The 287,672-nt window shown below is 40.0% G+C and overlaps 15 protein-coding genes and 2 long non-coding RNA genes across 33 annotated transcripts in view; 8 read left to right on the plus strand and 9 right to left on the minus strand.

The window, feature by feature from the left end:
* Positions 1-397: 397 nt before the first annotated feature.
* Positions 398-21,371, minus strand: tspan17 (tetraspanin 17). The gene is made up of 8 exons (XM_077533051.1): positions 20,862-21,371; positions 14,543-14,593; positions 10,226-10,372; positions 9,425-9,595; positions 8,935-9,060; positions 8,663-8,707; positions 3,924-4,040; positions 398-3,765 (listed from the first exon to the last, which is right to left on the minus strand). Exons 1-8 carry the CDS (start codon positions 20,943-20,945, stop codon positions 3,700-3,702), a joined length of 807 nt encoding a protein of 268 aa, XP_077389177.1. The 5' UTR covers positions 20,946-21,371; the 3' UTR covers positions 398-3,699.
* Positions 20,878-75,015, plus strand: LOC144026393 (uncharacterized). 2 transcript variants are annotated; one of them, XR_013285124.1, is made up of 4 exons: positions 20,878-21,393; positions 22,594-22,682; positions 36,278-36,384; positions 74,846-75,015. It is a non-coding gene; the product is annotated as an uncharacterized LOC144026393 (long non-coding RNA). The 2 variants fall into 2 exon arrangements; XR_013285125.1 differs by having other exon boundaries at positions 22,594-22,678.
* Positions 23,591-34,467, minus strand: synpo (synaptopodin). The gene is made up of 3 exons (XM_077533047.1): positions 33,905-34,467; positions 27,727-29,735; positions 23,591-26,115 (listed from the first exon to the last, which is right to left on the minus strand). Exons 1-3 carry the CDS (start codon positions 34,068-34,070, stop codon positions 24,739-24,741), a joined length of 3,552 nt encoding a protein of 1,183 aa, XP_077389173.1. The 5' UTR covers positions 34,071-34,467; the 3' UTR covers positions 23,591-24,738.
* Positions 75,016-76,174: 1,159 nt separating the features above from the next.
* Positions 76,175-87,397, minus strand: dctn4 (dynactin 4). Of its 2 annotated transcripts, XM_077533048.1 has the most exons (14): positions 87,179-87,397; positions 86,435-86,505; positions 86,180-86,358; positions 86,063-86,106; positions 85,548-85,655; positions 85,067-85,087; positions 84,559-84,632; positions 83,274-83,386; positions 82,553-82,662; positions 82,384-82,457; positions 82,241-82,295; positions 82,052-82,159; positions 77,186-77,283; positions 76,175-77,113 (listed from the first exon to the last, which is right to left on the minus strand). In XM_077533048.1, exons 1-14 carry the CDS (start codon positions 87,311-87,313, stop codon positions 76,891-76,893), a joined length of 1,413 nt encoding a protein of 470 aa, XP_077389174.1. In that variant the 5' UTR covers positions 87,314-87,397; the 3' UTR covers positions 76,175-76,890. The 2 variants fall into 2 exon arrangements, with proteins under 2 accessions (XP_077389174.1, XP_077389175.1); XM_077533049.1 differs by lacking the exon at positions 85,067-85,087 and having other exon boundaries at positions 87,179-87,396.
* A 967-nt stretch (positions 87,398-88,364) lies between these two features.
* On the plus strand, positions 88,365-91,238 carry gpx3 (glutathione peroxidase 3). The gene is made up of 5 exons (XM_077532912.1): positions 88,365-88,533; positions 88,870-89,020; positions 89,501-89,618; positions 89,887-89,986; positions 90,762-91,238. Exons 1-5 carry the CDS (start codon positions 88,441-88,443, stop codon positions 90,978-90,980), a joined length of 681 nt encoding a protein of 226 aa, XP_077389038.1. The 5' UTR covers positions 88,365-88,440; the 3' UTR covers positions 90,981-91,238.
* A 265-nt stretch (positions 91,239-91,503) lies between these two features.
* On the minus strand, positions 91,504-116,713 carry tnip1 (TNFAIP3 interacting protein 1). 3 transcript variants are annotated; one of them, XM_077532906.1, is made up of 18 exons: positions 115,882-116,713; positions 111,859-112,039; positions 110,609-110,752; positions 110,431-110,516; positions 110,297-110,356; positions 109,538-109,747; positions 108,609-108,703; positions 107,766-107,967; positions 107,367-107,459; positions 107,214-107,279; positions 97,497-97,628; positions 97,294-97,422; positions 95,622-95,744; positions 95,422-95,547; positions 95,253-95,336; positions 94,663-94,779; positions 94,340-94,427; positions 91,504-92,837 (listed from the first exon to the last, which is right to left on the minus strand). In XM_077532906.1, the coding sequence occupies exons 2-18, from the start codon at positions 112,004-112,006 to the stop codon at positions 92,686-92,688; spliced, it is 2,055 nt and encodes a 684-aa protein (XP_077389032.1). In that variant the 5' UTR covers positions 112,007-112,039; positions 115,882-116,713; the 3' UTR covers positions 91,504-92,685. The 3 variants fall into 3 exon arrangements, with proteins under 3 accessions (XP_077389032.1, XP_077389031.1, XP_077389033.1); XM_077532905.1 differs by lacking the exon at positions 115,882-116,713 and adding an exon at positions 112,745-112,833; XM_077532907.1 differs by lacking the exons at positions 94,663-94,779; positions 115,882-116,713 and adding an exon at positions 112,745-112,833.
* A 137-nt stretch (positions 116,714-116,850) lies between these two features.
* anxa6 (annexin A6) lies at positions 116,851-131,406 on the minus strand. 2 transcript variants are annotated; one of them, XM_077532909.1, is made up of 25 exons: positions 131,261-131,406; positions 130,521-130,577; positions 128,142-128,226; positions 127,966-128,060; positions 126,798-126,911; positions 126,641-126,731; positions 126,486-126,565; positions 126,302-126,358; positions 126,049-126,142; positions 125,301-125,396; positions 124,438-124,496; positions 124,214-124,336; positions 124,088-124,146; positions 123,817-123,895; positions 123,245-123,326; positions 123,066-123,160; positions 122,859-122,972; positions 121,900-121,990; positions 121,729-121,808; positions 120,994-121,047; positions 120,817-120,910; positions 120,653-120,748; positions 120,507-120,565; positions 119,139-119,261; positions 116,851-117,169 (listed from the first exon to the last, which is right to left on the minus strand). In XM_077532909.1, the coding sequence occupies exons 2-25, from the start codon at positions 130,521-130,523 to the stop codon at positions 117,110-117,112; spliced, it is 1,983 nt and encodes a 660-aa protein (XP_077389035.1). In that variant the 5' UTR covers positions 130,524-130,577; positions 131,261-131,406; the 3' UTR covers positions 116,851-117,109. The 2 variants fall into 2 exon arrangements, with proteins under 2 accessions (XP_077389035.1, XP_077389034.1); XM_077532908.1 differs by having other exon boundaries at positions 119,124-119,261.
* A 1,684-nt stretch (positions 131,407-133,090) lies between these two features.
* Positions 133,091-144,262, plus strand: LOC144026314 (cationic amino acid transporter 2). Its single transcript, XM_077532910.1, has 13 exons — positions 133,091-133,195; positions 134,244-134,301; positions 134,855-135,294; positions 136,512-136,667; positions 137,589-137,754; positions 137,901-138,037; positions 139,147-139,369; positions 139,498-139,634; positions 140,815-140,917; positions 141,006-141,139; positions 141,971-142,137; positions 142,206-142,314; positions 143,613-144,262. The coding sequence occupies exons 3-13, from the start codon at positions 134,925-134,927 to the stop codon at positions 143,741-143,743; spliced, it is 1,833 nt and encodes a 610-aa protein (XP_077389036.1). The 5' UTR covers positions 133,091-133,195; positions 134,244-134,301; positions 134,855-134,924; the 3' UTR covers positions 143,744-144,262.
* A 619-nt stretch (positions 144,263-144,881) lies between these two features.
* On the plus strand, positions 144,882-150,346 carry LOC144026315 (platelet-derived growth factor receptor-like protein). Its single transcript, XM_077532911.1, has 7 exons — positions 144,882-145,165; positions 146,253-146,407; positions 146,485-146,627; positions 147,283-147,434; positions 147,540-147,833; positions 149,623-149,762; positions 149,899-150,346. Exons 1-7 carry the CDS (start codon positions 145,084-145,086, stop codon positions 150,103-150,105), a joined length of 1,173 nt encoding a protein of 390 aa, XP_077389037.1. The 5' UTR covers positions 144,882-145,083; the 3' UTR covers positions 150,106-150,346.
* Positions 150,347-152,186: 1,840 nt separating this feature from the next.
* Positions 152,187-174,103, plus strand: n4bp3 (NEDD4 binding protein 3). Its single transcript, XM_077532469.1, has 10 exons — positions 152,187-152,429; positions 167,444-167,715; positions 167,807-167,969; positions 169,444-169,653; positions 170,374-170,495; positions 170,568-170,763; positions 170,900-170,992; positions 171,056-171,301; positions 171,368-171,611; positions 173,080-174,103. Exons 2-10 carry the CDS (start codon positions 167,477-167,479, stop codon positions 173,427-173,429), a joined length of 1,863 nt encoding a protein of 620 aa, XP_077388595.1. The 5' UTR covers positions 152,187-152,429; positions 167,444-167,476; the 3' UTR covers positions 173,430-174,103.
* Positions 169,670-172,246, minus strand: LOC144026009 (uncharacterized). The gene is made up of 3 exons (XR_013285022.1): positions 171,361-172,246; positions 170,866-171,280; positions 169,670-170,749 (listed from the first exon to the last, which is right to left on the minus strand). It is a non-coding gene; the product is annotated as an uncharacterized LOC144026009 (long non-coding RNA).
* A 2,996-nt stretch (positions 174,104-177,099) lies between the features above and the next one.
* Positions 177,100-183,678, minus strand: rmnd5b (required for meiotic nuclear division 5 homolog B). Its single transcript, XM_077532600.1, has 10 exons — positions 183,518-183,678; positions 181,746-181,932; positions 181,544-181,686; positions 181,340-181,477; positions 181,159-181,259; positions 180,604-180,770; positions 180,037-180,202; positions 179,822-179,924; positions 179,594-179,748; positions 177,100-178,547 (listed from the first exon to the last, which is right to left on the minus strand). Exons 2-10 carry the CDS (start codon positions 181,882-181,884, stop codon positions 178,484-178,486), a joined length of 1,176 nt encoding a protein of 391 aa, XP_077388726.1. The 5' UTR covers positions 181,885-181,932; positions 183,518-183,678; the 3' UTR covers positions 177,100-178,483.
* Positions 183,679-186,976: 3,298 nt separating this feature from the next.
* LOC144026269 (uncharacterized) lies at positions 186,977-195,016 on the plus strand. The gene has a single exon (XM_077532854.1). It carries the CDS (start codon positions 186,977-186,979, stop codon positions 194,660-194,662), a length of 7,686 nt encoding a protein of 2,561 aa, XP_077388980.1. The 3' UTR covers positions 194,663-195,016.
* Positions 195,017-236,678: 41,662 nt separating this feature from the next.
* hbegfa (heparin-binding EGF-like growth factor a) lies at positions 236,679-241,292 on the minus strand. 2 transcript variants are annotated; one of them, XM_077532031.1, is made up of 6 exons: positions 240,876-241,290; positions 240,026-240,274; positions 239,754-239,952; positions 239,066-239,221; positions 238,839-238,925; positions 236,679-237,827 (listed from the first exon to the last, which is right to left on the minus strand). In XM_077532031.1, the coding sequence occupies exons 1-5, from the start codon at positions 240,916-240,918 to the stop codon at positions 238,853-238,855; spliced, it is 720 nt and encodes a 239-aa protein (XP_077388157.1). In that variant the 5' UTR covers positions 240,919-241,290; the 3' UTR covers positions 236,679-237,827; positions 238,839-238,852. The 2 variants fall into 2 exon arrangements, with proteins under 2 accessions (XP_077388157.1, XP_077388158.1); XM_077532032.1 differs by lacking the exon at positions 238,839-238,925 and having other exon boundaries at positions 240,876-241,292.
* Positions 241,293-242,648: 1,356 nt separating this feature from the next.
* Positions 242,649-252,585, plus strand: rufy1 (RUN and FYVE domain containing 1). Its single transcript, XM_077532026.1, has 17 exons — positions 242,649-243,175; positions 243,589-243,768; positions 243,839-243,956; positions 244,112-244,213; positions 244,294-244,417; positions 244,487-244,548; positions 245,954-246,089; positions 246,308-246,409; positions 246,486-246,602; positions 247,516-247,683; positions 247,754-247,851; positions 248,315-248,434; positions 248,782-248,911; positions 249,118-249,212; positions 249,296-249,344; positions 249,740-249,817; positions 249,890-252,585. The coding sequence occupies exons 1-17, from the start codon at positions 242,866-242,868 to the stop codon at positions 250,031-250,033; spliced, it is 2,133 nt and encodes a 710-aa protein (XP_077388152.1). The 5' UTR covers positions 242,649-242,865; the 3' UTR covers positions 250,034-252,585.
* Positions 250,501-257,846, minus strand: LOC144025723 (heterogeneous nuclear ribonucleoprotein H-like). Of its 4 annotated transcripts, none has more exons than XM_077532029.1 (11): positions 257,543-257,846; positions 256,819-256,914; positions 256,586-256,741; positions 255,993-256,136; positions 254,527-254,665; positions 253,324-253,505; positions 253,059-253,174; positions 251,595-251,730; positions 251,445-251,522; positions 251,266-251,358; positions 250,501-251,155 (listed from the first exon to the last, which is right to left on the minus strand). In XM_077532029.1, exons 2-11 carry the CDS (start codon positions 256,898-256,900, stop codon positions 251,055-251,057), a joined length of 1,227 nt encoding a protein of 408 aa, XP_077388155.1. In that variant the 5' UTR covers positions 256,901-256,914; positions 257,543-257,846; the 3' UTR covers positions 250,501-251,054. The 4 variants fall into 4 exon arrangements, with proteins under 4 accessions (XP_077388155.1, XP_077388153.1, XP_077388156.1 ...); XM_077532027.1 differs by having other exon boundaries at positions 253,288-253,505; positions 257,543-257,843; XM_077532030.1 differs by having other exon boundaries at positions 250,501-251,159; positions 253,288-253,505; positions 257,543-257,843.
* Positions 257,847-257,908: 62 nt separating this feature from the next.
* Positions 257,909-287,672, plus strand: part of ankhd1 (ankyrin repeat and KH domain containing 1) — a 30,175-nt gene continuing 411 nt past the window's right edge. Inside the window, exons 1-40 of one of the 8 annotated variants that reach the window (XM_077532022.1) lie at positions 262,855-263,313; positions 265,882-266,035; positions 271,743-271,899; positions 272,750-272,912; positions 273,055-273,202; positions 273,289-273,522; positions 273,601-273,693; positions 274,523-274,686; positions 275,363-275,444; positions 275,618-275,809; positions 275,926-276,035; positions 276,128-276,215; positions 276,387-276,514; positions 276,599-276,742; positions 276,839-276,941; positions 277,054-277,316; positions 277,433-277,720; positions 277,815-278,313; positions 278,473-278,612; positions 278,699-278,810; positions 279,009-279,154; positions 279,238-279,380; positions 279,815-280,028; positions 280,172-280,347; positions 280,837-280,999; positions 281,096-281,191; positions 281,279-281,395; positions 281,508-281,676; positions 281,985-282,181; positions 282,265-282,412; positions 282,500-282,614; positions 282,748-282,900; positions 282,972-283,121; positions 283,745-285,269; positions 285,422-285,608; positions 285,737-285,853; positions 285,944-286,195; positions 286,270-286,454; positions 287,229-287,396; positions 287,465-287,672. The exon at positions 287,465-287,672 is cut by the window's right edge and continues 411 nt beyond it. In XM_077532022.1, the coding sequence (XP_077388148.1) occupies positions 263,035-263,313; positions 265,882-266,035; positions 271,743-271,899; positions 272,750-272,912; positions 273,055-273,202; positions 273,289-273,522; positions 273,601-273,693; positions 274,523-274,686; positions 275,363-275,444; positions 275,618-275,809; positions 275,926-276,035; positions 276,128-276,215; positions 276,387-276,514; positions 276,599-276,742; positions 276,839-276,941; positions 277,054-277,316; positions 277,433-277,720; positions 277,815-278,313; positions 278,473-278,612; positions 278,699-278,810; positions 279,009-279,154; positions 279,238-279,380; positions 279,815-280,028; positions 280,172-280,347; positions 280,837-280,999; positions 281,096-281,191; positions 281,279-281,395; positions 281,508-281,676; positions 281,985-282,181; positions 282,265-282,412; positions 282,500-282,614; positions 282,748-282,900; positions 282,972-283,121; positions 283,745-285,269; positions 285,422-285,608; positions 285,737-285,853; positions 285,944-286,195; positions 286,270-286,454; positions 287,229-287,396; positions 287,465-287,524 (8,022 nt within the window). In that variant the 5' untranslated portion in view covers positions 262,855-263,034 and the 3' untranslated portion in view covers positions 287,525-287,672. Of the gene's footprint in view, positions 258,006-262,854; positions 263,314-265,881; positions 266,036-268,936; positions 269,491-271,742; positions 271,900-272,749; positions 272,913-273,054; positions 273,203-273,288; positions 273,523-273,600; positions 273,696-274,522; positions 274,687-275,362; positions 275,445-275,617; positions 275,810-275,925; positions 276,036-276,127; positions 276,216-276,386; positions 276,515-276,598; positions 276,743-276,838; positions 276,942-277,053; positions 277,317-277,432; positions 277,721-277,814; positions 278,314-278,472; positions 278,613-278,698; positions 278,811-279,008; positions 279,155-279,237; positions 279,381-279,814; positions 280,029-280,171; positions 280,348-280,836; positions 281,000-281,095; positions 281,192-281,278; positions 281,396-281,507; positions 281,677-281,984; positions 282,182-282,264; positions 282,615-282,747; positions 282,901-282,971; positions 283,122-283,744; positions 285,270-285,421; positions 285,609-285,736; positions 285,854-285,943; positions 286,196-286,269; positions 286,455-287,228; positions 287,397-287,464 lie in introns of those variants that run through there. The other 7 variants (XM_077532024.1, XM_077532018.1, XM_077532017.1 and 4 more) reach the window with 7 other exon arrangements.

Consider the following 287,672-nt stretch of genomic DNA (forward strand, 5'->3'; position numbering starts at 1 on the left):
GTCAGCTAATGTGTTATCTATTCATGCTGCACAATGAGAAGCATTTCTGCTGGATCTGGTAATTTTAGAAAAGGAGTTGAGGCTAAAAATTCATGGACGCATGGATAATTCTTCTGTCATTTTGTGTTTGTATGGCTCTTGAAGATCAATGTTGTAATTACCGTAGATGAAAATTATTTTTCCCTGGAACAGATTATTTTGATTTCAATTATGGGGACAAAAGGTTCAGGTATGTTTTATGTTCCTTTGTATTTGATATTGGAATTTGTATGTGCACCACAAAAGTTGCTGAATAAAGCAATAAGGTTCCAACAATCATGATTATTCAGGTATAGGGTTAGGGTCAGTGAAATAGTCAAGCTAGGTTTAAAAAGAAAAAAAAAAAAAAAACTTAAGGTAGAGGTTATGATATAAATCCTTTAATATATGAAAGAAGCACATTTCAACATAACATACAGTGTAACAGACCATGTCCCACAGTTTTCATATTCGCTGACAGGATTTCTTTATAAAGGACATCACCCGAGCTGTGCTTAGCATGTTCAGTGGTTTCCGTGAAGCAAAAAGCTCTACAATCGGACGCATTTTGTCAACTGAATTCCCAGATCATTTACACTTGACTACTGACGCAGAGTTGAGAGCTGGGAGAGGCCCGCGCGAACGACTGCATTTCTGTTAACAACAATCATGCTAGCCCGAAGGTGGTCCCGGTCGACCGCGGTGAGGTAAAAACGCGCCTGATGACGACGATGCTCCTGTTTCTAACAACCCATTTCCTGAAGACACTTTAAAGCGTGGAAGGACAATGGCTTCTTTGCAAAAATATAAATGTCAATGCCTGGAAATGCAAGGAACGGAATGTCAAACTGCTTTCTCACTCTTAAATCTAAACAAGAAAAGAAGAAAAAAAAAAAAGGGACTTCAACAAAGACACCTTGATATTCACATTCCTCTTTTGTGCTGTGCACTGCATAAAGCTAACTTGTGGCGTGAGGAGCGTGGGCTAGGTCCATGCTATTTCCCACTTAGACATTCATGGGATGCATAAGGCTCCTCCATGGGGGAATGATTTAAACGCCCACCGGGAAAGCTGGGAAATTAACAAGCTAGTTCATGCAAGGCCATTATAATAAAAGGACAAAGCAGAAAGAGCTTTGTTCACCCCTCCTACATTAAAAGGCATTCAAAGCAAGAATTTGCAGGCAGGGGGACAAATCACCTAGAACTTCAGAGGATTCAGAAATTGCTGCTACATAAATATGACATTATCCATTAGCTGGTAGGCCTCGTGCTAGACCCTCCGCACCTGCCACATTCATAAAGGTAAGAATTCCACCAGAGTTCCTCTTCTTAAACACACAATGTCCTACTACACTACGTTTACATGCAGTCAATAGCCCTTTCAAAACTCAAATATTGGCAATACATTTTTGTATTTTGAAAGGCCGTGTAAACACTAGTGATTTAACAGTTAAATTCCTTTTTAATTGGTTTATCATACAAATTGCTATGACAACTGTGTGATTAACATGCACATGGCTAAAAAAAATTTGCTTGCTGACTACTTACGGACAAAAAAAGGAAGTCTGGTACTCGGGATACAAGGCTCAAAACCTTGACGTTAACCCAAATATTGACTGCATGTAAACAGTCACTCAAAACGTGACATGGGGACCGGGTGTTTAAAACCCTGAGAAACGCTTACACTCAAGAGCTTTCTGAACAAAGCGACTCATCATTTATTTCGCTGCGCGTCAACAACTTTGGAGAAGATCAAACTCAAGCTATGTAGTTTTTGAAAATAAACACAACTGTCATATCAGGCAAATGTTACATTATTTGTGTTTGATGCTCTAAATAATTCTACATTAGCTCTGAAGGCAAATCTGTGTTCTCCCATGCTCACCCACTGATGACATCTAAAAAGCTCAGAAAAGCGTTTATCAGCACTGAGACAAATGATGAGGCTGTAAAGAATTTAGTTTGAAAACAAATAAGTTGCTGTGCGTCTTGTTCAAACGAACCAAGCGTGTAAAAATACATCTGGGTGACAGCCTACAAAACACGGGCACGTAGGCGAGCGCGCGGCGTGTGACATGTACACACCGCTTGAGATCACACGGCGTGACAGACTCAAATTCCATATACGGATTCCACAGGTAAAAAGTGTTGCTGTGCTGTTCCCAGAATATTAAGGCGCCTCATCTTTCATGTTTTTTTTTTTTTTGGCTTATACTTGAGCGCATCCCACTAACATGTTGACAGTTGCAAAGACGCAAACACCTCGCCATGATGACAATCCGTGTGGCGTGATGGTCTGCTGACAGGCGGGACGAGGCGCTGCTCAGATTATGAACCAGCAACTCAAGTCGAGACAAGACAAACGGGTGAAGTGCAAAGTGAAACAAATATTCTGAATATTTCATTAGCCTAGGGCCAATAACAATGTAAAATGACAATAAGAGCCTGGTACTGCACTACACGGTAATAATCTAGTTCAAGTTCAAGCAGCATTCCTATTATATTGACAATGTTCAAATGTAACTTATTTCCTCATCATCCCAGACAAATCGGCATGACTGCATGGGTGACAAATGGTATAATGTTCATTTACTTCTTGTAAACTGGTGCTTCCCCAAATGAAAAGGGACGCTATATTCACATTTTGCCAATAGAAATCCTAATACTAATGTCAGCTCTTTGAACAATTACAAAGTTGAAAACATTTGCTTGTGGGCAACCAATATTTGGTCAAACTAAAAAAAAAGAGCCATTTTGTTGCCAACTGCTTGGTCTAATAACAAACCCGCAATTTTAAAATCTCTATACATATCCTGTAACTATATGAAAGAAGAATATAAATGCTAAAACACATAGTTGAATGTAGAATTTAAGCATAAGACAAATGTGGTAAAAGGCCCCAAACCAGCAAGCCCATGTGCCTGAGGGATGCTGCGAGAGAAACAAAAAGTCTGCGCTTGGCTAACCCGGCCATCCCCATCACATTATCAGTTCCATACTTGATTTCTCTCTGCATAACGTATGTCCGTTGTAATTCACCAGACACGAATGGAGAGAGAAATATATTTTAAACAAGGCTGACACAATCGATTTTCAGACAAGCCCTGAGGTCTTGCGGGCTTGTTGCAGACAGGAGGACAATCACTGGAAATTAACGACACTTTTTACATTCCGACTTGGGTTAAATGTGTCGAAACATCTGAAGTGTCAGGCATAACCATCCGGAGGTCAGGGGTCACCAATGAGAAGACAAACAGAGTGATGTGTTCCTCGCTGACAATGTAATGCTTGACCGAAAGAAAGGGGTCATTTTCCTTTGTTGTAGTCCCTTCAATGGCTTTTAAGCTCCCATCTGACAAGCATCCATGTGCAAGATTTTGCCATTAATGCACTTGTCTGAGAAGGCAAAAAAAATAAAAAATAAAATCTTATGAAACAGTGTTTTAAAAAGTATGCGGGGTCTCCGTCAAGGATTTCCGTAAAATCCCATTTGAGTGGAAACATGGTTTTGTTTTGGAAATGTTCCCTTCCGAGAGCTTCCCACATCCGACTAAAGGAACAGTTTTGTGTATATAGATGCGCTACCTAGCTCAGAGTAGTTACAAATCAGACAGGAGGGCTGCCTCAGAGACCTGCAGGGGTTTGCGAGGGACGGGACTCCTCATGCTACCTACCCAGTCACCAGTTGGCTTTGACAGCTTTGATGTCACTGACCAGGTTCTGAGCCAGGCAGATTCCAAAAATCTGGAGAGGAAGCCACACAGGAAATGAAAGAATTAAGTCAAGGATGGTGATATTGGACACTGTTCCGCCATAGGGATTTGCGCATCGGTGGAGATCTCGCCACAAGGTGTCAGCGACAACACAAAATTACAGCCCCCCTATATATGACCGTGACTTACTTGTAAAAGTGCGATCCCAACAAAGGTGCCAGCAACAATAATGAGGTTGTCCTGCAGCCACTTTTCAAATTGCCCCACGCAGCCTTTGGTATAGATGTAACTTTGTTGATCCAGCTTCTATACAAAGCAAATTCAAAGTTCCGGTAATGAGTCAGAAAGAAAAAAAAAGAAAAAATCTATTTCAAAAAGCACACAAGTGATCTGCTCTGACAGGACAGCAACCTGCTGAACTCTGACCTATGACTAAAGGAGGACAAAACAAACACGGCAAAGAACGTTTGACTCCTGTGTCACAGGAAAATGTGAGTGATGGCTGAGTCACTCTCTCCATTCGAACATGTGGGAGTGTTTCACAGAGGGCACGGTTAGGCCTCAACTAAACAGAGGACGCTGCTTCTTGTGCCTGACAAGATTACAATACAGTACTACTACATTTTGCGCCGCTCTTCAGTGGAACTTCCATTTAAAGGAACTCACAATTCAAACTTCCTTTTCCTTCATTCTATTAGGCAGAGTGTATGGACATTAAAAATGTGAATATCAATGGCATTTGATTTCCTGAAAAAAAGGTTTAATCTGATTAAGTATCAAAATAATGGCATACCGAGTACACTACAAGTGGTGTGCATTTGTGCAACCGGTCCATTACGGTGACATAATGTATGAAAACCATGACGGATTCTCTCACCAAATTTTTGTGGACTTAGGAAGGCATGTGCCAATCATAGTCTGACAACTTGCAACATTTCGGATTATAGTAACATATTATAGTAACGTATGTCATATTTATATATCAATGAGGCAACGCTTACGACATACAACATTAATATAATCAAAATATTGCAAGTCTCATTCTAATATTTACAGACTACAACACACATGCCTATGCATGTCCATTAAAGGAACACTTTACTTATTGATCCATTTTTAGCAGCAAAAAGTTGCTACTTTTTCAATAATTAATTTGGTGACGTGATTATTTTTTTATGTACATTTAATAACTTTTAAACCGATGTTAAAATGAATCGAACGCCGGCATGTTTGTTACACGTGACTAAATAACCCGGATGTTTACGTCACTAGTGTGTAAACGCTACACTATGGAAGCACTATGCAACGCAGCCGTGCATCTAGCGTCAAACCCGGAAGGATTAAACCTTATCGCTTCGATCCAACACGACAAAATAACCCTACCAAAGGAAAGTCTGCCTTGGATGTGAAAGTTGTGGCGCCAGATGGTCTTTTCGGGCACAAAATAAACTTTAACGAACGAGTGAATCAGGCGGGGGGTGGTGCGGGAGCTGCACAGGAATGGACAATCCGCTAATGAATGTGTGCTGTCTGGAAATGAAAGAACTCGAGGATCGGTTCCTTGCGGACAATCTCAACTGCCAATATCCAACAGGTAAAGTGACACACAGCACGAGCAATGCAAAACGTGTGGAACTGACGAACTATTTCAGGAAAAAGAAAAAATAGTAAAATTAAATGTATCATCGTTACAGCGCCCAACCTCCCCTAGCTGTTTTTTTTCCTTTTCTTTTTTTGCGTAGCGTCCCGATGATGTAAACGAAAGCTTGCAAGAAGGTTGTGTATTAACCGTGTTTATTTATAGACAGAATGAAGTAAGGAAATGCGAGACGCCGTTACCTAGGCTGGTTATCAATGGTTTGGATCCGAACGAAATGCAAATGAAAGTGGAAGGCACCACAGGAAGAACAGCGGGACAGAACACAAATGTAGTACGTCGCACATGACACATGATAATGACACTAATCCACATTCTATAATTTTTTGGTTAAAATAAGATTATGAACATGGTCAGTTTGTTTAGTATAAACAACTTACGAGCTAATAAAACATAACGTCCTCGTCCCCGTACTTGACGATGTTCACACTCAAATGAATTATGAAATAAAACAGTCCGTGCAGTATAATAACAAATGCCCCCCCACCCCCGAAACATGCCTACCTTTCGCTTTAAATTTGCTTCGCTTCTCCGAGATCTTTCAGTGGCCGTAGTTAGACCTCGATTTGTGCCGGCTGTTGGGTGAGAGTGAAGGCTCCGTGTTGCTAGCAGTTGCGGAAGTAGCCGCCAGAGATCCTCCATCGGCTTGATTATTTCCCACGTCTGGTTCTTTAAAGATACTCGGTACTGCGTTGGGCTTTAGTATTAGGCGTGTGGCGTACCCCATCTCAAATTGTAACATATTTTCTTAGTCCTCATGCCTGAAATGTTCGCTGCGCGCACGCCTGCTTGTCCTTCGGGAGGTTGACAGCACTTAGCAAACAAACCATTGTCTACTCAAGTCGTTTTTTTTTTTTGTTTTTTTGTTTTTTTTAGGGGGGTCTCGCGGGTTTTTCCTTGCCGACGCCTTGCAAAATTTTGCAATACACAAAGGCATAAGTGACAGTTTGTGTCCTCCTCGTTGTTATGTCTGCGTGAACTACTGTTCGCCAAGCGAGTATACACACTTGTTACGTCACCACTCGGGGGCGTTCCAACACGGAAGTACTTCTATGTTGAAGAAAAGTTAAATAAATCAATATAAGGGTGTATTCTTCAGCTCTTATGCATTTTTCGTAGCTAAACTAACTATTTACTGCCGATCAAGCCATACATGTAAAATTAAAGGAGCCTTCCTTTAAAATTTTGGCGAGAACCCATTACGGTTTTCGTACATTATTCCATCGTAATGGACCGGTTGCATACCGCAGTACAGTACACGGGTTGGCTGTGTTCGTCAGACCGTAATAAATATATATTTTTTCTTTCTCAAAGGAAGGATATTAAACCTGAGGTTAGGAGTACCAACCAAGTTATGGCAACACTTGACAATGTCATATAAAACTTTTATAGCACAATAGACCAGGAAATAAGCTCAAAATGAACAATAGCATGTTGCACCATACGTGACGTCACAGTGATTACCGTACGTAAACGCAGACAAAATGTCCAATATCGCAGCATGGCATGTCATTATTTTTCATAGATTGGTTTAAACATTTTTTTCAGGGACTCAGAAGCCATTATTCACATTTTAATGTTCATACACACTGCCGAACAGAATGAAAGAAATACAATTTTGAATCATGTTCTGTTAAGGTGATGCGAATGTTGATGCTACCTAATGATGGAACAGTCATCCCTACTAAAATGGCTGCCACATTGATGCGCTTTATAGTCTGCTCTTTAGTCTACTATAAATTCTGTTTATCTATGACAAGAGCAGCTCAACCAGAAACATTTGACCAGTCTCTCTGTCTGTTGATGGCACCACATCACTGTTTCCTGGCACTGTGGAGAATTGCAGGTAATTTTGGAACTAATAGACTTGGACAGGTCCTGTACAAAGTGCTCCAGGTCTATTGAATGGAGGTTCCATTATACTCGGTGCTGTGTTAGCTCATAAGCAAAATGAGGCATAAAAAGTGAAGCCTCAGATTAGGTATACATTTTGTTCACAAGCACAATCTCATCCTAATTTTTTAACCAATAAGGGATGAGGGGGGAGCTCACTTTGTAGCAAGTTGTTCATGAGGTCAACTACTTCAGCTAATTCATTTGCAGTCTTGGCCGTACTACTGGATTCTGCGAGTTTCTCCATAAACAAGCTGCGCCTCTCTGATAGCGCCGGGAAAATATTAGTCGCCAGGGTGTAAACAGACACGAGGAAAATGAATTCATACCTACTCAGCGGCCAGTGGTTCACCGTGCTGCAGTGTGCCTAGCAACAAGCAATCTGTCGGACTGCAGTGCAGTGAGTCGTAACTGCCACACCCACACCCACAAACACACACACAGAAGAGAGCGGACTGGCATAACCCAGCCGATTGCCAATTACAGAGTGGCGTAAGGCTGCACTCTGGGCTATAACGGGAGGCTAATTATACCTGCTAGAGGAACAATCTGTTATTAAGGCAGGAAGCGTGCAGAGGAGCCTGGGTAATTAACTCCGTAGATTCTCAAGTTCTGCTGTGATGCTCTACTGATGTTTTTGGGCATTTCTCTGTTTAATTGTATTATATTAGGGATATTAGGCATTCAAATCGCCGTTGAATGCTCAGGTCGTTTGAATCAGCTCGACCTCGAAAACTCAGAGGCCTGTGATTTGTGTAAACATCCGCGGCTCCATGCTCTCCATCATGTGAAATGTAAAAATATATCGGAAAAAACCCCATCAAGTGTGCTATAACGTGACCTAGACCTGAATCAAATATATGGAGCATAGGGACAGACATTCGAAAACATATCCTGGTTTTCATGGGGGAAATTACCATTCACAAAAGTGATTGCACTTTCTTTCATTTGTTTTGGTAGGATTTGAAAAATCTGGATGTTCAGAATTTCTGTTTCAATGCCAATGTTGTAAAGAGCAGAAAGATGCAAACCCAGAAGAGTTTCAAATTCAAATTTGTTAATGTGGCCCAACTTTTTATATATTAGTTCAGACTAAATCAACCAAGTATTGCATTTCTCCTCAACTACTTCATGACAAGAATCTCATCAAACAGTTTCACACAATCGACAGAATAAGAATTTTGTCAAGCATTGCATTTCTCATCAACAACTTCATGACAAGAATCTCTTCAAACAGTTCTACACAATCGACAGAATAAGAATTCTGTCAAGGTTTCTGTACGAATTATTCTTAACCATCAGATAATCGATTGTTATGACCATCAATATTGTAGAGGGAAGTAGAAAGACAACACAAAACACATCTGACAATACCCACCTCTTTACGTCGAACATCATAACCACACTGCGTGTTGATGACACCCTGTTAAAGAAAACAGACAAAAAGAGAGAAGTGAAATCTAGTGGTGGTGTATCAGTTCCTTTTTGTAATTTTACAGTTGGACACCTAAGGGGAAGTCATTTACCGTTATTACTTCAAACTGAATTTTAATATGAACAACTGGAGGTCAAACCCAGATCAGATTGTGTTTGACCTCAGAGGGTCCACTGTATTAAATCTAGGTGCAATAATTGGTTTCAGTGCCTCACCACAGGGTCTTTGAGACAGCAAGACATAGGGACACCACAGCGCTCCCTACTGTGGTTCTGTTCAGTGCAGTTGAAGTACATGTTCAAGTTCCAGTCATCGGGGCCGTCAGCACCACAGCATGCCCACTAAGAAACAAACAACAGGCAGAACTGTAACTGGCAATTAGAGAACAACCAACAGACAGACAGGGATTTTCATTTGATCTGGTCTTGGAAAGGCTCTGAGACAGCAAATGGTGGCAAAGATAAAGGCTACAGATAACTGACAATAGAGAAGCTAATCCGCTTTATGCAGTAACGAAGCACATCGTTTTCACATGGGAACCAATTATCTCTGCCACCTCATATAATTGGATAAACACAATTACATTAATTTTGACATTTATAGCAGACTGGTCCCCTCTGTCCAGAACATCTGCCTCCAAACGAGACTTAAGCAAAGCAGGACATCTGTGTGGATGGTCGTTGTAGGCGGCAGCGGCACACTTACATATCCCTGGGCGAAGTCAATGAGGTTCTGCAAGTCGATGTCATCCCGGTAAGCCTTGATATTGTTGTTAATGAAGAAGTTGAGCTGGTCTTTGATCCAGTCCTTAAAGACGAAGGCGAGGATTCCCGCGGCGAGCTCCAAGAAGAAGATCAAACCCAAGAACACGGAGAACTAAAAGAGGTCACACACAAGAGGGTCAGTACACATGGAGAGTCACTACTCACTACCACTTGTTATGATACCATTTTACTAGCATTGTTGGTCAGATCTTGTTGAAGGCTTAGTCACAATTTGCTTGGCGAAAACCGCAGTCCCAGAGGTAGCATTAAATCATCCCCTTACAGTAAACGGAGGTGGAGACAGGCTAATGATTAATGTAGCAAAACCCTATTAGCTCCTCTCTCTGACGCCTGACTTACTGCTACTAATGGAAATCGGCTGGAGGTAATAGCTACTCAGAAGTGCAGCCAGCAGGTTTGTCTGTATCATCTCAACCAAAATACATCCCCCAAAATGTCGTCGTCGTTCAAAACTATTCTATTTTATTTTCGCACCAAAAGGCACAGAAGAATGTTCGTAAGTTTGAATCCGATTGTCTCTGATGTTTGGCGACGAGACAGCAGTTTTTTTGTGTGTGTGATGAAACCACCAATTCACTTCAAGTGAGTCACAGCGACACCTGTGACTTCGGCAGCCTCTGCTCTGGGCGTGAACTGCTCTTCTAAAGAGGTCTCAAGTGGTTCGACTGGTGTGTGTGTGTGTGTGTGTGTGTGTGGCCTTTGAAGGTTACAAGGCGCTTACAAATTTAAGCAGGCGCGTGTTCTCCCGCAGTGCTCCAATGCAGCCGGCAAAGCCCAGCACGAACATGACCGCGCCGACAACAATAAAGAGCCAAACAGGGTCGAAACCTCCAAGATCTGTGATGGATGACAGATTGGACAGCACGCCCTGAGGGAGGAGGAGACATAAAGACAACAGTGAAAATGATATTTCCATCAAATGAGATGTCCTACCTTTTTTACCATGCGATGTAAAAGAGAAATATTTAAACCTCATCTTGTGACAAAGCTAAGCTCAAAAGTGCCCCAAAAAAGGATGCTGGTTGCATTATGAATAAAATATGTTTTTATTATTTTAACTGGCATATTTCCCATCCAGCTGACAAAGCTGTGAAACAAAGTCACATTTATCAGGAGCACTGTTCACACATTTATGCCAATGTTCACAGTGTCCTTCCTCTGCACATCCTGCCATGATCCACCATATGTTTTCCGCTCACTAAAGTGTCTTAGAGCGAATATAGTGTTTCTTCACACTTTTGTAAAACTGTCATCTTTCACAATGTTAGAGAGCTAAAAAATAATATAAATAAATAAACAAGATCGAAACAAAATTCACTACAGTACACTCCCTCTTTTAATGGGCAATGTGCTGTACAGCCAACAAATAGAATTCACATGTGTCGAGATCCGGTCCTCGAGGGCCGGAGCACTGCATGTTTTTTAGGCTTCTCTACTTCAACGCATCTGATTCAATGATCAGGATAATTATCAGGCTCCTGCAGAGCTTGCTGATGAGCTTAAATATGAATCAGCTGTGTTGAAAATGGGAGGCCTCCAAAACCTGTAGTGCTGCAGCCCTCGAGGGATTCAGTTTGACACCTATGGTTTTGATTTGGCATATGAACCCACCCTAAGAGTTGTTTACTAAAACTATTAGATTCCTATGAGGTCAGTTCATGACTTGAGTGACAGAAAAAAAAAAAAATCAGAACAATGACAATCCAAATGACAATAATCTTTACAGCTGACAAAGTACGAATGTAACATATACTTCGGCTTCCACATATAGAGAATCAGAAAGAAATGAATCGGGCCTGGCATAGGTAACATTGTGTGTAAATGCAAAAATATAAACAGCAAATTGTCATCAAAATAGTGGATCATCAGTTATCCTTCAAATTCACAAAAAAAACAAAAAACTAAATGCTTTCATAAAATTTAAAGACCTTACTATTTAGTAAGGGTGTCACGATTTCGATTTTTTATCGAAATCGATCGAAATTACGTCACGATTTCGAGCATCGAAATAGAAGAGAGGACACACGATTCGATGCCCCCCCCCCCGCGCCCGCCGCCACCGCCGCCACCGCCACCTCCCAGGAAAGCAAATGAGACGCAGCCATTCAGCTACTAGCTAACGGCACTTGTTAGCTGACTTCTCCTGCAGTCATGATGGCAAGCGCGGACAGACACAGCAATGGTGCTTCAAGCCGCTCCCGCTTCTCTCGTCACCAGTTTGGAAACATTTTTGCGTTCCCGGTGAGTTATGTCGACAACGTTCACGTTGTCGATAAAAAGACCACAGTTGCAAGATATGCTATGTGCGCGTACTGTACTCGGCCACGGTGTTACGCCCGGCTCGTCAAGGGGAAGGGAAGTAACACAATAACAGAAAATATAGAGTAGATAAACACGGGTCGACTTTAACATCTGAGTAGTTTTAATTGAAATTTCAGGCAGGGGTTTGACAAGGGAGTGAAAGTGGAAGGTGAACAAATAATAACCGCATTTGACAGAACTGACAGAACGGAGGAGAAACAACAATAACCAATAGGGGTATAATACACGGATACACAATAGCGTCGCGCTGGCACAGTCGTCCAATCGGAGTGTCGCGCTGGCACAGTCGTCCAATCGGAGTGTCGCGCTGGCACAGTCCTCCAATCAGAGTGTCGCGCTGGCGCATTCAAACTGAAGTACCATTATACGGGCACCAGCCGACACAAACACACACATACATACTAGGGGAGCGGCCGCCAGCCGTAACAACGGGAAACACGACAAACATGACGGGACATTTACGCAGGCATCACAAAGATTTAGATTTATCAAATTCAACTAGAAGTGGGAAAACAACGGTCCAACCAACTATTTCATCCTCATTTACAGTGAAACTTCCACACACTTCAGCTCGCGCGAAACGCCAGATCCATAGGTCTATTTATAGCAGCAGACCTGCAGCCTTGGAAAACGCTGGATTCAAACATTTAATTAGTGTACTTGAACCACGCTACAGTATGCCCAGCAACTGTAAATGTTGGGATATAGTTTGTTCAGGCTGTATTTGTTCCATGACTTTGGATACAATATATTTTTTGTTGTTGTTGCACATTGCACATTATTTTAAGAGGAACGCACAGCACACTGTTGTAACCAAAAACAGTCAATAGATGGCAGGCACCCACTGTGACTTTTTGTTTTTGTTTTTTTATTTTTTATTTTACACTTCAGTAAGAACAAGACGGTTAACTTTATATTGTAAATAAATTCTTTGAATTTGATCATTCCTGCCTAATGTCAATTATCATATATTACATAAATTTACACAAAAATAATATGGAAATTGCATCACCTATATGTAGCCGATCTTTTGAAATAAGATTTACTGTACAATGAATAGAACCAATGATCATAGACTAGCCTTAGCCTACAGAAGCATATGCCTCTGTGTTATAAAGTGGGGGAGCGGGAAAAAAAAAAAAAAAAAATCGAAAAAAAAATCGAATCGTGACCCCAAAATCGAAATTTAAATCGAATCGTGGAGTTGGCGAATCGTGACACCCCTACTATTTAGGCTTGTCACATTCAAAATTAAAATGGTTCTTGTCAAATGTTGGAAAAGGTTGTGGCAGGATTTAAACGGATCTCACTTCTGACCTCACAAAAACATGGCATCTTCCTGAGGTGACCAACCTCTTACATTGAATGTACTATATCTCAGAGACCAGGAGAAATGTTATGTACACAACAACATAACACAAACCTACAGTTGTGTTCAGCAGTCCATACTCAATTGACATACTGAGTAAAACTGTGATCCCAGTATTTTCATTAGTTTCCTGTGGAAAACCCCATTCCAGAGAGTGTCAGTCAATCCAATGAGTAATGTCAAACCAGCCATTTGCATGTTGCCACTCAGATGCCAATTGCTGAAGTCAAATCCAGGAGACAAGAAGTTGAGAGTCTCACCCTTATAAAGTTATAGTAAACAATGAGCCAATTTTTCTATTGAGCGTAAGTGAGCATTGATTCAACACAGAAACATGTCAAAATAGAGGGGAAAAAGAGAAAACTATATTCTCTCAAAATCACTTTTAAGAATTACAGGCATTTGCTATGAATGGCAAGGACTTGATCGTACACTTTAAAGATCAAGACAATATTTTATTACCAACCATCATTATTATTTGTATGATTATATTATTATGTTTTATTCTATGGTGAGGAATGAAATGGACTTCAGTAGGGTGAAAAAAAAAAAACCTGCAGTTGTGATGAAAATAATTATTTTAATCCCTGAGACGCAAACCAACCATTATTCCAATCTTGTACCTGCTATTAATCATTCAGCCGTAATCCCTTTAAATTATTCAAACTGTTCCACAAAGGGACTTGGGTGCAGGCAATTTGCTCAGAGTTCATGACCACATGATACTAATCACAACGTGCTACCACAAAGACACAGTATTTAGGGAGATGGCATGTATAATTTCAAGATAATTAATGAACATATTCACTGGTAACAGGACTTGAAGACATTTTAAATGTTTTTACCGATCCACTGATAATGGGAGGTTAATGACTGGAAGTGCCCTTTAATGCTCAAATAAAGTTACAGATACAGAGTTAGCGATGACACATGGCAGTTTTCCAAAAGATCCCTGATCTCAGACACTTGAAAATGATGTCATGCTGAGATATGCTCATGCACTACTCATCTGCTCAAACAAAATATCTACCAGTAGTTTGTCCAGCACCATTTACTAACCAGCTCTTCCTGCTCTGTTCATTAAGCCAGATACGATGACATCACCAACAAGCTTTAGTGACCTTTTTTTTTTTACCGTGAACTACATTTATATAATTTATACCATCTAGCGCATTCTGACATGAAACATGCATGTGTAAATAAAAGGCTTAAAATGTTACCTTTTCAAACCCTTTCATATCCAATGTTTTACTGTATTTCGTTGCTGCATGTCACAGTAAAAATATTGGAAGAATGCAAGCTATGCCAGTGTGCAGTGTATGTTTTTATGCAAGTGTTGAAACGTACCTTCTCTGCCCATGCCCACAGGCCTATGGCGAGGAATGCTGCTCCCAGTAACTGCAAAACAAAGCGCAAAGAAAACGGGCATTTGTCAGACAGAACACTAACAATATAACAAGTATATGATAAACTTATAAACAACTATGAATCTGAACACAAAAAGGAAAAATAATGCTGCAATGTCTACATGTGGAAATAAATCTCATTGCAAAGAGCTAAATTTGGAAAACGGGTTTTCTGAGGCATCAAAGAGAACTAAAGTCTGACAGTAGGTCCTGTAGACAGACTTAATCATTGCATTTGCAGGTTGAATTCATTGCTCCAGGCCACTTAAGAGGCTGACGATGCGATATCCGGAGGATTAGGGGAAAACCGTTCCATCATTAGCTTCCTGTCCCTGTGAGGGATGTATGCTGGCATCACTGTTGGGGGGAAAAAAACAAAAACAAAAACAAAAAATAAAAAAAATAAAAAATAAAAACAAAGACCTGCAGAGATTTTTAAGACTGCTCTTTTATTGGAATATATAACATATATGTTGCATTTACACGTGCCCTTTTCTCGGACAAATACAAAACATTAAACTACAAAGTACATTGACAATAACTGTTGTTTTTTGTGTCATTACTTGCTCCTGAGAAAAAAAAAGTGACATGGTTGCAATCAGACCACAATGATAAATAACTATCAAAACTGCTGGTTCATGTTTACTTGAGCTTGAAGGATAGACAATTTGACAATTTCACAAATAACAAAGATGGCTGCCACTGATGTGAAGCCATGTGCTCAAAGAATTGTACATCACAAAATTAATGGACAAATCAGACAAAAGCTTTTCTCCCAAAGAGGAACTACTGCACTTCAAGCTGTTGCTGATAAGAGAAGTGAATCACTTGTGTAGCTGACTGGGTGTGGGCAATTGCGACTTGAGGTAACATGCACTTTGTTGTGTGACTAAAGAGAATGATGAGATATAAATAAATCTTAAGACATTCTGTAGACGTGTGATGGTGAGAATGCATCTGTTCACAACTTAGAGTGAATGGTTAAATCTTTTCGGACATGCCAACCATAGTTAAATCACATGAACACACGTCAATAACATCTCCCTTCACCCCAATGTTATGTCTAGATTTCGTCAAAGGAGCCAGCTACAGTCGTTTACTTTCAGACGCACTAAATATGGTATGAATCAATAATAATTACAATTTGATCAGTACTTCGTTCTAACCATTTCAAACCCCACAAATATGTGAAAATGCAACATGCTGGCGGTATACTATTCCTCATCCTCCGCATCGAGAGGGGCGTGATGAGGTGGCTTGGGCATCTTATGCTTCCACAGGGCATTCCAAATGGTTGTATTCGCAATGGTCAATAGTTGTTGAATGGCTCTAACGTTCTGTCACGTTCAAATATTTTTGGGTTCAAACTTCAAACAAAGAGAAAATCTGACTTAAATTTTCATCTCTTGCCTCATATCCTTCTATTAAAGTAAAATGCTTTTAGTCTACAGAAAAAAATAAATTGGTCCCGAATACTTTTAAAAGGAAATGTAATGCAAACTTTTACTCTCACTTCTCCATCTAAATAAAATGACTGCAGACCATTTTCAATGTATTCTGAATCCCACGGCTAGCTATATTGTATAATGAAGTCTATGATCACAGAACCCTTGTACACCTGAAAACTGACAATGTACCTTCTCTTGTTTTTTTTGAGGGCACTAAAACAAATTTAATCTCAGGTTAACTCTTGACTGAAGTGAAGTTGTCTGTATTACTGCATTTAAAAGGAACTAAAGTGCCTTTGTACAAAGTACTTACACAATATTACTTCCCTCTTGAAATTCCCCAACGGTGTAATGTGAGGGTGTAATGTGTGTTAAACATTAGAATTATTAAAAAAATAAAATAAATAAATAAATAAATGGGAAAAAAACGAAATAACATCAATCTACACTGAGACACAGTGTCTCAAGTATGTTGTAAAATGCTTAATTAAACAAGTATTCAATCACTTTTTGAAGACATTTGTCTTAACATTTCTTACATTTATCTAATTTATTTCATTTGCTGTTTATTTGTGTCACCGCTATCATCATGCATTTGAGTTATTGCAGGGAAACTTATACCCATTATGCTGGCTTTATTCATGAATATTGGCTCAAATAAAATCCTCAATGCTTCTCCAGGGTGTTTTTAGACTCCTGCCCCCCCCCCCTCCCAAAAAAACACAAAAACAAAACAAAACAATGGATGGCTCAAAAAACTTTTACTCATTTTATTGCATCAAAGTTGCCTGAATGAATAATGAAACAAGTAAATACGACACACTGATTATAATCCAATTGTAGAAAAGAACCTTGCAGGCTTATAGAACACCAACTGTCTATTATTTGATGAAATCTGGAAGAATTAATGTTGTGAAAAGCGGATCCCACATGTTGGGTTGGCCTATGGAGTATGAATCATCCATTTTTACCGAAAGGAAGCCCTGTCATAATTTGGCTGTGTCATTGTAGCTCATGGTGCAAAAAGATCACGTGGATTTGAGCGGAGCTGATCCAGTCCGTGTCAACACAGAGATTATCAATACTAAACGGGGCTTAGTCAATTAATCTTGTTAACTTCGACTAACTACCGGATCAACTGAGACACACACAACATATAAGGTTTAAGCTATCACATCTCTAACACCTGCTGCTGTGTTAATACTTTCAGATCAGACGATGAGATGTGAACAGCTAAATCCATGTTTGTAAATGGGTGGTTAATTACTACATAAATAAACTATAAAAAGATTTTTGAGTGCCACTCGGGGCAAAAACCTATCACCACACATATTAATCAGGTGTCTGGATAAGAAGATAGTACGTACTAAAGTGTGGAAATTCCCAATGACAAAGTATTGTAATGACGGAGATTCATCATCTACAAGAAAACTGTACTATGAAGTCTTTCAGGAATCTAGCGCAATATCAATTGTGGACTGGCCACTGCAACACTCAGTCATGCCACACAAATATAAATAAATGTTGGTTTTATCTAGAAATAAATTTGCATTTGTCCTTAGCTATTAGCACTCAACAACTACTAAATACATGAGAACCCAAGATTTGTTGAGTTAGGCCTGACGGCTGTTTTTAACCAATTTTTTTTTGCGGAATCCCACAATGTCAGTTCTGTTCTCTATCACGTCAAGTCTTTGACCTAAAGATCCTTGTTTTCTTAAAAAATAATAAATAAATGTGTATGTATGTAAATTAAACACTAAGATGAAATAGCTACAAGCTTTTTAGCAGTACAAGTTCTTATTAATGGTCACAAGAATGTTAACCAGAAAATGGTTTTCTAAGCAAATAAAAACCTGGAATCTGTTGATAACTTAGCAGAGTGAATGGTTAAATCTTTTTCGGACATGCCAACCATACTTACATCACCTGAAGAATCCTTGAACATTACGAACACACGTCAATAACATCATACTAGTGCCGTTGGCACTTGTCTTGCAAATATCTTTTGAGTGGACAAAGGTATAAAAAATAAAAAATAAAATTATGTGTTAATCATTAAGATGAGTTCTGACCTGTAATGACATCGTCAAATAAACAGTTATTTGCATACTTATTGTTTCATAATCATCAGACTTAATCTTAGATTTTGCAAACTCAGCGAGCGTGAGCACCAGTTGCACATAACTGGCAGATTTCAATAGGATCAATTCATCGATTATTATGCCCATCCCTACTTTCTCATCTCGACTAACATGAAATTCAAACGATACACTCTCTCTAGTACCCATCTTAGAAGATGACTAGAGAGGAAAAATGACAATGAATGTCCAGTAATTACATTCACACATGACTCAATAAGCATTTGAGTGCCAAATAGGCACGTGCGCTGAGACTTGATGCTGGCTAATAACACGCAGCCTCAATCCAAGCAACTCAGCAACCTGGTTCGAGCTTAACACGCTCTTAATTACAGAACGCCGAGTTTCCAAACATCTCAGCAGCTCGAGCAGAAAATGTGATTAATTACGTGGATGTGAGAAATGTGTCTATTCTGAGGGACGACAGAATGTGTTTTGTTCCCAGGCGAGAGAATGCCTGGCTGTCAGCACCGAGCATGCATGGGCACTGGAAGAATCCAAGTCGAAAGGATTTTATTGCTCATAATATTTAGACTCTTGGGCATGTTAGTCTTATTTTAGGCAGCATTGTCGAGGCTGACAAGAGAACAGCAGGAAAGACAAATGGGTTGATTTGAAGAGAATAAACCCCATTGCTGTCTATTCAACAATGCGCTGGCTTGTCTGACAAGTCCAGTTTCACACCTCATTCAACAAGAGAACATCTTGTGTTGATTACGAACAGAGAAAAACAACAACAACAACAACGAGATGCGACTTGTTTAACCAAGAATGCAGATGCAGGACTTTGACTTTGGCCAAAGTGTTAAACAATAGGAAAACAAGCCTCAACACATCAGCCCTATGGCTCAATGCTTCCGGTTTGATTACTCAGCTCTATTGAATGAAGATAATTTTTCAAAGTACTGATAACATGAAGCTCACGTCATCTCTGATTTGTCCCAGATATTAGCATCCCAAAGTTTGGAGGACACTTGGAGGTGATGAGGAAATGATGGTAATACAGAGGACTGGGTCATTTGCATATGTGGCTGATGAGTCAGACACAAGCAGAATATATGAGAAAAGACAACCAACCATTGCTCCCCGTAGTCGTTGTTCTCACCATCACTCTTTGTGCATTTATGGGTGGGGAAGCAAGAGAAACAATGCTGTCCCAGAGGCCAGCTTCTATAGTGGTGGAGTGAGTGAAAGGGGCACGTGAAAGGAAGAGGGCCTGGCCATATCCAAGCATGTGTGTGGGAAGACCCCGTGGGTCACACAGACATTATACTACTAAACCAGTCACAGGGGGGTGAATAGACGCAGATGCAGACGAAACTTGAGCCTAAAACAACAGTGCCAATACTTGAGTGGCATCTCCTCCAGCTGCTTTAACAAGTCACCTAATTTTCTCTAGCTTTATCTAACCTTTATATGATGTTAAGTATGATACAAGCAGTCATTCACAATAAACACAGCCCCTTGCTTCATAACTAACATGTTTGGCAATTACAGAAATAGGCACGGGGACTGTAAATTGAAGATTGGGGGGGGGGGCTGAATAATTAATAATAGGTGTTTTGCTATGTAACATAATCTTTGTCAACAAGTATGATGCCATACTCTCAAAAAGATAATACCAACATTTTTTCCAATTGGTGAAAAAATGCACATGTCTAAGTCTAGTTGTTTACATTACAGGTTTATATGTCGTTGTATTTTCTTTTGTTGAGAGAAAACTGTTGTCAGGCCAAAACCTTGTGCCTGCAAAATGGTCACTTTTCAGGAGACCCCAACAATGGCATGTTTGCTCAACTCAACCATTAAAAACTTTGATTGCCACACGTTATAAAAACAAAACAAAAAAAAATCCACAGTGCCAGCCGCTTTTGAGCATTTTAACTCATCTTTCAAGGCAAAAAGAATATTGTTTGTCTCTACTACATATACAATGTGGCTACTAAATGAAAGATCGCATTCCATTCATCGGAATTGTACTAATCATTATTAATTGTCGTTGGCAGTCAAAGAGTTAACATTGTATCGACACTATAGATTGGCCAATAATTCGTAAAAATGACACCCACAAGTGTGGACTGACCCAAAGTGAAGATTTTTGAAAAAATACATTTAATTTATCAAATTGAGACTTACGTGATTCAGCCCGACACCAGTGATATACTATATGAATAACCTCGTATGGTGTTAATAACTTCAACGAACAAAGCATAGCCTAAGTAGGACTAGACAAGATATTTACTTCTTCATAATCCCTATTTTGAAAAACTAAACTGTGTCAACTAACGAGAATCAATAAGGGTTCTTTTACTTTTTCTTACTTTCTATTATTTGTTTATTTGTTCAATAACCAAACAAAAATTAACAAAAAATACTCAACAAATAATGCTAGGTGCTTTGCTATGTACATCATTGTCAACTATGAAGGCGTTCTCTCGATTAGGTGAACCAGCTAAAATTAGGTTAAGCCTATTCCAATTAATTCAATTACTGTACACTGACGTACCATTCCTTCAGGGTTGCTGAACATTTTAGAGTAGTTTGGCACAACTACATCGCTAACGTTAAGCTAATTTAGCTAATTTCGAAACAAAGCTACTTAACATTTAGTAATAAACGTGTCACATGTTTATATGCATCACAAATGATTCAAAAGACCGTGTTTACTTACCCAAAATATAATATTGAATCCAAACAGGAAGTATTTGACGCAGCAGCTGACTTCTGCTCCTTTATATTTATATTTTCTGTTCATTCTTCCAAAGGTAGGGGCTAGCGAGCGAGCTAAGGAACTACTACGGTCGCTGTGGAATAAACTCGACCAAAACCGCAATTGCTAAACACCCGAAGTTACGGTTAACTCGCTCCATAAGAAAACAAAAATCGGTTTACTACCCAGGCAGGCTCAAAAGCAGCGAACATAATTAGTCTTCCTCGTTTGGACTGCTAGCATGCTAGGCTAGCTAGCACAAAACTTTCCTCATTAGCATTTTACGCTTAAAAACGGGGGAGAGAAATAAAAATCGCGTCCGCGTAGTGTTACTCGCATTACGCCAAAACTTCGTTTACGTGCGTCAGGCGTCGAAAAAGGAATCAATCACAAAGTGCTGTATTTTAAAATTTGCCCCTTCGAGACGGGGCAACACCCATACGTCATCATCTGTCGTCGAAGCTTGGAGTGAGAGACGTAAACAGAAGCAAGGGTGAGCCAGTTAACGTCAATAACAAAAAAGTGTTTATACTGTTGCATTGTGAATTTGAATGTTTTTATTTAAAATCAATCATCCCTGACTTTTTTTTTCTAATCGCCTACTTTATGTGCTAATTACTTTACTGTCTATGTTGTGTTTTTCTCTTGTTTAAAAAAATAAAAAAAATCACCATATTCAACATTCCATCCGCACAAGGTGCGTGGGTTTGAATAGCATTCTGTACCTTTTAATATGTGATTATTATATTGATTTACACAGTGTATGACTATGCACATTCATGATAATGCCACAAAACTCAAAGGATGGCGCTAAGTTCACAGTGAAGATGACAAATGACCCAAAACATACTGTGAAAAGAAACTCAAGACATTTTTAAGGCAATTAATATTCCTTAATGGCAGTAGTGACCTTATCTCAAGCAAAAAACAAACAAACAAAAAAACATGCTTTTCACCTCTACTGAAGACAAAAATGAAGGAATCAAGACCCACAAACAGGCAACAAGTCAAGGTGTCAACAGTGAAGGCCTTAAGCTTTAATATACTGCAGTGAAACTGCAAAAAATGGCTGCTATTGCTGGCTGTTATTTGTATTCCAAGCAGTCAAAATGATATTGCTGACCTCGCTTTAGCCTTTTTGACCTCAAGAGCGGCCTCTTGTGTCTCAAATTATACTTTCACTCTCAAATGACTAATTCCTGTTTCTTCCCGTTTTTAAGTAACGGAACAGGCGTGGCAACTGCAACATTTTTGGCTCGGAGTGTGATGTAACGCTTGGGTGGGTTATAAATTGCACAAGTTTATTTCACTGAAATACATGACACTGATGAGGACATGCGGAATAGAAAATGTATGAGTCAACAATGCAGAGAGATGTTTACCTATTTTTCCTATATGTAGGGATTTAGGAAGGTCAATTGTAATCATAATCTGTAAAATAAATTACAATTTTAAGTACTTATCTAAATATAGAATAAATGTGTGACACAGTGCAACTCAACACCACTTCAATCTATAACCACAATAATAATCATTATTATATTTATAAATAACCCAATGTAAAAAAAAAAAAGTTTGTAAAAACTGTGTGGGATTTTATATGAAATGTGCTTGCATGCAACCCACGGTGGTAGTTGAACTTGAGTAACTTTTATAACTGAATGTGTTTGGTCATTTGAACTTCTGTCTAAAGTCCTACAGATGGCAGTCTCGGAACCTGAGATGAATGTGAATTTGGACCTTGGAGGCTGACATTTTGGCAAATCACCTTTCACAAAGTAGGTAAACAACTTTCAAATTAAAATAGACGCCAGTGGGCGTGAGGTCAATTTGTAGGTACATTATATTCCGATTTGGCTAACTGAAAACTGTAAATTGCAGGCTTTCATCTGTGTCCAATTATTCCAACCTGATTCATTAGAAGATTATTAAGGGGCTATCAATGGCCTTCGGAGCTTGTAATGGCTCAGATTAAATTGAATTAACTACCTGAAGTCTGCAGTAAAACACAAAACTTTGTAATACATTTCTTAAAGGTAGAGCTCACTAGAAGAAGTACATGCCTTTCAGTTTTTGAACTTCCATTTTGGTCGATAGTGGGATTTTTCCCACAAATTGATGAACAAATGGTCTTGTGGAGAGAAATAACGTTCTAAGGCTTTACTTATGTGTCATCACTTTATTATTAATTGATTTCCAGACATCATGCAAGTATGGAATGTGTAAAAAAATGCAATTGCATAATCACAGAGCCCTCAAAAAAAGAAACGTTTGCAAAAATCCAAATCAAGGGTGTCAGCAGTGGTTGGCCTGTCTAGAGTCCTGCTGAAACCAATCCATTGACAGTGATAGGTTTAATCCCGCTGAAGGTCAACACCAAGCAGGTGTCCATGCCTCTCAAAAAACTCAAGTCGGCGATGTGCTGTGTTTGCTGACACATGGTGGGGCAAGCATGACGGGAATGGTGTAAGCAAGGATAGCTTTCGGGATCCAAGCTCAAAGCAGAAGGTGTTAATTTGAAGGCCACAACCAATTACATCCATTTTGGCTAAGTGGATTGTACCAAACACTATTTTGAGACCATCAAGGCTGAAATTGGTTCATTTTGCATTGGAATAAAATGAAATCTACAAAAGTGCAAATCAAGTTGCCAATATAAAGAAAGTTTGGGAATATAAAAGGGAACGATATGTATTCAAAATACATTTTAATAATCTTTTTTTTCCACATAATCATAGATGAACATGTAACATTGCAAAATGTGTTCCTCATGGTTTGTCAGCAATATGCAAAAACATGCGTACTAATTTCCATTAATGTGATCAAAAGACTGGCATTTATCAACATGAATATTCGGAATGGACATTATAATCAATAAATTGATATTCAAGTCCTGTGTGTATGATTGATTGTTGCAATGGCAATTTGTTGGTGAATCTGTACTGAAGCATTTGAGGCTAAATGTAGTGTACTTCATAGCTGCTACCAGCTGTGGCGCTGGTGAGGGAGTCAACATTACTTCAAAACTGATCTACATTCATACAGCCCTCTGCTGTGGCAAGTCCTCCAGGTAGTGTTAATCTGCTCAGTATGACAATGGCACAGACACAGGGATCCAGAACATTCAGGGAGGTTCTCTCACGACATTAAAAACAGTAACAAAATAACAATGAATTGATGTAGTTGATACTGCATAGTTGATCAAGGAAGTTTGGTCAAATTCGGATTTATTTTGGAGTTAGCATTTAAAAGCTTGGGGAATCATATAAAATGTTTTATTAGGGTTAACTCCACCCTACCGCCTCCCTTTTCTGTGTCTCTCTAAAGTTTACATTCACTTTAACAAATGCAATATAAAGCAACATACAGTATATACACTATGTTACACTGAGTATTGCACTATGGATTGTACTTTGCAATGAATTATAATATTAATCTGTGACATACATTGCATCCATGTGTGATAGTGTGATTAATAATTGCCATTGTGTTCCATAGTATTATGCGCAAAGTATGTTTTGACCAGTAAACAATGATTATAACATTCAAAAGTAATAATCAATCATTGCTAATGAGCTACAAAAGCAAAGGTACGCTTGTTGTGAGACTGTAAGGTATAACATTCATTCAAAGTAAAGTAAAGTAAAAAAAAAAAAAAATCTTTAGTTAATTTGCCCTTTTAGTATGCTGGAAGCGTACAAGCTACCACAATTGTTTATGTAAAAAGCTTGTTCTTGTCATTGTAAGGCCATAAGTCACATCAGATACTAATTATGTTGTGAATCAAGAATATGGATGGCTTGTTTACAATGCCAATGAAACCCCAATTATTGCAATCTCACAGATCAGTTGAGATGGTGGTTTTCTTCACCCTCAGACTGCCGCCCCAGCCACGGGGACAGGTGTTGTAAGAATGCATGCCAGGTGACCGCATGCCCGAGTCCTCGGACTCAATGGACGCATCAGAGTCAGTCAGGGAGCGTGTGTTGTAGAGCCTCACGGGAGAGCAGATCCTCTGCGTTGGGGTTCGAGGAGGACTGGTGAAGGTAGGCGACTGGCCCCCCAGCGGTTGTGACTGGAATGGTTTGTAGTCATAGCCATGGTGGGAGTATCCCACAGGTGAGATCGGCAAGCTGTGACCGCTCAGTGCACCTGGAGATGGGCTGTTTTTACGTTTGGCTGCATTAATAATGTTCTTTGCCAGCAGTCGATGGTTGGCCTTTGAATCTAAATTATTATTGATCGGGGACATGCAGCGACTGTCCTTGGGTAGGGGAACAGGAGAGGAAGCAGAGGATACGGACAGACGGTGAGAAGAGGGGAAAGACAAACTAGTATGAGAAAGCGCAGGAGACTGGGAACGTGAGCCCCAAGGTGGCGAGATGGGAGAAGTGGTAGTTGGTGTTCTGGAAAGTTTGGAAGTAGAAATAGTGGAAGGATGGACAGTCTGGATTACCAATGGTGACTGACACCTTGGACTCCAAGGAGGAGAACGGTGAGGTGCAGTTGTGGATGTTTGAAAATGTCTGGAAGAAGAAAGTGAGGAGATGGTGGCATTCTCGGTACTCATGCTAACTATGGGGGACTGGCATCTTGATTCCCAAGGTGGAGAGGTGTTTGTAGATGTTTTAGATGGAATGTGTGAAGCATTTGAAGATTGAGGATTGACTACCATCGGGGACTGGCATCTTGAACCCCATGGTAGCGAACGAGAGGAATTGGATGTTTGGAATCTGAAATCGTGAGCAGAGGAGTTGTTGAATGATTGGACATTCTGGGATACCATCGGGGACTGGCATCTTGAACCCCATGGTAGCGAACGAGAGGAATTGGATGTTTGGAATCTGAAATCGTGAGCAGAGGAGTTGTTGGATGATTGGACATTCTGAGATACCATTGGGGAGTGGCATCTTGAACCCCAAGGCGGAGAGCATGGAGATGTGGATGTAGAGGTCTGAGGTGGTCTGGTTATTGAAGCTGATGAAACCGTGGAAAGCTGGATATTTTGGTTGCTCATCGGAGATTGGCATCTTGTAACCCTTGAAAAAGGAATCGGTGATGTGATGGATCGGCTCGAGTTGGTTGCCGAGGGGCTCTTAGTTTGAAGGCCGGACGCCCACGTTGTACTGGCGAGACAGTCGGGACTGCTGAACTTCCTTGTAAGGCTCGGCCGAGTCTCAGTGGGGGTTTCAGTTGCGGAGGGTTCCTTTGGATTCTGTTGGACCATAACAAATATAGCTTTTTACTGTGCAATCCTTCATAGAATACAATAGCTGGCCAATTTGGCAGCAGCATATACTCTGCTTCGTTGATTGTTTTGTTTGTTACTAGCTCACGAAAGAGATACACGGGAAACAAAACATGCCTTTGTAAATACAGGGATTCTCTTCAGACTAACTAATATTTATTATAATCACAGTGGCATTAAGGTCATAGCTATGAATTTTAATCCTCTGCATGTGTTTGTGCACTACGCCTGGCCAATAGCCCATGTCGACCTAGTTTTATGTGCCGCTCTCAGGTTACTCTGAATACAAATGGCATTTGCAGGCAGGGATTTGAGGTTACTTGGCTGAACACCATGTAAGCACCCCTCAATAAACACATTAGGAAATACTATCTCAACATCTCAATGTGATAATAATATGAAGACTACTTCAGCTGTTTATTATGAAAAGTTAGAGTATTTGGCTTTTGAAAATGCCTTTAAATGTCTTCATGACCAGGAGGCCCATACACATGATTTGTATTCCCAACATGTAACTGATAATAAAAATATAATTCAACACATCATCTCATGAAATAGATTTGTGTCAAAAGTTGTAGGATTATCAGTCTTATTATTTATTTTGTATGATCGAGTGTTTACAGTGTCAGCAAGAATTCCAGGAAAGTTGCACATACATTAGGAAAGTAATATATGAAATTGGAAAAAGGAGGAGGTCACAGATGAGTGAACGCATAAAGCTTTAATCAGAGAAGAAGTGACTCAGCTAAAACACAATTAGAACAGAACGTGAATGAAAGTTTATGAAGTGAAACAGACATGCAAACTGTGGACAGAATTACAAATGACTGATTATTTCCTTTGAACAAACAATTCTGGAATTGCTGTTTGAAGTCATGAAAATAATGTAGATGCAGGTCCAGAAAGCAAATTAGCATGCAGTCTGCAGATGGCAAACATCAAAGAATCCAAGTATGCAGCACAATTTTGAGTAAAAAAAAAAAAATAGTGGTGAGCAGAGCAAATTACCCTTAAGATATAAAGACATAAAAGGAATTCTATGTCTGCATTTTCACATCAGTGAAAAGAATTAAATTGCAAATTGCAGCTCATAAAGCAGATGCCACATCTGTCAAAGTGCTTTGTAACAACATCACTCTGTTCCTCAAATAAGTAAAACACACAGTGTGGAAGGGGGAAAGCAAAGTTGTTATTCATTTTATTTAGATACTCAAAAGGAAGGCGTTTTGGTGCTAAAGTGCCTTGCAGCAACGTCACGAAAACTCATCTGAGCATGTTAACACGAATTTGTATTTTAACTCAGGTCAATGCCTGAGGTGTTACCTGAGGAAATCAGCAACTTAAATTGAAATTGACATTTTGTTTCTTCTCATAAAGAACAGATGTAATGTGTGGCATTATGTGAATATTTCACATTGGTATTTTAAGAGGAGCTTCAAGAAAACAAAGGCAGAGGAAGATGAAAAAAAGCACAGGAAGGGAGATATAAGAAAATGGTTTATAATTTCATGCCAAATAAAGTTTGACAATCATTACGTTACCACATAAAACTTCTTAAAAGATAAAAGGCCTCCACACCTGTGCTTCAATCCCCGCTTTCTTGGCAGAAAATCTTGGCCTTGGTGCCTGAATCCCCAGCCGAGCAGATGACACACGGGCTGGAGAGAAAGCAGTTGATGGCTTACCACAAACTGGATTTGATGGATACTCTACTCTCGTGATGGATCCGACAGGAAGCTGAGGAGGTTGAGACTGGGTGCGAAAGAGAGGGCCAGGGTTGTTAGGTAAGGAAGTCTGTCTCGAAAAATGCTGAGGGAGCATCTCGTTCTTGGACTGTGGCGCTCCTTTTGGTAGGGTACTCAATGGGTCCTTGACTGGCTTAAGGATGAAAAGGGATGAGTTAAGCTGGTAGGGTCGGTGTCTTGACAGGTCCATCTCGATCTTGGAGCAACCATTCTCAAGAGGAGGTGTCTCTTGAACCTGTATTGCTGGTGCAGTTTGTCTTGGTTTTGGCTTGGCAGTTTGTTGGGCTTTCACGTTTTGTGCAAGTTGAGCACACATGTCAGAGTTTTTAGCAATAGCTTTGACCCTCCCAGGCATATTTGATGGGTAAACCCAAGATGGCGGCAAAGACATTGTTGGAGAAGGAGATCTAATGTGGTGACCTGCATTTTGATTCTCGATAACATATTTCTCCATTCTGGACTTGCGCTTGGCAAAAAGATCTGCACCTTTTCCTGATGCATCATTGAGGGTCTGTTCTGGTTTATGTTCCACCCTTGTATAGGTTCTGGAGCTCTTAAGACAAGAGGTCCACTCCGGGGCTTTGGCTTCTTCAGCCCTTTCTTCCTCTTTGGCAAGGAAGTTGGATGCTTCTGCACCCAGAGCTAGTAACTCCTCCTCAGATGCGGGCTCAGGCACAGATCTTTGCCTTTGTTTCTTCTTTTCATCCACTCCTTGCACCAGAGAAAGCAGCTCGGGGTTCGGAGCTACGACCTTCTTCTCTTTGAATGTGAACATTGACTTTTTAGTTGGTCGTTTCGCAGCACTATCCTCAAGTGATTCTGTTTTTATTGGTGGCGTCAACTTCCTTTCTGCAAAAGACTGAGGAACGAAGGTAGAAGGCTTTGGGGCTGTTGGAGGTCCATAATGGGGATGGGGTGAAGCAGCATTTTGAGATACAGTGAAGGCAGGGTGTGGTGGAGGGTTAGAGGGAGACGTAACAGGTGGACTGAAGTAATCGGCCTTTGGAGGCTTGTTTGTGAAGGCTGGCAAGGGAGGTGTGGGATATGCTGGAGGAGGCGGAGGTGAAACTGCCACGGACTGGGGAGCAGTGAATGCAGAACGAGCAGGGAGGTTGTCCATGACAGGACTAGCTGCCTCTTGAGACTGCACTGTCAGTGGTGAGAAGAACGGCCTGGCAGTTCGATTAATGATGGTGGTCTGCTTGGATGTAGTCACAGTAGTCATCGGAGGTCCATTAGACAGGTTTTCGAGAGGAGGAGATGCCGTATGACCTCCGTTTATCGCTGCCTCACTCTCCATAAGACTCATTGCAATTGGATTAGTATTTTCTCTTTCAGGTGGAAGCTCATCTTTGACTTTGCCTTCAAGTTCTTTGTAGACTAGATCCCTTTCCTCCTCTTCCTGCTCATCCATTTCCTTTACAGGAAGGAAATGTCTTTCTTGGACAGTGCTGGGCTCAGCGACATCTTCTTTGGCATAATGGTCACCTTGTTCCTCCATGTTATCACCTGCTGCTTGTATTCTCCCAATAGGCACGAAGAGTGGGCTGCTAGTGCAATTCTTGTAATTCAAGTCTTTGTCCTTTTCCTCACGACTTCTCTCTGTCCATGTTAGTTTGCTACATGACGGGTTGGGTTTCACATTCCCGGTTATATCCCCCTTGGACTGCACTCCACTGCTTTCCAGTGTAAAGGCGCTGACTCTCTGCTTGCGCCGGTTGAAGAGTTGCACGCCTCTGGAGCTGGAGCTGGACGGGACAGTGAGCTGAGCAGCAATGATGTGACTCCTCAGGCGGGCCTCCTTGAGCTCCTTCTCAGATAAGCTGACACTCCTGGTTAGATCTAGCAGGGGAAATAAAAATAAGGGGGTGCTCAGGTTAGTAAAAGAAAAATAAAGGTCAACATCATCATTAGATATGCTTTATTAATGGTAACGGTGTCCAATAACTTGCTCTGGTTGGAAGAAAAGGCTGTGTTCCCTATCAAAAATGTAAACAAAGACAACTCCCTATCCATCTAATTAAATCTTACTAGACTGATTTGAAAAACAAAATGAAAAAAAGGCATAATCAACTGATTTAAAAATAACCCACAAGTTTAACTTTATTGACCTGAATTTGAAGGCCAGTGGTGTCCATTTGCTTTGTGATTCTTAAAAATTATAGTATTCAGCATGCCTCTGCTTAAAATTATGGTTTGTTTTCTGAGCTTAAGAGTTCCATTCCGAGCAGCAAAGTTATTTCCTCTGCAATCTGGTCAAGTCCCTCCCTGAGCATTCTTCCACTGTGGAGAAAACCCCCTGCTTAAACATCCAACTTGCCTGCTTTCTTACTGCAACACTTAAAAGTCTAACTTGACCATTTTCACCATCTACAGCTACCAAGGGGGGGGCTTAATTGCTGTCGGTAAAATCTCATATTAAAGTAAAAGCATACAAATAGTTAATGAAAGTATCATTAAAGCGACACCTTACTAAGAACTCCCCCACAAATAGTATCATGTGATGAATAATGTGGATTTAAAGGATAATTACAGGTTCTGGTCACACATTATACATTATTCATCTCATTCGTGTAATTCTGTCTGGTTGAAGAAATGTCATGTCCCTTCAGGAGGTTCCCATGACAACTGAAGCAACCATGACTCATTCTTTGTTCCGTACATTGATTTATTCAGACAGCTACATTATTTAAAGTAATTATGTGTCATTCAAAAATAATTACAGATTGGTAAAAGGCGTCATTTATCGTTTTCATGGTCACAGACGAAAAGTATATGAAATTGATTCACCAACGTTAAACAGCCCCTCAGTGATCAGGAATATAAAAAATGATACCCTTTTTTGGTCGAATGTGAAATGATATAAAATGTCTTTAGTTGGCTTATTGAGATTTTAAACTCAAGCACCAGGACCTTTTTTTTTTAAGGTTGTCTGTTGGTCAATGTCCCAAAGTGACTTTTATTAGGCACTAACTTAGAATAATTTCGGCCCGGGGAATATATTAGAGCAGTGAAGCTTGAAATGAAATGTCCTGACTGTAAACATTTGCCTCTAGTGGGAGCCAGATTAGTTATCAGGTAACATGCAGGTGCAAATCCAGGCACATGATATTCACATCATGAACAGCTTCTCAAAATAAATTCGACTCTCCCTAGCAACTAAAAGTGTTTATGTTTGTTCATTATTTAAATCAAACAAAAGTTAATTAATGTAGAATGATGACAGTGACTAAAACGTTTACAAGGAAAACGAAATAGTATGTGAATTTACATAATTTAGAATAAACTTGTTTACGTTTAAACAATTAGTGAACATAATATTTTCAATAATCCAAAACTGTTTATGGAAAATACATGTCAATGTTAATTCTTAATTTAATTTAATTAATGTAGGAGCCAAAAATTACAGTCAATTTTGTATATTCCTGTAAGAAAAGATGTCAAAGCTGTGGAATAACATTTCTTTTGTTATCCTGTTTTTGCATCAGAGTCCTGTGGAAGTTTTTTTTTTTCTTCTTCTTCACAAGGCATACAGTTGGAATCGAAATTTTTACAATTAGGTTGACTTCCTTCATAATCAAAAAATGTGACAAACGCAAGTTTAAATCTACTGAATGAGTTTCCTGTGCAGTTTCTCCCCGTGTAGATGTTCTCCCTTACCTTTTCCCTGTCACATTCAGAGCTCCGCCGTTTTGTACGTCCCAAAAGGTTTCCCAGTGAAGTGCAATCTGCTAGCCTCACACACCCCTTTCCCTTTCTGTAGTGTGGCACAAGCTCCAATTTCCTTTTCTTAGCAAGTCCAGCAGCACGCAGAGAGAGGGAGGGCGTCTGCAGCTGGAGCCTGCGCCGCCTGTCTGCCTGCCTGCAGCTCTGTTTTGCACTACTTCAAATACGGATTCATTTCTTGAATGGAAAAAAAACAAAACTCAGCGGGGCTTATGGCTTCTGTGGAGAAACTATGGACGTCAGCTCTGACTTTTGTTTTGACAGTTCAAGAGAAGCCACCAATCTGTGTCAAGTATTGAGCGGCTAATCTCCATCTAATGTCGAGTGACGGCAGAAAAGTGTCTGACCCTCGTTAGAGTGATTGGAAAGCGAGATAGTCCAGTTTGTGTGCGTATGGATTAGTGCACGGAGACCAAAGAGCCCCAGTGGCTGACCCCTGCTACCCTCCCTGTCCGTCTGTGTGTTTATTATGCACTCTCCCTGAGTGCCTGGCCTCTTTGAACCCTCTGGGCATAAACTCCAAGCTATAATGGCTATGATAGGAATTTCCTGTCCTGTAGCGAAGACAAAACTGGAAGCCCTGAGCCATGATATCAAATCGTCCGCGCCCACGTTCTCTCACCACGTCCAATTTCACGACCTCATCCCTCTGCTATCAGTCCCGTCCCTCCTCCGCCTCCCCCTCCATGGAGTAGAAAACTCCCACACAGCAGGGGGATTTTAAAGTCAGAGGGCTAACCCTGCATTTTGTGTATCAAAGGTCAGATTACCCTGTCGGATGTTATCTTTCATCCGGCACTGGCTGCGGGCTGAGCGGGATGACAGCACTGGCCCCAGTGGCTGTTGTGTGAAGCGGGATGGAAAGACAAGGATTAACAGAGGTCCTGGGATCTCCTGGACTGAATGTGACCTAAACTCCAGGTGAATCCCATGGGGGCGGCGGATAAGAGAAGAGCCCAGAGGTTAAAACCAGCCCTACAGTGTTTCTGTGTCAAAGGTCTGTGCAGAGGTGTAGCCAACTTTAAGATGTGTTGCATTTGGTGATCTGTTTGAGGAAACCTAACGTACATTTACTGGCCACAATATTAGGTACACCAGCCCAAGCTAGTATTGATAGAGGAAGTGAATAGGGACGGTTGTTACCATTTTATTTTTTTTTTTCAGACCGATACGAGTCGAGTATTCAACTCTTGCGTAGCCACTCATACCAAGTACACAGTAAATTCTGCAGAGTAAATTTGACTCTATTTAAAGTGGGACCAAATAGACTCAGTTTAGAGTTTTAATATTTACACTTGGAAGAGAGTAAAATAAAGAATTGGGAAAAAATAAAAGTGACTCAAGGGTGGAGGAACAAACTCACGACTTTCAGCTTGGGAGACAGCCGATCTACTCTCTGAGCCGCGCAGCTCCTGCTTTCTGTCAGTATATCGCTCATGTCAGCTGCAGCTGATTCTATAATTCCATGGAATATTTCCGAATTCCAAGAGACCAAAAATGATGTCTTTGGTCTGTTGGAGAAACGCAAACAGTAGGAGAGGCATAGCTCAGGTGGTATTGTGGCAGTATCCCAAGCTGAAGGTCATGAGTTCGTTCCTTAACCCTTGAGTGACTTTTATTTTAGTTAAAAAAAAAATATATATATATATATATTTTACTCTCTTCCTAGTGTAAATCTTAGCCTACTGAGTCTGTTTGCTCCCTCTCTAAATAGTCAAATGGACTCTAAATAGGGGTAAATTGAAATTAATCGTAAAACTGATCGTAAAAGGCCAACCATCGCGAGCATTGGCCCGATACCCTAAAACATGAATTTCTCTGATTGTTGAAGTATTCTCACCATCCCGGAAAACAAAACAAAAAAAATCATCCAAAATTGTTGCTAACTCTTAAATTTGATCCCATTTGTTAGTACAAGTGTACCTAATGAAGTGTCTTCTGTGAATGAAATTGTTATACACAAATTATGATTCAATGTTTTCATTAATAATTATTTTGTCAACGTAGTGTTTTTATTTAATTATTATTATTATTAATGGGCTCTAAAGTAGTTTAGACAGACATGGCTGTCAATCACTGTGTTGTATATTTTATTGATTACATTTCCATTGCTGACGGGCTTGCAGGATTTTGACTGTATAGAAACAGATGTTTCATTGAGCATTTTGCCATCTCCAGTTACACAGAAGGCGGGACTTTTTGTTTCTCCCTCCAAGCTTTTTTCCTCCACCACAACGCGCCATATTTTCACTTTGACTCAAGTGAGGAGAGAAAGTAGCACTTACTTGTTTTGCTGCTCATCTGCTCCGTTTTGAGTCCAGTCGTTTCATGTGTTTTGTTGCACTCCTCCACGGTGGTGGCTTGTTGCGCTGCTTGGATAGGTTTAGTCAGTCCTCCTGGACTCCAGCTCACTTCTCTACGCAAAGACATGTGTCCCTTCTCCATCTCCATTGTTACTCCAAGTTAAAATCACTCTTCTGCAGCCAAGCAGCAGCCCTCTTTGAAAGTGTTTCGTCCCAATTGGATCAAATATCCCTCTTGAAGTTTTAGTCCTCACTGGTAATACAAGGGAGAAAAGCAAAAACGTGTCAAGGAAAGTAGCTCAGTTCTCCAATTGGCTACTAACGATCAGCAGAAATCCTTCCAAGTGTTTTCTTGTTGTCGACTGAAAAATGTCACAAAAAAAAAAAGTGTGCTCTGGCTTTTGTCTTCATCAAGTCTAATTCCCTATCTAACTGGACCTCCCTTTAGGGCCAAGGCAGCGTTCCCCAAATGAGTTCCACTGGATGACTGCCACATGAAAATTGCACAATTTTGGCATGGAAAGCCGAGAAACAGCCCAGTCTTCTCTAATACTCTTTTTTTTTTTTTTTTTTTTTTTTTTTTTTCCCCAGACGTTGCTCTTCCTCCGCCGCTATTTCAGTCACCAAAGCATTCTCTCCTCTCCGTCTTCATCCAAATCTCCAGCCCCCAGATTATTTTTCTTTCAGCGAAAAGATCTGCTCTTTATCTTGGCGATCATAACTCCAGTGTGACATGAAAAGGGAGCCGCGCATATGGCAGTTTCCTGCTGTTCGGTGCATGTGAGGAATAACATTTCACTCTGCAAAGGTCATTCCCAAGACGGCTTTGCATTGAAGCTGTTCAATTATATGGGGATCCTGTGTTACACTTTATATTGTATATTGCAGCCAAACAAAGTGTTTACAGAAGACAGCTCTATTTTACCACTAGATGACAGGGCAAGTATGTCGTCACTGATAGTTTGGATTAATACTGAAAAGCAATAAAGGAAGCCATCATTTTGAATTGAGTTACACTGTGGTTGGCAACTCTTTGGGCCTGTTTTCACTTTGTTTATTTGTATTTTTCTCCCAATTTGGGAATGTTTTAGTTTTGTTGAGTCTGTTTTGGCTTCAGACTAAAAGTCTTGCTGAAGGGAATCCGGTGCTAAAAGTGCAAAAAAGGCAACTTTATCTCATCTCTCCATGAAAGCATGTCCTCTCCGAGGTAATCTGCAAAACAAGAAAGAGATGTTTTATAGTTCTGGCAGAGCCTTTGGCCCAGAATTAACAAGATAAAATAAAATCATATTCTGCCAATCTGTTTTTTCCATGGAATTTTCAAGCTAAAATAACTTTATTTAACTGTCAAATTAAGTCACCTTTATTCACAAAAGAGTCTCAAAGGGCTTCACAAGCCCACAGTTGACAAAAGCCTTTTCACAATATGCTGTCTTGTCAATTCTTACGGCTTTGTGATCTTATGAAACATAATCAAGTTCTGTTCCAATCAAAAGTACACAAAAAGAAGAACGCACAGAATACTCGGTTGTTATTTTCAGCTATCTTAAACCAAGGACGTATTGGTCATGTGAACGCTAGGCTACGGAAATATCACAAGATGTTTCGTGCCGCTATCGCGGAAATACGTCCCAGTCAATGTCAACGTTAGCAAGTACTTTGAAAGTCCGCACATGACGAGTACACAAGATCGTACTCTGCATTCTTCATGTTGAGAAACAGCTAAATATTAGCGCGATGATGAATACTTGTGGTCATAAATGTATACACTCTGAGCAAATTGTGAACTAAGGTGACCTTTCATCTGACTGTCCTTGAAGATACTGAGAGCCTTCGTTGTTTTTGTTCACGAATCACCATGGTAACACATTTTCACATACCGGAATCATTGTTATGACTAAATGCCTTTCCATTGTTGCTTTGTCTTTTTCACAACTCCACCACAACCCTTGATGATAGCAGTGTGTTAATAAGGAAAGGCACTCAGCAATATGTTAGCAGAGTCATAACCTTGAAGACAGTCGAAACAAAACACTGCCCAGCAATGAAAAAGCACCAAAATGTCGCATAGTGGCGTGATGTTGACGAGTGAGAGCAGATGAAGGCTGGTACTGTTTAGACTCTTTGACAACAGCTCTTTGAGTCTCGCAGATGTGTCACAGATCTGAAATGACATCTATTTTTTGTAGATGTTCTTCATTCTTCAACATTCTCATGTCCATCTATGCTCCCTAATAGCCGGGGCATGGCATTGCTTCAAAGCTTTCTTGAGAAACGCACACCCGTCTAATTGTACTGTATGCGCTTTTCATACTTGACATCTGATGTCATCCCCCCTCCTTTCCCTCTATCTAGCCACCAATTACCTTGAACTTCAAAAGCTGCTTCACCGTGCCCACCTGTGCTGCTCACCCACAACGCCGTGGCTTCCCTGTGCCACTCGTTGACCTCCATGATTAGAGGTAGGGATATCATTTACAGTCTGGGCCGCTGGAGGCCACTTTAGTGTGTAATCACAGTGTTCCTGTTCATTGTCAGTGAATGATGCATCCACATGTAGACGGCCGTATAAAACTGTAATCAGTCTTCTAATGTGTACACATACGGGATGCATCAGTGGCCTGGTAATAGAATGTCAGCATAATGATTCACTCACATCACATGTATTGTTTCACTGTGTTGGATATACATGAATTTAGATGTGTGATATGTGTAGTTTGAAGTACACTAAGCCATGAAGGTGTATCATCTAACATGCACACAATTGACACCCTCAGGCGCGACCATGTGTCTGTAATCTTTTACTGTATTTACCTTCACACTGTGCATGTACATACCAAAAAATGTTTTGGCTAAAAATGCTGAAGGATTTTTTTTTTTTTTAACCTCCCCCAGATAATAGGCAATTCAAGCTGAGGAATGATTTTTGGTTGTACTCCAAAACTGGCAAAACTGGGGGGGCGTGTTATGATGGTCAACATGCCTCAGCTTGTGCTAGGTGATGACTGACATCTAAAACATGGCAGAGTTCCAATTAATCTCACGGATCTTGGCAAAAAAAAAAAAAAAAATTATTTTATCTTCATGAAATAATACTTGTGGGGGTACAATCAGGTTTTCCGCACATTCCACTCCCCTGTTCACAGGTGGGGAAACTTCAAGCGACAAAGATTAACATTTGAGGGGGGTGTATGTGTTCCGGTGCCAAGAGGGAGGCGCCATGACGAGAAAACTGTTAGACTTCAAAAGAGTTAATCACTTTTTTAATAAATAAGTATCAGAACTGTAGGGATACTTTGTAACAATAGAGATATTTTAAGGCAGTAGTCATGTGATTTCTCTCAGCCAATCAGCAAAGAAAGGTAATGACAATAATGACAATCTTATATTTTAAATATTATATGGTGTTATAATTTATTTATTTATGTATTTATTTATTTATTTATTTATTTATTATTATATATATATATTTTTCTCAAAATAATTCAGAAATTATACAAACTTATTAAATGATATAATATTTGTTTGGGTTGAAATGAAGTCAATATTCCAGTGATCCCCATTGTAATTTCACTACATAGTCGACATTTCCCCGTAGTCCAACAAAATATACCATCACAGTTTAACCAGGACCACAGAGCCACGGTAGCGACACAAAGAACCCTGCAAGTCCCCAATGAGGTGGGGGAAACAACATCCCAGATGTTTGCCATCTTCTTCAAACTTTCCCTCCTTTGTTTCAATTAGCCGCCTGTCATCTCTCTCTAAACAAAGATAGCAACTTACCCCCTGAAGATAAACGGAACGGTCTGCAGGTGAGGGGACTGCAGCAGCAGTATTCCTTGCTGTGAGGCGTGCGCTGGTCCACTCACTGCAGCTCACCTGTACTCTGCTGGGTCTGTCTGTGTGAGGCAGCAGCCCAATGGACGGCCCCCTTTTTCAGTTCCTATATGACTCTGCACACGCACTAACCCTACCACACACACCCCCACCCCCCCTCTCGTCTCACTCATGAAACAGACGATGGATGGGGCGGGGTGGAGGGTCAGCTGGAACACAGAGAGCTCTTTGTCTGGAATCTTTTTCATATGGTTTCCTTCAAGCTTGCATACTGAACACATTATGCTATAATATATTTTCATATTCAGCACGAGGATGCTGAGCAGTTTGTGGGTCCCACTGTGTTCTCCCCTCCCTCATTCTCTTTTTTTTAATTCTTGACCCACTTTCCCGCCAAGTGTACCGGGCAGACTGCTCCAAACAGAACTAAAATGGCAGCATAAATGTAAACAAAGTGTCTGAGGGGGGGGGGGGAGATGAACAGTTTGTTTGTGTATTCCTTTCTTGACACACAGTAAGTAAAAGCCAGATTAAAAAAAAAAAAAGAAGTGACTTTTCATCCAAAAGTATACTTATAGTGCAGTACATTATGTTGAAAAAATACATCTTCTGTAATTATTATGAATGCAACACTTATAGGTAGCTCTCGATCGTTCACCCACTATGGGGCAATGATAGATTAATTTTCTCAAGAGCACTTAACGCATACGGGCAAATACCTCAATGAGTACTATAAAAACCATCTCAATGAGTGCATATTGCTGGAGCCCATACTACAAGCGCCATATGATTGAAATGTATTCACTAACTGGTGCGTGAGATTTGGAGTCGGATTAGGTTATTTATGTTAACATTAACCCAAAATCAGGGCAACAGTCGGGATAATTCCAAACAGACGTGTCGTTGTCATGAAAAACACACGCACACACTTATGGTTTACATTCTCAGTAATCTGAACAATAACTGACAGATGTTTGCAGTGCATTTTAACCTTAATCCATTGAAGGAGATTCTTAGATGTCATTGAATTCTTTGAGTTGAGATTCATTGAAATACAAACATTAGAAACATTGTGAGTAAGATTATCCTTTAATTGTTTATAGCTGCTGAACTGAAACTATTGAAGGCTTTGGATTAGTTCATCAAATGCAACAACTGAATGTAGATTATGTGTATGACAGTGTTGGCTGGCTGACTAACTGACGTCATCATCATTCTGAAGCGCACATTAAAATCACACTGCACATTGAACCTTGAAAAGTCATTGACCACCATCCCTCTGAGAAACAGACTCATCAGTCAAGCCAGGATTCATTTAGGGGTATATTTTTGATATTATTTTAGATTGAATTTACTTAATTTCAGGAGAATCTTTAGTTTGCCATTTTTTGTGACCCACTAAAGCACTTAAATGCTAAATGGATAGTTTTGGGTTTTTTTTTCATTTTGCCATCAGATTCCTTCTTATGCTGCATTCGAGATGGTCGTAAGTCGGAAATATCCGAGTTGAAACTTCCTAGTTCCAACCTCAAAGCGTTCGAGGTGAAACTAAACAACCAAAATGGCGGATAGTGATAAATTGTTTTTTTATTTTGGTCCTCAAAACTCAATTTGACCTCCAGGAAACTTACCTTTTTGCAATTGAACAATGAATATGTGTGAAAATATTTGCTTCTTGCTGTATTTTGCTGCAACCCAAGTTCATCACTGGGCCCATTTTAGCCCCGCCCTAAAAAATCTGGAAACTGAGTTTAATGCTGTAGTTCCACAAGTAAGTACTACATCCAGGTAGGTCTCAAGCTTGCATTAGTATTTGGCAATTATCTTTAAACATGTATCATATATCAAAATTTAGTTTATAGGGTTTCTAAATATGTTGTTAAAAATATACATAACATTTTCACAGTCCTAAAAGCCAACCCTTATGGGGAATGCATAATGTCCCCACAACAAAAACGTGTTTGACAACTCTGATAATCCAATAAACTCCCGTTTATTGAACATCAAAACTGCACCATCTGCTGATGCAGTAATCCTTTGCAGTGATGCTGTGAAATGATACATAGATGGATGGTACAGTAAACCAGGAGGTTCACGATGGAGTTCAAGGTTATGAGATGGATGGATGGCAAATCTGGAGGCTTACAGTGGAAATAAATTCACATGGTGGAAACGTTTTTTTTTTTTTTTTGTCCGACAGGGTTCAGCAGAAATGTCTTAATTACCCCCCAGCTGTTGGATAAGCTGACTTTAAAGTCTATTTCTTGTGGCTATGGTTTGCCCCTGTATTAAACTGAAGGTCACACAAGGGTTAGAGAAAAAAATTACATTACAATTACATTACATTTACAACAAAATGAAAAGACGATGCTGAGTGTAGAGGTTTATGTTGGATTTAAATTGGAAATGTTTATGCAGCAGAAACGTCTTAACGTCTTAATTACCTTCCAGCTCTTGGATAAGACAACTTTAAAGTGCATTTCTTCTTGCTATGGTTGCCAGTTAAGTAGAAGCACCTGCGGCTAAAGCCAATCTGTGGCATGGTTTTTACTTTCTGGACCTCAATTCTCCACCTCTGATGAGATTTAGTCACTACATATGGACATTTGTACTCCAGAAATAATTCAAATATAAATCTGATTATTACAATGAACTGATTACTTCTATTTATCAGACTTTTTATGGGCATCAAAAATGTGCTCAGTGAGTACTTTTCCTGGTATGTCATCAGTGATTGGTGCCTCAATCCCATCGTCTGGCTGTCACGTGAGCATTTTTAACGGCGAAATATATAGTCTTATCATTTCTGATTGAAAGTGTGCTACTGGTGATTTTTATGCCTGAACCGTTTTCCCTTCCACTATGGCTTAGCTGATGGATGGTTTCAGCAAGATGCTCGCACTATCCATCACCTCAAGGCTTCTCAAGTAACATCTCTGCCGCTTCTTCTTCTCCCTCAACACCTCTTTCCTCCTGCTCTCTGTCATCCTCACTGTATTTATCTAACCTTATCTTTTTCCATCTCCTCGCCCTGCTCACACATCTGTCATCGCAGATCGCTTTTCTCTCTACCTGATCGTTTTTTCCCCCCCTTATGATCCCACTCGAGCGTGGCACAGGAACCTAGTGGTTAGCATGTCTGCCTCACAGTTTTCAGGTTTGGTTTTCAAAAGGTTGTACCGTAACCCTCTCAAGTTCAGGTGTAACCCTAATTAGGTTAAGCGGGATTGAAAATGGATGAATGGGCTTGCTTAAGGCCTGTTTTTCCCAACAATTGCTATCTCTTCAACACCTTTGCAGTGTGTGCTGCCTTTCCTAACATGTATATGTGTTCGACCTTATGCATCTGGGAGCAGCCATTAATGGTGGCGTCTGCTTTTTCTTCTTCTGCTTCTTCCCTTCAGCGTCTTACTTATCTGGTGCGGTGGCGTGACTCTGTGAAGGGCAGATGTGTGTGTGGGAGCTGAGGGGAAATGTTAACACACTTTTCTTCAGAAGAGGGCTTCATGTGACAAAGAGGACGGTGTGGAATTTCCTAAGCGATCTGGTTTGCATTGCCTCTCAGGTCTGATCCTCTACATCGCTCTGACAGAAGTTATTAGACGCCGTTTCCTACGTGGCCCGGGCCTGCATTGATTGGAATCATACGCAGGTCCTGCTCCGTCGACCCTGGTTATGTCCCCTGTGGATGTAATGGGATACAGTGACGGGGCCGTTCAAAGGCAAAGCTTTAGTCTACACAGACAGAAAGGAATACAATTCTGCGTGTTTGTCGATGTTTTGGTGGGTGGGTGCTTGGCAATGATTATTGATGGTATGAGATTGCAATCGGTCTGATCACCGGCCCTCTGGGTATTCGATATGCATGTAAAAGCCTAATTCAGTTAAGGCACGCTCATGTTTCACTGTTTCCTGTGTTTATTTTCTGTCGAAAAGAGTAAGGCGTCTGTATTTCACATATAAGCTGCCTCAGACTAGTTTGAGGCAGAAAATGATGAAGATGTTTTTTTTGTCGTTTTGTGTCATGTGTCGGTCTACAAAACAGAGACACTTGAGGGAATGTCAACTGTTTATTAAACACAGGCTCACGCTACAGAACTGAGCACAACACTCAACGACAGTAACACTTCTACGTGGTGTATCAAATTTTTAAGACCTTTGTATTTTCACTTTACAGGGACTTTAATGATTGTACAGAATCAAAAAGACGTAAAATAAAACTTTGAACCCTGTTTCAATACAGCGTGAACAGCAAAGAAATCCCTCAATGGAAGCTAGCAAATGCTAACGGCTATGCTAGGTCCCAGCCAACGAATATTAACGCATCTATAGATAGATAGATAGATAGATAGATAGATAGATACCGCTGAATTCACATTTACAATCAATGTTACTTTCCATCCTGGCGCCTGCTATTACATTAGTGCTACCACAAACCTTCTGAAGCGAATATACTATGCTAAATATACTCCAGAGTCAGACTACGACATCGTTTTGTGGTCGAAATTGCTTCCACAGACTGGGCAGGGCATCCAAGAGTGTTTTTGAAATGGTTTGCGTGATTTGGACCCACATACCCATTAGTGTACTGTGGCAGGACCAGCATACTAATACTCATGCTAATACACTGATTGGGTCCAAACCACAATTAGCTGGCACTATTCTGGATAATGTTGAAGTCATATTATTATTATTATTATTATTTTTTAATCACCAGGAAAACTGATGACAGATCACAGCTGAACAGTCCTCTGAGGTTGTAGAATTTTAACATTAGCAAATATACGCCTATAAACCACTAAACTTCAGTTCGAACCACTTCTGTGATGTCAGGAGTCAACAGTAGGAAGACAGAATACAGTAGTGTTGTTTTTACTTTTCCAGAACTTACAAGTGTGTAAAAAACAAAACTGTGACGAATTCATGTTAACTCTTTCACTCCCAGCCATTTTCACCTGCTGGCCGTTTGTGTAATAACTACCATTTCTTCAACAGTTCTTTGCAGATGAGAGGCTGCATTCTGCCTTCTGTATGCTCTAGCATTAAAAAAAACAAAACAAAACAAAAACAAAAAAAACATATAAATACGTCTTTGGGACAGTTAAAATATAAAATAAAAAAACGTATTTACACGTTATTTGGAGCAAATGAGTTAAAAGTTAGATGTAATATTGTCTTCATTTTCATCAAAATTTTGGGTAAGAAAAGGTATTATGACCCTGAACAGGTTGTTTCCATTTATTTAATATTGGTTCCAGATACGAGCAGGTCAACCAACATCCCACATTTTTTTCGCCCCCAACCTTTTGAGGTTCCATGACACTGCACATGAATCTCAGGATTGAGTCGTTTGACAATTGCTGTTTTCTTTCATTCTAATCTTGTCTGGTTCTCATCACATTTAAATGCAATACATAAAACATGATGTTATCCAGTTGAAAACCACACTCATCAGTGTTCACATGCTGCCAGCAGCCAATTCAAACAAAGGCCGGATGTTGCTTTTCAGCTCATTGTTTCCACGTAAGAACAGTCCGGCAGCACCTAGTACAAGAGCGTGGCTTCATTAATGTCTCCCGTGGGATGTTTGATTCTTATTACGTGACACGACGGAGGTTTGAATGCGACACTGTGAAACATTCTGCTCATTTGGCATTAATCGTTTAAACTCAACTGTACTCCATCAGGCCAACACATGATACATGTGAATCAGGTCCAAAGATAAACATTAAAATGAACCAAACTGTAATCCATCAAAAATTGTGTACTATGCACAAACATATGAATGATTGCATGTGACGTCCCTTCTGCTTCTGTTTGGTATACTGTACACCATTCCCATGGAAATGCCTTTCTGCCTAGTAGCTGGGCCTCCCAGCAGATGGGTGGAAACAAGGCGGGAATTATTGTCCCAACAAGAGTGAGCTTCTTGTAAAGAAATTAAAGACTGCAGAATGTAAGCCAAATTTACAAGGAGATGAAAATGAAATGACAAATGGCATGCCAGCTAGCTTAATTTCAGCGAGCCAGTGACATCAGCAAATGATGGTGACAGACCTGCTGCAGTCATTTTCAATAATGTGGTGTAATGTCGGGAAAGCGCGGCCCTGGTTGTGTGTTTTATGAGGAAAGTGACTTTATTTGGATGTTTACCACAGTGTTCTACTCCAGGCTGACCTGTTTTTTTTTTTAACAGTTAACACTTTGATTACAGAATAGTCTAACATAGTGATTCAGTAACTCTCTGGACTCAAACTACTACCCACTTCCTCATCTTAAATTTACTGACCCACTCAGTTCCCCATACACACGCACACTACCCCCCTCACTCGCGTTGCATCTGCAAGCAATTAAATTGATTCGTTCATACCTCCAGCCATCTGGCCCGCTTGCTCCGAATTAAGAATCTACATTGGATATTTTCCATTCCGAAGGCTCGTTTTTTTTGTGTGTTTTTTTTTCCAAGGACACAAGAAGCTTTGTTCTACATTTTTCAGGGCAAATAAGCCACTGGAGATCTGTTCTGTCTCAACTGGGAATAACTTACTGTAACAAGATTTGCTTAGAAAAGTATAAGATGGAATGGAACATTCTTGTAAATTGATGTTCAAGGTTGAAACTAGGGATGTTCGATACCACCTTTTTTTTTTTTTTTCTTCAGACCAATACCAATGCAAGTACTCAACTCTTGAGTAGTCACCGATGCGATAACTAGCACAATTAGTACTTTTGATGCATAAAATTTCCCACAAAAAAGACCAATAACCAATTTTTCCTTTTTTTTTGTTGAATAAGCAATACAACATACTAAATACTGTAATAAATTAAAGAGGAATGACTAAAGAAATGTTTATAATTTTAATTGTATTTTATTTTTTTTGTTTGTGTGCGTTTGCGTGCGTGCGTTTGCGTGCGTGCGTGCGTGTGTGCGTTTGCGTGCGTGCGTGCGTGTGCGCGTGTGCGTGCAAATACGTATACATTTATACTCATGAATTCACCTAAAACCTTATAAATATCCCATTACCCTTCGCCTTAACCAGGTACTTCAGAATCTTGCCAGAGTCGTGAGGTTCAAATGGTCAGGAGACCAGAGAAAAGGTCAGAAAAAATAAAGAGAAAAGAAAGATAAATCAAAGTGAAATCCAGCACCGACCAAACACTTCCTGCCTTCCCCATGGTTACAAAATCAAAGTCTTACGCCAACGCCAGAAGCCTCTAAATTCCAACAAATTAGCGAGATCTCAAGAGACCAGAGGAACAACTAAAGAGAGGAAGGAGGGAAGGATCGATGAGGCAGAGTGAGATCCATAGAAGCCAGTACATCCAATCCATCAAAGTGAAATCCAGCACCAACCAAACCCCTCCTGCGTGGTTACAAAACCAGAGTCTTATGCCAACCCCAGAAACCTCAAACTTCCAATAAATTGAGATCTCAAGTGACCAGAGGAAAAACTAAAGAGAGGGAGGAGGGAAGGATAGATAAAGCAAAGTGAGATCCACAGACACCAGCACCCACTGATTCAAGGGGCTGTGGGAGGGAGAGGCAAATTCTGTTTGAGTTTCAGTAGATGCTGGTGCGATGGATCTGGCATGCATAAGGACCACCACCAAAGAAAGAAGCCGTCAACCGCGGTCCAGCAAAGCGAGCACCATTCATTTCTACCATGGAACTTGATAACATCTAGCATAATACAGAGCCTTCTAATAAACATACATAACATTGGATATTCATTGAGAAAAGCTATGAATGAGTAAATACAAAGAAAGTTTAAAAAAAAAACAACATTTATGTGATTTTATTTGTGTGATTTACAGCTAAAATATTTACAACATATATCCAAAAAAAAAGAAAAAAAAAGATTTGAAGTTACCCGTTACAGACTAATCTGAATTTGTTGCAATGTTCCCGTAGATTCCCAAGGATTGAATCTTTGCAAAGTAAAGATGAATGTATTTGCCAAAGTGGCAGTAATAGTTGTTGCTGCTATTTACATTAAAATTCCTCACCGCGTGCTCCTCTTATCACTATCACGGGACAGGTGTAATGAGCTTACATTGGCCGGCAGAGGATCCCATTACTTGGGAGATGAGTCAAGATACAGCAAAGGACACATTGTGGCCATTAAAGAGAGTCCAACCGATTGGTCATGGCGAAGCTACGTCACTGGATGTTTTTGGATGGTTATTTATGGTCTTCGGTCAGGAGATGAGGAGAGAACGGCCACTCTGAGCCATCCTCCAGCTGCGAGACCAAGGAGACCAGTGACAGACGTGTTTTTCACTGCATCCTGGAAAAGTCATTCTCCATAAATGAACTGTCACTTCCATGGTCAGCCTTACTTTTTATATATAATGATGAATACATGCGCCACATTTCCACAAATACTCTCCAGGGGCCTTTATTTTTCTCAACTGTAGATGGAAGGTTAGCACAAATGGAATACAATGTATCCCGCCAATTTTTAGTCATTGAATTTAGGGGAGAACAGTCAAACACATTAACACAATGAACAGACTTGCACTACAATTCGCAAAGTCAATCCATCCCCATCAAAAAAATAATTCAATAATGAGGCACACAACACAGAAGATGCTGGAGGAAGGTGATTGGTCGACACAAGGAGCGGGGCTAATGAGAACAGAACCCAACAATTAGACATGACATGAAAAATAGCCACAAGGAAAACATTATATCTATAAAGAAAGTCAAAAAATTACAGACCATTGTATTACATTTGAATTATTTATGCCAAGTTAAACCACAGCCCAACACAATAAGGACTATTATGGCATCATTCAGAGAAACAACAAGAACCAAAACAGCCTTTTTCGGGAACAAATATATCATGTACAATAGCTTCACATAGCATAAACATGATGCACACAATGTTGTGATGGAACCACGTCATTCTACTGGAACGCTCATTGTGGTTAAAAATGTTATCATAACATATAATCATCCTTGATTGTGCGCTGGGAACTCATTTGCAAAATGCAGTAAGGCCCCACACTTCAATGCATCTGATTGTATCGCTTTTGGTTAGCGTCGATAGCATTAGCATTGGAGCTTAATTTTTTTTAAACCAACATGGTCTCCCAAGTGGGGAAGTGAAGCCATGCCAACTGGCACTGAAGGCAAGTGACGGTTCCAGTCCTCCACCCAGAGCCCACATTGGAGCTTAATGGTCAGTGTTTAAATGGTAGCATCTAGGAGATAAGATAATACAAGTGTCATTCAATAAATACGGTGAATTTTTCAGTATAAGGACTTCTAATACAGATAGAAGCTTACTTTTTTTTCAAGGGTCCAAATAGGAGAAAGTCTGAAGGGGCAAGTTCTCCTATGAATTTCAACTGGTTTGCACCCTTCAGCAACCAAAAACTTGATACCTGACTGCTGTTCAACTCTGGAGTATGCCTCTTGGTCGGCCATCTTTGTTAATCGCCAAAACTCAAAAGTTTTTCTTTAATATGCAAATTAAATTAAATCCATCTGAAAAAGGAGTAAATCAAAATAAATATATATAAAACATAAGCTTCTATCTGTTTAAGAAGTCCTTATACCGATTGGGGTACGGAACCTGTTGAAAAAATATGATATGCTAGTTTTGCTATTAGCAAGATTTTTCACACTCAGTCCAATAATAATAATAATATTGGTCCTAACTGTTTCACTAAACTGTTCCAGTTTAGTATAATGGCTCTTACAACAGTTATTTTGTGCCAGTAAGAGATTCCAAATCCCTCCATTTCAAACCTCTAGCCAAAATTTCCTCTTTGAAAGCAACTTGGATGTAAAAGAAAGTTGGGACTCATTCCCAAGTGTTCTCATGCGAAGTAAACCTGCGTGCTTCTATTTCGGATATAAAGAAAGGGAAGCTCGATTCCCAGGTGTGCCAGTAAGGCTGTATCTGGCTGTGGAAGCAGTAGACTAGACACAAACAATGGGTAGGTGTTGACAGTCACAGAAATGCTGATGAATGGGAGACAGATGCTCCTGTGTTACTTTTACTTCCTCCTTTGATTCTCTTACTTTGGGGGGGACGGTTACATCAAATGAAAAAAAGTTTTGATTATATGTGCAGTTATAGTGGATCTAAGGTAGAAATAAAAATAAAACGTGCTCATAAATGAGAGTGATTTGACCGCAGTTACCTCCAGCAAACTATCACTCTTTTATACAATACATAAACTGTATGCAGTGTCTAAATGTAAAAGGTCAAAGATAAATAGATGAATGCGGGCTTCAACCTGTACAACTCAAAATGTAAAATAATAAATGGCGAGTGTATTGTGGTTGCGTGTGCAAACCCTCATAACCCCAAATTTTGCAAAAACCAAGGTTTAACTTTTTGAGCGTAATTTCAAAAATGGATTGTTTGTTCCAAATGTGATTTGAATTTTTGGGACTGTTTTCTTTCAGCTGGAACTGGGGCATTAGTCAAGGTGGAAGGATTTATGAACAGTTCCAAATAGCAGTCGGTTTCAGCACACAACCTTCAAACTTCTGTGTGGGAAAAAAAAAAAAAAAAATGTCAGAAAAAGCCTTAAGGTGATTCGGAAAACAGCCACATCGCCAATTAAGTTTTGGTCTCATTTGAACAGGGGTGTGTAGACTTTTTATATCCATCATAGCATAGCATTCAAACCTCTAGCCAAAATTGTTGTAATTGTCCAATTGTTAAATGTTTTTATTCAGGGAAGTTCGATACCACCTTTTTTTTTCCCCTTCGGTATGAGAGCTCAACTCTTCAGTAGTCACCGATACCAAGTACTGATACTACTAGTACATTTGAGACGCAAAATTAAATTAAATAAATATATATAATATGTATAGCATTTTCCCTTAAAATTGTAGGGAATTAATGCCAGTTTTCTATTCTTCTAACTTCCACTTCCTGTCATGACTGGGTCACGCCAGGGTTAAGTTTGGGTCATGACCGTGAGGTCAAGTGTCTGTTTTGAACTGATGTAATCGGCATCTAGTTTCACACTGGTTTTAAGCTATGTGATGTCACGAGCTATGTGATGTCAAGAATCTTTCATCTCTTTTTCTGGTCAACAGCCAATCAGATAATTCCCTGTCAGTCCTGTTACCCACATGTCTAGGCACAGGCAATCCGATCAATTCACTCTGTATTTAAGCCAAACCGAGAAGTGTGTTTTTGTCGGATTATTACCTCTGTTCCTCTGTGCATCTCCACAGCCCAAGTTAGCCTAGCGTCTTGTGATTCTCGATGCATTCTCGTTGTTTCCCGTCTAGTCAAGTTTGTTCTACGCCTCTCGATGTTATGCGAATAAAGAGTTAAAATCTTATTTGTGTCTGCGCTTTTGGGATCCAACCTCAGAACGTAACGCTTCCTGATCGTATAACGGGCACAAGAGGAATCCGTTGCCATTGCAATACCTTGAAATAAAGCCTGGCATCAGTACTCACCCGTCCCTAGTTTTTATGATCATAACTGATAACTGAGTTCTTGCTCTTTATTTCTAATGTTGTGAAATTAGTTAGCCCAGAATTCATTTTTCCCCAATACCTGTTCAAATCAATCACCAGACTCACCTCACACTCACCTTAAAACGCAAATGTTTTACATGACATTATCCCTCCAAAGTGGAGGTTGTAACCATAAGCCCATAACATAAGCGCAACGTGTGTGGTTGCGTAACGAGTCTCAGGTGTATTCAGTCAGTGACAGCCGCCATACGGTCTCAGCAGGATATGCGAAGGATACGCTTCAGTTTGGACACGGTCGTCCTGGCCCCGCTTCTTCATCATGTCTGCTGGTGCATGAGACCAGGCAGGCGTTTAGTAAGGCAACACAATCCGGAATGATTATTCACACAGCGTGCAGAGGAAGTGTCCTTTCTAATTTAGAGTGAACTTGTTTGTTATTACAAAGAGGTTACACTGGAGGCCATCCGAGTTGTTTATCCACTGTTGCCTGTTGGGTTGAATCGCATCTGCTTAGCATATGAAGTTGGGGAAGAAAAAAGGGCTCTCCGCTGTGTGAAATGACCAATTAAGAAAACATGTTTTTCCACCTGATACAATTTGTTATGGAAAACCTCTTAGTAAACCCGTCATCCACTAGCATTACCATAACAGCCACCCACCTTGACGGACACCACTGGGGAACTTTGAAACGTAAGCGGGGCGAATCAGAACAGACAACAGAGGCTCTGTTTAGGCCGCCTACGAGCTCCCTTGCAATCTTTTTGCCAGCTCGCTGGCATGACGGCGTAAACGAGGGCAGGGTACAGTTCATGCAAAACGCTGAATATCCATTGCCTCTCTTGTGCGGATGCGATAGCCTGCAGCAGCCGTCGTTATTGCGCTCGCAGTCAAATGAAAGCATTCCAGGCAGGCAGCAGTAAACAGATGCAACATGCTTCAACAGGCTTTGAAAATGCTCCCTATTCTTAATGTCTTTATTCCCTGCAGTCTTTGGACAAAAAACATTGCACCTACAGGAAGTGAAAATGGAAGTATACTGTATATGGTCCTTTTATTGGAGCCGTAATAGCTTACACTCTTCTGGGAAGATGTCGGGGGGGGAAAAAGTGTGCTTGTGGCAGTTTTGTTGTGTGGAATCTCTGTTTTCTTTCATCCCAAAGGTTTTAAATGGCAAATACACAGTAGAATGCAATCAACACCTCACGTCAATCAATTTTTTCAGGGCTTGAGACTGCAACTAAAACAGTCACATATGCGACTTTTTTTTTTCCCAGCATGTGAGAATTTGATTTGGTTACATTCAAACAAGTGCATGTTTTAATGCCTTCTTTTTCATGATTCCACAGTTTCCGCATTGTGCGTGTGTAAATCGCTTTTGATTTGCACGTGGACCGCAACAAATATTTAATGTTTCCTGATTATTATACAGCATAGATGGTCTATAGAGAGAGACAGCAGCCGCTGGTTTTTGGTATGCAGTGCTCTCTATTTTATTGCTTGGTTTACGTTCCAAAAAATACCCACAGTAGGTGATTTATTTTTGGCATTTATTTTATATGCGACCCTTGTGAGGAGCAAGCGGTTAAGAAAATGGATGGATGGATGGATGGATGGATGGATATATGGATGGATGGATGGATGGATGAATGAAGCATTTACATTTTAATTTTATTTTGTTAATAAGTTTGCCCGGCGGCACGGTGAACGAGTGGTTATCACGTCCGCCTCCCAGTTCTGAGGACTCGGGTTTGAGTCCAGGCTCGGGCCTTCCTGGGTGGAGTTTGCATGTTCTCCCCGTGCCCGCGTGGGTCTTTTCCAGGTACTCCGGTCTCCTCCCACATTCCAAAGACATGCATGGCAGGTTAATTGGGCGCTCCGAATTGTCCCTAGGTGTGCTTGTGAGTGTGGATGGTTGTTCGTCTCTGTGTGCCCTGCGATTGGCTGGTAACCAGTCCATGGTGTACCCCGCCTACTGCCCAGAGCCAGCTGAGATAGGCGCCAGCTCCCCCCGCGACCCTTGTGAGGAATAAGCGGTCAAGAAAATGGATGGATGGATGGATGGATGGATGGATGGATGGATGAACAAATTTGCCCCTAATTTTAGTTTTTGTTATTTTGTTAGATTTTGCTCACTATAATAACCTTGCACCAAACTCATCCAACCATGCTTTTATGAACCTTGATTTCTGTATACTGGTGGCACGTCATGCCAGACTAGAAAAACGCTCGATCTGCTCTGAAGAACTGTAAACAGTTTTTTCTTAAAGCCTAACTGAATGACTTGATTAGAAGCTGTGTCCCAAAACTTGTGTCCATATGATACAGTTCTCATTCACTTTCTGTTTTGGATCTTATTCCCCACCAACTATTCCACCCTCGCCACTGGCAAGACAACATCTGTACTGTATGCACCAAAATAGCTTAGTCCAAAAAATGTAGTGGAATTAAATTGTCAGAAACTAATTCATACAGTGCAGTAGAATAGTCCTTAGCTCTTTCCCAGAGTTTTTTGCAGCATGAATGTGGCGTGAAGACTTCTTTTTAGGGGAAGTAAAATCACAGCTGGCGGAGATGTGTGGTTTGTGCGTCTGTGAGTGTCACCACATGGCGAGGCAGTCCAAAGAGGATCAGCTCAGTTTAAAAAGTCTATATGTCCTCTGTGTATATACAGTCCTGTATACAATAGTTAGTAGTGTTTTATGTCGCTGTGTGTGGTGGCATGTGGTTTTGCATTAGGAACTTGCCGGTCTGGATACCACTGTGTTTAGTCTACGGGGTGAAGAAAGCTGGCATGGCGAGGATAAATAGATCACTTTGTGACCACCTATCAGCAGATGACATCATGACTTCCACTTTCACTCTTCTGGCCAGCTGGCGGTCGCTTCTATGTCGGCATTCTCACATGGGCAATAGGCAAGATGTGCAACACAGAGCCGACTGAATATACTGTTTGTCTTATTTTAGCCAAAAGTAGCACTGATCGTAGTCTTTAGTTTAAGTTGTTTTGCTAATATGAAGCTGCGTAAGTCATGCAAATAAATCCAATTCTAGAAATGCTAATAGTTTGAATCTGTTTATATGTACAATAACACAGCCAGATGAGACGGGCTCGCATAACAAATACATCATGACTGAGTCCATCTCCTTTGTGTGTTTGCCTGTCAAATTAGTCTTTCTGAAAGGGGACACGAAACATTTAATTGTAATAATATGTTGTATGTGCCCTCACTAGTCTAAACACGGCATTCTGATTAATATTGTGTTTACATCCACCCGTTTTTAACCATCTCAAGGCGGCTATTTTGCCTCATGCTGTCAACTGAAAATGACATCGCAGTTGCTCAGGCCCAGGTTACAGCCAATCACGGCTCAGCTTGCGAATGTCACATGACCAAACTCATAAAACTGGTGAGCTGCGATTGGTCGAGTTTTGAGCAACTGTGATGTCATTTTCAGTTCACAGCCAGTCCCAAAATGGCCGCCCCCTGAGATGGATTTAAAAAAAAAAAAAAAAAAAAAAAGTGGATTTTGCTGCTTAATTCATATTTCACAAATGCAATATTAATTAGAATGCTGCACTTAGTCAGGGTGTATACAACATAATGCTATAAAGATATTTTTGGGGTAGGTGAAAGAGTATACAGCTAAATGTCGCTCATTTGCTCGGACAGCCGGCCCCTAAAACAGCTTCATTTCTTAAATAGGGTGAATAACGTATGATATTACAAATCCTTTGGGTTTTTTGATGAAAAGCATGCGGCAGTGCGTATATTCCGTTCTTGTTATATTAATGATGTAAAGGGTTCCAATTAGGAGTGTTCCATTTAGAGAGGCTCCCAAATGGGACCGTTAATGTGGCATCCCGTCTTTTTTTAAACACCAAAGAGGCCCTCCATAAACTGCTGTTTTTTTTATTATATAATTTTTATCCTCCACCCCTCACAAATGAATACCCTTTTAATGGGCTTTGTCATAACATAAAACTCAGGGCACATGTGTGCAGTGGAAATTTATGTATTTTAAGGGTCCCAGATATGACCCTGCAAAATTGATTTGCTCGCACCCCTGGAAAGTTTATTTAATGAAGAAAAAAAAAGGTTCCAGCACCATTTTTGTAGCTGTTTATTTGATTTGCATCACTGACATGTTAGATATCATAACAATTGCATCTAAAAGCTGCCTTACAAACACTGAATTTTCTTGTTACTCCCAAAACAACCTCATAAATTAAACAGCAGCCCGTGACTAAGTTCTCAGCATGGTAGAATCAACGTGGAGCCAACAGTGTATTTGTTAGTTCACTGACTCTCTGAAGAACTGTAATTTGTTACTGTTATCACATTTCCTGCATTTCATTTTTGCTCGGCCTCCATAATGTTTCCCACCATTTTCCTTTGATTAGATGCACATCTGACTCCCATTAAAACCTCCACAAGCACGTCCAGGGGCTGCCTCTGAGCTGGTTGGAAGTTTTTTTCCCCCCCTCCCTCCTTTTTCAAGGCCAAGTTAAGCCCTCGAAAATATCTGCCCCATGGAAAACTTGTTGCCGACCGACAAGCCATGAATAATATTTTCGCATCAACACAGTTTACTTAGTCACTCGATTCACTCCCAGTTGAACTTTATAGTATACAACATTTTTAACCCAAGTCCAGAGGCTTGAGTATGTTTTCAAATTCCTTTTTACCATACACTGGGGGTGGCGTGGCTCAGTCGTAGAGTGGTCGTCTGGCAACCCAGAGGTTGTTGGTTGATCCCGTGCCATTGTTGTCATGACTGTGTTATGTTTGGGGCAAGTGTCTGATTTGAACTGATGCAATCAGCATGTAACCAGCAGCTTGTTTCAACTGATCAGAAGCTATGTGATGTCAGAAGCTATGTAATGTCAAGAATTTTTAATCTCTTAATCTGGTCAGAAGCCAATCAGTTTTACCTGTGTGTCAGTCAGCAGCAAATCAGAGAAATCCATGTCAGTCCTGTTTTCACCACGTCTGGCCACAGCCAATCAGATCCATTTGCTGTCTATATAAGTCTGACAGAGAAGTGTGTTTTCACCGAATTATTCTTCTGTTCCTCTGCGCACCTCCTCAGCCCAAATTAGCTCCACGTCTCATGATCCTTGATATAGTCCCGTTGTTTCTGGTCTCGTTGTGAGTGCGTTCCGCGAATACGAGGATTGTTATGCGAATGAAGTGTTTTAACGTCTTATTTGTGTCTGCGTTTTTGGGATCCAATTCCAGAGCCCAACAATTGTGACCATGTCGAAGTATCCTTGAGCAATATACTGAACCCATAGCTGCTCCTGATGCTGCGTCATCAGTCGGTGAATGAGTAGTCAAATGTAAAACGCTCTGAGGGCATTCAAAGGTGGAAAACCGCTATATTTAGGAAGTACCATTTACCGTTACTTCTAGTGCCTGTCAACCTCACATAACGACAACATTTCAGTCAGAGGGAAGAAAGGCACATCATTGCTAGTTATCGTGTGTCCACGTGTTTCAAGTTTAAACACAAAGGGAAAAGCAAAGCAAACGTTTTCACACTGCAGTGGGCAGGGCTCGCCATAAGGCCACAGAAATAGTCATGGACAAAGAAAGGCCGAGTGGGCGGCTGCTTGGCAAGGACAATAGGAAGTGATTTGCCTGATCTATGGATTCCAGAGAGGAAATGACAGTGTGGAAAGCCTCGGAGGCCTTGAATCCCACAGACCGTCGGCCCGTTTGGGTTCAATCCTGAAGGAAATTATAATCCTTCTCTGCCCAGTTCTCCAAGCTGCTATTGGGGAAGATGATACAAAAATCAATAATCCACATGTTGTGCACCTTTCTCACAGTGTCTGTCAGTCTGATGCATGGGCTGTTATTACCGTAAAGTGTGGGCCGAGCAGGAATGTCCGGGTGAGGTCAGTGAGGAAAGTATGCGTGTGCCACGTACTGAACAAGCAAACCTTCTATCTCAAATATTTCCTGGACTGAAAGGTTCAATGGGCAAGTCTCTCTTAGAACCATTAAAGGAGACATGCTGTGCTTTCTTCTTCTTCTTCTTGTACAATTGATAATAGCTCACAGGTGTGTTAATAACAGGTCTCTCATATTTTTTTCTGTAAAAACACAGAAAGGATAAAGAGTTATAGTACACTTAATATCAGCTTGTAGCACTCTGGTTCAAACCACAGAGAGCTGTTTGAGCATTTATTCTTCTATAGTGCGCTCTTTGGCCTCACTAAGGGAGTTTTGTCCTCTCCAAGGTTATTATAGTTCATGAAAAGTAGCACAATAAGTGAAACTAAAATTGGAAAAACATGTTCGATACTGAAATAAAATAAAACTTAATATCATACATGAGTTTTTGGCATTCATTTTAGATGTTTTTGTTTCGGTATCGCTGTGCATACGTACAGAAAAAAGGACGTTGGAGAAAAAAAAAAGGAACAGTTGTTTGAGAATTGTAGTTTACTTTATTACACAATACTTAGTAAACATCTTTTGAATATTAGACTTGACAAATACACCATATACTAAAAAGTAGAAGCTAAAACTAAAACGAAGCACGTGCATGTAGTCTGACGTCACCATTACTCACACGAGCACGAATTTGCAATTAAGTGTCCAGTCTTAACCTTCAACTTTTAAGTAAATCCCAAGTTACTGTGGGGAAAACAAATATATAGCAATTAAGTCCAGTCATCACTTGGTTTGAGCAAGTTGTAAACCAAGACATCCAATCTTGCTAGTCACATCAAATACAGTGAGCGCAGTGATGTGGCGCAGAAACCCAGTCAAGGCTGTTTCTATTTGCTAGCAGATTTACAATCCCAGTTTTCGCATGGTAGTTTTCCCGTTTCAAGTCTAAATATTGCTATTACTATTGTCTAATTAATGTTTTACCAGCTATCACATCGGTAAGCTAAACTGTGAAGCTAACCTAGCTTAACTGCATCTGTGGGTTCTATAGTGACATATGGTCTCTTATCTTTGAATTGCAAACCTTGCATGTGTTGTCATCATCTTTTTCCATCAAAAACATAACATACAAACAACTTAGAAGTCAATTTTCCATCACAAGAATGTCCCCGATAATGTCTGTGCTAAGGATTGTGCCACCTGAATGTAGAATTTACAGCACATGGGGTAGCAAAATTACTACCGTGTTAAAGTAAACACACGTGTGTAGTGGCTTTTTAAAGATCCTGACTACCATGTGGCGTCTAACGTGCAATTAAAGTTATGTTTTATTTATTTACAAAAAAAAATATGTTGGCACAATGATCCAAGCTTGACGTCCATCTAGCATGTTTATCTTCTGAGCCTCTTACTGAAAGTCTTAAAACTTCCTTTGAGGATGGATAAAAGTGAGGAAGACCACATGGAATGTATTACTCTTCACACCCAGTTCCGTATTGACGAGCTACCACATTTTATCATCGCACATTCATGGCACTGACACATTAGCTATTTCGGGTCACGCACCCCTGCCACAACAGAACACGCGTGTTGTAATTTGAGCCTGTCACTGAAGCTTAATTGTCTGCTTTTTTTTGCCAGCAAACATAAATCAGTTGTCTTCATCCTTTAAGCGACTTTTCTTGAATTCATTGAAACAGGCTGTCAGGCCATATGACAATTAGCCAACTGAAACGCTGGATCGGGATGTAATCAACCATGAAAACAACGCTCCGGCGTACATCATTAAGTACATAGTTGTGCCTTGAGATACAAGTGACCCAACTTAAGAGTTTTTCAAGAATCTAGGCATCGTTCAGCTGATGTTTTTGCTTTGACATGCAAGTAGTGTATGGTGACAATAAATTCAACTAATTTCACAGCATCCAACAGTTTAGCAGAAAGTAAGTCATACTTTTAAAAAAAAAAAAAGACAAAGAAGAAGCTTCAAACGCTCTATTGACACTCCTGGTTAAAGTTTACTTACAAACTAAACATAAAAGAATTACCGGTACACATTGTTTTTACATTAAGTCTGTTAGCTTAATGCTACCACATAATGTGAAACAGGACTGGCTAACTACAAATATAATTGGAACGCTATAAAAAATAAAAAATAAATTCATGTGCGCCAACTTTCGACTTCTTTCCATGTGCCACACATCACCAGATTTCATTCAAATACTGGTGCAGATGTTTAGTAATCCTGCTAACAGAAAAACATTATAGCTCGCTTGCACTTGGAGGCAGCAATCATGAAAAATCGCCACTGTGAAATGATGATACAGTCAAAACATATCCAATTATTATATGGCTTATTGTTATATAAGTGCTTACATTTCACGTCAGAGTGCTCAAAATGAAATGATAACATCCGCACACACAATCAATAGTAACATATTTATAATGAATGTGGCCAACTTGCCTCGTGCTTGTTTTCCTAAGTTCCTATTTCCTGAATGTCTGGCACTTTTCTGAGGTTTGCTAAGTGTTTGCAAGGTCCAAGTAAAACAAAGAGGACCATGGACCACTACCTCAGCCCACCATCCCAGCTATCTGCTGATCTCAGCCCAGATCCTGTCCAGACAATACGCTGCCTCCCTCTGCTACACCAATCCAAACATGCACCCATTATATGGCAGCCGGGTGCGAGGCTGAGGCACCAAAAACAAAACACAAAAAAATAGAGCGAGAGTGATCGAAATAGAGGAGGTAGTGTTATCACCCCGCGCCCACCCAAATTGCATTCACAAATTCCTCAAATGCACCAGAAAGATTTACAAAGAAAATATAGCATATTCACACCGATGCACAATTTGGTCTTTAACCAACCTAACATTCTAACATGTTTTTGGAATGTGGGAAATCATCCATCCATCCATTTTCTTGACCGCTTATTCCTCACAACGGTCGCGGGGGGTGCTGGAGCCTATCTCAGCTGGCTATGGGCAGTAGGCGGGGTACACCCTGAACTGGTTGCCAGCCAATCGCATAGCACACAAGACGAATAACCATCCACATACACAAGCACACCTAGGGACAATTCGGAGCGCCCAATTAACCTGCCATGCATGTCCTTGGAATGTGGGAGGAGACCGGAGTACCCGGATAAGACCCACGCGGGCACGAGGAGAACATGCAAACTCCACCCAGGAAGGCCAGAGCCTGGACTCGAACCCGAGTCCTCAGTACTGGGAGGCGGACGTGCTAACCAGTCACCACCCTGTGGGAAATCATGCAAACTCAAATCGAATACAAACTCAATTCATAATCAACCTGAAAGCAGTACAGCGGATACACCTACCAATATTCCATTATGCCTCCTGAAGTACTGCTAAAAATGTAAAAGGTTGATAAGCAAGCAAGTAAAAACATGCAAATGAAAAGGTTATACTTTTAACTAGAAATTGTGATTTCTAAAGAAAAAAACGGAAAAAATACGGAAGGATGTGGAATGATATTGAATGGTGAAAAACGTACAATATGCTGCTGAAAAAAAATATAATAGGGAATGATATGAATTATATTGAAAAGCTATGGAATGGTGTGGAATGACACAAGAATATGGAATTATTTTGTTGAAAAATGTGCAATATGTTGGTGAGAAATGTGGAATGTTGAAAATTATTCCAAAGGAAACTAAATGAGCTCAACATTTAAAAGTTTGAATGAGAATTATGTGAATCTATTGTGTTGATTGTATCATTGGGACTGAATAGGGAATTTTTGAGTGAAAAATGTGGCAAAACTGAATTTTTGGAATGAGGAAAATAATACCACGTACGGTGTGAATTTATGAACTATGTTGAAATTGGAATGATGTGAATCGGATGATTTACGTGGAATGAAAAGCATGTCAAAAATGAGGATTGAATAATATTAATGAAGAATTGGAGTAACATTAGCTTCAGCATTCATACAATAATGAAAAACAACACACGTCGTCTTCTTCCACCAGAATCTCTTCGGTCGCTCTAATCTTTCATTGTCACCTCAGAGACGTGACTGCTGACATCGTCATCACCTCTCCACTGGGCTCAAATGGGGGGAAAAAAAACCTCAGAGGGATGGAGAACAGTCTCGAGTCTCTGCGGACGACTGCTCTGCTGATGACAGCCAGTCGGGGGCAGTGAACTCCGTCCTGCTCTGTCGCTCCCTGACGGACTCTCAAAAACCATTGAGGTCAAGTCCCAGCTGCGAATTTGAGGTCTGACAAAGCCAAGTTCTGTTTCTTTGATACACGCCACTGCGTTTTTGTTTTTTGTTTTTTTTTGTTTTTCAGTTAAGCTTTTACAGATGTGAGGCGAAAGTGGGCATGGAGCAGACCAACTTGACTGGATTCTAGGAACTTAATTTGCCTTTTAACAATAGCCTGGCGGATCTTTTGTGTCTGCTTCCCTTCACTGTGCGGCATGGCTGAGTCGCACAAACAAAACATTCAGACAGGCCAGTCGGTGCCTGGTGGGTATTTCCAAAACTGCTACGGTGCATTTTGGATGTGGGGACAGCTGAGCCTGATACTTCCTTGTTGTTTACAGGGCAGGCAGCCAAGCGTCTTATCAGTCCCGATGTTGTCTCTTTGGGTTTCTGTCCTCCTCATGCTTCCCTTGAGTATAGATGGACCAGATAAAGAATTAAATTTATTTTAGCCGGATTCTGCCCAAAATATTCTCAAGAGCAATTGCCATGATTTTGAAGTACTTGGAGCTATTCATCTTCAGTTATGTGGTCAGCAAATGAAATTGCTTTCATAATATGCTTCAGGTCATTGTCCATCTGCACTGTGAAGCACCGTTCAATGAGTTCGGAAGCATTTCGCTGAATATGAGAGGATAAAATTGCCCGAAACACTTCCGGATTCATTCTTGCTGCTTTTGTCAGCAGTCACATCAATAAATACAAAGGAAGCAGTTCCATTTGCAGCCCTATGTGCCCATTTGGCAATGGCTTACTGATGGAAATTGGAAAAACTGACAAAAATGTTCAAAAGTGATCAGTTGATTTTTATTTTAATGATTTCACAGTGATGTAATTGTAATGAAATGACCTGTTTATAAAGTGACTTGCTTGAACTAATAACATGATGTGACTTGGGAACTCATTCAAACTAAAAAACGTAAAAATATGTTTTTTAATACTTTGTTCTTCACTCCCATGAAGTATTTACAAGTATATGTTTTTAATGTTTTGTTTGTTTGTTTGTTTGTTTTTTAATGCTAGAGCATACATATACTTTGATACAGCTTCTGACATGAAGAGGTCGCTTAAAGCAATGGTAGTCGTTACAAAAACGGCCAGCAGGTGGAAACAGAGTATAAGAGATCAGCCAGAGCCTTGTTGCAACAAGCTCTTTTTGCCAGTGATTTCAACAGGTTTGTGAATAATGAAGAAACTTTGCTATATTCTAATGCTAATCGCTGAAAAATGGAAACAGATCCAAATATACTTTTTTCTGATGAAAGAAGAGATTCTAATTTTTCTTCTGGTAGGTTCCATGTTTTTATAGCAATAGAACAGAATATTCTATGGACCTTGCAAAATCAGTCAAAATCCAGTAAAACAGCCAGGAGCGAAGGGTTTTGTTTCAGTGAAAATGGCTGGGAGTGAATGAGTTAAGAAAATCTTTCTCGAGCTGTTGTACTTCATTTGGGGTTAAATGAGTCACTTTTAAAAATCATGTGTCAAGTTTACAGTAAATTGGGGTCGTACATTATTTTGTCATTGCAAAAACCTGACATTTTAACATTTTAAAATGACTTATATCCACTGTATGTATTCCTATAACAGCGTCCTTTCTGTTTCTTCCCGGTTGTCATTAATATAACTCACGGAGATGTATTATCTTTGGGCTTATCAAGGCGTAACGTGGGAGAGAGTCATCGCATCATAAATTCATGAGAAGGTGAAAACCGCGTCCTCCGCTGAATTAATACAAAAATGTCTTCAATAGAATTTACATGAGCCAAAATACACATTTCATACAATGGAGTGATTCGTTATGGAAGGTGACAGATGACCGTGTCGCGCCTTGATTTGGAGTGGACCGACCGACACAGGGTTGTGTGGGTTCAAACAAGCATTATGAAGCGTGGCAGTGTCGTCGTGTTTGGCAGAGGAGAATCGCTGCGATTGTGTTGGACATTCTCCCCGTGTCACATCCTGCCCACTTAAGGGCCGGCGGGCATTAACAGGAGGATGCTTCTCTGTTAACCTCAGCAACACCCTTTCCTCCTCCTCCTCTTCCTCCTGATCGCCGAGTGCCATCAAGTGCAGACTATGCATACTCCACTTAGGGGGGGGGGGGGGGGGGGGGGGGGGGGGGGGGGAATGGAGCCATGTGTCATTTTTTTTCATACAATTCCAGAGGGCTGAAGAAAGATTACATAAAGTGTGGGCTGCATTTCTACTCTCATAACACAAATATTCCAAGCAGACGTTGTTCCGTAAAGTGTTCCCAAAGTCTGAGAGATGTTAAAAGTTGACTAGATGATAAAAGGCCACATATTTTATAAAGACTCAAAGCTATATTTTAAAGTGTGAGACGTGCTTCCCTTCTGGGGCATCAGAACAACTTCAAGGGAGGTGCAGCAGCTTGAGAGAAATCCAGGAAGAAAAGAATTTTTACAGGGCTATTTTTTTTTTTTTAATTTCTTTGTAATGTTATAAACGTGACATGGCAGTAACAATGAACCAACAAGACTGAAAGAAACCAGAGAACTAAATACAAGCAAACTGACGAGAAAATGATGTACACCTGGACAAGGCACAAGTGACTGGAGGGAAGTTTTCTTCTGGGAGTCCTCCATCTCATAGCATATTGGAAAGGTTTCTAATCAAAACAGGCATGGACTTTTTAAGCGATTGTTAAGAAAAATGCAATGAGAAGCGCACTCATTTAAATGTGTTAATCAGATCACAAACACTATCCAACCGTGATGTTCTTTGAGTGATATATTACCATCGAACTAAATTTATAACCTGAATTAAAACAAACTTCTGGTGTTGAAATGCATATACAGGTAGCTGTTGCGATGTAATAAAGAATAATGTTCTCTCTGGCCTTTCAGAATTTGATTTTGTGTTTTTTGTATGCATTGTTTGCCTCTCCTAGAATAGACAAAAGGTCAAGAAATGTACAGCAGGCTTCCGCGTGTTATGACAGAAAATAATGGGGGTTTTCTTTTGCAAAGTTGTGCTTTACTGTTGGAGTAGAGAAAATCAATAGTCCGTGCCGGGTTGTGACGCCTCACCATTTCAGAAGATCATTTCTGAAGACTTTCCGTGTTCAGATTACACAAGATGAGTTTTTAGAAGTTTCAACAAAGAAGTCAACCAGGGCAAACAGCAGCAAAGTTTCCAAATTCCCTTGTTAATCTATATTTGCCATCAATAAAGACTTTTTTTTATTTTTTATTTTTTCTTGTCAGCAGGCATTGGATTCAGTAAATTGGCACCCAAAGGTTGAAAAACACATTCAACAATAAAATAAAAACTGACATTTTGCAACAGGAAAAACGTTTGACAAATAACATGCTGGAAGCTTCTACTGTGCTTTCTTTGCACTGCGCTGTCAGTGAAGGGCGGTGGGGGGGGGGAGTTTTGGGGGGGACATAGCAGGAATGGCAGATCATTTGCATGTTGGAATAAATCAACAACAACTTCTGACAACTTCAAAAATAATTGAGAAAAAAAAAAAAAAGCCCTTCAGGCTTTGCTGTTTCGCAATGCAGAATATCATCAGGTTTGGGGATACAAGTTATGAAACAAAAAAAATAACACCAAACTTGAGAGTGTCAGGCTACAGAGCAAAATATGTTAATTACAGGTCCAGAAAGTAAAACGCCTGCCACAGTTTGGCTTAAGCCATAAATGCTTCTACTCAAAGAGCTTGTTTGTCTAGTGAATGGATTAGCCAGCTAGCTAGTTAGCCATGGGTTAGCTCGCTCTAGCAAAAACAGGCACCCTCTGTGATAAATCAAACCTTCAATTTATGACAGCTAAGGCTGTTTGAAAGCTCTATATAAATAAAGCTGACTTGACTTGACTAATATGTAACAAACAATAAATACAAGAGGGCACCTGTTTTTGTTTGAGCTGGCTAACTAGCTAACAGGCTAATCCAACCACTACCACATTCCCTGAAGTGTCCGCAAAGTAGACGTTTGACCTTCAGCAGTCCCCCCTTGCCCTGGGACGACTTCTTTAAGCGCTAAAAACATCATGGTTTCAGTTTCCTGACCCACTTAAATGTGCTGTGCGGCGTACGTGTCCGCCACAGTAAGCAAGCAGCTCATCTGGCATGACAAGTTGAATTCTGATGCGGGATGTCGGAGCACCAAACTCACAATTTTAGCAACCTATTCCCGCTCATCTCTGAATTGAGGAGACCAAAATAGCAGAAAAGGGAAAGAAATATGTCGGTGAACGCTACGAAGGAGCGTATGCAAGCGAGGCGCACAAGTAGGAATTCTTTGTTTAGCTTTGCGTGAGGTCGTGTGATGATAAGCCTCAGCACGAAAATATTTATGAATTCAGTGGAAGGGGGAGGAAAACAGAGCCCTAATAACAAATCACGCTGTTCCTTTTGGCAGCCAGATTCCTCCGAAAATGTTGAGCAAGCCTGACACCAGAGACACGAGTTAGTGCTGTATGTATGAGGCTTCCGCCCACGTGTTGACTCCTCATACGCTGACCTCGATTGCGATAAGAACAACACAGTGGAACCTCTGAGATTACAATGCATCTCATTTCAGGATGTTGGTTCAACTCTCATTTGTTTGGATTTTCAATTTGCTTTTCTCCATGTGAAAAATAAAAACTAGCAAGTGGAAGCATATAAAACTTTCTGATTTCTGAGAGTTTTGGGGTTAAGAAGTTGTGTTTCTGTAAAACACTGTGACAGCTAAGGCTGTTTGAAAGCGCTATATAAATAAAGATGACTTAATTGACATGACTTGACTTGACTTAAGAAAAGCACTCAGAATCAGATAACATCAGATTGGAAACACTGTAAGTAACGTATATAGGCATGAACCAATATTATATATTAGATTAGATGGTATGATAACTGTGAGCAAAAAATACCGTGGTATCACTGTATTAAAATTATAGCTCTAAAATGACCTTTAAAAAAAGTTATCAGCAAAATATCGAGTATTTATTTAGTACAAAAGAAACAGGTACCATGTTAATTCTAAATAAATAAATATTAACATTGTTCTTCTGTTTTTATTCTTCAGTGTCACATCACTGGTGAGCTATTTTTAGAACAGACTCCCGGGTTACTCATGTTGTCCTTGGGGCTAACTATTACCTGCTGGCACCGTTTTTTTTTTTTTTTTTTTTTTTTTTTATGCGCATTAGTCAACAGAGCAAAAATCCATCTGTGTTCGCACAGTGTCCCTCTTACGTGCCTAACTGCTCACCCCTGAGCTGAGAAGGGGGGAGGGGGGGGGGCAATTAACTTTAAACCGTCAAACCTGGCCCTTTCCTAGTATATAGTAATACATGGTTGAAAAGTGCATGGGCGATTGGCTCTCCTTTCCCACATGTTAGGGCATTACAGCATACTGTAAAAACCTGTTAAAAAATTAATTGGAATTGGGCACTTAGATTAGCAATTTAAAAAAATCAGCATATGTTATCTACTTTAAACATTAATATCGTATATTTACACTTGGTAGATTAGAGTTTGTACCGTGCCTTTCTCCCAAACAAATAATAAATGAAATAATAGTCATGTCAAAAAGTAAAAAAAAATAAAATAAATAATGACACAAATATAGATAAACCCACACCAAAGCAAGCATAACCTTCTTAACAGAGGTAATAAAACTCCAAATGTATCGCAAAAAAAGATGAATATAACACCATAAGAGTCGCCGTGGCCCCTCTTTCATCATTAACATAACACTTTGTGTTCGGAATGTGTTTCTTTTGCCGCAGGTCAAAAAAATGTCAAGTGCTCAGAGGTCAAACTCATCCATTCTTCCAACTACGGCGTCGCTCGCCTCTGCGTGCGCTTCTGTTGCCCGTGCGTGCGCGCGCCCTCGTCGGCCTTTGAGTCGGATTGAGCCTGCTGAAAATCGTTACGTGTTATTCAAAAGATTGTTCACAGGCACGGGCGAGAAGACATTCGCTTTGTGAAGGACTGTTGCTGATTGTCCCCTCGGTTGCGCCGGAAAAGGAGTGACAGAAAAATTGCTTCCAGGCTGAGATATTTCTCCTTTCTTCTTCTGTTTTTTAGCTTTGCTACTTCTCGTCAGTCGGCTGGACTGCTTCCACTGCGCTGTTGATGGTAAATCAGATGTTAGTTTCAACAGCAAAAGAATAAGTCAGTGGTTTATGTAATGGGAATGGTACACTCTAAAAAGAGAATTCTCTTGTATTCACTTGAATTAAGTTAATCTAAACTTAATACCAAGTTAATACTTTTAATAAAATTGCTTCAATTGGGGGCGGCACGGTAGTCGAGTGGTTAGCACGTCCGCTTCCCAGTTCTGAGGTCTCCGGTTCGAGTCCAGGCTCGGACACTCCTGGGTGGAGTTTGCATGTTCTCCCCGTGCCCGCGTGGGTCTTCTCCGGGTACTCCGGTCTCCTCCCACATTCCAAAGACATGCATGGCAGGTTAATTGGGCGCTCCGAATTGTCCCTAGGTGTGCGTGTGAGTGTGTATGGTTGTTCGTCTCTGTGTGCCCTGCGATTGGCTGGCAACCAGTCCAGGGTGTCCCCCGCCTACTGCCCAGAGCCAGCTGAGATAGGCGCCAGCAGCCCCCGCGACCCTTGTGAGGAATAAGCGGTCAAGAAAATGGATGGATGGATGGATGCTTCAATTGGTTAAACATGATTGAATTAAGTTAATCCAAAGTGAATACATTAAGTCAGTGGTGTCAAACATACGGCCCGCGGGCCGGATCAGGCCCGCAAATGGGTTTAATCCGGCCCGCGAGATGATTTGGGTAAAGTAAAAAAAATATTAAAAAAAACTTAAAAATTTGTAATGTCCGACTAATTAATCAGCCAGCCACAATCAAAACATATAACTTTGTAATTTCACAAGCAGTCCTCAGATGACCAATGCAACTTGTCCAGGGAATCGTCGTCCGGGATGTCATTATTTTACACACAACTTTAACTACAGTTTGTTTAATTATTATTATTATTTTTTGTAATCATACACCAACATAAATGTGTTAAATACGACACAAATTCAATTACTGGTAACACAAATAGACATGACAAGGATAAACGTCCTTATAACATCATTAACTGCGCCATGCAATGCATTCTGGGAACAATATATATGCAAAACAGGTCTATTTCACACGTCCAGAATATATACCGGCAAAGTGTTGCTGTGTTCTATTTGCATTTGTGTTATTTTTCGGAACAATATGATTACAATTGAGCTCCGTAATTTAGGTCTGGTCCACGAAAATCTGCGTATAAATGACAGCAATTGTTTTTAAGTTATATACCGTTATTTTTCCGATGCGGCCCACTTGATAATATATTTTCCTCCATGCGGCCCCTAAGCTAACGTGAGTTTGACACCCCTGCATTAAGTTTAACTAATTATGCGTTCATTAACCTTAATGTATTTGAATTATGTTAATCTAAAATTAATACAAAGTGAATATATAAAGTATAATTAACTCATAATTAATTCAATTCAAAGAAATACTTGACTCAATGAACAATTTTCAGCAGTAAAAAGTTAATATTTTGTCTATAATTGATGTGATAACTTCATAATTTTTCATGTACAATTAGTACCTTTAAAAAGTAATTTTTCTACTTGCCTGTTGACTGATGATAATCACCTGTGCTGAGGAAGTAGGTAACGACCAATCATGGCTCAGTTTACTGACCAAACCCAGAAAACAGGCGAGCCATGATTGGCCGTTACCTACTTCTTCAGCACAGGTGATGTCATCATCAGTCGACAGCAAGTAAAAAAATAATGAAGTTATCAAATTCATTCTGGACAAAATATTAACTTTTCGAGTCAAGTATCCCTTTGATATATTCACTTTGGATTAAGTTAATTCAGTCGTGTGTGACCAACTGAAGCAATTTTATTAAGTTGGTCAACAATTTGTAATCAATTCAATTTGTAATCTTAAATTGGTTCAACAATTCTCCTTTTAGAGTGTAGTACGTCACATTTAAAGGGAATAAATTGAGCCGCTTTAGCAATGTTCATCGTCTGCTTTGGGAGTTTGGAAGAGCTGTCGCCTTTACTGCGAAAATACCAACATCAGGTCTAACCCGTCACGCGTTACACAGGATTTATGACAATCACGATAAAAGAGCCCTTGTTGTTTCCAGTGTTGACGACATTTTTGTCTATTTTATTTATTTATTTACTTACTTATAATTATTAGTACCGGTAGTAGTATTTTTTGTATTATATATTGTAGAAAATGTTGCCGAAACCTTTTATTACGCGTTTCTCTCATTAGCGCCCTCATTCTATCAATACCTCAAAAATCTCCAATAAAAAATAAAAACGTGTGTAACTGTTGTGGGGAAATTCTCCCCCACTGGATTGGCACCAAGATTATCTTTCCAACATAAGCAGGAAACCAAATCTATGAGCCACATCAACAGGAAATTAAAAGGAACGGTCGGTGTATACAAACTCGAAGGAAACTGCCGCCATTCCAAGTCCTTTGGGCAGCAAACATCAACAGTGACACAACTTGTGTGATATTTGAGGACATCCTGACGGCCAAACACGCTCGCGGCGTGTCCAAGTGTGTGGATAAACAGTGACGCAAGCACTCAAACAACAGTGGCAGTCTCTCAGTAAATAAAAGCTACAGTGTTCCCTCGTTTATCGTGGGTGTAACGTTCCAAAAACTACCCGCGATAAAAATATACATATATATATATATATATATATATACTGTTAATTATATGTTTTTTTCGTTTTGGTATAATTTTTACTTTATTATAAATCCTTTTTCATTCATCATATATGTTCTTTTTCGTTTATATTCATTTTTTCCATTAAAAGTATGTTTTTTTTATTTACTTATTACACTACAATGCACAGTGTATATATATATACTGTATATATATATATATATATATATATACATATATATATATATATATATATATATATATATATATATATATATATATATATATATATTCATTTATTATATGTTTTGTCATTTTTTATTTGATTTTTACTTTATTATAAATCCTTTTTCATTCATCATATGTTCTTTTTTTCATTTACATTCATTTTTTCCATTTAAAGTATGTTTTTTTATTTACTTATTACAGTACAGTATATATTTTTTTTCATTTATTCTTTATGTTTTGTTGTTTTGATTTAATTTTGACTTCAGTATAAATCTTTATTATAAATAAAAGTACCGGTATGGTTTATTTTATTTTATTTATTTTTTTGGTGCTTATTACACTATACAGCACAGTATTTATTTTTATTTTTTATTTTTTTTTTATTGTATGTTTTTTCATTTTGGTATGATTTTTAGTTTATTATGAATGCTTTTTCATTCATCATTTACAGTCATTTTTCCCATTAAAAGTACGTTTTTTTTTTTCAAATTATTATTTACTTATTACACTCTCGAGCACAGTATATATATATATTTTTTTTTCATTTATTATATATATGTTTTTTCATTTTGGAATGATTTTTAGTTTATTAGAAATGCTTTTTCATTCATCATTTATGGGTTGTTGTTTTTTCATTTACAGTCATTTTTTTCCCCACTAAAAGTATGTTTTTGTTTTTTGTTTTTTTTGTTTTTTTGTTTTTTAAATTTACTTCTTATATAGCACAGTATATCTTTTCTATCTCCGGAATGCAATGTTGTGGAGCGACGGGACAGACACCGTTGGAACGGTCTCGTCGAGACTAATCCGCATATGGCCATCTGTCCCCGATTGGATGTAGGGTTCGAGAGAAACGGACGTGCAAAAAACAAAAAAAAATAAACAAACCAAAAATCACGCTGTAAAAAATTTGAGAAACAGCGAGGCCGAGATAGATGAAACCGCGATAAACGAGGGAATACTGTATTTCTATTTGTTTCAAAGGGGAAAAGGAACGACACGTGATACAATCTTTGTATTTTCCACTCGAGTTGTTCATACGTTCCATTCTCGTCATCAGCATCGCAGTGATGGCACAAAATCTCCTCTTCTTAAATTCCTTGAAGGTGACTGAACTCTGTAACGTGTGTCAGCGTCAATTCCCACCGGAAGCTTCTCAGTAAGGGAGCCCCGACACATTTTTTTACACACCATGTGCTCATTAATTCCACAGATACGTTTTTAAATCATTGCATCACTCCATCTGCGGCTGCTGCGGGTACAAGATGAATCATTATGCAAATAAAAGAAATGAAACCTCACATTCCAGATGAGACGGGGGACACGCATTGAATCTCTTAGTCTGGCTGACACGTGAGGAAAATCAATGTAGTACAATATGAAGATATATGATGAAAAGAATTGAATGTGTGTTAGATGACTATTTCTGATTATGTGGTCAGGAAATGATTTCAGATGGCAAAAATAAAATTGTGTGCAGCCATTTTGTCATTCTACCACCCCAAATTGATGTCAAAGTGCATTGGCTCACCTGTTTACTGGGTTTGATCATGTGACACCCACAATGCGAGCCCGAAGGCACTTTGACGACCATTTCTGGCAACATCAAAGGGTGGTAGAAAGTCAAAATGGCTGCCCCCTTTGATTAATGAAAAGGGGTGGCTTAATTTGTTTTATTCTTATTTCACCAATATTAATCGGGATGTTTAGACTACATTAGTGGATGAACGTTGCACATTGTATTGAAAAGAAAACTTTTGACTTGACTTACATTTTAAGTAGATAAGTAAAATCACCTCTTTCTGTGCTCGCTGCATGCATGCATGCATGCATGAATCTTTTCTATAAATGTCAGGGGAACTCGAGTTTCACTCTGCATGCTGATACAAATAAATACGTGTCATTTGTGTTCCAGCGCCGAATGCCTTCCGACTCAAATTATATGTCAGGGCGCAGACAGCCAAAGCCTTCTGGGAAGTTCAAGCTGAGGTGTGAGTGACTCAATACATGCTGCGCATAGTGAAAATGACCTCTAATTACAGGGCAAAATCGCTGACAGAGCGTAAATAAAACCTTCATTTTGCACCAATATATTGTTTTGGTGTAGACAACCACGCATAATAAACAAATCAACAACTCATCCTATAGTAGGCTACGGGTTTCACTAAGAAGTTGTATAGCAATAATAATAAATAAACTATATACAGTATACTAGGGGTGTCAAAATTAGTGCATTAATTTTGAGTTAATTTTTTTAACTTAATTTCCTGACGTGCGATTAATTACTTGGAAAGCCTGTACTGGGGGAATTCCAGTTGCAACGCAGCAGACGTGTCCACATCAAAATTTAGCAGTAATAATTTTAATAATAATGCATATATTTGTGGAGACTGGGGTCAAGTTGTTATACAATTTTAAAAATGTGCAGAATTCATAAACGTTGCTTCATGTTAAGATTAGATAGCTCTTAATTAAAGGTGGGGTCTTCCGTTTTCACTCAGGAAAATGCACTACATAAATACAGGATGGATAGCCATGAACTTCTCAATCTACACCTCTGGGCTTCTGTTAATGTGTGGTGGTGATTTTTTCCTAAGCAACCCCCGCCCCACCTCACCAGCCTGTATGTTGCCATTTTGTGTTTGTTTTGTCAATAGCGGGATGTTCCTGTGTTTCTGTGGACAGACAGTTGTTTATCCCTCCAGCCAATCGCAGAACAGGGGGTGACGGGGGGCGTGTCACTCACTGTCTGCAGACGGGGACGGACAAATTTGTCAGCTGCATGACGTCACTTCCGCAGCAACTTGACAGAACGCACGGATTTTTATTTTTTTTCACTCACTCACTCACTCACTCACTCACTCACTCACTCACTCACTCACTCACTCACTCACTCACTCACTCACTCACTCACTCACTCACACAAGCTTCTTGTGGGGTTGGGGGTAGGAAAAAATCACCACCACACATTAACAGAAGCCAGGAGGTGTAGATTGAGCAGGAGTTCCTGGGTATACATCCTGTATTTATATAGTGAATTTTCCTGAGTGAAAACGGAAGACCCCGCCTTTAATATGAAAAGAAAAACGCACTGAGCTGTCATTGTCTTACGAATGCAATTATGCCATCTAGTGGCAGATAAATGACCTCAATACAAATCAATATCACGCTCGTTTTTTCCATGCACTACATATTTTAATTTTAACTCAATTATATGAATTCTTATTAAATTACAGTCAATGGCAAAAAAGTGCAAACATGTTTCTATTAGTTTAAGAGTTTTTTTTTTCCAGTTTTATGTTAAGATTATGAAAACTTTCATTGTACATTTAGAACTAGTGCTGTCACTGTCAAATATTTTTGGAATAAATTAATCTATCGTCTTCTTTCATGAAGGACTACAGAAATCAGTGAAAATTAAAAAAGAATAATAGTTGATATGCTAAAATCAGATGATTTGGACAATTCTAAATTTTAAAAAAATAACTCCAGACAATTACAATTGACAGCCCTATTTAGAACAGATCTAAAATTTGCGATTAATTGTGAGTTAACTCTTGAAGTAATGCGATTAATTAGGATTTAAAAAAAATATATATATATATATATATATTGCCTGAGACCCCTAATATATACATATACAGTATAAATATTAGTGTCTACGCTCACCAAATCCATTTTTGCATATTTATTTACATTTAACCACACAATCATTTCGAATGGGTGGCTAACCAATCACTTTGCATTCCTTCTGAGCCAAGAAGATGATTGCACAAAGGCAGAATTTCCTCCCCGCCGGTGACTCCAGTGAGACTCCAATTCGAGGCGGCGACCTCGTCTCATGGGCGCTGACACACGTAATTGGCCCGACGATCAAATTGAGCAAATAACAAACGAAAGCCCTCAGCGAGTGCGCCGTCGGTGTCTTGCAGTCGGTGGGAGGCGGGCCGGCGCTCGCCGGGGTTGTGATCTTTTTACGACGACTGTGAGTCCAAAGTCAACATTCCAAAACGAGCTCCAGCCTCGGGAATGCTTTGCGAGGGTGAAAGTGAGAGGAAACGGAGGAAAGTGAGCACACGAGAGGTGCTTTGGAAGGCCTTGCCCACACGTCGTCGTTAATAATGAACCCTAATGAAGCAAATGATGGTCTGCTGAGCAGAAATGGAGGTGGTGATTAATCAGAGCTTGGCACGCTTGCTCATTTCTTACTTCTGCTTCTTCTGCTTCTTTTTTATTTTTTAAATCCACCTGACACATTCAATGCATACACACCTTCATCCATATGTATGCTAATATGTACAATTGATTGGCGAAAAAAAAGAAAAAAAAAAGAAATAAAGATCCAATCTTTTAATCAGATGAAGAAAAGGCCTCTCTTGGGCTGTTTTTTTTTTTTCCAACCGGTGTCACTCTTTTCCTGCGGTTAGCTTCCTGGCAGTGTAAACCATGATGTCATTGTGGAAAGGTCTCACTCGTGATCCAGTGAGGAATTTTACATCTGGCCGAGGTTGGCTCCTTCCCTATTACTAAATAAAGCCGAAAGAGAGCAGCGGGGAAAATGAGAAGCGAAACGTAATAAACATATTCCCGAGTAATATCGCAGCTGTGATATTCATTACTAATCCCCGTCAAATGTACGCAGAGCGTTTTACTGTGCTGTTTATACTCAAGTGCCAACATAAAGAAAACAGGTTGAGTGTGAAGTACATCCTTGTGTTAGTGCTGGAGAGTATTATGTAGATCAGAGGATTACAAAATTCTTCTTCCAGGTTGACTTTTAGGGACCATTTTAAAAAGCTGTTTTCAAAGTGTACCAGAGAGAATATATTAGCAGTATGCACAGCAGTGTATTATTTTGGTGTCCAAACCAACTCTGATATGATCAGAAATTCTCTGACTTGAATTTCCCCATGTGCCATGCAGAGAGTTTTTACATTGTTGTTAACGTGAGGTTATTTGAGGCTATATATATCGAGAGGCATGGAACAAACTTGACTAGACGAGAAACAACGGGAGTTGCACAGAGGAACAGAGGTAATAATCCGACAAAAACACACACTTCTCAGACCGGCCTATATAGACAACGAATCGATCTGATTGGCTGTGGCTAGACATGTGAGTAACAGGACTGACATGGTATTATCTGATTGGCTGTTTACCAGATAAAGAGATTAAAGATTCCTGACATCACATAGCTTAAGACGAGTTGAAACTAGATGCTGGTTACATGAGTTCAAAACAGACACTTGACCTCACGGTCATGACCCAAACATAACCCTTACATGACCATAGTCACGACAGTAAAAATAACCCTTGCATGACCCTAGTCATGACATATTTTTAGTAGGGCTATACAGTAAATGTGGAATAGGAATGAAACAATATGGGAATATGGGAAATGTTGGGTTGATTGTGATATACAGTAACTCCTCCTCGCCCCCATTTCACAACAAATGAAGTCTGCAATATAGATATATTATTAAAATATATTTGAACACTCCCTAGGCATGTTTTTGTAATAGTATTTATAGTATGTTTTTAAAGGTAGTAATACAAAAAATAAATAATACATTGACAGCACTTGACGGACAGCACACAATATTATACAAACAATGTAACATGTAGATCCATTTTAGTGTTTACAGTAAACAAATCCCATCCCCCCCAAATTAACAATCAAATTCAACTTATCATCACACACTATAAATCAATCATCATGCCCAAAGTTGTACAATATAAAATAACCCTCCTCCTGACCCACAAGCTAGTAAACAAATTTAACTTATCTCTCAATATACATCAATAATCATGTGCAAAGATGCATCTTATAAAAGATGTCACCATCTTTAATTTTAAAAAGCAGTATTACAGAGGATGGTATTCAATATTTCAACAAAAACTAAACTGATAATTTCATGAAATTCTTTCAAATTTACATCATCTCAAAATAAATTATGTGCCGCCATTTAGCGTTCACGAGTGGAATTACACCCCAGACAGTCACAATTACGTTTTCGGAGCTCAAAAGTGTAGCAAGAACATTCCCAACAGGAATAGCTATGATACAACATTGAAGTGCTTCATTTATTTATAGTCACAAGAGTGGCTCATTTCCAATAAATGTTGATCTCAACTGAATTATGGCCACGGCTATGTATATCTTAGCATTCTAAAGTGTGTCCATCTGTTCTCAATACAATGCGGCATCCCACTCACGAGGAAACAACCGGTGCAGGTTTAGAAGAGCACTCGAATTCAGTTAGTGACTTTTAATGGGCGTCTAGGCCGTTTCTGTGGCACCGATTCACTCAGTGACGATTTTATTACCTCATTTTCAGGGGCGCTGCATAGCCGCACTTCTAAGCTGTTTATGTCTACTGAAGATAAAAGAAAATCATTGCTTTATTACCCAGATGGAGAGGGTCTGTTTACAGAGCAGACCCGCATCGAATAACTGAACTGCCTTATAGTCTATAAGCTGTCCCGTGTGTAAAATAGCATTTCCCATCTAACCCCAAGCGCTGGCGACGATATTTCATCTCCAGATAACGTTTCGTCTTGCTTGGCTTCTGGTTAACATTGCAGCGCAGATGTGTGGTGTCTTCTAACTGCAATGGAGGAACATCATGAGCACTATTCATGCAGATCTGCTGGAGCACAGTGGATGAAGAGTAAAGTGCCCTCTGATGACTGCCGAGCCAGTTTGCCTTGAAATATGATGGCGTAAAAGATGGCCTGTAGCGGCATCTTGTGGTAAGACAAGGTATAAACACAATAACAGCTTCAAGAATCCATACAGTACACTACATGATTAATTTCCTTTGTTAAGTTTCCTGTTTTTCTGTACTATACACAATTGCAATAAACATTTTATTGACAATATGTTCTTTGCAGCCCCAACTAGTCTAAACACGGTTGAATTAAAAAGTGGAATATGAAACAAGCAACAAAATCCACCAATTTGTATCCATATCGGTTGGGGGTGGCGGCCATTTTGCGACTTTTCATCGATTGAAAATGACATCACAATTGCTCGGGTCAGGTAACGACCAATCACGGCTCAGTTTGTGAATGTCACATGACTAAACTTAGAAAACATGTGAGTGATAAATTATTTTTTCTTCATTTCCCTCATTTATTATCGTCATTATGATTATCATAATCAATTATTTGGTGGCGTAGGGTGTGTAAAGAGGACCCCTCCACCATCGCCACCATTGCTCTACATTTTTTTAATGCTTTATTAACGGAGAACAGTACACGACAGCCAGGGGAGACAAACGGGAAAAGAATATTGTCCCACAAAAATATATTTTAAAGCTCGCACAAATACAAAATTCTATTTGCTTTCTTATTTTTAGAGTGTCCAATAGTTTTTATATATTGACTAGGTCAGTGGTTTGACTTCATTTTCCAACGTGAAGAAATTAGGGCTCGGATTAATGCTTCTTCTACTTCATGTTTTTCAGCATTGTGGATGGGTTTGTGGCACCATGCTGCCTCTCACAGGTCAATCCTGGTACTACAATTCCTCAGCATATGTAGGGTCTTATCGTATTTTAGATTTTTAAAGTTAAAGTTTACTGTCCATACCCCAGTATAGGCAATCTTTTTAAAATGTGAAAAGTCTTGTGCATATGTGCAGTTTGGCTAATAGACATTGGATAACAATAACTTATGTGTGATTTTAAAATAAATGCTGATACAACCCTGGAAACTATGTAACTTGAAATATAAATAAGAAATACAGTAAACGTATATGTGGCATCATGTGTTTCTTCTCCCAACAGTGACAGGATTTCTGCCCTAAACAGTTCAATTTATACACATTATAGTGTTGCTTTTTTTTTCTTCTTCTTTTTTTAACTTTACGAATTCCAACTCAATTCATGATTCAATACACAAAACTAGCAGTTTGTTGCAGGATATTTTATTAGGCAACACAGAAGATTACTTACTTATTTTTACTCTTCATTTTACCAAGGCTACAAATTGGAAGTGATAGCAGCTTACAACACTAAGACGGCAAATGAAAAAACAAGTCGTACTGTCAAGTACAGAGCTTGTTGTAGTGTAAACAGTTCTCTATTTGCCCAAGAACAAAGCAGAGTACAGCAGCGTGTGTGCAATGACAGTTGTAATATTTATTATAGATGATCCATGCGGGTTAGTGCGTCGCTATCGTCTGAGGAAGCTATAGTGTGAGCGGTGTTATGGATTGTTCTGATTCAATCTCTTCTGCTCATTTTTATGGGGCCAACTTGCAAGTAAATTCCTTGCTGCTGTTTTATGCATTTCATCATAATCGCTTCAGGACAAATGGTTGACTTGAACAAGATACAAAATATATACTTGAAGGGGAGGGAGGTGGGGAAAATAACTTTACAGTCTCCTATTATATCGATATTTTATAGTACAGTACTTGTGAAGTCAAGTTGAATATGATGCGCTTGTCGGTTTGTACTCCTCTAGTAATGTAAGCTGATAATGCAACAGACCAAAACATCAAAATAAACGTGACCAAAAATTGCCCGCCAATTTGCAACCCTCAACATTTTGCTCATGTTGGATGTTTGTTCATATGATTAATCCGAATAAGAAATAGTTTCAATCGGTACGTTTGTGTGCATTCACGGGACGATCGGCCCCAGCCTCAGCTCGACGTGGTGCGTCAGCCAAATGGTCTCGGCGGCGGCATCCGTGGCGCCCTCCTCGCTGGGCCTGACGGGAGCGGTGAGGTTGCGGAAGTCGTGCCTGATCTTAAACGAAACGGCGACATCGGCGTCCTCCTCTTTGCGGGGGATCACTTTGATGAAGAAACCAATCTTGTTGGATTTCCTGAAGGCGACGACGCTGGGGAGGAGAGCAGACGAGGTGAAGAGTTGGGCCGCAGTTGGAATTCTCTCTCGAGTGTGAGAAACTTACTCGGGGTCATCCTGGAAGTCCTGAGGTTCAGCCAATTCATCATACTCAGCGGCGGCATCCTTCCCTGCCAACACCAGCTCCTTGCGGGGCACGATGACCTTCAAGACAAACAGCAGCCAAACGTTCAATCCTCGCCTCTTTGCGCGAGGTCACCCGGGAGCCTCGTCTTTATCCTCTCCCCCCTGATTCCATTTTACAACTGCTTCAAAGCAAAGGAAATTAGATTTAGGGAGGTCACGGTGTTAGGGATGAAATGGAAAATGGATCTGGATCGTACGCATAATATTGCTGAAAATCCTCTAACTTTGCATCGCCCTCATGATTCATTACAAGGAAGCTTTGGGAGCAGAAACAGCAGACCTGGGATGTGCGTATTCAGCTCACGACTGCCAAACTGTTTTGTTGCTTTCGACAAAAGAGCAAAAATAACCGCCATCGACCTATTTTCAGCCACGTGATTAATTCTGCATCTTTCATTTGAATTTTTGCTAACACTTAAATTTGAAACGACATGACAGAGGTAAGAAAAATATCTTCCAGAAGTTACTGTGAAATTGACTTTCGAAGCATAAAATACTCCACCAGCGTCCAAGTACTTTCATCCTGCATTAGTGAGTATTTTTGGTATCATGCCACTGGCAGGAAGTCTATCCAACAGCCATTTTGTAAATAAGGGACTTTGATGTTGTACGTTTGATTTCATCTGCCCGTCATTTGCGATCAAAAGGCATTTTATGCTTATATTAAATTAATTGTTAACCTTCCTTTTATACTTGTGTGACAGCTAATAAAATAATAAAATAATTTATTTAGTTTTTTTTTTTTAGGATTATTATTTTGTAATTGTGGAGTGTAATAATTGAAATTGTAATTGAATTTGGATTAATTGTACAGCCAGACCTACCATGAGATATGTGCCTTGGCTCACTGATTTAGACTCTTTAATGAACTTCAACGTATGTTTTTAGAATGTAAGAGGCCCTGTTCTAAAAGTTTGGGAGTTTTCATTAAAGAGCTAGTTTTTATTTCATTAGGACTTTTTTTTTTTTTTTTAAATTAAGTTAGTTTTAAATTTATTTAAATTTAATTAATTTTTTTAATTAAATTATTTTTAGAGACAGGTTTGCTGTTTATTTTTAAAATCTTAGTTTTAGTTTAGTTTTATTCATTTATTTATTTTTGAATAAATGTAGTAAATGTGGAGTGCAAGATTTAAAATTTGTTTCAGTTCATTTGTGTTTTTAAAAAGTGGTTTCATTTTTATTTTCCTTGGTTAACAAAAATGTTTTTTGTTTTTCTCCAATCTCCTTGGTAGGTGGAGGCTGACGTACCTGGAGCAAACCCCACCCAGGAAGGCCAAAGCTGAGATTCGAACTTCAGAAATGTGAGGCAGATGTGTTCACTTTTATCCCACCATACTGCCCACAATGAATAACTGCAAACTGCAATCTGAGAGTTCCTGACTCGATGACTGATGTTGCTGTTTCGCCTCCCAGCATAAATGCGCAAAATGAACATTTTCCCCCATTGAGTCATGAGCAAACTACAAGACTGCACGGGTCAGCAACATCATGTCACACCTAGAGGTGAGCCAAGTCCCCCACCCACCCCTCCTCACCCTTTATTTTTGGAAGAGCTGGTCAACGTACGCAACGGAGCACGAGGCCCTCCAGGTGTTTGAATATCAAATGAAGCAGAAAGACAACTGCACACTCGCTTTGGCCGCAATGCGTCGAGAAATGGGTCAAGCTCTTGTTTTGGCCAGGAGCTCTGACTTATCTAGTCACAGCCCCGTGACTTCATCATTAAAAAGAGGCCAAGGCAAACGGGCTGTCGCGGCGGGCCCTCGGAGCGGCCCCTGGCAACGTGCGGCTCAGCGGAGCGTCCCCGGATGGAATCACAACGCTGGTCGTCGTGCGTGTGACAGCTGACAAATGGAGCTCAAACTGGATCCGACTCCCCTGTGAGGTGAATACTGCCAAATCCAGATGGCCGAGGTAATATGGCTGACGGCGCTGGCCACTTTGCTCAAATTCAAACAATGGTAGAAACGTGTTTTCTTTTTCAAATACGTTGAATACAAAATGGCTGTCCAACAATTTCCAAGTGTCCTGAACAGAAGAAATAGTTGAGCACTGTTTGTGCTCCTCTTCACTCTGACAACTCCTCCTTGCATGCCTGCATGTGTGTGATCTGCTTCTGTTTATAGCAGACGAACTGGAATTTCCCCTTGACAGATTCTAATCAGCATAACTGGGGAGAAAAATCATGTCAGATTGTTTATATTCGAGTCTTTCAATTTCTTCGGTTAAAAATAAAACTTTTTTTTTTTCCCCTCCATTACAGAGTTAAAAACTCACTTTACTGTTTTGTTGTACTTTTTTTTTTTTTTGGCAAGCCTTGAATCAAACTTTTTAATGGTGCTGAACAAGAAAAGTTATCCAATTACATTTTTTTTTCTTCAGTATTGCGGTTTAATATGTGATTTCTTTATTTTTTCCCCAAAGTCCTCTTTTCATGTTTATTTTTTTTTAAACAAACACAAGCAATAAATTAATCAGTGTTGCAGAAAAGTATATCAGATTTACTATACATAGGCCTGTCTATTATGAATAAATATTAATCATGATTAATTTGGTAATACAGTAATTGCAATCACAATTAGGTTTATCATTTGTTTTTTGGCGCAAAACAAAAAAATGTTTAAATGTAAAAATATATTAAGACAAATAAATTTTGTTGAAACACTACAATTAAGCAAGTTTCTTTTGGACTGAACAAATTTTTTATTAAATTAGTTATTTTAAAAAGTGTAAATATATACATTTAAACAACTCAAAATTAGTATTAATAATCTTTTATTTTTGTTTACTATTATGCCAATTTTGTAATTTTGGCGAGTAATAAATGAATTGAAATTGTAACTGAATTTTGATTAATTGCACAGCCCTAATTAAACATAAATGTTATTATTTATTTATCTACTTCAAGTAGTAGTTTAACTTAATAAACCCTGAGTTGCAGTCTTTAAATCAATCACGACAGCAACTTCACAAAATTCTACCAAACAAGTTTGGCATTAACGTAAATTATTAAATCATAAACCACACTACAACAATAACACACAAAAAAAATCTGTGGCTTTATCACGTCAACTTTTTATGTTTCATAAAACAATGATAAGAAAATGGGGACTGCACTTAAGCACTGAACTAATCAAAACAATATAAAAATGAAATAAGCCAACAAGAAATTTGAAAATTGCATTCTATAACATTGCAAGGTCGACTTGCAATTGATCAATTCTTCAGCCCCAATTTGCACTCACATCGTCTTGTGTTTTTCTTTCTGGACAGTTAAAAAGTGGTCACTATTTTCCACCATGGGCGCTAAATGTCTCCTCTACTGCCCTGGAGGACAAATATCTGCCATTTTCCTCGCCAATGTGCCACTATTATCAAAAGGTAAGTGTATATTTTGTGCATCAATGCCACAGAGGGACCAGGAATTGCGGTTATATTTAATTTCAATGCCGTTACCTGAAAACAACACTCATGTATTTTAAACAAAGCACACAGTTGAGATGGGAAATCCCTGAATACAATTTCCAAGACCGACAAACGTTTGAACTAGCCTGGCAACTACGATCCCAAAGCGTCAATAAAAGCCAAATCACTATTTTTCTTCCTTGCATTTGCTCACTTGGTAAAAGTATCGCTTCCACTGCGGCATTTTCCAAAAGTGCTGCTGACTGCTGATGTTAGCGTGAGTAATTCACTTGTGCCGCAGGATAAATGAGGCAACTTAACAGAAACATGCATGTGGCTGTTGTATTTTTGTGTTGTTCTTGTCTTAATTAAAGCTTGACCCTAAATCATGTGCTGCACTACAATAAGAGGGAGCCCTTTTGCCATATGTGCAGGAAATCATAACATCAAAATAAACTGTAGCTATTTAACTCTTTGACCGCCAAAAAGATTTAATAACGATTAGTAAAATCACGAGGTATGCCACCATAAATGTTAAATGACGTCATCTACGTTTTGTTTTTTTTGTTTTTAATCAATGGTCAGGTCAATAAAAAAAGCTTGTTTTCTCCTTATTTTTCTATTTTTACTTTATTGTCACCAAAGTTATTTTAGTTGCCTAAAACTAACAAAAAAAAAGTCAAACTAAAATTCAAAAAACAATTTAATTAACAAAATAAAATACGGAAATGCTTTTTAAAAAACGAAAACCAACTGAAACTTCATTTTATGTTTACAAAACTAACTAGAATTATAGCAAAAATGTCCTTCATTTTAGTCTTTGGTAATTAATTTAATGCATGAGTATTTAGGGATCATTTTAAATTTAATTTTAAGTAGATTTATTATGATATTAACCGGAATAAGGACGTTAAGTCATACACATTTTTTAAACTAAAACTAATACTGAAACTAACTAAAACTAAGCATTTATTAAATAACTAACACTAATAAAAACTAACAGAGCCACCCTGAAAATTAATTAAAACTAACTACATTTAAAAAAAAAATAAAAAAACAACAACCTCAAAACGAATAAAAACAAATGAAAATTCAAAAACTATAATAACCCTGACTGTCACTCAAATGACCTATTTTTAAATGGTGATAACTAAAGAACGGAATAACGTGGAAATATACTTTTTGTTTCTAATGAAAGAATGGAATGCAATCTTTCATTTGGTACCCACATTGTAAATGTAGTAAAAGCACAAAATATTCTGTTTGCCTTCAAAAATGAGCTGGTACTGTGTTGTTGGTTTTTTTTTTGGATAACGTGTGGCAGTAAAAGAGTTCAATCTTATTTCAAGGTCCCGAGTGGGCGGGGCTGCCACACTACCTGCGCGGTGCTGTTGATGTCATCAGGATCTTCCTCATTGCAAGAAACCAACGTGACGTGGGTGACGTTCTCCACGGGGTTGGTCAGAGTCAGCAGCACTTGGCTCTCCTACAGGTGAGAAAGCAAAACGTTCAGCTGGAGAGTTCGTTAACGTTTGCGTTTGGGAGGGACATTTTGTGCCGGACCGACCTTCATATAGCGCAGATTTGGAATGGACATAATTCTCACTTCGGGGATGTAACTCCTACAGGAGGAAAGGCACAACTGTATTTATAGCTCATTATCAAAGAACAAATGTTTTATTTTAAGAAAGAAAGAAGAAAGAGACTCACACAGCCACCAGTTGAATTTTAAACTTGATTGAAGTCGGATTGAATTCGGGCTTGCTCAGGTTGTGCTCGCATTTCTGCGGGGAAGAACAAACAAACAAACTTTAGCATGAAAGTCAAATGTAAACATGTCGTGTGAATGAATGATTGTATTAGCGTGTCGCTGACTGACCCTGCAGCGCAGCGAGCGCTTCATTAGGAGGTGTTTGTGCCGCGGGTGCAGCTGCGAGGCTCCTGCGGGCTGGAAATCCGGCTGCAGGAGGCGCTGGCGCAGGCGGGTCACTACCAAGAGGAAACAACTCCAGTGATGAATTATTGCAACCTGTATGAGATATATATACACTTCCGGCCTCCATAATTGGTTTTTTTTTGTGTTTATAGTACTGGTGATAAGAAAGTACTGTTACCAGGTACGGTATCAGGCAAACACTAGGCTTATTTCAAGGTATTGTTTGCTGGAGAAGAATACAGATACCGACAGGAAATAATTATTTTAGCATTCATACCTTTTGTGATTTTTTTTTTTTTTTTTTTTCCCCCAGAAGACTTCTTATGTAAAATGTGTGCCTTAGCTTAAGGTTGGGAAAGACTGTTACGATACACTATAATGTACCAAATTTGTATCATCATCATATTATAAATATGATTTGGACACTAGCATAATTAATGAAACTAATGTAATTAAATGAACAGGAATATGGGTGACCTTTCTTAAGTTTTTGCAACTAACCATGATTTACAAGGACTGCCTCCACACTTTCTTGAAAGCAAACCTTAACAATCTTAGCAGGAAGTAGAAGAGGATGTTTTTGTTTTGTCAAAACAATTGGTTCCAATTAGTGCAACAAAGCAATCAGAGAAGTGTACAAACATTATGGGGTGGAAAGCTTTACCCTCTGGCAAGCAGATGGGCCTTGTGTAGCAATCTTCAGGCAGAGGCTCCACCTCATCAAGAGCCTGGGCGGGCTCGATGGTGATTTCGCGTTGGTCCTCCCCCTCTTTCAGGCTGGAAAGCAATAGAACATGTCCAGCTGTCAATATTATCATCCATCCAGCCCTTTTCTATACTGCTTGTCCTCATTAGGGTCATGAGTAGCTCTAATGGGCTAGTTAGCTTTGGCCATATAGTGGTATTATTTCTTAATAATGACTTTCCTTTTACCACATTTATCTTGTTCGAAAGTATTGAGTTTTTCTTGTTGTGTCTTTTATTATTATGCGACTTTATGCTGACTTTTTTTTTTTCCATATCCTACACTGTGCCCTCCCGTTCTGTCTCCCTCTATTGGTGTCTCCCCCCCAGACGGGTTGAAACTGTTAAATGATTTTTATTTTTTTTTTGCTCTGTACTTGTGACACGTGCAATGACAATACATTTGATTTCCATTCCATTTCTATTGTCTAAAGTGAACAGAACTTGTATATTTAAAGGGGAAGTCAACCCCCCAATACATTTTTGACAATGATGTATTCTATGTAAATTGTGTTATACAAGTATGTAAGCAGCAAAATCCAGCAGTTTTTAATCATTATCATTATCAGAAGGCGGCCATTTTTGTCACTTGCTGTCGAGTGAAAATGACATCACAGTCGCTCAGGTAACAACCAATCACAGCTCAGCTTCAGGAAACAAGTGAAGTATGATTGGTCCTTGTCTGAGCAACTGTGATGTCATCTTCAGTCGACGGCAAGTGGCAAAATGGCCGCCACCTGAGATGGATAAAAATGACTGGATTTTGCTACTTAACTCATATTCCACAAGTGTAATATTAATCAGAATGTCATGTTTAGACTAGTGTGGCGACATATAACATTATTGTCAAGAAATGTTTAATGTTGACGTCACCCTTTAAGCAACATTAACTTATGTAGCACGTGTAGTTTGAAAAGGAAGCGCATCCTACAACTCATTATTCTTCATCTGCTTTACAATTATCGACTAACGAGTTGGGATTTTTTTTTTGAAAGGACATCACACCCTGTCAAAATTTCGTTTTATTGGCGGCCTCTTCTTCATTATCATACACCAGATGGGCTACAGCACCTCACAACTGTCATTTGGTAAACATGGGCGACGTGATGTAATGGAGGGCGACAGGCCGCTGTCAACATGCAAATCAGAGTGGCCCTTTCAAGTCACGACAGTTAGTTCAGTGGATGAAGAAAACGGCAACTCACGAAAGACCCGCCAGAGTGGAAATGGGCGCTCCGGACCTCTGCCGCTGCAGTCGCGTTCCAAGGCCGTACTTTTCCTACATGACCGAAGAAGAACAGGATCATACATTTGCTCTTTTCAACACATGTACGTTTCAGTCTACAGCTACTTTTTGTTTTCTTCTATGGACTACTTTTAACGGAAGGCATAAAATGGACAACACAGGGAACAATTGTCAAGCAAGTTAAAGGAAAACGTCAGATTTATATGGTGAAAGACAAAAACCTTTCTGCCAAGGATAAACAGGAGAGAATTAAAATTGATTTTTTTTTTAAAGTAAATGTACAAGAATATACTTTCATAAACTAAAGTATCTCTTCTCCCCTGCTAACCCACACAAAAAGGCTCCACTGTGTGGCCATCATTTCACCACAGGGGACATTCATGTGATCTGTGAGGTCAGACACGAAAAAAAAAAAAAAAAAATAGAGCTCAAGACTACTAAACTGCAAATAGGCAAATACAACTCACCACCACATGAATAGTGTGTTGCTGGTAGGGGTCAAAAAGAAAATACCAGGGTGTATTAGCAAAGGAAAGGGGAGAGAATAAAGATGCATGTGGAGATTGAGCAAAATGTTAGTTGACGTGCAACAGCAATACAACGCAGCTTCGTAATTGGAAATAAGGCATGTAGGACAACACAATTTAAACATAGAGGCAACTATGATGTCATTTTCAGTCACCAATAAGTGGCAAAATGGTCGCCCCGTGAGATGGCTAAAAACAGGTGGATTTTGCTGCTTCACTCATATTCCACAAACCTTATTAATCAGCATACCATTCTTAGACTACTGAGGCTGCATAAAACATATAATTTCATATTTTAGGATGGACTTCCCTTTAATTTTTGCCTATCTTGAAAGGCTAAACTAAATATTGAATGCATGTGCCATATCCAAAAGTTAAAGATACAAATGACTTGATGTTTGTGAAAATGGGAAGAGAGTACCGAGAAAGCCAGAGGCATGCCCTGTCGTCTCCTGGCCAGCTTCTTCCTGTCTCGCTCCTGCTTCTCTCTGTGAGCCAGCAGCTGGTAATACTCAATCAGCTTGTTGATCTAAGGCAAAGACAAATTCACATCAGGGCGTTTTTTTCCCCCAGTAGGAACATGACATGTAACTGGATGCTAAGGCTACATAGTAATTTAATGTGCCATTATAAATACGTGAATTAAATGTCAATTATCAAGAGTGGTTAGTGTTTGTAGGAGCGACAGTGTGGTCACATTTCATCAGCTTGAATAGGTTTATTGTGTATTATTATTTTTACAATTCTGTCCCTTGGGGAAAATGGCTTAAACGTTTGAACAAATCAGAGGTCGGTCAGCATCTCAGAGTAGACTGTGCTCAACCACAGAGCAGCTGATTGTTCCAAGGATTGTGTCAGGGACATCTATTCAGTCCACCAAAACATGTGAGCAACCCAAGGCAATGGAAATGACTGCAAAGAGGGAAGAGGGTGTACCCGCTGGTTATGACAGTTCTCAGGCTCCTGCCACCCACCGCTGGCTGCAATGAATAAAAACTCAATGAAAAGAGATCAGCTTTAAATATGTATCATACATCACATATCGGCACCCACCCACTGACTTGTCAGCCATTCCTACATCCCTGGAGGTCCAGCGGCAGAATCCGCAGGCCAGGTAGTATGCCTTTTTCATAGCAGTCTTGGTGGGGTCATCAGGCAGAGGTGCTGGTATGTTGGTGGCCCGGGTTGACAGGGTGTGCATGCAACATGGGCAGTCAAAACAGTTGGCACACCTGCAACAACAATAATGTACAGTAAATCAATGAAGTATTACACAAAGGCTAGAAGTGAATTTCATCTTAATCTCACCTGTTCTTTTTCAGCTTTGCTTCTGCAGATGGCATGTTTTCTAAGCAGCTTGGGCAATAATGAGAGTCCACCTGATCAGGGTGTTGGAAATGAGAACCCATTTATTTGTACAGTATGTCGACAACCTTGGAGATACAACACTTGGTGTGGACATTACTAATAGTAGTGAAAGACATTGTTGTTCCAAGTTGTTACACAACGTTGTTAACATTAGACCACATATACATAATATATGGTTTAAATGTCATCATAAAAATCGCTAAGATATCAAGGCGGTGAAAGCAAATGTAAATGAGGAAGATAATGTTGAGTTTACGAAGCTGAACTTGGCCTTTCTGGGTGTGGTGTTCGTAATAAGTGCCCAAATGAACAAGCTTCGTTCACAATTGATATAGCACCTAGCTGTAGGATGAAATAATTGTCGTTTACTGCAACTTGTTTTTTCCCCACATGAATGAATGTACGCATCAACGATTAACACTTAACCAGTGCTAAGCTAGTTAGCTTGAACGCCTATCGAAGCGCTGGGTACATAAACGGAAGTTAAAGCACACAAACAGCCAATGAAATTAAGTGATTGCTTGACAATTCGTGACTGGCAGGATGCGTAGCCAATCCACGCACGAGAAAGCTCTCCTGACCCCGCCTATCAGTCAGATCTAAGTCGCTGACGGGGAAAAGAAAAGAAAAAAAGGTTCAAGCTAGCGTGTGAAAACCAGTGGAAGAAAAAAACTGATAACGTACCTCGTGAGACACACATTCTAAGGATCGTAGCTCACTGCAATACCGACAGAAATACAACTGCGATAGAGGAGCCCGGATCTTTTTCTCTCCACGAACAAGATAGACGACTCGATCTGGTTGGAGAAGCGACGCCATCTCTGGTGGACTTCCACGCCGACTGTGTACTGCTCAGCTACTTTACTTGTCTCGTCTGGTGGGCTGTTCTGGGCGAGTCTCACGAGCTCAATGTTGACCTCTTGCGGTGACAGTTGGAACAAAATAAATAAGTGCACTGCTCTCTGATTGTCAACAGTTTCGTAGCGGGTACAAAATGAATGTATTATATTTCACTGTATTAATATACAGTGACACTGTCAATAATTTTATACTTCACAATTTACCATAAATTGTATAAGTACCACAGTAGTATTAGACCGTTGAAATAGCAAGCTGCCAATAGAGGGCGCTATCTATCTAGCTACGGGTATTGCTTTGCTAATAATGAACTGTTTTTGAATTATTTATTCACATATATGCATTTCAAAGTCTGTACTTTTATGTTTACCCAAGTAAAAGCATTGAATTATTTACTTGTTTTCATCCGGTATTTTCTTTATGTATTAATTTTTATCTACGGGCTGAATTTCACAAGATCACAAAGTCTAGTTCCATGACTGCCTTCAGGCTGATTAACACACCCTTGAAGTGCAAATAAATGTTGTTTTTGTACATGACAGACAGGCAGGGAAGAAAGAAAGAAAGAAAGAAAGAAAGAAAGAAAGAAAGAAAGAAAGAAAGAAAGAAAGAACCGATACTTTATTAAGTTGTCAACTTATCACAGCGCCACTATTCACACTTATACATTTGAATTAAAATACATATGTTCATGTTTAATCCATGAATCGACCAATACATTTCTGGTTCAATTAAAATTGGAAGGGAAAAAAGACCTGTTGCGAATTTTGCTGTGCTGCTGTTTAGAGAATAGCAAGTTGTTCAGTACAAAAATATTCCACAGTTGAACAGCTGAACATCCTAAAAGCCGAATATACCATTTTGGTAAGATACTTTGTTGATCTGTGCAGCATTGAGAAGGAAATTTAAATAAAAACGAACTTGGGATATGTTAATTAATAATTATAGCTATTAATCAAACTTTTTTTTTTGTATACTAATTTGCTCCGCCTTATGGCCAATGACGTCATTAGAGGGCGTCCTCATCCCATCTCATCTTTTCTCGCCTTCATAACCGCAGCGGACATTTCCCCAGAGTGCAGGTGGACATGATGTGGAAGCTTTTGTCTCCGTTGGTGCTCGCGCTGCTGTTGTTTGGACCGTTGCGGCCTTGTAACGCCGAAAGAACCCCTCTCACTCAGGTAACCACTGCCTCAATGTTGTATGAGTAAGAACCCCAACAACACCGACTTCATTGGGAAAATTCCCAGTACTAATTAAAGGGCGTGCGTCATGATAATCAGAAGTGTCAGGTGCTGTTTTTAACCAATGACTTATCCTAAAATTCATTATTATGTAGTTACATTGTATAAAGTGTATTATTAAGGTCAGGAGTGCACATGTGCGCTGAAAATGGCAAAAGCGCAACAGATTCAATTGTATCACTGTAGTCTTTAAAAGCATCTACGTTTTTCTGCAATGTAGGATTGTGATTTCCTCATGTCCATCAATCAGGAAAAAAATGCGTCTTCTTGCAGTGGTGCAACCCACCCGCAGATGGTACCATCTACAAATACCAGGCCAAGCCCTTGAATGGAAGTGGCACTGTTAACTTCAGCCACTTCGCAGGAAGGACTGTCCTCATCGTCAACGTGGCCACGTACTGAGGTTACACCTTTCAGTACGTGGGTAAGTGATCACACCGCAAATGACATATAGTACGGATAGACTGATTATCAGCGCCGATACTTATCATTTTGAAGCATTAGCATCGTGTGAAAGCGTGGAACTGTTGTGGAGTAAACAATTTTGAATGGTATTTAAATATGTATACATTTGAATGTGTTTAAATATGTTCGAACGTACTCATCACTCAAATGTTTACTCCACATTGGAAGTTCCACGCTTACATAGAATCGATCTTATCGTTTGGCATTGGCCGATTTTAAAGAGAAAGTTAGCTATTAGTTAGTTAGCTTCGGGTCAAAATGATGGGAACTTCCTGAACTCTTTTTGTTGGAACTGAAAACAAAAATAAGATTAACAGAGCATGTTGAAATTTTGGAAAACTTTATTAAGTATTCATTTAGACATGATAAGTTATCAACCTCCTTGGCTCTCCTTGAACAAAAGTTTCAGTGTGTACAATGTAGCTCTTGTCTTCTGCAGAGCTGAATGCACTTCAGGAGGAGATGGCTGTTGACGGACTCACTATTCTTGGCTTCCCTTGCAATCAGTTTGGGAAACAGGAACCGGGACGTAACAGTGAAATCTTGCCAGCTTTAAAGTAAGACATTGTAGAATGGTTCTTTTTGTTCTGAAATATTTAAGTAAGGGAGAATTTGACCAAGAGACTGCATCCACTTGCTGATAATCAGTCAGTCTTTTAGTGCCCTTTGGCTGGAGAATTTCCATTTCGTATTCCCTCTTATAGGCAGGACGCAGCTTCTGTACTGGACTGCATAGCTAGAAGGGAATTCGGGCTGGTTTCCAAGGTGCCGCTCACCAAGTGTTGAAAGGCTAACCTCTGATAAACTTCCCTGTCTGAATTCCAGGCACGTCAGGCCCGGCAACGACTTTGTTCCAAACTTCTTGCTGTTTGAGAAAGGGGATGTGAACGGGAAAGATGAGCAAGGGGTTTATACCTTCCTCAAGGTAGGTTCCTCAAAATGGAGTCAAAATCCATTTCTCAGCCAATACATATTTTATTGGGGAAAAAATCTCACATAACACTAAACAATACAATATGTATACTGGTATTGCATAGTGAAGAATGAAGAAAGCTATCTAGTTTTATAGTCGAGTAAATTGTGTTTTGCCATTCAGAGTGCAATACTGCATTCGAGGATGTTCGGAAGTCGGACTTTTCGAGTTCAAGCCAGGAAGTGTGTACGGGAACGCCCCCTTGAACTCGGAAATTCCACTTGCGAAGTCTGAAGAAAAAAAGGACCCCGACTTCACCGGCGGATTACAATGTGACGTCACTCTGAATAAGATTAAAATTCCAAATGAAGCAAAATTGCAAAAAGGGTACGTTTTCTAGAGATCAAAATGATTTTCGAGGACCAAAATGAAAAACAATTTATCAATATCCGCCATTTTGGTTGTTTACGTTCGCCTCGACCGCTTTCAGGTTGGAACTGGGAAAAACCAACTCGGGATATATCCGACTTCCGACCATCCTCGAATGCAGCATAACATAGGCACATTGTGTGGCTGATGAGAAAAGTCATGTTTACAAGAAATTGGCGATGAGGAGGCTGGACAAATTTTGTACAAATTTGTTTTAGATTCAGGGCAAAATAGCATGTTAATTTTAAATATAAAAAATACCAATAACATGATGAATCAAGTTTCCAGATTTTATGGCATACTGTACACTCGTTGCTTTCATTCCTCACCTACCTGTAAGACTTTGGTCCTTCAACAGAGTTCCTGTACTCCAGTCGGAGACAACTTTGGTAACCCCACCAACAGACTATTCTGGGACCCGTTGAAAATCAGTGACATCAAATGGAACTTTGAAAAGTTCTTAGTGGGCCCGGATGGAAAAGCCGTGATGAGGTGGCACTCATCTATCAACGTTTCCCAAGTGCGAGCTGATATACGCAAATATCTACTCCAGCGTTACACAGAGCTTTTCAACTAGATTGGCCCATTAGTTTCCAGATGTAGTAGTAAAGTTGATGTAAATCTAGCAGTTTCACTAACTTAGGAAGGTAGCATGTTCAATGAAGAAGAGGTTTGAAAACAGAAAGTCTGCGGAGCCTCTTTGGAATCTGAGTTACAAGGTCAGCTTTTCAGTGCATTCGAGCTGTCTTGCTATCTCACAGCATCATGTTATCTTCTCAAACTGGGACCTGCTGGCATTTACAGCCTCACTTCTAATAAACTGATGACAACTGCACACTTGTTTGTTATCTTTTGCAGGAATGCAGATCATGTCAGGGATGTGGCAATGATGTCGTGGTTCCATCTTGAAATTAACAGTGCACAAATAACTGGGTGGTGAGGCAGCTTTGTTTTGTAATGGCCCATTTCAGTCTTAGAATTAAAATTGTTGACACAAAAGCTCATGTAAATGATTTGCAAACAGGTAGCGTTAAACGCCAACACGCAGTAGCTTCTTCCTGAAGGCTGAAAAAAAGAATTTCAGTATACATCATACAATATAAACATCTAGAATAGATTTATTAAGCCAGTCAAATACAAAAGGTCTCACATGTGCTTTTGCCTACAGCAAAACAAACAAAAAAAAACAAGGGCTACAAACCAAGAAATACAACTGCCAGTAAACAAAAGTGCACAACGTCTCCCTATACTTGCCACCAATCCGATTCGGTTCTCTTGTAACCTTGGTTATAAAAATGACGCTTTTATCTCAGATTCTGCACAATTTTCGAAGCCCTTCTAATGATTACATCCAATATGCAAGAAATCTTAGTGGTTATTCGGTTTGGGCATTGGTATGAATTTGAGACTGACTTAAAAAAAAAAAAAAAAATAGTTGCCTCCTGTGTATTAGAAAACTGCGTAACTGTTAGGTACTGCACAGGGCTTTAAAAAAAAATAGCACGAGATTATACAAGATACAGTGACATAAGTGGTCAAATAAAGTCATCGAAGTGTTTAATGAGATTAGGTCCATCGTCATGGTGAAAAGAAAGGTTTGTGTATGTGTGGTCTGACACAAATGTCAACAGCTACAATATATCGGAAATACACTAACATTGAGCAGCATTACTAAAAAGACAATGATTCACACTTAAGTCAATGCAACTATCAAAACAGCAGGTTATAAATAAATTATCAATCACAAATGTTTTTGGTATAACATCAAAATCCACCCCACCCCAAAAACAAAAGAAAAAAAAAAGTTTGTCTGCAACAACCACATTTGAACCAATTACACATATGGGAGGTTTCTATCACAATGTACTGTGGAAGTCTTCTCAAGTCAATTAACACTTACTTTGTAAATTCAGTGATTGAATTCATCTACGTTGTCGGCCATTGTTGGAATTTAGTTCATTCGGGGACCCTACAAGTCAACTTGTTGCAGATTACAACGTAAAAAAAAGCTTTCTGGGGAAACAAGGAGAGTGTTAAATATCCATTAGCCAACCTTAACAAAAGATTTCAGTTCATGTTAAAAAAAAAATAATCTAAATAGTTCATGTTTATATTCAGAATAGCCAAGTGTTCCACAAATAGCCTTATAAAACGCAAGTATAAACAACATTACAATAGGATATCTACAGTTCAGTAGGAAAATTATAGATCAAATCACACCTTTTCAAATCAAAACAAACTCATTTCATGCTACGACCCAATTTCCATTAGGTGGTGACACTTTAGTGCTTTCCGGGATCTATATTCTGTCGCTCCCTTTTCCCAAATCCCCCTCCTCCACCTCCACCTCCTCCTCCACCTCCTCCTCCTGATGCTGCCGCCGCTCCTCCTCCTCCTGCAGCTCCCCCTCCTGCAGCCGCCGCCGTGGACTGGTCTGCATGTAGACATAAGAAACAACACTGTTAATACACATTGGTGAACTTCCCTACACTTTGCTACTTTTGCATTTAAAAAATAAAAAACATATCTCACTGTCAACTGCTAATGGGCCAATAACTAACAAAGATTACAGCTAATTACATGTGAATGCTTTCGAAAAGTATTTTAATAAGCCTAACAGTGGTGAAAGGAAAGTCTACAAAAGCACAAGGAGCAGGTCCGCCTGCAGACATGACATCAATATGTGATGACTCACTGTAACAGCTTTGTTCTGACTACACAAGTGAATGCATTTCAATTTGTTTAATCATCAGTTGCTTTTCAGCTTCTCATGCCGTCAAAAATCTTAACCGTTCACCTGAAGCCAAGGTCAGACTCGTGTTGCTTCCAAAAATGTTTTGGCGTTTTAAAATTCTTGTTTAACACAAAAAAAAGGTGCCTCATGTATTGCACAGAGCAACAATGTTAGTGAGACCAAAACCTCCACTATGTGTTATTTTAGCAAGACCTAATTGGCTGTCGTTCCATTGCCAGGCCATACGAATATTGCGTTTTACCCCTTTTGGTCTTCGTTTTTGCAAGTATATTTTTTATTTTGACTAAATAACCTAAAACTAAACTGAATGTATGGTGTTCCACTGGGTTCAATTCTGGGGCCTCTTGTTTTCATTCTATCTGCTGCCCCTGGATACAATTTTAAGAAAACAGACCAATTATCTTTACATTTAATCAAAATAAGACATTTGTACACATCTGCTTTTACTTTAGAAAACAATTATGAACATGCCTATTCAGGATAGACTGATAATCGGCCAGGCATTTTGATGAATATCGGTATCGGCTTTTTTTTTTTTTTTTTTATCTGAAAGCCAAGATAAGGTCTAAAACAATTTTAATCTCAGGGGACTATTTACTTTAATTTTCAGTTATCTTTATAAGAGAGATGCTAACCGTCGGAACCTTCATTCAACATTAAAACAAAGAAATATGAAAGTTAAAGATTTCAGGTATTTTAAAATTTTGGAAAAATACATTTTTACTGTGGAAAACTATAGAGAGTTATGGTTTTTACTTGTTTAAGTTGCCATTTAACTTTTTAAGATGTACTAATAACCTTGGGAGCTACCCAAAAATTTTGTTAGAAATTTAAAAGGATGTCTGTTGTCTAAGATTAAAAAATAAACTACATTTTTGAAAAGTTGTTCAATAAACAAGCTTTAAGACATTACAACAAAGAATAGAAAAAATGAACATCAGCCTCCTTGACTACTAATAATCGGCATCGGCCCAGAAAGAACCATATCGGTTTCTCTCAAATGTTTATACATTTTCTAACATGTTATCGATCAAACGTACAGTGGGGCAAAAAAGTATTTGGCCAGTTTCCCATAGACTTCCTATTGGATTTTGCGATCACATTAAGATATTAACAAATATGTCGACAGATTACCCAATTATTAAAACAATGGTTAGTTGCATCCCCACTCCCCAGTTTACCCGCATTATCTGGTGCTGGTCGTGAACTTTCCCCCACCGCTCTGGCTCCTCTGGGCTGTAGAAATGACGACGACTGCCACGGAAAACCCTGAAAAGAGACAACGATGTCATCATTCAAACTACAAAATATATCAACATTATTCACCATCACCCCAAAAGTCCAAAGTCCCTGTCATCATTTAATAATATCCTCGTCACGCCGTATTAATTATGCGGAAGACCTAATGACATCATTCACGTGCTCCTCATAAGATATAAAAAGGGCAAAGAGAGCCTGGTTCTGTCCGTCAGACAGACATGAGGGACCTTTGGAGGACCCTTACCGGGGTAACAGGCTGGAAGTCTCGTACGGGGGGCGGAGCTGCGGCCGCGGCGCCTGCTGCATTGGGCATCCGGGGATGGAAGTGTACGGGCCAGCCCTCAATGCCCAGCGGTCCCACCTGCACAAAGGGACCAGAGTAGGGGGGGGCTGAGCGGGCCGTTCACTGAGCCTGACGCGGGGTCTGAGGTATGTTTTTCCTGCTGCTGCCCCTACGAGGGATCACAAGTACACATCTGATCCCCAATCGGTGCACGGATGCTAAACTGGGACCCGCCACCCACTGCTGAACCCCCGGATGCACTGGCAAGCAGGACGAGTGGAGTCAGGCTCTTGTCTGGACTGAGGACAACTTGGAGTGACGTCCACTGGTCACAAGAGGGCGCTAGTTCGTAAGATTAAAATCATGCAGGGGAAAAGTTTGGGGCTTTGGAATTGTCCTGACATTTTTTTTTTTTTGTAATTTATACTCCCTTTAAAAAAAATATTTAAAAAAATAAAAATAAAAATAATAATGATTAATAATAATAATAATAATAATAATAATAAATAGTATTTAAAAAAAAAACGCTTTCTCACGCCGGCACACGCTACCTGCTTGTGATGCTGCATCTGCAGTCTTTCGAGCTTGCATCGCTCCGTGTGCTCTCGCTGACACTCGCTCTGCGCCTGATGCAGCTGCAGGGGGCGACACAAGGCAGCGCAAACTTAGGCCATTGACTCGGCGAGAGAATACTCACTTGTCATCATTCCGGTCGCTCACCTGATTGGTCAAATTGGTGATCTGAATTTGCAGTCGCTCCACCTGCCGCCTCAGGTCTTCTTTTTCCTCGTTCATTCGCTCCCGGTCGCTGCGTTCTTTTCGGAAGTCTTCTTCAAAGATCTTCACCTGGTTTAGACAGAAACCAGAGATTAATTTTCATTTATTGATTGATTTGACCTCACTTTTATATTTATTCGGACCTGTTCTTTTAGAACAGCAATTTGGGTGAGTAGTTCCTGCTTCTTCAGGTTACTGGCTGCGTCCTGGCCAGGTGGTTGTTGGGAGGATGAAGGGGCATGCAAATTTAAGGCGTCTTCTAAAGCCTGGAAAAAAGAGGACAAGTTTTACATCTTAAATTTTGCAAAATGCTACCGAAGGCTCAAAATTGAATTTAAATCGACATCACACTGTAGTAGAATGCAATTTTCAAATCGCTGGTAGATTTCATTTAAAGGGGAAGTCAACCTTAAACATTTCTTGACAATGTTATATGTGACCTCACTAGTCTAAACATGACATTGTGATTAATATTACATTTGTGCAATATGAGTTATGAAGCAAAATCCAGCCGTTTTTATCCATCTCAGGGGGCGGCCATTTTGCCACATGCTGTCGACTGAAGATGACATCACAGTTGCTCAGGCAACAATCAATCACAGCTCACCTGTTTTCTGAAGCGGAGCTGTGATTGGTTGTTACCTGAAACCCGAGCAATAAAATGGTCGCCTAATATTTATACAAACTGCTTTTGCTGCTTAACTCATATTCCACGAACTATTTAGACTGGTGGGGCTGCATACAACCTTTTTTGGGGGTTGAATTCTCCTTTAAAATAATGGCCCAAGTCATATTTTGACCCCCCCCCCCCCCAAAAAAAATGGTCTTAATCATCTCCTCTGGATGCTGCCCACAACTTCTAAAATCCTTAAGCTATCTCACTGAGTGATGCAGGCTTGTGAAGAAGGTGTGAGCATTTAGCGTGTTTTGTTCAAGACTGCAAAACGTAAACACACTCGGCAGACCCTCGCAAACCGTTTTTATGCTCACAAAGAAATTTTGAACGTTCAAAATTTGATGGTGACAAGAAAAGCTGTTGGTTTGTGAGGGTCTACCGAATGTTTTGCAATTTTGCTCAGTGGCATACAACCCATAGTTAAAAAGATAATTCAATTCTACCTGTGGAATGAAATCTTGAATAAATATAAGCAGTATCGTGGATGATGGTTCATGTTTTCATATTATTTTTAGAACATGACAATATTTTATCCTTTTATTACAATGGGTGACAATTTGAAAAACAAATTCTATTGTTCAATTTTATTTGTTGATTAAAACAAATTGATTTTCTGATTTTTTTTTTTTCTTTTTTAATGCTTGCACTCAGACAAGCAAAATCCCACTGAATAGCTGTAGTAAGACTGTAAAAAGAAGAGCTGATGATGATTGGCCTCATCTAGTCATATGGAAACTTGTTTATGACAGCCAAAATTAAGACATAGTGGTGGGAGGTGTGTGCAGTTCCTAATAGTTCAGTACTATCAATATCTGCAAACATAAAGCTAGCATAGTCGTGTGATAGTGAATGCTTAAAAGACTGCAAGTCAAAGTGTTGAGACTCTAAATTAAGTTTTCATTTTAATTTATGACTCATTTACTTTTATTCTAGAGTAAGCATAACCTTTAAGACCCTACCATGTATGTATAATAAATTTAATATTGTGGTTATACAAACTAATTTATTGCTTGTATTTGGAAAAAAAAAAAAAAAAGATAGGAAGAGGGCTTTGAAAAAATAATGGCATATTAAATGGCAATATTGAGGGATTCATGATTTGGTCAGCCCTAAATAGCAAACCGATATCTTTCACTGACCCTGTTGAGTCGTTGGATTTCCTTCTCCTGATATTCTCGCTGTTTGCTGAGAGGCAACAGCTGGTCCTGCAGGTAGCGAACTTTCTGCTTCAACTCTGTCGTCTCGGTGTTTAGACACTCCTTCTCGCCCTGAAACACGAGCCCGACCGTTTTCAGAATGGCTGTTGTCCTTCGACTTGAGTTTTGAATTTGCTTCTGCTCACCTGCACGTTTTCAATCTTGGACTTTGCCAGCAGCAACTTCTTGTCGTAGTCGCGCTGCCTCTGCTCTCGCTCCGCCTCCAGTTCAAGGACGGTCTTCTGAGAGTCGGCCAGCCTCTGCCTCAGGTCAGTGATCTGTGATGTTCAGGTACAAGTATTTGCACTAATTATAATATCATAATATACTCTTGATGCTTAACAGAGTGTGTGTTATTCAAATAGGGATAAACATGAGCTCGGTAGTCAGGCAAATGTGTTATTGAAACAAAACCACAGTAACACATCTGCAATGTCATTCCTATTAACGTGTGAAATAACAGCAAGCCTATTGACGCAAATGGCTATCGATATGCTTCTGTGGTAAGCAACACGACGTGCCCATCACAGAGATGCTGCAAGTTTGTTTGCGATCCGGGGTGTGATTGCAGTTTGAGCGTCTCTCTCGTCTGCTCCCCCACCCCACCAATTGCACCACAGCAGCAGGTCAGCAGATACAACGGCGGTTAAGGGGAATTCTCACTGTGGTAAAGTATGCTCAGATAGCTTCGCTATTGCAAGAGTGTGTCTTTTCCACTCCAACAAAGCAAAGCAATCTGTCGTTTAAAAGCCAGCTGCCGTTTGTTCACTTTTCAAATTGCAAGTTTATTAACAAATTTCATTTAGCAACGTAAATTGAGAGCATCACAAGGGGTCAGAAATTTAATTTCGGACAAGCCGATGTTGCTGATCTATTTTATAATCATGGCTTGTTTTTTGGGGACAAATAAAGAGTTATACGTATTGTCAAAGGACAACTTGCCACAACACACTAATTTAGTAAATGGAGTAAGTTGTGGAAGGGTACAAAACAATAGGGACTAAATGGCCTTTTGTAAAAAAATAAATAAATAAAAATATAAAACGTTAATTTAACCAAAAATAAAACGTTAATTTAACCAAGGTTATTTTAGTTGACTAAACCTAATGAAAAAACTAAAACTAAAAAAACAATTTCGTTAACGAAATAAAATAAAAATAAAAATGCTTGTTAAAAAACGAAAACTTACTGAAACTAAATTTTATGTTTACAAAACTAACCATAATTATAGCAAAAATGTCATTTTTTTTTCATCTTTAGTAATTTAATGCATGAGCCTTTGGGGATTATTTTAAATAGATTAATTTTCATATTAACTGAAATTAGGACGTTTGAAAGTGTGTCACACAGAAGTAATGTCATTTAACAGCAGCCAATAGAAAAGCAACTTTTCCCATCGCGAGATGCTGTGACTATCGCGTGACCGGTAGCGAGACTGGGAAAATCTAACATGGCGGCGCTCTGCTGCTAAAATAGAATTAGCTTTATATTTCTAATTAAACCCGAATTTAATGATTAGATAAATTCGATTTTTTTCTTTTCTAAGAAAGATCGGAAATATTATCCAGTGTGGACGACCTCGAACGTTTTATTGACGATCATTTTTATAGCTGCGCGATGGATGAGCCGGCGGCTAGTCGGGATAATCCTTCGAAAAAAAAAAGGAAAAATGACTCGTCAACAGACACGGACGATTTAGCAACCGCCGACGTATCGGTGAGTATGCTGGATTCCATAAATAAAAAACTTGACGTCCTCTGTCTTATCCGCGAGGACGTCAAAGAATTAAAGGCAAGTTTGGAATTCGTTAGCCAACAGGTAAGCGATCTGCAATGCGATAACTCCGAGCTACGCTCCTCTCTCGTCGCTGTCACAGCCGAGTTGGAGACGATTAAAAAGGAAAATAAAATGCTAAAGGAAACGGTCTTAGATGTTCAATCCCGTAGTATGCGGGAAAATCTAATATTCTCAGGTATATCCGAAAATTCTCCAGATAATCCAGAGGGTGAGATAAAAAAATTCATGACATCATCGCTAAAGATCCCACAGGAGACGGTAAATAATATCTCTTTTCACCGTGTACACCGGCTCGGAGCTCGTAAGGGCAATAAGCCCCGTCCTATTATTGCTAAGTTCGAACATTTTAAACATAAAGAATTGGTTAAAAGTAAAGGACGGGAGCTCAAAGGGACATCTTTCGGGATGAATGATCAATTCCCAAGAGAGATAAACGAGCGGCGAAAAGTACTGTTTCCTATAATGAAACAAAATAGACAGGATGGTAAACGGACTTCGATGGTCGTTGATAAATTATATATCGACGGCCAGCTATTCCGAAACCCAACCTCGACCCCTTGGCTGTTCTAACTGACAATTGGTAGAGCCGAGCATTGTGTGATTATTTGACGTATGTATATGTATATGTATGTGTATGTATATGTGTATATATGTATATATATGTATATGTATATGTATGTATATGTATGGATAATGGGTTACGAAATAGAATATGAATTTATATTATGCATAGGCTATATAGTAATAATATTAATAATAATAATAATAATAATATAGAAATATATTCTTAAAAAAAATAAATTAATAATAATAATAATAATCTCGCTTAGGTCACCATTTACTGGTGTATTGTTATGTTGAATCCCCCACAGATTTCCTTCACACTCACTTCCCCCCACGTTTCTTCACTATTATACTTATCTACTTGCTATCTCTCTCTTTATATAAATTATATAAATTGCCTAATTACTCTTTTGCTATCCTACAATATGTTAATATTAATAAGCAGCTTATATAGATGTATACATAAGACTGAGTCTATATTGCTTGTATGCAGAAATTAGTTCTGGTCTCCTGGAATGTGTGTGGCGCTCGCTCCCAGGCAAAAAGAATAAAAATTTTAGACCATCTCTCAAAATTTAAGGCAGATATTTGTCTCCTACAAGAAACCCACTTACAAAAATCAGAAGAAAAATTATTTATAGATAAAAATTTTAGTCAAGTTTACTCTGCCTCCTATAATAGTAGACAAAGAGGTGTCTCTATACTTATACATAAGAATTTATTCTTTACTCTAAATAATATAGTAACAGATTTAGAGGGCCGATATATTATTATCCAGGTAACTATATTTAATAAAGTATATACAATTGGTAATTTATATGCCCCAAATAATGATGACCCTGATTTTTTCCATGAATTTTTTTCTCGGTTACTCGATTTAGCAACAAATTCTACTATTATTATTGGAGGTGATTTTAACACGGTCTTGAACCCGTTAATAGATCGTTCTAATAATACGATATATACAAGGCGATTACGATCCGCTAAAGTAATAGATGAATATATGGAGGATTTTGGCCTCAGCGATGGCTGGAGACTTCAAAACCCAACTAAGAAGGAATTTACTTTCTTCTCTGCTGTGCACCGATCATTCTCAAGAATTGATTTTTTCCTTACAAATAATTCTATTGTTGATAAAACTGCTATAAAAATACATTCTATAATTATAAGTGATCATGCACCAGTCTCCCTCACTCTACAAATTGACTCTACCTTTAAACCTCCCCCGATATGGCGTTTTAACATCTCATTACTGAAAGACGTAGAGTTTGATAAAATTATTAGAAGGGAGTGGGCAGATTTTTTGGAAATAAATGACTCTCCAAATATATCTCCATCTCTTCTCTGGGAAGCAGGGAAAGCGGTAATTAGAGGGAAAATTATATCATATTCAACTTATAAAAAGAAACAGGATCAAAAATTAGAAAAATACCTGGAAGATAAAATTAAACAACTAACGGATGAATATGTATTAAACCCAAATAATCAAATATGGATAGAACTACAGAATATAAAAATACAGTTAGATAACATGTTATCTAAAAAGACAGAGTTTATAATACAACAGTTGAGATATAATAATTTTGAACATAATAATAAATCAGGTAAATTCCTGGCAAATCAACTTCAACGGAATCGGGAAAAATCTCTTATAACGGCTATTAAAGATATAAATGGTGAATGCACACAATCACCAGAAGAAATTAACCATATTTTTTATAACTATTATCGAAATCTATACACAGAAATTAATAGACCTAACCCTGAATATATTGAGGAATTCCTAAACAGCTTAAATATACCTCAGTTATCTATTGAACATAAAGATATTCTCGATACCCCGCTTACTATAGATGAGTTGTATCGTGCTTTAGACAGTATGCCTAATGGCAGAGCACCTGGTCCAGACGGCTTTCCGGCTATATTTTTTAAACATTTCTGGTTAATGTTTGCTCCATTATTTCTAAGAGTAGTAACTGAAATTAAAAGTAAAGGTGATATACGTCAAGATATGAATATAGCAGCAATTAAACTTTTATTAAAGCCAGAAAAAGACCCTACCCTCCCGTCAAGTTACCGACCGATATCACTAATTAATACCGATATTAAAATTATCGCTAAGGCCTTGGCATCTCGATTAGAGACGGTAATCTCGACAATTATTCATAGTGATCAAACAGGTTTTATTAAAGGTCGTCATTCTACTAATAATATTAGGAGACTCTTTAACTTGATTAGTATGTCACAGCGGTATGATAAAAAGGCAGTTGTTATTTCGCTGGATGCAGAAAAAGCATTCGATAAAGTTAACTGGTCCTTCCTCTTTGCTGTCTTAAATAAATTCGGCTTCGGGGAGTCATTCATTCAATGGGTCTCAATATTATATGATTCTCCTAAAGCTACAGTTACTACTAATGGGATTACATCACAGAGTTTTACTTTACAAAGGGGAACAAGACAAGGGTGCCCAATTTCTCCTTTATTATTTGCTATATTTATTGAGCCGCTTGCATTAGCTATACGTCAGGATAGACGGATCCAAGGAATCCACTCCGGGACAATAGAACATAAAATTAATCTATATGCCGATGATATATTACTCTATTTAGAAGAACCTGCTATCTCGCTAGGGGAAGCATTTAAATTAATAACTAAATTCTCTCACTTATCAGATTACTCTATTAACTGGACAAAATCAACATTATTACCTATTACAGAAAATTCATGGAATCCTACAAGTCAGGATCCACACTACTCCTTTCCTACAGGTAATTTAAAATACTTAGGTGTTAAAATTTCACCTAAGTTAACTGAATTAACTTCTTTAAATTTTTCACCATTATTGGATAGTATCCGTAGTGACCTGGAGCGCTGGAATAATCTTCCGATCTCTTTAATAGGACGGATAGCTACTATAAAAATGAAAGTTTTACCAAAGATTAATTATTTATTTTCAATGATTCCATTTAAACCTACGTCTAACTGGTTCCAATCGCTGGACTCTGCTATCATAAAATTCTATTGGAATAAAAAAAAAGCCAAAATTAGTCTATCTACTCTTCAGGAAAGTAAATCTAAAGGAGGTTTAGAGGCACCAAACTTTATGTACTATTATCTAGCTAATCAACTACAATATCTTGTGCTATGGACACAACCCAACAGAGATACTAACTGTTGGTTGGAATTGGAGCAGAAGGATTGTAATAATCTTAGACTGTCAGATTTACTCTTTATTACAAAATCAATAAGACGACATAATTGTTTTAAAAACCCAATGATAGCCGCCACCCTGACTGCCTGGTGGAAGGCATTAGAAATTACAAACTCCCAATTGGCGCCCTGTGGGCTCTCTCCCATTTGGCATAACCCCGACTTTCAACTTAATAATCAGTCGTTCCATTTAAGCCTATGGGAGCAGAAAGGAATTACACACCTTCATCATCTTTTCTCAGATAATAAGTTTATATCGTATACAAACTTGGTCCAGAAATATGAAATAAAAAAGGGAAATTTCTTACATTATCTGCAAGTTAAAAATATGGTTAAGAAACAAATCCCAACACTTCAGGATACGCTCCAACTGCCTGTCTTAGCTAAAGATATTATAAAGCTTTCTCCAACAACAATAAAGAAAATATCAAAAATATATAAGTTATTTTTATACACAAATAAAACGTATTTACCGACTTTAAAATGGGAAAAAGACTTGTCTATAGTTCCGGAACCAGACTTTTGGACCCAAATCTGTGAAAATGTATTTAAAATGACCAAACAGACAAATTTGCAACTTATCCAATATAAGATACTTCATAGAACATATATTACACAATATATGATGAAAAAAATGGGACTCTCTGACTCCGACATTTGTCTCCAGTGCTCACAAAACACTGCCGATACTTATCTTCATGCTTTATGGTCATGTACTCCAGTGCTGCATTTCTGGACTAAAATCTTGGAAAAGCTCGCTGATATATTAAACTGTAGGCTTCCTTTATCTCCAAGACTGTGTTTACTAGGTGACTTAACAATAACTGAGCTACCATGTAAACAATCTCAATCTATATTTATAGCCCTTACTATTGCTAAAAAAATAATCCTTGTCAATTGGAAAAATAAACAATCTCTAAATATCGACCACTGGTTAAACTTACTAATAAATTATATCTCAATGGAAAAAATCTCTGCCTTAAATAAAAATCAAGTATCAAGATTTAAACAAATATGGTCTATGTACATAGAATATTTTAATCTCAATTTGGCAACTTAATCCTGCCAAGATTCTGCCTGTTAACGAGAGCCACCACATCGTTACAACTTCTGTTTTCGCTGCTCCTGTATTTGGTATTTTGTATCTGATTGTTTTTATTTTTATATAGTCAGGAACCTAGTTGCTGCTAGTGGGCTCGAGCATACCACACTATACGACACTATACTCAATAACTCCTTAAGATCTATTTCTAGTGGGCACTAAGCATCAACACTTGGTGTTACTGCATGCTAATTAGTCAATTTTCTTGATGCCGTCCCCTGTGGTCGGGCGGGGGTGGTTCTGCCCCCCCCCCCCCCGTTGTCTGCTCGGTGGCGGTTGCGTCTTGGCCGCTCCCTGGGCCCCCTGTGGGGTGCGGTGTTGGGGTGCTTCCCCTGGTGCCCGGGGCGGTGCCGTCCCGGCGCGGTCCGCTGCTCCGTGCCCGGCGGCGCGGTTCGGGGTGGGTGGGCCTCCGGTGTGCCCCGTGGTTCCCTCTCCCCTCCCCCTTCCTCCCCCCCGTCGCCTCTCCCTCCTCGCCTCCTCCCGCCCATCCTCCTCTGCCTCCCGGTCCCTTTTCCCTTGTCGCCCTCCCTCCTCCTCTCCCCTCCCGCCTCCTGCCCTGCAGCCGCCCTTTCGCCTTCTTGTCGTCTTCTCCCCGCTTCCCCCGCCCCCCCCCCTTCCCTGTCTGCCCTGCGGCCCCTCCCCCTCCCTCTCCCTGGGCCTGGGGCTCCCTCCCCGGCCCGGGCGTCGGGCTCCGGGGGCCGGGCGAGGGTTTGGGGCCTGCCCCACTCCGGTATAACTCCTGGCGCCCCGGGCGGGCTCCGGTGGCCGGTGGGCTGTCCGGTAGCCCTGCTGCGCTGGCTGTCCGCCCATTGTGGTGCCGGGTGGATGAGGTGGGGGGCGGCGGGGGGTGGGGGTGCTGGGGGGCGGGCGTGCCACCTACACCCGCCGGGTTGGGTGAGGCCCCGCTGGTCGCTCCTCTTACTCACTTCACTAGCTTGCACTATACACTTTGTAAATATACACATAGGGCACACAACACATTTCTTGGTGGGGTGGGGAAGGGTGGAAACACCGTCTTCACCCTTCAACTCCCCTCCAATTTTAATGCACCTCACGTCCAAGGGGAGGGGTGAGTTGGGGCGGGGAGCCATCAGAGGGGATGGACTGCAGTGCCTGGCAGCGCTGTGGTCCCCCCCATTTGTGTCCCTGCCCCACCACTTTGTCCCTCCATTCCCTTTTTTAATGCACCACACATATACATATTCATTTTTTGGGGGGGGATACGGGTGTGTCGGAGTAGGGGAAATTTTTTCCCTCTGCTCCGACTCACCTGCTCCCAATTTTAATGCACCACACGCACACACTTGTATATACACTGGGTGGGGCCACATTCACGGTGTAAGGGTAGAGCTCGCCAGTCGGCGAGCTGGCGGACTCAGTAACAGGGTTAGGTGTCACTTGTACTCTGGCGTGACGACCGGGGCCTCTCCCCACCGGGCTCGGTGTTCTGGTGTCCCGCCTTCTCCCCTGGTGCTTCCTCCTCTGCTTCCCCCCTCCCGCCGCTGTGCAAATCTCGCGCGGCTGGAGGTGGGGTGGGGTGGGCACATCTTCCCTCTCTGCGCTGCTGCCCGGTGCCGGTTTCCGGGGGGGGGTGGGGGGTTCTCGCGGGGGGCCGGGTTCGCGGGGGGGGGGGTGGCGGCCGTCGGGGGGGGGGCGGCTTGTTTGGGGGGGGGGTGGAGGTATGGGTGGGTGGGGGGTTGGGTGCTGGGGGTCGGGGTGTGTTCGGGGGTTTGGGGGTCGGGGGTGGTGGGGCCTGGGTCGTGGTGGATGGCGGGTTTGGGTGGGGTGCGGGGGGGTCGTGGGGGGATGGGGGCTGGGGACCGGTGGGGCGCTGTGGGGGCCCGCTGGGCCTCGTTCTGCGGCCTTGGGCTCGGGGGTGTGGGCCGGGGCTGGGGCGGGGGTGTTCCGGGTGTCTGGGTCGGCTCGCCGACCGGTGTCCGCTCGGGTGGCTTGGGGGTGGCCTTGGTGCTGCCGCGGCCTGGGGATTCCGGGGGGGGGGGGGGTGCTCGCTTTGCTGGACCGCGGTTGACGGCTTCTTTCTTTGGTGGTGGTCCTTATGCATGCCAGATCCGTCGCACCAGCATCTACTGAAACTCAACAGAAGTACCCTCTCCCTCCCACAGCCCCTTGAATCAGTTGGTGCTGGTGTCTGTGGTTCTCACTTTGCTTTATCTATCCTTCCCTCCTTCCTCTCTTTAGTTTTTCCTCTGGTCACTTGAGATCTTAATTTATTAGAAGTATGAGGTTTCTGGGGTTGGCATAAGACTCCGGTTTTGTAACCACGCAGGAGGGGTCTTGTTGGTGCTGGACTTCACTTTGATGGATTGGATGTACTGGCTTCTATTGATCTCACTCTGCCTTATCGATCCTTCCCTCCTTCCTCTCTTTAGTTTTTCCTCTGGGCTCTTGAGATCTCGCTAAATTTGCTGGAATTTAGAGGCTTCCGGGGTTGGCGTAAGACTTTGATTTTGTAATCATGGGGAAGGCAGGAAGTGTTTGGTCGGTGCTGGATGTCACTTTGATTTACCTTTCTTTTCTCTTTATTTCTTTTTTTTTCTGACCTTTTCTCTGGTCTCCTGACCATTTAAATCTCACGACTCTGGCAAGATTCTGAAGTACCTGGTTAAGGCGAAGGGTAATGGGATATTTATAAGGTTTTAGGTGAATGAATGAGTATAAATTTATACGTATTTGCACGCACGCACACGCACGCACGCAAACGCACGCAAACGCACACACGCAAACGCACGCACGCAAACGCACGCACGTAAACGCACGCAAACGCACGCACACATACACACACAAAAAAAAAAAAAAAAAAAAAAAAAAAAAAGAGCAATGATGACAAGACGTTGAATCGGTAAGACTACCGAATGAACAATTCTGAGCTCTTAAATAAAAAAAAAGAAAAAAAAAAAGAAAAAAAAAAAAAAAAAAAAAAAAAAAGAAAAGCAACTTCAGATGACAGCGCTCCCATACTGTTTTTTTTAATATTGCGCACAAGTAATTTAGAAAACTAAAACTAAGCATTTATTAAATAACTAAAACTAATAAAAATTAACAAAACCACCCTGAAAACTACTTAACTACATTTTAAAAACAAAACTCAAAATGAAATAAAAACTAACTAAAATGAAAAATCTAAAACTATAATAAAGATTCCTTTCACCCTCCTCAGTCGTTCCTGTACCTTCTGTTCAAACTGTGACTTCATTGAATTCCACTGAATGTCCCACTGCTTATTCACCTCCAGTACCTGTGCAGCACATGACACAAAACAAATGAGCATATAGTGAACTCTTAATATACTATGAAATAATATCAAAAAGAGGAAGAGACTCACATCTTTTCTTTGCTTCTCGAGGAGTTTGATCTTCTTTTCATAAACCTCCACGTCACAAGGTTTGTTTGGGCTTTTCTCAGCAGCTTTTCCACTCTGGGGGCACACACATTTATTCCTACATTACATAAACCCCACCGGGGGATGCTTCGTACAAGGGGAACAACTGAATCAGTGAGTTTAATGGTGATAATGTTATGTTGTTGGGGAAAGATCATTGACCTTAAGTCAAAGGTCAGTTTGATTTTTTTTTTTAGGAATGATTTATATTCCTATGTATGCTGTTAGTGTATAATAACAACAACAATAATAATTACAATAATAATAATAATATGTTTTGTCACTATGTATGTAACAAAGTGTATTGATGACGTTTTAGCTCAATCATTTCATTTTCGCTACCTTCTGAGGGGTGGAGGCTTCTATCTTCGGTCTCACCGTGGCACATTCCTCTTTAACCGGCTCATCTTTGGTGTCGGGAGCTTCAGTGTCAGACGCTGCCGTGGATGATGATGACGACGATGACGCTGCTGCAGCTGCTGCTGATGTTGACGCAACTGCTGCTCCTCCTGTTACAAGTTCCTTCAGTTTCTGATTCTCCTGCCTGAAAACACCGGTACAATGAATTTGAGCCAGAACTTTGAATTCTAGAGTTTGGTCCAGCTTCAGGGTGCGTTTCGGTAATAACCAACAATGCCAAACAGGCGTAACGACGTCTGTGATATTCCCCTACAAAAGTGAAAGCATGCCAAACAGGCACGTAACCCGAAGATATGGGGAACTGATCATGCGATAAGGGCCACAACTCGTATGTATTTTCGTGTCAAATGACTGCGGGTTTGTTTGTTTGATGATAATTTAAAGTTTCATATGTGTTCAGAGTTTCCCAAAGCTCAAGAAAGCAGAACTGTCAATTAGAACCAACCACAATCATAAATAATTTTTAAAAAAACAAAACACCCCCCTTTAGTGTCTCTCTCAAAAATGAACATGATGTTTCCATACGGCTCTTGCGTTAGTACAAATATACTAACACTTTTTTTTTTTTTTTTATTAAATTACTCAACAACATACTTTATATTGAATAAACAACCTCAAAGTGCTACAGCATAAAAAAAAAAAAAATCATACTAAAGATTGTTTTTATAAATAAAGATGACCTAAGTTCGTTGTTGAAAAGAAAATTACCAACAGTAAAAGCATCACAAAGCACCGCCAAATTAAAAGAGAGGGTAAAAACATTACCTCAGCTGTTCCAAGTCTCGATTCCTGATCTGGTGATCCTCTTCCATTTTCTTCCGGAGCTCATTGTTCTCCTCTCTGAGCTGTTCACACAGAGTCTGCGCAAAAAAAAAAAAATTAGATAGAATTCATTCTCAATATGTTCTGCATCATCTAGCTGACAACACTTTTAAGAGATTGTTGAGTGAAAGACTACATGACCAGAGTTAAGAAATGTCACAGTCTTATAAAGTACACACACGCACAATCCTTCCTGTGACGTACAACAGTTTTTCCCCCCCTGTAATTTGCATAAACGACCAAAATCGTGGTATGAGCCTTCAATTGTACTAAAACATACTAATTTATTTTAATGTTGTTTAATCACCTGTTACTATAAATCACTTGGTTACTTTGGAAATGCTGTATAAATTATAGAAAAAAATTACAGTATATAATATAGAGTATATTTCATTTATTAATTTATTTAGTTAGTTAGTTAGTGTCTAGGTAAGTTCGTGTTTAGCCATCATTGTTTCTTGAAAGATAAAAACTTAAGGTGATAAAGCCACAGATTAGTTTGCAATACTGTTGTAATCCGATTTATGACGTACTTACTTATAGAATTTTGCTTAGTTTCCATAGCGAATGCTTAGAACGCTGCAAGTGTTAGTAACAACTGTAATTCAAGTAGATAAATAAAATGGGTCATAATCTGATAGTGTAAAACAGATGAATTTATTTGCTATTTATATACGGCTACAATGCTATACTAGCTCAGAATGCAGAAAATTGCCATGTCAACTACATCGCTTATGTTGGAACTTGGTGCCATTAAAAAAAATTAAAAAGAATTGCCGAACCAATCAAGTTTTTCGGGAATCGTAAAAGCTCAACTGACCCAATTTCATTCTTGACGCCGAAAACGTTTTTGCTCATGGTCACCCGCGTACCTGTAGGAGCGACGTCCTCAGTTCATTCTTTTGGACTTTAGAGGAAAGATGGTGAAACTCCACAGCCATTCGGCCCAGGTGAGCCAGCAGCTGGTTTGGATTGGACTCCTCGGCGAATATGCTGAAGGAGCTCTCCAATTTCTTCAGCTGACTCGCCAGCTCGACGTTCTCCTGAGGCAAGAGGGGGATGACTCCGACTGCCGACCGGGCCTGAAATTACACGCGCCCACACGTCAGACAGTCCATCAATCTTTCCTTTCAAGATGAATCAGTATACATAATATAAATTTCAAAAGGAATCAAGCTGGAGGAGTCATAGTGCTACTATTTCTGTCAAACCAGTTCAGCTGGTTGGAGGGGGAGGAAAAAAAAAAAAGCAAATGATGGAAGCAGACCACACAGCATGACTAATAAGCCAACCACAAATACACAGGTCACGTGGTATTAGTAGTTATTTTAGAATATTAACACGTTCACATTTTTACACCTTATACGTCTGTCATATCGGACGACCACATTCCTTTGGATGCAGCATGTGACTGAATCATGTGTGATTCCAGTCACTAAAAATCTTGGACTTTCCCCTGGTTGACTCAGGCTATAATTGGCAGTATTGAATGAGTTACAGGGTTACTTCATCAGGATGTTTCTATTGTTGGGAAAATGGTCACATCAGAGTAGATGAGACATTTGACACAAACATTCTACTTCTAAAATGAAACTAAAAGTGATCAATGTCAAAATAAAATTGATACATACAGTCAAGGCATCTGACGTTCTCCTGTCCATATTGACCACTTCGAACTCTGATAAGGCGTCCTGTAAAAGGCTACGCGTTAGGTAAGGTCAATAAAAGTTCCACCAGTTGCAACCCTCCCAAAGTCCACACTCACGTTAAGTCTGTGGGCCTGCGCGGCCCTCGCTAAACAGCTTGCATCGGCTTCTTTCGGCTCAGCGGCGGGATGCAAACAAGGTTTACCTTGACGCGGGGCGAAGGGGAAGACTGTCAACGCCATAGTCGTGTAGCTATAGCAGTGGAAATCCACAAATATGAAAATGAACGAGGCCTACTTTGCGTTTCAGTCGGCGCGTGCCCGCCCACGCACAGACTGGCGGCGAAGCTGGACGACTTGAGGGCCTCGTTGTCTCTCACAAGCTCCTCCACGCGCTGGCGAAGCCGCGACGCTTCTAATTGAGACTCTTCGAGCAGGTCGCCTGCACAGAAACGGCCGTTTAGTTTCACAAAGATGGAAGTATGTCAGCCACAACAGTAACACTCCTTACATGAGTCACAGGCAGGCAATGTCATAGTCAAAAACGACCCATGTGCAGGTTTTACTACATTTTTGTTTTTAATTGCTGCATGCCAGTTGCTCCCGACTGTATTTGCATCATTTGCACGTGAAAGCTTCTGTTATGTCAGAAATTGTCATGCGAGTGCGACGTATGACCGATTTCGTGGAATTTTGACATTTGATGACTTACCACGGTTCTGATGGTTATGGATTTTCATTATGGTTAGTTTTTATTTTGTTTTTGACTTTTGTTTTTAAAATTCAGTTAGTTTTAATCAGTTTTACAGCAGGGTTGCTAGTTTTTATTTTTTCCAAAAATGCTTCATTTTAGTATTTAGTTAATTTTCTTATATGTGGAGCCATACTGTAATTCTGAAAGACAAAAAAAAGTTGTAGTTAGCTCTAAAACATTAACTGCAGTTAGTTTTTTTACGCGCTCTCATTTTTTTAACGTTATTTTGATATTTATAATAACCTTGTCTCCGACAAAGCATTCTAAAAACAAAATACTCTGCTGTTAAACTACAATATCAATTTTAATGAATGCTGTGACAGTTATAAATGGAGGGCACTTACGTAGCACTTTTATCTCCGCCATATGGTGCTCAAAGCACTTTACAAAGGCTCATATTCACCAATGGGTGACTGCTGTCATGTAAGGCACAACCCAAGTCCACGGAGGGCAAATTGGGCATCTTGCAAAAAGGACATTTTCACATGGTCAAGGTTGAGAATCGAACCCACAACCTTCGTCTCAATTCTATCTTGCTGACGCTCTACTTTAAAGTTTAAACAAAAAAACAAAACAAAATACACCGTAGCAAACACAAATAATTCTGGTCTAACTAGATTGCTAAAGTAAAGCAAAACTGGTTAACGCTAAATTACAAGTCATTAAAGTCTGGCATTGAACAAGAAAACACCCAACTCTATTACGCAGAACGCACTAATTATATACAATTAACAATAAGTTTTCAATTCATTTGAACGGCCCTTCCAAGCACAACAGACATCAAAGATGCTCACCTAGGCTCTTAAGACCCTTCATCCTCTCTCTCAACATGCTGTTCTCCTCCAGGAGCTGCCGATAGCTGCTTCCTCCTGCAGCCTCATCCCTGGCCTTGACATCACTCCCACCCGGATCGTAGATGCGGTACGGGCCTTTTCCTTCCATTGTTCGTTCACTTGCTAAGCATATTGCTCAAAACTGAAAAGAACAGATTAAAAAGTATTTCATTAAAAAGTCATTGTCTTAATGAGGTAGATATGGGAGCAAAAGGGTGCAAAACAAAAACACTAAAACAATACAAAGTTTCTCCATCCCTTTGGTCACTGATCTGTGACGATCATGTTTGATAACAATGGAAAAAAGCACTTACTATAGACACACGTTTGCACAGTGTGGTGACTTTAAAAGCAGTATTCCTAGTTCTCTCACTCTTAACAAGAAATCGACTACAGGCACAGTTTAAATGATGTCAAATATACTTCAAAGAGTGGTTATAATTTTTACAGTATTCAACGGCAGCACTGCGCGAATCGTGTTTTCTTTCTTAACACAAAGGATCACCATGTCAAAGGATGCCGACCACAAAAAAAACCTAACATACATACATACACATACAAACGCTCCAAAAGAACACATACCTAGGAGCGTCGACACAAAGCAGCTAACTAACAGCTACCTTGATTGTTGTTTGATTGTTAATATTAGTTTAACGCTGTTGTCATGCAAATGCCTAGCAACATTTAGCTAACGGCTAGCTAACGCTGGATAACAATGGGAGGCAGGAAGCAGCTCGCTTCTTTTTTTTCTTTTCAAACCCCTCTTCAGTCACTTTTATCAAAGCGTCAGAAAGAGTAGAGAAACCTGACAAAGCAACAAACAAAGCGGCGTCTTTTGCCAGAATACCTTTCCGCTAGCAGTGGCCTCTCGTCTCTGTGCCCAGACATCTACTGCGGAAGTGGTCTGCTGCTCGATGCCGTAACATGGGAAATTCCACCTTGCAACGTTTGATGTAAACAGCGATGACTGACAGTCAACGCGGCCAATCAGAGCACAGAGAGGAGGAGCCACCGAGCCTTCGACATAAACTATTCAGTTTTTCGCTCCTTGTTACTTTCTATATTCATTAAAATAAACATGTCACACAGTCCTACATGTTTCATATTTTATACAGATATTTTTACAAGATGTTTATTGAAGTCGTGGTTTTGAATTGAAGTAAAACTGGATTAAGGTGACTTGATTTGAGAGAAAAACTCTTGACTTGATTTGCTCAAGACGAAAAAAACAAACATTTACGTGTTTATGAAATAAAATAAAAACAGCGCTTTAAAAAAGTGAAACTGACTGAATACATTTTATGTTAAACTAACTAACTCTAATTATAGCAAAAATATCCTTGTTTTTTACTCTTTATGAAATAATTAGTATTTGTTTGGGTATTTTGAATGCATTTATTTTGGTTTGAGTGCAGCCATACAAAAGAATATGGTCAAACGGTCAATTAGTAATTGTAGACTTTATTACACAATACTTAGTGACGTTTTGTCTTGCTTTTTTATCTTGGACAAGTAATGATACTATCCATCCATCCATCCATTTTCCAAAATTAAACTAAATTGAAGCATTTTTGAGAGCTAAAAGTTAATAAAGATGAACACACCTACTCTAAAAACTAATTAAATCTAAATGAATTCCAAATAAAAAGTCAATAGGCCTACAATATAGAAATTAACTAATGCAAAATCTATTATAACTCTGACCTCAAGTCATCGCTTTTTTCCCCCCCGGCTATAAACCGGTCTGCTTATCGTTATTCTTTTCAATGATGACCATTTGAATTCCATGAAACGGTCTCAATTTCTTCACTCGCTTCAAATAAATTTGGAGGGGGAAACAGTTTGTAATGGGGGCTTCGAAGATTGCATCAAGCATTTCCACTGAACTATAAAGATCAGTACGATAAAGGCCAGCTCAACAATTTGTCATGCATTTGTCACCAGGATGTAAAGAGATGCATATGAAATAGTCATTCAATACTTCCTGCTGTGTGAAATCATGTACTAATTGCAAATCGAGGCTACAGTACTTCGAATCTCCGTCACAGTTTTAACATTTACCTCGAGCCTGCATCACTAGTGCATAAACATTTTGTCGTACATTGACTGTAAAAGGCTGAAAAATATGTTCTAAATTGAAAATATACACAAGACTGACATTTTGGAACACCGTCAATCCTGTGAGTGAACATATATGGATAGTTTAATGCAACAGTGACATCTTGTGGGAATTATCAATACACACACACACACACACACACACACACACACACACACACACACACACACACACACACACACATATATATCCATCCATCCATCCATTTTCTTGACCGCTTATTCCTCACAAGGGTCGCGGGGGCTGCTGGCGCCCATCTCAGCTGGCTCTGGGCAGTAGGCGGGGGACACCCTGGACTGGTTGCCAACCAATCGCAGGGCACACAGAGACGAACAACCATCCACACTCACACGCACACCTAGGGGCAATTCGGAGCGCCCAACTAACCTGCCATGCATGTCTTTGGAATGTGGGAGGAGACCGGAGTACCCGGAGAAGACCCACGCGGGCACGGGGAGAACATGCAAACTATATATATATATATATATATATATATATATATATATATATATATATATATATATATATATATATATATATATATATATATATATATATATATATATATATATATATATATATATATATATATATATATATATATATATATATATATATATATATATATATATATATATATATATATATATATATATATATATATATATATATATATATATATATATATATATATATATATATATATATAGCCGAGTGGTTAGCACGTCGAGTGGTTAGCACGTCCGCTTCCCAGTTCTGAGGTCTCCGGTTCGAGTCCAGGCTCGGACCTTCCTGGGTGGAGTTTGCATGTTCTCCCCGTGCCCGCGTGGGTCTTCTCCGGGTACTCCGGTCTCCTCCCACATTCCAAAGATATGCATGGCAGGTTAATTGGGCGCTCCGAATTGTCCCTAGGTGTGCTTGTGTGTATGGATGGTTGTTCGTCTCTGTGTGCCCTGCGATTGGTTGGCAACCAGTCCAGGGTGTCCCCCGCCTACTGCCCAGAGCCAGCTGAGATAGGCGCCAGCAGCCCCCGCGACCCTTGTGAGGAATAAGCGGTCAAGAAAATGGATGGATGGATATATATATATATATATATAAAGTTTTTTTTTTTTTTTTTTTTTTTTACAGGTTTTTGTTTATCAGTAGCCTATATATTACAATCATAGTTAGTCTGTAGGTAAAAAAAAACAAAACAAAATCTTATTTAAAACACAGGAAGCCTCCACATAACTTGTCTGCAAAATTACCAACGTAGTGGCGCCAAACACGTTTCTCCTAAAATTGTCAAACAAAGTCAACAAAATGATTTTTTTTATCAAACTGGTAAATAGTAGCAGGGCAGTAAACAAGTTACATTTTAAAAGAGACTGAAGGCCGTAAACGCAAGTAGGCCAGCCCACCTTTTTTTGCATTTCCTAAGCAGCAGCTGACAACCTTAAATGTAATGTAATTCTTGTCTTTTGTTAACTTCTTGAGCAAAATATTTCATTTCATCCCTTCATGTAGCATGGAACACATGAATAATTATAATTCTTTACTGTAAACTTGGACCTAACATTCTGCTGACATGTTAGTGGTTTGGAAAATGATTTATTTTTATTTTTTTTTTCAAATAATCAATTTCAAATAATGAATAAAAATGAGTTGTGAACTTTGTAGTGCAGCATATTAAAAGCTAGAAAACAATATAAAATACACAATGTATTTCTTCAACAGACTGTACTAGCATGTTATGTCAAAGAATAGACACAATTCAATAACATAAACATGTGACATGTGACTTCTTGCCGCCTATAATTTAGAAGACAGCACAAATGAACAAACAGACATTTAGCAACAGAGATCAAACATATTAATCAACTCACCCACTCATTTGGCTCGTGTCTGAGAGGCATGCACTTTTTAAGGAAACTGGTGAATGGGGGGAAGCAATTTCACTGTGAGACGTGGGGAATTCCCATAACCCAGCAAAATGGCCTCGCACTGAAGGCTCAGTGTGAACAGAACATCCAACTTTGTGTTCTTCCTTCGGGGAGTGACGCAAGTTGAAGCACATATTGAAAATAAACATATATTTGGGTTTAATAAGTGTGGCCTTAAGACGAGTGGAGGCCATTAAAAACAAATAATTAGTAAGAGGCTTGGTTAGTAGTTATCAGGTATGATCTTTGACACCCTCGAATGCCAAAACAAGCCTGATGCTAGAGCTATACATTCTCCGTTGTAGTTCATATACTGTACACATAAGCGCATGTGCGAGTGCAGCTGCTGCAGCTTTTCTTTGTTAAAAAGAGGAAAAGAAAAAAAAAAAAGACATAGCGAGGAAATCCCCTGCAGAAAGCCAAAATCCAAGGCAAAAAAAAAACAAAAACTGCTGCAGCTAGTTGCACGTCTCGGCCTGTTTGTCTCCATTCAGTGATCTCAAGACTGATTATAGACGAAGTCTTTATAATACTGCATTTGGAGATGCATTTTTCACAAATTGCTTATTTTCTTTTATAACTCCCCAATCATTCAATTTTGATGTTGACATGCAATTTTATTATTTTTTATTTTATTATTATTATTTTTTATTCTATTCATGCACTTTTTCAATCGCATGCACACATGCAATTATTTGGCAGCACATAGCAAACTATAAAGCGGTATTCACTTAGAGGGAGTTTCCTCACGGTAACATTGTTCCCGTTCTGCTTCTTACATTGTGTCATCGTGCCAGTATCAACACAATAAATTAATAAACTGCCCGCAAATATGCAAATCAGAGCACTACTCATTATTGTTACATGATGTGGTGAAAACGGAATACACGTGTGCAAACATTCAAGTTCACGTAAGACACCAGATAATGATGAGTTTATTTTAAGTTGTGTAGTTTTTATAATCACAGTGAATGATTTCAATGTTTTCATGGAAGGACCGGTGTGCCTTCAAATAGCTTGACTCTATGATAAAAAAAACAACAACAAAAAAAACATAAATCTGTATGGGTTTGGCAGATGAGTAGCAGCAGTTTAATGTGCTGACAATAGATATTAACCACCACATTTTCACAGTGGCCTGTGAAAGGGGGTATGTGGAGATGCGCCATCTTTAATCCTCCCCTCCGCACAGCACTAACAGCGTTTTGCGATAATCTCCTGAAGTGTCACCCTATAAGCACACAAAGACAAATATTAAAGTACGTGAACAATGTTCAGCTTCTCATGACTACTCACACAGAGATGCAAAACTGCCGTTGCATGCAGAATGAAGGAGAACACGCAATATACAGTCGAGAAATTTGTTATAAACATTCCAAAGGGGACTGCGCATTGTTTGTGGTGATCTAACACATATAATAAAAAAAGATCAAATAAATATATACAATTTTAATGATAAAACTATATTTCTGTTCTGCACTTTACACACAATAAAACATTTTGTTTTGTTTTGTTTTGTTTTTTTACAGCATTTTATAACTGTTATAAAAAAAAAAAAAAAGTTCCAAATTGTGTAAATGTTGGCCTGTATACTACAAATATTCTACATTTCTTTTATCTTTGATAGTATTTAATAAATTAGTGTGGCCATCAGAAGACTTGAAAACGCCCCCCACTTGATTAATAATATTATCACTATATTTTTAATTAATATTTTCCAAATTACCAACTTACAAGAACGCATTAAGATTTGTACAGTGGATATAAAAAAATAAATAAAATAAAAAGTCTACACACCCCTGTTCAAATGCCAGGTTTTTGTGTTATAAAACAATGGCACAACAATCAGATTATTTAAATAATGTGTAAAATTGAAAAAAAACAATAGAGATGTAACAAAGATGAACAACTGAGATACTGTGGTTGCACAAGTCTTCACACCCTAACTGGATAAAGGCTGTGTCAAGTTAACCAATCAAATTCAAATCCATCGGGAGTTAACGCACACCTGCAACCATTTATCGTACCTCTCATTAATCCAAATAAAGTTCAGAAGTTCTAGAGCAGGGGTGTCAAACTCATGTTAGCTCTGGGGCCGCATGGAGGAAAATATATTACCAAGTGGGCCGTATCGGTAAAATAACGGTATATAACTTAAAAAACGATTTTGGCTATTTGTGTGCCAGCCCTAAATTACGGAGCTCAACTGTAATCATATTGTTCCCAAAAATAATACAAATGCAAATGGAACGGAGTCCTGGACGTGTTAAATCTACTGTACCTGTTTTTCATATATATTGTTCCCAGAATGCATTGTGTGGCGCGGTTAATGACGTTATAAGGACGCTAAAATACTTGTCATATCTATTTGTGAAATAATTGAATTTGTGTTGTATTTAACACGTTTGTTGGTCTATAATTAAAATTAATAATAATAATAATAATGAATCAAACCGTAACTTTAAGTTGTTGATTCCCCCGTACAAGGACTGCTCGTGAAGTTACAAATTTTTATATATTTTGATTGTGGCCAACTAATCAGTCCGACATTACATTTTTTTTTTTTTCTTACTTTACAAAATCATCTCGCGGGCCGGATTAAACCCCTTTGCGGGCCTGATCCGGCCCGCGGGCCTTATGTTTGACACCCCTGTTCTAGAAGGTGGACTTTATATATCCACTGATCTAGGCTTACTTACCATTTAGCATTAAAAAAAAAAAAGAGGAGGGGAGGAGGGAAATGGTAGACGCGCATACTATTTTTACATCAGTCAGCCATCAAAATGCCTCATACTTGAACTTTATGCATTGCAGAATGTGGAAGGTAGTTTCATAATTGGAAAATATTTTTGCAAAGCCAATGTGATGTAATGTTCTTATTTATTGGTATTAATGTCACAGTCACTTCATGTGGAAGTTATTATAGATATGTTCCTGGGTACTTCCTGTCTGTCGAGCTCTCAGCCAATCATGCAACAGATCAAGAAAGGAAGTTGAGCAAAGAAGGGAAATTCCTGAACAGCTGTGCAGAAGCCACAGAGCCACAGTCCACCGCAAGGAAGCTATAGGTTACCTCGGCTCCAACGACCGTGCGACACACTCACATGATGCATCGCAACAAAAAGACGAGGACAAAAAAAAAAAAAAGCAAGCGAGAGTGTTAGTGGACATCGACGCAGACTTACGATCATCGTCTCTACCTTGATGAATTCATGCAGGGACGTGTCCTGCGTTTCTTTGAACTCTTTCCGAATGTTGAAAAGGTCGACCTCGCTACGGGACACCATGATGCGGATCAACGCTCTGTCGTCTGTGCCGAGACCCTGAACACAAACAGTTACAACACAACTGATAGCAACTTTGTTATAATAATTTACATTCATAAAAAGAGCTGACAAAAAATGACATTTTCAATCAGATTAATCACATCAATTTTGATTAATCATGATTAATCGCTTAATTAAAAAGGCATTTTATTAACATCTTTTGCCCGCCAAATTTGAACTTGTGTTAATTCTTATGAGGACGTCTTCAACATTTTTTGATCCACTGCACACACTCATCCTCCTTTTTTCTAATTAGTTACTTGCATAATTTAAAATGGGGAAAAAAAATATCCCGAATTCTGAATGTCATACACAAGCATTTAGTAAACACTATACTTTAATGCATGTAGTTATGTTTATTGCTCAAACACAACCTGTGCTACCTTTAAAGAGATACTTTATATATTTAGCCATTTTGGCAGTCAAACATTAATATTTTGTCTATAATAAATTTGATATTTTTCATTATTTTTCATGTACAATTAGTACCTTTAAAAACACATTTTGCAACTTGCTGTCGACTGAAAATGACATCACAAGGGCTCAGGTAACCAATCACAGCTCAGCTCGTGAATGTCACATGACCAAACCTAGACAACAGGTGAGCTGTGATTGGTTACCTGAGCCCTTGTGATGTCATTTTCAGTCGACAGCAAGTTGCAAAATGTGTTTTTAAAGGAAATAATTGTACGTGAAAAAGTAATGAAAGTATCAAATTAATTACAGACAAAATTGCTTTAATAGTATAAATAAGTGAAGTATCCCTTTAACATAACCATCCGCTGTCAGCTAAAGGATCATATGTAGTCAATAGTGTGATTAATCTGCGTTAATACATGATTAATGTGATAACATTTTTTATGATTAATTAATTAGTTAACGCTTTAACTTGACAACAATAGTACATATATAATGTTCAAACTGAACTATTTTTCTCTTTCTCTTTTTTTTCTTTGCAAATATTCCCAAATTTGAAATTACCTGTAACATGTTCAAAAAAATAAATAAATAAAAGACAGGGGCATATTTACCATTTATTCATTTATTTATTTATTTTTAAAGATTACTCGATAAGCACTTGGGAATTGAGCACACTAATTGTTGAATAAAATTCTCTCCCGTTGTCTTTATATTCTTTCATTTTTTACAATGGCCAGGTGACCTCATATTTCTAATGACTAAACTTATTTTCTTATTTATCTTATTTGAGATGTTTTGTCATAGATAAGGCACCGTGCTTACCTTCATGGCTTTGTACAACCGGTCAGCAAAATACGAAGGCTGGTTCTTCACACTGCGCACTGCAACGGAAAATAAGCTCAAGTTGAGGTGAAGTTCTAATTGGGAGTAAAGTATCATCGCTAATCGTTTCAATGTTTTATATCTACCTATGGCATAAAAGGCATTTTTCACATCTCCTGACATTTCCTTCTTGATGATCTGTTCGATGTCCTTATTGGAGAACCGGACAAACTCCTGGAAAACTGAAAAGAGGAACAAGGTTTAATGATCAACTTACATTGCAGATTTTAACATGGCGGATGACGTTTACCTTTCCTGAGATGAGCAAAGCTCCTGGTGCACAAAATACTCATGAACTTCATGACCCTGTCATCAGAATCTGCATTACATGCGTCAGCAAGTTCCTGTTGGTCGGAAATGGAGCAACAAATACAAATAATCAACATTCCACCTTTCCAGATCTGTTATGCATGAAACTTTTATTCACCTGAGCATCTGTATTTACTCTTTCAAAATCTGCAGGGCCATCTTCTCTTGCACCCTGAGCAAGGTGAAAAGGAATAATTGTGCCATGTTTTGCAACATTTGCCACATCACCATTTCTCCAGAAAGAACAAAATGTTCCCGTCATTCAGGATGGGTGACCTAGTATTCCTATTAGCTCAAAGAACATATTGACGGTTAAGTATATATTGGAATTTTATATAAAATTGTTTCATAAGAGGAGCTTATGAGACAACTGGAAGATCATACCACATACTAATCAGATTGCGGTTACAATCTACTGAGGTTCTCACAGCCATAATTTGCATATTATCAACTCTCGATGTTACGATAGTGGTTTTCTTGGGCTTTTTGGCGTTATGAAATCTTTTCTCATTTCTAAAAGGGAATAACCATTTCTATCGCGGTGGGGCAGCGATAAGCGTGCATCTCTCAATCTTGGCTCTGATCTTCGTGTGTGGAGTTTGCATGTTTTCCTCCCACGTATGAAAACAATACATTTTAGGTTACTTAAGTTCAAATCTGTATATTCTCAATAGGCTCCAGCTCACATAAGACCCGAAAGAGAACAAGCGCTGTAGAAAATATGTGGTTAAATAACATAGTTAAATAACAATGTTGTTTCATCACATTGTGTTGTAATAGTCTCTAAATATGTAATGCAATGCATAATGATTAATAATAGACTCTAATTAGAGGACTTTAATTAAAATATTACCTGCACAAGAGAAACCAGGATGCGGCAGAAGTGACCTGATGTGTCAGATTCAATTGCTGCCTCTAAAGATTGCTTGTAGGCTGTGAAGTTCAGGTGATAATTTAGTGGATATAACATTGGAAATGGCGTCAAAACAAAAACGTACGTCACCACTGTCGCCAACCAGCTCACCTTCCTGATAGGCAGCGTTCATGGCTTGAATTTCCTCATTGCTCCTGGTGACCAGGATCTCAATCAGCGCGTGTTCATCCGTGCCAGCGCCCTGTGGAAAAGCCCAGACACGCTCACAATGGACAATGTGTCTCGTCAGGTATGACAGCGTTGAAGCAGTCTGGGTTTACGTTAACGCTCGGCCTAATTGGGTTGTTGTGTAATAAAAGGAGTGTTGTCAGGTCACGAGGTCACAATGGTGACAGGAAACTCCGTGCAGTCTAGTAGTGTGGTGCTATTTCCTTAATAAGGGCACAATTTGGCAGACTGAGGGGAAGCAGGAATCAAACCAGTTTCTGAGTTATGCTGCCCCCTACTGTGTTTGTACGGTACTCTGAAAGATTCATATGTTTTGTACTGATCTTCTTTGATGTTCTAAACACTATCAAATTAACAAAACGATTTATCGAAGGTTGAACATGAGTTGAATTGAGTGGAACTACTAATTAATTATTAATTTATGTACATATGCATTATAAACACCAAAAAAGATGTCTGTGCTAAACTGTTAGCAATCGTGACTAGCATTAGCGCACTAGCGATAACCATTTTTAAGGTAAACAGTGTAAACATTTAGTTCACACATAGGCCTAGTTGAATTGAGTGAATATAACTACTAATTATTTATTATCTTCTGTGCATGAGCATGATTAAATACCAACAAAATTAGCCTATGCTAAATGGTTAGCAATCGCGATTAGCATTAACAAGCTAGCAATTACCATTTAAGGTAAACAAACACTGCCATTTAGTTCACAATTGTATATTAATTTATTTGACCATACTATATATCTTCTATACTATACAAATTATGTTCCCAACCTCTTTTCTATGCCCTGGACTCGTAAAAAAAAAAAAACTTCTTACAATGCTAACCGATTGAACTGAATTTATCCACAATTTAAAAATGTAGACATTACTTCTATGGCTTTCCTCATCATTTTGGCATCAAACTCAGCTGGGGTCAACATGAGACCAATAATCAGTCTCTCCAAGTTCTTTGACAGTTCAGACTTGAGGTCCTTCATCAGATCCTGCAACCAGTTCACACACATTTGTTTTTTCAAAAGTTTATATTATAAAACTAAAAAACAACAGTCATTCGTTCCTAAGCAATCATCTCTTACCCTCCCCAGTAGTGATTTGAAGGTCTGTCTGATCGCTTGTCTCTGTGCGTTGCTTCGGCGTGCAACTATGTCAATAATTGCGTCTTCGTCTGTTCCTGTTGCACACAATGACATTACAGTAATTTTAGTTATTCTATATATTTTGTAAATGTTTCAACTGTCAACACAAGGTGACATACCGAATCCTTTCATGGCTTTTCTTAGAGCTTGTGCATCAGCAGCAGGGTCAAATTCGGATGAGGGGAAAACTGTTGGCCTCAGCTGGTTGTGGAATCGTAAAAATGCACAAATTAGATTCGGGTATCATGAGGTTGCAGGACAACGGTTAATTCTTTAGCTTGACAAAATGGCAGCCACACATACAAATCTCAAATGAATGCATGTTGGTCACATGCTATTAGGTGAGCAGATTTAAACATACTGCAACAGCTTTTTTTTTTTTTTTTTTTTTTTTTTTTTTTAATCTTGGTTGGAGGTTAGAGACCATTATATAGCCAACAATTACACTGAGGGCCTGAAAAGCCATTTTGTTAGTGCCAAACCAAATGTGTAATCTTTTGGAAATTTGACATCCAAGGTAAAATGAAGCAAGAGAGCATTGGCGCGAAACATGTTATTGCAATTTCTTTTCACAATGCATGCATTAAAATTATTTGTTTTTCTTGTAATAAGGACTTCACGCAAGGCTTGCATATCACAGCCAAGCCAAACCATGCAATGACAACTGCTGTTTCACAAAGGGGGGGCAAACCTTGACTTTGGTCATGGAACTTATTTCCCACATCTTGTAGGCTATCTGCGCTGCTTCAGGGAAGAACTCGCCAGCTAAACTGCAATGATCAGTTTGACACAACACAGCAGACTGAGCAAATCTGGAACCTCAACTTGAACCACTTTCACATAGATTTGGACACTCTGATTAAAAGAAAAGGAGCTCAATTATGCCATGTTCCTCCTTTGTGGTTGTGCTTTATCGCCCCCTTCAGGTTGTAACTATAATTTAACATGATCTATTGACTTACTCATCATCACCTCCACATAGATTCAACAGAGTCCTCTTGTAGTCTCCTGATGTGTCGTCCTGGTCGCAGCAAGCACATATCAGTGATGCAGTCATCCACACACTGGCTCTTATGCTTTTCCATTACCTTGATCATGTTGTAAAGTGACTTTTCATACCCGAGCCTGAAACACTCTCGGATATCCAGCATGTCGATTTGAGAGCGACAAATCATGATCCTTATCAGTGTGTTGTCATCTGTGCCGAGACCCTGGAAATAAAGCATGATTACTGTGTAGCGACAACAGTTGATGTATTTTGTTGTGAAGTTGACCCAGGTTTGAACTAGAATGGTCTGATATTTCTATTTACCTTCATTGACTTGTAAAGGCGTTTTGCGAAGAACATGGGAACACTGCGTATGCACTGGACTGCAAGACAATAAGAGAAATTGTTATTCCAAAAGTCAATACTCGATTACATTAGTAGCTGCTGTATTTTTAAAGTAATTAGTTACACATTTACCATTTGTGAGTTGGGATTCAGTACTTCTACTTTTCTACTACTTCTCAACAATAACAACCACAGAATTTCCAAGAAGAACATTTACTACATCAGTGGCCTGTTACAAGAAAACAATGCCAAAGCAACAGATACAAAGAAGAAAACGGGACTACATTTGATACTTTCTTCACAAAATCAAGCAAAAGTTCTTTGGCCTGTCAGAGATTACAATAAAATAAGAGTCATCCACTAAAAAAAAAGAAAAACTCTCACTATCAACCCTACTCCTACTAGGCATGTTTTAGCCCTTCTATGTTTAAAATCTAGGCTAATGTTCAGATGAAGGGGAATGAAACATGATTGTGAAGCGAGTCAATATGTGTTCGTTATTAGAGGTTGTAAGTTGTTTATATGCATTGCTGTTATGTACAGAAGCACAATATTGTGTGTGGGGTTTTTTTAGAGTGAGCTCTTTTTTTTCACAAAATTGTGAGTTTTTTGTATCGCCAACCTTACCACAATAATCGTGATAATTATCGTATCGTGACCTTCATATCGTGATAATATTGTGTTGGGATGTTTGGATATTGTTACAGCCCTAACTCCTACTCACTTTCAGACGGTGCCTTTTCTTTTTATTTTATTTTTTTGGCCTTAAACAATTAAGAACAACAACCAAAAACTCCAACACTATTTTATTAGTAGCTAATAGCTGAAATTGGATGCCTTACCGACGGCAAGCATCAGTCTCTCAAAGTCCCCAGAAAGCTCGCTCTTGATGCTCTGCTCTATGGATTTCTCTGCTATCTTCTCATATGCGTCAAAAACTACAAAGACAAGAAAGTGCAAGATGATGAACCTAAGTTAGGATTGCACAAATGCAACAAAATTGACACGTGTTTCTTCATCGATTTTGCATTCTCCCAAAGCTACCATTTCACTATTTTTGAGGCATACTGTAACAAAATTAAGATACATGGATAATTTAATATAGTCATTCCATGAGGGAGATTTAAAATGTCACAGTTGTGATATTGAAACATATACACTCGTGTGAATAATATAGACACAACAAATGTAGCGTCAAACAATTATTATTTTTTTAAATAGCATTGTGATTGATTTTTTTAAATGTACAAGATAAGAAAGAAAGAAAGAAAGAAAGAAAGAAAGAAAGAAAGAAAGAAAGAAAGAAAGAAAGAACAAAGAAAAAGAAACAAAGAAACAAACACCAAAGAAACAAACACCAAAGAAACAAACAAACAGAAAAAAACAAAGAAACAAATAAACCAAAAAACAGAAATATAAATATCCGTCCATTATGTGTACCACCTAACCACACTCAGGGCTCTTCTTGACATTTCTTACACAGTGAAGTATAAGAAATTCACATTTTAGCCACAATCACGTTTCTGTGGGCCACTCGAGAAATAACTAAATGCCACACGTGCTTGTTAATTCCCCTTGGCGTGCACTCACCCATGTGGAGGTGGGTCACACTGCGGTTTCCCAGGATCATGATGAATTTGGCCTCATCTGTCCCCCACTTCTCTTCGCCGGCGGCATAAAGGTCCTTTTGTTGAGACGAGTGGGACAAGCATTGAAAGCAGATTATTTTCTTGGTTATGGATATGAATACTGTACCACTGTTGTGGAGTTTGGTTTAAATTTTGAAGTCACTTTTTTTTTCTTTTTTTTCTTTTTTTTTTTACAGTGTAGCTCATATTCTCACTTGTGCATCTTGCTCCACCAGATCTGCATTCACAACTCCCGACTCATCTCTGGTCCCCTGGAACCAAAACAACAAAGTCGCCATGATAACTCAAAGTCATACTACTACTGATCATCAGGTTGCATTATGGGAAAGTTAAATGACTTGATGCTGCTGACCACTTCAAACCATGCAGATATCTGACCTGAAGTAAAACAACCAGCATCTTCTTAAAGTGACCTGATGTATCGGCAATCACATCCTCCTCCATGCTTCTACCGTAGGCTGGAAAAGCATGCAGACATCACAGTAAAGTTACACACATTATGATGTATTAATCATGGACAAAAATGGTCTCACCATCCTTGTATGCTTCAACCATGTCGTGTATTTGTTTGTTGTTTCTTGACGCCAGAATTTCAATCAAGCTCTTCTCGTTGGTTCCAGCTCCCTTATGACAGGGTCAACAAGTTCAACATAAATATAACGTCCCGTCCTTGACGTAAGAGTGTCTTACTTTGAGTGCATCTTTGACTTCTTTGGCGTCGTGGTAGGGTGGTGTCCTCATCAGACTCACAATGAGACGCTCAAATTTACCCGTCAGCTCATATTTCAGATCGTCAATAAGATCCTGTAAAATAACTGTTTTCACTTAGACATGACATCCTGAAAACCATAAACAACATTCACAACAATTTTTGGGATACAATATTCAGCATACAAGCGAGAAATTAGTATGAGGCCAAAATACAGTGCAGTATAACCTTCAGAGGAGAACTTAAATTCACTTTCAATTGCAATTGTTCAATATTTTTAAGGATATCTTGTTGCTTGACATTACTAGACAACCGACTTGTAAAAAAATAAAAAAATAAAAAATGTTAACCTAAGCTTAAAGTTTTCCACATAACCCCTGCCAGAAATTGGTTGCTACATAGCTAGCTTTATTAGCTTTGTTTGTATGTAGTTAGCTTTGTTGTGCTAATGTCAACTCATTCGCTTAGGTGTGTGCTACAGATAGGAGTTTTCTATTATTATTATTATATTATTTATGATAGGAGTTTTCTATTATTATTATATTATTTAATATTGGCAAGTGTTTGATCAACTGTCTGAACTCTGAAAGATGGAGCGAAATGTGGCATGTGGCTGCTGTAAATAAGCTATAAAAATGTATTTTTTGTTTTGGCTGTTTGATGAGGCCATTTTCTTAACATGGTAGTATGTTGTCAATATTGTGCGTAAACAAATGATAATGCAGATTTGTTAAAAGACTAATACTTTCTTTTAAACTATACCAAAACGTTTTCGCCGAGTAAACCTGGACTTTTCATCCAAAGGCTTAAAACTAAGACAAAAAGTAAAATGGCTGCCAAAGACTCACGATGTCAAGATGTCAGCAGAATGACGAGGACTGTTTAAAATGCCAAATCTAGTTTACCAAAGAAGTATTGGTCCATTCATGGTTCAAACGCCTGTTGTGAATTTTGCCATTCAGCTCCTTGCTCGTGCACAGCAAGTTGTGCAAAAAAAAAAAAGTGATGAAACACTGAACATCGGAAATTCACAACATTAGGGAAGGTCAATTTAATTTCACCTGTATAGGTTGGTGTGTAAGTCCATCCTGAAATTTAACACTAAAAGCCAACTTTATCACGATCTTGTCTATAAATAATGTGATGTACCTTTCCAAAGTTACACTTGTACGCTGCAATGATTTCCTGTCTCTGAGCGTTGCTGCGAGAGGTGATCAGATCCAAGATGGCTTCCTTATCACTGCCTGGGAAGCGTGTCAGACACATGTGAGACAGACTGTAGAGCGTACTGAATATTATCACGCATGCAGTTTTAAGACACTCACCCATGCCTTTCATTGCATTGTAGAGCGCCTCCGCATCGGCGCTGGGGTTAAAATTGGCAGCATCTGTTATTGTGCCTCTGAACACCTGAAAACAAATAGAGAGTTCGTTTCAAGTACAACGCAGTACCGTTCTCATTAGATTACACTATCATGTTGCACGTTTAATTATTTATTTGTCACTATAGGAATAAAAAGACAGATACATGATTAATAAATATTTAAAATAAAACTATTAAAAAATAAAATAGCTGTAACAAAATTAACTAGACAAAGTGACATTTCTGCAAAAATTCTGTGGGAATGCTGAAAGCTGAATGCTAAATATTTCCCAAGCGAGAGTTGAACCAATGCACTTGCATGTCTCTGTAACGCCAGGCAAGTATTTAACAAGTGAGCCAACTTGGCTTGTTGAAAATCATGGCTAATGGCCTATTTATATGTAAAAGAATTATCTGAAAGTACCCTCCAATCCATTCATTTAGATCAGGGGTGGCAAACTGCGGTCCTCGAGGGCCGGTGTCCTGCAGGTTTTGCAGATTTCCCTACTCGAAGTGCAGCTGATTCCAATTAACAGGCTCGTTATCAGGTTTCTGCAGAGCTTGCTGATGAGCTGATCATGAATCAGCTGTGTTGAAGAAGGGAAATATCCAAAACCAGCAGGACTGCGGCCCTCGAGGACCGGATCTCGCCACCCCTGATTTAGATGGAAAAATTGACCTAATGATATCCAATGGAAACATGCAAAAAATAAAATAGAATTCACGCAATAGCGCCACCTAGGCATGCAGTACCCACCATTCATTTAGATGGAAAAGTGGAACTAAGATAGTTGGTATGCATAATTGCTATGGACACATTTGCAATGTACAGTCGGAGGTGGGATTCGAACCCATGACCTCCTAGTTACTGGACAATGCATTTTACCAAGTATTCCACTGAGCAGTAACACAGTGCTAGTAATGAGTAATGATGAGAAGTTGTATGTAAGGAAGTGGGCGGACAAAATGGGACTTAGAAAAAGTTCAATGTCAATCCCATTGAAAATAAGTGCAATTTCTGGAGAAATTTTGTGGGAATGCTGAACGCCGAATGCTAATAGCTGAATGCTAAGATTTGAATGCATGTGGAATGTTTATGAATTCAACTCACAGATCAATTATGAAATTATAACCTCCTGGTTACTGGACAATGCTCTTTACCAACTGTGCCAGCAAGCAGTATGAGACACCTGGTAATGATGATAAGTTACACGTATGGAAGTTGGCATGGAAAGTGATATTTAGAAAAAGTTCAATGTCTGTCCCATTGAAAATGAATGGGGTAAAGTTGATGTTAAATATTAACTTGTGCAAATACTGTAAGTAATGTGGAATCAGACGATATATATACCCCAGGAGGCATTAATTTTTGAAGCTAGTTGAAATTTGAACAGTGTAAATTATAAGTATTATGTAGGAGTTGTTACGCGGCAAAAAAGTGTGGAGAATAAAAATCATGGCAATGGCAATTATGCTAAGTGATTACATGCTAACCAACTGACTATGATATCAGGAAATGCATTATAATATCACTGAAATGATTAAACACGTGTCACATTAGCATTCAACTTTCAGCATTCCCACGCAATTTTACACACGTGCTTTGTGAATTCTGACAATGAAATTCCAAACAAGTAGTGGTCTACTTTTTTGCACCAGATTTAAACTCATAACAAAAAAATATTTCGCCATGAAAACAGTTGACCACTTGCAGCTGACTGCCTTGAATGTGTGTGCGTGTGTGGGTCTGTGTGTGTGGATGGTGCAAGGACGAAGGGGTGGGCCGGTGGGTTCCCAGCAAGGAGTCAGATTACACACAAAGCAGCTTCTACTTTTTCAAATGTAATGAACAGAGGTCAGCGTTGGTCCACAAGCCGACTTTTACACCAAAGCTGTCCCTCATGGCCTTGATTTTGATGCGCTCAAGTTGTGACGACACATGCCGAGTCATCGTGGGCTGAAAGGACAACTGCGCGTTCAATGCAGCAGCTGCTATACGGAGCAATGCTGTCTTAGGGCAGTCAGCCAAAAGACACTTTCCACTGCACATTCACAAGCAACCACCCGTCACTCCCCTCGACAGCTGGACAGCTTCATTGTCATAGCAACAGGGCCACCAAACAGGCCCCCTAGCAACCAACTTTTTTACAAAATCCTCAAAGTGGGCCTTACATGAAAGAGTCTGGATAGTCAGAGTATTCCTAACACACGCTCATTGGACACTTCATTTGTTATCCCTGCACTCTTGTGATTCGTTTATGCGACCTCAATGGTGGCATATGGTGGAAAAATAAACCACTCCCCCCTTCATTCCTGGCATGTGAGACAAAGGTCCACCTACCATCTCTGAATTTGGTCGTCTGTTTCCGCACAGTGCAGCGGGTCAATAGTTTGGGGCCTGCAAAGAAAACGAGACATCAGTGCAGTTAAAGGAGTCATTCCATGCCACTGTAACATGCAGAGTCACCATGTGCACAACCCATCTCAGAGGGAATCTAAGCTCATTGTTTATTCACTGTGTTCCCTCAAAGTTGCCCTAAAGTGATCCAATGCAGCGCATGAAACAAAGCTTGTTTCAACAGCTAATTTACAACAAAGACTCTTAGACAATAAGATCCACATTAAAATGAATGTGTCATTTTCATTTGTGAATACTGGTGGATTGTCATCAATAAGTACTGATAAAATAAACTGGGGTTGAAGTCAATTGGGCATCTCTTTTGAAAAGAAAAAAGAAGAAGACAGCGATCCCTATTAGTTTTCCACAGCCCCACTGTTTGTTTCAGACATGAGCGTGTCTTTCCAAAAATAGCAATAGAATGCAGTCAAAGGGTCTGAGCCTCCACTGTACATAGAGCCACGCCCTTCACTGTACCCCAATCTTTATGCTCAAATAAAGTAGTTTTAAAAGTTCAGAATCAGCTCAAGCACGACAGATAGTTGATTCAGCATGTTTCAAATCCTTTTTTTAGCATCTATGTCAGCTTCAGGGTGCAGAGTTGGCATACATACAAAGAATTGGTAGAGATCACGTTTCGTAATGTATTCACACGGGAAAAAGTAGATAAAACAAAAGATTACCTGTTGAAATGAAGGGAGTTTCGGGTGAAAATGGTGCAGATTGGTCTATCTTTGCGGACCGTTACGTGTCCTCCCTGGTGTGACGCAAGACTGCGGCGCTCGCACGCACGGCCACCGCGGTACGTGCGCGCGGCCGTAGGGAAGCCACGAAGAAGACGCGAATCTGACGCGCGCGCGCATTACGCACAACTTTACGCGTAGCTTTACGCAGTTTTTTTTTTTTTTTTTTTTTTTTTTTTTACGCACAGCTGCTGCGCAACAGCCATGCCCTGTTTAGCGAGTTATTTTATTCTGTTTTCTTTTCAGAAGATGTTTAGACGCATTCAGAGACGTCGAATATAAAATGGCACTTTAGAACCTAAAGTTTGAATTTCGGTTCAAAGTTAACTTAAGTTAACAGTGAAATCAGTGGGGGAAATATATCTCATTAAAATAAATGGAAGTTCAAATCTGCACTTAGTTTGTATCTTTCTTTCAGTCTCTTTTCCCAAGTCAACTTATTTTTCCATACACTGCTATACAATGCAATGCCACTGGGTGGCAGTATTGATGTGCAAACGCTTTCTTTCCTCATTCTCAAAGGATTGGATTAATTTCCTTTATTTACAGGTAAAAAATAAAAAAAAAACAAAAAAAAAACAAAAAACTCCGGGATTAAAAATCTCTTTTCCAAGAGTGACCTGGCCACAAGGGCAATAAAGAAATAAATCACAATAAATACAAAATCCCAAATCAATATAAAATAAATTCAACAGCAAATTATAAAAAGTGTAGTAGTAGTTAGTAGTTAGTATTGTTATACTAGCTGAATTTTTATTTTACAGTTAACATCTCTTTATACTTGTATGCCAGTAATTAATGTTTGTTTTTTGTTTTGTTTTAATATATATTTTTTATGATGCAGACAGTTGACTTAGGCAAGGCTTTGCTAATTGGTGTTTCTTCAAAGTTTATGCAAGCAGTATAGCTTTGATATTAGTCATCAATGCATTTGTGTCAAGCTAATTGTAAAGATGAGTGTTTTTATGTGTGTAGATGGCAGACATGGCGTGCTCTTACGCCAGGTCTATTACTGTCCTATACTATTACTACACCATGAGTAGGCCAATTTCTGTTTCTTTTTTTTTCTTTTTCTTTTTTTTAAATTGAATGATATTTGGTGTGATATGCAGGGTAAACATTTGTCCATATACCTAAAATAGCATTTTTGTCATACATCTGATTAGTTTCATTTGACACATTTTGTTTTATGAATTATTTAAAGTGATAAAATTATGTTTGAACGACCAATGAAAAGAAGAACCAGTGTATACTACTTATTTTGAATTTGGTTTAACACAGTCTGTTATGCTTACATGTGAAATTCATCTTTGTATTCCCATTAACCCTCCTGTTCAAAACACTACTTGTAGATTTTCAATGAATGTCGGGGGACGCTCAAGTAGTGGCCCACTTATGTATTTTATGCTGACCTCTTGTGCTTAGATTGTGCATTGCACTTATCATGATTGTCCCTTGAGGAATAAAATAACAAAAACAGCAGCTATTTAGTACATGGCCAACAAGAACAATTAATGAAGTCACAGAGTTCATTTTAAAATGAGTCAGTCTGCAGAACTTGAGAGCATTGAGTTACACAGAATTACAAATGAAATATGGAAAATTTACAAAACAATATCATTCAGCACAAAAGCATTTTTGAGATCCCCACTGGGATATTTGGTTCCCATTCACAGCTGTGTCTTTGCAATAATGAGCGCATTATGATCCAAACAAGGACGCAAGAAAGGCTACTTTGTGAGTAATTCCATCGAGTGGGAGGGTCTCGCAGGCCACTCTTGTATATATCGCAGTAAAAAAAAAAAAAAAATCATGTTCCCTTCATCCAAGTCAGCAGCACTGATACTGGCCACTCCTCGTGGGACAACAAACAAGGTACAGTACAATCACATGCATGTAGAATCTCATCTGGTAGTATAAGTCTGATTTCATTGTGCTTTTGTGAAGGTGATCAAGATGTTAGAGGCAATCTTGATCTTATTGTGCTATAATAGCGGTGACAAAGCTGCACATCACATGCAGCTGTTGTTAATAAGCCTGTTATCTCTCGTGTGGAAACGATAGCTCAGCAGATGGCAAGGCCAAGTGTTACCTTTGGTCAACGGTAGACTGGAAGTTACACACGGCCCCCCACTCGCCTCAAGCCTGCTGAGGTGGATGCCAGGAGGGATTAGGGGGACTGAAATCCCCCTGGTAGTGGATGAGGAGGTGAAAGCTACCTAGAGAAAGTGTGCAACCTGCACCGCCATGATTGCTTTGTCCTCCTGTGTTTTATTAAGGGTCAATACTTATCATGTGTCACACCTTTGAGCGGTAACATCTTCAATGGGAGCAAGCAAACTCCAGTCGAGCAGTGTTATTTTTATAATGTTTGGAAAATGCACTCGAAAAACAGTTGGGCAAAAAATAACCCAAATTGGGTCAGAAAGGGACCGATCCAACTTTTTGGGTTATTCATTAATCAAAAAGTTTGCGTTTGACTTATTCTTGACGCAATTCAATTGGGTAACTCAATTAACTCAAAAACAAACAACCTATAAAAAAAAAAAAAAAAAAGGGGTCCTTTTGTGGGATATTAATTTAGTTTGACTCAACTCTTTGGGTTCAATACTGTAATCCATTTCGAATAACCAATTTTGGGTTGATTTGTCAGTTATTCATTTGACCCAATAGTTGGGCCAGTCCATTCTTGACCATTTTGGGTAATTAGACTTAGACTTAGACTAAGTCTAATTACCCCAAATTTTTGACCCACTTGTTTTTAGAGCGCATGCTTGACATGTTTACATGTCAAAAAACACACATTTACGTTCCTTTACTTTTTTTTTTTTTTATAACGCTGTACATTCACCACACAATGCCTAACTCACTTCCTAACCATCTTTGAGCGTGTGCATAATTTAATGTCTTTATTTGTTTATAGCTGTGATTAATCACACGTTGGCTGCGGTGATCTGCTGACATGATCCTGTTGTGGTGAGGTGAGAAAAAACTTTATTGTTAACTCAATACTGTCATAAAAGGTTGGAGAAGTTGCAAATGGTTGTGTGAAGGACGTGGCTGTTTTTATGTGAGCGGCAATTATATAACGAAACATTTGCATTGTAAAGTAATAACTGGATTAAGGTGGATTAAATAAATCAACTCGTGAGCACTCAGAGGTTTGCCACTGAACTATTCTTAAAACTAGGAATTTAAGTGAATGTACAATAGTTTTAATGTGTTTGCTAAATCTTTTTTAATTAAGGGCAATATAATAATGAATACATTTTACGCAAGCACTTTATTACACTTGTACAAATGTGAGACTTTTTTTTTAAACACAAATTACTTTTTCAAAATCTTTAAGGAAATCAAGTGTCTCGAAAGGCGTCCATTTTAAATAGCAGCTGTCATTTGTAGGGGTCCATAAATAAAATATTTTCAAAAGTCCCACTTGAGGGAAATTATTCATTGACACATTGAATGACCCGCCCTTCCTGCTATTATTTACCGTCTTCTACTTTGTCCCCTCATTCCCTCCCTTCTACCAAGACATCCATCTGCCCTTGCACGTGCATCTTCCTCTCCAATCCCAGCATCTTCACATCCCCAGCCTATAAGCATGGCAAACAACGGGCTCAAGTCCTTCTTCCTGAGCCTGTCCCGAAGGAAGCCTCTGGAGCCCGATGGGGAGAAGTCCACCTTTGACCGATGCCTGACCACTTTGGACCTGGTGGCGCTCGGAGTGGGCAGCACGCTCGGCGCCGGCGTCTACGTCCTCTCCGGGGAAGTGGCCAGAGAGTCGGCCGGGCCCAGCATCATCATCGCTTTCTTCATCGCTGCCCTCGCTTCCGTATTCGCCGGATTGTGCTACGCGGAGTTTGGCGCCAGGGTTCCGAAAACCGGCTCGGCTTACCTTTACAGCTACGTGACAGTCGGGGAGCTGCTGGCTTTTATCACCGGGTGGAATCTGCTACTTTCTTACGTCATTGGTAAGTTCAATGCAGCTTTTATCAACAGCAATTTGATCTTAACTCATTCAAACCCAAAAACGTGTAAAAACGTTTTTAATACTTTGTCATTCACTCCCAAAAACGTGTTTACACGTTTTTTTTTGTTTTTTTTTGTTTTTAATGCAAGAGCATACAGAAGGCTTTGATGCAACGTCTGACATGAAGAGGTGGCTTAAAGCAATTGTAATTATCAAAAACACAGCCAGAAGGTGGCAGCAGAGTGTAAGAGATCAGCCAGGGCCATGTTGCAACAAGCTCTGTTTGTCAGTGTTTTCACCTGGAATGTGAATATTGATGAAACTTAGCTATATTCTAATGCTAATGGATGCAAAATGGAAACAGATAAAAATATACTTTTTTCCTGATGAAAGAAGATACTCTAATCTTTCTTTTGCTAGTTTCCATGTTTATATAGCAATAGAACACAATATTCTGTGGGCTTTGCAAAATCTGGCAAAAGGGGGTTTCTTCAATGAAAATAGCTGGGAGCGAATGAGTCAATGGGGAAACATTTGATTGATTCATGTTCCATTAAAAATAATATTATGTAACATATTTAGAAAGACAGAACCTAAATGATCAATCACATGATGAATCATTGAATCACATGACCTTCCACCTGCTGTAGAAGCAGAATCTTCAAAGATCCATCCATCCATCCATCCATTTTCTTGACCGCTTACTCCTCACAAGGGTCGCGGGGGCTGCTGGCGCCTATCTCAGCTCGCTCTGGGCAGTAGGCGGGGGACACCCTGGACTGGTTGCCAACCAATCGCAGGGCACACAGAGACGAACAACCATCCACACTCACACGCACACCAAGGGACAATTCAGAGCGCCCAATTAACCTGCCATGCATGTCTTTGGAATGTGGGAGGAGACCGGAGTACCCGGAGAATACCCACGCAGGCACGGGGAGAACATGCAAACTCCACACAGGAAGGCCGGAGCCTGGACTCGAACCAGAGTCCTCATAACTGGGAGGCGGACGTGCTAACCACTCAGCCCACTGTGCCGCCCATCTTCAAAGATGATTCACATATTTCTAATCTTGTCTTACTGCCATGTAAACAAGACCATAAACCTCGGAAGTCTAAAGTTTAGCGGAAATATCAACATGTGTATTTTCTGACTTTATGACTGCAGTTACATGGTGACTCTGTTTATTGCATTTTTCCCACTCACTTTCTGCTCAGGGACGTCCAGTGTCGCGCTCGCATGGAGCGGGACGTTTGATGACCTCATCGGGGGCGTCATGTCCAAATACTTGGAAGAGAATGCAGCCATGGGCCTTCCAGGGTTGGCACCCTATCCAGATGTCTTTGCTGCTTTTCTCATTATACTTCTATCGGGTAAATTTACTGTACTACACTATAAAAAAACAAAAAAGGCGTAAAAAAAAAAAAAATCCAGAATAATTGTTGTAAAAATCTTTATAATATCACCTATTTTACAGTATGAAAACATTAAAGATGACCAAAAATGTATGAAATAAAATACCAACCTGTCCTCACATAACACATAATAATTTACAAGAATATAAAAGCAGCAAAAGCCACCTGTTTTTATCAATCTCAGGGAGCGGCCATTTTGCCACTGTGCCTAGAGCTTATGCTACATTCGAGGAAGGCGGAAAGTCGGACACATCCCACTTAGATTCTCCCACTTCCGACTGTAACGCGTTTGTGACAAATGTAAACCACAAAAATAGCTGATTCCGATAAATTGTTTGTTGTTCTGGTGAACGCAGTCAGTCCAAATCACACTTTTATCAAATAGCTAATGTTATGATAAATAAATAGGTAAATATGTTTAGAATTGTGTAAATTATGTTATGCCATGTCTCTACGGCGTCGAGTGACGTCAGGTTTGAACTGGTTGGTGAAGTCGGGATCCTTTTTTTTTTTCCAACTTCACAATGTCCGAGTTCAAAGGGGTGTTCCGTTGCCTACTTCCTGGTATGAAGTCTAAAACCCGAATTCCCATTTTCCTCGAATGCAGAATTAGGTCTCTTAGGCATTGTGATGCCATTTTCAGTCGATAGCAAGTGTCAAAATGGCCGCCCCCTGAAAGTGATTAAAACAGGTGGATTTTGCTGCCTAATTCACATTCCACAAACCCAATGTTAATCATAATAAAGTGTTTAATGAGGGCAACACAGTGTTTTGTTGTAAATTTCATGGCCTTATTTTTACACAGCAATATAAAAAAAAAAAAAAGCACAAAATGTATCAAATCTAATATAACCTCTACTTATTGTCTTTCCTCCGAAGGCTTGCTCTCCTTCGGGGTGAAAGAGTCGACCTCAATCAACAAGGTCTTCACAGGGATCAACATCCTGGTCCTGGTCTTTGTCGCCATCTCGGGCTTCATCAAAGGAGACATCGCTAACTGGCAAATCAGCGAAGCCGACTTGCTCAACGCCACAGCCGAAGCCAGGTAAAGTCGAAAAGAGTAACAGTGGCAACACTGTTTGTGTTTGGGCGCATGTAGCATCCTCTCTCGTTGGCAGATAAGGCGTTATCTCCCTCCAGATTACGGGACATTAAACCCGCTGATGAGATAACGTGCTCTCTTTTGTGCAGTAACCTGAGCACGACCGCCAATCTCACAAGCGCCTTTGGGGTCGGTGGCTTTTTCCCCTACGGCTTGAGTGGAACCCTGGCTGGGGCAGCAACATGCTTCTACGCCTTTGTGGGCTTTGACTGTATTGCGACAACAGGTGAGAAGATCACATAAAAAAAAAATGTCATTAAATAAATTTAAATCACTTTTTTGCTTATTGCACCAATAAAGCAAACATTTACATAAGAACGGGACATTGTGGCCTTACTCTGTTTTAGATGAACAACTATTAAAAAAAATAAAATAAAATAGACCTCTATCGTTGCCATAGAAACCTTGAATCATCTGCTGTACTTTGTAATCTATCATGTTGTTGAGCAAGCTACTCATGCTACATTAGCATCTGTGCTAATGTTATGGTCAAATCAACACATTTTTGGAAAAGTTCATTTTTCCGGGACCCTGGTTGTTCTCCACTTTGTTTGGATTTGTATTTATTTATTTTTTTGTACCTCGTAAGAACTCCTAAAAATGTTTTTAATAGTAACATTTTTACATTCTTTAGTACCTTATCTAAAAAGTAGTTAACTGCTAATTTTAATGACTAATGACAATGACAACAAATTTTCCCTAGAGTTAGCTTATATTAAATTTTGAGTTTTATTTTTCAAATGCAGTTAGTTCTAATTAATTTTAAGAGCTGGACTAGTTTTTTTTTTTGAAAATGCTTCGTTTTAGTTTAGTTTTAGTATTTGTTTTAGTTTATTTTTTAATCTAGTTTCAGATTTTTAAGTATTTTTAGTATTTTAGTATTTTTTGTATATCACAATAAGCTTAGTTTCTATATCGATGGTGATTGCACTTTCCCTCTTTGTAGTCATAAAAGTACACAAAGTCACTTGACCTCATCTTTTAGTAAGTTGAAGTTTCAAAAGATATGAGGAAGTCGTCTTTGGTGAAGTTTTTGTGACTTTATTATTATTTTTTTTTAGTTGTTCCAATTTGTTTAATCATTAGCTTTTTGTTGCATATAACAATGTTTTATTATTATTATTATTATTATTATTATTATTATTATTATTATTGATTTGGGAAAGTCTGAGGGCAAGCAAAGTCCAAGTTTTCCACTTGTTAAAATTATTTTAAAGATTGAAAGGATCATTTTATTGGAATTGGTGAGCTATTCTTAACATGCAATTAGAGAAATTAGACTGGAAAAGAAAAGGATAGCCTTTTTTTTAAGCAACTTGTTTGTGTTCTTCTTAGGTGAGGAGGTGAAGAACCCTCAAAAGTCGGTCCCAGTGGGGATTGTGGCCTCTCTCCTGATCTGCTTCCTGGCCTACTTTGCTGTTTCTGCTGCGCTCACCCTGATGATGCCTTATTACATGCTCAGCAAAAAAAGCCCCCTGCCCGCGGCTTATGAATACATCGGCTGGGGTCCCGCCAAATATGTTGTGGCCGTGGGGTCATTGTGTGCCCTGTCCACCAGGTATGAGCGGAAATTTGAACTCAAATTGTAATGTTTGATTGAACAACACCCTGTTGTGGTAGATCAACACCTTAGCCTGTTTTCTTCTTCTTTTTTTTTTTTTCTTCTTTTTAAATTGGTCTGCGCAGCCTGTTGGGCTCCATGTTCCCCATGCCCAGGGTGATGTTTGCCATGGCAAGGGACGGCCTTCTTTTCCAACCCCTGACCAAAGTCACCTCCAGGGGAAGTCCTGCTGTGGCTACCATATCGTCTGGAATTGTGGCAGGTAAACATTTGTATGGAGGAGTCGGGATTAGAGTGCTGAAAACCAGACACTTGTTTTTACTCGTTCTTACTGTCTGATGTGCTTTTCCATTCTCCATTCTAACTGCCTCATTTGCTCCCAAAACTGTATAAATACGTTCTATTTTAAATTTATTAAGTGTCCCAAAGACGTATTTATACGTTTTTTTTGTTTGTTTGTTTTTATGCTAGAGCATACAGAAGGCTTCGATGCAGCCTCTCAACTGCAGAGAATGGGTGGAAAAATGGTAGCAATTACAAAAACGGCCAGCAGGTGGCAGCATAGTATAAGAGATCAACCAGGGCCATGATGAAAACAAGCTTGTTTCCTCACAGTTCTAAACAGATTTGTGAACAATGATGAAACTAATGCTAATTGCTGCAAAACGGAAATGGACAGAAACAGTTTTTTTTTTCCTGATGAAAGAAGAGACTTTAATCTTTCTTTTGGTGGGTTCCATGTTTTTATAGCAATAGAACACATTATTCTGTGGGCCTTGCAAAATCAGTCAAAATCCAGTAAAACAGCCGGGAGCGAAGGGGCTTGCTTCAGTGAAAATGGCTGCCAGTGAATGAGTTAATGTATGCAAATGGCTGTAAATGTGTTTTGCTAGTCAGGTTTGCTCCAGCCCACTAATCAGTGGCTCACTGGCTCCGGAAGGACAAATCTGAAATCTTATTGGCTAAAAAGTCCCGTTGCTAATATAGGTTTAATTCCACTGGTCAGCACTACTGGTTATGATTGACTGGTGGCACAAAAAGTCTGAAATCTGATTGGATAAATAAATTTATTTATTAAAAAATAAATAAATAAATAAATAAATAACCAAGTTTTACACACAGTGATCACTACAAAAGGAAGAGACTAAACTAGTGCAATTTCTTGGAAACTATTAGAATTTTGGTGGTATATGTATGTCAGTGGATAGAGAAGACAGAGGAAATGATTCCTAAAACAACACTGGAGGGATTAGGAGACTCTTATTAATAATCTGTGTTCATTCAAACGACATATCTTCAAGGAAGAACAAAAAAAGAGCGCCATCTGTTGAATCTGGTGGCTCATTACTACCCCTGCTCCAATCTCGAGTCAAATCTACGCATGTAGTGCATCATGTGCTGAGCTGTGTTGATTAGAAATCCTGTTTTTCTTCCATTTTCAGCTTTCATGGCTCTGCTGTTTGACCTGGACGCCTTAGTGGAGATGATGTCTATCGGAACCCTGTTTGCCTACACTCTTGTGGCGATATGCATCCTAATACTGAGGTTACATATACTTGTATAGTATATTCATTAACACCTTGAATGGTTTGAACTACATCCTTTCATGTCGAATATGTGTTTGTGATTGAAGGTATCAGGTGTCTCCATCTGATGACGGAGGACAACAAATCATTGAATCCAACACCAAATTTAGCTTCCTGAAGCCGCCAAAATCTCCAAATTCTGACACCTCGAAAAGAGTCACAATGCTGATTTTAGTCTCTGGTAAGGGCACACTCTATTTTTTCCCCACGTCTGGCTCTTTAGTTCCTCTCCGGTGGCTCCCAATGGATCTCTTAAAAAAAAAAAAAAAAAAAAAAAAAATAGTAGAAATTTCTCTCTTTCTCTCCCTTTTTTATTTTATTTTATTTTTTTTACTTTTTTTAAAATTATTTTTGAGATAATATATTCTTCAAATGAATTAATGATTAAAATAAAAAATAAAAAAAAACAATTAAATATTCAAAAATTGTCAGAATTTGTAAAGTCAGAAAAAGATGGAAGGTAGAGGAAAAGTTTTTTTTTTAAATATCTAAAATGCCCCAAAAGGACCATAGGAAAAGGAAAAGCAGAAAATTACCATAAAATGTCAATGAAATTGCCAAAAATGTCAGAAAAATTATCGTAAAAAGGCAGAAAAAATGTCCAAAAAATGTCTTAAAAAAGGAAGCGAGGCAGAAAATTACCATTTGTCCATAAAATTGCCAAAAAATGTGACAAATTTGACAGAAAGGCTGAAAAAGTCTAAAAATGTATGTATGAATAATGAAATACGAAAAATTACACCATGAAAAAAAAAAAAAAAAAAAAAAAAAAGCCAAAAACGGAAGATTAAGGTAGAAGAAAATGAATCTCAAAGTTATGGATGCTGCATATTTTCTGTTATGTGCAGCTCTAATGATCTCTTCTCAGTTCATTATACTAAAACTAACACATTGTTTCAAATGTTTTGTGGCTCCAGACAGATTTGTGCTTATTTATTTGGCTTAACATGGTTCTTTTTAACAGGAAAGGTTGCTGGTGTAAATCATTGCTTCTTATCATGTCTGTGTACAGTTGCATGTGTGGTTGCTCTTTGCATCACCCTGAGTCTGGCTATGGATTCTTTATCCAACGCGGAGATATGGAGTGTGGTGCTTGTCACTATCTTCTCCATTATCCTGCTAGTGGCTGTTTTCTTTATTTGGCGGCACCCACAGAACTCCAAGAAGGCATCCTTCATGGTGAGTGCGTTTTAGAATCTGAATATAAAAGAAAAAAAAAATCTCACATCTATTCATGTGCTCAACAGGTGCCCTTACTCCCTGTACTGCCAATTGTGAGTGCACTTATAAACGTCTACCTCATGTTCCAGTTAAAAGGCGCCACGTGGTTACGCTACGCCATCTGGATGGCGTTAGGTGAGGCTACACTTCTGATAAGAACACTTAATGGGATAAAAATGTGGAAAACATGCCTTAAAAATATGGATGCGCGAGTACCAAGTATGGGTACTGGGCCAATACCCAGCCTTATTTCAAGGTATCTGCTGCCTTCTTGTGGCCGTTATATGATCAGGAACTAAAAATGAGACGAACACAAAATTGCCGTCATTTTCATGCAATTTTAAGGAAAAATGCATTTATAAGTAAGAATTTTAAATTTTACTTTTAATTTATAAAATTGTTAAATTAATTTAAAGGGATATTTTACTTATTTAGCCATTTTTGGCACTCAAACATTAATATTTTGCCTATAATGAATTTGATATTTTCATTATTTTTCATGTACAATTAGTACCTTTAAAACCACATTTTGCAACTTGCTGTCAACTGAAAATGACATCACAAGGGCTCAGGTAACCAATCACAGCTCAGCTTGTGAATGTCACATGACCAAACCTAGAAAACAGGTGAGCTGTGATTGGTTACCTGAGCCCTTGTGATGTCATTTTCAGTCGACAGCAAGTTGCAAAATGTGTTTTTAAAGGTACTAATTGTACGTGAAAAATAATGAAAATATCAAATTTATTATAGACAAAACATTAACGTTTTATTGCTATAATGGGCTAAATAAGTGAAGTATCCCTTTAAATTTTTAAATACATTTTTTTTTTTTTTTTTATAATTTTTAAGGAGTAAATTGGATAGGAAACTATCTATTATTGTATTTTGGGTTTGCGGAATGTATGTATCTAAAGTACAACTGGTATCGGTACTTGATATCAGTGACTACTCAAAATTAAGTATTTGTACTGGGATCAGTCAGAAACAAAGTGGTGTTGAACACCTCTAGACTACTCAAAAGGCCGAAAGAATTGAAGTACAAACATAATCAGGACTTCAACAAATCTTTTGAGATGCCAGACCAGAACTGTTTTTATTTTTTGTTTGTTTTGTTTTTGAATGACATCTCTGTTTTCTGTCAATTATTTACAATGCCAAGCGGAGCGTAAATAACACAAGAATAAAATTAATATCACATTCAAAGGGTGATGAATTCAATTTTATTTTCATTATAACTTATTTTACAGTGGTTAACACGGTAAATGACAGTCATGAATGTTCAAATTTTACTCGAAATATTACCCAAACTTTTTTGTTGTTGTTGTTTTATGTCAATATTCCCTTAACATTTTAAGTCACTCGTGTCAGTACGGATTGGAGGTTCCACATGGCATTCATCCAAGTTAGTGAACTGTCATTTTGGATCTCTGCAGGCCTGCTCATCTATTTTGGCTACGGGCTGCATCACAGCGTGCAGAGCCGCCGTCACAAAACCAACTGTTCAGCCGTCGAAACCGTCAGTGAAAAAATGGACAAAGACGTCTTTAAAGAGTGCAAATTGTGAGCGGTAGCGGGACGTGGAGATGAATAGAGACGTTACTGTGAGTGACTGTTTTGTAAATGTGAGTAACTATACGCACTTCTGGTGTTCCTTGCTACAGTGTTTAGCTTTTGTGGTTCACAATGACTTACAAACATGTTCATGCAGTTAAAGCTTTCATCCATTCCGCTTCCTTCAGGTTCCTCAATGTTCATCTTATCAATCATATTTTCTGGTACAGGTGTGCCGATTTATTGCAAAGCTATTTCTGAACTCATGTGCTTCATAAACTGTAGAAAGTGTAAGAAGTAAAAACAAATCAGCTGCTAATATTTGTATTTTTTACATTTGTCTGAAATTGTGATTTTGATTTATAGATATTTGGGGGTTTTTTGCACTTTTTTTTTTTTTAATCACACGAGCTTTTCTGATTTTTGTTTCAGCACTTTTCTTGTATACATGTGTAAATATAAACAGTGTACATGTTTTGTAATGATGAATTGAAATTGTATATTTTAATTAAAGCAAAACTAATATTTTCAATATGGTTACCGAAGTTTTTTTTTGTTTTTTTCTGTGGCTCATTGGGAATTAAAGTTAGAGGGATAAAGAATTTATTCCGCCCACACTCGGATTTACTGCATAACAATAAAACCTTTCAAATCAGATTATTTACTGTATGCCAAGTTTAAAACTGTGGCTTAGTTACAAAAAAAAAAAAAAAAAAAAAACACACATGATGAACTAAAATGCAAAACATTGAAAGAAACAATGTATGTCACATTACATTTTCTAATTTTCCAGTTCCATGTGCGGATTGTTTTGAATGTTAATCAATTATTTTGAAACGACATCTGTCTTAATTGAATTTTCTGCCTCTTATATACAGTAGTTGGCCTCGAACTTATTTGAAACAATTCAATGTATGTAACTGTATATTCCTATGGAGAAGAAAAATCAAGGCTTCTTTGTCATAATGTCGCAAGTACAAAAGGACTACTTTTACAACACGCCAAATGCTTTTAACAACCTTTCCACAGGTCATGCTGCTCACAGCCTTCCACTCCAGCAGCTAAGCAAACATCCTCTGCGATTCCACACGGTGAGGCCTCTGCGTTTGCGCCCTCATTGGTCCAGACGAGCTTGAAAGCTTCCATTGAGCCGGCCGGCAGGAATTTGAGGTGCAAATGCCTCTCTCAGGAGGCGGAATTTGTGCGATTCTAGAAAGCAGCTGACCACTCACTTTGCGAGTTCTGCCCACCTCCTCCTCTAACTTCCCTTGTTCATGCTGTCCTTCTTTTCACTTATTTTCTGTTGAACTGTGTGAACTAACGAGCAACCGACGGCTTTGGTAATCCAGCATCATGACTTTGGTGAGCTTGTTTGGGTCGAAGTGGAGGCTGGTGCTGAGTGCTCTCTTTATTTGTATCATAATCTCCGAGTTAGGTAAGTGAGTCTGTTCCGTTGCTAAGCAGGTCTGTGAATGTAGACTACTGTGTGGAAGTCAAAGGACACCATTAGATGTTTTAGCAATGCTACAATGACCGTATTTAAACAGATTGACACACTCAGCAGAAAAGAGGCCAAACTCAACTTAAGGCATCTATTTATAGAGCGTTTTCACAACAGCTGCATCTTTAATATAAATAATAGCATCAAACATGACAAATAGGCTCAGTCTAGATGTCTTCAGGAAATTTCGAAGAGTTAGGATTATCTGGGTTGCTTATTTTGCCAGGCCTGATGTGTGTGCAAAGTTTCATGCGTTGTGGTGCATGGTTAGACCCTTAAAATGTTATTCTCTCTCTCCTAATTTCTTATCAACTATTCATCTGTCCAGTCCTAATAAGCAAAAAATATATTCTTTAAATGAATAAATAAATAAACAAACAAACAAACAATAAATAAATAAAATCTGTTTTGTTTTGTTTTTTGTTTTTGTTTTCAGTGCACTGCCACTGCAACATCATTTTGCAAAAACTCACAAACTTCGTGTTTTAACATCATAAAGGCGAAAACATTGAACAAATGTGAGGTAGATCTGGTTAACCTTTTGCCAGTAGGTGGCGCTCAAATTTGCCATTGCAGTGACAAAAAAAAAAGCTGGTTTAACTTGATCCAGATGATCAGATCTTTCAAAAATTTCACAAATTTGATGAAAGTGCCTGAAGAGACACATCTACAAACCTATTTTCATTATAGTGTTAGTGCCACCTACTGGCTGAAGGGCATATGTAAACTTCATCTAGACAGCAACACTTTTATCTGGATCTTCCTTTCGCCATGCAACACCCTATGACCTATAAAATGTCACTGAAATTGGTCTTGTATTCTTTGCATAATCCTGTTTACTGAATCTTCCTTTCGTTTTATGTGCCAGTATTGCTTTTCAATGTCAAAATGTTCTGGGGAAAATGTCATTTAAAATGATGATTACCTCATATTATTGACATCGGAGCTGTTAAGATGGTCACGGTGACCGCTGAGCAACTGCTTGTGAGATGTTTTATGATATGTTCTGATTGTTATCTAGCTTATTGTCATAAAGATGCTCGTGAGCAGAAGAGGAGTCCAGGGAAGATGGCCAAGCTTGGAAAACCCAAACAGGCCAAAGCAGTAAAGAAAGGCCCCACGGCTGTAAAAACTAAACCAAAGGTTAAAGCAGTAACGCAGAACTTACTTTCACAGGTAGAACTCCTTCTTCACAGCTTGACCCATTCTTCTTTCCAAGTGACTAACTTCAATTTGTATCTGACAACCAAAAGGTGATAAACAGCGGTAAGTTCATCAAGGTGGGAGAGACATTAAGCGTGAACGCTGGAGACACTCTGGAGTTGAGGTGCAGGGGTAAACCCGTGCAGTGGGGCCTCCCATCGTACCTGGAAGAGGAGGACGAAGGCAGGCTCCGGTAGGCCTCGCGCTTTTGTTAGTCTTGAAGTTATCTGACCTTTTTATTGGAACTCGTTAACGAAAATGTTGTCTTAGTTTTACTTTTAGTCAATTTATTTGTTAACTATAATAATCTTGGTGGTAAGATTGGTTCTAAGTTTGAAGACTTTCTGTTTACACACCAAAACATATCAGAATGGCAACACAAAGATGAGCAGACAAGACTTATTCGTTTTTACTCTCAGCGATGAGAGCAGAGTTGCCAGGTACAAGCTGTCAAAGATGCTCTAGCAATTCTCTTGCGTCCTCTCTTTTTATTGGGATTATTCCCCATCCGGTTACAAAAATTAGCATTGCACTACTAAGGGGTGGGAAAAGCTCAGTAGTGAAACGCTGCATTATCTTAAAATAACATATCTGTCTGCTTGGATGTAAGCGTGTTGCAAATAAGCATGTGATTAACTATTAGCAATGAAAGTCCTCGTTTTCGCTTCAGCTCCAGACTTTGTGACTCTTTTTAATCACAGCCACACTGTCTGGTACAGTTCATCTGAATAAATGGATGCAAAATAGCTCACTTCATATGACTGTGAAGCATTTTAGCAAATATATAATAACTTAGATACACTTTATACGTAACACTTTCCACTGAATTTGCTGTTTTATCTCCACAGGATTGTTCAGCATGAGCGCTATGGTGTTTTGAAACTAGTCAACACCACAGGTGCAGACACAGGGGAGTACACATGTTACCCCATGTTCTGCAAGGACACAGATTGCAGAAAAAACTATGACAAAGCTGCCAAAATCTTTGTTTTCTTCCCTGGTACGGCAAAAATAACCAACAACATCAATACGCCATTGAAGGCCTTCATTTCACAACCATAATGCTACTAATTCTACATTTACCATACTCGTCTGATCCAAATAGACCCGCAGGAGCTTTTCGTCCCATCGTCTGACTACTACGAGGTCATCCAGTTAAGAACCAACTGGCCGACCCGCCTGCCCTGCCAGGTGACGTCGCCGGCCGCCAATGTGACGCTGCACCGCGAGTTCCCGCCAGTGGAGGTGGCGGTGGATGGGAAGGAGATCTCCTTCAATGTGAAGAAAGGTTTCACCATCCATCGACCGCGGCCCTATCATGCCGGTGCCTTGTACTGTGTGGCCAGCCTGGGGGGCCTCAGGCAGAGCTCAACAAAGTACATGCTCATCTATGTCAACTGTGAGTACTGCTGACTTAACAATATCAGGGATTTAAAAAAGGGCTTTTTTGATATCACGTTTTTCAATGCATGTATAAAAGATCCATTATCCTCCTAACCTGACAACAAAGGGTTTGAAGCAAACGACAAAATAACCATAAACTGTATTTTTCCAATGCAAATGGTTTTCATGCATAAAATTTACCATTCAAAGAAAGCAGAGTTGCTGAACAAGAAAGCAAAATTAAGTACAAGAACTCATTTTATTTCATTTATTTATCCCCCCCCCCCCCCCCCCCCCCACACACACACACACACACACAAAATAGACTCACTCACAAGTTTAATGTTATTGAGGTAATATGTTTGTCCTGCAAGTCCAGAAAAAATAATTAGGCCTACTCACGTTGTATTATGGGGCAGTGTACCCAGTCTAAGCGTAACTAAGGCATGTCTGCCACCTAGTGGTGATTGGTGAGATTACAATTACAGGGTCAACTACAGTTGACCCTGCATTATTCGCAGTCTCGCACCCGCAGATTCGCATAAAAACAGAACACCCTTTTTTCCCTCAATATTTTGGATCCATCCATCCATTTTCATGACCGCTTATTCCTCACAAGGGTGGCGGGGAGTGCTGGAGCCTATCTCAGCTGGCTTTGGGCAGTAGGCGGGGGACACCCTGGACTGGTTGCCAGCCAATCGCAGGGCACACAGAGATGAACAGCCATCCACACTCACACGGCACGCACACCTCAGGACAATTCGGAGCGCCCAATTAACCTGCCATGCTTGTCTTTGGAATGTGGGAGGAGACTGGAGTACCTGGAGAAGACCCACACAGGCATGGGGAGAACATGCAAACTCCACCCAGGAAGGCCGGAGCTTGGACTCGAACTCGAGTCCTCAGAACTGGGAGGAGGATGTGCTAACCACTCATTCACCCTGCCGCAATATTTTGGATATATTTCTGTTTTTCTAGGAATAGAATTTAGTTTTGTTTTTGTTTTTTTTAAGTTTCAGTTTTTGTTGTTGTTGTTTGTTTTGTTTTTTTGGGGTGGGGGTGTTTGGGGGTCGAAGGGGATCCTATCAGTTATCACTACATAGAACATTTTTAGGGTCATGCCCAAAACTATGACCAAAACTTTTTAGTCTATAAATAATAACATACAATGAAGCAATTTCAACAATATATACCGATAATGATTTTCTCATTGGAAATAAAGTTTTGCAAGAATAGTGAAAATTTTGCAAGATTAGCAATTTTTTTAACCAAATAAAATTAAATAAAACAATTTTACAACACAGAATGTTAGATTTATAACAAAGAAAATATCATGAATTATAGCTATCCTATGGTCTGTCATAAGTATATAAACTAAACCTTAAATCCTAAACTAATTTCAATTTCTTACGCACAACTTATTTTTTAAAGCTTACACACATACATGCAGTTTTTCTATACTTCGCCCCAGAATAGTGAACTGCTGATTAAGGTTTGCAAGCTTTCCAGTGGCCTTTCAACGTGTCTGGAAAAAAATAACAGGCATTTAAAAATGCCACCATATCCCTGCACGATACCGCAATTATGTAATTGTACAGAATCACAGCTGACGTTTTTCCTGGGCAATGACTCATTGTGGGTACACCAGAATCCCAACATAGTTAGTATGTCCTTCACGCTTAAATGGAAGGATAACATGCTGTTGTCCACTGTTAAAGACACTGTTTTGTTCCTTCAGTGCATGAAGTAGAAATGTCTCTTTGTATTCGCACATTCTTTGAATTCCTTCTTAAAATTTTTGTTAGACCCCATGGCTCCCCCCGCCCCAGTCATCCAGGCCAGTGCGACCTCTTTGGCTGCTGGTGACAATCTACGTGTCAGCTGCACTGTGATGGGAGAGAGGAATGTGGCCGTAGAGATCACATGGGACTACCCCGGACAGCAGGTCACTAGGCTACATATAAAAAAAAAGCAATGATCATAAGTGAACAACAGTTTGGTTCATCCAATGCAATCTATCGTTCGAACTTCTTTCTTTGCATGTTTTTTTATTTACTTTATTTCACCTGTACTGGGAGCAGATAGGGAGACCTCTGTACACGCTGGAGAGCATCAATCCAATTGGCGGGGGTGCAGCTGGACAGCAGATTCAGTCCGTTCTCCTGGTGGACGAGGTGAGGGACGTGGACCAAGGAGCATACACGTGCACTGCCGAGAACCTGCAAGGATCCAAATCTGTGTCCACCACAGTCAAAGTGATTCCCAAAGCTAAACCTCCAAAACCGTGAAGCACGTTTGCTTGTTTCACTTTTGTATCCAACCATATTCAAATTGGGAAATAATACCTGCAGAAAAAAATTGTGGGAATATATGTATGGAGGATAACACAGTTGACTTTTTAAGACATTCACTGCCAGCCCAGCAAAAATGCATTATTTGACGTTTTTTTCCGTCAATGGCAGTCAATGACTTAAGATGAGATGTAACCAAAATTGATGGATTTTTAAACAATTGCCTTTAAAAAAAAAAAAAAAAAAAAAAAAAAAAAGGAAAAAAGGATGCTGCAATATAATCACAAAATATATTGGCACATTGTGTTTAACACATTCACTGCCAGCCCAGCAAAAATGCATTATTTGACGTCTTTTTCCGTCAATGGCAGTCAATGAGTTAATTTACTTCTATCATTTAGGAATTAGACGGGGGCTCATTCATGAACCTACACATTTGTAATTTTCATTTTATCTCATTTTATATTTGTTTTGTGTTGTATTATGACAATCCTAAAATAAAAATACTCTTGAACCCAAAGTGTAACCACGTGGTGTAATTCTTAATCATTTACCGGTATCTATTTGAAATATACTTCAAACAAATTAAGACATACACAAAGATTTGCTTGAGTTGATTGAATATTTGTTAGCCACAGAACTCATGGCAAACTTTTTGCAAGGTGGTTTAGTGACCGACTCACTAAAAATTCATAGGTCATGTGTGCTTTTCATTTTCATGTGATTGTTTTATATTTATGACTTGAAACACTTTTCTATACAACAATGTAGTCTAAGTATGATTTTACTACCGTAGTGATTGACGACCAACGTACCAACCAGTTTGTCGCCTCCGTGGGAATGGAATTCCGTGGTAACACGAGGAGTCCCTGCGTTGTCAGGGAGGGCGCGGCAACTGTGTATTAAAAATTATTTACTGTCATTTCATAATATAGCATCGGGTAGCATGACATGACATTACATGACATGACATAGCATAAATTTATAGGCAGAGTTTGAAGGGTTACATTAAAATGTTTTATCTTACAGTTACTTGTTAAAAAATATATATGGTAGTTTATAGTAACATTTAAGTGTACAATTAAGTGGATACATCTGGAATTGTCTGTCTTATGGGTCAAATTACATTTTATGGACAGATTTCTCAGTCTTTTTGGAGTCACTCAACTAATGATTAATTTGATAATCAATGAATCTATGGATTCATATGTTAATTTACATCCCTTTATTCAAAAACAAGACATTATTTCCAATTGAAAGTGTGGAAAAAATGGTTGAAAATGCACAAAAATGCATTAATATCAATGAATTACTTTTAATGGTTTGGTCCAAACATGCCAGAAAATCAGCAAAAAGTGTTGACCCTCGTTTTCCAAAATAAAAGCAGTTGTTTGCAAATGGCCGATTTTGGGTGGGGGAAAAAAAACACTCCAAGATAAACAGTCTGCTTTCATGGATGATTACAGAAATCAGAGATTTACTGTTGAGAGTATGAAATTCCAAGAAGGTGAAGAATTTTAAATTAAACAAGGTCTCAAAATAAATCGCTTATCAAAAATAATTATGAATTAATTTGAAAAAGCTGCAATTTGCAGTTGGGAAAAAAAATATTTTGGGCATTATTTGTCTATTTACAGTACCTGGGATGGATGGATGGATGGATGGATGGATGGACGGACGGACGGACGGACGGACGGACAGACAGACACAGATAGATAGATAACTTCATCTCATGGAGCAAATTAGATTTCATAAATCTTTATAACAATAACATCCATCCATCCATCCATCCATTTTCTTTCTAAGCTTTCTTCTTCCTGCTCCTCACAAGGGTCGCGGGGGGGTGCTGGAGCCTATCCCAGCTGACTTCGGACAGTACGATAACAATAAGTTTCAATTGATTCTTTACAAAACCCAACAACAATTAGAAAATGAGAATGATTTTTTATTTTATTTTTTTTAACATGCATGCAAACGCATGTAATTTGAAACAACAACAACAACAAAAGAATACAATAACAAAAACATAAATTCAACAGCCCCTTGACGTAATTACAATTGCGGCCGCAAGATGACGCCCCCTCCTCTTTCCCCCACACAACGTGTCGGCGCAACTGCAACTTTCTCCCAGCCTCTCGTGTTTCCTCTCTGTCCAAATGTTTGAGAGGGAAACGCTGCCTAATCCTCTTGCCAGTGTGTGTTCCTGCAAGCGCCGAGCGGGCTGATCCGAACCGACGCTGGGAAACTATCCTGTTGTTAAAAGGTTCCATCTACTGAGAGAGTCCCACGCTAAAGAAGACATGTCCTGCATGCGGGATATGGTGAGTGTAAAACTTGTTCATCTTTTTATATGCTTCTACATAAACTATCGCAATTGAGCGTGTGCACTGAGCAGGATGATGGAGGAACTTCACTATCAGTCTCAAACTTTACTAATTTGATGTATAACAGACCCATAGTCACTTCTATGGTGGCCCTCGTTGTGGTGTAAAATTGAGTGCTTTCAAACCTTTATTGAGCCAATTAAGGCACACATTTCACATTACACAAATGTCATGGCACGCCACCAGTCAAAAAATGTCAAAATATGCAGACTCAAATAATGATGATTGATGGAAAAGGGAGCATGTAATTGTTCTGTCTGTAGCCTCGATGAAAAAAGTAGTATACAATTCTCTGAACAGGTAAGAAAAATTAAAATAATTTACACAGTGATTGTAAATCATTGGTGTAATGTGTTGTAAAGTGTTTGCTGTGCACAGCTGTGAATGTTTGGGTTGAGCTCACATACACGCACACACACTAAGGTTTCTTTTGATGCTCTGGAGTTTGGGGACAAACTTGTGTGTCACCCACTCTATGTGTGTATGCGAGTGTGTGGGGGGAACTCAATGTTGGGGACTGCCAGGCTGTCGTCGTGGAAACCGGAGGCCGCAGGTGACCTCTGACCGGGAGGGCTCTTGGAGCGTAGCAGGAAGGGTCTTTTGAGCGAGGTGGGCTATGTGTGCGCGGGCTGACGCAAATGAAGGATCAGCTTGACAATAGAGGCACAATGGATGTTGTTTTGGAGAGCGTGTGGTATCGTCAAGCGTGGGTTATAGGTACTTTTACTGCACGTTCGGCTGTCACGTGAGGGGGGGGATTTGCAGTCTTGCTGCTCTTTAGCTCAATGAGTTACTGCAGTCGCAACAGTGAAATGACTGTAGTGGCTGTCATTTCACATATGTAGTGTTTTAGTCTTAAACCTCTTTAAAATAATGTATAGATTAGTCTACTACGATTGACTGGCATCCAGTTCAGCGTGTACCCCGCCTACTGCCCAAAGCCAGCTGAGTTAGGCTCCAGCACCCCCTGCGAACCTTGTGAGGAATAAGCGGTCAAGAAAATGGATGGATGGATGGATTAGTCAAATTATACTTGAGAAAAACCTAACTGGGTCCCATGTCGGATTATATTGTTATTTGATAAATAGTCCTTGTTGCAATACATTTCTGTCTGTTTGGTTTGTACAGGTGTTTTAATATGTCTGTAACATGCAATAGGCAATAAAAACATTTTACGTGAAGGCAGCATTTTATACGCTAAAAAGTAGGGGTGTTAAAAAAAAAATCGATTCGGCGATATATCGCGATACTACATCGCGCGATTCTCGAATCGATTCAATAATCGGCAGAATCGATTTTATTTTTTTTTTTATTTTTTTTATTTTTTATTTTTTTTAGGATTCACACCTTGAGCATGGATGAATGTTATATGAACGGAACATTAAGCCTTAATATTTTATTTTAATGCTGTTCAAACATGAAACAGATTACAACCTCTATAACACTGAAATTTCAGATAAATAAATAATACATTTTCATATAAATCTTACACTCTACAAGCTTACTGATTAGTATTTTCTAAATTTGAATGAAAAGAAATCGCAACAATCGACTTATAAATTCGTATCGGGATTAATCGGTATCGAATCGAATCGTGACCTGTGAATCGTGATACGAATCGAATCGTCAGGTACTAGGCAATTCACACCCCTACTAAAAAGTGTGGATGTGGAACACAGTTATTATGTAAATTAGTCCCACTATTATGTAACCGTGTCAGAGAACAACTTGCTCACAATTTCAGAATAAACAAACAAAAGTTGTACCGGCTTGTTTACACTTGTACTTAAGACCCAGATATGGAAATACAAACAATTAAAAACTATTTTGAGATTGGAATCTTCTTGACTATGGCTCCGGCTCCTTCCACCCAATGGTATGCTATGCTTCTACTGAACCGTGATACAAATATATAAAAAAAAACAGTTAGCCACTGTAAAATAAGCCTAAAATAAAATAAATAATAATACTCATGACATACGTAATGAATGTAATATATCTGATAAATTAGTAATTCCCCATATATTTATTTATTTATTCATTTATTTTAGAGAAGAGCAAGTATTTATCAGTTTTATCCACAGTTACTTGAGGCAAAAAAAATAAAAAATCTACATGGACCAAGTCCTCCTAGCCAGTAGTTGGCGCTACCCTGCAGGGGCTTAACACTTCGCCGAATCATCGTGCACCAGAAGAAAAGAAAGAGATTGTTTTTTTTGTTCACAATTATCTGTCACTGCGTTAAATGGAATTTCATGTATTATATCAGTCTGAAAAAAAATGGCATCGAACATCCCTAATGATTTTAAATATATATTCAATTCAATTCAATGAACATAGACGCTTAAAATTGAGTTAAAAGTAACCCAAATTGTGTAAGACAAGTAGGGCTAACCTAGTGCCGGGTCAAACAGGAACCGAGCCAATGCTAGGTTATTTATACACCTTTAAAGTTTCTGGGTGAAAAATTACCCAATGTTTGTTTTTGACTGATCCTTGGGTCAATTTGACCCAATTTTGGCAACCTAAAGGTGGGTCAGGTTTCGTTGTTTTGATACAAAATGAAATTGGGTCAGTTTGAACCAAGTAGCATGTCGGTCCAATTTTTGACCAAAAGTGGGTTCTTTTTGACCCTGCGGTTTTAAGAATGTACCCATTGCGTTGAGGATTTGCAGCATATTTAAGTATATATGGGCATTCTTACCTCACTGTGCGACGACGACTTTGCCCATTAGTGCACGCTTTTTCCTGCAAGACAGCTGATGCGACAGCAGCGACATCCTCATTCAGCTGTTAAGCATCCCAGGGGCTTGTGCGTGTGTTGCTGTTTTAAACAGCAGCAGCTGATGTAACACTGTCCTGCCAACTGCTGACCATTTGTTTCACACATACAAATCCCATATGGGATTATTTAAGTCTGTTGCAAGACATGTACGATATAAGCATTTTCTCTCTTCTTTGTCTAATTTCCAAGTAGCATGCATGTGCACGTCAGATCACTCATGCATGCTTTGGAGTCCAGCAGATGGTCCAATGGGAGTAATCAGTGGTCCCCACCTCTCGTTTCTGTCTCCACTTCCGCTTCTTTCAACTCTTTCTCTCAATGTTAGTCCTTAATCCTGAAGTTATCCTCATCTCATTGACTCTCTCTGAATGTAGAGCTTTTCACTACTTTGGCTGCGCTCGTCCTTTATTTGGACTGGTGTGATTAAAGAAAGGCACAGTGGGAGTACTTGGTTTTATGTGCAGGGTTCTACCACCGTTTGACATTTCGCTTTAGCCCATCCCGAGTGTCCGGTTATGGTTGGTTTTAGTTGTGGAAGATCAATTCATCGTTTTGTTGTTGCAAGTCTATTAAGATTGAGATGTTTGCTGCAGAACACACCTACGTTAATCATTATACCCAAACAGCAGGTGGTATCTTATAGCTAAAGAAGGATGTTGACACTCGTGCTCTAGTTTCTTGTCTAGGATGAAGACTGACAACCCAATTAATTAAGATTAGAGGACTTTTGCTATGGCGGCACGGGGGCCGAGTGGTTAGCACATCCGCCTCCCAGTTCTGAGGACTCCGGTTCGAGTCCAGGCTCCGGCCTTCCTGGGTGGAGTTTGCATGTTCTCCCCGTGCCCGCGTGGGTCTTCTCCGGGTACTCCGGTCTCCTCCCACATTCCAAAGACATGCATGGGAGGTTAATTGGGCGCTCCGAATTGTCCCTAGGTGTGCTTGTGAGTGTGGATGGTTGTTCGTCTCTGTGTGCCCTGCGATTGGTTGGCAACCAGTCCAGGGTGTCCCCCGCCTACTGCTCAGAGCCAGCTGAGATAGACGCCAGCACCCCCCAGCGACCCTTGTGAGGAATAAGCGGTTCAGAAAATGGATGGATGGATGGACTTTTGCTATTCAGGTAAGTGAAATTCAGCTTTTAGTATTATATAAAGGATAACATAACCTATAGTTTCACTAATAAAGCTTTCTAGTCATGAATATGTTCATTCATTCTTGTTGATTTTGAACATCAAGTGTCAGTGTCTTGGGTGCAGGCACTGTGTGAGTATTCATGTCTGGGTTTGGCACACTGAGGTGACCCAAATGCTCATTTCCATCAATCCGAAACTCTTACGGCGGCAGATGAAGCAGATATGAAGACGCAGCAAATTATTAAACAATGAAACAAAAGTGTTGTGGGATAGGCAGGACCCACTGACCTTCAGTGAGGGAGGGAAAAAGTCTGCAAGTGCAGAAGGGCGTACAGACCACTCACTGTGCTCTTTGTCCCCAAATGTCACCAACGTCAACGAAAACAGCTCATTGCGCTAACTCTGACAGCGCCTCACGCAGGGATCTATTGTCTTACTATCTATTGTGGTATTAACCAAAGTAAGCCACAGTCGTTTACCTCAATGCAGCCTTATCGTCTTTTTATTGGTCCCCTTTATCGCCATTAGAGGCGTGCCTGCATTCACGTGCCGCAATAGCGGCAATGGTCACACAGTTTTGTTTGGAGAAAAATTCAAGCAAGACAAATGTGACACATTTAGCCTAACACTGCGAATACAGCTGCTTTCATGAGGGGTTTATCTCAAACCTGCAGCATGTATGTGCTAGTTGAGGTCAGCTTTAGGTCAGGTGTCGCCATCCATCTTTGCTCAGTTTAGCTAATGGTGCAGGAATTGGTTCTAATAAATGAAACAACCTGTGCGTTTTTCATGCTCCTACCAATGAAGTCATTTACAGATGGACGTTTTCAATTTAAAGTATAAGTCAACCCTCCCAAAAAATTCTTGACAACAATATGGTCTATGCAGCCCCACTAGTCTAAATACAGTATTTTTGGTTAATGTTGCGTTAGTGGAATATGAGTTAAGAAGCAAAATGTAGCAGTTTTTATCAATATCAGAAGGCGGCCATTTTGCCACTTGCTGTCAACTGAAGATGACATCCTAGTTGCTCAGATAACAAACAATTACAGCTCAGCTTCAGAAAACAGGCAAGCTGTGATTGGTTATTGCCTGAGACCTGAGCTACTGTGATGTCATCTTTAATCGACAACAAGTGGAAAAATGGCTACCCCCTGAGATGGATTAAAACGGCTGTATTTTGCTTCATAACTCATATTAATCCGAATATCATGTTTAGACTAGTGAGGTCACATGTAACATAACATATTGTCGAGAAATGTTTAACGTTGACTTCACCTTTAAAACAAATCATTCTGTCTGTCGTATTTTTTAAAACTGTCAATTTGATCTGTACATGAGCAAAACGATTGAAGTCGATGAGCACAGCGGTGCCGGATTTACACCGGTCATGAAAAATAGGACCTTATCGGTTTCAAGTTTTATGTTTTTGGAAAGTACTATCAATTGAACCTGAACCCACACTGCTTGAACTAAAGTAGGGCCAGTATACCGCTACACCATCAGTGTATTACTTTACATACATCGTTTTGAACTTTGCCAATTTTTATCTTCCTGTGATTGCGAACTGACAAATGGGCTTAGCTCCAGCGGTTTTCGGACCTCGGCTAATGTTATTTCTCAAATGCCAGACAGCCTATCTGCTTCCTGTAACGTTATTGTCCAGGGGAGCTTAGACAGAGGAAATGAGTCTGGTCCAGACTGTCCTCTCATTCTGTGACAGGCCCAACAGGTACAGAATCTCTAAGCAGGCTCCAACATAGCCCGGTCTTTCGTTTCTTCAGCTATGGATCTCTGTAAACATTCTCATGTCAAGCCTGCTAGATGATAATCTCTGGAAGAAAGACTGTATGTGCCTCTGGGGTTAAAGAGACAATGATGATTCAGCCTATCATTGCAGGGGTCTTTTCATGTAGAGCTTTTTTTTTTTTTTAATCTTAAAAGGTGATATTCAACAGCACAATCAAACCCAGGAATGTGTTTAATAGCTTGCCAGTCTCAGCTTGGTGCTTTATTAAATAAGATTCCTGCATGCCCACCCATTGGTGCCATCTTTAAGAAGTCAGTCAACCATTGACTCTGCTGAGCCACACCAACTCAAAGAGAGGAAATACAGAAGTAGTTTCTCCGCAGATTTAGAGAACAATAGTTTGATTCATGTAACCTGATATAGCGCCGAACCCGTCCGGTAGCCCATCTGACAATCTGACTATTGTTCATGCTGGGCTCACCACTTCTTGTATTTTCCCTCATCCCTCTTTGTGTCAGCCTTTCAGTCCAAGTCGGGTCCTTTATTGGAGAGTAAACATGCATGTTGCTTTGGTGCGTTTTTTCCGATGAGGCTGCGTGTGTCAATGTTGGCTCTGGACCATCCGACTCCAAATGCGGATCCACATGCAGGCCTTTTGTCTGCGGGAGAACAGGCAGAACAAGTCCGACCACACGGATCCCTAAAGTGAGTGCGCGGTGCACAAAGAGAGCAGGTGGAGAGCTGGAAAGTACCAGGTATTCAATAAAAGCCATATTAGGTTAACTTACTGTAAGTTCGGGGAAAAAAACACTGCTTGGCCCTCAAGCGCCACTTAAAAATAGCTTAGCTTCTGTTTTCAAACCATGCAGTCATCCTACAAGGGACTGTTTCGGACTATGCAGCTCCCTCCCTCACATCAGACTGACAAACAGGAAGTCCTGTGACCTGATTATCAGTTGGAGAAACGGAGCATAAGATAAGTCACCGATTCAACTGGACAAACAGGTAACGTGATTTATTTTCAGGATTTTCGTATCACGGAGAGATGAAACGTTGGCGCCACTCAAGACTTCAAGGCCACATGATTGTTTTGCTCGTTTTATTCAAGCTAATCCAATATTAAATTGTTACTAATTACCGGTAATAAGGAACTGCTGACTTAATTACATGCAACTTAATTAAAGTTCAAATTAAATTCTGCAAAAACTTACTGTGATGCTGATTTAATATATGGACATTTTTTACATTCTGTATTTTTCAGTCTATTAAAATACAATGCATTTAATTACTGTATTGTTAAGTTTAATTCTAATTACAATTATGCTCAAAATGGAACTGATTAACAGATGTTTACAATTATAGTTAGTTAATTGGGTCAATACTAAGGGTGTCTCGATCCCGATCACGTGATCGGAAATCTTTTTCAATCAACTTTTCAGCTGATAGTAATTGAGCGTAAAATATCACATTTTTAACATTTTCTTTTCTTTTCTTTTTTTTTAGATTTTTTATTTTTTTTTGCTACAAAGCAACAAAATAATCCAGAGGTACACAGATATTGTCAAAAGTAAACAATATATGCGTATAAGTTTTATACTATGCAACATCGCAACACAGCCAATGGGGGAAGATTCTGGTAGTTGTCGCGGGAAGCTAACGTGAAGCTAGCTTCATGTAACAATGATAATGTCTGCAGTATAGTAATATTTTAATTTGGAAATGCACAGTATCCCATCAGGACATAAAATCAGGTGACCTGTACATGAGTGCAAAAAAAAAATGTGATCAGAACATCCCTATAGTCAAAACTTACATTCAATAGGTTGACCTTTTATTGTGTTTAGTATTGCGGACTCATTCAAGGCTTCAACTGTGAACGTGTGCATGTAGTTTACCCTGCTTATGGAAGCATTTGACATGCCAGTGAGATGAGCACAGTGAAAGTTCACAGCGCGACTCACCTAATTAGCCACAGAGAATGCTCACTTTTTTTTCTTTTTTTTTTTTGTAGTTTAGCTGAATTGGAATGAGCAAACTTTGACTTTCAAGTCATTACTTGCGGGGGAGATGATGTCACATTGATCATCCTCCCCACTGATTTGGTGCTAATTAACATGTGATGGCTGATTATCCCCAAAGTGGAACCACATGGTGCTTTGAAAAAACATCTCGGATTATCTGTGCTTGCTGACCCATGCAGTGATATGCCTTTATTTACATTCTTTTTTTTTCTTTTTTTTTAGAATTTTTAGATGTCTTTTCGACCCAAGGTGCGTCCATCATTAGGTTGCTTTTGTTGTTTGTAACAGTGGTTCCATTCGTGTTTCCATAATGGTGCAGTCTCACGCTCACTGTACTGTTGTCATTAGAAACAGTGCGAGGAACTTGTTTCCACAAACAAATGGTCACAAAAGCAGAGTTTAAAAAAAAAAAGTGCTGATAATCAGCATGTGTCAGCATCAAAGTGTGCAACCTGATAATTTAGTGCTTTGTCAAAAAATCTGAAAAGCATTGCTTGGCACTGAGTGTGACTCACCACCAGTGACTGCTGTCCACTCTGTGAACCACGGCCTCATGTGTAATCTTGTGGATGCACATTCACTGCAGCTGTAGACTAAGCAGACCTGGAACTGGTGTGGGTCGATGTGGGAACCGAGCGCGATTTGTGTTGCCGTAATTACAAAAGGGTAACTCCTACGTGGAACCGCTCCGGGAAACAAAGAAGCTTCACAAAAGAGAAAGAAAACACTCCCCACTCTCTCTCTCGAATGAATTTAATAAGAAACTCGCTCTCCTGTGCTTGTGTCAAATCAGCTCATCCGAACCACAAACACACAGTATGATTAGTTAACCAAATGACCAGTGATTAGATGTCTGTTTATTAGGCTACCCATGTGTGGTTCTCATGGGTTTGCTATTTTTGAGGTCAGTCTAACTGACCCATCACACAATCCTCCACTTCAGTGGTAATGGCGATGTTTGGATTACATGAAAGGCACATTAATAATTAGCCAGGCAGAAATGTGAAGAATGTGCATTTCGTTCCTAGTATCGTTCTCTCAGTTCACATTCTTCCCTAGTCTGAACTGTTGCTTATTTTAAAGAGGAAGTCAACCTTAAACATTTCTTGATAATAAATGTGATATGTGACCTCACTAGTATAAATATGACATTCACATATTACGTATGGAGTTATGAAGTAAAATCCAGCCATTTTCATTCATCTCAAGGGCGGCCATTTTGCCACTTACTGTCGATTGAAGATGACATCAGAGTTGCTTAGTGCTCAGGCAACGACCAATCACAGCTAACCTGTTTTCTGAAGCTGAGCTGTGCTCAACTAGGATATCATTTTTACTCAAGAAGTGGCAAAATGGATAAAAACAGCGTAATTTTGCGGCTTAACTCATATTCCGCTAACGCAATATTAACCAGAATACCCTATTTAGACTAGTGTGAAAGAATATATTATTGTTAACATATTTTGGGGGGTGATTGACTTTTCCTTTAACAAGTTACAACCTGAGCATGAACACATACCGGCCTCACGATGTGGTCAGCTAATATCAGGCAAAATGTTAGGTTTTTGTGACATGATGGGATATCAGACACTAATTTCCCCCAAAAAATGTCATAGTTTATTTTTATTATTATTATTATTATTATTATAAGAAATCCTATTAACAAAACTTCCTTGATGTTCAAAAAAAGAAGACATTTGTATACAATGAATGGCAACGGAAAATCTGTCCTTTGGGTTTTGTCTTGTTTTGGAAAATTGCTCTTCAACTACACATTGAAAATAGTATAAAGATTTGAGACCAAATTGTGTTGAGTTAAGCCATTAATATTAATGTTATTGTTGTTATTTATATAACATTGCTCGTGTTACTACTCCTATTAGCAGTAGTAATTAGTAGTAGTAAATAAATCTGGGATTCAAATATTGATGTTGTGTTTGTAGACACTTGTGGGAAATGTGTCATATAAAAGTTATATATTTGGTGTAGTGGTTCGCCCATCTGCCTCACAGCTGGGAGGTTCTGGAAAGATTCCCATGTGTAGTTTGGGTTTCTCCATGTGCTGTTTAATTGAAGCCTCTCAACTGCCCATTTGTGTGAACGTGCGTATGAATGCTTATTTGTCTATTGATGCCCCGAGACTGATTGCGGACCAATCGAGGGTGTACTTTGCCTCTGGTCCAAAGTTGATGGATGGCGAAATGCTTTGTTTTCACCACTTAGGCTGATTACTGTGGCCCACGTGTGCATGTGGTTGCAAAGCAAACAGACGCCAACCCCGAGGTCAGGTACTTATCCTTATTCTCCTAAAGCTAATCTTACACATATGCATACACAAACACACCACAGGGGGATCAACACTCATTATTTGAAATTGCACCAAAGTCAGGCATAATACAATTTATCCTCTCCCTGCTGAAAAACAAACAAGAGTGCACGTGGATACGCGTGCATGTCCTGCCTACACTGTCCCTCGGGGGACATGATTTTACACCAAAATCGTCTTATGTAACTTGTGTCAGATACAGATCAATATGCAGCAGCACCATTTTAACCAGCAGTAACCCTAACCCTACATGACAACTATAGCCGATAATTGAATTCTGTTTAAAAATAAATAAATAAAAAATACAGTAACTCGCAGAGGTCAATGTGTGTTCAACTACTGAGAGCAAAAACATCTCAGCTGAAGGATCGATGGCTAACATGAATATCAGACTAAAGGGACTACTAAATAGTGATAGTCGGATAACATACATTAAAACTGTGCTAATCTTCTTAGCATTTTAAGCTTTTTAAATCCTACATGTTCTCGGATTTCGATGAGTAGCCCACTTTGTGGTGTTGGTTGATGCAGCACTGCTATCAAACACACAATTCTGCTTTTTGCCTTTGTAATCTTTGAAGTTATAATTTCCCTGTGTCCATTTTGTTGTTTTGTTCATGAGGGTTTTTTGTTTCAACATGTTCTTGTGAGCCCGGTCCGTTTGTGTCAACCTACCGGCTCTCTCCAGCCAATCGTGTCTTGTCCAGGTCGTCATATTGTCAGTCATCATGTTTTTAGTTCCCTGCTTTCTGTCAGCGTGTGTCTCTTCGATTTTTTTTCCTTAGTATTAGTCACGTTTCCCAATGCTTTTTTTTTCAATGGACTAATTGGGGGAATAGTTTGTTCTCAGCTATAGAGCTAGTTACATCAAAGTACTTTTTCATGGCCTAGAAACACCCAATACAGTAAAAAAAAAAAAAAAAAATCATGGCCTAAAAATGACCAGTGAAGTACAAAATTACTGTAAATAAAAAAAGGTCATTCAAATTTAATTTAATTGTTGTCTGTGCTTCGGTGAGGAAAATGGCGCACATCTAGTCGCGTTCATGAGCCACGATGTTAGCGCTTCGTTTTTTTTTTCCCACCTCCTTTATGATTAGATGCCATAATTAAGGGCTACAAAAAAACAATTGTGTACTGTACCATATCGATAGACATGTACTCTGTACTCTACTGGCTCTAGTAAAAACAACAACCATATGAATAGGTCGCTAACCCGTGCTCCTTTTTAGTTGTTTTTCCTTCAGTGATGCTAAACTAACATCCTAGTTTCTAGTTTCCTAGTTTTGTGTTTTAAAAAAGGGCAATTGACCTCATTAAGGGCCTTCAAGCAAAATCCTCACGCTGTGAAAGCAAAGCAAGTGTGACTATCTGCTGATTTGATCACATTCTTCCTGTCAACACTTGTCACAAGCAGCAGAATGAAGTGCACTGCATGCCTCGAAGAGAGCAATCATCTTCTACGTGAGGCCACAGAGGGCTCCACGAACGAGTGTTGCATGCACACAAACGTCACCATCGGGCAGGGCTGACGAAGATTGCTCAGCTGCAGCCTCTAATTGTTAGCTAGTTATTCATTATGTATGAGAGACTCAAACAAACCCTGAGGCTACTCATAGAAGACTTAAGAAAAAGAAAGACTGTGAAATGTTTGTTCTCCGCATCTGAGGGCAATTTCTATGTCACGTCCTATGTGTGAAATATGACATGACACAAGCTACACACGTACATGGAACTGCGGCGAGGGATGCCTGTGGCCAAACCGAGCCAATGTCATTCTCGTCTCGGGAGCAAGCAGACGCAATTTGGCACTTGTGGTCCACTATCGTTGCAAAACACAGAGGACGACAAGCTGCTTTACTGGGAGGCTCAGTGACTCAGTGGCGGTCAAGAGTGGTGGCGTTAAAGCTCAAGTGTTCTCGCTCACACTGTCTTCATTGATGGCGTCTGAGCCACTACGGGGTCAAGCGGGTCGTATTTGTTCATTGCTGCAGAGAAAAGCTGCTATTGAGCACACGGAGTGGAGACGCCAGACACAAAATAGGGCAGTGGGTATTTTTAGGGACCTGGCAACTACAGTGGTGTTTTCATATGAGGAAAAAAAAAAAAAAATGGAGGGACCCCATCCATATAAGTAGGCTGTAACATTTCCAAATATTTCTTCCAATAGCATGTTTTTAGTAACTAGAAAAACTATTCATCATTAAAATGCTCCAATTTATTTATCAATTTATTTATTGATTGATTTATTTATCGGGGGGTTTTAAGGCATGGAATGGTCAATGTGAGGGAAAATAGAGTAACAAAAGGGCTGAAAAACCATAAACCAAAGAGTGTTGCTAGATAACAAACGTATGGAATGTTAAGGAGGGACCAGCAGAGAAAATCCCTTTTTAGGTCTTTAGATTCCATCCAAATTGGAGATGAAAACAAGCCGTCCATTATTTTCCAAAGGCCTAATATCAACCAATATTATAGCCCTAGTTCTGAAATATAGCTAGATAGCTATATTAGCTAAATATAGCTAGCTAGATAGATAGATAGATAGATAAATAGATAAACGAACTTGTGTTAAATCTCACTATATCACTGCAGTTAGTGGAACAAATTGAGGCCAAGTCCAGCCTTCACTGAGCTCATGTGATGTAATCAAGTGTGCGCTATGTGGGAGGTTGAGATGGAACCTGCTAAGTTACCCCACAAATGTAAACACACTTTGATATGAGGCAAGGGAGGCAATCTCCGTGGGGGTAGAAGATCCGGAGCTCTGGAGGTTTTTTTTTTTTTTTTTGCAAGCCTATGTTGAGTGACCCGCACGCAGTGTAAGTGAAGCGTCCGTGGGAGTGAGCGTTCGGCGCATCAAAAAACCGACAAGTCCAAACCCGCGTTCTGTGAAGTATCTTTGGAATTTTCCTTCCACTGTGCGTGTTGTCGTGGTGCTGTTGACTGAACCGAGTGTCTCTGAGCGTCTGAAATGTCCTCTCTTCACACTTAAGTGTCAGACGTCTTTCTGCTATTTTAGGAGGGAGTTTGTCCTTGAGAGCCTCCACTTGAAAGCTGAAGGTTTTTTTTTGTTGTCTTTGTGGTTGTTGTAGATGTGGCAGATGTGTGGGTTATACAAAAATGAGAAACCAACATTTCCATAGGGGAAACGAGAGACAAAACAGTAGTATGTGCTTTTGTAAATAAACACTTGCTGTGTAATGAGAAGCTTGTCCATTGTAAGATCCAGAATGCTTCACAACAAGGCGTGAACAATTAATCAAATTCAAATTGAGATCATGATGTGATAGAATGAAATTTCCTAGGGGTGGGGGGTATTCTTGATTTTGATCATCCATTAGCAAGAAGCATCCATCAAGAGCAAAGCCCTTGAGGGTGAAGGGTAGGAGGACCTTGACTAGTCAGGTCTAGCTTGCTGCTGCAAATTTTGCCGCGTCTCCGCCTGGTTCGTTTAGGCCAATAAACTGAAGGTGAAATGATGGAAAACAAAGTGGATGTGAGTTGTCTCGAGTCCACCAAAGATTGTGTAGGTCACTCTCACCCCCGCAGCTCAGCTTCCTGTTGAGCATCGATTAGCTTGCGGTGCGTTTGGCTTCATACTTCCCACGAACCCAGTGGAATTTTCTACCTAAAGATTTAATAGTGTCAGAACAATGATTTAAACTTTGTAAGTCACATCTTCTCTCTCTAATTGGTTGTTTTTTTCTCTGATACTTTAGTGTAAAGTTTTACATGGTGGTTACATGAATAAAAACATAATCAGTTTTAGTCTGAGCCTGCCTAAGTGGCCCGAGAAAAGTAGCTCGAAGTTGCTAAAGTGCTCCTCTTCTTGCTCACTATTTGAACAATTTGCATAATGGCTCAATCTGCGGCAGTGTAAAGCACTTCATGATGTATTCGATGTCAGACATGTCAATGCATATACAGAATGTTTGGAAGGTGAGAATCGAGAAGCGGGCAGTACGGGGGCTCAAGTATGTGATTTTACAATTAGGATCTTGCCAAATTATACTAGCCATTATATGATATCACAAACCTTCAGATGATATCATAGATACGTTTTTTTAAATGCCAGCATTTATGGCTTTTCTAACATTTTATGGCTTAGGAGTTGCTTAAATCAATAGACAACTTTAATGAGGTCATCTTAAAGGACGTTAAGTGCAGGATGGGACCAAGGTTAATGATTTATGAACATGTCCAATTACATTTTCTGGACAGTTGCCAGTTTGGAAATAAAAATGTACTCATTAAATGAGTCTTGGATGGATGGATGGATGGATCAATCGATTCTACCATTTTAACTTAATGAGAGTTAATTGCATACTACACTGAGCATCCATTTTGTCAATGGTAGATAGTCACGTGACGTGACTTTGTTGGGACGCAGGACACCAGATTGAATTGTCCATGTGGTTCAGCAAAAGATCTTAACCCCCCTGAGCTCTGCAGTTGTATCCGAGTTACGCAACAGGCTTACGATTTGACATATGCTGCCCGACCTCCGGATAAACATCAGCCTCATATGCCGCATGTTACTTGCTGCAGGGACGGCCAGACGCGAGACTTCTAATGGGTTAAACCACTTCTGAAACAACTGCGAGGACACAGTGTGTATTTTTGAATAGCTGTAGGGTGTTTGTTATTTTCGCAAAAAAGTGTAAATTTACATGCAGTGTTGTCTGACGGGCTTACGCGTGCCCATGCGTGTGCGTGTTTAGCTCATACTGAGTTCTGAGACAGCTGCTTGTACACACATGAGGAGCACAGCTGATGACATCCACTCAGGGTAATAACAGGGGAAAGGTGGGGTGGAGAAAAAGGGAGGGAGGGCAAATAAACTAAAGTGAGCATGTAACATTTAAAATGTCAGGATGAGAAGTGTAAATCTTTTCACATTCATCTCATGAGGCATGTTTTTCTTTTCCCTTTGCAGAGCACCTTTCCTCCCTTGTGAGACGCATAACCAATGGCAGCCTCGGTCCAGACGCTTCCTCGTCCTAGTAAAACCTTCCAAAGCTCATTCCCGGCATCGTCCTTTTCACCCCGCTGCAACATGGGAAGTGTAGGCAGTCTGGTGGAGAGGCCCGACGTCTCTCCCACTAAAGTCAACAAGGCCGTTCCCCAGGTGAGACCCAAACCGACAAACGGGCTCCTGAAGAAAGGCTTCACCCAGAGGGAGCTCCTCAACTACCTCAACATTACCAGGTTGGTGATGCCAGTAGGAGAAATATGCCGTCATGGTACATTCCCAAGCTGTTGTCACATTCCACGGTTGATGTATTGTCTTCCCAAACAGAAAAGAGCCCAAAGCAAACCAGAGCAGTGGCTCCAAGAAGGACATCATGGCCTCGATTGGTGGGCGTAAGGAAGAAGAGCTGTATGCCAAGGTCTTCCACAAAGATGGCACAGAGATTGATTTGACCAAAAACTCACTGCCAAGTGGGGGAAAGTATGAAAAGGTAAATGTTTATATTTTGAGTGCACACTAATTACTACCATTTTTTATTACACTCAGTTGAAAAAAATAGGATCAAAAAGGGATTGACACAACTTTGTCTTATTTAACCCACATACTTTTTTTTTTTTCTTTCTTTTTTTTTTACAACCAGACAAGACTTAACATAATTTTTGACCCAACGCTTTGCATTTATTTCATCCAAAAAGTTGGGTCAAAGGAATAACCCAGAGAACCATTTTTTTCCCCCACAACCAGACAAAACTTAACCAAACTTTTTGGGTTATTTATTTATTTGTGCCTTATTTAATCCATAACAAATTTTTCCACAACCAGCCAGAAAAGATTTAACACAATTTTTGACCCAACGGTTTGAGTTATTTATTTCCCAGAATAACCCAAAGAACCAATTTTTTCCCCACAACCAGACAAAACTTAACCCAATTTATTTATTTATTTATGCCTTATTTAATGTATAACATTTTTTTTTCCCATAACCAGCCAGAAAAGACTTAACCCAATTTTTGATCCAACGTTTTGGGTTATTTATTTAACCCAGAACATTGGGTCACAGAGTAACCCATAGAACAACCTTTTTTTTTTCCAAAACCTGGCAAGACTTAACCAAATTTTGACCCCTCTTTGCTGTTAAAAAAAAATAACCCAATTTAGGGTCAGAAAGGGTATGACCGTTTTTACAGAATGTACAAGGGTAAAAATTCAATTCAATTCAAATTCAAAAACACTTTATTTGTCCCCGAGGGGCAATTCAATTGCATAATAAGTCAACTGATGCATAATTAAAAGTATAATAAGATAACTTGCACTTAGGCCAGAGATGGACAAAGTCTGGCAGAACAGCATGTGGGTTAAAAACAACCAAATTGTGAGTCAAAAAGGGACAAACTGTCTCTTGGGTCAATTGGACCCAACGTTTTGGGTTTATTCATTTGACACAATGTGTATATATTGGCAAAGGGGCACAGTGTGGGATCGAAACCCTTATTGATTAAATGACTTGATTAGAAACAGTGTCTCTTTACTTCTGTCCTGTCTATATAATAGCAGAAAAGTTATTGAAGCTTAATGCGGATAGAACCCCATACGTACATTTAGATACAGCCGAAGAATACATTAATAACTTCCAGGCAGCCATGTGGGTGTTTTATATTGACATACAGCCAGTGGCTAGCTGCCAAGGTTGTGCTAAATGGATCAGTATCATATTTATACAGCTCTGGACGCATCCTTCAACACCTCCGCAGCATGTCAGCAGTCAATCAACCGTTGATTCCAGTTCACAGTCGTGCGCTAGTATTCTGACGCTCGCTGAGCTTGGATTCATTGCCTGCAATAAAATCGAGCTAATTGGCGTTGAGTCAGTTGATGCGGAGAAGTCTCAAGGAAAAATATTCTAGATTTGTTTCCTTTTTAAAGTGGTTTCCAGAAGTCTCTTGAATCTTCTTGTTTCGCCCCAGCCTCGCTTTAGGTCATCTGCCTTCAAACCAGTCACTCCCAAAAACTTCAGTTCCATGCAGAACCTGTATCCGTCTTCCAAATCAGAGGACGCGGACCACGGCATATCTAATGGGCTGCACAGGGCCTACGCCCATGTCTCGAAAACGGTCTCCAGCTCATCTTCCTCATCCTCACCCTCTCGTCATGGAGGCTCCACCACGGGTAACAAGGTACGCCTCATCATTCACAAAACTTTCACCTGATCTCAGTTCAGCTGAAGAAAATGTTTTCATTTTGCTTAAGTCAGACTACAAACAAGAACTAGAATGGTTCTGAGTTGAATGGTAAAGTTGAACCATTTACAAACATTGTGTTAGCTTGTTTATCCGTAAACATCACTACTATCATCTCGCAACAATAGAAACCATCTACACTCCTCAAAAACGCAATATAACAGCACACAACTTTGCCACATATGCCATCTGGAGCACTTCATAATCATTTTTTAATTAACTGACAACATGACAAACATTTTTAAAATGATGAAATAACCCATACTTACCAGAAATATCGATTTTTAAATTATTAATCTTGCGCAGATCGCTAAATACAGGTTTTGCTAGTCCAAGATGGCTGTAACAAACTTTTGCCTTGATAAACCAATCAGAAGACAGAAAAATGCTGACCAGTTTGTGGGCTGACATCTGATTGGTCAAAGAGTCTGAGGCTGGAGGCTGTGGGCAGACTTCAATGACATGGCAACACATCACTGCTTAAATCTGATTGGACAAATAAAACTTGGCACCAAACTACATGAACTAGAAGCAATGCAGCCAACAGAAACACTATGAAATTCAGAGAATAAACTGTGGGGAATAAATTAATACAATTTCATGGAACAAATATTTAAATTTAAGTTTCATGCTTGAGCCATTGCTATTGCTGTGTAGGCTCAATCCTCCATGCGCGGCCCGAGCCAGGAGGATGACAACCTGTCGGACTCGGGTCACAACTCCATGACCAGCCTGCCGCCATATCGGCCCCCTTTTCGCCCAAACTTGTCTCAAATCAGGTCCGTGTCAATGCCCAGTCTCCAATAAAGTGTTCCGTTTTCTTAATAACAACATTTTAATGGCATTTATAGTGCATCTATGGGCCACATCAACACTATTGGCTCCCTGGACCGCACCCCTCTGGCCGCCAAAGCTGTCGGTTCAGGAGGCGGGCCCATAGGGGAAATGGCGTGTCGCAGCATGGCAACGCTCAGCCGCCTGGTGCCGTATGGAGGGGAGGCTCCGCCTCCTTATGACTGGACGCTCTCCATGTCTGTAGAGGAAGTGGTGAGTACGATAATTGGAGTTAGTTCAGATGTATAGTAGTTTCAGTTTTTCATTTTTCTAAAAACATTTTTGTTTTTATTTTATTTCCTTAACTATAATAACCTTGGTCCAACGTTGATAACATGACCCCTCCAAGGTGCGGGATCTAGAGGAACGGCTGGTGGAGAAAGAACACGAGCTGAAGCAGATGAGACGAAACCTGGACGAGAGCGAGGGCGCCATCGCTCAGGTGAATCTCACGAAGGGTCCGTCTTGTTTGAGGCCTGCGCCTCACGTGCTCCCTGCCGCGTAGGTGTTTGAAGGCAAACAGCGTCTGTGGGAGAAGGAGGTGGAGGAACTGAAGCGCCTCTACGCCGCCAAGCTGCGACAGGTTTCCCAGCACGCCCAGCGATCCCAGCGCAGTTTCCAGCTGCAGCTCCACAAGGCCCAGCAGGAGAAGAACCGACTGCAAGATGAGATTGAGGGTCTAAAAACAAGCCAGGAGGGCGGAACCAAGGAGAAGCCGACTAGTCCCACCCTGGAGGAGACACAGTGGGAGGTGAGCGACACTTTATGACCGGCACTCAGCGAACTCTACCTCATTGATGCCTTTCGTGCCTCGAAGGTTTGCCAAAAGTCCGGCGAGATCTCCTTGCTGAAGCAGCAGTTTCGAGACTCTCAGGCCGAGGTGACCCACAAGCTGAGCGAGATCTTCCAGCTGAAGACGCAGCTCAGGGAGACCCGCCTGGAGCTGCGCAACAGGGACAGCCAGGTGGATGCGCTGAAGCTGATCCTGCACAGTTCCCAGCAGCACAGACGACCCTCTCACAGCACCAGCGACCACGGGAAGGGGGACGAAAGCGCAACAGGTAGCGTTTGGGGAACAGTTAATTAAACACACTTGAATAGCTCAAAATTTTGTCTGGGAAATTGACATGATTATTTTAAAGGAATGAGCCAAGTCACCTACTTTACATTTGAAAACCAGAATAAAAGTACACATTTCACTGAGCAACTCCAACTTAAATATTGAAAGAATCAAGCCACGCCCAACCCTGTGTGACAAAATAAAGGAACACATCAGGTCAAGTGATAACATCAAGGACCCAAACAGTCACAAGAGATGATTTCATCTCGATTTACTCAGTCTTAAATCTGGCCCTGTGTAGTTGAAGGCAACGCTATTAATCTGTTGTATAAATGGCAACAGGTGAGTATTTTACCTTCATACCTTATTTTACCTTCTGCCATCTAGTGGAAGAGCGTTTGCTTGTTCTGTGTGTCACTATATGTCACTGGCATAGATGGATGAACAAATATATTACAATAACCACCCTCCATGGCGCCTTTGTGCATTTTTTTTTTCACAGTTAATAATTATTTTGGTCTAATTAGTGTTATATCAGCTGCAATTGGCTGGGAACCAGTTCAGGGTGTACCCCGCCTACTGTCCAAAGCCAGCTGGGATAGGCTCCAGCACCCCCCACGACCCTTGTGAGGAAGAAGCGGTCAAGAAAATGGATGGATGGATGGTGTTATATCAGGTGTAATTCCACTTTCGACCACTAGAGGGTGCACACTTGGTGGTGCTAATTTGAAAGAAGAAGAATGAAACAAGACTACTGTATTTCAGGCAAATGTAGTTTTTTGTTGAAAACTACATATTTTAGTGCTTTCATGTATCATACATGTTGATATTATTTTAACCTTAAAAAATTAAGTGCCTTTAGTGCTATGAAAACATGCCTATAAATTATTTAAATTGGCTATTTCTATATTGTGAATTTTGCTTATTGCACGGGTACACTGAAACTAAAACAGGTGAGCTGTGTTTGGTCATTACTGAGCAATTACGATGCCATTTTTGGTCAATAGCAAGTGGCAAAATGGCCGCCCACTGAGATGGATTAAAAACAAGTTGATTTTGCTGCTTAATTCATATTCAACAAACATAATATTAATCAAAATATTGTGGTTATTGTATAGAATAGTGAATCAGCATAGTACATATTATTGTAACTATAGCTTGCTTTGTTGTGCTTTGTGTGTAACTAATAACATTGTAATTTCAAGTTTTGGGTCAAAAAACACAAATTGGGTTTTTTAATGTCGAGGGGCCACTTAGGTGCCTAGTCCAATGTTAAATTGATTCAAATGCATGTCTCAGTACTTGTGTCTATATAATGTCTGTTAGACATAACGATGGTCATAAATCACTTGGTTATTTTGAGTACCCCAAAAAAACGAGGTAATGACCTCATTATAGTGTAAGCAGGTCATCCGCAGACGGCTCTGCTGGCCCGCCGATGAAGCACGTGACCATCTTTTTGCTCGTAGGAAGTTGCGCGGGCCCGACCGAGGAGCGACTGCGCGCCGAGCTGCTCCTGGAGCGACGCCAGAGCGAGGCCCAGGCCGCGGCTTTCGAGGAGGAGAGGCGGACGTGGCAGACGGAGAAGGACAAGGTCATCCGCTACCAGAAGGAGCTGCAGGCCAGCTATTTGGAGATGTACCGCCGCAACGCCGTGCTGGAGAGGGAGCTGCGCCAGCTGAGAGCCGGCCGAGAGCAAGGAGGGGGGAGCGGAGACGAGAGTTCGGAAAGAGAAGAAGAGCTGAAGGTGGACAAAGAAGAGGACGGTTCATCCTCGGGTTTGCCGTGGATTGACAGGATCGAATCCTCTGAGATTTGAACGGGGAGGACAAGGCGGGCTGGGACCAAAAGTTTTAAAAACTTTTACATTTAAGATGACAATAGTGCGGCCAACCATGATTGTACATCATTTTAGACACCTGTCATTGGAATTCATGCATTATCCACTGTGAAATTAAGAAAATTGTGTTAGAATATAGTCGTTTTGGCATAATTCTGTTCCATATATTCTTTGGCAGAGGAAAAAATATATAAATATTTCTATTTTCAAATCGCATCCGTCCTAAACCAACAGAAGACACAAGCACATCCTACATGATATGTACAGTAGACGTATTCCTCAATGTGAATCTGTACATAAACAAATGATTATGGTGTGGAATGTTGTTGTTATTCTACTGTTGCTGTACAGCTTTGACAATAACCAAAGGATTCAGAAGGGATTTAGTTGTAAGCTTTTCCGGATTCAGGGAGAAAAGCTGCATGCGGCGGTTTGGTATCAACAAGGACTCATGTTTGTTGCCAACATTTAACGCAATTTTTGTGAAAATTGCCCCTTAAGAAAATGGCAATGTTACAAGAATATTGTAGTTGTCAGTTTCCTGATAGATTGATATATTTTGTAAATAACTCGGCTGGCCTTCACTGTACCTCAAGCACACTCGGGCTGAACGATTTTGAAAAATAATTTGTGATTAAACCCAAGACACCCAAGTTCCTCTTCCCATGTATATTTTTTAACAGAGACAAGCAATAAATTAAACTGTGTTGTAGGGGTGTCCAAATTATGACACGGGGCCATTTGTGGCCCGCGACGTAGCCGAAAAATGACAATTGCTACTAATACATTTTTTATGTACTGTTGAGCTTTTCTAAATATGCAAAGATAAAAATTAACTATTAAATAATAGTTCATCTGACCATTAGTGTGGATTTTAAACATATAAGGGCCAAAACATGCCTAGTGAAAATTAAACTGCACTAAAACACTAGCCACCAGGGGGTGCTAGAACTGCACAAATGGAAATCAACCTGACTTTTTTTTTTTTTTTTAACAGATGTGCTGCTTGTAATATTGTGACATGACGACGACGATATATTGTGGGAGATTGAATATCGCGGCATCACGATATTGCCGGTATCGTTACATCCCGATTAAACAAGTAACATTTCTCCTCATCACATTAGGATGAAAACAATTCTTCAGATAAGAAAAAGGTTTCCTCCACTTTCTGCTCTGTCAAAGTTCAGATTGTGAACATGTCACATGATTTTTTCTGTAGGTCCTCGGAGGGAAAAGTTTGGACACCCCTGCATAAACCAAACCGGATTTATTCAACAAATGTTTAGGTTAGGCTCATGCTAAAATAAAGCCAAATTAATGTAAAAGGCAGTTTGTCTTCTGTCATTAAGAGCTGCCAACTACATTGTGATGTCTATTTGATTTTGACGAATTGTTCAGCTCTAAAGCACACGATTGATATTACTGTATCTTCTAAATGAAATAACACTGACCTGTTTTAATATGGTTTGTACGCTCCTTAACAAAAATCCACTGCATGATGCAGATTAATGTATTTTTTCGACACATAAAAGCCAGCTGTCATTTGACCTTTCCACACACACAGTGACTCTCATCTGCTTTCTGGAGTTCAATCTGCACATCTTCGACTGAATAAAACTGAATTTTGGTGTCAAAGTCCCAGAAGTTAAGAGGCTTTTCTGATTAGAGCGGTCTGGACCGAAACGAGCAGAAATCAAAATACTTGGACTGCACCCGAGGGTCCAGACGTCTGCCGCTCCCTCGGAGGGCTTAAAAAGCAGCACAAAGTGTGCCAATAAAAGCCGAGGACAAGCGCTTTATTGCGGAATGAACAAGAGCGCAGCAGAAGCTTTTGGAGCTAATGTGGCTTTTAGAGGTTTAGCCTTGGATCCTTATCTCAACCTCTCCAGCCTTCACAGTGAGGGGCCTCCACTGAGATGGATGGCTGGGGGGGCAATGAGATACAGTGGGAAATGTTTCGTGGCTTCTTACATGGCATTATGGACTTGTAGAAGAATGATGCAGGATGTGAATAGCAGAAGCTGACTCACCAGGTCCCTACCTCGACATTTAAAAATATTATATAAACCGGGCTTAATATAACTGCGGCGCGCAGGAGAGGTGATCTAGCTGTAGTAGGATGTGAGGAGAGGGCATTCTTTGCTCTGTAGGAGGCCTGCAACGCTCAATGCAATCATTTCAAAATGTAGCAATTATTTCATGTCAACAATGATGCAACTTAATTGACTGACAATGGTGAAGGCTAGATGGGGTCCTTACAGGCGTACTTATCATTAGGCCAAAAGGCGGACCTCATAAATATGGATCAATAAAGTTTTCTAACGTAAACCAATTATTCTTTACTTTTAAAGTTAAATCACACACTAATCTCCACGTTTTCGAGCGCTCCTCTCTGGCTTCTTGTTTTATTCCAGTTTAACTGCGCATGTGCCAACCAGATTCGAGGAAAGGGAAGAACACTTGTCAATAAATAAATAAATAAATAAATAAGCAGAGCTATCTCAGTAATGTGGTGAAGTAGAAAACTGTTTTTATCAATGATGCCAAATGTCCGTAACAGCCAGTTGATTATCACTTGTCATTGTCATTGTCATTGAGGTGAATGCAGTAGAGTTTATAAAGATTACTAGTTGTAATCGTGAAGACATATTAAAGTGGTCGAAATGGTAACATTTTATTTTATTTTTAAATTAATATAAACTTCAGTAAAATTATCAAGATGATTTCATAACCTACTACCTCAAGTAGGATTTTAGGCACTTTATCTAGCTCAATTCATGAAGAATTATCAATCACACTTTTTTTTGTCAATGATAAACAAAAATATTGAAAATCTGTGTAGTCCTGTGGCTGAAGTTTACCGGCCTCAAATGACTAAAATTTCCCCTGCCGCTATACTTCTTATTTTTCCGTTTGATTCTATCTAAGACTTTAATACTGTACTGTGCTTCGTTACCAAATATTTCCACTTGCGTAAAAAAATAGGGTCTCGTTCGTATATTGAGCAGCTACTATAATAACTTCAGAACGGACAACATACAGGAACACTGCCACCTAGTGACAGAGCCCACAAACCCTTTTTTTTCTTAATTATGAAATGAACAGAAGGTATAATCAGCAGAATTCCACAAAGTTCTTAAATAATTAATAAATAGTATTTATGGAAGAAGACCATCAATTTCCACAATAACTGAACGCTATCTGTTAGAAAGATGTCAAGACAGACCAATTTCAAATAAATGTATTAATGTGTAATGAAGCAGGGCTGCTGAGTTCCACAGTAATTTATTTAAAAAAAAAAAAAAAAAAAAACTATAAAAGAAAATACAATAAAATGCAAATGTTACACATTATCACTGAATAGTTAGGGTAACAAACCTGTCAAGTTTATATAAAAAAAAGAAAAAGAAAAAAAAGTCTTGTTAAATGTCAATGCGGTGGTTTTAAGTTAAAAAAATATAACTTTGTTCTATATTCCTTGCAATTTACTTATGTCATAGGGAACTAAACTGTTAAAGTGGCTTGTTGTGACTAATCCAAAAGCCTTTCTCAAACATTCTAAGGCGTCCAAGAATTGACATGTTTTCTCATCATGAAGGTGGATTAATGTGCGTGTGGTGTCACTGTAATTACAAGCCTTGCCAACTGACCCGGAGTATAAACTTTTATTTCTGATGCCAGTACTGTATATGAAACATGTCAGGTAAACTATTTACAATAAACTCGCATCACATACACGAAAGCAGGAAATTCAGACAGACTGTGATAAAAGCCATGAACAATTCTCAACCCCCCCCAAAAAAATCCTCGGAATCTCAAAACGCAAACACGCAAGGAAATTAAAAATCTGCTTTGCTCCATTTTAAATAAAATCCAGATGAAGATTATGTACGTAACACTGAATATATTTATATATATTATACGTTTCATGTGAGCTATGCTGGTGCAGTGCTTGCAGAGCTAATGAGCCTCACTGATGTGAGGTGACATCACTATTTCCAGGAGGATACTGGGAACATGCATCCAGAGGCCCCAAGGATCTGTATATTATTATTATTCTGTTCATTTCATGTGTGCTGTGAGCGTAAGCCCTGAGGATTTTTATTTTTTTAAATGATTACTTCTATTGTGAATCTGGAAAAAAACAAAACAAAACCTATGTTGCAGGTGAATATATATTAGGAATACAGCAGCAACGATAATCAGCGGATATCCCCGCCCACGACGAGTAAAGCTGAATCACGAGGCTCCGGGCAGACCGCGTGGCTACCGTCGCACCACTTCACACCTCCAAGTCACATGGCGTGCCAGCGTTAGGATTCGCGGCGCGTTGGCGGGCTGTTAGTCGTGCTGCACTAGTGTCGATTACGCATGTTCGCTCGGCTATTTTACATCGGGCTGTTGCGATGGAGAACGGAAAGAGAGCACAGTTCACAGTAGCGTATATTTCATTGGGGTTGTTGTTAGTTAAATACACACATGGAACAAGACAAAATGGCTTCTACCAGGGGGAGAACTTGCTGGTGCAGTTTGTCACGAAAAAAAAACAAGCTGTCCATCACCGATAAGTGGATGTGATCAAAGTGGTGCTCTCACTTGAGTTCTACTGCACATTTGTTCAAAAATGTCTTCTCATGACAGATGCTTTGCCGTTTAAAAAAAAAAGAAAAAAAAAAAAAAAAAAAAAGAAGCATTTTTTTCCCCCAGAAACCACCTCAAAAAAAGCCCAAAGAACAAACACTATAAATAATAATAATTATCATAATATTTAATTTGCAAACAAGTGTGAACGAAGGATTCTCAGTCAGTGACGCTTCTTTCTCATATCTCCTCGTTTCACTGCAGTGGGCCCCTGGACTCTACAGGGTGGCCAAAGGTTTCCCATCAGCACCCATATCAAACTTTACAGCCTACAAGAACGGGTCATGGGCCTGGGACAGAGGAGAGGCGAGCCGCGGAAAATGGTCCTGAAAACGCAAGGTGCTCCGGGGAACTTCTTCCTCGTTCCCACGTTGGAGGAGTGTGCGCTATCAAAAGTAGATCTGCTTGGCGTGTGAAGGATTCTGCTCCATGGGGCAATACGGGCATTTCAACCTGACAACAGATAGACACAAAAAGCATGTGAGAAAGACAGAATGGATGGACAAAGTCAACACAACCCTTTTAAGAGTGGCGTTTTTTTTGTTTTTTTTTAAAGAAAATTCACTTGAGATTTAAAAATGTCATTCATGTTCCAGACCCCAATTTCATTTCAGACTTCTCAAAGCACTTGCTATCGTTAAAAGGTACAAGATAAATGGTGCAAAAAGGTAGAAAACATTAACACCGTATACGTTTATCTTTTACCGTACCGTTACAGCGTATATTAGCATTTGTACATTTTATCATACTTTTATAGCATATAGATTTTAATGCACCTTAATAGCATGTACCTTTATACCGTATAAGTTTATACCTTTCACCCCACCGATAGACCATATACGTTCATACCTTTTACCGCATCTTTGTACCGTATATGTTTATATCTTTTACCGTACATTTATAGCGTATACGTTTATACCTTTTAACATTCATTTAGTGTATACATTTATAGCTTTACCATACCGTTATAGTGTAATCGTTTATACCTTTTACTATACCTTTTTGTTTACACGTAAGGGTACAAATAAGTGCTTGGCCAATGTGAATGCCTTTCTAAAGACCACACTTTTGTATGGAATACAGTTTCAAGAAATATTTCTATAAACAGTAAGAGTAGCAGTAATCTAGGCCAGGGATGGGCAACTTAAAGTATTTTTTAACTTTCAACAAACTGTCAACGGTATTTGTGAAGAAAAATAAAATCAATGTTAAATATTGTTCAAATATTTGGTGAACTGAGACTCCCTTCAGAAAATAAGAAAAATAAACAGAGCGACTCCAAGATAATATAATCAACAGAGTTTCAATCATATTTTGTATTTAGAATAATATCTTGACTAATTTGGATCTAGAGAAAAAAATAATAATTCTTTACATTGAAAGAAAAATTCAGTAATAAATTCATTCAGGATATGGAGTAGGTATTTATATAGTTGAACAAGATCCAAATTTCTTGGAGCCTGTGCCACACAAAATACACCAAATGCGTGTTGACTTACTTCCCGGCGTTGGTCAGTTTGTTGAGAGCATCTCTGGAGATGACGTGACCGCAGATGAGCTTCATGGGCGGGTTGCTCTCTGAGGTTTGCTGTCTGAGGATGGGGCAGGCGAACACCGAGTGGTACCAGCACTTCTTGCCAAGGTCTATTTCAATCTGTACAAGCGACATTATCGGAAGACTGAAAAGAATAAGGAACCGAGACTTCGGTAAGGAGAATAAAACTCACGGGCAGTTCGTCTTTGTGCGTCCAGACGCCGCTGCATTGCCTCTGCTCGATCACCTGCTTGATGTTCATCAGCACGGGTAAAGCCATGCAGCCTGAGGCAAAACTGGGGGATTAAAGCATCGCGGCTTTTGTCACGTCACAACCCCGCATATAAAACATTACATGAAAACATCAAACGTTTTACACAGCTCCCATCAAACAAGACGAGGACTCACCTAACACTAAGAGGAGACTCTACAGAGAGGCCAAGTAAAGCGCAGGCGTCTCTGGTGAAAATATTACAGATCTCCGCCCACTGATTGGTTTCCAGCAAACTACGGTAAGGAGAGTTGTCAATGCCGTGACGCAGGTACACCAAGCTGCCCATAAGGATCTGAATATCTGCAGACAACACATAGGAGAGCTGAAACAGAACTATAACTTTTAGTATATAAGTGTTTTCTATTCACTATTCAGATTTTTTTTTTTTTTTTTTCGGCTGTCAATTATTTCATATATGAGTTTTATTTGATATATTTTGAGTTATTTTAAACACATTGAAAACCATCAGGAAGAAAGAAGGTCATTCAGGAATTGTAGTCATTTACACAGTCCGCAAATATTTTCTATATAAAAAACTCAAACTAATACTAAAACTACTACAAACAAAGCATTGACCAAAAAAAAAAAAAAAAAAAAAAAACCTCCCTAAAACAAATTAAAACTTCAAACAAGAGTCAAAACTAATGACAACAAAAGGTAAAACGTGACAAAAATTCACCATCTTTCAGTGCACTTCTTACCTCTCTGGTGCTGCGAGGCAAAGGGCTGGAAGTGCCTAGCATACTGCAGCGCCTCCATCTGGTTGCTAATGCCCCCGCTAAGCAGGCTGATGAAGTACAAACGGTGCAATTTAAACTCTAAACAGCTGTTGAGGTCCAGGAGACGCTGGCGATTGGTCACTGCCCACCTGAAAGTCAAGCAAAATTAAGTCAAATTTTGTATTTTGTGCCTCATTAATACACACTGAATAGCAAAATTTGCTAAGGGAAGAAATAAATAATAATAATAAATAATTAAATAAAAATCAAGCCCTGCACGCATAATTATTTTTAGGGACTTTGGAGGAAGATTTATCCTGTTTCTAAAATCTACCAATTTCAAACTGTTTAGTATTTGTTTCTTGGTTTTCCTTTCTCTGGGTGCACATGGCTTAAGTTTTATAGAAATAATCCGTGTATTTAAAAAAAAAAAAAAAAAAAAAAAAAAAAAAAAAAAAAAAAAAAAAAAAAAAAAAAAAAAAACTACAATCAGGCCGCACTAAAACAGGACCAGATGATAAATTTTAAAAAACATACTCAAGTGCCGGCCTCAGGTTCTGCATCCTCAGCGCTTCAAGGATCCTGTTGAGCTCCAGAAAAGGCTGCTTCATGCTCATATCTATAACTACACCTGACTCCTAGGAAATAACACACACACCAGCTCATGGAGAACACTTCACTCTACAATAATAATCATAATGGAGATTTGATTCTTTACCTGACAAAGATCTTCTGCTACACTGAGCATGCCTTGTCTGTACAGGTGCTCTACTATAGTTTCACTCAGGTGTTTTTGTCTCTCCGGAGTGTCCCACACAGTCTCTGCGACCACAGCACTGATCTCTGCATCAAAATTCTGCAGACACATAACACATGTCAGGTATCCATATTTATATAAGCGTAACACATCGCAGGTCTTTACCCTGTCGATGGCTTTGCCGACTTTAGAAACGCTGCCGTGAATGTCCTTATGTCGAGAGGCGAGCATCTGGACAGTCTCTTTGATATTCTTACAACACTGAGCCATAGTCTGAGACAGGACTGATAAATCTCCATCTTGGACTCCTGAAAAATATAAAAAGTCAAACCACTAATGTATTCAATAGATGTCGCGTTTTCCTTACCGAATGCAACCAGCTGTCCTCGTATTTCACAGACGCTGCGCAGGAGCTCGTCCAACCTCTCCTCAGATTGGTGGCCGTACATGACAAAGCGATGGAGCACTTTCTCCAGCTCCCGCTCCACGCAGGCACACTGTTCCATGGTTCACACGGGACACATACACACGCGCACACACTCACAAGACACCACCTATGAAGCAAAACAATTGTGAAAATCAATTTACATCCACCATGACCTTATATTGTAAGTGCGTATGTTTTACTGCCAGCTATGTCAATATATGCTCGAGTAGACCGCCATGCATCTATAATGTAAGCTACGGCACATGGCTCAGCATTTGTTCTTCAAGTGGACAAACTCTTTCATATTCATTCATGGTTCATTTCATTTGCCTTTATTTCAGCGTAAGCCTAACCTAAATGACCTTAAGTAGCGGTACAATAATTAAGTGACAACTAATCAATTATCAAATTAATCAAAAATTATTTTGATTACCAATGAACCATTTTCAGACCTTGTTTAATTTATTAAAGTCGGATGGTCTGTAATCTATTAATTTAATTGTTCTAATTCTCACAATTTCAGATTCTCAACAGTAAATATTCCGATTTCTGCAGTCCTTCCTTGTGCAAAGCTAACTAAATTGCCATCACCAAATTGAGTGAAAATTAAAAAAAAAAAAAAAAAAAAAAAAAAGTTGCAGATCACAAAAATTGTGAAATTATTTTTCAAAATGTTCAGCCCTCGTATGAACGTACGGTATATAAAATTTAGGGTCGTATGACGTCACGTTACCATCAAAATGGCCAAAACATGATTTAAACCTAAGAATAGAAAAGAAAAATGTGTTTCTCTTTGATTATAAAGTGCATTTATTTTTTCCCCCTGAGATAACATTTTCCCCCATACATTGACGTATATATTCATTCAAAACATATTATACATAATTAGTAATACATATCAGTTAAATGTGTTTGGTTGACATTAACGAAGTCGCATTTGTATTTTTGTATTGTATTGTATTTTTCCCAAGTCAAGACTTGCACCAAATGTTGACATTGATTAAAAGTCACGTAGTCTTCCCCGCACCACAGTAGCCAGTCCAGGTTACGACAGAACAGATACATGATGTTTGTCACAAGTTTCACTTTGAACAGGGCGAACAAGAAAAGGGCAATATTCTAACTGCGGTCAGTCTACGGTCAGGCGTTATCGGTGTTAGGTCTTCATTGCTCTTCAAGGCCTTGTGTTTACCAACGGCGAAACCGAGAAAACGCTCAATTAATTGTCAGGCAATGTACGAAATTACAACACTTGGAAATTGGTGAGTCTTAAAACATTATTGTCCTTTTGTGATATTTTGTTTCACAATGTGACTTATTGTTTTGCAACAGCCTGCGTGTAGGCTAAATCCAGTTTTTACACAATGTTAGCAGTCGTTAAATTACATTTCAATTGATATTTTGTACACCAAGTGTGACGAGACACGCTGTGCCCCCCAAATATACACATCCTTCACCATTTTAAAAAAAGAAGAAGGGGTAAAGTGCACTTCGTAACGCCGTTTAAAAAAAAAGGCAACCGTAAACAAACCGTATCAAAGCTTGTCACTGCTAATCTGGTAGCCAGTTGCTAAGTGACATGACAAGGCCTAAATCGTCTCGGGAGGAAATGGCGACGTAGCCAATATTGTTTGTTAGTCGTTTCCCCAGCACTGAACCTCTATACAACCATTAATAGTTATAAAGGCACGTTTTAAACGAAATCCACTTACCAATCTCGATTAGTTAGCAAACATTAGCGTTAGCTACTTGTCTGCAGTTGTTAGCAGTCCGAATGCGGATGTTCCTGTGTCGCATCATGACTTGTTGAGGCGGTCACTTCACAGTAAAAGTCTGGAAGTGGAAAGTTGCAACTGCAGCCAATTTTCAAGTCCCAACCAACAACTTTCTGCGTTCTCCTTCATTCAAGTGGTTTGTATTTGTCAAACATATAAAATGCTTTTTATCAAAACGTGATTCCAGATGATCTTCCGTCTGACATGAAGACAAAATAATGCCTGTAAAAAAATTTTTTTTCCGCCAGTAGTACTTGTACAGTACTTGTAATTTGCCCCAGTTGTCTGATATGCTCCCAAGGCATTTTCAAGGAGACTTATTTGCAATTTAAATGTAAATAAAAAGACATGTGTTCATTGTTGATACAGGGTCACCAATGTGGTGCCCATGGCCACGTGCTAGCCTTTCTGGACCACCTGAGTAACTGTTCTAAAATAGCTTACCACTAGTGATGGCACATTGTGATTTTCTAGGACTGTACTACGGTACGCTACGGTGCCTTAGAGAGATCACACTTCGCAAGGCCACTAGCAAAAGTGGCTTGCTGAAGCGGCTAGCAAAAGCTAGCGAGAGAAAAGCAGAGGCAGACAAGCGGTGAGAGCCCAAATCACAAGACTCAGCAACGACCACCTGGGGACCCCAGCTGTGGAAGGTAAGTGGTGGTCGACCCTTTGGGTCCGATACTAGCTGCAAGCAACATCAAAGGCTAACTACGTCCACGAAGTTCTTCTACTCTTCGGGTATCCATAGCAGAAAGATGACGGCGAAACATGTCAGCTTCCTGTAAGGTGGGGCGCAATTGACGATTATATTTAAAAAAAAAAAAAAAAAAAAGATGTGATATAGAACATTTTTTTTTTGCATATTATTGAAATGAATAGCAGGTTTTTAAAGTGAACGAATTATTATTTCACCAATAGATGGCGCTAAATAATACACACTGTCTGTCCCTTTATGCTAGTTTCTGTTTTCTAATTATTAAGGGAAATCATTAACATGATCAGTGTCTTCACATATGGTAAGTTTATACCATTTTAAAAAATAATTATATAATAATATTAAATGTCATATGAGAATGTATTTGTATTAATTTAGAAGTGTGTATCAAACAGGTAGCCCTTCATATTAATCAGTACCAAAGAAGTACATTTGAGCTTTCAAAAAGTTGGTGATCCCTGTTGTAGAATATAAGGTCGCGCTAAATATTAATATATTTATTTATACTTTTTTTTTTTTTTTTATACAAGTATGTAAACTCTTTCCAACAAATAAAGGATACGAACAGCTTGAGGCATGCTCAGTTAACTTATTGCAATACCTACCGTTTTTTGTTTGACTGCCTAATATTTTTGCACCAGGAGTGTTTTTCATAAAAACGTTTACTGTAATGATGTATTCATTTACTACTGCGTTGGCGTTACATTAATGATGAGTTTCGATTTACGTGCAAATCTGTGTTATGCCCCCAACGTAGGAATGCAAATTGGCATGATTTTAACCAGTGTGACAGAGATTTTAATTTTCAATTGTTTTGTATATTTTTAATCACAAAATGAAAGAGGCCTTTTACTAAGACATCTGGCAACTGTTTAGGGCCTATGTCTTTTTTTTTAGAGGTGCTGCATTTAATGAACTGTTACGTTTTAGTGCTTGAGTTTTGTATATGACACTCCTCTGTAATAGTAATTCCCTCTCAAGATTTTTTTAATACCTGATGCCTTAAAATCCTTGTTTTTATATAGACTTGATGGAAGAAACTGATCTAAAGCTGTTGTCATAACGATGTCCATCGTCACACTATAAATGTGTGCGCTTGTCATGTCCTCTGACTGGACATGGCTGTGTGGGCTAAATATCTTACAACTGCTCCTCCCATTGCTGCGTGAAATCATTGCGCAAATGAGTTAATATTCACTGAGTGAGCAACTTTGGCAGTGGCTGCAGTCAAATATTTGCCATTAGCATGTGTTGAATGACCAAATGACTGCGATTTAAAGCGGATCTCTTGAGGTATTAGGAGGGAGACAGGTTTTATCAAACTGAAAGTGTCAAACATATCCAGGCAACCTCATGTGGCTTATCATGGGTCTTCTGCCAACATCAATACTTGCTATGACCACCAATTGTAGCATTGTTTTAATTGTTTTAGTGCAATATACAGAGTATACAGAGTACTGGCTAAGATCCAGGCAATAAGAGACAAGTGTGTGCATACATTTCTCATGTTGTGCAAAGGTAACGTACACAAGCTGCTTGTGTGTGATCTGTCAAAGTCTGATGTTCTGCAGCCACCTTTGACCTGTTCTCCCCATACCTAGATCTTGAATGAACACACACACAACCACACTTAATCTACCAGGTTAACTTTAAGAAAGCTCAAAACACTAATGAAGTATGTGGTCCGTACAATGCGCTTTGCATTATTTCCTTTCCCATCTTGCCTGAGCAAGCAGCTAAAGCAATGGTTATCAGTCCCCGATAGTATGGTTCTATATATAGACTGAGCCCTGTGACTGGGCTGGCCCTAAGTGTCAGATTCCAGTCGCACTCATCCGTCCTGGCTGGATCAGCACCTGCTGCTAACTATAAACCCACCCGGCCCAGCATTCACGAGAAAGCCAATGCCCACCCGCACAGCTCGGCTCAGAGAAGAAAAGTGGGAGCCAGTGTAGACTCACAAGGCACTTTGACCAAGGCCAACTCAAAAGGGAGGGGCAGAAATGAAGACGCGAGCACTGGAGGATGCAACGTGCCGGCGAGATGCCCCCATTGCTTTTTCATATTGAAGTCTGATCCATGCCACTGCACTGAGTGAGGGTCAGTCACATTTGGCGTTAGAAAGCTGCTCGTCCTCACTTGTTGAGCTCTGAGACTTGAGGTGTGCCGTGGATTTAAGAGACACTTCCATGGATCACTGGCAGACATCGTTATACGGAGGAACTTGATGCCCTTTGGAAAATACCTGTCTTTCTTTCCAAAGGTATGGTACCAATTACTGTGTAGTTTCTTTACAATAATGTTCTAGCTTTGGAACTTTCATTCTTGTTATGAGTGATAAGAAAAAAAATACAAAGTTTTTCGAACAACTTTAATAAGATTTATATATTACAGGCTTGTGTGTGTTTAATTGGGTTACTTTGTCTTACTGTTATTGTTCCCGTAATACAATATCTCTAAATATATGCTATATTCAAAAGACCACTAATTAAAACAAAAATATTCACTATTATCAACGTTCTAGTCTTCATGCAATATGTCTGTGGTAATGAAAAGTGAGTGAGTTTACACACCATTCTGTTGACCTTATCTTATTTCCAGTCCAGGAAGACAACCAAGAGCAGACTAGTAGACAGACTGGACGGCAACGTTGAGACTTCAGTGCTTGTGGACTAGTGATGGACAGCTGGACTCTTCAAGAGGACAGCTACTCATTGCTGCACAGTGCACCCCACACACCATTTTCCTTGTGCCATCGGGACGGCACCCCTAACCACGTTGAAATATTTGACATCATAAGTGCTCCAAGTCAACGCGGTGCCATCTCTGAGACCACGTGCCTGTGTGACATATTCGGGGATGATTGTGAACCCTCGGCCTCCAACAATCCAGCCGTAGGATTTGTCCATTCCCAGAGCGAAGTGGAGAGGACAACGGTCACATCACCCGTGGTGGATGATTTGAATGACTCCTCTGGCTCATACCACACAGCACCGGGCTCTATTGAAGGAGAAGAGGGGTCTGACAACCTAACGGAGAGGATTTACAGCCCTACACTGCGGGGTGAGTCCACTGAGGATGAGCAGCCTGAGCAAATCATAGTGAGCTCAGAACTTTCTAAAGCTAGTGGCTCAAGTTTTGACTTGAAAAGTAAATCAACCGTGCCTCAGCTAAACCCGGCAGGCTCTTTATCTGAATTTGACAACGCTGACTTCAGGGAGAGGACCCCTTCTCCTGGACACAACAGCTCCTCTAGTCTCTGTTCACAGGAAACAGTCTCAGTTTTGTGTTATTCCTCTGCAGAGACGAGATGTTCACCTTTGTTACTTCAGCCAGGAAATGAACAAGTAAGACTCACTCCTTTGTTAAAAAGAACAAGAAATAATAGCGTGTCCAGTTTGTCAGATAAATCTCTAACTCCAAGTCCTTCCTATGAGTCCATGAACTGCGCCATCTCATCCTCCTCAGAATCAGTCAACAACGAGGCTCAGTTTAGAGAAACAGAAGCTGAGCTGACGAGCACACACCTTAACAAAAACACCAGTGCATCACCTAGCCCCACACTCTTTGGGTTTTCTTCTCAAGCTTCAAAAGTAGAATCCAGAGCTGACGTTTCATCTGGATATACAGAATCCCAGCCAGAAGAAACACTGCTCCCCTCTGAGCTGAGTTATAGTTCCTCCTTACCTGATACTCCAGCGTCATCTCCTTTAAATGAGCTGAATGGAAGGGTTTCCCAGTCTGATTTAATGAGCAGAAGCTCCACACCAGATTTAGAAATAGAAACCTCTCCCCTTAGCTCAGAGTTGACTGAAGATCTCAACCTAACAGAAATTGACTTTAAAAGTACTGAGTTTGGCACCATCATCTCAACAGCTTCCCTAGGGTGCACAGCAGCCTCCCCTGTTATATCATTCAGCCCAGATCCAGTGGATAGTGGTGTTGTGCCTGAATTAAAGCACACCTCTGCATCACCTGAACTGCTCAGTGCACCGTCAACACGACACAAAAGTGGATCAAGAACTTCTTCACCTGGACACTCAAGACCCAATTCAGCATCTTCTGAAATAATCACCAAGGCCTGTTCACCTGTGATTAGTTATAGTTTATCTCCGTCACCTGGTATTAGAAGCACCTGTTCTTCTATCGAGAGCTCACACACAGCTCCGTCACCTGAGATCAGGATCACACCATCCTCACCTGAGGTCAAAAGGAGAGACTACATCTCTGAAGAGCAAACAATATCAGACTCTCCTCTTTTAGAGTGTTCCCCATCAAGGAGTCTCACTTCCTCCCCTCAAATCACTGGGATATCTTATTCTGTTGTTCTACCAGAGGAGGCGGACACTCCCCCGTCTCCCGAGCTCTGTCATCTCCCCACTCCTCAGTCTGATATCACACGTGCATCACCTCCGAGAAGGAGCCCCTCCTCGAGTAGGCCGAGTACACCACGAGACTTATCTCCTGGATCAGGCTTCTCAGGCTCCGAGCTACAGGCTGAAATATCACAGTGTAGGTCGCACACATCTTCACCTCAATCATTGCGTTGCAGTCCCTCACCTGAGTTGAGATACCAGAGCCTAAATTCTTCACCTGAGCTCCGAAGTAGAGAACCATCACCTGCTTCACCCACAGTGAGCAGATCAGATCAATGCTCGTCATCAATCCTGTGCTCTGAGTATAACACCCACTATTTGCATCCTACTCCTCCCTTGGAGACATCTGAAGGAGTTACGTCCTCCTTTCCCAATCAACACATAGAGTTGGAAACACAGAAAGTTCAACCTGAATTAGAATTGGACAAAGAAGATAAAACATCTGGAACCAAAAGCAGTTCCCCTGAGGAAAAGTTTGACCAAGCATTGATTCAACAACACCCAAGGGACAGACTTACGTCAAAGGAAATACCTTTTGCTGATTTGGTGTCTTTGTCTGGGGAAAATCAAGGTACTGGGCCTATTAATAATTTTAATAACCCTATTAAAAACAAGTCATTTTCTCACAGTTTTGTGTTTACTGATAAGGGTAGGGTTCACCATATTTTTAACAAGGCTAAATCTCTGCAGAGAGAAGAAAAACGACTGAATCAACACACACACAATACATTTAAGTCAAAGTTTACATCTGATCATTCAAGACAAAAACTTGGTGAAAGAGCAAGGTCTGCACAGAACATGGCCCACCATATAGACAGGAGAAAAACTCCCTCTCCTCCATTAATCAGATTTACCCCTGTACACATTATAGAACCTGAGAAACCATGGCGACAGTGGCAGAACAGAGGCCCCCCTGACTTTGCAGCATCCGCTCAGAGTGGTTATTTGAAGAAGATTGTGTCAAATAGGGAAAGCCCCGATGTTGTACCTCCTGATGATAATAATAGTCCCCACAGTATCCGACTTGGGAAGCAATTGGAAGTGGAGAGGAAAATTGAGCATGAGGAGAAGAGAGAAAGGCAAAGGGAAGGGGGGATGGAGAGAGAAAAACACAGGGAGGGGTGGGAGATCGAAAAGGAGGAGTGGCAAAGGGATGCCAGTTACAGAGGGGAACAGGTTGAGCTGTCATTCAATGCCAAGAATAGAAAAGGGCCTGCAAGTTGCAGTACAGCCCCCACAAGCATAGAGAGCTGTCAGGGACTGCCAACACTGCATTCCTATTCAGAGAGTTTGCTTGCCACCAGACAGCCACAGGAACAGCATAGTCGACTTAAACTAGCTTCTCAGCGAGACAAGAGTGGTGGTCTGACCAGACGACTTCAGAATCCTGTACCACAGCACAAGTTTAGTCCTCAATCGGTCACAAACAGGCCTGGCCGGAGTTCAAGCTCTAGCATGGGAAGTGAGTTGGATGAGGCAGACAATGAGGTGAAGTGGCTCACAGACGTGGCTTTTCGAAGCCTGTCGAGCCCAGAAGTAGATTACCTTGATATGTATAACTCCAGCCACCGATCATCTACCAACATCTCCCAGCCCTCTACGCAGGAGAGCCCAGCAGGGATCAGTGGTGCCTGGCCGACCTATGCTGATTTCAGGGGTTCTGCTTCAAAGCTGGACAGTGATGACCTCACATTACAGCAGCAGTCTCTGTACCATTCTGAAGGAATTGATCCAGCACGCTGCTATGAGATGGGGAGCTTTGAGTGCATAGATGTGGCTGTGGAAAGAGAAGACACTCGGAAGGTCAGAAGAGGAGTGCCAAAGAGACAGATTCAGTTGAAGAGAAAGGAGAGCATGGATGACAGTAGTGAAAATAACAGTCCTGGACTTCCTGCAATGGAGAACAGCCCCTCACTTGAAACACATTCTAGAGAGGCATTTTTAAGGCAATACAGTACAACATCAGCAGGCCAAGAAGGCTATGCTCCTAAGCACAGCCCTGATCCTGAGCAGAATGAAAGAAAATCCAAGCTTCAAAAATCAACTTCTTTGGATGAAACATGCTCGAAGACAAAGATGGCCACCTGCCTTATCAAGAGTGTTTTGTCCAAGAAAATGCAAAGTGCCGAAATGCAATCTGATGAGCCAGATGGAGATGAAGTGAACCCCACATCTGGGAAAAATACCTCTATTGAGGAGCCACTGGAATGTGACTTAAATTCCTCCTTGTACTCTAACTACAATCATCCCTGTGATGTTTTTGCTATGAAAGAAGAACAAAGAGATGACATCAGACCAGGAAAGAGCTTTGGAGAGAAATCCAGCAAAAGACCAAGCACAAACAACATCAACACAATTTCTACTCTCTCGGTCACTGACAACCAACAGTGGGATCCTCAAGAGTGCGATACAACTGCACCAGCATCTGAAATAAGATCCACACTGCCATTGGATAGCTCACAGTCAAGAAGTGGAATACAGCATATAGATGACAGTAAACCATTGCAGGGAAAAGAGAGAGGCGACTCAGTAAATACCATTGCCGGGAATATGGGAGCTCCATCTGCTACCGGAGCCTTCAGCACACAGGCCAGGATGACAAGCCAACATCAGGAATGTGAAAACACAGAAGCCCATAAACAACTACAACAGGGTGACAAAAGCTGCCACATGACACAGGAGACTGTATTTCAAGGGGGCAAGAAAAAGAAAGCATGTCTCAATGTCTGCCTTACACCCGAGACAGAAAACAATCAAGACATATCTTCACCAGATATGCATTTCAGACAGCAGCACGAAAAGGTCCAAGAGACCAATGTAGATCTCAAAACAGAGGAAGATGATAAGACTGAGGATAATAAAGCAAAAAGCCCTATCCACAAAGTTAGAGACGTTAGGAGACTTGTAAAGAATACATATAATCTCTCTTTCAAAGCAACCAGTTGTGCATCCTCGGATATCACTGAAGAAAGGATTGAACTTTTGAAAGAGACAAAAAAGGATGGAATTAAAAAGGATGTGGAAGACAACATAGAGGGACGGACAGCAGAGGTATTTGAGGAAAGGGCAAATAAGTGTATGGAGATGAGCGAGGAAAAAAGGGAGGAGGGAAAAGATGAAAAGTTGTCTACATTATCTTCACCTCTGCAGAGCGAAGGGAAGCCTCTAACTCAGCTACACCCGATGCAAATACAATGCAAGGCAGTTTGCTGGAAAGACGACAAAAATAAAACACAAATCCATAAAGACTCAGAGAACCATAGTGGCAAAACATCAGGTTGCACAAACAGAGAGCAAGACAAGAACCTCTCTAAATCGGACACACAGCAATGGATGCAGGAACCACTAGGAAGTGGAGCAACTACCAAATTGTGGCAACACAATTTTAATAAGGATGCAGAATCATTGAAGGGAGACAATGAGGACAAGCCTGTTCTGGTGGGAACAGACAGAAAACCTCCCATGCTAGGAAGTCTCCCCAAACTTCCTAGTAAGGAAAGAGAAGTGTCCACTGCTGTTGTCTTGATAAGAGATGGATCCAGCCAGGTAAAGTCATGTGCACCACTTACTCAGGAAGAGGTTCCTACTCTTCTCCAGGCCTCATCTTCACCTGAGATCACAACCACTGGAAATACCCTAAGCAGTAGTAGCCACTCGGTTTCCATGTTATTGAAGGAGAAAGGCTACCAAGCTGATATTGGAGCAGTTGTAGGTGATAACCAGAATAAAACTGGAGCAATGGGGGCCCCGCATAAACATGTAAACTGTTTGGAGATCCCACTGCAGACACCTTCAGATGGTGGAGCTGAGCAACATCGAGAGAAGACATTCTCTGCTTCATCCAGTGTGCAGAGCCCTTCATTGCAGTCTGACCATGTAGATAAACCCCCGAAGGCCAGAGAAGATGAAGGGGGTCGCATCAGCCAAAAAACAACCAGCCCACAAGGAAATCCACCAGACCAACTTTCAACTCTTAAACACAAGGAACACCAAGATTTTGAAGCAGTGAAAAGACAGGACCCAACCTTCCCGCCAAGATCACCTGCGATACGACGATTCAGACCTCAGCCAATTGAAGTGAAATCCTTTTCTAAAGAGACACCAAAGCAAGAGATGACAACAAATAGCCCTACAAACCGGCCGCAAACCATTGAAGTTAAATCAATTGCTAAAAATTCACAAAAGCCAGCCGTACCCCCAAAGCCAACTTGCAAATTCAAACCTGCAGATTTAGGACCAAAGACTAATGAAGTGCCTGGATCAGCTATTCCAAACGTAAAACCTCAGAGTGAAGAGAGGCCTCAAACAATAGTAGTGTCATCGCCCACAATATACAGAAAGATTCCCAGTGAGTCCTCTTCAACCTCTAACCAAACGAGAAAACTAGCTGTTTCTGCTGTTTCCAGCCTGAAACCCCCAACAAGCAAAATAACAACAAAAACAATTTCAAGTGTCACAAACCAGGCTGTATCATTATCAGGCAAAGATACTTCCAAAGATCAGCAGCAGCACCAGTGGACAGCTCCTGTGAGATCCGCACATCATACAACTGCAACATCAGCTCCTTTGCCGAGTATTACCTCAACTGAGGGTCCAAATTCTGATCCGGTAGCAAAGCAGGTGCCTGAATTATCTGCAACAGGAGCCAGACATACTAGCCAGCCTGCTGTTGTGGAGCCAAACACGGATGAAGTAGCTGTGACAACATCTTCAAACAATCCCAAACCACCTGCTGCTGCCTCCACAACACAAGCCCCAAGATACACACAGCAGCAATACCGTGGTTTGTCCAATGAACGTGCCCAAAGGGCCCCTGACCCGCATTTTTATGCCTCTGATGACCCTCCAAGTTACGATGAAAGAGAGAGCTTTAGTCCCCTAATGCCAGATTTGACCCACCGGCGTTCAAATCGCTATCAAAACCCCTCCTACCCTCCTCCTTGTTCCTGTCCAGCCGGCTACCCTGCTCAGTCAGCTTTCCCCCCGCCTGCACCCCATCACCTCCATCATCACCACAGCCCACACAACCTCACCCCACCAGCACCTCCACACTCCCCAGGTCATGTGATACCATACCAAGCCCCACAGCCTGTCGTCCGTCCCCACCAATGCAGAGCTGATCCTCAGCCCATGAACTTCCAACCCAGCTCGTCACCAAAGTCAAGTCCTCTCGGTCCAAGCCAACCGCCCGCCATATACCAGCCTCCTCACCAGCCTCCCCCATGTCCTCCTCACCACTCTCTCATGCCGGTGGACCGCCCCATGCCCAGTGACCCCCGACGGCTCCCTCCCCATCGATCCCCCCAGCAGCAGCCACCGAACATGCCTGGTGCTCCTTACAGTGATCCTGGGCACAGCCACTCCCCAGGCCTTGCTCCCATGGATCCCCATTACATGTGTGGGCAGTATGGCTCCGAGTATGGGGGTGACACCTCCAGTTTGTACTCAGAGAGCAGTTATGGGCAGACACCCCGAAGAGTCCTCTTGGATCCTGAAACGGGGAAGTATTTTTATATCGAGGTGCCTATGCAGCCCTTGAGAAAGATGCTGTTTGACCCAGAAACTGGCCAGTATGTGGAAGTTCTCATCCCCCAGCAAGGCATGTCTCACTCAGGCCTATATCCTCCATCAGCAGCCCCATACACATCTCTCCATAACCCCAATATGTATGGCCCAGCTCCACATTACATGCCCTATGCCGCTCCCCCTCCCACTGCTCATCCCCAGCCTCAACACCAGCCACCTCGATATCCTGAGGCTTTATCTGCAGCGACAATGCACCCAAATGGGCCCAGTGGCAGCTACAGGAACTGTTCTGGTCAGGGATCCAAGCCAGAGGCCCTAAACCATCCACCACTGGACCAGAGCTACCTGGAGGGTATGTATTATGTTCCCACAGGGATGAATGCAGGCTCCAATCCAACCCCACCAGTCTACTACCATAAACATCCACCCAGCCTTCCCCCATCAGGGGGGAAAAGGTCCTGAAATAGCGGACACGACCCGTCTTTCTGGAGCTTGTTAAGTTTTAAATAAACACTGTATAAAGTAAGTGCCTAATGTTAGCTTGTAATGTTATTTTCAGAGTTTTCATGTTGCAATTGAAGACAGAAATTCAGTATGTTGTTTATCCACTGCCTCTTGTTGTCTGCTGAGCTGCTTTATTAGAATAATAAACCGTTTTTTGATTTAATGCTCTTTCAAGCAGGAATACGGAGGAGGGCTGATATGTTATAAATACCTAAATGAAAAACATATCCACAAAAATACTCTGTCATTTTTGATACAACACCTTGCTGAAGTTCTAAAATGAAACCCGGTAAACACTGTATGTACTTTAACTACAAAATGTCTCTTGAAATCTTGAAAATGCTGTTGTAAAAGATCCTCACTTACTTTGTCACTGTCTATCTCTACAAATGGAAGACTCAGTTGTCTGTTGAGATGTCTATGACAGCAATATCAATAAAACATTTCACTTATGTGCTTCTGTTTTTCAATTATTCTTTCTCACATCTCCATGGTAATACGGTTACTATATTATCCATCTATCTATACTATATTATCCATTTCTGTGTCCTATTTAGGTTTGTGGGTGTGGGTGGGGCCAATCCCAGATGACTTGTGGAGAGAGGCGGGCTAGACCCTGGATTGGTAGGCAGCATAGATAGATAGATAGATAGATAGATAGATAGATAGATAGATAGAAAATACTTGTAACATAAGCCAATTCCTTCCTAATTTCTAGTTTCGGATTCTTGAGTATTTTGCGTTTTTGTTAGCATTAATCATCAACATGATTTTTAAATGGTCATGTAATGTTTAACATTGACGTGACTCTATATTAAACTAGAAAATTGAATATGAGTTTCTTTTTTTTATATTGAGTTATTATTGAAATAAATTACGTTTTTCAAAGCACTCTAATTTATTACATGTAAAATAAAAATCCAACATATAACAAATTGATGAGCTTGCGTCAGCAGTGAATTTGCATCCCCGTCAGTGTGCCTGAGGGACCACTAGGGGATGCCACAACCTAATAAGACTTCCAATAACGGCCCGTCCTATTGAATCCTGTTCAAAGCAACAAATCTTTCGTGAGACGCTTCACTCACTGTTGCGCACGCTTTTACTTTTACTACTCCCTGCTTGAAACGTGACCGATATAATTGAAAGCAGACGCATCTTGTTTGTATGTAAAGCACAACTTGTGTCTGGGCTTTGATGTTAGTGGCAGTAAACTGAACGACCACTAGGTAATAAACAATACTGGAGTTGTCAAGTCATGTTATTTATATCGTCTGTTTTGATTGACATGGGAAGGCATTAATCAAACAAACTGTGCAGTGTATAACTGCAATGAATCAGACTGTTGTTTCCTAATATTTTTCCTGTTTGTTCAAATAAATATGGCAACATTTTAAATGTTTAAAATACCAAAGTCAATTAGAAATTATATTATTATATTATTTGTCATAGTAGTGATAGTGTCCTTATCATCATTACTGTTAAACATTGTATCCATATTATTGTGCACTGTGTTGTATGATTAGTTTTGGTAATATTTCATCCTTTTTGTGAAAATAATAATAGGAATTTGAATTAATAGCAAATTAACAATACAGATATAAAAAAAACAAGTAAACATATTTGGCAAATGAAAAAGGAAATAAATAAATAAATAAATAAATAAATACATACATAAATAAATAATAAAATAAAATAATAAATAAAAACACATGAAAACAGTACAGTAATACACTTGTGTAGAACTGCACTTAATCATAATGTGATTTTTTTTTAATCTAGTATTGGGAAAATTAGATGTATTACTATTGTTATTATTCATAGAGATACAAATACATTGTAATGATATACAGGTAATTAAAATGTCAAGAACTTTAAGAATGGCTCATTATTTTCACTTCTGTGTCTTGTCTGTTGCAACATGATTCAAGGGTGACCGAATTGCTCCATATAATTGAAACCAAATGACTTGTGGTGTATGTTTCTGTTGCCTTCACTGACGATATTACATAGCAAATAAACTTTGATCCAATCTGTCACACTGCAAGCTGTTGTCTAAGGTTCAGTGCCTTGATCTTGTGCCGTCACCATTTTGATTACGGGAACCACACCTTCTGAACACAGACAGTAATCTAAGCGTGACACACCTTCATGCACAATCACTTCGAGACAAACAGACATTTACTGTACGCGCGTGTCATGAATTGATTTGTCATTTCAATTCAATTCCAGAAAAGTTAGTTTACTGTTCTAAAACTCGAAATATGTGATCCAGAATTACCTTGAGTGACGTAATTTTGACCTTCATGAAAGCATTTACAGTACATTCTTGTACCGATTTGCATTTTACAATAAATGACTTAAATTAATGCTTTAGTCACTTCTTTTTGCTACGTTGTAACGATCTCCACCCAGTCCTAGAGACACCTTTTATTTAGACCTACTGGAAATTTAGTCAACAGGAGAAATGGAAAAGTCGCCTGTCCACATTGTAGTTCTGCTATCAAGAATGTGAAAACGTGTAGGTGGTATGGGCCAGGCCATAAGATAAGAAACCAGTTTGAAGTGATAATGCGGCAATGTTTGGATTTGTGTTTCCTTGTGTTTTTCAGCAATTGCCTCCTTTTGTGGAGGAAGTCGGAAATTTATACAACCCCAACTGCCGATTACTGTATTGTTGACTCAGAGTGAAGTAAAGCAGCTTCTTGTCATTTGGTCTGGCTGTGGTGCGATGTGTGATGTATCAATCACAGGATGGATCCGTTTACTCCCTTCCTGCATTTAAATGCAAAGGTAATGTTTTGAGAATGAGGTTGGTTGGCTGGTTGGTTGGTTGGTAGGACTGCACAAAAATATTACTTTTTGTTCCCTAATAGTCAAAATTGTTTGTGTAGTTTTCCATGTCAATCAAAACTAATCTTTCAAGTAAACCCCTCTATGGGGGGCTTATTACCCTGTTTAAAGACTCCCTAAGCATGTTTTTACAATATTAGCGGGAATTTTTATCATGTAAGATGATAAAGAGCAATTGCTATAGATGAGACTACCACATTCCAAACTAACAAACTTATCTCACAATCAACATCAATAATCATGCCCAAAGATATACACTATAAAATTAATCTACAGCCGTCGCTTTTCGTAGACATAAAGAGCAGGATTACAGAGGATTTAACATTGAACAATTTCAAACTAAACAAGATTAATCTTGAAATAGTTGACTTTACGCTTTCATTCTTCTTCTTTGAAATTTAAACAGTATAAAATGTTAATGAGATCGCCATCTCGTGGTCACTGGTGGAATTACACCCAAAATAAAGGCAGCAAAATGTAGCATTTTAATTCATTCTTAATTAGTAGTTATTGTACGAGTAAGTCAGTAACACTAGCCTGTGAATGAGTGTGAATAGTTGTCTGTCTCAATATACAGTATGTCCCATTTAATTGACTAGAGACCAGCGTCGTCAGCATTGATCAGCTCGAGCACCTCAACCTCAAAAGGACAAATGGTCTAGGAAATGGATGAATGAAAATGTGTTTGATTTAGTAAAAAAGGTAGTGAAATGTATTTAAAGTGACACAAATTAAGCTATTATTTATTAGTATTGCATTTGTTTTTGGTGTTTTGTAAACAATCCCAATTATTTTGAACACAGCATGAACAAGGACAAAATCGGCCCTCCAAGGTTCCCCGTCCCCCGCCCCCACTTTAGTTTACAGTCCAACACTTGGCAGGGGTCTGTGCTCAACTGAGTCACGTTCTTTTTGTTGTTGTTTATTTTAACGTCCCCAACGGCACACAACCATTAAGACTCAAAGATTTGAAAAAAAAAAGAAAGATTAGATTAGAATTGTAGTAGTCCCAGACCTTTGGGCACAGGAATTGCGACTGACTAGCCACCTATTAACTCATTTGCTCCCAATAACGTGTAAATACGTTTTTTTTATGTTCTAAGTGTCCCAAAGACGTATTTATACATTTTTTTTTGTTTTTTTTTTAATGCTAGAGCATACAGAAGGCTTTGATGCAACCTCTCAACTGCAAAGAACGGTTGCAAAAATGGTAGTTATTACACAAACGGCCAGCAGGTGGCAGCAGAGCAAAGGAGATCAACCAGGGCCATGTAGAAAAAAAGCTCAATTACTTACAATTTTGAATAGATTTGTGAAAACTGATGAAACTTAGCTCTCTTCTAATGCTAATTGCTGCAAAACGGAAACAGATAGAAACATACTTTTTTTTCCTGATGGAAGAAGAGACTTTAATCTTTCTTTTGATAGGTTCCATGCTTTCATAGCAATTGAACACAATAGTCTGTGGGCCTTGCAAAATCAGTCAAAATCCAGTAAAACAGCCGGGAGCGAACGGGACTGCTTCTGTGAAAATGGCTGGGAGTGGATGAGTTAAGGGTAAATCACCTTTTACCAAAGATCATAAAAAGTAAGAGTCATGTTTTCTGCATGCTGCACCACTCACTGAATCAGAACAGGGGGTAATAAAACAAGCCAAAGTGAGGACGACCCACCTGAAGGCTTGTGTTACCTGCATGCCCATAAAAGGCATCTACTTCCGTGGCTACACACGCATGTGCCAGCGTGTATCTTGTGACAGGGAGTAAGTGAGTGAGACAACAGGAGACATAAGTAAAGGGGTGGCTCCCCGTGAACACCTGAAACCTCCATCCGGCTTTCATTTTGTTGCCCGGCAACCGCATAGACTTATGATAATAAAGGTGCTTTATTGGGAGGCCAGTACTCTGCGGCAGGTGGTGGGCCTACCTGTGTGATAGCTCAATGCACGTCATCCACCTTTGCAGTGATCTCATCTTCTACTCCTCTTACAATATTCCAATAATCACTCGTGATCCTGATGAGAACAACCATGTTTAAGAAATGTTCAGATCGAACCCAGCCTATGATATACAAAGTTGAACTGAATTGAGCTGAATTAAAAAACAAACAAACCCCAAAACAAAATAAAAAAAACTATATATATATATTTATATATATATATATATATATATATATGATTTAATTAATTTCAAAATCATGTTAGTTTTTTTTTTTTATTGAAAATGATTCATTTTATTTAGTTTACTTTTTATTGGCGTTAGTATTATTATTATTATTATTTTTATTTTATTTTTTTTTATTTTTTTTTTATATTTGGCGTATTTGTCCAAAATATTGAGTTAAAGTCAGTGTTAGAATATAAATACTCCACATATTTAAAAACAATAGGAAAAATAGGGGGAAAAAAAAGGAAGCGCTTAAAAAAATACAAACAAACCAATATGCTCTTGAAACTAACTGAATTAAAAATAATAATAATAATAATAATAAAGTCAGAATAAAATATAACTATAATGAAAAATGTATTCTAAAAAAATACATTTTAACTTTGACTTTGACTAAAAAAAATGTGGACAAATACTTAATAAATAATAAAATGAAATTAATAAAAATAAAACTAATACTATATCTAATAAACACTCAACTAAAATTAAGCATTTGAAAAATAATAAAAACAAACAAACATGCTCTTGCAACTAACTGATTTAAAACTAAAAAAATTAAAAAAATGGAACTAAAATGAAAAATCTATTGTAAAAAAAAATGAATTAAAAAAAAAATCCAACCCCGACTTTAACAAAAAATAAATAAATAAATAAATAAATTGCCAGGCTATGAATAATTTGTAGATTTGGGAAAAGAACAATGGAATGAAATGCTGCAGTGGAAATCATAAGTCTAGACGCGTGTAGTCCCCCCAGCATCCTCTGACCCCCTAATGTCTAGAGAGGAAATTGTTACTTCTACTATACACATGTGCCCCGTCACATAATCCCACTTGCATTTTTATCCAGCTCTAAGAATGAGGTAGCTCAAAATGATGTCATGGCCTGATCACTTTCCCCGAGCTCCTCGCAGGGGCACGACGTGCATGGCAGATCAATGAGGAATGGAAGGAATGGGCGTCAAGGGGGAGAGCACATCGCGGAGGCACGTCGTGACGGGAACAACCCTGTTACCTTCAATCACGGCTGTCATGTTTATTGTCATTGTAAACACACGCGGTGACATATCACGTCGCTTCTTCAGAGGTGTCTTCGAGATAGGACGGCATAACCTGCCTCATGTTAATGTGAGAAATCTTCCATCGGGGGGTGTGCCTTTGGTCTCGCTCAGTGGTCAGGTCCATTATAGGTCACTGGATTCTTCCTGCATGAGGTCAAGTCATGAGTCATGCACACAAGGGTGGCCCTGCTCACGCAGACATCACTCATTTAATGTAATGACCATTAGACATGAGCACACAAACACATCACCCTCCTGCATTTTCTCTGCAAGTAATAATATTAACAGGCCCTGCTCGCCACATGCTTTATCAACACCATCAAGTCAGTGAGTGGAAGCTTCAACAGGACCCAGAGCAATCCACGGGATGTCAAGTGGGTACTTCAGGCTATAGAGTGTAATAATATACAGTATGGTGACGAGCAGAAGATGAGGTTAACACTTGGCAGTTTGTACGACAATTAAATCATTCATTAAGACTTTTTCAACATGTTGATTCGTCATCAAACCTTGAATATTAATAATCGGTACAACATCAATTGAGTGAGGCGTGTGACATCTATTTGGTCTTGTCAAGAAGTATAGCTGATTACCAAATATGGTGCCTTGCCAAAAAGAAAGCTTTGGAGGTCAGTTGATTAGTTGTCATACTGCATTGATCCTGTGAAATGTCTCAGTTACAAATTTAAACAGGCAACACCAGCTTGTTAAAAATGACATCAGAAACGACTTTAAAATCTGTCAAATGATGTGTGTTTTTTTCCCCCCAAGAAACTGGAAAACCTGATATGTCACTCGGCTGCATGCAATCTATTAGTTTCATTTATACTAAAAGAAATCAAATGAAGACATTGTGAAACTGAGTGAAAAGAAGGATCATTTATAGTTCGTAAATGATGTTTTCCATTCAATCCCAAATTCCATTGTCACTTTTCATTTCCTCTGTTATTTCACAGGATCGAAGTGAGGAGGCATGACGCAAAGTTTATTTAAGGTCATTCTTGAACAAACAAGTGATACTCAAGAGAAGAGAAAATAATGCAATTTCATATATATATATATATATATATATATATATATATATATATATATGTATGTATATATATATATATATATATATATGTATATATATATATATATACACACACATATCAATATAATCCTTGGAGTGGTCGCCAGCCAATTGCAGTGTAATAGTACGCTTCATAGTAAATAATGATGTATTTCAGTACATATTACATACTTTACAATCCAATTTTACGTGACTACCACCTATAAATTGCCATGTTGAGAGCGTCATAACAAGCCGAAGGCCATTAGTGATGATACAGTATGTATGTTATTAAGAAGACTTATCAGGAAGAACATGACAACACCACATAAAACACGCAGTCCCCTGGTGCTTGATCATTTGTGATTAGTTGGTATCCACTGTCTACAAGCAAGGCTGACAAGCTCTTAGTAACAGAGTATACTGTATTTTCTCAAAAATCTTCCAGTAGATGTTCTCCCAGAGTAGACGTCCTCCTTTGTGTGTCCTTGTGTGCGTGTTTTTTTTTTTTTTTTTTTTTTTTTTGTATCTTTAAATCTGTGCCACTCTGACATCACCCATGGCCCCAGCTGGGCCCCGCAACTAAAATGAGTTTAGAACCGCATCTGTCTACACTCAGGTATAATCACCAGGTGCTCAAGTTTTAGCATGCATGTACGGTGTAATCTTTTGAAGGATTCCCCATGTTATGTTGTGAGTAACACTGGTTGTGAAGGAGCATTTGAAGCCTTTTCCATTATGTCAAGACATCTAAGCACTGATAAGCGGAGGGATGAACATTGATGATCCAATCGTTTTTATGATCGTCACTGTGTAAAATGTTAGGCGCTGTCACGCCTTTACTGTGTCATGCATTTGTCTCCTCAGGTGATGATGTGTGATATCAGCTACAGAGGGGGGGAAACTGCACTTGTGTTTGGGTGATTGTTGATGTACTTAGTCACCAGGGTGGAGGTAGTGCGCCTGGAGAAGGCCCTCTATTGTTGGCAACTTTCAAGCAACAGATTCCATCCCATCAGTGCACTCATGGTGGCAGCACTCTGATAAGATTCTTATGAACCAATTTTAAAAACACTCACAAATACAGTGGTGAGAAAAGGAAATTAATGGAAATTAATCTGTTCTAGCACCCTAAAAAACAGAATTTTTTTTATTTACGTTTTTTTTTTTATTGCATTCAACAGTATTTTAATGTCTAAAAACACACTTGCTCTCCATATATTCTACAAATGTGCAAAATGAGAGCACAACACAAGACTGTACCTAATGTACTTGTCCTTCCTTGTACCATGAACTACCACCTTTAGTTAGATATTTTCATAAACACTAACATGTCAAGGCAAAAATGTAAGCAGAGCTGCATTGTTAACGGAGGTTAGCATTAGCTAACAGGGTTATCAGTATTAGCTTATGATATTCAGCACTAGGGATGGGTGGGAATTTCAAGGTATCGGAACTCGCAATGGCCATTTTATAATCAGTAACTAGAAAGTAGAAGAATAGAAAATTGCCATTACTTTCATGCAATTTTAAGTAAAATACTACTATATAGGTCTTTCTTTAAAATTATTATTGTTGTTTTTTTTTTTGGGGGGGGGGGGGATTTTATGTATCTAAAGTACGAGTGGTAGTGTAGTTGGTATTGGTGTTGGTGACTATTCAAGAGTTGAGTTTCTGGTATGGGAAAAAAAAAGTCGTATTGAGCATCCCTTTTCAGCACATACTCAAATATGAGTCAAAGTGGCAATCGATTCGGCAATATATCACAATATTATAACGCACAATTCTTGTATCGATTCAGTATGCAGCGGAATCGATATTTAAACGTGCACATGTACGAGTTTACTGATTAGTATTTTCTAAAATTGAGTTAAAAAAAAATCACGATAATTGACTGACAGATTCATAGCGGGATTAATCAGTATCAAATCGAATCGTGACCTATGAATCATAATACGGATCTAATCGCCAGATACAGTACTAGGCAATTCACACCCCTACTACTAAGTGTATGAAGTGTGAATGAAGTGCTGCATCCATGAGTGAAAATGCTTCGGCTTAACTCGTTTTACATCCTAGCCGCACCCCTGGTTGTTATGGTAATGAAGACAGAAGATATAATTCAATTGCTGATGTCTTGCTTCATATAATGTATAGGAGTGGCTTGATTTTTTTTTTTTTTTTTTTTTTGAAAGAATATTTTGTTGAGAATTCTGCTCAGTTTCACATTTGTAAGACTTTTATGGGCATTTGAATGTTCAGTTTTCGCTGTGTGAGGTTTTTGTTTTAGATGAAAGACCGTCCAGATGTTGATCAGTTGGTCAGTTGATTTCATGTGGATTGGCAGTAGTCGTCAGTCGGGATATAGCCGAAGCATCTGCACCATGCAAACGTGGGAACATTCTTTTCTTTATTTGTCGAGGAATCGTGGTCGTGGCGTATAATTGCACCTGAATACAAACCTCCACATGAACTCCGCAAGCTGTCTGCTTGCGTCACTGCAGGCTGCCGGGCTTTATTCCTGCAGCCGCAGCTCCCACGGTGGATATGAACACAAAATCAAACTTGGATGGAAAGCGTGGTGATGACTCGCCACCACAAGCCACCACTGCGCTGGGCAGCCTTTGTGGAGGCAGTTCAAGTTGTGTTTTGTTCCATGGCTTTTCCAAGATCGTGTGCAATCGTGCACACGTGAAGAATTGCCATCCATACAGAAGGACACTTCTGTCTCTTTATCTCCATTAGATTTACACACCAGCCTGTCTAAACAACAAACGCAAATTCAATCTGGACGTATCTATTTTGGTTATATATTTAGCTTATGACCGCCCGCCTATATCACGCCGGCGATGTTAACTAGCTGGAGCAAGGCTATATTTACTCTGGGCTGGGCATCCATCACCACAGTGCAAACGGTTGGACAGCCAGCCAAGCGAGGAAAAGGAAAGTGTGGTCCATCAGTCACCACCGTCCAATCGCAGGGCTTCCCTATTTAAAGCACTTTGCAAAAGTACCGCAGGTATTACTGTGTATATTACTTCTTTTCATTTGCACCAAGAATGCACATGTGCGCCCTCATACATACTGCACTTACTGAGCATGCACATGTGTTGCCTGACTTCTTGGTGTCCAGGGATAGAAGTGTGGACAGGGCACCAAAAAAAAAAAAAAAAATCAGATGGTGTCACCTGGGCTAGCTGCCCGGGCACACAGCACCTGAATGACCTCACTCCAGGCACACACACAAAATAACACATCAACTGTCAAACACAAACTGGATGGCCTGTCTACAACTGCAAATAGATGAGTGGACACACAGCCTGGCAGGCGCATTTAAAGCAGACAGACAGAGGTCAGAGAACTGTCTGCACTGAGACTCTCCTGCAATATACATATATGTGTGTGTGCGCGCACACACACACACACACACACAAACACACACATATATATATATATATATATATGACAAAAGTTATCGTAAATTAAATTGTATCATACAGACACAAACAAAGAAAAGTTTCACAACTACTGTAAAGGACTCAGTAAGGTGCAGTGATGGTGGATTATAATGCAACTCAAATAAAGTTTATTGAATAAAAGGCACAGAAGCATGGCTAAGTCCGAGTTGAAAAATTGATTTAACAAAATGTTGACATGCTAAGCTAAGTCAACAAAAATCACTACAACTAACTAAGGTCCAGGTACAGAGTGTGGACGGAGGGTCACGGGAAGAAGATAGTAAGGCAATTAAAACTAGGATGCAACAATAACTCAATATTCAGCAATATTCAGCCTGTGTGCCCTGCCCACTTGTGGCCATTTTACCATCAGGAACTAGAAATTAGAAATCACAAGAATAGTATTGATCATCCCTGTTAGCATTAAGCTAAGCGGACTTGTTCTCCACTGCCTGCAAGACTAGTGGCGGCATGGCTCAGTGGTAGAGTAGTTGTTATTAGTCGCATAAACACTGTGCACTGTTAATATTTGGTAATTATCTGTTTTGCATGGCAACGTTACGATATAGCATGTAGAGAACGATTATCGGAACAGTTTGGCGTGGTTAGTTTTTGAGCATGTATATCAGGTTCGTTTAGTTATTAAAGTCCGCAAGACTGTTCTGGGAAGGTGACTACGTGCACATTCAGTCTCTTGCTAATCCCCCTTTTTTAGCAAAGGACTGGACTTGCTAAATCCAACCACAGTCCCCTGGTGTTCTACCTTGAACCGTCCCAGTGGACGTCCAATTTGGACCTTCATTTCCATGTTTATTGCTGAGCTAGCTGTCCATCCACGTGGACGCAGATTCTCCCGCTCTCTCTCGGGATTTTAAGGCAACTCATAAATTGGGCGAATTACGGTATGCATCGTCCGACGTGTGTTGTGATCGTCTCTCTGTGCACTCCAGCTGGCGGCAAATAGCATCTTAACGGCCCACTGCGGCCCGTACTCTGATGGGTCGGTGTCGTCTTTGCAGGGGCCAGGTTGTTAACACCTTGGCGTGGCAAAGAAACATGCCATGTAGGGACATTTGTCTGTCAGCTTCGAAACACTGAAACCCAAGAAGCCTTTCAAATCCCCTGACTGCCTCTGGAGTATTAATAACGCGCCATACACACAAGCCCAACTACCTACTGATTAAATCGGACCGGCGGGGGTAAGAGGTCATGGCGTGCAGAGCGGTCAGATGCCATGATACCCTTCACCTGGCTGCCTAAAGAGTAGCAACATTGATGTCGGGGCCGTGACTGGGCTGTAATGAGCGCGCGTGTGCGTGAGACCGCTTAAATGGCAACATGTTAACTTGTAAATTAACACCCCCGGCTAACCCAGCAGGACCACGCGAATGCACGAGCCTCTTGGATGGTGAGGTCATGATGGTCTGTAGATCCCTGTCATGGGGCGGGGGTGCGGCTGGCTGCTATAAACAGAGAACCCCGAGTGGGAGCTGGGGGATACTTTGAATACGCACACTCAGTAAACTTGTACGCCTCCCCTCACATCGCACCTTTTAAATCCTGGCACCTGTGCACGACAACAACCGTTAAGCTCCAGAAAATTGCAATACCTGCGTTTGTTGTTGTTGTTGTGTTGTTTTTTAGGTGTGCCGGACTAAATAGAACATTAAAAAACCTTGGGCCCAATAAAGTGGAAGCGCAGCTGCTCCAGTCACAGCCCCACTTTGTGACCTCTGAGCTAAGCACAAGGACTGCACATACAGTTGCTCCCATACACAATGTGCTATAAATCGTGCATGTGTTGATAGCCGTAATCTGCAATGTGCATTGGCGTGCTGACAAGGGCTGAAGAGTCGAGACTATAGACAGAAAGACTCACAGAATGGAAAGTAACAATTTATTATCAGCAAGTACAGTAACAAGTTGAACGGATATCAAATCTGTTATCATTTAGTGAAGCAACACTTTGGAAAAGTACCACAAACTTCGGGATTCCTGTTCTTGCATTCCTGCGGTGTGAGGGGAGGAATCACTCATTGTGATGTCATGACAGGTTCATAGGTTGTTTTCCTTTACATGTCCAGACAAAGCACCGCGGTGTCAACACACCTTCACCACATTAGGATTTTTTTTCCTCTCATCTTGTGGTGGTTTGATAAGAACATTGTTTCACAAGATATATTGAGAAGGATGATTAATCGCAGCAGCTGTGGGACCGAACATACAAGTACACTGACAAAAATAATCATAATAAAAATAGTAATTGTCTTAACTACTGACCTAATCAGCTACCTTGGAAAAAAACATGTTCGTATTGTTCATTTTCATGTTTTTGGCTTGGCCATTTCACTGATTATTGAGACGTGAGAGACCTCACACATTGCAAATTTGCCACTGTGTGGTGTCCTCGAAATGACCAACAGAGCATACTAGAGATAGAGCAATGTTTTTTTTTTGATTGTTTTTTTTGTTTTTGTTTTTTTCAGTGATGTGATGAGCTATGTGATGTCAGAATCTTTCATCTCTTTTTCTGGTCAACAGCCAATCAGATGATTCCATGTCGGCCCTGTTACCCACATGTCTAGCCACAACCAATCAGATCGATTCACTGTCTCTATAAGATGTCTGAGAAATGTGTGTGTTTGTCAGATTATTACCACTGTTCCTCTGTGCATCTCCGCAGCCCAAGGCGGCTTGGCGTCTCGTGATTCCTGATGCATTCTCATTGTTTCTCGTCTAGTTAATTTTATTCTACGCCTCTCGATGTTATGCGAATAAAGAGTTAAATCATCTTTGTGTCTGCGCTTTTGGGATCCAACCAGTACATGACAGAATAATCTCCAACCATTTTTATCCATCTCAGAAGGTGGCCATTTTGCCTCTTGCTGTCGATTGAAAATAACATCATAGTTGCGCAGGGCTCAGTTAATAACCAATGACAGTTCACCTGTTTCCTAGGTTTGGTCATGTGATTTTGCAGGCTGAGTCGTGATTGGTCGTTTCTGAGCCAAGAGCAACTGTGATGACCTTTTCAGTTTGTATTTATTTATTTATTTTTTACACAAACGTAAGATGTTATGATGTAAAAAATTAAAATAAAATCACCCAATAATAATAAAAAAAATTACCTAATGACTTAGCTTTTTGATTTATATTACAATAATATGAATTAAGCAGCAAAAATCCACCTGTTTTTATCCATCTCAGGTGGTAGCGTTTTGATTGGCTTATGAGACACGTTATACAAACACTCCATGCAAATATTTGCTGCTCTCTTTGAGTCCAGCAACAACACAAGTTACGGGTCGCTTCCTCGTTGGCAATCGTTTCGTATAACAAGAGCCGCAAAGGCCTGCTTGGGTGGCTTTGATATAGAAGAACACGAGAGTCCCTCATTCAATACCTGTGTGATGAATTGGAATATCAATTGTGAACCAGACTAACTTTTTTTTTTTTCATTACATATTGGTGTACAGTATTCTCCAGGTATCCCAATACTTTTGTCGACATGGCCTACAAAATGGGCAATAGTTGCAAAACAACAACACAATAATGCTATTTCAGAAATGCATCCACAGCTGTGTTACCTGTACTGGTTTTTACTGTACATTGCTTATGGAACATTCCATTCTTGATTCTGTCTGTATGTTGCATCACCCGAGAATGGGGTCACACCCTTAAGCCATTCATTCCCCTACCGTCATTCATTTTTATAAAACAAACAAAACAAGGTTTCCCGCCTCAAGCCGAGAGTGTGTTCTTTATGTTGCAATCGTGTTTTGTCAGATTCATAAGATGATATTTGCATGGAAGTGCGTTGACCAAATGGTGGTAAATATTGGAATGTCCATCATTCATGCAGCCAGTGACACTTCGGTTGCCGTCCAATAATCTGAAATGCCAAAGCCGTAAAACCTAAATTGTGTCTGGGCCGACTTGCACAAGAGCTGTCTATAACTCTCTCCTTGCTTTCTTCATCAGTGTGCGTGCGTGTGTGTGTGTGTGTGTGTCAGCAGAGTCATCAGACTCTCTGTCTGCTCTGACCCGGTTAGCTTCCAGCATCCTTCACTTCAAACAGCGCATTCTGTCTCCCACGCGTCCGCGGCATTTTTCACATAATTCATGCAGCACAGCTGAGACTGTCACCATAATCTGCTGCATGAGAGTGTGGTGCACGATTTGAAAATATATATGGCTTTCCTCATGCTACTCAATCCCCACAAAGGAGATGGACCCCTCTCTCCCCTCTCCAAAACACTCCTGTGCTATGCATTTAATATATGCAGGTTGCCAAAGAGAACAAGAAACCACAACAGAAAATAATGGAAACAGCAATGGAAAGCTTGCTTATGATAGCAAAATGCACCATTGAATTGCTGGGCCTGTAAAACAAATATGGTTTGTTCAGGGATTCCCCTTGCATTCTGTAGAACACACACACAGAAACTGCACACTCAAAGGCTTGAAAAGCAGCATTGTGCGAAGGTCGGGAGAGTCTGTGAAACGGAGACGCATCATTGTGACATTCTCCATTCTGCGAGAAAGACGGCTCCTGTTACAAGAGCCAGAGGAGCGCCATCTAATAGGAAACGACTGTACTCCTGCCTGGAATAAATGCGGTGCCGCCATGGAGCAGGAGGACAGTCTGTTCTTCGGCTGTCTCTTAGCATGTCAGACATCAGAGGGCTGTGTGACACATGGGTGTATCAGTGAGTTCTCTCTTCAGAGGGAGTCCTCACATGTTGACCCACCCAGTAAATGGCTCAATTGAACACGGTCCAAATGTGATTTATAGAAGTGTTTTTCCAGCACATAATTGGACGTGCAGGATTACAGTATAACCAAGAAGAGGCCATCACTTTTTGTTTTGGACTTCTGTCGAGCAGCGGAATTTTCATAGGAAAAAAAAAACATTGGTGGGGCACCTTTCAATGAGGTAGACTACATACCAAGAAAACAATAATACACTCTCCTAATGTCTCATATACTTTCTTAAAAATTGAAATTTCTGTTAAAAGACCACCTACTGAATTAATAAGCAGAAATGAATGGTGCTGGAGCAGCGAACTGACCGTTGAAAACAAGCAGCAAATCAGAATTCGAGTAGCATGTGACGTATCTACGTCGTGAGTACTCATGTGTGAAAGCTACGTACGCGGTTGGTTCATTCGAGCAGACGCCCGGATGTCGTTTCAGAATTTTTTGGACAGCTAACGCTATCCTAGCAACGGGAATATTTGGCCAACTTCACTGTTGGCCGGCTAACGCCGTGCTAGCAACAAACGAAAGTCAGTTTGCAAACTTGGACGCAGGACCTGAGAGAGGAACTAGCTTATTTAGCGTTAGCTAGGTTGAGGCTAGTAGCAATGTACAGTAGACAGATTTAAAATGGGATGAAAGAGAAAAAAAATCCTTTGTTCTGCTATTGGTACGACGTGGGATCCAGGAGGTTAAATTAAGTTATTTTAAACTACGGTGTTGAATGTTGATGCACCGGTGTAGGCTACACCATTTGTTGGACTGGACTATGATGTATTTCTCGGAAAAACTACATTGAGGAATAAGCCAGAATGCCTACAGAATCAAACCCAAAACCTCTCGACTTTGAGGCAAACATGCTAACCACTGAGCTGCTGTTGGACTACTTTTAAACACCTTGTTTGCTATGTTATTATTTTTTTTATTTTTTTTATTTTAACTGTTCATCTAACATGTTTGCCTGGCCACTTGTTTCTGGGCAGAGTTCACACACCTCAATCATAACTGCCCCATTGGCCAATGAAAACATTTGCATTTCTCATCATGCCCATTAGACTGACAAATGAACAGAAAGAGAGAAATTATTTTATAAGCAGTGCTATGAGACAAGTTTCCATCCATCCATTGACTTCGGGAATGTTTGTTTATTCACATTATTATGTCATCAAATTACTACTCTATGAAATATAAAATACAGATTGTGGGAAAAAAAAAAAAGTACAACAGAGACTGGGCCCTAATGTATGGGGGTTGACTTGTGTAATCATTCAAATTATCTTATGAAAGTATCTTAGGTCGCATAATTATCATAATGCATCAAATGTGTTAAATCTTTGAACAAAACTATCTTTAAAAATATGTACCGTTGCACCGTTGCAGTAACGACACCAAGATGAAATCAGTGAAATGATAATGAAGCAACATACCAGAACACCATTTTCACTTTTGCGCAATCTGTAACTTCCTCTTTTCTACAGCATATTGCAAGATTCTTTCTCTCTGTCTGATTCACATTTCTGTTGGTCACGCTATCGCACAAAGATGAATATTTGATAGAATCCTTTTGGATTTCTACAAATAAATGATTAAATGAGGTAAGCGAAGTAACGTACGTAATTTCAATCTGATGCCATACAGTTGTACACCACAGCAAACGTCAACAACAATTTTCAAACTATTGTTAAATTAGTAACTCTGACGGCGTCATTCAAAACACAGCTTTTGTACTTGATTGTGTAATGCGCAAGTTCACCTAATTAAGTGTCCAATGAGTACAAAAGTTGTTGACAGAGATGTCACCATGTAGTTCCTGTAGTTGTGTCAGCATGACGCAATCTGATTCACAGGGACATCCGGCTCAGTTTCAACTGAACTGATGCAACGATGTGTGTGTGTGCGTGTGTGTGCAATTTGATATAAATATCTTTCAACAGTTCCATTTCTAACAGGAATTCGAAATAAGATTCAGAAATACTTGAAATTCATGTTTGTCGTTAGAAAAGAGAAGGTAAATTTGAATTATGGAATAATAAATAATGAGTCAACAAACCTTTTAAAAATAATTAAGTATACTTTAAAGGAACACAAGACTATTCCAGCTATTCTCTGAAATGGATACTTTCAACTCTTCCCTGAAAAAAAAGGGCAATTTATGTTGAGCAATTATGATTTTATGGCACTTTTTATGAACATTTTTACCTTAAGTACTGTATCTGCATTTTGGGCCGTCACACGATCATCGTGACGCATCGCGTGCGCAAAATACACATTGAATGACATGGCCGCCAGTGGCAGCATTGAACTCACAAGGAATGATCGCGTCCCATGGTGGACATCAAAGGTGGAATTTCGCCTTACAGCAAAGAAGCACTTCTTCAAAAGCAGTACAGCCACGGAGGACAACGAAAGCCGGATAAACCTGGCAGATTCGAGTCGAGTGGACGTTAAACATGCCGGTGACTTTTCTGTCTGCTACATGTTGTGCTAAGCCTGCTTTAGTCCAAATTAGGAGCGGCCAGCAAATTCCAATTGAAATGAGGGAAGACGGCTTCCGATTACGCACACGATTAATAAGGCTTGTGTTGCGTTAATAAAACAAAATACACAACAACCAATTAAGTACAGTGCAGTGATTGGAGTAACTGCAGAATATCACGTAAAGTAAAACGGGGTACATACAAACTGATGTTCAAAATTTTAACAAATGTGAGCTATCACACATCACAAGAAAAAAATGGAAACTTGTGTTATATCGCTATTGACAATTGCAAATCTCCCCGCCCCAAATCAGATTAATATTGTAGTCCCAAGAATGACCTGTGAGGCAGTGTGGTGCCACAGCGCATAAAATACAGAGGAGAGGAAAGAAAGTAAAAGATTTAGAAGCAAGGCTACCTCTTAGCTAAAAGTCTTATACAAACACTTAGAGAAACAAGTTGTCCCTCTATTTTTGTCCAAGTAAAAGTGTAACCTTTAGGTCGCTTCCCCAAAATATCGATACATATATTTTTGGATCGAAAAACAAATGAGTACTGAACAGTAGCTAGCTACCACCAGCCAATGCTGTTTATGTACATTTGCTTAAAACTGCTTCCTGATTGCAGGACCCCATTTTTACGTTATATTTCATCACGTCACTTTGCAGGTGCAATGTGGCGACTGTGAATCACTAGTCCGCAAGCCACTGACAGGTCTGGTTCAAGTTTATCTGGTGTCTAATGACAGGTTCTGCGATGAGGTTGCTAAAATGCCAAACATATCTTACATACATGCGTGGGGCCTGAGACAGGCACGTGTCGTGGAAACATTTCGATAATGCTTGGCCGCTACAGGGAAGCATTTAGAGGAATGCTGTGACCGCCTCGAAAATATGGCATTGCCTCAAGATGCATTTGTGAGTGCTGTGCTCATTTTTAAGGTCATAAGTGAGATTTATCTTAAGATCATATCTTATCAAACTTACAGTACCTAGCTGTAAATGTCTTTAAATAATGGTTTCGATTGCTGGCAGGTAGCCCATTTCCCAGCATTTCCAGGGCCCTACTGACAGGTTAAATGGAAAGTTCAAAATCAAAGAAAGTTTGTTTGTTTTGTTTTTCATTTTAAGATTCAGTACATGATTTTAACAGTACTAGTACTTACATATTTGGTGGATTTGGTATCATTTTATTGTCCTGTGAAGTCACCATCAATTAACTGCCTTTTCAGTTGGGTTAAAAAAAATAAAAATAAAAATAAAAACAATAAATTACTTACTTACCTATTTTAGTTTGTTAATGAAATCTGTGGCAAAAGCTCACTAATCATGAGCCCAAGTAAATGGAATCAATTTGGCACAAACACAGCTAGCACACACCAGCTAGTCTTAGCTAGCTAACTAGCAAGCTAGTTTGTGTGTAAGAGCTTTTCAACACGCCACTTTTCCACTAAGCAGTACAGACTCAGCTCTAATAGGTTCAGTATGGTCAGTTTTCCACTTCAAACAGCAACAACTACAAAAAAAAAAGTCACATTGAACATATCAAGTGAAGGGAAACATGCTCACAAACAACATTTAGCCACAGTAAAAAGATGAAAATGGAGGCTGAGAGAGGCAAGAAAACTGATCACTGCAAGGACTGCGAGGTAACAATAATCATTAATACTCTTGCCGTTGGTATTTTTAGACTACGCTAATACGAGAAAAAAAAAATAAACTCCAATGACCACTAGAGGTGGGAATCTTGGGGCACCTCACGATTCGATTGCGATTACGATTCAGAGGCTACGATTCGATTATAAAACGATTATTGATTTCCCCCCAGGCAGCAGAAAAAAACCAATGTATTTTGGAGCTTTTAATGTTTCGTACATTAATTACAAAAATAGTACAAAAGTCCTCTCAGGCCTAAATAAACTACTATTTCAGTATCAAGTTAACAGTTCAAAACAGTAAATAAAATACTCAAGTCCTCATTCTGTAACAACAGCTTTTAAGTATATTCAGTCTTCAACAGAATAAAACATAGCATTGAGCAAAAATATATTATTTTTATCCACTCAAAAGTGCACTGAGATATAAATGAAAGACAATGTGAACTACTACTTCAATACAAATGCCTAAAAAAAAAAAAAAAAGTGCTTTCCTGCTTTTTAAATTGTGTAAAGATGAACATGTAAACATTAAAGTTTCTCAGAGGTACAAAAAAAAAAAAAACCTCAAGTGCTTTTCTGCTTTTTAACTTTTGTAAACATGAACGTGTAAACATTAAAGGGATCGTTCGGCTTTTTTAACATGAATCTCAATTTGATCCTCACCTCCCGTGTGCGATCTTTCTGACAGCGTTCGGTGACACGCGTTCATGTTCGACGTTGGACGAGAGGAAAATAGTCCAGCAAGCTGGCTGGGGTCTCGGAAATAAAGCGTTTTTCTTCTAAAAAAAACTATTTGTTTTCAAAAGCGTGATACATTTCCACCACAATACTCTTTTCTGAATAAAGTCAGACGCCATTACCGCCAGCCACTACTTTTCTGTTCGTTCGTTCGTATCACTGCGCGGCGCCCTGTCGAACGCTAACCGACGCACTGCAGCCAGCTAGCTGATACTTCCGCCTGAAGTTGTTTGCCTTTTCGGAGCAGGTCTGATCTCAGGAAGAGGTGGGTTGGTCAGCTCGGCCATGCTTGTTGTTGTTTTGAATGTCGAGGCGTGAGTTGTGGATGTGTACTCTCGGTCCGTCCCATTAAGCGTCCCGAAGACCGCGCGCGCTACTGCGTTTCAGTTCCGCGTACTTTTCGCTCCGGTCCACTTTTAGTTTCGGTTCCCTTGGCATATTTATATAATCGGAATTTGGACTTTTGTGAATCGTTCTCGATTGTTCCACGGCCGAATCGTGAATAATCTAAGAATCGGAAATTTTGCACACCTCTAATGACCACTCATATGGCGGCCTCTATTTTATGTCCAACATGCCATTCTATGAGCTCTCTGAATGAGTCAGTGGAACATTTCATAGGGATGAAATGTGATATGTTTGTTTGCAAGACGAGCTTTGAAGTTACCTGAGTGCTGCTTGGTCATACATTGACTCAGGTTACGGCAGCTGCGTGCTTGGCCACGGACACATGAATCAAGGCCACTCTGGAGCTGTGTGAAGAAGTTCAATGACTGTGAGTCAGGTCGGCTTGTGTAAATCTTGTTTTATCAGTACAAAGGTGGATGAAGGTGGCCCCGAGGCTACACTTGGCACACTTCCGCTCCTGTCCCTTTATTTTCCCTGCCTACGCACCTCCATTTGTCACATTCCACTGTTTTCCTGTCACACCCTTGAACTATTTATTTTGCAGTACTAATCGGCACCTATAAATACCTGTCCCGAACAATAAAAAGAGAAACACTTTCAAGTGGCATAGTTAATTACTTTATGGTGTTTTTAGGTCACAGAGGATGCCTTTTATTAGTTTCACTGTCAATACCAAACCTTAGTGTCATGAGGCTTGGGAAAGAGGTGGAGTAACTGTGAGCAAGAATTACCTCATGCAGGTATTTTACTTCCTCAGCGCTCACTCTGTTTGAATTTTGAAAACATTTTCCCAAAAAGAAATAAATAAATAATAATCCATTCCCCGCTCATGCTGTCAGCATCATAAAACCGTTATTTACTGCCGAGGCATCATGTTTAAATAAGTGGACATACAAGTGTAAAAATAGCTTAACCCCTGTTAGTATTTACTTGTAAAAACAATAAAACTGTCTCAAGTTTAATGATAATAAGGTCATGCTGTAGATGAGCTTGATGCAGATCACTTTTTAACATTCCTAAGTGTCATTGACTTGTTAAATGATGTGTATCACTGTTTTAAAGTAAAACATGGATACTATAAAACAATCTTAACTTTACTGTACATTATATCAAGAGACATTATACAAGTGTAAAGTATTTCACTCAACGCAGTGTACTGTACTTCTTGCAATAAGTGTGGCAAAAAAGCTGAAATGGACGCCACTGTTCGTCATCCCGCTATTTTGTTGTTGTTTTTGTACAGTTAGTATTTTTGTGGTTTACCTCTTGTTTATATTGTGTGTAATTCCAATGTCGACTGCTAGATGGCGGCGCACTTGTTTAATTTGAGATGTATCGATTTGATAGAAGAATGGAACAGGAACAGGTATTGGGCATGATTGTTGATGTATATTGTGATATGATAAGTTTGTTTGCTTGGGAGAATTGGATTTGTTAACTGAAAACACAGTGAGATCGATACACTACAATATTTTTATTTTATCTGTTGATTTTGGAAAAGCGGAACAGAGAATGCTTGGATGGAGGGATGAATATAGAAGTGTGTTTAAAGACCTTCAAAACTGTTTATTATGCTTTTCAACAGCTATTCCACACAGACAAAAAAAAACAACAACAACAACTCAAACTGTTCATGGGAAGTGAGCAATAAGAACAACACGTTTCTTGGGAAAACTAGATCGTCAAAAACACCAAAAAGAGGTTTTCAGTGCTACTGCTGGCATAAAAATACAGCAATAAACCTCAAATAGCAATAGCATTGGTTGAGTACACCCGAGGGGATTATGGGAAAGTGCCACCACGATGCCAACAACTCGCTATTGTTGTGTGTGAGTGTATTGTGTCCAGATCTTGCGTCAAATTTCCCTGTATTCATTTGAAGGTCAGGAGTTTTACAGTAAGCTCAGTTTTCTTTTGAGACCAGCAGGCTAAAAGCAGGTTGAACCACCACTCCTACCCCCCACCACCACTGCGTCACATACACACTCATTCAGTCCACACTTTTATCCTGACAACAATCGCACTTCCTCACTTCAAACGCTGTTATTTCAGCTTCTCTGTGTTTATTGAAGGCAGCCCGAGAGCCGCATTACAAGTTAAGCCTATTCTTCTTGCTATTAGTTGAGCCTGGAGTATAAACACAAGTTTTTTAGCCTCAAATTATCTCGCCGCTTGTGTGTCAAGGCCACCAGGGTTTCCATGGCAACGCGGGAGCAGTGCAGTGACCTCACTTGGCCGCCCTCCCTTGACGTCGCTCTAGTTGTCTCCGTTGCCACTTTGGGTCTTTCCTTCTCTCTTGTCTGTATTGTTTGGGGAGGGCGCAGGAGTCGGTGAAGGAAGGAATGTTGCGGCGCACTCGGTGACACCACGCAGACGGAACACCCACATGGACACACCAGAAATGGAAAGGAGCGTACGAGTTCAAATTTGAGCTTGAGCTTCAGATACGCATCGCGAGCAGGTGTCCTGTGAGGAAAGACCACAATTAAGCGAGCGTGTGGTTTCCGGTGACGTTCCCAGCTGAAATATTTATCACAAACTTGGTCAGCACATGACGAAGTTAATTTTGAAAGTGCATTGTCAGCAGCGGTACTGATGTCATTTGATTGTGTCAAGCACGGAGCAGTGTGGTCATGCTGAAGCATTCCCACATATGTTATTGTGATTTTTATTCGCCTCACTTTTTTTGCCACGCAACAACTCCCACATAATACTTCCACTTTACACTGTTCACATTTCAACTAGCTTCAAACATTCACGCCTCCCGGGGTATATATCGTCTGATTCCACATTACTTACAGTATCTGCACAATTTAATGTTTAATATCAACTTTTCCCCATTCATTTTGAATTGGACAGACATTGAACTTTTTCTAAGTATCACTTTCCATGCCCACTTCCGTACATATAACTTAAGCGTCATTACCAGGTGACTGATACTGCTCGGTGGCACAGTTGGTAAAGTGCATTGTCCAGTAACCAGGAGGTCATAATTTCATAATTTATCTCTCAATTTACTTCATAAGCATTCCACATGCATTCAAATCTTAGCATTGAGCATTTCCATGTAATTTCTGCAGAAATTGCACTTAGTCTAGTCTTAATATGACACATTTCTGACCACAACACCAAGTAGCCCTGCACAATTTTAATGAAACACCGTGTACGTTGGTTTGATTAGTTTCATTTATATGCCGTGTTATGTCAACTCGTTCTCGTCAGCCCTTTTTGTCTGTGTTGGTTCATTGTTGTCATCATCACAACTTTTGTCATTTTAGGTTTTTTTTTTTTTTGCGTGTGCAGTTGGGGGGGAGATAATTATTTATTTTTCTATGAACCTTGTTTGCCTTTTGTAATTTTTTTTTTATTTGATCATTTATTTAATTCATTTGTAAAAGAGAAAAATAGACAATATAACATAAAACAATATTCTTCGATGTTGAATCAAAAGGAACAGAAAGAAATCTTATTTTCTCTGCCCTGTTTCTCCCCAGAGTTTGGTTACAAAATAATGAATTTAAAAAACAACAAACAATAAAAAAATAATAAAATAAAAACCTTTTGAAAAAATAACTATGATCCCCTGCCTCCATCACAAAACAAATACTCAATTTTGACTGACATTGTCAGCGTTTATCTTAACAGCACTGTAGTACTTCTAAATTTTCATAAAGGTTTTGGGGAAAATGTCAGAAAAACATGGAGCTTGCACTGTCATCGTGTCAAAGACGTCAGCAAATGCCACAAAAACTCAACCACGGCTCCTTCGGTTCCTCAAAAAGTCTGAAAAGGCACTGAATAACAAGCCCTTAATAGGCATTAAAATGTCTGAAAACCATCTTGTAAAAGTCTTAATTTTTCACATATAAGATGGAATGATGAGGTGGCGCCGTGAATGACTGGTTAGCACGTCCGCCTCCCAGTTCTGAGGACTCGGGTTCGAGTCCAGGCTCCGGCCTTACTGGGTGGAGTTTGCATGTTCTCCCTGTGCCTGCGTGGGTCTCCGGTCTCCTCCCACATTCCAAAGACATGCATGGCAGGTTAATTGGGCGCTCCGAATTGTCCCGAGGTGTGCTTGTGAGTGTGGATGGCTGTTCGTCTTTGTGTGCCCTTGCGATTGGCTGGCAACCAGTCCAGGGTGTACCCCACCTACTGCCCAGAGCCAGCTGAGATAGGCTCCAGCACCTCCCGCGACCCTTGTGAAGAATTAGCGGTCAAGATGGAATGATGTAAATAGTCTCCAATTGCCAAATAAATTAACTTTCTTTAAAAAATGTCCAAATGACTCAGCATTCTGATTAATTTTGCATTAATATGAATTAAGGAGCAAAATCCACCTGTTTTTATCCATCTCAGGGGGGCGGCCATTTTGCCACTTGCTGTCTCGACTGAAAACGACTTCACAGTCGCTTAGCTGGGCTCAGGCAACGACCAATCATGGCTCACCTGTTTTCTGAGTTTGGTCAAGTGACGTTCGCAAGCTGAACTGTGATTGGTCAAAACATTGATTGAAGATAAAAAGTTTTAGCCTAACAAGTCCTAAAAATGGCGGCTTAAGAAGTCTGATTTGAGTCAATGAACATGTAAAATCAGTTAGTATTTCTAGTGATGTCAGAGGACTTTTTTTTTTTTAATCCCTCCATATCATATCTCTAACCAGTTCTTTTTTATTTTAGATTGTGGTCATATAAAATGTCATATTTTTAGCAACGTTTGCTGTTACTTTAAACAGCAAACACCCACTGTTCTAAAAGTGGCACCATTGACAGACGCATGGAAGAAAACACTATGCTGGCAAAGGAGAGAGTCCAGGAAAAACACAAAGAAGCAAAAATGTGTGTTTACGCAAGACTAAGGCCTTTCCTTGGTAAGGTCAGCAGTGTGTCAGTGTATGTGTGCGTGCGTGCACCCTTGCGTGTGTGCCTGCAGTATATTTCCTTTTGTGTCGCTTATGACCGCAGTAATCAGCAAGAAGAAAGAACTCATCCATGGCTTTAAGGCTCCACCCACTGTCTCCGATAATTAACACCCACTCGCACTAGCTTGCAGGCAGTACACAACAATGTGTTAAGTTTAGATTACAGAATGCACCAGGAAGAAGTGAATGGAAGAAGCAACACAGCGTCATTGAGTATGACAGAAATAGAAACAATGGTCTTGACAGGAGTTCCTTTTTTTACCGGGCTGACCCTGACATGGAGATAAGAGAATGGAAAATTATGAGAAAGAGGACATAAAGTGGCAGGGCGAGTGTCGGGGAGGTGGAACGTAAGGGAGATAAGAAATGTCTATTGGAATTCTTAGTTGATGAGTCTGGTTGCATTGCACGCAACAATAGGTCTATTGTAGGGCTAAAATTGGCTATTGATTATTCCATTGATTAGTCAAATAATCAGATGGATTGCAAAATGTCTGTGTGGATGTCGTGACAACATTTTGTGTCGACGGCAAACATTTCTTTAGAAATTATAGCCAGAAAGTTCAACTTTGGTCTCGTCAGACCACACATTTCCAATATGCTTTTGGGGATATTTCAAAAGTGTTTTTGCAATACATATGTGGTCTTGGATATTTTTCTTTGTAAGATACGGTCTCATCACGCAAATTGTGGTCACGAGTACTAAACGTCCAGTTCTTGCCAGAAATGTCTGCAGCTCCTTCATAGTTGACTCCCTGACCCGTTTTCTCCTTGTTGTTTGATCAATTTTGGAGGGATGTCCAGTTCTTAGTAATGTCTTTGTTGTGCCATATTTTCTCCATTTGATGATGAATGCCTTAGTTAATTCTGAGCAGACTCTTTTATTTAGTTTCACTTCCCCTCTTGAAAATATATATTTTTTTCACTTGAATTGTACAGGTCCATATGAAAAATCTTGGATTGACTTTTTGTATATCACAAATTCCTTTTAGGGGTGTGTAGTCTTTTTATATCCACATTGATTATTATTAATTTGTGCCTAAATCTTGTAATCCAGAACTGTACAATTGCATGAAAGCTTTAACCGTCATTTTCAAATTGGTTCAACCGCACATGATGTCCTCGCCGAGACGACGCCTTCACTGCCCCGCTCCTTAAATCAATCGATAATATTTGACAAATGTTTGCTGTCATGTGAGAGACATTTATCAAAAGGAAAAATACCAGCACAGCAAACTAGTCACACACTGTATAGGGAGATGTAAGGCACACTTGGAAATAATGTGTGCGATCTCCTTGAGGAAGACTGACTAACATGGACAAGGAAAGTTGTAACCTCATCCTCACTGTCAACTGCAAGGCGCACAAAACATTTCTTTCAGTCTCCAAAGAGCGAAACATCTGCCTTCAATTACTCCCACCCACACTGCTATACGGTCCAATAATGACTGTGAAACACAACAGCAATTTTCTTTTATGATGTTGTTTTCCCTACTTGGCATTACTTTTGGTAACTATAGCGATGGCTGGCACAGGCTGGCACTCCACAGATTCCCCTTCGATTGAATGGTCGACCATTACTCAAGTTTACCGGATGCACTGTCGCTTAGTTTACTATCCGCTTTTCTTTTATGGGATGGTGGTTGAATGGGGTACTGCACGCACACGCACATATCTTTGGCGCATATAATTCAATAGGTGACTTGACCTGTTCTATTTTATCGATGTGACTTTTTCCTCTTGCCAAGGCTTTGCATTTTGTATTCTGCACTCTTCGCACACTTAGACTAGCATGGCAGTCAAAAATGGTTAGGTTACATCATCCCCTATGTGGGCGTGGCTAAGACAGTACGAATAGGGAATCATGTCGGAAACATTAGACCAGGGGTCACCGCCCTCTTTGAAAGTGAGGGTGCTGATTAATGCGAAGGGATACCAGTTATATACTCACTCCTGAAATAACACAGTTGCTCAAATTACTGTTAAAATTGTAATTTTTACTTATTAATAATTAACGATATTCATTTATTTGAGGACACTGATTATTAAAGATTTCTCACAATAATTAGGAAACAGTTAATATCAATGCCTGTATGGGGTATATGCCACAGAAGAGGCAGGACGTGATTTTGCATATCAGTTTGTTTCCGGTCCGGGTTGCGAACGCGCAACCGAGGGGCACAAAGTCGGAAGCACATGTATTTTTGATGCAGCCCACACGTCGCAAACCGGACCGGAAACAAACTGATGTGCAAAAACACTCCCGCCTCTTCCGTGGCATATACCCCATAGTTATGGTCCCCTGGCCATCATGGAGTTAAATGGGTGGAGTCGTAATCAGGGGCACCTGGGCTCAATGTTCCTGAGGGCTTTAAAGTTTCCACCAACCTACTTGTGCTCAGCCTCTCCTCTCTCCCAGGACACTACGGTGAACCATCGACATTATTCCAAATTAATCTTATATCTTGTATATAACAATACTTCTTTTTTTTTTGTCAATTACAGACATGTTTTTTTTGTTTTGTTTTGTTTTTTTAATATCCTTGCGTCTTCTCCATTCTTGTGAAATTTTGAGCCGGGGCCATAATAAAATGGGGTTCGTTCGGCATTTAAATATGCAACACTATTTCTATAAATCTCTGCCTGTGTTTACATTTTCAAATCCTCTTTTCTGCATCATTCCTAGAAAATCACAATGTCCCATCACCTGTAAGCTATTTTTAGAACACACACTATGTTGGTGACGCTTGCATTAGACCTTCTTCCGCATCTGTGAGGCTGATAAAGCAAAGCATGGCAGTTTTATTTATGTTGCACATTTCTTACACAAGATAACTCAATACATAATTATTAAAAGTACAACATTTAAAAACAATACAATTTAAGACATTTTAAAGATAGTCCTCCAGAAGTTAATGTTAGCATAGTAGCAGACATTAAAGAAAAGTATCCGGCAGAAGTTGGGACTGAACTTTTCACACACGCACACACACACAGGAGTAGCAGGAATTTGAACCCTGGATCGCTGCCAGTGCCCACTCTCTCTACACTATACATTGTTCAGAGCCCAGCAGGGTTTTGAACTAAGTCCACTGTGAATCGAGCCTCTCAAACAAAAGGCTGTGATGTGGTGATGTCGTTTCCTGTTGGTTTGCGGATCCGTTTGATATGAGGGGCTTTGTTGGGTGGATTGAGGAGGCGGAGGTAGGGAGCGCCGATTTGCCGGTCAAAGAAATGGCGAGCAATGGAGACCGTTAATAAGCAGCAGGAGGAAGTTGTGGTTGGTCACACTGTGACGGCTTGGTTTTACAGCTCATTTCCTTTCTTTCTCGGGCTTCTGTTGGGCTCAGTTTCTTTTCCATGAAGCGCTCAGTCCTGGAAGTCAGACTACTGAGATACTGACGACAAGTTATGGATAATGGGCTTTGGTAAACATAATTTGACGATCTGTGTTTCAGTACTTTGTGTACAACCTGCTTTTCTCTATGGGTTAGTCACTGGATGGCAAACAGTAGACATTGACGTCAGTTTCATGGGTCAAATACCTGTTATGAATTTTGCCATTTAGCTCATTGTTAGAGAACAAGTTGGACATGCCACAAAAGTTCAGAGTAGGTCAACATCAGTTCAATTGGAAAGGTTGGAGTGCATTTGAGGTTCATCCTAAAATTACACCCAGAAGCCAATTAAGCCAAACTTTTTGGGAGTTGTGTATGAGGGGGCGTGATTGAGCAGCTTTGGAATTTGCAATGGCCAATAAACATGTCATTTAGAAGCCTGTAATTAGCGCGAGGGAAGTCCCAGAGTTGAAAACGCACCTGCAGCTTCAAACAATCACACGACTGTCTTGAAAACATGGCAGCCTGATGGAGAAGATCCTCAGCTGCGTGCGTGTCCGAGAGTCACGAACAAAGACCAAAAGAAAAACTCAAAACAGGTGGAACGGAGTGACGGCATTCCAGAAGGAGGATTCACTGCAGAGTGTGCTGCGCCTAGCGAACAGTTTCACAAAAAGTCAGATGGTATTAGCATAGAAATCCAGAAATCGTGCAAATATGCTCTCAGGCAACTCCGACTGATCTGAGAAAATTAGCAGCTCAAGCATCACTCATTAATAAATGTACCGGTATATTTTGGCGCTTGTTTTACCCTTGACGTGACTCATGAATTAGTTGAGACACTGTCTGGTTTCCATCACTAGGTTCTTCCACTTCTTCCACTAAGGTTCCAAAACCATGCATTCAGTGGCCAAAAAACAGGTGGTTTTTAGACATGCGCCACTAATGGTACAGCAGAGCCATGTGGCTCCCAACTCAAGACCTTCCACTTTTCTTTGAGCCAAGCAGGTGCTCGTGTTTATTGGCAATTTCCCCCCTTTTTTTGTTTGATCTGCTGTGTGACTTCCTGGCTTTTTTCCTTCCTTTTAACGACCAGCATCTTGAGATTTGAGCTGTTCACTGCTTTGCTACTGTTACACAAGAAATATTCCGCTGCTGCTGCTGCCATTGTTGTTTTTGAAAAATGCAAGTTGCCCAAGGTTGGCTAGATAAGCTGAACTCGCATAAGATATGTTGAAGTAAGGTATAATGCATGATTGTAATTCAAGCTGAATTTTGACCCTTGAGATTTCAGACCCTTCTCTACAGTAGGCAGTTGTACTTTCCCACGTGTGGTTGCTGATGGCTTTGCCCATCCCCAACCGCCCCCACCTCCCCCTCTGGTTTGTTTCATATTCTAAGGGTAAAATTTCCAAGGGTAACAAAATGCGTCACAAGAAACCACATGACGTTGCTCTATTCTCTTAGGCACCAGAATGTAAACAGAAAGATTTGCTGTATGGACCACTAGCTGGTGATGAGCAAATAAAGCAGCACAGATACAAACATAATGGAGCAAAACACAGCAGCAAACAACATAGTGCACTTTAAAAACATGATTCGAGTAGCTTATCTTCCTGGGGTAAAAAGATGTCCAGCTGTTACCTTATCACACATGTAAACAAAGCAATGTAGCAAATACTGAGCATCCGTGTGGATGCTAACTGCAAGCATGCTAAACAAAAGACTTGTCTGTTAAGTCAATGGTTTGCCTTGTTGACATGCCACCTGTACTTACGTCATAAGAATGATTAGGAGGTGAGACCAAATCAGTAACAGTCAGTTACAGAGATGCTTTGGCACAGATATATTAACAAAACAAAATATTTTTTGCAGTGGAGTATATCTGTCCCAAATGTGTGTTATCACACAGTCAGGAATAAAGTGAATTGAATACAAAATAGGAGAATAGTGTCAGAGCAACCTAAACACCTTTTCACACTGCACTTAACAACGCACAGTGAGCCGTCGACGGACCCATTCATTGTGTTTTTGATGCTAGGGCGCGTGAGGACGGAATTCTTCGATGCAACGTGTGACCACCTTACGCTATGTTCAAATTTTCTATCAGAGAGCCGCGCCGCTGTGACATCAGAAGGCCCATCCAATGGGAGACGGGCTGGTGGAGCGATGTCAGAGGGCTGACAATAATAGACTAACCAGCAGAAAAAGCCTCCCTGTTACTTTATAGTTGCCTCTTAGGTAGGGACTTCCAAATTTGGGCAAGCGTACACTAGGACTCTGTCGAACACCAAGAAAACTAAGAGCAGTGTGAAAAGGGCAAGTGACACAATTCTCATTTTTTGCTCTGAAGTGACATATTTCAGATACGCGGCGTCACGTAGAATTGGATATCTTCCGATCAGAATTAAGGGTCTGATACTGCTCCACTATAAATTTCAAGTTTGGAAACAACTTTGCTGACACCCACCCACCAGTAGATGGCAGTGATGCACCATTTTAGATATGAGATCAGCCCAGTTTTGGAGTCTAGTGGGAGAAACTGCTGCATTTTGTGCAACCTTTGTTCTACTGCTGATTATGAAAGAACAGAAGAAGGCAGTATCATTTTTTTCCTGGTGAAAAGGAAAATAATCTTCATTCATTTGGTATATTGTCTATATACAGTATAATGCCTGGTGGTAAACAACGCTAGCCCAGGATAACAAGGTCTACCATATAGGCTACATTGATATACATGCAGCAACTGTCGCACTCTATGACAGTACAATATATGGGTTGGGCATAAAAAGGTGACTACTGTAATCCAGCTCACAGGGACAAGATCAGAGGGCCCATAAAAACAACAACTGCACCCACACGGATGTGCAACATTCATCTGGGGGGCCCCATTGTGCCCCAACAAAGCCTCCACGCTTTGTGGCATTCCCGAAATCCACGCGCGGAGAAGGAGAGATATTTTTCGCACCGAGGCACAAAACCACAAAGCGTCGGTCTCCGTGACTCATTCGTCGGGAGGAAAAGAGGCTGAGTAATCACAATAATAAGTATCATCATCCTGCCGTCTCGACAGTTGCTGCTCAGTGGGACTCAACAATGCCGGAACCAAGAATCTGATATCACTCCTCGAGATGAGACAATATTGCGATCAAATCAACTGGGAGTGCTGACTATGCTAATTGTAGAGTGCTACTAATCGTTTCCATCTCTCAGCTGGTAGTGGGCTTGAAGTGTCCCTCTGGGGCTTGACTGCTTTGTGCTAAGCTGCCTGCTGCATGGTGTGTTGATGAAGAAGACAGCATGCTGCGGTGGGGGAAATGTGGTTTACTAATGACAACAAAAAGGCTATCTAATAAATGTTATTAGTGCGCTAATGTCAACTAGTGTACACTTTTGCCTCACAAGTAATGCAGTAGTATGCTAAAGTTGTCTTAGTCGATCTGTTCTAGTCTCTAAAAAGAGTTGGGTCAAAAATAACCCAATTTGGGTTAAAAAATGGACTGATCTACTACCTGTGTCATTTTGACCCAACTTTCTAGGTATAAAACAACCCCCAGAAATTGGGTCGTTTTTTACAAAACAGCCCAAAATAACCCAATTTGATGGGGTTTTGTGCAAAATTATTCTATTTTTCGCCCAAAATTGATTATTTTTTAACCCAACTTGTGGTTCAGAAATAACGCACTTTGGGTCAGTAATGGACAAATCTACTATGTGGGTCATTTGTCCAAATTATTTTCCCGTTGTTTGTTTGTTTGTTTGTTTGTTTTTTGTACAATACTGTAGGCCAGTTTCATTTGTTTGTTTATTTGCTTTCTTGCTTGCTTGTACAAAACAACACAATTTTATTTATTTATCCATCCATTTTCTGAACCGCTTACTCCTCACAAGGGTTGCGGGAGGTGCTGGAGCCTATCTCATCTGGCTCTGGGCAGTAGGCAGGGTACACCCTTAACTGGTTGCCAGCCAATCGCAGGGCACACAGAGCCGAACAACCATCCACACTCACAAGCACACCTAGGGACAATTTGGAGCACCCAATTAACCTGCCATGCATGAATTTGGAATGTGGGAGGAGACCGGAGTGCCCGGAGAAGACCCACGCAGGCACGGGGAGAACATGCAAACTCCACCCAGGAAGGCCGAAGCCTGGACTCGAACCCAAGTCCTCAGTACTGGGAGGCGGACGTGCTAATTTAGCCACTTATTCACCGTTCCGCCCATTTATTTATTTTTTTATTTTTTTATTTTTTTATTCATGTATTTTGTTCAAAACAACCCTTTTTAGAGAGGATTCTTTCATATAAAATGAACATTTTGGTTGTTTGTGCAAAGCAACTCAGAAATGGGTCAAATTGACCCGAGTAGTGGGTCAGTCTGTTTTTGACCCAACTGTTTTGAGAGCGTATTGTGAGGCCTACAGCATACATGAACCTTAAACTGGATGTCTAGGATATCTGATAAATACTCAAGCAGCTTTCCATAATGGCGTAATGGGCAGAGATGAAAAGTGGATGTCATCTGTGACAAGTGTGTATTTGTGTATATGAGGCAGCAGGAGGGAAGCCAGGGGCGCGTCTTAGCTGCCACGAGCTTTGCCTCTTGCTCTGAGAAGCCGTCATCCATGATCTCATCTAGAGGGGAGGGGGTGAAAAAAAAATCCCCCTCGCGTCGCTTGCCTTCCTCTCCTTCAGCTGCTGAGCTCTCCCTCGGCATTCCGACTCTGAGGCTAGCTCCCACTCTCACTAGAGGAAGATTCAGAGCTGGAGAAGCGAAAAGGGGAAAGTGGTGCTGAGGTCACAGACCCCACCAAGAGACTGCGGGCAGCCTCGCGTGATGTCATCCACTGCGAATTTGTTGACAGCGAGGGGAATGAAAAGAGATAACTTTAAAAGAAGGAAGTTCATCTCTCAATTGTCTTTACATGTTCCTGGTCTTGAGCGCGGCGGGATGTCGACACGCTGGTCACGGCCTATGAATATTGATGGCCTTATGGTTAAGAAGTCAACCATTGAGGCCAACATTTTGGTTAGGGCTACATTTCACTCTTCAGTCATGAATCATAATGATTGGTGATCTCCGGAATGTTTACCTCAGACCACCCACAGTGCAAAAATGTCCAACTTTCCCTGGAAAAATCCAGTTTGAATCTCACATGACAGGGAAATATCACAGCTAACGACCTTTTAACGGGCTGCCTGCATTTGGGTGAAAGTTATGAATGATAAAGTGAAGGCTGCTGAGTAATGCACGAAGGGACCAGGGGCCATGATTTGAATTTTTAAAACAGACAGACTCGATGTATTTTGCAATGCAACAATTTGTTTGCCTTTGATGCAGTCACATTTTTTAAATCAAAACCATTGTATCTCAACCAATTATTTTTCTACTTATATTTATGTACAGTAATTATTTTAAATAAATCAACTAAACAAAAATAATTTAAAAAATCAACTCGATAAATGTTTTTTAGTTGACAAATTAATGAATTTTTATTAGCCAATTTTAGGGAAAAATTATTTTATATTAATATTAATTTAGCAAATATTGCAAGAACTATTATGTAAATGCTCAGTGAGCCATATGGTAACGAGTGTGTCCTACGTACATACTCTGTCCACCCTGATCTCGACCACTGAGTCTCATTTCTACATTCTCAACAATTTTATTTGACAAATTTAGTTGTGGATGGCCTAAAATATATTCTAAATATAATATTCTCTGTAGTAAGTAATAATGGGAGTTCTGCGTGAGTGAATTTACTCCACTTCCACAACCTCTTTCAGGATCAAACTGGAGCAGTCATGGTTTAAAATATTTAGCAATCTAGGGCCGGGTGAGGTGTTTTTTATTTTTTTTTATTTTTCACCCCCGTTCGGTATGCACAGCAGTCGACCACAGAGGGAAGACAGTGAAAAAGAATGTCTACAGCCCACTCATTTGGTAACCAGAGCCTTCTGCTGTCTACTCTGACATCCATCCGCCTCCTTTGTAATAGGCTGCGGCGGCGGCCACCTCAACTGACCAGCACGCGTCCACTTGATCCGTAAAACCGCCAATAGGTTTCCTGCTTCTGCAAACAAACATTGGGCGGATGTGGGAGGAGTTTTTTTTCACTTTACAGAGCCACTGTAAAAAGGCAGAGAAAACAGATGAGTCAAGCATACAGTCAGCCTTCCTTCCTGTCCGTTTGTCTGTGCCTTTGTGTGTGCGCGCGCACATGTATACTATATGCGTATTTGTGTGATGGCTCTCTCTCACCCAACTGGTCATGTCCAGTAAGCAACGCGATGCCGCCGTCAGCCTCCTGTGGGCCTAAATAGAGCTCAGCGAGAATTTAATAGTCTGATACATAACAAGTGTCTGTCCAGCGGGGTGACATCAGCATTGGGGAATCTGCTGGCGTCTCTGCGCAGTCAGGACCCTGCTGACATCAGGGGCAGAACCAGAAGCTGAATGGCTTTCACCGACAACACAATGACACCGCGCCACTGATAAAGTTTACGTAGTCGCATTTGATGAGTTACAGTGGACTCAGCAACTACCCATATACGGAGATGCTGCAAACAAATCGTAATGACCGTGATGCCTCATGACATATGAATTTACAAAATGGATTGCATGATGTTGGACGGGATGTGACATAAAATAAACAGCAAGAAATATAGGATGCTTCTTTAGTGCACTGAAGTAGGTTGGTTTTACTCTCGTCTACCAAAGGCAACCACTTCTACCCTTCCTTGCCTGTGGTGTACCGCAAGGTTCAATTTTATGCCCAATTTTGTCATGACTAGGGTCATGCTTACTGTGACGAGGGTCATGTAAGGGTTATGTTTACTGTCATGACTAGGGCCATGCAAGGGTTATGTTTGGGTCATGACCGTGAGGTCAAGTGTCTGTTTTGAACTGATGTAATCGGCATCTAGTTTCAACTGGTAATACACTATGTGATGTCAGGAATCTTTAATCTCATTATCTAGTCAACAGCCAATCAGATAATTCCATGTCAGTCCTGTTACCCACATGTCTAGCAACAACCAATCAGATCGATTCACTGTCTATATAAGCTGTCTGAGAAGTGTGTGTTTTTGTCTGATTATTATCCTCTATTTCCCCGTGCACCGCCACAGCCCAAGTTAGCTTAGCGTCGAGATGTTATGTGAATAAAGAGTTAAAATCTAATTTGTGTCTGTGTTGTTGGGATCCAACTCCAGAGCGTAACAAATTTCCATTTCCATTTATATGCTCTCCCTTTGCCAAATTATATTTAAAATTATTAATCTAACAACAAAAATGATAATTATGATGATGATGATGATGATTATTATTATTATTATTATTTTAGTAGTAGTAGTAGTACAGGGTGACAGAAAAATGGGAACTATTTGACAATCCAATAAAACCAAGAGTGATGGCAGAAAAATATTTTATTCATAGTAATTAAAACCTTAAAACATGCCCTTTTAGAAACACTTTTTTTTTTTTTTTTTTTAAATTACATCCTGTAGAATGTAGATGACTTCCTCCTGTAAAAAGCCACTGAAATCTGCTGTTGAGATTCCTTATTGAGCGCTTCAACATCTCAGCTGGGATAGCTGGGATAACATCATCGTTTGATTGTAATTGACATATTTGAAGGTTTCAATTTGTATGAATAAAATATTGTTTCTTCCCTCACTCTTGGTTTTATTGAATTGTTAAAAAGTTCCCCCTTTTTTTTTTTAGATCACCTTTGAAAACACTTTGAACGCTTTACATTTGCTGTAGCGTAATATCAAACAGGAGTTCACAATTCATAAATCAAATATCTAAGAATAAATAATATAATGCATTATGCATGTATGCCAGAGACCTAATTAAGATACCAGCAACATTAAGAACTATATTTTTGTAGATAGGTGCACGTGCTCTCAGTGTAAAAACTGGCACATCTTTATTTCCGTGCTTGAGCAAGTCTGATTTACCATATTTGGGAATGTGGCAGATCATGCTGGTTTTCAATTCCACGTGCTCGGTGCACCTGACAATTGGTTGACAGAAAGTAGACGAGACCTTATTCTCTTAGACTAGACCTTAGCACAACTAAAAGCAGGTCTAAGTTGTGGCGCTGGTTTGATTGAAGCGCAGGCAGACAGATTCTGTTACAGTATGTGATGGATGTCGCCGTATTTCATTCAGAAATATGACATCTACTGCATATCATTGTAGAAACCAATTCATTGAATTATTGTTATTATTATTATTATTATTATTATTATTATTATTATTAGTAGTAGTAGTAGTAGTAGTAGTAGTAGTAGTAGTAGTAGTAGTAGTAGTAGTATTATTACTGTGTTTTCTCCCACAACAGGGCAAATTCAAATTTCTATCTGAAATGAAAAATGCTAATATCAAATCAAATTATAAAACACTTGTATTTGTATCTTACAATGGGTTGCATTCAAATGTTTGTGTACTGTTCTTGGGTCATAATAGACTGAGTGCAGGTGTCCCTTACTGAGTCGCTGGTCAAATTAATCACTTTATTTGTTCATATAACACTTGGAGGATGTTGGTCAGTCTGTAAATATCCTCAAAACAAATTAAGCACGTGCTTTCATTACTTAATGCATGTATCCGTTTATGATGAAGCATACAGGAAGTGGAAGTAAAAGGAGACAGGATGAGGAAATGGAGCAAGGAGTATTTGGGATGTAAGCAGGACAGGAATAAAGACCAAAGCAGGTAGTGGACAGGAAGTGACAGGATGCTGCCTCAATCTTCATCTTTTCCCCCCGTCACGTTACGACTGACCTTATCTCTCCCTCAGTCCTCTGCAGCTTTGTCAACCTCCATGCCTTAAGTGTCTTCACTCTCATCCATTGAAATCACACTCCTTTTTGTCATGCCCCAATGGCAGCCATGTTGTCACCACCTCATCCGTCAGTCCCGGGCGACAAACTGAGGTTCTGCTTTGACAGCAGCAGCAGCTGCACATGGAAACAAACATACGCCCTTACGGTAAAGTTCAAAATCAAGCATCTAACGACATCAGCTCCTGTTGATGAGGCGCAGTAAGAAAATGATTGCGTTTCCAACTGTCGGCGTACGCACTTCCATGGAAAGCACCCATTGTTGCTTCTCAGCAGGGCAGGAAACACCTTTCCACAACAAACTCGCCATCCTCGCTAAGATTGAATCAAGTCCAGCCACTGACTACTCTAGTATAATTGACCCGAAGAATACTGTGAAAGCAAAGTTTTCACAAGGGAAAGAAGCAGAATGTTATATGAATCTCACTTACTGAATGGAAAACCTAACTGGAAATACAGGGTGCTATATGTTACGTTAGCCTCCGGGGGGCTAGCTAGCTAGCTAAGTCAGTGCTGTCCCAAGCCCTGATCAAAAGGTACTATTGGAGTGAGGAAGGGCATAATAAATAAATGTATGTATTTAGTCCATCCGTAGATGATGAATTAAACTCTCTGGACAGATGACGATGATCTTGGGCCAAAACAATGATGCTACAGTGATGCTATTGCATCTCATTCAACAATCCAGAGGGGCATATTGAAATATAAATAAATATAAATGTCTCTTGTAAATGTAAATATTTGTTCAGCATTACCTACCCTTCACTTAAGAAACAGAACACAGCGAACGTTCTTCTCCCAGGATTCCGTCTCCTGGGTTCCCATCATCACGGGAATAGCAGCTATGTGAGCATGACGCCACGGCACTATTTCTGTGTCTTTGCTACTTGACATTGAGGGGATGGGATTATGTAGCTTGACTACTGTAAGTGACCGTCCTCTGTCACACATACACGTATGTGCAATCGCAAATGCGTATAAGTTTCCATTCATGGTACCTGTGACAATTACAATTGCCTTAGCTTGAGCCATTAAATGTTTGAGGATTAGCATCTGCCTCACAGTCATGAGGTCTCTTGTAGTAGTATTTGAAAGCAGATATATCAGAATTTGAAATGTTGATATTTGATGTTGGGTTTGTAAATGACACTGGGAAATTTGTGGTGTATTTTGGATTTTCAGTCCAACTTTCGAATGTTTACTTGCTGAACATTTTGAACATAAGAAAATTCCCGACCGAATTAAAAACTTTTCAAAAAATATTTTTGCGAGTCAGATTTTACAATTCTAATACTACCTTCAGCTGTTCTCTGTTATCTATTGCTGCTTTATAATTACCCTAATAGCTATGCTAATTTCCTTTAGCATGTTTGTAGCTTTTCGCTTTATATGTTACCATTAGGCTAGTGGACTTCGAAGACACGTTTATACAGTATGGTTGAACATTTTGGTGTTTAAGTATATAATGTTTAATTCTCGTTTGTTTTACATATCAGTTTTACAGTAAACTTCAACAGGAAGTGAGAAATAGCTTGAAGCTAGCACAAGAGGGAGTCTTGATGAAGTGAAGTTATAGTGTCCCATTTATTTTAAGCATGAGTAAGAATAGGTGCAAAGGAACACTTTAAGAATTTCATTTGAATAAACCTGAATATGTTAAGTCCGTATCCCACGTAAGGGTGAACGTTTGCAAAGCTCGCTAACGTTGATTTCTCGCCAGGGATTGCCACGGTTCTTTAAAGGTATTAGAGTGGATTTTACTACAAATTAAGTTGTCTGATTAGAAAGAATTTTACTACAAATTAAGTTGTCTGATTCACTTAAAAATCGCTTTATCAACATGTAACAGGTTTTAACTCGTGTAGACACCATTTTACTATGTTAAATGTGGCGGCAGAATTAAGAGTAAGGAAATTAAAACCTTAAACAAACATCTTCCCTGTGTTTTTCTACGGAAGTGCTGTGGGTTTTAACATATAAAAGTTGGGTTAACCCTCACCAACACAGAAAGCCAACACACACTCAAACACACAGACATACATAACAACTTCCGTGTAGGAGGCAACTTCAATGGGTGACTCACTTTCGGCTTGCCTTTGAGCCCAGCTGGGTCTTTAGGGTGTCCTCCAACCTCATTAAAGCCACGTGTGGCGCACATACATGACAGCATTGTTGCGTCCTGCGACTATTTACTGCATGCGGTTTCTGTGAACCCCTGTGGCATCCAGGGGCTACCGGGGTCTCAGATGTTCTCAATGCTGCGTCTTTGAACGTGACATCCGTTGGGTTGGCCCTATGAGTAACACTTACAAGTGTGCCGCGGCCCGCTGGAACCTGCTGTGTCTGCCACATTGTACATCTGTCGAATGCGTTCACAGGGCTGTAAAGTGTCTCATTGATCCGTCATGATGATAATGATGATGTCGGCACTGTATTTCACTTACTCACATTAATGAATTACATCATATGGGCTTTTCACGTCATATTGACACAGCATTAACTAAAAACTGCCACACTGTCATAAATAGAGGGTCAATTGTGTCCCTCAATCTGCATTAATCCTCCTGTCAAATTAATCCATTTAATAAATAATCATTAAAACAATGGATGAAAGTGTGAATGAAATCAGTGAAAATGGCTCATTTCACACATTTGTACATTAAAAACGTTTTCATTATGATTTGTTATAAAGCGGTCAAGTCAAAGATTGTCTTTACAGTAGCTAATATGTTCTAAGCATCCGATTTATAATATTGTGTTTGGAATATGACTTAAGCAGCCAAATCTTCTTCTTTTATCCATCTTAGGGGGCAGCCATTTTGCCACTTGCTTAACTTGCTTGACTTAAAATGACATCAGTGCCTAGGGGCTTAGCTTGCGAACGTCACATGATCAAACCCAGAAAACAGGTGAGAAGTGATTGTTACCTGAGATTTTTTTTTTTTTTTTTTTACTTGACTCCCCCCTTTTATATATAATAATTAATAACTAATATCCTCCTTGAATTGGATTTAATCATGCGATATCCACAGATTTGTGGATATTTTTCCAATGCTGGAGATAATTAAACATGCCTCGGGTCAAAATGACCCGAGAACAGTATTGCAGTTCCTGAGAAATGAACATAACATGAAGGGAGGGGGAATACACACACACACACACACACACACACACACACACACACACATATATATATATATATATATATATATATATATATATATATATATATATATATAGAGTTTGCATGTTCTCCCCGTGCCCGCGTGGGTCTTCTCCGGGTACTCCGGTCTCCTCCCACATTCCAAAGACATGCATGGCAGGTTAATTGGGCGCTCCGAATTGTCCCTAGGTGTGCGTGTGAGTGTGGATGGTTGTTCGTCTCTGTGTGCCCTGCGATTGGTTGGCAACCAGTCCAGGGTGTCCCCCGCCTACTGCCCAGAGCCAGCTGAGATAGGCGCCAGCAGCCCCCGCGACCCTTGTGAGGAATAAGCGGTCAAGAAAATGGATGGATGGATGGATATATATTCCACTTCATATTTCATGATTTTTTTTTCCCACTGCACTTTTGGTGGTCATTTTGACCCTAGGTCCTTAAGCTATATGTACTGATATACTGATTCACTTTTTCACTTATTTTTTTCAATAATTGTATTATTATTATTATTATGTTTTTATGTCAATGCATTTATATCGGCTGCGGAAATTTGCTATATGTGCACGGTCCCTGTCACTGTGAAAAGTGGGTTCACTGTAAAAATTCTTTGGCCAGTTCAAAAATAAACATAAAGTAACTGATGTAGAAGCTTGGATAAAAATTTTATTTATAATAATTTTCTACAAATTTTAATCGTCATTCGTCAATCAAATTGTTGCCATGTTCTAAAGCTCCAAAAACCGCATACTCTTAAAACTCAGCTTGCATACGTCTTCCAGGAGTGTGCAGGTTGCAGGTGCTTTGGTTCAAAACAGGTGGCTTCCCCCCATCAGGAGAGGAAACAAAAATATTATGTTTACTATTATTACAACTTAGGCCTGAGCCAACAGAACAGGTTGCCGCTATTCATCATGACCCAGACGAGACGTTTTAAAAATATTACAATAACGTGTTACCAAACTCCGGAGGCGAAACCAGGAGCTAAAAAAAACTTTGACCTTACTTAACTGATGATTGAAACACAATGTGATCATTGTTTGACTTTTGTAGACTCCCGAGTAAATGAAGATGCAACACACAGGAGTTAAGAATTCTGATCTTTTATTTAATTAAACCACATTAAAAAAAAGAAAAATCACTTCAGAACTGCAGTTTTTGAAAGCGTTGAACACCTGAATTCACATTTTATTGCTTGATAGTTACTGTAAGTGTTTCTCTTTAAAAAATGATGGTAAGACCAGAACAAAAACAAGAGATTTACATCAAAATTCTTTCAACAGTGCTTTGGCTCCAGGCCCCAAATGTTATATCGGATTCCCTTTTGAAAGTTTCATCGCCATTTCGACAACTCTGAGTGAGGGCGACAATGAACCCTTAACCGTTCCATGTGCCCAACTTCTTGTGCAGGATGCTGCTAATGTTGTTTGTTTTCAGTGAAAACGACAAAAAAAAAACATGCTAATCAGTTAAAAAAAAGACCTTTAAAAAAAAAATCACAGTGTTACTGATCATGTTCTGAGTGCCAAAATTCAATCAATTTTTGTAACACTTTTTGTGTCTAGGAGCCGCAAGCATTGTACTTTTTTTTGTCAATAAATAATATCCGGTAAGGAATATAAAAACAACTGTAACATCCATTTTGAACTGTTGAAGGAGGTTAAAACCTACATAAATATAGTTATCTTAAATAAATAAATTAAAAAGTATAAATATACGGTTTACTGTACAGAAAAAAAAAATGCATTTGTGCGGGAAATACAAAAAAATGCTGCCTGTTTTTTTTGTTGTTGTTTTTTTTTAAATATAATTCCAGATTGAGCTCTCTCTTAGTTGTTGTTGAATCGGATTCAGTTCAGTCTGAAACTTCTCTTCACACAGTCAGGAAGCAGCAAATGTTCCTTCTTCTTCTTCTTTTTCTTTTTCTTCTTCTTCTTCTTCTACTACTTCTTGTCATTACCTAGTGCCTGCCACGCTTCCATTCCAGTCCATCCACCAGCAGCTCGTCCAATATTCCACCTTCCGATGTGGTCGCCTTCTCCCGAGGCCTGCAGGAATACGCTGAGCTGTCCATTTTGTTTTTTGTTTTTTGTTTCACGTGAACATCCAGCAAGGGGTGAAGCGGACACCCCCCGTTTCCCTTCTTCATCCCTCAGTGTTCCTTTGGGTTTCGCCCGGACCTCCTTCCGTGGGTCGACTCTCTTTCTATTTTGAGGTAGTATCTCCGCTCCTTTGCCTAACACGAGAGGAGAAAAGACAGCAAACAATGAGATAAGCGTTGCAATTTTGTACAATAACGTGGAAGGAAACGTGCGTCAGTGTGAGATATGAGCCCTGCTCTTTACTACACTATCTAGTCTATTTGTGTATCTCAGAGAAAAATATAAACCACGGCTGGTGGAACTTTTTGGTATTTGAGTTTTAGAATATGATGATATAATATGATGTTTATTTTTATACTGTAGAATTTGTTGTTTAAATTATTTAGGGTTTCTTAGCACAGTTACTCCAATTATTTTACACGCACCTACTTCCCATTTTTTTTCATTTATTTATTTACTTATGTGTTTATTTATTTACATATATTTTCCCTATACCACATTGGGCCTCATGATTTGGCACCGGTAGATTCACCTATTTTAAAAAAAAAATTCCCCACATTTTTGTTTTTTTTTGGGGGGGGAGCCAACCACTGTATTTCATGGAAATTTTTATCAGCGTTTTTTTTTTTTTGGTCCAATTTTCCCAATGTATTTCAATGGGGGGTAAATTATATGCAGATTTTCTCTTGTTGCGGGCCGGCACGTACTTCGTCCATATTTAAAATAACATTTTTGCCATCCAACCATCCATCTGGTTATGCAATATGTGGGACCGAACCTCCAAAGTATCACTATAGTTGCCCATCCCAACACTATACTAATGCACCCATCTGGCTCCTTCTTTGATTGGCGTATTGTTACAGACTATTGCACCGTTAAATTATCAACTAAATCAGGGGTTTCTGATACACGCAAAATGGAGTCAAGGACTACACCCTGAGTTGGCTTCTTGTTAATTGCAGAGAGCACTAAGAGGGAACTGATCCAACTGTTAGCCAACTGTATATGAACCACTACACTACAAATACTATTTTCATTAGGTACTTTTCAAATGTAGTCAAATTTGCCTTCCTCTGTGGATGTTTTCTTTTTAATAGAAACCACTAAATTAGCTTAATGTACTATTTAACTGAGATTATACTCACCCTTCTTTGTTTCTTCAGTGGTTGGACGCTAACCCTAATTTGACCTTCTCCTCATTCTCTACATCATACGCTCCCCGCTTGTGAAACCTGGAATCAATCAAGAAAACGGGGCTTAAACCACTATTTAGGCCTAATTGTTACACATATCATCCTTTCAAATTCCCTATACAGCTCAAGTGTGCGCATGTATGTGGAATTGCGTGCATTCGCGCGGCCACCGGACTCACCTGAGCATGAGTAAAAGGCCGATGATGGTGAGGCAGATGGATGAGAGCACCACGGCAACCACGGCCAGAGCTGTGGTGCGGTTGTAGCCCTCCTGAGGTCTCTCGACGGGCAGGGTGAAGAACTCACACCTTTCCCCAGAGTAACTCGGGTGGCACCTGCACATGGACAGAAAGGTTAATTTGTTTAGTCTTGTGTTTTGGTCATTTTTCTGCCACTAGATGGCATAATTGCATTTGTAAGACACTGGTGACAGCTCAGTGGATTTTTCTTTTCATATTAAGAGCTTTCTAATCTTTAACGTGAAGTAACTTGTGAAATTTTGCACATTTTTTAAATTGTAAAATACAACTTGATGCCAGTCTCCACAATTTATTATTAAATTTATTACTGCTAAATTTTGACGTGGACATGTCTGCTGCGTTGCAACTACAATTCCCCCAGTACAGGCTTTCCGAGTAAGGGGCGCTCCTTCATTGCGCGTTAAAAAGAAATAGTGCCATTATAAGAACTTTAAATTTACTCAAAATTAATGCACTAATTATGACACCCCTAACAATTTACCCAGATAAATTGGTTCAATTTTATTTATCATTTATTCCTGAAAGGATGGAAAGTTTCCAAATTTGAAAATTCCTACAATTTTGTAATCATACAGAAAGAGCTTCAAAATGTGGATGTTGTACTCACACACAGGAGGGAAGTCGAATGTCCCTCAGGTACTGACAGGTGCCGTGGATGCAGAAATCTTTATACTTCTTCAGGCAAGGATTCCTCTTCTTTCCTTTTCCTTTCCCCTTCTTCCTTCCCTTTCCTCGCCTTCTCTGTCCTTCTGTGCTTTCCGCCTCCAGGATGGCAGATGGGTTTCGGGGCTTGCTTGACATGGCAACTAAATAAAACACACACATTGTCAACAAACCTAATAGAAGTATTATTATCTGTGATGATTCTCAAGACCTCACCTCTTGGCATTTCCACTTCATCATCCCCGGATGTGCTGTCTTCATATTCATCCCCATCGTCGTAATATTCATCATCATACTCCTCGTTTTCATCCTCCTGCAATGTTGCGACCGTTGCGCCTCCTCTGCTCTCCTTCTCTTCCGGCCTTCCATCTTTGCTGGTGTCCTGGAAGTTGATGACAGCCGTGTGCTGCTGCCTGTCGCTGTCATACCGGTCCACTGCTGCACCGCACACCAGTCTGGATGCCACTGAACGAAAAGGAAATAATACGAAGAGGTTAGGAAGCAAATAGGTTGGGATTGCAAGCATTGGGGTGAAGTGAGGAGGGTGCTCAGGTGGGCGGATCTCTGTGGACAAGTTGAAACATGCTCCTGACTGAGGATTTGAAAGGGGGTTTGGACTTTACGCAGCAAGCTTTACTACTACATTGCTCAAGGGCACACTGGAGCAGAATTGGCATTGCCTATGACATAACTCTGGGACACTGTTGACATTTAAACAATAAGTGTATTTCTTTCACTATACCATACCGTAATCACAACCTCCACATTCAAGAGTTGTGAGCAGACAGTATAAATGTCAGGCAAGAATGTAAGTTAAAAATAAATGTATCCAGTTACATAAAAGCACGCTCTGAAATAGCGAGACGCGCCACCATTAGCTTCGGGCTCGTCCTGGCATCGAGAAAATGGTCGGCGGAAAAAAAAAGGTTAGCAGGTTTACAAGTGATTTTATGGCTCCGTCGTGGCTTGTGGCTTTTTATAACGACGCTAATGCGCTACGCGGGGTCACGCATTTCGAGGCATTCATAACAAAAACAATTACAAGTTATTCAACACGTAATCTTACCAAGTGCGTAAAGCAGCAAAAGCACGACACTCCAAATCCTCATGATGCCAAGACTTGTTGAAGTAGATTTAAAAAAAGGAAAAAAGAAAAAAGCTTTTTTTGGGGAAAAATAACAATAAATAATCCTTCTTTGTTTTTTTTTTTTTTTTTTTGTTTTTTTTTTCCTGGTGGTCTTGTGTCAGTTTATTCCGCCAGGTTCCGACTTCTTGATGGTACTTGACACGAAGGCAGCGCGTGTGTAATGTGGAGCGAAAGAGCGTCAAAAGAGAGACTACGCGCGTATTTAAAAGCCACGCGAACTTGGCCGCGCCCACTCGCGCGCGCGCACACACATATTGTGTTGGAGTTTCATTATCCACACTGCCTCCCTGTAATAACCAAATAGTAATGCCAGAAACATTACCCAATGGGAGTATTGAAAATTAGTAAAAAAAAAATACAAAACAATAAAATATGTCCATGTATATAAATCACAAACACTTCAGTTGTTACTACTATACAAAGCGATACAAATGTAATGAATAAACAGTACAATTTAAAAAATACAATGGATAACAATGTGAGTAAATACTACTGTATATTGCTGTTTACGTGTTTTACAGCGCACTGTAACTTTGGGGATTCACAGATTATTCCACCAACAGAGTGAAAATTTCCTAAATTCTTGCTAATATCTTACAGATGTACGTAATGTATCCATTCACCACTAATAAGCAGTGCAGCAGGGAAAATAAAGGACAGGCGGCAGTGACAGGGTATGAGAGCTTTTTTACTGCTCACGCGCACAACCTTGTGGTGAGTAATGGTACTACAAGCCACCAGGAGTCAGCCAAGCGTGAATGAATGAATGAATGAATGAATGAATGAATGAATGAATGAATGAATGAATGAGAAAGAAAGCAAGCAAGAAAGAAAGAAGTACCTAGTATGGTGCACAAACTTTTTTTTTTTTTTTATCTTTTAGATTAGACAAAATAATACGTGATTACATTTTAATAGGGGATCTCTGTTTTTCTCGCTCTCGCTAACCACAGGAAAAGTATTATTATTTTAGAGTGTGACAAGAATATTAGACTGGGAGGGCTCAAGCCAAAATAGACATGTCTGTTGGTACAGCCCACGCTACAAAATAAGACCACCGCTGTCTTTAGTTGCACATGCCAGAAACATAAACAACATGAAGCACAAACCTCCACCAAGGCATCTCAATTTCAGCATAATACAAATTGTGACCTACTAAAACGTAGTTGTTGCAAAAATATTATTGAAAAGGTTTTTGCAACAGCAGAACACAAATCCTGATGAAATAGAGGGTGGGGTGTATGCACTTAAATTTTTTTTATATAGTATAGTATCAAGCACGGGTAAGAGTTTCAAACTACAACTTGGGGTTTCATGGAATGTTAAGGGTTTTAAAGTACTGTTTCCAGACATTAATTAGTGAGAAATAGCAAAGTACAAATACTTGAATTTCTGTCAGTAGCTTTTTTTTCCAGGCGTCTGTATGATCCAGTTTGTATTTTTCTGAGGACTTTTTTTTTTTTTTTTTTAACTATGTATTTGAAAACACACTATACACAAGGTAATTCTGTCATTCAAAGTACAATATTCAAAATCATTTATAAACAAAAGAACTAAATACATTGAAAAATAAATTACAGGAAATAGAAGGTAGCTAACTAAAATTAGCATAACGTACAGTGCAAAAAAAAAAAAGGTTTTGTAGCTTTTTAACTGTGTTAAAACATTACTATTTTTACTGCAGTCATTTTTCTCATTAAAAGTACATTTAAAAGCATTCACAAAAAAAGACCCATATAAATTTAAAACCAAATAACAGAAAAAGAAGGTAGCTTAGGCTATGACGATGTAGTCTACACTCCAGTCACAGGTGGCGCTAGTGAAATTTTAGGATAGCTTTAATGTCCGCCAAGATGCTCACGGTGTGACTGTCACGTGATTATTCAACAAGAAGGGAGGGAGTGCAAACATGGCCGACGAGTTGGGGGAAGTAAACACAACTGCCGAGAATGGCGAGGCAAAGCAAGAGCAAGCCCTCGCCAAACTTTCCAACACGGACGTCGACGACAACGCCTGCGAAAACAATGTTCTCGACCGGGCTGAGAGGTCGCCGTCGGACAGCAGCTGGTCGGCTCCTCTTCTGTCGTTGGCTCGCAAGGCCACTGAAACGCTCAGTAGCGGGGTGAACTACGCTTCTGGCCGGAGGAACTCCACTGAGAGCCCCGCGGTGGAAAAAGAGCCCGAAAGTGATTTAATTCGCACGGGGAAGAAGCTTCCAGGTAGGCAGGATGGAATACTGACACCCTCGGTTTGAAAGCGACACTTCCTCTTGGACTTTTAGTCAGCTGTCAAATGTCAAGACACATGACTTCCAGAGAGAAAATTCACATTTTATGGCTTCGTCGTCATGCGGGCTTGCTTTGACAAGTCTTACTTTTTCTGACGTTTGACTGGTGTATTTTTTACGTTAAAGCCGTTTGTTCATGTGCTTTACAAATTTCCCCCCCCCACACACTACCGAACGACAATTCTGTACACTAGTAGTACAACTTTGGCATCATCTATGTTACATATGAGGCAAAACTGAACACTACTTGACATCTAGTAGCACTAGTGACATTGTACAGTTCTTCCAGACTCAAGCCTGACGTGTTTAAAATACTTGTGCTTTCTGTCCAAAAAAAAATATCAGTGGTGCCTCCCAAAGACCCGATGGCAATAGAAAGATCCAATCTTCTCAGCATGTTGAAACTCAGCATCAAGGTTTTAATCCAGTCATCACTGAATTTGGGCCGGACGCTGGACTCTGAGTACCCACCCTTGCAGCAGTTCTTCTTAGTCCTGGAGCACTGCCTCAAACATGGGCTGAAAGGTGACTTGCTTGTTAAACATACATTTCAGTGGCATCAGTTCTAAGTCACGTTTTTTTTTTCTTCTTTCAGCCAAAAAGTCTTTCATCGGTCAAAACAAATCCATTTGGGGACCCCTGGAGCTGACCGAGCGGTTGTGTCCGGAATCTGCCAACATAGCCACAAGTGCCAGAGACCTTCCTGGCATCAAGTATGCTTTGGCCAATTATTTGCTAATAAAACTGTAATCAAATGCCATTGTGAGCGAACAGTGGCCAGGCGGTTTCGAAAATGAACAAATTGATTAATACAATATGTTTTGTTTATGTTATGTATTTTTTATTTTATTTTTTATTTTTTTTAAAGGACTGGTTTGGGACGAGGAAGAGCATGGCTACATTTAGCGCTCATGCAAAAGACGATGGCTGATTATATGAAAGCCTTGCTGGACTGCAAAGATCTCCTGAGGTTAGGAACAGTTGAACACTTTGGTGAGTCATGTCTCAACACGTCGCCAATTTCCTATGTACCGTAATCTTTATTCCTAGTGAGTTTTACGACCCCGGTGCCCTGATGCTGGAGGAGGAAGGGGCGGTGATGGGTGGGCTGCTCGTGGGCCTCAATGTACTCGATGCAAACCTGTGTATTAAAGGCGAAGATCTGGATTCTCAGGTGAGCGACCCGACCTCATCACTGTTATTTCATGAAATCAGGACACGCAGTGGTATTTCTCTCCTGTAGGTGGGAGTCATTGACTTCTCCCTCTATCTGAAAGACCCGACCAGCACTGAGACCCCGAAAGAGTGAGTATCCAAAATTCCAAAATTTAATTACTGAAAAAAATAAATAAAATACAATCTATCTATCTATCTATCTATCTATCTATCTATCTATCTATCTATCTATCTATATATATATATATATATATATATATATATATATATATATATATATATATATATATATATATATATATATATATATATATATATATATATATATATATATATATATATATATAAAAAATACAGTGATACCTCGGCTGACGAACGCTTTAGCTCACGAACTTTTCGCCTCACGAACATTAAATTCGCGAGAATTTAGTCTCTGCTGACGAACTACTTTTCGGCGGACGAACCAAACCACGCGGTCGAACAGCACCACGGTGGCGGCCACGAGAAGCTGACGCACGCTCACGGCGTCCCAGTTCGTCACCCCCTTTCTTTTAGTGCGGACGCGGTTTGTGTTTGATAGACATTTTGAGTGTACTTTTGCTATTATGGGACCGAAAAAGACCCCACCACAGGCTAGTGTTAAGCCTAATGCTTACCAGCTAGGGACGGCGATTCGGCGGCGCGTTTGCATTGTAGTCAATGGAGTTCGTGCCACTAAAAAAAGCGAAAGTGCCATCACGTACCTCAAAAAAGGAGAAAATCGTGCCACGGCTGTTTAGTCCCAGGAAAGAGGTGAAAGTAGTTGGCGGTGCTCACTTTTTGTTGACTCGCTAAAGTGCTCCACTTCCTTGTTCACCAAGGGACACACCTCCTCCGCTCCGGTGAGCACGAAAGTGCGAATGAGCGACAACCGTTCCATAAACACTCTACGCGGTGAAACGCTCGCGAATGAAGTAAGTCTACCATTGCTACTATCCTTAAGAACTACCATCACAAAGTAAAATAAAACGACTTTATTATACAGTATAATTTATTTCTTTAATTACAATACAATAGCACATTTATTATACATAAAATAAGGTATATTTTTGTGTAGTTTTAAGGCTTATTTAGTAGAAAATTATGTTTTATAGGGACCTGGGAACGGATTATTCTCATTTTAATGGTTTCTTATGGGAAATAAATGTTCGGAAGAAGAACTTTTCGGCTTACACACACTCTCTGGGAACCAATTAAGTTCGTGAGCCGAGGTATCACTGTATATATATATATATATATATATATATATATATATATATATATATATATATATATATATATATATATATACTTCTGTTGGTTTGTTTTTTGATCAGGCAGAACAATTAGATGCTCTTCCATTAGATGGCAGAAGTAATTTGTGAATACATTTTGGACAATAATCATCACTTACTCTTCATCAGCGAACACTGATAAACAAACTATTTCGCCACTTTATCATAAACCAAAAAGTAAAAGTGATTTTTACTCTTGTGTCTCAATCATGTCATTTCAGTAACGCCAAGATGACGGCCATCTTGGATCAGAAGCATTACATTGAGGAGTTGAATCGTCACCTCAGTGGCACTGTCACAGACCTTCAAGCCAAGATGGACTCTCTGGAGAAAACCAACAGCAAACTCGTAGAAGAGGTCAGAAGTTTAATGGGAGGAAATGGTTTCAGCAGCCAATCATATTTTGCCTTGCTTAGAAGACCGTTCACCCTTATTGTGACAGCCATTATTAGCAATGATTGAAACCAAACATCAAAGATTGTGAAAAGCTCCATTATATATTCCTTTAGTGTGCTGCAAGACCAATAATCCACACTGACAATCCAAACTTTTCAAATAGTCTATTTCTCATTTAGCTCACGGCAGCGACAGACAGAATCAACTCTCTGCGGGAAGAACAGGAACAGCTGAGACAGGACAACGAGCTGATCTTGCTGGCCAGTCAGAAAAAAGAAGAGGTCCGAAAGTGAATGCCTCAGTTTGACACAGACTTCAATTGGACAAATTAACTTTTTTTTTTTTTTTCTTTCCCAGGCCGCACTTCAGGACAGCCAGGTGGAGCTGGAGACATACAGACAAACGCGGCAAGGCCTGGATGAGATGTACAATGTTGTGTGGAAGCAGTACAAGGAAGAAAAACGCATTCACCAGGTCAGGTATTGATCGTTAGTGGCTCTGAACCGTTTGGCTAAGTGCACATAGACATGTACAGGGATTGTTCGATTGATTTTTTTCCTTTTTCTTTTTCTTTTTCTTTTTCAGAGCAATACTCTACTCATATATTTGGCAGAATAATATTCTGAAAACCGATTTAATTAATATATTATTTAAAAAAAAAAACAATAATAAAGATAGAATTACATGCTGAATGTTTGACTTTATATATAGACAGTAACTGTCCTTTATTTATTGTATAATATTACAGAAAGAAAAATCGAACGACTTTTATTCATTTTTGGGGGGTAAAATTTGACTGTCATTATCTTTGCTTATGTTGCAAATGGTAGTGTTTAAAAAAAAATGCAGATTTTAAACGAGCTAATATGGGCTGGCTGTTAAATCGTTATCCAATACTGTAATATTATACAAGGGTGTCCATTAAGCTTAAGTCTGGGTGCATGGTAAAAACATATACTCCTGAAAACAAAACTATTTTATTCAATTGTAATGTTGATAAATAATATTTTCAACATGATTTCCATCATTTTCAATGCATACCTTAGATGTGCTGTGCAAAATTCAGGTAAATTGGAATAAATAATAATAATAATAATAATAATAATAAAATGGAATAGATCAAAGGTTGAATTCTTCCACAATTATGTGATATAACCATCCTTCTTGTCCACTTCAGAGTACCAAATCTTCATTCTGGGGATGAAAAATGTTATCAATAAATAAAATAGTAAAATCCAACGTAACCAGACTTTGTGGACATCCTGTATAGTATTTTATTACAATGAGATCCCGTTTTCACTTTTGATAGTTAGGGATTTGCCCAATTTAGACCATCATTTTTTTTAAGCATGCTATGGCAGGCGTGACCAACATTGCAAATGTTTAGGAGTTGGAGCGAGAGCTGGAGCTGCAGTTGGGACTGAAGCAGGAGATGGAGATGGCCATGAAGCTGCTAGAGAAGGACTCGCACGAAAAACAGGACTCATTGGCTGCCTTGCGACTCCAATTGGACCAAGTCAAAGCGCTCAACCTTCAAATGTTCCACAAAGCGCAGGTACATGCTCGCAATGACACGTCAACTGAGACACGAGACGCATTTTTTGACCAGCTTCGGTGCCCTTCAGGACTTTGAACGAGAGGCGGCCAAAAAACAGGCGGAGGCTGAACAGCTGGAGCGGAAGATGGACGACATGACGAAAGCCATGGCGGAACTCGAACGCAGGTACGTTTTTGTGTATTGATCACTTTGATCCAAGCCAATCCACTTTATTTCTTTAGCACATAAACATGCGTATTGAAAGGGCTGCACATTGAGGTCCACACACTGTCATACAAATCAAATCTAGTAAAAAAAAAAATTATATATATATATATATATATATATATATATATATATATATATATATATATATATATATATATATATATATATATATATATAAAGAAAAAACTGTCAATAAAATGCTAACATACAACAGGTAAAATAAAAATAATAAATACATAAAAAATAATAAATAAATGAAATAAAAACAATAATAATAATTTTAAAAAAACATGAAAAGACCCCGAGGACCACACAATTCACGCTGAACTAAAAAGAAAAGAATAAAAGACTTAAGACACTCCACTGTGGGAGCAGTGGATGATGACAACTTCCGATATTAATGAATTGACGTGCTTGTTAGGCTCCAGAGTTCCGAAAAGGATCGTAAGAAGAGCGACCAGTCTGATCAAGACTTGAGAGTTGAGCTGGAGGGAAAAGTCAACGCTCTTGAAAAACAACTGAGTGACCTGGACGCACTAAGGTAAACACACTTCATCGGGTTATAATGGTTTTGGATTTGTCGTCGTAGTTATTTTTTTTTTTTATTATTATTTTTCAAATTTAGATAGTTTTGGAGCAGTTTTTTTTATTATTTGTTTTATTTGAATTACTAGTTTAGTATTGCTTTTAGTTTTTAATATAAAAATCGTCTGTTGTGAGAAAAACATTTATTTATTTTACATTTTTCTGTTTATGGGATAAAACTGAATTCAGACATACCAAAAATGTATGTAAAATAAATATATAAATAATGGACCTAAGAGTTTTTCACTGGTCAGAGACAAAATAGACATCTATATTGTTAACTAATTTGTCTCATGTGGTAAGGCTGGGCTTGGAGAAGGAGCTCGTGTTTGAGAGGGAGCAGCGGCAAGGCCTTCAGAAAGCCCTCCAGAGGGAGCAGGACAACAGTGCTGAGCTTTGTACGCAACTGCAACAACTCCAAGGCCTGCACGCCGTCAGTAATTCCCCAGTTTTTGCGATCGATAGTTTTGATTTGATGGATGGTGTGCAAGGATTTCGTTTTACCCAAGACAAATTAATGGTCATATAACTTTTATTACATTGCATGAAAACCCCAAATTCTCCAGCCCAAGAAATTCTATCACATTTCAAAAGTTTTAAATATAGAAATGATGTAGTAATGTAAAAAATTTAAAATAGGAGTTGGATGATCTGAAGCAAGAGAAGCAGCAGCTGCAGCAGATGTGCGAGCAGCAGGAGCAAGCGTTGCAAGAGATGGGCCTTCATCTCAGCCAGTCAGTGCTCAAATTGACCACTTTCGTTATTGGGTGCCAGTGACGTGTTATGTCATGTTGTTATTCCATTGCATTTCCTTAAGGTCAAAACTCAAGATGGAGGACTTCAAGGAGGTTAATAAAGCACTGAAGGTAAAATGGGGAAATCTTTATTTTACTTCGTCATAGGGTTTGGCAATAAACCAAATTGATTTGATTAATCGTCATATTGAAAATTGAATTGATGAAAATTTGCTAAATCGTGAAATCGAATTTTGTCTTCTAGATTATTAAAAGCTGTTGTTCTTATGTACTGTTACATTCAGATGTTATTTTGAGTTGTAATTTTGCTAACTATGAATGTTACAACTAATTTAGAGTTGGTATACATTATTGTCTGAACATTTTGCATTGGAATTATTTTTGAATAAATGACACCTTTCAGTTTGTTGGGTTCATTAGATTAAAACTGATTAAAACCGCAATTGTCCTGAATGACTGGGGGGGAGAGAATCAGATTTATAAATTTGAAACACTGTTGTTTGCAGGGTCACGCCTGGTTAAAAGATGACGAGGCCACACAATGCAAGCAATGCCAAAAAGAGTTCTCCATCTCACGAAGAAAGGCAAGTTTTTTTGTTTTTATTTTTATTTTTTAACGCATTCAGATTGAAGCCACGTTTTTGTTTTGGTTTTAGCACCATTGCAGGAACTGCGGGGATATTTACTGCGGCACTTGCTCCAGTAACGAGCTGGCCTTGCCTTCGTATCCTCGTCCCGTGCGGGTGTGTGACATGTGTCACTCCTTGTTGCTGCAGAGGAGTTCATCGAAATCTTCCTGACACTACACTTGACCCGCCACCATTTTGGATCTCACGCTGCACAGACACTACATTTATTAAGCCACGTTGATGAATGTCAATTTTGGGTTCAATGTGAACGTTCATGCATTAAATGGGTGCGTTTTTCTGGAGGAGGGAGGAAATAGTTGTCAAGCTGGGCAGGACTGAATGAAACCTTTTACTGTCAGCTTTTTCTATTATGTAAGGTATGTTGAGGTTCCACCAAGGAATTTGTCAGAGCTCTCATTTTATTTTGATATACACATTGTAATGCACTAACACTGCAGTAGCTAAGTTTACATCAGTCCCATTGCATCTTTGCAAATTGTGAATAGAATGATAATCTATTTTAGAATGTATTAATACACGCGCGGTGGATTGTGTACACTCTGAAGAGCTGTTTTCTATAATCTGGGGAGTCACACATTTTTAACTTGATATTTAATGAACAAATAAAATTTGCAATGTTTCCATGACAGCCCAACAAGTTTATTCACTTTGCTCACAGAAAATACAAACAGCATTACAGGCAGAAGACAGGAGGTCGTGTCAACTGATCCCGGATTGCGTTACTCCCGATGGTTCCCGTCGTCGAAAAAAAAGTGCCTTCTAACTGGTCAAACCTTAAACATGCTGCCAACGCGGAATTTTGATTTACATTGTACCACTGTAAATTAAACAAAGCATTTCTGTAAAAGCTGAAACGAGGTCTAACATTTGTTCGTGCACTCTGACAACCAAAATGTGGTAAAACAAAATGAGATGACAAAATCCTGGTACTGACTGGAACGCCTGAAGAAAAAGGAATAGGTGACAACTGTGATAAGCAGACAAACTCTTATGCCTCACAAAAAAAAATTATAATAAAAAATTACAAACCCCAGCCCTGAATGAGCTCAACCACCCCTGAACCTATGTACTTATGGGTGAGACGTTTGCGGTCATCGCAGCAAAATTCCTAGTTAAAACAAATTCTCACAATAAACTAAACGGTACAACAACGGTAAAAAAAAAAAAAAAACTACATTCCCCATCCCCCACCGATTCCATTCATGGAGCTTCTGCTACTGCCGCCTCCACCACCGCCACCATAGTAACTGCTTCCCATTCCGCCCTGGTTACCTAACAAGAGAGAGAAAATACACAATATAGGACCCCACAGTTCCAAAGTGGTCCCCAAAAAAAATAAAAAATAAAAAATTGCTTTTCAGGGCAAATGCTATGGAACTCACTATAATCACTGTAGCCGCCCATGTTTCCTTGGCTGCTGTACCCGCTAGAATAGCCTGAGCTCAGCTGGCCGCTACTGTAAGATGATTGGCTCCCTGTGAGGAAAAAAACCCCCTGAAGTTATCTTCTGTTGTGCTCACACCAAAAACCATTTGACAAGTTTGTTATGAGCCAAACTCACCCCCCATCATCTGACTGCTGTACGAGCCGTTACTGCCGCCTGATGTTGAGTTTAAGAACAGCTCCACGTAGCGGTGCTCTGAGGGATGATCAGAAAAACGAGCGTAAACAAACGTTTTTTCCACACTTCTGAGAATTATACTAAACTCACGCATGTTGGCTTTGTCTTTGGACATGGCGGCCACGGCATCCTCGTGTGTCGCAAACTCGACGTCGGCCTCGCCGGTCACTCTACCGTCGGGGCCCACCTCGATATGAACCCGCACGGGATTCAACGGGGAGAAGAACTGCCACAAGCAAACGGAATACGTGTTAAAAACAGTACGACAGAGAACAAACTGTTTGCAATAGGCACGGGCCAATATTAGATTCTGGCAATATGCTAACTGTGAGCAAAAATATTGCGGCATTAAAATGACATTTGAAATAAATTGGGTCGCACCGTTTTTAAAAAATTACATTTACAAGGTTTGTGCAGGCATCGGCAAATCTAATTTGATGCAACTTAAAACTAATTTATATTAGATTCTGACGATATTACTGCGAGCAAAAATATTGCAGTATATTGCAATATTAAAATTACAGCGCTTAAAATTACCTTTTTTGAAAAATAAACATTTACAGGGTTTCTGCAGGCATCATCAAATCTAATTTGATGCTTTTTAATGCAACATAAAACTAAAGCACACATCATACTGCATATTCACACAACATATATTCATATACTTATATATTAGGGCTGTCAATTACAATTATCGTAAATATAACGTGCGATTTAATCACACGTCACATTCTGAATGTACAATAAAATATATCTTATAAGTATTTCATACTTGTGTTAATTTACAAAAGTGGACAAATATGGTTACCAAATACAAATGCGGTTGTATCAATTACTTCAGTGATAGTAATTCATAACGTTAAAGTAAACAGTTAATTAAAAGTGTGAAACATTTGTGGTGAGCCAGTGTTCTGCCACTAGATGGCATTAGTGTTTCATGTTACATTTTTCTTTTCAAATTCTGAGCAATTGGTATTTGGAAAATTAAGCAAGTCAAGACGCCAGGCCATTTTGCTCATTGTAAATTACAGTTAGTCATATTCAACTCTGAAAGCAGCCAATCATAATCTGCCACATTTAACTCATTCACTGCCTTTGACAAGTATACTTGTCAATTGTATTTTTTAGAGCGGTGCTAAATGGGGGCGAATCTGAGCATGCTCCACTGTAAATATCAAACTTGGAAACAACTTTACTGATGCCCAACCACCGGTAGATGACATCATTGCCCCATTTTATAGGAAATAAACACAGTTTCAGAGTCCATGGGAGAAATGGCTGTATTTAGGCAAACCTACATTTTTCAGCTGTCAATTATAAAAGAACGGGACGGGACAAAAAGTAGGGAGTCTATTCTGTTATTTGGTAGATTCGGTTTATATATAATTATTGAATGTAATATCACGTGAGTATTGGAAATGTAAAAATTTTCTATAATGACTGGCAGTGAATGAGTTAAAAAAAACAAAAACAAAAAAACGGTCAAACCATCAATCAGCCCATGCCTAATTTGCAGTAATCTCATCCCACTTTATGAAGTCAACTCGGCCTTACAATGTAGATGTCGGATTCAGTGGCCCTGTAAGGAAGCCCCCTCATATGTACACAGTGTCCCGTTGTGCTCTGGAAGGACGAGCCGCCGCCGTCGCTGTACCGACTGTCCGACACGCCTGAATATGTAAAATCGAGACGAAGCCATTTTAGAAGGAATCGTTTCCAAATTGCATTAGCACTCGTGTGCCATGCTGCGTAAATGGAAGAGAATGCTGCAACAGTTGATCACCAAATCGGATTTCACTTCTTCGTCCGCTCGACACACCTCCGCCGTAGCCCCCGCGGCGCATGCGGTCGTAGGAGCTGCCGCGATTCATCATGTTGTAGCCGCCGCGCCCACCAGAAGGCCGGTCATAAGGGCCCGGTCTCTGCATGCTCATGGGCTTCCGCTGCGGCTCGTAATGGGTCCGCACCTCGGCGCGGCTACTCTTGAAGATCTCAATGTACCTGACGTGCATAGAAAGGTCGCAGTGAGGGAGCGAGGAAAGGTCACGGCAGGGTTTGTTAAGCAGAAACTGTCTTGGTGTAGCCCGTCACAGTAATAGTTTTGTTTTTTGTATTTTTTTGTAGGCCATGTGAATTGAAATTAACTGCAACAAATTGAAAAAAAAAAAAAAAAAAAAAAGGCCTCAGACTTTTCTTATGGTTACCTGGATTTACTTGCCAAGTGAAAATGAGATGCCCTGTATTGTTGCCGTGGCAGCCATTGTCCTGTTATTAGCGAGGGCAGCGTTACCTGTGAAGGTGGCCTCCGTGTCCTTCAAAGTTGGCCTCCAGGGATTTATTCTTACCAATGTCAACCGCTACTGACATACCATTTTCCAATGTGCTCAATTTTATTCTACAAAAATTTTCCATGGAGCATATGGAGGACCAAAAACTGGCAAAATAAAATATAAATGGCCAAATAAACAAATTAATAAAAGCGAAAATAAAAATGGACATAAAAAATATCATGCAAAAATGAAATACAAAAAAAATTCAAATAAACGGAACTATCTGTATAAATAAATTAAAATGAGCATCATCAATATGAATAACACTTCTCACGGTTATTTCATGCTGCAGACACTGTCAGGTCGAAATGTTATTCAAATGAGGCGGCGTGTCTTGGGTTGGGATCCACATGACTCTCGTTTTTTATTTTTGTATATGTTTTTATTTCTATTCATATATTTTTATGTCCGTTTTTATTTTCACTTTCATTCATTTATTTAGTCATTTATTTTTAATTTTGGCAGTTTTGGTCCTCCATAGGAGCAATGTGTTGCATTGTGTCATGAAAGTTAGTGTGTTTGTGGTCAAATAATAATAATAATAATAATAATAATAATAATAATAATAATAATAATAATAATGGGGAAAAAACTACAAAAGTCAAAGTGTCATGTCAGTGAGTTCATGTTGAGGGTGCACACCATAAGAAAAGCAAACGTTTCCAGCCAACCAACCAACCAACCATCCCCACCTGTGCCCTATTCTCTCCTTGTGTTTCTTTAGAGCCTTTTCAGCTATATCCTGTGAAGCAAACTGCACGAAGGCCTCCCCCGTACTCCTCCCCTGGATGTCCACCGGCAATGTTATCCCATTTGGCACGATTTCCAACCCTTCAACCCAAGGACAGATAACCCCAGCGGGGAACATATTAAATCACATGCCCAATCACACAAAGAAATGTCGCTAAGAGAGAAAGAGAGAGAAATAAAAAAACTTATGGAACACTCTAAACATTAACACACATACCAGTTGAGTTGTCAACCAGCCGCTGGAAAGTTGGAACAAATTGTTGGATTTTTTTTTTTTTTTTTAAACCAAATGATATCGGAAGGAATCTGGTGACATGAATTCAAATTACTCTTGATTGGTTATGTAACATTGTCGTTCAAAGACTTTTTTTTTTTTTTTTTTAAAGCTAAGTGGAAGAAAATGGGGTGGGGTCGCAGCGCAAAGACCATGAATTGAATGTAGGAGGGTTAAAGCGGAAGTAAAGGAAAAAAAAAAATCTTCACAGTATTCTGATTAGGATTGCATTTGTGGAAGAGGAATTAAGCAGAAAAATCCATTGTTTTTTAATCCATCTCAGGAGGCGGCCATTTTGTCCTGACGTCACAAGTCTAGCATGTTTTGTAGTTTTGGTCACATGACGTTCACAATGCGAGCCCGAAGGTACTTTGACGTCAATTTCAGTTGACGGCAGAGGGTAGTACAGGGGTGAAAAAATAAAATAAAAAATAGGCACCTCCTGAGATGCATAAAAAAATAAAATAAAAAATTCTGCTTAATTCTAGGGCTGTGCAATTAATTGAAATTCAATTACTACACTCCACAATTACAAAATCAACATAAATCGTCCAAAAAACAACAACACTTGTTTGACTTGGGCTGCAACCCATTAATTTCTTGATTATTTTCTCTATTAATCAATTGGCCGTTTCGAAAAACTGTTGAAAACAAATTACTCAAAGCTTAAATGTCTAAAAAATTCAATCTACTAATCACAGAAGAAACAAAATCTATAACAAAGTACCGGTAGTTAATTTAGTAATCAGTTGTAAATCAGTTAAGTCACGTTGCAGCTTTAAAACTGACAAAAACTTAGGTGATAATGGCAATCAAAAAAAATAAAAAATAGGTGGGCAACGTGAAGCCGCAAAAAATAAAATAAAAATACCGGCACATCTCGTTTGCATAGCACATTTCTGCCCTTGAACAAAGCAACGCTATAAATTATTCCTAGCTTCTTTCTGGTATCATTAATCACTGTTATAACAAGATGCATCTCATTACCGGAATAATGAACAAGATTAATATAATTATTCTTCAGTGTCAGAATTATAAAACAAATTGCTCAGTGTCTAGGAGTGAACGGAAAAAATAAAAGGAAGACTTCAGTATAGATCAAATTCAAAGTCACAAATGAAGAAAACTTCTCACCTGAGAAAAACTGGACAATCTCCTCTTTGCTGCAGCCAAAGGGGAGGCCTCGTAATCGCACAAGTCCATCTCCGGCTGTCTCTGGACAGTTCGGACCAGTGTGCTTCATGACCCAATCCATCTCCACATTGTTGGATTTAAACACTGTTACAACACAATTAGACAAATACAATCGCATTATTGATTTGCATGCACGGATATATAAATTAACGAACATTTAGGAGGTTTTTGCTGGTCTTCCATTCTCTTGGGCTCTGATTGGCTGCTGGTATTAGCACGCTTTCTCGGCTCGAACACTATTCGTTCCGTTTGAGACCCCACAAGTGTGCTGCATCGTTGAAGGTAATAAGCCTCAATGCTGAGATAAAACTCTTGGCTAGACTTCAGAAAGTATGAAGATATGCGGCTAACTATGAAGAGCCATATCTTAGGCATAGCCGCCAGCCAGGGTTAGAATGTTTTAAGATTTTTCAAGATAGTTTTTTGTCTTGTTTTTCAAATTCAGTTAATTTTAGTCTTGTTAGTGTAATTTTCAGGTAGCTCTGAAATGCATCCTTGCAAAATTAACGGGCCTTCATTCTAATTACTCTCACCCTCCACATATCTGTGCCCCATCGTTTCCCTGTCCTTCTTCAAGGCTTGCTTAAGGTCTTCGTCCCCTTCCAGCTCGACAAACGCCTCTCCGCTGGGACGACCCTCTCTCGTGGAGGTGAAATGGACGCCGCCGCCATTGCCAAGAATTTTGCAATCTAAAATGTGAAATATAACAAACATTGAATCATAGCATCATATTTGAGTTTATTTATTTACAAACAATGAAACCAACCTGAGAAAAATCTTTGCACTTCATCCACCGAACAGGACCAAGGGAGACCCCTGATTCGTACAACGTATCCTTCATCAGCCATACCTAGTCACAAACCTAAAAAAAAAAAAAAGTTTCACATATGAAAATCGTCAATGAATATTGAATTGAATGATGTGCAACGTCACAAAGGGAAAAAAAACACGTGGTTTTGTTTAATTCAAATTCTGCACGGATTCTGCACGAAGTCTTTCACTACGACTGACTATATACATAGTACTGGATCGTAAAAACAATCGACTTTTGGGTTTTTAAGCAATGCACACTAATGAGTAGTACGTATAAAGCCACAATTACTAGTTGTTCCGCTTCACCGAAAGACTGGTTTTACTTCACAAAATGGAATACTTTAGCGCATTCATTGCAAAGGGCCTACAATGTATTAAGCACGACAAATTACAATTACTGGTTGCACGAACTGAAGATACATCGTTAAATAGTTAATGATAATGGGCTATTTTTTTCCCCACGCGTGCACACTACCGCACCCTGCAAAAAGAACAAAAGCGGCCTTCGCAGCCTTCCTGCGCCACGTTAGGCTAACTCGTAAGCTTCCGGGCTAGCATTTGCTAACTAAATAAGTAAATGCGTTTGAAGAACCTACTAGTAGTAACTGTGATCATATCTTTAGAGCGAAAACGTTATGCCGAAGAAAGTATAAACAAAGAGCGAGCGCACTGCTTACCTTTAAATCACAGAGAGAACACGATGAAGATTACGAATGCGAAGGCCTGGCGTGATGGAGCCGAAAGTAAGCGAAGGCTCAGCGGGTTGCCAGGCGTGTGCACTAACCTCCTTCAAGTACAAAAGCACGCATTCGCTTGAGACTCGCTCGACCGGCCTTAATTAACATGTGACTAACTTCAAGTCATTAACGAGCCATTAAGTTATCTTCTTGTAGTAATAGCTGCTAGAAAAGAGTTAACAATGTCTAAGTCGGACGAAATATACTCTACATTTTAAACGTGGCTATAAAACCAATCTGGCAACCCCGGAAAGGCGCCTCAACGTGCGTCCACGCCCAAAAGGGATGACGTATTTGTCCCAGGATGGCGGGCTGAGATGAAACCAACCTAACCTCCCAACAAGAAAAGAAAAAGAAAACCTACCCTCCTGCTTCCATAGTAATTTCTCTCAGTTTGTTCATGGTGAGATACATTTAATGTTATTTCTGTATCAAAAAGAAGACCTGTACGTTTAAAATGTTTAATATTAGAATGTTCTTTGTTTTGTCATTGTGGTTATAATGGGCACAGTTAAAACCATGAATAAACTATCTATCTATCTATCTATCTATCTATCTATCTATCTATCTATCTATCTATCTATCTATCTATCTATCCGTCCATCTATCCATACATCTGGAAACGTTTCTCCTTTGAAAACCAAATTATCCTGTGAGTGGAAGTTGACTGGGTTTGCTCTTTTAATTATATTTTTCCACCTGGATTAGCTGGCAACCAGTTCAAGGTGTACCCCGCCTACTGCCCGAAGCCAGCTGGGATAGGCTCCAGCGCCCCCCGCGACCCTTGGGAGGAGAAGCGGTTAAGAAAATGGATAGATGAATACATTTATGACAGTTATTAGTAGGGGTGTGAATTGCCTAGTACCTGACGATTCGATTCGTATCACGATTCACAGGTCACGATTCGATTCGATACCGATTAATCCCGATACGAATTTATAAGTCGATTGTTGCGATTTTTTTTCATTTAAATTTAGAAAATACTAATCAGTAAGCTTGTAGTGTAAGATTTATATGAAAATGTATTATTTATTTATCTGAAATTTCAGTCTTATAGAGGTTGTAATCTGTTTCATGTTTGAACAGCATTAAAATAAAATATTAAGGCTTAATGTTCCGTTCATATAACATTCTTCCATGCTCAAGGTGTGAATCCTAACCCGAAGTCAGACGTTTTGTTGAATATTTTTCCATTAAAAATGGAAGTTTAAAAATCGATTCACACACACAAAAAAAAAAAGGCAATATGATAAGACGTTGAATCGGTAAGACTACCGAATGAACAATTCTGAGCTCTTAAAAAAAAAAATCGATTTTTTTTTTATTGAATCGATTCGAGAATCGCGCGATGTAGTATCGCGATATATCGCCGAATCGATTTTTTTTTAAACACCCCTAGTTATTAGCATTAAACATATAGACATAGAGCAAACGGCATTGCAAACTCTACTTGATGAGTGTCTTTCTAAAAGGTATTATCACCGAGCTACAGTAAATTTAAAGTCCCTGTAAAGTGTAAAAAAAAAAAAAAAAAAAGTTATATATATATTGAATTTGACAAACTACAGAAAAGAATGTAATTTACAACCATGTCAAATTTTAAAGATAAAAAACAAAAACAAAATCACTGAATATATTAGTTTTTTTTAGATGCTTTGGTACAGTTATCAGATCAGAATTAAAACTACTCTCCATTTTCCACACCAATGTATCATTTGTGCACATCAGAAAAGCAGTTTATCATTTCTTGGAACAATTTGCAAATGCTTTGGCACATCCATGCAAATGACTACCAGTATATACAATTCTCTGCTGTTTTTGACATGATCAATTGCTTATGTCATGTTGATCAAAATGTATTATAAAGGGTCTCTGTTGAAGTTGAATTTTTTTTATTGTATAAATCTTATCATGAAAAATGGCTGAAAAGGTTGTCATATTGTTCGATTGTCCAATGAGCAACCAGCTTTCTGGAATAGCTCACACGTAGCAAGTGAAGATAATTGTTGAGATGTGGATGATAATTTGTGGCCCACAGGAAGTAGGAAAACTGCACTGTAATTCGTACAGCGGTGCATGTACAATTTTCCCTATAGAGAGATCGTCCCAAGTACACATTTCCCATGTACACAAATGTGTACAACACATTTCTGAATTCACTTTACATGGTATTGAAATCCAATTGTCTGCCATCCATTTGAATCGCATCACAGTACTTGAGTCACATGTTGTTGAGAGCTGTCTTACACATACATTAAAGCAGTGATTCTAAAAATGTTGTCTTCAAAGGACCCATATTTCACTAGATTTCTGTGACATCATGCACCTCTGGCCGTTGCCTCTCTTGGCCACCATGGTGGAGGTCAACACATTGTTTTGCTTCTTTGCTTATTGAATGTTTGAATACATTCATTTGGCATCTAATGTCAAAACGGCGAATTAATGTGCAATTTTAGTTCAGTACTCTTTAGTTAGACAGATTTATAAAATATATATCTTCCCGTGGTAATATGTCATAGTGAGGGTGAGGCCACACATTTCCCAGCATGCTTTGCAGCCTTCCTTGAAAAATAAGCAAATAAACATTTGTTGTTTTAATTAGGGATAGACCGATTATCGGCCGGGCCGATTATCTGTGCCGATATTTGGAAGTTTGACAAATATCGGTATCGGCCTTTTGACCAATCTGAAAGCCAATAAAGCGGGTATTTTGAACACATTCTGACAATTTGTTCACCTTCTGCAAAAATCTTTTGAAACTTTTTATGAATCCTGATGAAAACCCCAAATTTGCTACGTTTGTGTTCATTTTTTTGCACAGTGAAATACAGGAACTTTTCATTTATGGATCTATTTCAATTTCCACTTTATAAATAAGGATGCTGACACTGGGAATTCCCTACATGTTTTATTTTTAAGAATTTAAAAAAAAAGTAAAAAAAAAAAAAAAAGAAATGTTGAAACTCTGCAATTTTTTTTAAATATAATTTTTAAACAAAGCTGCCAATATCGTTTAAAATTGAAAAGAAAAAGTACTTTTTAATTTTTACACTAATATTTTCTCTTCTACAGCAAATAAATATCGGCTTGAAATATCGGTTATCGTTCTCCTTGACTACTAATAATCGGTATCAGTAAAAAGCCATATCGGTCTATCACTAGTTTTAATTACTTTGTTGTGAGTATGCCTGCGCTGTCTTTAATTATGATATACAAAGAGACACATGTATGTCTCAGTTAAAAGGCATGCAGGATGGATTTACTGGCTCAAAGAGTGCGGAGTCAGTGTGCATAGTGACTGGGCGTGACTTCTGTCCAAGAGTAGCCCTTGAATGAATGTGCATCCTGTTACAATGGGAATACAGTGACTGAGGAGCCTCAGGAATTGTGTCATCATTACATATGAGGTCGTTACAATATGAGACGTACATACGGGTCATTAATGTAAGATTCTTTGATGTGAAATGGCAGCTGACTCCCCATCTTGCCAACTGGTATTGAGCCTTGTTTTAGGTAAAGTCGATGCCGATTTTGCTGAAGCAAGCCAGGCTGTCAGATATACCCCATCACTAAGTGAAATTGTTGATTTATTTTATTTCCACTTGTCTTTGCACAGAGAATTGTGCGGTGATCAAAATTGTTTTGGACGGCCACTTTGTCATCGTGTTGTGGCTTCGCCACTGTATGAAGTTTCTCTGTAAGCTTAATAGCCCTCAATTTGGCACATCAAAGGATATTGGAAAATTCATTACAGTATAAAATTAACTAATATGAACTTATTAGGGTCGATCAAGTAGTCTTTCTGTGTCAAGCATATCTTATCCTCATGCTTGTCAACCTCCAACATGGCAGACGAAGACTGATCACTGTGTTAGAAGACTATTGTCGCTTTATTGCAACCCCCATTTTAAAAATTTGTATCTTCGTATGCTCACGATACAGTAAAATACAACTATCCAGAGGGGAAAAATATCTATATTATAAAATATAGGTACATCCAAATACAAAAGAAGTAGGCAACAAGTGACTCTAGCACTCTGTATAATACACATGGGTAAAAAAAAGCTCTGTGTTGCCTATACTGCATTCAACAGGAAAAATAGACATAATTAAAACATTGAATAATAACGTTTTACAGTCCAACAGTCAATTTACCATTTTTTCCTCAGTCAAGTAAAAACAGTTATGCAAGAAATACTGCAATGCAGGAAGTCATCAAACCACCCAAATTAAGTTAGCAATTTTATTCTTTGGCAACTACAGATGGAATAGCATAGTGCTAAATCTGGTGCAGCCATCTTTTAATGTTACTGCACATTGTCCTTAAATAAACTAAACTTAAATAAACTCATAAATTTGGGTAGCAACTCAAAACACACAAATAATGGTCTCTAATATAAACCAATTGTGAACATACCAACATGCATGGTTGGGACAATGGTGGAGAAAGGCACCAGCAGATAAGAGAGACATGCTCGGCCGATTCAGAGCTAAAAAAAACAATAACCCAATTTATTAAATTGATGGCTTATCGGCTGTTAGATAATATTAATAAAAAGGCAGATGCCGTTATGCACCAAAATCACAATAAACATTGCAAATTTTCAATTGTTTTGTCTACTACAAAAAGTGACATTTTAAATAAATTTTTCAATCAAAAGAATATTTCTAAGAAATGGTTGTGATTTGGGAGAAACACCATTATGTAACTTTACTAATATATATTTCCCATGAATTCAATGCACACTATGCTAGTGTACATTGTAAGCTGAAAAAGTTGATTGCACATTGAACAGTGATTGTACAGCTTCCATTTTGTTTCTTGAAGTGCAATTCACTACTACTGTAATGTATATTTCAATTTGAATGTATGCCTACAAAAACATTAAAGTTTCACGTATGGCCATTTCTGCTGTTTATTTATACTGTGTAGACATTTCACAACCAGCTGAGCTGAATAAATACAACTCAGAGAGGTCCAAGTGTGGCCTCACTGTTGTCTTGAGCATGTATATGACGTCCCGAAGAGAGTTTACATGAACTGGTAAAGCTAGCTACCAGTTAAGTTGGCCTTCCATGTCATTTCTTGACGTTCGTTATTCAGCCTCGTGATATTGGTAAACCTAACTTGACGTTATGGTCTCTTTTTTGACAAGCGTCAGTGATAGCGAATCAAAAGCAGATATTATTCGTCTCGGACCAATGAGATTGCGAGAATTCTCATTATGGGCGGCCTTTCACAGAAACAGTGCGTATCGGGTTAGGTTGTTAGAAAGTTAATGGCTGGGGGAAAGAGAACCTCCTCAACCATAGCTTCGGGAGAGTTTCTGGATTCCCTGAAGTAAAACAACGCAAATAGCCTCAAAGAAAGAACCTGGACGGCCGGTTAAGTCGACAACTAGCTCGTTAACACAAGTATCGTGAAATTAAGTATGCAGGATGCAGTAGCCGGGACGGCAATGCTGACGGACGGCTTCGAGGACGAGATTGACTCGGTGACTCCTCGCTCCCCAGTGGCAGGGATGGGGGTAGGAGCGACACCAGGAGGAGTCGGGCTAGGGGGCATTGGGATTGGCGTAGGTGGGAAGAAAGTGCGCTTGTACGGGGAACCCGGCGGGCCCTCCGCAGAAAGACTGGATTTCAAACTAGCGGCCGCGGCCGTCCTCTCCTCGGGTCCGGGATCCGGCAGCGACGAAGACGAGGTTTCAGAGGTAGCTAAGCTAAACTAAACTAAGCTAATCTAGGCTAAATTGGTTAGCTAAGCCTTGGCAGAACGCAAGGCTACATTCCTCCTCCAGCGCGAACTGGCTAGCTAACGCTAGCTCGGCGATGCTAGCCGCCTCCTCCCAGGCCGCTGAAATTACGTAAAATAAACTCGACGTTTTCGCAAAGCGCACATATTACCCCGTGTGTTATTTAGGGAGTGTTTTATATCTTCCACATTGGTAATGTGCTGACATTTGTTCGTGTTCGCCGGCTGAAATGTTTTATTTATGCAGTTAAGGCTTCAACTGCGGCCTAGTTGGGGTGGAAGCAACGACGGCCTCGTTCGATCCTGTAGTCTCCTTAACACTCAACACAAGTTTGGTCTTCATTTGGCTCCCCGACCACCGCAAATAGAAGGTGCCTGTGAACCAAGCGACGAACTGTGACATTTGATTGGTGGTTTTAAGGCATTTGGCCGTGTTTTTTCACGTAAACGAAGCCCGTGTCGTCCCACGGCTAACTTTGCGAGGGACTGTTAACGGTATATATATTTTTTTAAATTGCGAAACATTTCGAATTTTCGACAGCTGGTGTTGTCAGAAGCCGTTTGCTCTCGCCTCGTCGATGTAATATCGTTACCGATGTTTTATCTGCTTGGTTTACGTTACGTAATTCTGATGTTATAGAGTTGACGCCGATCGGTCTTCCAACTTCCCATGTGGTGGCAGTCACAGCGGGACAGGTGTGATTGTATTTCCCCCCATCTCATGTGAACACCGTACTGGCTTATCAATGTCACCTCAAAACAATACATTAAATCAGGAGCACAAATTCGATCGTTATACCCAAATGAAACAATTTTGACAGTAATTGCTTGGGATTTTACTCCCACTTGATATGGTCCAATCAATATGACCTAATTTTAATAATTACACAGGTCGCCATTCTTAACACCTTTTTACATTGTTACATGATGTGCCAATGTCTGACGCAATGGGCCTTGCTAGACTGGTAGATTGGTAAATATTTGATTTGAAATCTGTTTCATTCCGATAACATGTTCTTCCTAAACAACTTATCTTGAATGCATTTAATGCACATTTCATTGCTTGGAATACAGCTAACAAGGGTTGTAGAATGAGTGGTCACAATTCTTAATCATTACCAGTACTCTGTTCAATTGTTTTCATTTTTTTACAAACTGTATAGCTGACTGGAGGAGACTGCAGCTGTGACGGCAAGATGGTTGTCAACTGATACCAATATTAATAGAGCCTGTCTGTGCATCAACTGTTTGGTTGCAGTATGAAAGAAAATAAGTGAAGTTTGACTCCCATATTGGTAGGTAGGTAGGTAGGTAGGTAGGTAGGTAGATCCATATTAATCATGTGAGGAAAATCAAGGATGCCAATTATGTCCCTGGCCTTGACTTAACCAGACTACTATATAAGCCTGAAAGGGAGCGTTTGTTGTGGTGTTTTACTGCAGCCGAGATTTCACTCCTGTGGGCAGTAGCTAAAATCTGAGCCCCAGGATTAAACAGATGCCATTCCAGGCCCTTCCAGCTCTCTGGATACCAACACTCTGGGAACTGTAGTTCAATAGTGGCGAAGACTGATGTCCATTGTTGATTATAAAAGCCTTAATAGAACAACATCCCCTGTGAATCGTAGGGATCTTTGGTCCTGTGGTCGAATTCCTCCACGTTGCCGAACTCTTAACGTGTGTTCTCACAAATTGCTTACATTAAATGCCTCGTCAGTTTCTACTTCCTTTTGCAAGTTAGACGTGTCGCACATGGTCCGTTTTACATTTTGGATACATCATTTGCTGTAAAAGTGAAATGTAACGAAAGGAAATGAGTTGTTCTCAAAATGGAGCTATTGCAGATGCACATCAGTAAGCCTTGAGGCAGATAGGATGCCCCTATAGATGAAACTCAAAACACTGTCCCCTATATATTTAATCAGGAGGGTGAATTGTTTCACATGTAAATACAACTTTAACTGTAATAATAATAATAATAATAATAATAGTTGAGCACTGTTCGTCATTCATTAGTGTAAGTAGAAGCAATAACACCGCATTTTTTTTGTTTTGTTTTGTTTTTTTAATTAAAAAAAAAAAAGAGTAGTAGACCAGAATTGTTACATGGTCTGTGACGTAAAACATATTGGGACTTGACAAATAACACATACTAGGTGTGGGTTATTTGCTTTGAATTTTAATTTCATTCTTTGAATGTTAACAGACTCAACCGTCGCGAGCCAACACAGTCATGGTATGGGATGTTGAGCTGCTGTACTGTTCTTGGCTGAATCACTCCACGTGTTCAAGTGTTGTATTTCATGGCTGGAGCGCTGATGCCACTGTCCTATCCTTTACAAAGGAGGGCAGTAGGCCCACTCTTCTTTTTGGGGGTGGTCCAGTTGTATAATGTCACATTATTTACATTTTGTCTCCATTCAATGAGCTGCGTGTGCATCATCACGCAATTCAGCACTGTCATTGCATTTCGGAGGCTTTAGCGAAGAAATTGACCTTCCTTGTTGCTCTTCTTCTGTGTTTTCCAGGTGGAGTCGTTCATTTTGGACCAGGAAGATCTGGATAACCCCATCATGAAGACTGCATCGGAGTTACTTTTGTCTAGTGCAACAGACGGCGTCGACTTGAGGACTGTGGATCCAGAGACACAGGCTCGACTTGAAGCACTGCTAGAAGCTGCAGGTACATTTGCATTATCCACATTTACCTAAATTCACATTTACCTAAATTCACATGTTGGTTTGTAGTTGGCAACCACTCCAATAGTTGAATGCCAATGTGCACCAAAGATCTCTTCATATCTGCCCTTAATTTCCAGAACTGTGGCTACCTTTTTGTTTCCCCTATCTAATTTTCAATCTAAACAAGCAACCTTTGTTTGTAGAATACCTCAGGGTGAAATTGCAACAAAAAAAAAAAGCACCTGCTGGTTCTGCAAGTATCATATCAGCCCAAAGTTTCAGTCTGATGCACGAAATGGAGTTCAGAGGTTGTAATCGAGGTGTAAGAAAGTATGTAGAGTAAGCCCATCAGGCCTGGGTGCCCTGGCCTCGTTTAGGCTTATGAACATTATGAGGCAGATTAACCCTGCGACAGACTTGAGCCTCCAACGCATGCACAGGACCCGTGTGAACAAATACTGGCTAATCCTAGACCTATTTCTCTTAGACTAGCTGCGACTGGTGAGGTTGTACCCTACGTTATTTTAAAATAAAAATATGCGGTTTGTTGGAATGTTATGGACTAAATTCATTTTCATCAAGCACCGAAAATAAAATGGTAATATGCATTAACAAAATGGCACATTCAGTAAATGTTCAACCATAACATGGGGCACTGCCACTTATACGTTCGTAGATTTTTGTAATTTAGCTTTTGAGCACTGTGGGCATAAAGCATTTCCCCAATATAATTTAATACAGTATTAGAAATTTGTGACTGGCAGGAAGTTTAACGATAGTTCCAAATATATTTGCACAGGTCATGAGTCATTTTCTACCCATGCTTCCCTTTCATGAAGTGTCAGGTTTATCATAACAATGAAAGAAGTTGATTATTTAATATTCCATGATTGCCATTCAAATTAAATTTGGTTAGATTGGTCACCATTTTTACATTTGAAACATCGGTCAGTGATTAAATATTTATGGCTTGGCGTTTTTAGTTTTGATACAATTGATTGTTGCACTCAATTCACAATGACAAAATTCGTTTAACAGCTTAAACACTGCAACTGGAAAAAAAAAACATGCTTTTTTTTTTTATAGTAATTGAATGATGTGTCATTTTGACAGCAAAGCCGGTCTCTGAAATACACTCAAAAGGAATTCACATTTAGTGCATTTATTTTCTTTTTACCAGTGTTAACAGTTGACCGCTATCCAATTGTACTGAACGTTTTAAAATAGTCCGCATGTATTGTCATCCAAAATGAACGCAGACATCTACATGTAGGTTAACATTTGGCTTTGAAACAACATATGTAAACAATAGAAATACATAAAGAAAGAAAGAGTTCAAATATTATATGTTACATTACAGTTTAGTTAGCCTGGACTGAAACTTACAGCATTTATGTCAATGTGGGGGATTTCTTTATTGTCCACTGCTAGCAAACATTTTCTTTATTTATCTAGGCATTGTAATGGATTATACTGTATTTTGTTGTAGCCGATCTGTTAATCTAATCAAACTATAGTGTATCAACTGAAAGAGGCCTGGTTTGTAATCACAAGATATCGAATTTCATGCTTTTCTAACACTATTTGTTATGTAGCATACCTGAATTGTGCCACCTGAGCTTAAAAAACAAACAAAAAACAAACAGTTGTCATGTCACTTGGACTAGTTAAAGTGGCCAAAAATCTTTTGTGGAACACTGGTAGGGGATTCCTGATTTTTGGTTGATTTGTGTGGGAATGCTGTGACCATGCATCCACAATTGGACACTCAACTAAACTTTATTTATATAGCACTTTCAAACAGCCTGAGCTGTCACAAAGCGCTTTACAGAAACACAAAAAACAAACATAACATAAAATAAAATTGATCAGTGAGGATGTTGGCAGTGGTGAAAAAACGTTCTCAATTTACCACAGTAAGTCATTGTAATTGGTGCAGTAAGGTTAAAAAATGATGAATGCATAAGAACAGAAAAAAATCACCAAAGGACAAATGTCCATTTGAATTATCAGTGGATGATTGGAAACGGCTCACCACAACTGTACATACACATAAAGAAAAACTCATAAGCTCACTGTTGGTCACTTAAAAAACAACAACAACAAAGAAAAAAAAAAAAGGCAAGTGATTTATAAAACTGATCAGGTTGAAGATGTGGCCACTTACTGTGTGGTTAATATATTTGACTACAAGTATTACTGCACTTTCTGCTTTTAACTGGCTCCAATTTTAGGATCAATCTTGTACCGGTACATGCATACTAACATTTTTTTATCATACTCGGACTACAAGGCAGCAAATTGTCTGACATTTTAAGAGATGGGGATAGACTAATAAAAAGCTGTTTTTAATTTTCAAATTTGCCATGGAATGAGCTGGAGGCAAACTTGTTTCCACAAACAAACAGCTGCAGCTAAAAAAGAAAAACTGTTAAAAAAAATCCCAATTGTTCTGCCTTTTTATTTTTGTTTTTTTCCCTGTCAGGTCTGTTTTTGTTTTTGTTTTGTTTTTCCAACCTTGGGACATTAATCCAGTATTGAGAATTTATTTTTCGTTTGTTTTGTGTAGTAATGAAAGCTGTAATAGATATGCTGCTAGAAATGTGAAAAATGTCAAATAGTACAACTTGTGTCAAACAACTACTCACAGTACGATTTATTAAAGTTTGGAAATAACAGCATAATGTTAAAAATGTATTCTCTTCAAATGCTCTCCTAACTTTCAGGGCAAATGAGGCTGTAATCAAAGTTGCAGTCATTAACTGTCCCACCAATGCTCAAGACCCTTTAATAAGCGATGGTGTCACATAGCATATATAGTTAGTGGTATAGCACTCAATTGACAAATGTTGTATATTTAGTAACCTGTAAAGGTATTAATACTGCCTAGATTGTGAACATTTTAAGTTGGTACATATGCACACACATAACAGAATAGAGCCTTGATCCATGAATTCAAATAGATACAAACAGCATATACTTACTTAATTTTTATTGGTGTGTTGGTCGAACAAATACAGTACAATATAGAACTAAGTTAAAATGACCTTCATTATAATGAAATAACATGTCTTATCCTTCTTGTATACAGCACTGTGTGCTTTGGGAACAGTGTTGTATTGTGGGATGTGGTGGCCATTTTGGATAGGAGTATCCATGGTGAACGTAAACATGACCGTGGAGTTGCTCAGTGAAAGGTGGAATTTTAAAATGCAAGAAAAGGAAAGAGATGTATAGGGAAACATAACACCACGCAGCCTCACTAACACGATCACCTGAGAGCTCTCATGCTGTGGCCAAAGTTCGAACCCGGTCGGACCTTGACCACTTTTCGTTTGGTTAACACACAATTGGACAGGTGCTGTCTCCTTGAACCCGCTAGCTAATTGGTCCTACTTTTGCACTGCGAGATCTGTGGGAGGTTCCAGGATTCTTACTGCATCCACCAAGATCCAGGTTTTCGGTTTTTACTTGTCTCTTCGTGTATGTTAAACAACTTAGGGTTTTGAGAAAAGCACTATACAAATTCAATTACTATTTATTACTACAATAGTACAGATTTCACTTTGTTTGGAACCATACGGAGGGATAAATTATAGCAAAAAAAAAACCAAAAAAAAAAACCAAAAAAAAAAAAACGTGAAATTTGTGACGAAAGAAGCCCGTGATGTTTTAAGTGTTGCGAGAAAAGCACAACTGAACATTTTGGATCTTTGCCAAGAAATGTGAACCGGGGCAATAGTTTCACAAATATTTTGTTCGTGAAACAGGAGTGTTTCTGAACCAAGGTATTGTATGACATAGATTGACAATGGCTGAATACATTTTTGCAAAAATATATTACTGTCACTAGAAGTTTGTCTGAAATAATTATATCATTTAAAAAGAAGACATAAAATATGGGCTTTGCTTTTATGTGAGCATTTTAACTCATAGGGGCCAGCACTTGTAATATGGGGAGACTATATCGCTGTAATTTCCCCCTTGTTTTCCAAACCAACAAATATGTCAGTGAATTAAGCTTTTTCTTCTCCTGAAATGTTGCTTTGTGCGTTTATCATGACTTTATCATTTGTAAATATTAATTTCTGCTTCTGAATTTTTGAAAGTGCGTTAGTGTATCAGTGGGCACGTGCATTTATTTTTGAGAGTTCCAAACATTACACTAAGCGGGGTGTGACTGTTTTTGTTGAACGGGAACCAAGTCATCTCCCATTGTTTTGGTTGGTGGCAACTAGGATTGCAAAGGGGTTTAAGAGCCAGTCTTTTTGTAAATTCACGTTAATTCCCATAAATTCCAGTTAGTAACGATGGGGAGTTTGTAATTTGCTGTAATTTTACAATCCTAGTGACAATGCTTTTGGCAACGGTTGGCAATGACGTACATTACTGGCCGTTTAATTTTGATATCAGGCACATTAAACACTGTCTGAAAAGAAAAACTCTTGATTAAGCGTTATGGTTGTTTTGGTCAGACGTTCTTCTCTTCTTGGCTGAGTTGGGAGTGAATTATAAATGTGCCGATTTAGAGGCACTGTGTAACTACCGTGGACCTGTAGCCAATTAGATTATTTTTCAAAATTGTCAGTGCGTTTTCATGCTGTTTGACCAACCCACCTGCCCTTTTAGTGAAAATGAATTTCGGCTCCAAATATCGGTTATCGGTGTCCTTGACTACTAATAATCGTTATTGTCCCTGAAATAAAAACTCATTGGTCTATCTCTATTTTCGAATTTAGTGTGTTTTTAAATAACATGCTATAGAGAAAACGATCGAGGATAAACTTCCTCAACCTTGTTTTGTCTGCAACAGGCAATCATTGTGAAATCCTTGCTTGAGAGGCACACTAAGTTTAGCATGAGTCAACCTCTCAGCGGTGAAAACAAGGCCCGCAGAGACAACTGATCACTTGAGCCTTGTCTTCAAAACAACCCTTTGTTTTTGTCTTGAGTAATCTTTAGTTTTACACAAGTTGTAAAAATGTACACCCTTACACAGTGCATAAATACTGTGCAAAAGTGGATTTGCTAATTAGAAATGTCTGCACACTTTTATCCGACAAAATGTAGGTCATTAGCAAAAGTTGCTTTTTGCACATGCTCGCTCTTTCCCTCCCCACATCACCCCTCCTTTGGTTCTTTTCTCTTGACATGACAAACATACAGATGCAGTGCACATGACTTTTTTTTTTTCTTCCAGCTGTGCTTTTTTTTTTTTTTTTTCCTCCTCGTGTTGACCACTGTATCCAGTTTCTTTTTCTCGCACATTCGCTGCCTGTTACCCATCTATAATTCACACAGGACAAGGCCTGTATCTAAACCCTTGTTACTAATCTGTGAAGTATCTTGCCTCATTTATTTTCTCAGATAAGTTTATTCCTGGACGTTCCCATGGTCGTCTATTGGGTGTTTTGTAGATCGATTAAGTAATAAAAGTAATTTTGAGAATCATAGATGGTGTATTGTAATTAATAGGAAAAAAGTTGAGCCACATTAACAAATGCTTGTGTGTGTGTTTCTGTATGTGTGTGTGCGTTTTCTGTGTGTGTGCGTGTGTCTGTGTTTTCATTTCCTCTTTCTGTATGCTGCTACTAACCTTGGATTGGTTTGGCTGGACTGGACTTGCGCCCTCATCGGATCTGGTTTGGTTGTGTTCCCCTGTGGTTTGCCTTGCCTTCTGCACCTCTCTGCCTTTTGGTGTTTGCCAGGCATCGGTAAACTTTCCACTGCCGATGGTAAAGCTTTTGCAGATCCCGAGGTGCTGCGACGACTGACGTCATCTGTGAGTTGCGCCCTGGACGAGGCTGCAGCTGCGCTCACGCGTATGAGGGCCGAAAACACACTCAACGCTGGCCAAGCCGACAAGTATGTATCTCAACCATATTGTCACTGGATCTTATTTTCCACACTTGTGCGTGCGCTTGAGTTTTTGGCCACACATGCAAGTATATTTAAAATCTCTTTTGCGTTTTAAGTCACAGAAAGCAAACAATTTGGAAAACTGATCAAAAATCACTTCTCAGTGTTTAAATGCAAATGGGAAAAACTATTTCTAGACCCGGTTTAGAATGTCATAATGAATAGTCCTTAAAAAAGCCAAAATCCGTTTTTTTTTTTTTTATTTATTTTTATTTTTTTTATTTTATTTTTTTTTAAGTTGTTCGTTAATTCAATTGTCATATTTTTATTCAAGTGTGATATCCAGAAAAAGCTCAGTTTAACTCGCGGCCCAAGAGTATCTTTTTCCTGAAACTTTCCCAGAAATGAATGCCAAAAGCAGAGGTGTCAAGCTTGTTTTCATCGCCGGCATACTTCATATTTATGGTTGCTCTCAGCTGCTCGGTTATTACGCAAGCATAATACTAATTGGAGGAGAAGAAACTACAGTATTCCATCAATAGCTCTGAGGGACATTTAAATAATGATAAGAACGACAGAGGGGTTGTACTGTACATGCCACATAAAATGACTTGCAGGGCCTGACTTAGCACCTGTGGTCAATAGGCTTCTGATATACTTATATGGCTTTATGGTTAGCCGCCCGAGGCTTGATATGTTTAATCGCCGTCATGTGTTGTCACTTGGACAGGCTGTAGTGTAGACGTTTAATTTCATTTTAGATGTACTTGTAAGTGAACATCTGTTGGCCTTGTTGATAAGCGTAATTGTAAGGCGTATGTGTGTTCACCTGTCACAGTGGCAGTAATTGTAGCAGTCTGGTTATTTTCAGCCGTAGTTTAGCGGAGGCCTGCTCGGATGGTGATGTCAACGCTGTGCGCAAACTGCTGGATGAGGGGCGAAGTGTCAACGAACACACAGAGGAAGGGGAGAGCCTGCTCTGTCTAGCCTGCTCAGCTGGCTATTATGAACTTGCACAGGTATGTGAAATTGGAACACAAGCTGACATAAATACAGCATGTTTTTGCCCTGAAATAATCTTGGTTTTTGATATGATTCTATTGATTGTTAGACATTATTTGTATCAGTGGATTCACATTTTGTGTGTCTGCTCTGAACTAGGTCTTGTTGGCCATGCATGCCAATGTTGAGGATCGGGGCATAAAAGGCGATATTACGCCACTCATGGCTGCAGCTAGTGGAGGCTATGTGGACATCGTCAAACTGCTTCTTGTACACGGAGCAGATGTAAACGCTCAGTCCTCCACAGGTGCAACCTCACTGAAAATCTTGACAGTTTTGGTAATCTGTGATCTCGCCCTTTTTAACACTCCCTGCTGTCTTGTGTACCTCCAGGGAACACAGCTCTGACATACGCATGTGCCGGCGGCTTTGTGGATGTAGTCAAGGTGCTACTCAAAGAGGGTGCTAACATCGAAGACCACAATGAAAACGGACACACGCCCCTCATGGAGGCAGCAAGTGCTGGCCATGTCGAGGTGGCAAGGGTACTCCTCGAGTATGGCGCTGGCATTAACACCCACTCAAACGAGTTCAAAGAGAGCGCTCTCACACTTGCCTGCTACAAAGGTCGGAACCAATTTGTGCAAAATGATTGCAATGTTTGCCTTTTTAACAGTCGTTAACAAGTGTTTTCACACCATGCAGGTCACTTGGACATGGTGCGTTTTCTTTTGGAGGCTGGAGCAGACCAGGAACATAAGACTGATGAGATGCACACAGCACTGATGGAGGCGTGCATGGTGAGCATCTGACCTAAAACTTCTTACTTTAGGCCAATGAAACAAACGACCCTGTTACCAATCCAGTTGAAGCTGGGGTGTTCTCCACCCATATGTCTGAGTATTTTTTTTGTATGCGTTTTTACCAGTCGAGGAGACTTCTGCTGGTTGTCTGTGTATAACCTATAATTTATTATTAGTCGCCAAGCTGTGTTGACAAATGGCTCACTGTTTACTTCTGAAGTCGCACACACCAGCACCATTTTGCCTCCTATGTCATGCAGCAGCAGTAAACTCTTAAAGTGACAGTAACCAAACCAGCATTAGTCTATTTGAGGCGGCTTTCAATATCTGTTTTACTTACTGTTCTCCATATAACAGGTAAAGCGTGCTTGCTTTAAGATGTTTGTCTCCCTTTTAAAGTTTACTGCAAATCTGACATCTAAATGAAAACTAAGCATTATTCACTTAAACTGCAAAATTTTCAACTGTACACAATCATTTCATCTAATGGTAACATGTAATGCCAAATGTTGTCGATGGGCTAATGGAATTTAGCAGAAATTGTGATTAATAACCTTCAAACAGCTGCTGCCCTAATACATGGAGCAACACGCAAAAAGGACATACGTTCTCTCAGGTCTGTGGAAACTCAAGTTAACTTCACTGCTTTTGCCAGTGAGCAGTTAATAACTTTGAATTGATGATGCATAATTGTAGTAGCTTTAATTCAATCAGGATGTGTTTCAAATGTGGTTAAGTCAGTGTGACTTTGTATCAATATATAAAATTAGACTAAGCTCCACTTTTATTCAGGTGCTTATCTCCACATTCTTTGTGTGTCTCGCTGTCCCAGGATGGCCATGTGGAGGTGGCACGGCTGCTGTTGGACAGCGGAGCGCAGGTCAACATGCCAGCAGATTCTTTTGAGTCGCCCCTCACCCTTGCAGCTTGCGGAGGACACGTGGAGCTGGCTGCCTTGCTCATAGAGAGGGGAGCCAACTTAGAGGAGGTATGTACAAGACATCCGTCAAAGCTGACATGTTAACATTTTAACATGCAGTCATGTATGGTCTACATAACATGTATGCGTTTCCTGTATGTAATCATGGTTGTAACATAAACCCAATTCACCTGAGATGGGACTCTGTAGATGTAATTTTATCCTTGAAGCAAGAAGGCTATACACAGTGTGACAGAGACTGGTTTCATGTGGATCTTAGGTTATGGAAACTTTTTTTTTTTTTTTTTTTTTTCCCCCCCTTTCCCCCACCCACAATACAAACTTAAACAGTTAGTTAGGAGATGTCTCAGTTTCCCTGACGCAAATGGCTTGTGGCCTCACACATTTTAGATTTCAAATCTGAAACTTTCAAATTGTGAAATTTGAGCAGGGAGCATAACATAAAGGTGCGTCAGCTATTTCACTATCAAAGCATTCAACATTTGCTTCTCGTAATTACTAACAAATTCAAGGATTTCATATTGACACTGGCACATTTGGAGTCTATTAATAACTGAAGCAAAAACAATATAAAAATTCATTGCTTATGCTGAATGGTTTAATTAACACTATTTTCTTGCTAAAAGGCTGTGGATACAATGCCTTCAAAAGTCCTTGATGACGAGTTGTATTGAGTGCTTGCAGTATTTGTTCCTAACATTTAATGGTGTTTCTTTGTGTTCAGGTTAATGATGAGGGCTACACACCCTTAATGGAAGCAGCAAGAGAAGGACATGAAGAGATGGTAGCACTTCTACTTGCACAAGGTAAGAAAGCTTTCTAAAAGCTGCACTTTTTTTTTATTTAATGTTTATGTAATGGCCATCGTCCAGCATTATCAATTTGTATGTTTGATTTTCTGTGATTACCCATGTCCCCTTTGTTTCCCCCCCCAAAAATGGACATCTGCTGATGATTGTTGGGTTTTTTTTGGGTCCAGGTGCTAACATCAATGCCCAGACAGAAGAGACTCAGGAGACGGCTCTTACTCTAGCATGTTGCGGAGGCTTCTTGGAAGTGGCCGACTTCCTGATCAAGGCAGGGGCCGACATTGAGTTGGGCTGCTCCACTCCTCTCATGGAAGCAGCACAAGAAGGCCATCTGGAGTTGGTCAAATATCTTCTGGCAGCAGGTGCGCAGAAAGCAGCAAAACCATCAAGAGAGCAATTTCAATGCCAGATTATGCATTGTTCTATTTAAACATTTCATTTTGGATTGCAATGCTGTTTGTCTGCTTTTGATATTCAGGAGCAAATGTTCATGCCACCACGGCGACCGGCGATACGGCGCTGACATACGCTTGTGAAAATGGTCACACAGATGTCGCGGACGTGCTGCTGCAGGCTGGAGCCAACTTGGTATGCTCGACCTGCTGTTGTCCTTTGATCTTTAGGATTCATATAGTTAATTTGGAAAGAAAAATAAAACATCTTGCGTATTTTTCTCCCAGGAACATGAGTCTGAAGGGGGGCGGACGCCCTTGATGAAGGCAGCAAGAGCGGGGCATCTCTGCACAGTTCAGTTCCTTATCAGCAAAGGTCTGTTTCCGATCATCTAAACAACCAAAAAAAAAATGTCTAAAGGCACTTATTTTGTAGCAAAATAACATGTATTCTAAGAGCCGTTTATTTATTTTTGTTTGAAAATGAGCACTTTAAATGCAACTATTGGACTTGAATTATTTTTTTTTTTCTCCATCTGATGTCCAGGTGCTAATGTGAACAGAGCCACCGCCAATAATGATCACACAGTGGTGTCTCTGGCCTGTGCTGGAGGACATCTGGCTGTGGTGGAGTTGCTGCTGGCACATGGGGCGGACCCTACACACAGACTCAAAGTAACGGGCATTTTCTTGCATCAAAGGCAGTATATTTAATATTAGTCTGTCAAATATTAACAGTCTACGTTCTCCTATTCATAGGATGGCTCGACCATGTTGATCGAAGCTGCTAAGGGTGGCCACACCAATGTCGTGTCCTACCTGTTGGACTATCCCAACAACATCCTTTCTGTCCCAGCCCCTGATCTCTCCCAGCTCACTCCCCCCTCTCAAGATGCTTCTCAGGTAGATAGAGGGACAGTGTTGTGCATGTATTCTGAATACCTTTTCATACATTTTTCTGTATGCTTATTAAAAAAATTAATAAATCTCCATTTGCAGGTTCCTCGTGTCCCATTCCAAGCTCTCGCTATGGTGGTTCCCCCTCAGGAGCCTGACAGAGCACCATCAAACATCGGAACACCCCCACCTGTCTCGAGCAAAGGTATTGTTTGCCTATGCAACTCCAAACCTTCTAAAAGAGGCGTGAGGGAACTTCACAACAACAAAGCCTTTTGTGCCTGCTTATTTCTAATCAATCCAAAATTCCAATCCAGGCGCATCCAAGCAGAGACAGGCAGCACTTCAGCCCGGCGTCCCCAGCTCTGTCGGCCGGGGGACGGAAGCAGAGCCTCTGCCGCCCTTCCACCTGTGCCAACCTCTGGAGTGCATCGTGGAAGAGACTGAGGGAAAGTTGAACGAGCTCGGCCAACGGATCAGCGCCATTGAAAAGGCCCAGCTTCAATCGCTTGAACTCATCCAAGGGGAGCCACTCACCAAAGACAAAATTGAGGAGCTGAAGAAGAGCAGAGAAGAGCAGGTAACGTGTTGTCCACTACGAAGTCCCAGGGGCTTGCTCTCTGATATTAATTTTGCTCCGCACATGCAGTTTGGCATCACAAGTTGGTAAACCGAACATTTGTGTTGTCTTCTCAGGTTCAGAAGAAAAAGAAAATCTTGAAGGAGCTGCAGAAGGTGGAACGCCAGTTGCAGCTAAAAACACAGCAACAGTTCACCAAAGAATACATGGAGGCGAAGGGCTTAAAGGAGGAGCAGGAGGCTGGACAGAGCCAAGGCCCGGGCCCTGGGCCTGGAAGTACCTCTACTGTACCCGGGTCCCTTCCGCTCACGCCAGCTGCCCTTGTACGCTCCAGCTCTGACACGGATGAAGAGGCCAACAAGGACGAGGAACAAGACGAGCTCCCTGGAGAGGACGAGGAAGAGGTTCATTCTTAACACTTTTGAAATGGAACATTTTATTCTTGCTGTTGGATGATTGCGGATACATATAACTTAATTTCTTTTGTATCCTTATCAGGATGAGGAAGAAGACGATGAAGATGATGACGAGGATGACGATGAGGCGGAAGAGGAGGAGGATGAGGAAGAGGAGGAGGAGGAGGAGGAGGAGGAAGAAGAAGAAGGTTCAGAAGATGAGGCAGATGGAGAAGAGGACGATTACACCAAGCTTCCTCAAGTGGGCACAATCCTCTACAGAGATGGGCTGCAGCCTCCACAGCAGCCCCCACTGCCCCTTTCACCACAGGTCAATCCACCGCCTCCGCCTCTCCCGGCTGCCTTCCTCCCCGTCCAACCTCTGCCGGACTACAACCCTGCCGACTACCCAGGAAGCACCAGTCCCGAACTCCAAAGGGTGCTGGTTGGACAGCAGATGTTGGGCCAACAGCAGGTGGCGGGTCAAGGTCAACAGTTGTCTGGGTTAGCGCCTGGAATGATACCTCAGCAGGCCCCAGACGGACTCATGGTTGCTACACCTGCGCAGACGCTCACAGATACGCTGGATGACATCATGGCAGGTCAGTGCATGGCGCTTTTATTTTTGACTAAAAGTTTCTGTTTTTGCTGAAATTGTCCCATTCAGTGCTGATAGTGTTAAGGAATTGAGCATATCTCAAAACAAATTTTACATTCACAATCTTATGCTTCTCCTAACTATGTCTATGTTGGTATTGCAGCCGTGAGCAGCCGCGTGCCCATGCTGAACACAACCACCTCACCCACTCCCTTGTCCCAACCACCCACGCAGACGTCTGCCAACATCTCCTCGCCACCATCTGTGCTGCCCCTCTATCCCTCAGTTGACATTGATGCGCACGTAAGACATTTGCCAATATGCACTCACATTGCAAGTGCCAATGAGAAAGCTCAAATAATGAACGATGGAAATTGCCTTCTCCGCAGACGGAGAGTAACCATGACACCGCACTTACATTGGCCTGCGCTGGAGGACACGAGGAGCTAGTGTCTGTTCTCATTGCACGGGGAGCCAACATTGAGCACCGTGACAAAAAAGGTACAATGGAACTTCGGTTCACAAATTTAACTGGAAATGCAACTAATAACTCTCAAGCCCCAAGACCAAGTTATTTTTACCTTTTATCTGTGTGTAGTAACTTCACACAGATGTTGACTCTTATTTTAAACATATATGGTTGAAAGTGAGCTGCTAAAGTAAAACGGTAAATGTTGACATCGGCTCTGTCCTGCTTAGGTTTTACCCCTCTCATCCTGGCTGCCACTGCTGGCCATGTTGGAGTCGTAGAAGTGTTACTCGACAAAGGTGGTGACATTGAGGCCCAGTCTGAGAGAACCAAAGACACACCTCTCTCTTTGGCCTGCTCTGGGGGACGACAAGAGGTATACTGTAGTAATTATGTATTTTCATGAAGCTTTATTTTACTGGCAGTCCCTCAATTTCATACTTGTCATTATTTATTCAGGTTGTTGAGTTGCTGCTTCTACGGGGTGCAAATAAGGAGCACCGCAACGTTTCCGACTACACACCTTTGAGCCTTGCGGCCTCTGGTGGTTATGTCAACATCATCAAGATACTCCTCAATGCTGGAGCTGAAATCAACTCCAGGTGAGGGCATCTACTTGGCTACCAATGTCTTCTATTGATGGGTTCATCTTGGCTGCATCCTTGCACTGATTAGACGTTAATGATGAATGAGTCATACATATGTTTAATTAATTTTGATACTGTTATACAGTATCTACCTTGGCTGATGAAATATTTAAGTAAGCAAATCATAACCATTGTCCACTAAAGTTCTTCACACAAACACACAATGTTCTTAACATAACACGATCACAATATCAACCTGTGATTAATATCCAAATGATGGGAGACGATGCAGTCAAATGTATAGTAATACATTTGACTGCATCGTCTCCCATCATTTGGATATTAATCACTTTTTCAAGAATGATGTTGTTTGAAATAAATATTTTAATAGCTCATGTTTGGACCTCATAATAGGCACCTAACAGTTTGTTTAATAACTTTCCCACCAGGACTGGCAGCAAACTCGGAATCTCTCCTCTAATGCTGGCAGCAATGAATGGTCATGTACCGGCAGTGAAGTTGTTGCTGGATATGGGCTCAGACATCAACGCCCAAATTGAGACCAACAGAAACACAGCTCTGACCCTTGCCTGCTTTCAAGGGCGGGCCGAGGTTGTTAGTCTTCTGCTCGATCGCAAGGCCAACGTTGAACATCGTGCAAAGGTGAGAGATCTTAATTTTTTTATGGATTGTCCTCGTTGATTAGCTTAAATAGAGCAGCAACCATGTGTTTAGCATTGATTAAATAAGTGTGGTTGTATTTTTATGCTTTTTCCAATAATTAACTGGTCGCTTACTTTATGCAGACTGGGCTCACTCCTCTGATGGAAGCTGCCTCGGGAGGCTATGCTGAGGTGGGCCGTGTGCTGTTGGATAAAGGTGCTGATGTAAATGCGCCACCTGTTCCCTCATCCAGGGACACTGCTCTCACCATCGCTGCTGACAAGGGTCACTACAAGTTTTGCGAACTGCTTATCAATAGGTGTGTACTTATTTTATTTGACGGGAAAATCACAACTGATTTAACGTTGGACACATGTTATTTAATTTTAGGACTTGAGTGTTTGTTTATCTGTCATTTTGAAATTCAGAAATAATTTTGTACAATTTACCAGTTCTGTCATTGTGTAAAAGCCTGTTCAATGATGGGGAAAGCTAAAAAAAAATTGGCTGGCAGATGGTAGACTTGTTCTGAAATTGTAAGTCAAATATCCTGCCTGGTACATTTAACAAATATAAAATATTTAACAAATGGCAGATGGCGAACAGCTCTGCAGGTGTTATTGCTGGTGTTCGGCGTTATAGCTTCTAGCAGTAACAGGTCTCCATCAAATCATGTTTGATATTCTGAATGCTAATTAGTCACAACAATGAAGCCCTTTTTTTCCCTCAGGATTTATTAATTCAGCTTTTAGTCCTAAAGCACTCTTAATATATTTCTGTGAGTGTTAATGCCGCCGTAATTTTGCAGGGGTGCCCACATTGATGTACGGAACAAGAAAGGAAACACGCCCCTCTGGCTTGCAGCAAATGGCGGCCACTTTGACGTGGTCCAGCTCTTGGTGCATGCAAGTGCTGATGTGGATGCAGCCGACAACCGCAAAATTACCCCGCTCATGGCTGCTTATCGCAAGGTGCAGTGTGGTCACCAGTTGTGATTTCATACACTGTATGGCCTTTTGTAATAGAGCTTGGGTCTGACTTTAACTGATTAACGTTATATATTGTAGGGCCATGTGAAAGTGGTCCAGTACCTTGTCAAGGAAGTTAACCAGTTCCCGTCAGATATTGAGTGCATGAGATACATAGCTACTATTGCTGACAAGGTAGGCATTCAAATAATTATGTAGTTTTTGCTTGAAAAACAAGTACAGTTTTAACTTTTTTCTTCTTTTTTTTCCCCCCCTCTGCAGGAGCTTTTGAAGAAGTGCCACCAGTGCATGGAGACCATCGTCAAAGCCAAAGACCAACAGGCAGCTGAGGCCAACAAAAACGCGAGCATTCTCCTCAAGGAGCTAGATCTGGAGAAGGTAACGATCGCTCGCCAATGGCTGCGCTTCGGGAGTTGACAGCTTCCAAATATACTTTGCTGTGTTAACAAACAGACAAACCTGTCATTTAAATGGCTATGTTGTTCTTCAGTCTCGAGAGGAGAGCAAGAAGCAGGCTCTGGCTGCCAAACGAGAGAAGCGCAAGGAGAAGCGCAAGAAGAAGAAGGAGGAGCAGAAGAGGAAGCTGGAGGAAGAGGAGGGGCAGAAAGTCAAGGAGGATTCATCGGACATGCAGGAGCTGAAGGAAGATTCTGCTGAAGGTGATTTGATTGACCATAGTGTCCACCATCAGATACACACTGGCATTTTAGCCTCATTTTTTTTGTGCACAATGCCAAGTTCGACAGTGTGATGAGTAGTTTTACCAAGTGCTTCCTACTCAAGAGCTTTAAATAAAAATTGCCAAGGCCTAGCTTCTACACTATTTGATGTTCCATTGAGCTATTATGGGAAGCATGAAGGTGTATTTGTGAATCAGATCATGTTAAAGAAAAAGGAATGACAGTAACTATTGTACTGTATGTGGTCAAGATACAAGTTTCTCAGATTTACTTCTTTCTTTTCGCAGAATCGGAGGTTCCTATTGAGCCTCCCAGTGCAACAACCACCACCACCATTGGGATATCTGCCACCTCAGCCACTTTCACCACAGCTTTTGGGAAGAAGAGAGCAAGTGTAGCCACGACCCCGAGTACCAACCGCAAGAACAAAAAGAACAAGACTAAGGACTCGCCAAATGAACCTATAATATTACAGGATCCACAGGTGAGTAGCGTCTTGGTAGTTTGTGCTTTATACATTCAATTGACCTGATTGATTCCATCTGACACTGTATCCTATTCTTTTAGGTTGCACTCGCACAGCACAAGGCTGACAAGAACAAAATCCATGGGGAGCCCCGAGGTGGCGGCGGGGGCGTGACAGGCGGCAACAGCGACTCCGACCCTCTGGACAGCACCGACTGCGCCAGCGAAAGCAGCAGCAGTGGCGGCAAGAGTCAGGAGCTCAACTACCTCCCTGACCTCACCTCGTCCACGTCCTCCTCTTCATCCTCCTCCTCATCCTCTTCTGCCCCATCCTCAGGGGCCGCCCAAGCCCAGACCATTTCGGTTGGCCCAGAAAAAAGGCACTGTCCTCCGCCTCCGACAGAAAGCAAGATGGACAAGGTTACAGTCTCCATCTCAAAGCCGACACAAAAGTGAGTCAAGTGTTTGTGGATGTATGGACGTTGCTGTGTTTTGATTTTAATGCCGCCTATTTTAATGCAGAAATGCATGCCACTGTTTTATATTTGGTCTGAATTTTAATTTTAGCTGCTCATTTCTCCACAGAGCTCCAGACATGCATGACTCCACTTCAAACTCTCTGCCCTCCCCATTCAAGACCATGGCTCTTCCGGTTACCTCACCCAACAGTAAGCTCAGCCTTACAAGCCCCAAGAGGGGCCAAAAGAGGGAAGAAGGCTGGAAGGAGGTTGTCAGGAGGTAAGCGTTTTTAACCAATAACATATTTGGTTTACTGTATTTTGTTAACTTGCGTTTTGCTGCTTTTGCAGATCTAAAAAGCTTTCTGTGCCAGCCTCTGTTGTGTCACGTATCATGGGCCGCGGGGGCTGCAACATCACGGCCATTCAAGACGTGACAGGAGCACACATCGATGTGGACAAACAGAAAGACAAGAACGGCGAAAGGATGATCACCATAAGGTAGATATTAGGGCTGAACAATTAATCAAATTCAAATTGATATCGCATGTTCACTTATTGTTTCATGAAACATGAAAAGTTGAAGCGATAGTTTGTTGTAATCATCTGACTTGCGCTTGAGGCCAAACTTGTTTGGTAGAATTTTGTGAAGTTGTAGTGAATGTTTAAATTAATGCAAGTTAAGGAAGTTAACAACTATAATTGAAATAGATATATTTTCTTTTACATTATATTCATGGTTCATGTTACTTTATTGTAAGCTTAAGCTATAAGACCAAAATACACATGTATAAGGAATCTGATATTGTTTATTGTAGTAAGGATTAGTTTATTGATTGGGGTTGTTTAAAAAAAAGATGGGAAGAGGGAGGACCTTGAAAAAATAAGCGATAGAATTAATCGCAATTAGAATATTGAGGGGGTCTTTTTTTCAGAATGGTTCTGCCCTAGTATTTATGATATTCCCTAGAGAGACTGAATAACAACTGGCTAGAAATGTATCGGATCCACACAGGGTTAATCTATTCCAATTTTGCTTTTGCCGTTTTAACCAGTCTATGACTACTTCTGCAATGTATTCAGAATTGCTCGCCGTCTTAATTAGGTGTGCTTTGTCATTACAGAGGGGGCACGGAGTCTACACGATATGCAGTTCAGTTGATCAATGCACTAATCCAAGACCCAGCCAAAGAGCTTGAGGATCTGATCCCTCGCAATCACATTAGAGTACCAGGCTCCAAATCATCCTCCTCGTCATATGGCAACAGCTCAGGCGGAGGCAGTGGTTCAAATTCGGGATCAAAGTCCCTCAGCTCCCTGGTCACCTCCTCAGGTGTGTCGTTCCAGCCTTCATCATCCTCTTCGTCATCCTCTTCTCAGGCTGGCGGAAAGGTCGGGAAAGGGCCGTCCTCAAATGTTAGACAGCCGTTCCCGGTGTCGCTGCCTCTTGCCTACGCTCACCCTCAGCTGGCCCTCCTGGCAGCTCAGACCATGCACCAGATCAGACACCCTCGGCTGCCCATGGCACAGTTTGGTGGCACCTTCCCTCCTGCCGCCAGCACCTGGGGGCCCTTCCCTGTGCGACCCGTTAGCCCCGGCAGCGCCAACAGCTCCCCCAAACACAACGGAGGCAGCACAGCCGGCCCGGCCCGACCCAACTCGACCCCCAGTGAGCACGGCAATGCCGCCGGCACAGCGGTCACCGCCACCACCACCAGCTCTCCCAGCTCCTCAGCAGCGTCGGCCTCGACTCACCTCCCCAATCCCACACCGTACAACCCTCAGCCAAGTATTCCCACCCCCTCCTCAGCCAGAAAGCAACTCTTCGTCCCCGATGCCAAGTCTGCCGCCGTCACCTCCGCGCCTGTCGCCCCTACCGTGACCAGCAGCGGCAACGCCGTACGAGGCACGGGGTCTCCGGCACACCACAGCTCCTCCGCGGCTCCAGTTAATGCTTCTCAGCAGCAGGTGGCGAGCGTCTCGCAGCCTCCCCTGCAGCAAGTTAAAACCGAGCCCAGTGCCGTTATAACGCCTGGAAAGGAAAAAGCCCCTCCACATGCTGAGAATCAGCCCGTTTCCGCCAGTGACGTCATCGCTTCGGCAGGCTTCAGCGCAGCCGCTGCGGCTTTGCCTCCCAAACCAGAACCTCGACAGCAGTTGGCTGCCCCATCCTCCTCCATTTCATCCACGGAGCCTCCCCCAACGCTCCTTAACTCCCAAGCCAACTCGCACCTCGCCGCAGTACCTCCTCCTTTGCTCTCGCACAACGTGGCACATGCTAACAACACGTTGCCGCACTTCTCAGCCCCCGCACCAAGAGTCTCCCACCGTATGCAGCCACCGGGGCCTTACTATTCCCTTCCTGAGCAGCAACAGATGCAGACGCAGCAGCAGTCGCAGTCCGTGTTCGTGCCCTTCAACCCGCAGCAAGAACCTGTAAAACAGACCCAGAACCAGACACCCCAGCCCACAAGTTTGCCTCTACAGGCTCAAAGCCAGGCCCAAGGCTCCCTTCCGGTCTCGGCTAATCTCGGCATGATGAATGGCTCCCAGATCCAGCATGTGGCTAACTCAAGCAAGCAAATGGCACCCAACTTCGGTCCGGCAGGCCTCTTCAATTTCAGCAGCATCTTTGATAATAATAACCAGGTACAGCAAATTGCCCACTACTGTACAAGAGTGATAAACCATTTTGAGGTTCATGCGACCATTTTTCTAATTCTAATTTTCATGAACTTTGTGCTAGAAATTTGATTTTATAAGTGGAACCTACACTAATTTAGTGAATAATTATCTTGCAGGTGGGAAACAATCAGGTGTGGGGTCATCTTCCCGCTCGTTCGCCACCAGAGCCGTCATACTCTGCCCCGCCGGCCTACGTGAACGTGGGCCAGATGGAGAGCATGATGCCGCCGCCGCCTCCCCCAGATAATTCCAAAGCTCCAGGTTACCGCTCTGCCTCTCAGAGGATGGTCAACAGCCCCATCGGTATGAACAAGTTGACTGAGTATCCGTTTTCATATTTTATGTTACCCTGTAGACCAGGGATGGGCAATTTAAATGGTGGAGGATCTTAGATCCTGTGCAATGTCTGCCATCTATGTCTGCCCCCACAGCATTGACCAGCTATGCCACCAGTAGTCAGGTGTACCTGCATGGTCACACGGGAGTCGGCACACCCTCATTCAGCAGGCAGCACTTTTCTCCTCACCCCTGGAGTGCATCCACATCTGGTAGGAGCCACAAAATGACTTTGTTTGGCTGGGAAATGGAAATGATACTGCGAGTGTCAATGTGTTTAATTCCGCCTCCCTCTCCATCAGGTGAGTCTCCAGCTCCGCCTCCGTCAACGGTGTCAAACTCGAGCCTCTCCACCTCGGCCGTGGCCCCGCCGCCCCAGCCCAAGCAAGGCGCATCCTCGCAGCAAGACCGTAAGGTTCCGCCACCCATTGGCACAGAGAGACTGGCGAGGATCAGACAGACGGGCTCGGTGAACCCTCCGCTCCTCACCACCAGCTACACGGCCTCTGTTGGACAGGGAGGCATTTGGTCATTTGGTGTTGGCAGCGCCTCAGGTTAGACCAACCTTTTTGTTCCTTGTGTATATTTATTTTTGTACTCTTGCTAAATCTGCCACCTGTTTTTACAGAGGGCATGTCTGGTTGGTCTCAGCCCCTGATGAGTAGCCACATGATACATCCTCAGCTGCAGGCAGAGCAGTCGGCCTTCTCTCAGCACCAGCCCATGGAGCAGGATGACACGGGCATCGCTAACCCCGCTAACAACTTCCACCAGCCTCAGCACATGCCCAACACCTACATGGACTTCCCAAAGGTAACGCAAAGCAATAACTATCTTCAGTTGTCGTTGTTTCTGATCCTACACAATAGTTAATGACGGCAATTTGTGGTCAGTGTGTGTAGAGCAGGGGTCTCCGTTTTTTTTCCCCACTGAAAGCAAAACCGCGAGCTACTCATGATTCACAACATTTATTTTATAGCTAAATTTTTGTTATTGCCTATACCTCAAACACAACAACAAATCAATAGTGGTCATAAAATGCAAACGTTCGCATATATAAAAAAAATATTTGCTAATGCTAACAGCTAGCTGCTAGCCACTAACATCGGAGATTTGTACTGTACCATACAATGAGACGACGTAATTAACTAGCGGTTTCTTAGTGTCTTAAATTAGCGATTTGAATATGAGTTCAGGATAGCGTTATTAGTCGCAACTATGTAACGTCAATAAAAACTATGACGAAGAAATCCAAAACATTGAAAAAGGAAGTCAATTAGCCATTACGCCACGTTGTGGGTCAACTTCAAAGTAAAAGTATGATAAGGCTTTTTTTTAATTGCCGCCAATGTCTTATTTGGAAGGCTTTATTTTGAAATTACCCTTAGTGTAGGCAATGTATTAGGATCTCAAAATTTCAGATTCCAAATATGTCCACGAGCTACTCAAACTACGGCTCGCAAGCTATCGGTTTGCGAAGCCTGGTGTAGAGCAAGACAGACCAGATCTCCTTTTTGTGTGTGTAAATTACTGTCCTTTACTAATAAACACGATGCAAAAAAAATATTTTCTGTTGTCCCACATCAGGGAATGCCCATGTCAATGTATGGCGGAACCATGCTGCCTCCTCATCCACCAATGGCAGAGGGGCCCGGGGGACCCATGTACAATGGTCTGCATGCCGGCGACCCCGCGTGGAGCCCCATCATCAAAGTGGTCCCGAACAACGCGGACAACACCGACCCACAGCAGCAGGTAAGGTCCCATATCTTTGTCATGTCATGTTCCACGTATGCGTGACTCGTTTGCTTTCTACCTTTCAGATGTGGCCTGGCACCTGGGCGCCACACGTGGGCAGCGTGCACCTGAATCATGTCAACTAGATGGCGTCGTCCTCAACAAAAAACAAAACAAAAAAAGAAACAACAAAAAAACAAAAACACGGCTTAACCAATGGATGATTCTGACCAATTTTGACAAAGAACAAACAAAAGTACAACATATTAACACGACTAGAGAAGTGAGAGCTGC

This window comes from Festucalex cinctus, chromosome 9 (assembly GCF_051991245.1).
Source record: "Festucalex cinctus isolate MCC-2025b chromosome 9, RoL_Fcin_1.0, whole genome shotgun sequence".
NCBI lineage: Eukaryota > Metazoa > Chordata > Actinopteri > Syngnathiformes > Syngnathidae > Festucalex > Festucalex cinctus.

What these genes read in the sequence shown, in the direction of transcription:
- LOC144026314 (XM_077532910.1), top strand. Translation starts at nt 134,925, where the DNA reads ATGGCAAACAACGGGCTCAAGTCCTTCTTCCTGAGCCTGTCCCGAAGG. An exon ending in TGACTGTATTGCGACAACAG is followed by an intron (nt 138,038 to 139,146) that starts GTGAGAAGATCA and finishes TGTTCTTCTTAG; the next exon opens with GTGAGGAGGTGAAGAACCCT. An exon ending in ATATGCATCCTAATACTGAG is followed by an intron (nt 140,918 to 141,005) that starts GTTACATATACT and finishes TTGTGATTGAAG; the next exon opens with GTATCAGGTGTCTCCATCTG.
- synpo (XM_077533047.1), bottom strand. Translation starts at nt 34,070, where the DNA reads ATGGAGATGGAGAAGGGACACATGTCTTTGCGTAGAGAAGTGAGCTGG. An exon ending in GCAGATGAGCAGCAAAACAA is followed by an intron (nt 29,736 to 33,904) that starts GTAAGTGCTACT and finishes TTCCCCTGCTAG; the next exon opens with ATCTAACCAGGAGTGTCAGC. An exon ending in AAGCGGGGATTGAAGCACAG is followed by an intron (nt 26,116 to 27,726) that starts GTGTGGAGGCCT and finishes ATGGTCCAACAG; the next exon opens with AATCCAAAGGAACCCTCCGC.
- tspan17 (XM_077533051.1), bottom strand. Translation starts at nt 20,945, where the DNA reads ATGAACAGAAAATATAAATATAAAGGAGCAGAAGTCAGCTGCTGCGTC. An exon ending in TTGACTTCGCCCAGGGATAT is followed by an intron (nt 9,061 to 9,424) that starts GTAAGTGTGCCG and finishes TTTGTTTCTTAG; the next exon opens with TGGGCATGCTGTGGTGCTGA. An exon ending in GCTGTCTCAAAGACCCTGTG is followed by an intron (nt 8,708 to 8,934) that starts GTGAGGCACTGA and finishes TTTCTTTAACAG; the next exon opens with GGTGTCATCAACACGCAGTG.
- hbegfa (XM_077532031.1), bottom strand. Translation starts at nt 240,918, where the DNA reads ATGAGGATTTGGAGTGTCGTGCTTTTGCTGCTTTACGCACTTG. An exon ending in TTTGCTGCTTTACGCACTTG is followed by an intron (nt 240,275 to 240,875) that starts GTAAGATTACGT and finishes CTTTTCGTTCAG; the next exon opens with TGGCATCCAGACTGGTGTGC. An exon ending in GGCCTTTTACTCATGCTCAG is followed by an intron (nt 238,926 to 239,065) that starts GTGAGTCCGGTG and finishes GATTGATTCCAG; the next exon opens with GTTTCACAAGCGGGGAGCGT.
- LOC144026269 (XM_077532854.1), top strand. Translation starts at nt 186,977, where the DNA reads ATGGACAGCTGGACTCTTCAAGAGGACAGCTACTCATTGCTGCACAGT.
- LOC144025723 (XM_077532027.1), bottom strand. Translation starts at nt 256,900, where the DNA reads ATGGCTGATGAAGGATACGTTGTACGAATCAGGGGTCTCCCTTGGTCC. An exon ending in AGTGCAAAGATTTTTCTCAG is followed by an intron (nt 256,742 to 256,818) that starts GTTGGTTTCATT and finishes TTCACATTTTAG; the next exon opens with ATTGCAAAATTCTTGGCAAT. An exon ending in AAGAAGTGAAATCCGATTTG is followed by an intron (nt 253,175 to 253,287) that starts GTGATCAACTGT and finishes TTACATATTCAG; the next exon opens with GCGTGTCGGACAGTCGGTAC.
- anxa6 (XM_077532908.1), bottom strand. An exon ending in CAATGCAATGAAAGGCATGG is followed by an intron (nt 128,061 to 128,141) that starts GTGAGTGTCTTA and finishes CACGCTTCCCAG; the next exon opens with GCAGTGATAAGGAAGCCATC. An exon ending in GCCTTTACAAGTCAATGAAG is followed by an intron (nt 124,337 to 124,437) that starts GTAAATAGAAAT and finishes CTTTATTTCCAG; the next exon opens with GGTCTCGGCACAGATGACAA.
- n4bp3 (XM_077532469.1), top strand. Translation starts at nt 167,477, where the DNA reads ATGGCAGCCTCGGTCCAGACGCTTCCTCGTCCTAGTAAAACCTTCCAA. An exon ending in CCATGTCTGTAGAGGAAGTG is followed by an intron (nt 170,764 to 170,899) that starts GTGAGTACGATA and finishes GACCCCTCCAAG; the next exon opens with GTGCGGGATCTAGAGGAACG. An exon ending in TGGAGGAGACACAGTGGGAG is followed by an intron (nt 171,302 to 171,367) that starts GTGAGCGACACT and finishes CGTGCCTCGAAG; the next exon opens with GTTTGCCAAAAGTCCGGCGA.
- rufy1 (XM_077532026.1), top strand. Translation starts at nt 242,866, where the DNA reads ATGGCCGACGAGTTGGGGGAAGTAAACACAACTGCCGAGAATGGCGAG. An exon ending in AAGAAAAACGCATTCACCAG is followed by an intron (nt 246,603 to 247,515) that starts GTCAGGTATTGA and finishes GCAAATGTTTAG; the next exon opens with GAGTTGGAGCGAGAGCTGGA. An exon ending in ATGGGCCTTCATCTCAGCCA is followed by an intron (nt 249,213 to 249,295) that starts GTCAGTGCTCAA and finishes CATTTCCTTAAG; the next exon opens with GTCAAAACTCAAGATGGAGG.
- rmnd5b (XM_077532600.1), bottom strand. Translation starts at nt 181,884, where the DNA reads ATGGAACAGTGTGCCTGCGTGGAGCGGGAGCTGGAGAAAGTGCTCCAT. An exon ending in AACCTGAGGCCGGCACTTGA is followed by an intron (nt 180,771 to 181,158) that starts GTATGTTTTTTA and finishes CTTGACTTTCAG; the next exon opens with GTGGGCAGTGACCAATCGCC. An exon ending in CGCACAAAGACGAACTGCCC is followed by an intron (nt 179,749 to 179,821) that starts GTGAGTTTTATT and finishes TCGCTTGTACAG; the next exon opens with ATTGAAATAGACCTTGGCAA.
- LOC144026315 (XM_077532911.1), top strand. Translation starts at nt 145,084, where the DNA reads ATGACTTTGGTGAGCTTGTTTGGGTCGAAGTGGAGGCTGGTGCTGAGT. An exon ending in CGCAGAACTTACTTTCACAG is followed by an intron (nt 146,408 to 146,484) that starts GTAGAACTCCTT and finishes GACAACCAAAAG; the next exon opens with GTGATAAACAGCGGTAAGTT. An exon ending in GGGACTACCCCGGACAGCAG is followed by an intron (nt 149,763 to 149,898) that starts GTCACTAGGCTA and finishes TACTGGGAGCAG; the next exon opens with ATAGGGAGACCTCTGTACAC.
- tnip1 (XM_077532906.1), bottom strand. Translation starts at nt 112,006, where the DNA reads ATGGAAGGAAAAGGCCCGTACCGCATCTACGATCCGGGTGGGAGTGAT. An exon ending in GAAGGGTCTTAAGAGCCTAG is followed by an intron (nt 110,753 to 111,858) that starts GTGAGCATCTTT and finishes GTTTCTGTGCAG; the next exon opens with GCGACCTGCTCGAAGAGTCT. An exon ending in TCACCAATTTGACCAATCAG is followed by an intron (nt 95,337 to 95,421) that starts GTGAGCGACCGG and finishes CGCCCCCTGCAG; the next exon opens with CTGCATCAGGCGCAGAGCGA.
- dctn4 (XM_077533048.1), bottom strand. Translation starts at nt 87,313, where the DNA reads ATGGCGTCGCTTCTCCAACCAGATCGAGTCGTCTATCTTGTTCGTGGA. An exon ending in GCAAAGCTGAAAAAGAACAG is followed by an intron (nt 86,359 to 86,434) that starts GTGAGATTAAGA and finishes TTGTTGTTGCAG; the next exon opens with GTGTGCCAACTGTTTTGACT. An exon ending in GCATGCCTCTGGCTTTCTCG is followed by an intron (nt 85,088 to 85,547) that starts GTACTCTCTTCC and finishes GACCCCTACCAG; the next exon opens with CAACACACTATTCATGTGGT.